The 276,670-nt window shown below is 40.4% G+C and overlaps 11 protein-coding genes and 6 long non-coding RNA genes across 64 annotated transcripts in view; 8 read left to right on the plus strand and 9 right to left on the minus strand.

The window, feature by feature from the left end:
- Positions 1-10,384: 10,384 nt before the first annotated feature.
- On the minus strand, positions 10,385-20,714 carry LOC111251253 (cytochrome P450 3A19-like). The gene is given in 6 exon segments (XM_086990499.1): positions 10,385-10,572; positions 10,574-10,750; positions 10,999-11,337; positions 17,158-17,292; positions 17,480-17,616; positions 20,684-20,714. Coding segments are annotated over 6 exon segments (999 nt in total). The 3' UTR covers positions 10,385-10,392.
- Positions 20,715-22,051: 1,337 nt separating this feature from the next.
- Positions 22,052-30,331, minus strand: LOC111252134 (protein argonaute-2-like). Of its 2 annotated transcripts, none has more exons than XM_086990411.1 (4): positions 29,988-30,331; positions 26,984-27,269; positions 24,881-25,584; positions 22,052-24,389 (listed from the first exon to the last, which is right to left on the minus strand). In XM_086990411.1, the coding sequence occupies exons 3-4, from the start codon at positions 25,508-25,510 to the stop codon at positions 22,614-22,616; spliced, it is 2,406 nt and encodes an 801-aa protein (XP_086846537.1). In that variant the 5' UTR covers positions 25,511-25,584; positions 26,984-27,269; positions 29,988-30,331; the 3' UTR covers positions 22,052-22,613. The 2 variants fall into 2 exon arrangements, with proteins under 2 accessions (XP_086846537.1, XP_022665357.1); XM_022809622.2 differs by having other exon boundaries at positions 24,881-26,204.
- A 2,466-nt stretch (positions 30,332-32,797) lies between these two features.
- LOC111252135 (ras-related protein Rap-2a-like) lies at positions 32,798-178,553 on the plus strand. Of its 3 annotated transcripts, XR_002674120.2 has the most exons (8): positions 32,798-35,585; positions 164,540-164,712; positions 165,112-165,297; positions 165,568-165,665; positions 169,707-169,846; positions 171,497-171,631; positions 172,208-173,515; positions 174,034-174,172. XR_002674120.2 is itself a non-coding variant. In XM_022809628.2 (7 exons), the coding sequence occupies exons 1-7, from the start codon at positions 35,520-35,522 to the stop codon at positions 172,105-172,107; spliced, it is 804 nt and encodes a 267-aa protein (XP_022665363.1). In that variant the 5' UTR covers positions 32,798-35,519; the 3' UTR covers positions 172,108-172,155. The 3 variants fall into 3 exon arrangements, 2 of the variants coding, with proteins under 2 accessions (XP_022665363.1, XP_022665359.1); XM_022809628.2 differs by lacking the exons at positions 172,208-173,515; positions 174,034-174,172 and adding an exon at positions 172,102-172,155; XM_022809624.2 differs by lacking the exon at positions 172,208-173,515 and having other exon boundaries at positions 32,799-35,585; positions 174,034-178,553.
- LOC147755506 (uncharacterized) lies at positions 97,011-104,997 on the minus strand. The gene is made up of 3 exons (XR_015328628.1): positions 101,745-104,997; positions 101,386-101,492; positions 97,011-97,096 (listed from the first exon to the last, which is right to left on the minus strand). It is a non-coding gene; the product is annotated as an uncharacterized LOC147755506 (long non-coding RNA).
- LOC147755507 (uncharacterized) lies at positions 105,926-125,457 on the plus strand. 2 transcript variants are annotated; one of them, XR_015328627.1, is made up of 4 exons: positions 105,926-106,097; positions 116,384-116,590; positions 124,550-124,920; positions 125,111-125,457. It is a non-coding gene; the product is annotated as an uncharacterized LOC147755507 (long non-coding RNA). The 2 variants fall into 2 exon arrangements; XR_015328626.1 differs by lacking the exons at positions 124,550-124,920; positions 125,111-125,457 and adding an exon at positions 117,952-118,051.
- A 5,061-nt stretch (positions 178,554-183,614) lies between the features above and the next one.
- Positions 183,615-189,537, plus strand: LOC147755508 (uncharacterized). The gene is made up of 2 exons (XR_015328629.1): positions 183,615-186,290; positions 187,475-189,537. It is a non-coding gene; the product is annotated as an uncharacterized LOC147755508 (long non-coding RNA).
- A 2,166-nt stretch (positions 189,538-191,703) lies between these two features.
- Positions 191,704-200,090, minus strand: LOC111252018 (calpain-7-like). Of its 8 annotated transcripts, none has more exons than XM_022809311.2 (13): positions 199,604-200,090; positions 198,429-198,468; positions 198,121-198,278; positions 197,661-197,907; positions 197,089-197,227; positions 196,504-196,697; positions 195,907-196,165; positions 195,563-195,803; positions 195,023-195,250; positions 194,353-194,800; positions 193,911-194,106; positions 192,327-192,482; positions 191,704-192,141 (listed from the first exon to the last, which is right to left on the minus strand). In XM_022809311.2, the coding sequence occupies exons 3-13, from the start codon at positions 198,259-198,261 to the stop codon at positions 191,904-191,906; spliced, it is 2,487 nt and encodes an 828-aa protein (XP_022665046.1). In that variant the 5' UTR covers positions 198,262-198,278; positions 198,429-198,468; positions 199,604-200,090; the 3' UTR covers positions 191,704-191,903. The 8 variants fall into 8 exon arrangements, with proteins under 8 accessions (XP_022665046.1, XP_022665045.1, XP_022665044.1 ...); XM_022809310.2 differs by lacking the exon at positions 199,604-200,090 and adding an exon at positions 199,052-199,157; XM_022809309.2 differs by lacking the exon at positions 198,429-198,468.
- A 255-nt stretch (positions 200,091-200,345) lies between these two features.
- LOC111252020 (uncharacterized) lies at positions 200,346-205,903 on the plus strand. Of its 5 annotated transcripts, XM_086990414.1 has the most exons (7): positions 200,346-200,750; positions 201,194-202,029; positions 202,270-202,345; positions 203,034-203,109; positions 203,455-203,584; positions 204,194-204,413; positions 205,149-205,903. In XM_086990414.1, the coding sequence occupies exons 5-7, from the start codon at positions 203,457-203,459 to the stop codon at positions 205,344-205,346; spliced, it is 546 nt and encodes a 181-aa protein (XP_086846540.1). In that variant the 5' UTR covers positions 200,346-200,750; positions 201,194-202,029; positions 202,270-202,345; positions 203,034-203,109; positions 203,455-203,456; the 3' UTR covers positions 205,347-205,903. The 5 variants fall into 5 exon arrangements, with proteins under 5 accessions (XP_086846540.1, XP_022665054.1, XP_086846541.1 ...); XM_022809319.2 differs by lacking the exon at positions 201,194-202,029; XM_086990415.1 differs by lacking the exons at positions 201,194-202,029; positions 202,270-202,345.
- A 627-nt stretch (positions 205,904-206,530) lies between these two features.
- LOC111252017 (endoribonuclease Dicer-S-like) lies at positions 206,531-220,669 on the minus strand. Of its 10 annotated transcripts, none has more exons than XM_022809306.2 (8): positions 218,545-218,685; positions 217,386-217,442; positions 217,060-217,076; positions 213,640-213,871; positions 212,873-213,013; positions 211,557-212,524; positions 211,166-211,352; positions 206,531-210,579 (listed from the first exon to the last, which is right to left on the minus strand). In XM_022809306.2, the coding sequence occupies exons 4-8, from the start codon at positions 213,853-213,855 to the stop codon at positions 207,751-207,753; spliced, it is 4,341 nt and encodes a 1,446-aa protein (XP_022665041.1). In that variant the 5' UTR covers positions 213,856-213,871; positions 217,060-217,076; positions 217,386-217,442; positions 218,545-218,685; the 3' UTR covers positions 206,531-207,750. The 10 variants fall into 10 exon arrangements, with proteins under 10 accessions (XP_022665041.1, XP_086846532.1, XP_022665037.1 ...); XM_086990406.1 differs by lacking the exon at positions 217,060-217,076 and adding an exon at positions 218,150-218,237 and having other exon boundaries at positions 218,545-218,681; XM_022809302.2 differs by lacking the exons at positions 217,060-217,076; positions 218,545-218,685 and adding an exon at positions 219,459-219,590.
- Positions 216,954-219,644, plus strand: LOC147755509 (uncharacterized). The gene is made up of 2 exons (XR_015328625.1): positions 216,954-217,041; positions 217,821-219,644. It is a non-coding gene; the product is annotated as an uncharacterized LOC147755509 (long non-coding RNA).
- LOC111252021 (uncharacterized) lies at positions 220,423-222,838 on the plus strand. The gene is made up of 2 exons (XM_022809321.2): positions 220,423-220,435; positions 220,668-222,838. Exons 1-2 carry the CDS (start codon positions 220,423-220,425, stop codon positions 221,627-221,629), a joined length of 975 nt encoding a protein of 324 aa, XP_022665056.2. The 3' UTR covers positions 221,630-222,838.
- Positions 222,839-228,639: 5,801 nt separating this feature from the next.
- Positions 228,640-230,864, minus strand: LOC147755510 (uncharacterized). Its single transcript, XR_015328460.1, has 2 exons — positions 230,683-230,864; positions 228,640-230,190 (listed from the first exon to the last, which is right to left on the minus strand). It is a non-coding gene; the product is annotated as an uncharacterized LOC147755510 (long non-coding RNA).
- An 11-nt stretch (positions 230,865-230,875) lies between these two features.
- On the plus strand, positions 230,876-237,117 carry LOC111251586 (protein archease-like). 11 transcript variants are annotated; one of them, XM_086990267.1, is made up of 6 exons: positions 230,876-230,987; positions 231,166-231,521; positions 231,921-231,973; positions 234,147-234,211; positions 235,392-235,512; positions 235,792-237,117. In XM_086990267.1, exons 5-6 carry the CDS (start codon positions 235,446-235,448, stop codon positions 236,055-236,057), a joined length of 333 nt encoding a protein of 110 aa, XP_086846393.1. In that variant the 5' UTR covers positions 230,876-230,987; positions 231,166-231,521; positions 231,921-231,973; positions 234,147-234,211; positions 235,392-235,445; the 3' UTR covers positions 236,058-237,117. The 11 variants fall into 11 exon arrangements, with proteins under 11 accessions (XP_086846393.1, XP_086846392.1, XP_086846389.1 ...); XM_086990266.1 differs by lacking the exons at positions 230,876-230,987; positions 231,166-231,521 and adding an exon at positions 230,998-231,165; XM_086990269.1 differs by lacking the exons at positions 230,876-230,987; positions 231,166-231,521; positions 231,921-231,973 and adding exons at positions 232,366-232,878; positions 233,065-233,246.
- A 572-nt stretch (positions 237,118-237,689) lies between these two features.
- Positions 237,690-242,278, minus strand: LOC147755511 (mambaquaretin-2-like). Its single transcript, XM_086990274.1, has 3 exons — positions 241,965-242,278; positions 240,666-240,862; positions 237,690-238,259 (listed from the first exon to the last, which is right to left on the minus strand). Exons 1-2 carry the CDS (start codon positions 242,017-242,019, stop codon positions 240,666-240,668), a joined length of 252 nt encoding a protein of 83 aa, XP_086846400.1. The 5' UTR covers positions 242,020-242,278; the 3' UTR covers positions 237,690-238,259.
- A 511-nt stretch (positions 242,279-242,789) lies between these two features.
- On the minus strand, positions 242,790-259,098 carry LOC111251132 (uncharacterized). 3 transcript variants are annotated; one of them, XM_086990261.1, is made up of 13 exons: positions 258,740-259,098; positions 252,411-252,895; positions 251,899-252,241; positions 251,664-251,774; positions 250,742-251,248; positions 250,200-250,534; positions 249,432-249,565; positions 249,066-249,190; positions 248,519-248,673; positions 248,003-248,163; positions 246,672-246,956; positions 246,078-246,434; positions 242,790-245,684 (listed from the first exon to the last, which is right to left on the minus strand). In XM_086990261.1, exons 2-13 carry the CDS (start codon positions 252,786-252,788, stop codon positions 245,459-245,461), a joined length of 3,117 nt encoding a protein of 1,038 aa, XP_086846387.1. In that variant the 5' UTR covers positions 252,789-252,895; positions 258,740-259,098; the 3' UTR covers positions 242,790-245,458. The 3 variants fall into 3 exon arrangements, with proteins under 3 accessions (XP_086846387.1, XP_086846388.1, XP_022663174.1); XM_086990262.1 differs by lacking the exon at positions 258,740-259,098 and adding an exon at positions 253,658-253,768; XM_022807439.2 differs by lacking the exon at positions 251,664-251,774 and having other exon boundaries at positions 258,740-259,097.
- Positions 259,099-261,853: 2,755 nt separating this feature from the next.
- LOC111251269 (lysosomal alpha-glucosidase-like) overlaps positions 261,854-276,670 on the minus strand; it is a 28,643-nt gene continuing 13,826 nt past the window's right edge. For 4 of the 11 annotated variants that reach the window (XM_022807692.2, XM_022807688.2, XM_086990235.1 and 1 more), the window contains 22 exons: positions 271,896-272,075; positions 271,531-271,626; positions 271,062-271,257; positions 270,616-270,798; positions 270,363-270,494; positions 269,500-269,586; positions 268,910-269,032; positions 268,527-268,626; positions 268,016-268,184; positions 267,535-267,668; positions 266,782-267,062; positions 266,522-266,612; positions 266,156-266,267; positions 265,856-265,999; positions 265,412-265,577; positions 264,678-264,826; positions 264,150-264,234; positions 263,436-263,629; positions 263,167-263,255; positions 262,773-262,822; positions 262,531-262,658; positions 261,854-262,154 (listed from right to left, as the gene is read on the minus strand). In XM_022807692.2, coding sequence (XP_022663427.1) covers positions 262,037-262,154; positions 262,531-262,658; positions 262,773-262,822; positions 263,167-263,255; positions 263,436-263,629; positions 264,150-264,234; positions 264,678-264,826; positions 265,412-265,577; positions 265,856-265,999; positions 266,156-266,267; positions 266,522-266,612; positions 266,782-267,062; positions 267,535-267,668; positions 268,016-268,184; positions 268,527-268,626; positions 268,910-269,032; positions 269,500-269,586; positions 270,363-270,494; positions 270,616-270,798; positions 271,062-271,257; positions 271,531-271,626; positions 271,896-272,047 — 2,979 coding nt within the window. In that variant the 5' untranslated portion in view covers positions 272,048-272,075 and the 3' untranslated portion in view covers positions 261,854-262,036. Of the gene's footprint in view, positions 262,155-262,530; positions 262,659-262,772; positions 262,823-263,166; positions 263,256-263,435; positions 263,630-264,149; positions 264,235-264,677; positions 264,827-265,411; positions 265,578-265,855; positions 266,000-266,155; positions 266,268-266,521; positions 266,613-266,781; positions 267,063-267,534; positions 267,669-268,015; positions 268,185-268,526; positions 268,627-268,909; positions 269,033-269,499; positions 269,587-270,362; positions 270,495-270,615; positions 270,799-271,061; positions 271,258-271,530; positions 271,627-271,895; positions 272,112-276,670 lie in introns of those variants that run through there. The other 7 variants (XM_086990239.1, XM_086990237.1, XM_086990238.1 and 4 more) reach the window with 5 other exon arrangements.
- The window catches only part of LOC147755512 (uncharacterized), an 18,710-nt gene continuing 9,588 nt past the window's right edge, over positions 267,549-276,670 (plus strand). Inside the window, exons 1-3 of one of the 2 annotated variants that reach the window (XR_015328443.1) lie at positions 267,549-267,689; positions 268,502-268,652; positions 273,128-273,679. This is a non-coding gene — a long non-coding RNA (uncharacterized LOC147755512). Of the gene's footprint in view, positions 267,690-268,501; positions 268,653-273,127; positions 273,680-276,670 lie in introns of those variants that run through there. The other variant, XR_015328442.1, reaches the window with a different exon arrangement.

Raw genomic sequence — 276,670 nt, forward strand, 5'->3', positions numbered from 1 at the left:
AGAGAGAGAGAGAGAGAGAGAGAGAGAACAAAATAAAGCTAATTAATGGTATGATGAGTGCCTCTGGTTAATTACTTGCAAAGACGCTTGCGGTGATGAATGCCGCGTCGAGTCAGTGTGTAAATGTCGTTGGCATCATGCCTATATCCTGTTCTCCCAGGAACTACAAAAGTGGTCAAAGCTGCCATTACCCGTTGGATTGATAGATTTTCATTGCTAAAATTATAATAGAACATTAATAAGTAAGTGAAAAACATTCCGGCGGTAAATTGTCGAATATGTAGCTCTAAATGGCTTAAAATGGAAAATTATAGATACGCGACGATTTGAGTTACGTATACGAGTGACGTGAGGTAGATGGTATAATTATATTAAAGGGAGAATCGATGGTTGTGCTGAACCGTTGCAGAGGGACGGTGGTGTACGTCTAAATACGCTGTTATGTATTCTATATGTGTAAACTCTCGTAAGCACGTAACTAAAATACGCTATGTGTCTGATAGTCGCAAAACTCTACCTAAACTCTATCGAAGAGCTAAGAAATTAGTAACAATACTAATACCAAATACTATTAATAACAACAGATGACCCTTACTAGTACAAACTATGACTGTGTTGGAAAGGAACGGGGCGTTAATAACATTAGCGAATTGGTTGTAAATGTACATGATGCAGTGAGAGATCTTCACTGGAGACCGAGGGCGTGTCACTTCGATTAGAAAACATAGATGGGCTTACTTAATACAGATGGGGCAACTTAGCATCCTCATCAAAAGTCACAATAACACTGTAGTACGTGGTCGCGTGGTAAATATCTGGTGGGTTTACCTGGGAAGTTCAAAACAGTAGCTGAAACCTGCAGTCACCGGCGTCCTAGGCATGTTATACCGGAACAGGCATACAATAGAACTATCTTACCACTATATACGATACGATGCGTCCCGTTTGGGGAGCGTGCCGCTGCTAATACGCGTGGTTGATTGATCCACAAACGATATAACGAAGAGCCTGTACGAGGATAACGGGTAGCTACTGCAAGGGAACGACGTCCATTTAAAGGAGGGTCCAGAGAAGGCACACATAAAAACGCAAAACATGCAAATCTATGCCATAACAGCTAGGAGAATAACAAAAGTCGAATCATACGCAAAAAACAATGTAGTTGTTGATCGAAAAATTGCTCGTTACTAGTAGAAAACAGGTTGGACACACTATACAAAGGACCTGTAAGCGCATTATAAAATAGGAAGTGATTCAGCAAAAACAAACGGAGAAGGGCATATATAGAAACCAAGTAGCGCGAGTGACAAAATCAACATTGACAACATATTCTAACACTTAGCACAGCAGATCTCCTGGCAGCAAGTGTGTTCAATACAAAACACATCCTGTAAAATACAGCAGCAGGTTCTCTCCCTTCCAACCAGAAAGCACTAATGACACGTACGTATATGCTCATAAGTATAACTATTATAATACTAATGATAATTATATATCATATCCAATAGTAGCAAAAGCAATCATCAATAATTTATCGTTCTGACCCCTCTTTCTTCTCCCGTACCAAAACAATGGGCCGCGTATTCATGCAAGGAAGAAAAGATATAACGAGTAATCGAATTAATAAAATAATTACTATACTATATATCATTTTAACTATCTCAATAAGATATTGTAATAACGTATAGGAACAAGCATGCAGCAGAGAAATTTTCCCTTCCAACACACGCACATGAGTATAGCTATCACGAGCCGGGAAGGCCTCGTAAACAGTTAATAAACCGAGATGTATCAATGTGAAGATCACGAAAATAGTAACGAAATAATTTCGAAAATTAAACAACGGTGTATAAAGCATAATGCGTATGAGAAAAATATTTATATATGAACGATCGCAGTGTACACTTGACAGAAAATTGCCCGTCTGAATGACATCCACGAAACAACTACCCCTAAACTTTGACTTGCTCGACGAAGCGAAGGATCTACCTATACAGACTTGTTCGGCAAACCTAAAAATAGCCCTTGTTAAAAAACAACTGCCAACGTCCATGCAATAGCTAAAACTTCGAACAGCATCTGCAACCGTTTGCCCAGAGAATCCCAGTCAGACTGAGAACGACGCCATTAAGACATGTTTCGTGCTTCACTTGCGTATACGGTGAATGTGTTCGTGTATTTATTTCTTGATTTATCAACGAATTAATTAATGGGTAACCGATCGGCGTTGACTGTGCTTAGTCGACCAAACTGACCTAAACCCACTATTGCTTTTCTGGCCGAAAACGTTGCCTCGATAAATCGACTAGGACATAATTAAATATGGCCTAACGAGCCTCTCCTGCATTACCGTTCACCTGTAAATGTCTACAGAAACAAGCAAGGGACGAAATCTGGAGGGAGAACACTGGAGGGCGTTTGATACACGGCCTTTACCTCGGATGGGGCTAGTACAAGCTGTTTTAGCTCCGTTGATGAAAAAATCAGTTACTAGAATACGTCTCTCTAAATTCACTGAGAACAATTCTGTGCAAGTACGATAATGCACCTCACACAATTAGGAAACAACTGCCAATCACTTGCAACCTATTATAACACAACCTCTATTTTTGTATGCGTCGCGTTATTTTTTTCCGTTCTCTTCGAGTCAACTTATGTCAGGTCGTAATGTATATTAGTTATTAAATGCTAGAAAATATAAGATTATTGTATTATTTGGTTCGAAAGAGACAGCAGTCCTGCGGTACGGTTATACATACGAGCCAGTGGGTCTAACGGCAAAATATGCATCGTAACACTTAGTGGGGTTCTACTTCAAGATGAGAAAAGGGTATGAAACTCATCTTGGCCCTGCTACTTAGGAGCCTCGATGGCTTTCTGTTGCCATTATTCGGGACGAAGTGATTTGTGGGGTAGCTAGATTTGTTTTGTAAAGCATTCGTCTAATGCGAGCGTGTATAGACCGTTAGAGAGGAGAAACCGTGTCACGGTAAACTGCTAACCGTAACCATGGTGCGAGAGTTAGGATAGTTGTTACTGAACAGCGATTTCGATTTGGAATCATATTTAACTGCAAAAAAAGTTAAACTCACATTGAATATTCTATGGTGCGTAATTGCAAACCATCGTTATATCTGAATAGATGCACGATACTATTACGGCGCGATTGAAACGGTTACAAAAGAACTGCCCTTTGGAACATAATCCCGTGTCAGAATATCAGCAGAGAAGCGTCATTTACTTGAGCCCCGGAAGGAAAAGATCGTGGCAACAAATTGATAGCGTCACTTTAGCCATAGCTCATTCAATTCAGTCATCAATTCGGCCGTAGATTTTATAGGCGAAAATATCGGTGACAACAAAGAAAGTTAGGGAAGGTGAAAGATGAACGGGGGTGTGGCGATGGACATACGAGTCCGACTGATCAACGTCCTGTAGCTGATGCCGGCTAAGGTGGGTGGTTGACTGTCTTTGTGTAGCACTGCTGCGTAAACGCTATGTACTTGATGATAGGCGACTGTGAACCACGACTGACGACAGCACGAGGTACGTTCTTATAATAACGAATATCACCGTAATAACCATTCGTAGCTTATAGGAAAACTGAATATCATGGATAGCTAGTGCGTCCCGTTAAGTATGCTATACCTGAATATAGTTACGCTAAGCAGCGATAGTGTAAACGCGACAAAAAGCATAAATATGGCTCCCAAGACGAGACCCGAATCTAGTCCGGGTTAGTTAGGGACTAAGGGATATAGAATGAGAAAGCTGTGGTATATCGTTGCAAAAGCAATGGCGGGAAAGGACTTAAGCCAATTTTGACTGAAACAAGGAGCGTGATATCGAGGCGTACAACGACTCCAATGATAGCTACTCAGAAATGTAAAAACGACGATACGGACTAGCTTGTTGACCTGGTAAATTTCAGAGGAGAGAAAAGCAAATGATCCAAAATGCTAGTGTTACGCTCATCAGTTATGAAACGCCATAGTCACGGAGCGTGCTTTCTTTATTAGATAAGGCCAACGACAATACAGAAGTATAGCTACAACTAAAAGCTGAAGATCTCTCCACGAAGAAAACCTCTCCAACGATACTCGAAATTGGCTGCCATCATGGAACACGTTGAGATCATTTATAACAGAGACCGTACAAAGATGAAGCTAGCTACGGTCATCGTGGCATCTGAAGTCAACGTTAAACCTGTGTCGAGTAGAAATAGTGTACACGTGTTTTTCAAGAATGACCTTTACGAGGTGTTGACGGCTCAATATTTCCCAAAAATAAATATCAACATCAACCAAAACAATAGCCAGAGTAGCAATCGTGAAAATCGATAACATTAAATGTAACATTATGAAAAGGTATAGCAGATGGCTAATTAATCGATTTGTTGTCCTAATTTCTAAAAAAGGTAACGACATGAGCTGACTAATCGATAATACTGAGATTAGTCTTTGAGAGGTGTTATTATAAGAAAGTAAGTTGTCGACGGGTTTAGCGAACGACGACTAAAAATGGAAATTTAATCGTGATGATATAACGGCAGTAAGGAAAGTCTCAACTGAGCGCGCATGCACACGTGAGGAACTTTGAAGACGCTGTAACTACAACCAATGAAAAAGACCGCAAATTAAGCTGAGCAGACGTACTATATCGACTGGTAAAAATACCCATTATCAAGGTTGATGATCAAGCTGACAAAAGGGCGAAACCTGGCTCGGGAAAATGAGGTCTGGGTCGTAAACGAAAATTCGGCGACCACTCTGGCGTTGTGCCCGTAGGGTAGATCTATCCACATGTATTATACTTCCTGTTTGTATGGACACTACGTAGAGGAAAAGGACCGATAACATCATTTACTTATGATAGTAGAATCATGCGACTAGTGTCAGCTAACTGAGAATAGTAAAGGTAATAATTGATGCTACACATTTACTATATATACCAACTGTATGCTAACGCTACTCTACATCTCTATGATCCTATATAACAAATAAAATTATATTAGACATATAAGACCACATACGGTATAACTTACAATTATGACAACAATATGAACCGCGAAATAAACAATTCCATATACAATAACAGTAGTCACATTGATAACGCGAATAAAAACAATAGTAAATTGGCGTACCGGGAAGACGAAGCAAGCCCTGCCGCCACAAAGCAAAAAAGTCGTAAATTACGCTAAAAATTATAACGATGATATAGTAAGAGCTAAAATACGGATAAACACGAACGAAAATCATAGCTCTACCAAGGATAGAACGTATGCGATACTAACGATGCAACACCGATAATGATATAATTCCTCGTAATTAGAACAAACGAAAGGGCTAGCAGATTGTTGGATGGTGTAGTAAAGGATAGGCGGACGGCAAATGAAAACAAAGGGCAACACGGCAAGTGTTCGTATCGAAGGATGACTTGGAAAGGCGTGTAGCTTGTTCAACATCGAAGACTGAGACGCGAGTACGTACAATGAGAATACGCCGAGCTCAAGGTGACCACCGACTACCTCAGGTTCCAGTCGATGAAAGACTGCAAAGTGTAGATGTTCTCACTGGTTTCTACCAGCAGGAAGATGATGATCATGGGGCAGATGACACTGGATAACGTCGACACCCGTTAGAAGTCGCGAAAATTGTACGACTTTGTCAACTTTTGCAAACGTTGCACAGACAACATGTACATGGTGTTCCTGTCGCAAACAATCAGACTAGAAACTATCTCATTGATAGGATCTACATTGGCTGCCGTTGGGCAGGGTGAGAACGTAGTCAGCCCGTGTTGCACGTCTTAGACAGTCGTGGGAAACAAACCTCCTGAACTCGCTAAACTTAGTTTATTTACATCATTTCCCGTAGGGAAAATACGGTGGCAGACCTTGCGCGTCAAAAAGGAAAAACCGATGCCGAAGTAGAGATCAGAGAGAAAAATACAGGTACCACAGGATTTAAGGACAAGCGCGCAGACCAAATATGAAATGCGAAAATTCGATAACCGTTAAACTTGAATGATAGAAGTTAAGTATTTCTTCGTTATTCGACAATAAACTTCATACGACAGTACACGCGAAAAAGGCACACTACCCATAATCACTACGAAATCAATTTCTATGGTAATCATAAAAAATTGCATGATCGTTGATAACTGTAAAAAATACGTACTGCAGCAACCGTGCGTTATCATAAGACGATACGAACAACGATGCCTATCAGTAGAAGAAGAAAATTTAAAAAAATGTAATAAAAATAACGATAATTACTATATCATTAATACCATTATTATGGTAACACAAAAGATATTAATTGTAATTTGATTATATTGTTGGATCACCACTGCCGACTAACTCTCGCGGCCGATCGGTTCTTGTTGACGACCTTCTGCGGGTTCATCCTGGCAGGTAGTCGATGAAGAAATGCTATTCATTTTGTATGTTCCATGTATGAATTAGCTGATTCCATAACGGGTTAACTGTATGTTAGAATGTGTAATTGGACGACACAGAAGGAACTATTAGAAGCGGACAAAAATCGGCTGGAAGAGATAGAGAGGATAAAGCAATTTATACTGGACAAATTACACACAGAGAACTACCGGGACCACACTCTCGGCAGTTACTTGGATGCTTGTTACTGAATAATAGTTAAATATTGCATCATTGATTCACGATACGCCTTATTATTGTTGCGTGGATATATAAATGAATAACATCAATCAATAAGAACAACAAACGTACATAGCAAAGTACAACTACACAGAAATACTCAGATTTTTAAATGTTTAAAAAAATGAGTTCACCGCACGAAATTGGAACGTTGGCCACAATATCAGAGAGAAGACCCGGCAGGGCCTAGACAAAAATCCTATCTATATCGCTTGATAAACCAAACTATAGTGTATGGCGTGCAGGCAGGCTGAAACGCATTTATGACCCTAAAAAAAAATAAAGACAGCGTTAGCTACGCGTAAAATTTACATTTCTTTGATAAGTCTGGAGACAGGAAAACGCTAAATCGAAAAATTAAAAATTCCATTTCTTTTACAATCACAAGAATGGGTTCTACTTTAGTGGGTTTGGTGGACCCATCGGAAAACGCCACAAAGACGAGTGTTTTTGAAAGTGCGTTATGCTTTTAATTAATTTAAAGCTTTTAATTCTATGGTTTCTTGGCTGTCGACTGCCCGTGCATCTAAAAGCACAACGGGCACTATTTGTACGTTTTGCGTTCTATGTCTATCGAGTTCTCTCTATCATCTATCTGATCGACTCTGATCGACTCATTTATCTGATCGACAGACATTCTACTGAGATGGCAATACAACATCTGTTGCCGAATCAGTATTAGCTTACGTCTTGTGTATTCTGTGTGTAGCTGGTTCGATATCGCTCTCGTCGAAACTGCCGATGAATGCTGTCGGCTCTCGGCACTCCGTCGGGGAGGTGTGGGGTACAAACAATGGCGATGGTGATTCTGAAAGGGGGCGTTACAGCTGACAGAGGTAAAAATGAATGTCGCATTGGGGCGCCGAGCTGACTCGACTCTCTTAATAGAGATACGTACCCAGACTCTTTAATAGTATCAAGACTGACCGGCAATATCTACGCTCGTCCCCACACAGCCAGGGTACAGAGTATATGGGTAGTGAACGGATCCCACCTGAACCTGTCCGTCTGGCAAAACCGTTCGGCCTCTTCTTATCAATCAAGCATTAGGTACGAACAACGCCAGAAGCCAACTCCAATAGTAACAACACAATATGACCGTATTCTATACGTTTACAATAAAATAAGGAAGGGTAACTACGTTAAAGTCGAAACAGTTACTATGGTAGACTTTTAGTCCTGTCTGTCGATCCTTATCATTTGACGTACAATCATTATCCTGTCTTGTACTACGGCTTATCGTTAGACGTCCTGCAGATTTTTCCGTATACTGTTACTAATTCGTTTTCAGACGAACCGATAAATTCTACTATTGCCACAATGTATTCTCTTTTGCTTGTTGTTGTACCTACACACAGTGATTCGTTCACTCAAATACCTTCTCCATCATTTCAATCAGAACGAACATAGTAATTTTTGCTAACGCTTGGCTACGCGTGACACCTTTGCAGAGATATAGAAAACTCAGTCTCGACAGATTTATCACCTGCTATTGGTGCATTGTAGTGTCTGAAGGAAGAACTAGATGGAAATGACAGGTGCCTCACCTACGATCCGCATCTTCACACAGGTTGTTAACAATCATACTTGAATAGATTAAACAGACAGACACCACACCTTGAGAGCAAGTAAAAAAAAAGACGCCAGACCTGAGAACATATGATTGCCGCCTCATTGGATTCCGTGATGATCATGAATAGTGTCGCTGATGCAACAATCCTATCCTGCCTATAATGATCAGCGGAGTTGATCCAGTGACGAAATGATTCGCGACCGGGAGACAGGCAGACACGCGGAGCAGGCACGGGGGTGCAATTGAAAAAAACAGGAACTCTAAAAAAATGTTAGGGAATATTAAAAAACGTAAACATGATTGCTACATTTTACATTTCGACCGGTAGAAAAGTGACTACGCAGACAGGTGCAGTGTCGGAAAAGACATGGGGGTTTGAGCGACTGGAGCCCAATTAGACTGGACGAAGACATAACAACCGTGAGATGATAGGGCGTGCGTACGCAAAGATGGAGAAAACGAAAACCGGGTTGGGTACAGTGTACGCTCTATGGAAAGAATTTTTGTTGGCGGCGCAAACGTTAACGCGTTAAGATGATAGGAACGGCGTGGATTGTAATACGATGGAAAAATAATAAATACATATGGCGATTCAGTTAATAGTAATAGTTAATGTATTGTTGTAGGGGCACGTAAGTAGGTCGGATCCGCAGCACCCATATGCCGGCAGCGGGTCGGAAAGAGATGACGTGAATCGTATAGTAATAATGACGACAATATTAATAACAATGGAAATTATAATAATGTTAACTATAATGACACTTTTGACTATGATGAATGAAGATATACGACATGGAGGCGCAACGATCTCTCGTTAAGAGACAAAGCTGATCTTCGCTGATTCATTGGTCAGTTTGAAAACAAGATACTCTCACAACTCACGTTGTATCCTATGAAGCAAAGCAAACAAAAAAAAAAAACTGTTTCATGATTATTTGTAGAAACCCCGCGACACAGAGCACAGATAGGAAGGCGACTGCTGATGGGCTTTGCCATGGCGGGATAGGTTCTGCGACATGTCTGTGTGTTTGTCTATACACTGTATTAGAGACATTCGTACGTAAACGGACTCAACTGTCGCGTGTGGTTTCGTAAATTTCGACTTTAGTTCCATCGCTTCTATAATAATTCAAATGAGTACCGCGACCACGGGCGCGCCGTGTGGAATAACTATAATAATAAAACTATGTTATTTAGAAGGGCTTAGCAAAATCTTAGATAAGTGTATATATATATATATACATATATATATATATATATATATATATATATATATATATATATATATATATAACAATAAAAAAAATAGAGCTATACACTCAAAGTTAAAAATGTGCGCCGGTGTTTTAATTATCGTAGGTAAAAGAAAGACGAGTAAAAAAGATAATCGTAACAAAAGTAGTAGACCCCGATCCTTACTAAACTTAAATAATAATTGCACAATTACTTTGAAATCATAGATAATTTAATTAGAAACCATGATTCCTATGCACGCCGAAAAAAAACAGCACATCGCGATTGTCTGCAGCACTCTGAGCAAAGTCATTATTAATTAAAGGTTCAGGTATCAACAAAAATCTGCCTACAGCTTTCTATGACATCTGGGGCTTTCTGCTTGTGTCACTTTGTATGTCAACAACGTTCTCAGTCCAGCTTTCCGACGCGTCACCATAACTGAACCCCACATGTAGAATCCGTACTATCTCGACAAATATCCACTTAAATATGAGGGCCGACTCATAAATAGAAATCGGGTTCATAGCGTCTGGAATGTAAGTACAAGATTATTGTAGAACCCGTAGCTACTGTAATCGTTCCTTAGTATATTGACTCAATCAGTAAATTATACTTTATTAAATACGGAGTGGGCTAAAAATTCTTAATGAAATAAACGTATCAAAAACCAGTTACTTCACGATTACAATATAACAGCTTACAGTTAAATATGTTAATTCGTAACATTTGTGTTGTAGCATTGTTTGGTAGCGGGAACAGCTTAGCTCTGTTAAGTATACGATGACCATTTAACAGATACCACAACTTTATTGAAACCACCCAGTTAGTTATCACTGTCACATTTATTATCGCCGAATCACTAAAAAAACTAAATATATTTTTTATATTATTCCTTTAATTTTTATTAAGAAAGTTTTAATGCTGGCAAAAATCGAAAGACGAGGCAATTTATCGGTTTCTTGATACGCTGAGGACAATGTTTGACGTCATTACTTCGATCATCCATCGGATCTGCAATAAGTCTGTATCGCGTGAGAAACTTGGCGAGAGTTACCTCGATTTCCATATGAGCGAAACGCGTTCTGGATACAGTTACATGGCCTCGCACCGAACGGCTGCCAGGCGTTAGTCACCAACGACGGACGGTTTTCCGGGAAAAGGCGCCAGGGCCGGAACGTGTGTGCCTCGCGAAAGTAGTCTTCTGTGTGGCGCAAAGTGTGAACCGAAGTGCTCAGACCCAGACTCCTTGGAATACGAAGATTTCAATTCACGCTTTGCGGATTACAAATCTGAAGAACAGATAATGGGAGGCACCACTGTAGATAATCAAAGAAGATCTATAATGATCAAAAATATACGTCAATAAATTGGTTGGCCCATTTTTTTTAAATACATTGTACTGCAAGGTAAGAGAGTTCAATGTTCATTCAAACAGCGGACTTTTGGTTCACAAATACTATAGCACTGGAAAGACAACGTAATCAGCGTTATATACATGCACATGTACTTATAGATTGGGGTATGTTTGATATGTTAGTTCCCCGCATGTGGGCGGGTTCATCCTAAGCGTCTCCTGAATAACTGCCACCATACACTGGCACCTCTGTAAACATTCGAAATCGAACACTTGACCGTTCGTAGTCAGCTGAATTAGTTCGTCGCGGAAGCGCCCTTGTACGTCCGGAAATCGCAGGAGCTCTTTTGTGATGAAGGCTAAACTGCTGCTGGTCGTCTCGTATCTGAGGATCGAAGACACCTCAATTAACCTTTTCATGCAATAGCAGGTAGCAAGATAAGGATATTGATTACGCATACAAACAGGGATTTTACCGTCGTTACTACTGGTCACCTATTTGCAGGCAATCTAACTTTTCTTCTGAAATAAGATAGATTTGGCCAGAAGGGACGGCCAAGATAATCATTACTCTTCAGGCTCGCGACCGTGTCTGCCAAAACGAAAGAAACACACGCCATTCTAATAGGCCGTAGGTTTAATGCGGTTAGCCTGTAATGCGTTAAAATATTATTTTTTGCAAGTAAGTCCTTTTTTCATATTTTTAGCAATTTTCTGTACCACCGGCAACGAGAGTTTTATATCTCTAATAACGCAGAGTGCTTTAGTGGTTCCACATATTCACTTTAATGTTAATATATCGTTTGTTGTTGGCATCTGTATATGAAGTATTTGGCCGCTAGCAGCAAAAATAAAGAAAAAAAAATTACTGTGTGTGAGATGCGAAAATTTTATTTTCTCTTGTTAGTACTAATTCCGTTATTCGATTTCCGTTATTTATCTTTTTTGCTTTCGTTATTATTATCGCAAAGCATTTTTAATTGTGCGTATATTAGTGAATGTTAAATATTTCGCTCTCTTACAAATCCTGTAAATATGCATGTACGTGCTCAACGTGCACAGCAACTAAAAGAACGTTTCCTTAATCATGATCTGATCTTTTTTTTTTTATCAACAGCATTGTAATAACAGCAATTATTATTATAGGATAGAGCCGTTACTGAATCAACTATGCAGGTAAAAAAACTCCCGATAAAATTAACAGTAAAGTCTGCCCGTTAACTGCGTACGTTTTAAACCATGAGTTGATTAGTTTTACTGGAAATTAGTGAAAAATATATTCAATCCTAAAGTGTTTGTAAGTATGGAAATGGTATCATTTGTTTCATTAGAGCAAAGCCAGTACTCTGGATAATGGTTCATGTCGAATATCTGACTGGTTTAGTGACGGATCTGGACATGCGCAGGACACTATGGTAGCAGTACCATGCAGGAAGGTGTTTCTAGTATTTCTCTATTATATGATCATGATTACTGTAACATTTGAATTAATGATGTTTTCACGATAGACAAAGTGAAAGATGCCCGCCTTGTGAGCCATACGAGTGCTTTATGGTCTCACAACCGTTATATATATATTATAAAATCGGATCAACGGTTGATTTGCCCATACACGCTTTTGAAAACGTGACGACAGCCAGTGCCGAAGCAGCAAGCTCGAAACATTTGAAAGCAGAATTTTTAGATTCCTCAAACCAAGACTCATATTCTAAGTATAATAATTTAGAGATGACCAAGACGTAATCTTCCGCACTTTCTAAGCCTTTTCTTTATATATAGGCATATATATATATATATATATATATATATATATATATATATATATATATATATGTCATTCTCATGCAGCAATAGGCAAAGCAAGGTGGACACTTTTCCTGCAAAACTTACAAAAATACATTTGGCTGTATGTACAAAATTGCTGGTCAGTTCACTGTCTAACGATAACATGATCTACCACCAAGAAAATGTACGGGGAGTATTTGGACGCTTTTAGTAACTTGTTTATTTGTCGTTTGCGTCACCACCGGGCGTTACACTGGAGAAAAAACTTTTTAATTAGGATATTTTCGAACTAAGTGATAAATAGATACTTTATTCTATTATTTCCAATGTGAGAAGGCTTTCTTTCATTGTAACCTGATGATGAAGTAACTTGATGATGATTACATTGAAAGTGGTAAAGGACTTTCAAAGTATACCTCGAAGCAGTCGTGTATCATTAAAAAAAAATACATAACCCGCTTAAATGTGAAAGACAAATTGTATTAATACGTCAGTAAAATCGGTGTTTATGTATCCTAAAATTATTTTTTATTTAATTAAATAATTTTTATTAAATAAAAGATTTTTAAGCGAACATCTATATTGATAGAAGTAGTCAGCTCGCACTCGTATCGTTCATGCCTAATCTCCACAATATTGAGTTAAACAAATTCGTAAAGAAACGAGTTCCGATGGCTGTGAAAACGTGAAGTTGCATATAAATGATTTGATTAATTAGTATTCTGTACTAACCATTTTCGTTGATGGACAATATCTCTGAAGAAAGCAGTACCAAAGAAAGTTGATGAAGACTCATAATCAACAAACAACGGATTCGGTGTGTGCGACAAAAGGTGTTCTTCGATGGTCTGTTAAAACAACTATTTTCCAGTGCTGTTTAGTTCATGGTCATACATAATCATTAGTTTCACACAACAGAGACAATGGAAAAAGAATTCGTTCTATTAGTTCAATGAACTAGTCTTCACTGAGTTCAGAATCGTATTGAATCGTGTTCTTCTTTGCTTCACGCACAACTGTCCCGAACTCGATCAGAGCGTAATTCATAAGGGGTCTCAACATCAATACGGAGAATACAGCAACATACAGACAGTCAACAACATTTCCACTTTGCAAACAACAAACCCTTTCTTTTCTAATACCCTCTCTAACGTTCGTGCAGCCACGAGATGTTTGAATGAAGAAAAACCTCAACCCAAAACGTATACCATGTTTTCTGATCTGGGCAAATCGCGGATTAGGTCTTCTGCTCTTATCAGAATCTGAGCGGCGAATTTTTTGTGCGGACTTCATCATCCATGTAAGCTAGATCTAACATGTCGGCTAAGGTGAAGCGGTAACGAATGACCGGAAAGCTTAGAGCTATTGTTGTCTAGTTCACTAGCGCTGACGGAATAACCTACAATTCGTACGCTGATTTACTGTTCCGGCGGGTTTAAAAGAATAACTTAAACGAAGGTGCCATTCCACATCGACGGTAAGTGCGTCTTTCCCAACCCAAAGTCTACTTTCTATGGGGACACCTAGTTAGGGGTTGCACCACATGTGAAGCAAAAAAAAATACAACATTTTTAATGTTGTATTTTTTTGTTATTTGTGAATAACTGTTTTCGTAGATTTTCTGTATTCGTTGTTATGCAAATTTGTCGTCCAGGTTTCGTAACGATTGCTCTATCAAGGGCAACTTAGTTTGAAATTAACAGAAATTCACGGTATGCAGCTAGATTGCAGTATGGGTCCACCTGAACGAGCGCTTGTCGCATTGTTAGGCAGTAGATAATCTAATTCGGTGCAAACGTATAATATAATAAAAATAAGAGTTGAAAAAAGTCATGTAAAAGTTCGGAAACGGCCAAGTGACGTGCTTTGAAACTCTTAGGAGATTTTTGCTCCATCTTGTGTATATATATATATATATATATATATCTATCTCTGTATGTGAGCTTTGAATTTAACGACTCTACGTAGTCCGCAAGAAGGATAAGGAAGGCATTATCGACAATTTCTGTCTTCGAGAGCTTCAATTATTGAACAGGTAACTGGGTCGCGACTTTGCTCAATTTCGTGAATCAACTCTGGGTCTCTCGGTACTGCGCAAACGTCATCACCATCCGTTACAGTTAGACTATGGACATTCGCCTCTTTGGTGACCTGAGCGTCGATCATGAGTTGCACAAGGTCTGCACGATAATTCTATATCAATGGGACAAAAAAGACAAAACAATGGCAGCCTATCGACTTCGACAGACTAATGTTATCAACTAAGTCGTCCTTGCTTAGTTTCTTATACAAATTGCGCGCAACTTCTGTAACTTATCCGCGACGCTAGTTCGGCTACATCGAAATCAACAAAATATAAATGTCTTTCGATTACCCTGATTTATATTATTTTTATATTTAGTATCTATTAGTATATCCAGGTTTATTATAAGCGGCAACATAAGCACTCTAGACAACATCATCATCTCGTCGAAACTATACAATTGTACTTTATGATTATTGGTATAAAATAGGCGAAAGAATGTGTTTAATTTTGATTCAGCTTCAAATTTTCTGACATTTCATTTAGTTTCAGGATGTCACACTTTTTCCTATAACCCTGACGTTTTAAAGCAAGCCTTTTGAATTATTATGCACAAACATTTAAGTCGTTCCTCCCAATGTGGCAAGGTCCCGCTACTCGAATGGCTTCGGAGCCAACAACGGCAACGAATGGATTCCTAGGTCAGTGTGAGTGTCGTCCTCGAACAGGAAAGCCTCATCGATATATATTGGCCACACAAGAGACTTACGCGCGGTATAAAAGGCGCTAAAGTTACCCCTGGTAAGAATTCATACTGAAAAGATGTGCTGCCCATAGCGACCGATCGATGATTTTGATTCTGTAGTCGGTATTCGTAATTAAGTAATATCACGAGAAAATAGGCACCATGACCTTAATTTATCATAAGTGACATAAGCATGTACAGTTGCAGTATAGTTAGCCGGTATTAAGCCACATACTGCAAAATGCAAATGTGGTACAAAGCTAGTGTTTTGTCATGTAGTTACCTAACCTGACCCGAACCAGTATATCTCCACTAAGAAACTTTTATACTAGTGTAGTTGACAACGGTAACGGTGACAGCGCATGTATAGGCTCTCTGAAACTATAAAAATAATAACAGATTTTTCAACACGTGTTTATAAAACCTGTTAAACAATTTGTGTGTTGTAGCTGCCTTGGATATCTTATAAAACGCGTATCTTTGCTCTTGCACTAGCGTTGGCTCGTCGAGCGGCCACGATACGTTTGTACTCCGTGCGAAGTGCTGCAAACAGGATTGACGGCAGCGTTCTGACGCCTTAAGCTGACTCCTATCGCCAGCCAGCGCATAATTGATGCAAGTGGTCCCAGAAAGACGAAAGAAGTTACTAAGTATTTCAAAATAGAAAACGTTAGTTTTCTATTGGAGTAAATTTTGTTCGACTTACTTTCTTTGAGTTACAGGTCTCCTTTAGCCGTATCTAGCTGATCAAACAGCTACTCGTCAAAGACAAGCGTTCGATTTGCGAACTCTAGTAGTGCTCAGTAATGCCATTTTACACTATTTATGCTGCCTTTCAAGGGCCTACCTATTTTTTTCAATCAACAATTTATGCAGTTAGTTGCAACAGGCGCAATAATAAAGTGCCTGCTACAAAAGAACTGCAAACAACAGATAAAAAAGGAACTGAAGAAAAACTGACAGCATGTAACGCATCTTTAGGTAAGTGTTAATAGCGTCCAGTTATTGTGCAAAGATTAAAAAACTATATTGGATCGGACATGGTACGAACACAGAAGAAGCCTAATTGTGGTATGCTGTTCCTTAATCAGGACTTTAGATTAAAGCAAAATCGGATGATTGCAGATTGGATCCATTGTCAAAGCCTGTAATAAAGGATTTACCTATATTAGGAAGGGTTCTACTGAATTATCAGTTTATTGCACGGGCACTATCGTGTTTGCCGTAGCAGTGCCTCAAATGGTTCTAAAGAACGTAACTTTGACAGAAAAGAAGCCAAATAGATAAGCATGATTCCATACATGTATGAAGTAATTGAAATTCTAATAAGCGTTTAGAATGTTTGCTATACGTACTTTAGTCTAACGAAGGAAAAATCCATTGCCCCTTGGATGAACACACTATTAAAGGCACGGTTTGTTATATTTAGTTGGCTCCTCAAGTTGCTGGCACAGGATGAAACAAAATTGTATTTTTGGAAAATGATATAAACAGGCAAAGACACAGTAGCTATGAAAATCGTCAAGGGATCTAAGGAGAAGTGACGAATTCATAAGAGTAGCATGGATAAATAATATAATACGTTAAAACTTGCATGGATATATATGCGATCTAAATTATAAACCTAAGGAATACAGGAAATATATGGAATCCTTTTCCTTTTGACACGGTTGAAGCTGCCAAAAAGACAACCTAGCCTTTCACATATGGCATATCATTATTGTGTGATACGTATGTTGTTATGTTTAGACATTATTGCAACAGTTTTGAGTTCGTTGGAGGTGAATGAAGGCGTCAGCTTGGACCTGACACGTTTCCAACGCTGTCGTTTTAGAACGTCAAAGGCGTCAAAAAAGGTCAAAGCGTCGTCATGAATACCACTTTCGGCACCCGTTATTCAGCTCTGCAATATACGAACGCAATTATAATATACACACATACAAATGTATTGATCTTTTACAGCGTATTTCCGATTAGCACAATTCAAATTTGACCTATTTTAAGACGACGTATATCATGCAGATACGAGAAAAATAAACATCTGATCTAATTGTCGTTCCTCAAAAACAAGCCATTTGACACACCGGGCGATCTGTGAAATCGATGAAGTCCTTAATTTCTATCTGTCTCACCATTTGTGCATCAGCTACTGCGAAGGCGGAAATGTTGCCTATAAAGTAGCCTAGAACAGGTCCATGCTCCTGGTGCCATTTTGCTTGTGCTGCAATTTAAAAATATCAATCGAATTTCCGAACCATATCGATATAGGAGGCCCTTTTATCCCAAGCTCTTTGAAATAGCGGTAATGGTTGCATCGTGTTCTGCGGCGTGTAAATGTAATTTTGATTAGAACACATGTCAATGTGGGTTAGACGAAATGAGGTTACATAATATCCTTATATACCATATATAATATATATAGTATATAAGGATATGTAAAAAAATATATGAGAAATAAAGCTCCAATCACTTAGATCACGACTGTAAAAGGGAGGATTGGACCCCAATGACGGTTGGTTTTACTATAGCGACGTGTGTTTAAAGCTAACCAGCGCTTATTCCCCCCGAGTGAGGTAACGTATGAAATGGCAATAACTCGAACTTTAGAAAAAGACGCTTTGTTACTAGAAAATTAATTTATTTAGATCAGGGGTGTCCAGTGCTTAATCAATGCGCGTTTACTGTTGAAGACGTTACTGCTCGACAGCGGACTTCAGTGATCACTAACTCAAAATCATTGATTATAAAAAATGGCGAAACGAACGGTAAGCGATTTGGTGAGATGTGTTTAAAACCGTGAGTAGATAAAAAAAAAAAACATTGAAGGTACTTAACCAAACTTAACCGAAATTTCAGGTTATAAATATAAATTTCCTCTACATAGCAAATAAGAGCACAACTATTCATCAAAATAACACAATTCATTATTTCAATTATACGAAGAAGTTGTACTGCGAGGGCATTATCTGCTTCCAGTGTATCGCAACCTTTACAAAGTCTTCATTTCACGATTCTGAGGGTAAGTCGTACACAAATAGAAATAAGTTTATTATTTTGGGAAGTACTTTTAAACATGGCTCCCAAGCCGGAAACGGATAAATGTGATGGTAAGTCGTTGCTTTTCACGACATTTTTTTTGCTGGAAAAAGCTTTTCACTGATTGAGGTTCATTGACTATGACTTCTACAAACACTTCTACCAAAAATTAAAATCGCAGATTCATTACTGCCATGATGAGATTTCTAATGCGAAATTTCACTAATGGGTTCAGTTCCCAATCTAAAATTTCTTTAGTTGCAAAGCAAGTTGTTTCGAATCGGTAACACGAAGGTATTCGAGAATTAACGTTTGATCCTCAAACATAGTACTGAAGAATCACACCCTAGTTATACAAATAACTTATTACCTTTGCAGTTACTCTTAAAGAGCCGATTTCGGCTAATGATCGCTAATTGTGTCCACTTGATGCAGCGAAGGTCGTTAGAGACAAACTATGAGCCTTTTCAGTTCTCTGTTTCAGTTCACGAGATACTATCTTCAATATAGGTTATCGTATTTATGATAATTGCTTTTATATATATACATATATATATATATATATATATATATATATATATATATAGCATTTTAGAGTCACATGCAGGTGCCCCTGAGAATAACCACCGTCGTTGTTTACATAAAAGATCCACAGTATCATAACTGACTAGCTTCATATTTGATATATCCGAAAGTAACTTTCTGTTAATGCCTGCCTCTTTGTCACTGCGCATATATATATACCTTTCCAGGTCCATCCAAGAGAAAGCTACTTCCAAAAAATGTCTACGTAACTCACTACCCACCTGTGTTGTATATAAAGATATACCACAAAAAATGCCACTCCCCGCTCGAGCCGCATCTTGATCACGTAATCTTGATAGCCCCACGATCTTGGCTGGCTCCTTCTACAACAGACTGAAAAAGTTTACGTCTTACTATGAATTATTTTCCTTTTGGGGCAACATTACTTTTTTTTTTTACTACGAATGACAGTATTCGAAACATCGATACATGCTAAACATCATAGCGGGTTTGTTCCTGCCTTAATTAAACATTGTAGCTCCTTAATGACGACTGACTCTAGGCAGACACGGTGGCACTTGCTTTCCCACCTAGAGGAAAATGTTTTTTGGCTTACGTAAGACGCTGAGATTTACTATTGATCCTTGATTTACTATTGAACCACGCTGCGACGAATCAATCAATCATTGACGTGTTTCTTAACAAATGATATAATCGTCTTAAACGGCTTCACGTGGTACCCGCCGCCCGAATATCAAGCAATAATCGAAGCAATGGCGGAAAGCAGCGCCTGAACGGAATGATAATTCTTGCAGGTAGGACTGTTGACAGGTCTCTAAGTGTTAGAAACAGCGAATTTGACAATGACTTAACTCTTTTTTTTATCTGTTGTAACATTTAAAAGGTTTTTACAACTCCTGTCTTATAGTTCCATAGCTAATGAGTTATGGGGATTTATTGATTCATTGATAAATTTAAAAGTATATATTATAAAAAAAACATTGAATAGGACGCATATATACAATATTTCCCATGGAGCTATATCTCAGTCATAGCCACTGGCAACATACCTGTCTAATTCTCTTATTAGAGATCTTATTTTGGATGAATGTAGAGAATATTTGGAGAATACTTGGTTAGGCGGAGTAAATTGCTTATTTTATAAGAGCGTAAAAACTACATAACAAAAAACGGAAATTTTACTTTGATTTCTAATGTTGGACCAAAAACATTTTTAAGCGCTTATAATTTCTTCCTCAGGAACTTCCTGATTTTTTCAAAGTATCTCAACAATCCAAAAATACGTATTAATGTCGGTGAATTCTGTCCTTGCTTTATACAATTACTGCAACTATTTTTCCATTCTTGTACTTGAAACTTCGTGACTTTCCATTCTTGAAATGTTTTTTAATTACGCAAACACCTTTCAGAGTTCATCCTATAAACACGCTTAATATTCAGCCATTAATGAGAACCATTCAATTAGGACAAATATCTTTAAAAGTTGCTTTTAATTGCTCAAGTTAACTACAATAAGTTAATTACAACTATAATAATAATAGCGTACATCAAAGCGATAGATTTTGATACATTTCGAAAAAAATAAGTACAGAGTTTATCAACACATCATGAAAAATCAATAATGTAAGCTTTTATTCCATTCATCCGAATTCTCCGAAATAAACCCAAGCGTTCTAAAAAAATATATTTTAATGAAAAATACTAACGGTCTGAGTCAATTCTATCGAGAGCTCTCATCGTCCACTTCAAGCTTCGCCACCAACAATAAAATGACATGCAATACCAGCGATTCTTATAACGCTTATAGCAAGTTCTGAAAAACGCTGGTGGTCGAAACGAACGGGCAAAGTTCAGATATTTAATAAAATAATCCAAGATAAAGTTATGACTAAGAACTTAGCTAGAGGATACATTATTTGCTTGTTTGCATCACCTTGCAACTAATGGATGCACAATAAACAGAACCAATCTACAGTCGAAAGTCAGACGATTCGGGTTAGATTATTTTTAGGCTGTCTGATTGATGTATTTTGCTAACGGACCTAATATTAATGATCTGTCAAAATCAACCATATTTAGCAGAATCTATAAGCCTTAATGATGACAAGCCAATGTAGACTCGCTTCGTGGGAATGCTTCATTTTTCATCCTTAGGGAAGGCCTTTTTACGCCATTACAAATTATTACCAGGACGAATAAGGCGTGCCAATAAGCTCACCTGAGTTCTACCATTCCGTTCGGAGTCTACTTCATTATAAACGGGTTCTTGGTTGTTTCTTTTACCCAAAGGCTTACATTCGACTCCCCCTCCCTATAATGCCTTATTGTTGTAGTATTATTACAAACGAGTGTCAGAAACTCAAAATTTTTCAATGGAAACACAAATTCGTCCAACGGATACACTTGAAAGTTTTAATAATATTCTTGTCTCTATGCAGGGTAATGTCTGCCATTTAGATTTTACGATAGAAGTGTATATGTGGTTAATGCTTACAGGAGCAGCGTTGCCAACGCTTCATCTGTCTCGTTCGCATCTGCTGAAATATATTGTTAAATATAAAAAATTGAGTTTTCTGTGGCCTACGTGGAGCTTTTAGCCTCGGAACGAAACTTAAGGTTTTCCGAGTAGCCAATCGCGAAATATCAGGCTTGGGATTACTGTCCCCGGCTCACGCAGCCTTCTCGTGCGCCTCGAAATTTGGGACCCACATAGTAGTTTTAGGCAGTAGTAGTAAAAACTAGGGGTGCATCGCTTAATGAGGATCATTCCGAAATAGAAAGGCACTTGCCGTCGAAAATCAATTCCCACTCGTATACGCAAGGTGAACTATATCCCCTGCGTGAAGTGTCTGCAGAAACGCACTTCACTAAACGAAACAGAATAATTATTCTTAGTAGTGAAGTTCACGCTGTCAAACTAAGCAGCACGCTATAAATTATAGGTTAAGATCAATAATATTGTCACGAGTACAACCATCAACAATAACTAAGTCAGCATCGGTATTTTATAAAGAGCAAGACGACTTTAAACGGACACTATATTCAATTATATATTTATTGTAAATAACCCCAAATGACAAAAGAACTTCAGCAAATGTTCACAGCACAATTTGGTATAACATGTAACACCAACTTCTGAGAAATAAAACAAAAAAAAACAAAGTTACCGAATAGGTTTTCGCTTACTAGCTCTATCCGGAGCTCAGAAACGTCACCGAAAACCAACCACGCGTATATATATATATATATATATATATATATATATATATATAATATATATATATATATATTATACATACACACAAAATACCTAATTATTACGACATGAAAAATTTATTCATCGTTATTCCATTGTTTCTTTGAAAATGCTTCGGATGAATTACACCGCTAGTCCCCTAAGACCAACATATTTGATTTACGTGTCTTAATCGTTTCCAGTGGCGGCCTAAAGCCAATTTGGATATGTTTACATAATATTCTACTTTTTGAATAGTTTGTCGTTGTCTAGCTCTCAGCTTCTTACTTTGAAGTCGTCTCATTTGAATGGTTAACGAAGTAGCGGTTCCTGAAGCGACTCACTAGTTCCATAATCGAAAGATGTGTTTCATACAACGAGCGCGATGAGCATTCGATGTCTTAGACGAAGTAAAGACAATTGCGGAGCCGTGTATCAACACATCCGGCCCGCCTCCTTAGCTCAGAGAGATCATTAGCATCTCTAACTGTATCATCCTCAAATCCTGATGAACGGTTTGAAGATGAACAGCGTGAGCTACTCCTAACGGCTTTTAGGTGGTCCTTAGCTCGAGAGGCAGCGAGGTGCGCGTAATACACTGGTGCAGGAATGGAAACCGAACGCGAGCATCTGCCATATACATGACAAAGGTTGTAAGAGATCGCCTGTAACTCATCAGCTGATAGGTTGGCATCGTCATGAATCACTTGATAGTGTGCAGGCTTTGAAGTGCTTTGTACACCCGCATGAGAGCAGAGGAAGTAGTCTAAGTTTGTTGGGTGCGTTACAGTTTCTTCGATAACGGTCCCCGGCGGGATGTTCCTGTGATAGCCATGTCCGTCGCCTAGGTTTTCGGGCTTGAAACGTACTTGGTGTCGCTTTTGCACAACAAGGAAAGTTAACGGAGGCTCGTAATCTTCCTCTAACTCTTTACACGCTAAGCGGACTTGGAGAACCTCGAATGCTCGAACCGCCTCGAACTGGCAATCGGATATTCCATCCCTGAAAAAAAACAGGTGCATCGGTTTAGCGTTGTTCTTTCGGTAAAAAGCCCACATACAGTCTTTGACCATGTCCTTCAGCGCGGCTACGTATTCCAGACGATTGCATGTTTTACTCCGTTGGAAGGTAGTCACTGTGTGATACTGCGAAGGGACTGGGTCCAGGCTACCGACCAATGCGGCGATCGAGGGTTGATCCTTGTTCTGTGGCCCCGGATGGGAGACGTCCGCACCAAACACAATGTACGGCCGACGCATTGACGGTGGCACAAACAAATCCTGTAGAGCGTGGTTGATTCCGCCCAACTTCGAGTTGATCTTCATGAGGATATTGATGCAAAAATTTTGATCGTGCTTACGGCTGTCAACATTTTGCCCCCGGACGCATTGCGTCATCATTAGTAGTCTGCGATCTGTCTCACTACACTGCTTAATTTGCTCGTACTGGGTGGTTTTACCGAGAATCACAACAGTGAGCTGGGTCAAGGGGAATTTCGCCTTGATGTCTGAGAGCATCTCACTATCCGTATCCCGGCCTCTGTAGTCATTGATGAATGTTGGTGGTGAAATACGCATGCCGAGCTTCGCGCCGAGTTTTTGCAAATTCTGGGAAAATTCCCGCACTCGACGGCTACCGAAACAATCAGCGATGCCCCAGTATTGTATTTCGACAGGAACAAAAAACCTGTTTGTTCTCCAGTAACCTTCTTTAGGAATAACCGGCTTTGGCGTGCCAGCATTTAGATGAGGCGGAGCTAGTACTCGACCCTTCACCTTTGTCGGAGTCAGCTCGATTTTAAGTCCGAACTCACGAAGCTGTGGATGTGCGCTCTGCGTAACGATTTCCTGTACGAACGTGTCCACACTACGGAATCGATCAGCCGGTGGAAGAGCAGTCTTGCGAATCAGCGCAGCTGTTTGATCTGGCTCAACGACTTTGGCGTGCTGACCTTGAATAGTTCGACATATTTCCATAGGTAAATAACTACGCTGTTCGTTTTTTCCTGGGGTAAGTATACATTGTAAACCTGGATATTGTAGTTGTAGCTTGTACTGCTTAGCAAAATAATCTACCACGCTGATCTGATGTCCGTCAACGTCGAAGAAACATTTGTACGCGGGTTGCTTCGACACGCCACACACTTTGTACCGCCGTCGATACGGTAAATGAGTTACCTGCCAGCAACAATTTTTCCTTAGCAAACTAAGAACACTTGTAGCTATGCATCATTAAAAATAACTCTAGCATACGATTAACTGATCTCTGGCCTGATCCGCAAGTAATGAGTGTAAATTTTATCAGATGATTATGATGAACTTCGCTTATGGAGTGACTAAAGGTAGTTGAGTAAGCCTTTGTTTCCCCAGTAATTGTCAAGCCCCGCAACGGACTTTAAGCGATCACTCCCCACAACCCTGCACTTCTTGACTACAATTATCTTGTCATGTAGACGCTGTTCGATTTCGGGTTTATCGTTTAGAGTAACGTAAACATAGTTGATTAGCGTTTTCATATAGAATATTTCTAAATAATAATGCTAGTAATAAAGGATCGAGGAATTTTATCTGAGCCCGATTGACGATACACATAAGCGTTACACATTTCGCCATTGAGCAATCTAACCAAGTTATCCATCGACCAACGCCAGCATCAGATTGAAGCTCACCTCTATCTTAACGGCCTGCAGTTCCTTCTCGACCTTTTTACGTTCACTATCCAGCAGACCGTTATTGAGCATAGACACGTTTTTCTTGAGGAACTTCGCTGTGTATTCGACCAGCGACAGACTCTCATGAAATAAAGTGGCCGATATGTTTACATTCAGCATCGGTTTCCATTGGCCAGGTCGAATCGAACAATAATAGCCATACCACAGCTCACGACATCCGCCGACAGATATATCGCTGCTATTATTTTGCCGCGTAAAAAATGATCGCCCTACGGCCACGTTAGTTGGACACAGCAGAGGGCCAGTACGAACCATGATATCCAGAGCTTGAATTACGTCAGGACGCAAGTTATTCATAGGTATGCGAGCAACTAGCTTAAGGACCACGTCGAATGAGGCAGTGCGGGCAAACTCGTCTTGATCGCTTTCCGGATCTAGATGAATGGTAACCGTTGTCTGGAGAATTTGTTCTTCTCTCGCGATCTGCTTTGTTAAATACAAATTCTTCCGACCATCAAACGCCGGTACGCATCCAGCTAGCACGGGTTGGCGTGCCAGCTCACGGATCACTTGGTGGTTCAGTGTTGTTGACGGAGCCCGATATTTCTTCACTAGCGGTATGAGCATTGCTTGCTGAGCACTCGGATTGCAGCCATGGTACGTGATACACACATCATAATGAAATACCTCCTGAACGGAAACTGAAATCCCGTAGAGATTTGAAATCAGTTGAATCGGTTGCCCTCGAGTACCGATCGAAGTGTGCCTAGGCGCATCACCCACTGCAAACAGTTTCAGCAGCTTGCTAAGTTCGTCTACATCACACATATCTGTGCGGCTGATTGGTGGCTTGATGACGAGCCGATACTTTCAAGTAGCCTGCCGAATTTCGTTTGCCAAAAAACAGTCCTCATACGAGCGTTTCCGAACAAGATCGTGAACAGCACTTCGTTTTACCAGGATAACTGGTTGTGGTGTAACGTTAACAATTGATTCAATAAGACCACTAATGCCTAATCAACCTTTAGGTTGCTTATAAATTGTCAAAGATTGAGAAAAGTGAGGACGAAGAAAATGCGTATGCGTCACGTAAATCTGCTGCTTGCTGTTTCAGATCAACAGAAATTACGCCTGCGGCTTCCGTCAGTCATATTGGACCAAATACATTGTTAAAGTCGTGTCACTGTGGTATTTGTGCGTTCCTATAATTAAACAAAAGGTCCAAAGAAAACTTCATCTTCTACACAGATGGCCATTCAGCTACGGGCTATGAGCACATATCACCTCGATTTTAAAAAACGGATGCGTCCCTTCTTGCCACCTTTAAAAAACAGCCTTTTATTAATTATAAACTGGAATAAAACGACATAGTAATAAATAAGAAAGGTGGCCTTGTAATACAGATGAACTACACACACCGATATTATATGATATTTTTCAAAGACCACGAAAAAATCTCCCATATGGCTGTCCTTAGATTGCAAATGGCTGTGCTGACTATACCATTCTCAGTGTCGGCAGAAACGAAATCAGATTACCGCTAAAAGTAAGCTAACACTATTAGTTTTGTCATAATTCTCCGTAGCTAAATTTAAAACAGTTTCATTGATCATTCCCTGCGTGTGCTGTTATTCAGACGGCAAGGACATAGCCAATCCGAACCGACAAAAAATGCGTTTTTTGTAGTTGTAATAAAAAGAAATTTTCTAGTTGTGCCAGTAATTGAATCGTAGTTTCGTTGGTCATGCCCAACGTAATTCTAACTATGATAATCTTATTATGGTTATAACTTGGCTGGCTTTCTCATCTTGTATCGTTTCTATTCGAAAGGTAGGTCACCTTGAGGTTGCATTTTTAGATCTATACGAACTTGAAGAGATTTACTCGCTTAAGCTATAGGTTATGCTTTGCTGAACGGAAATATTTGTGAGACTAGACTAAGTTATAAGCGAGCAGGCTTAAAGGCTGCTGGGAACAGAACGGTGGAGGAATGAGTTCTACGGTTCGCAACCTATAAATTCACCGCATAGTATAACTTGCCATAACTTCATTGGCGACACTGTCTGTGTCATATCTGGTTAATCAGTGAATCACGCTTACCGTTATTGAACGTCAGCGACTGTTATCAGTTATGTCCGGATTTTACTGTGTTCTTGAGCGCCTGACCTTGGCTTGTATAATGCAAATGCAATTGTTTAATATCTACACACTGGGTTGTTGGTAACGGCTAAGTTGAAATGTTTCAAGCTTGACGTCCGTTTCAGTTGTCATTGCGTCAGGTACGGTACGAACCAGACATGAGTTTTTAAGCATACATTCAACACTACTCTCTGCACCGTCATGGGAACTAGATTTATCAACCGTGTAGTGGCTCATAGGTCTTACGCTGAAATTTTGAGTAAGTATATTACTATAAATATGTCAAAGTCAACAAAATGTTATCGATCTAAAGCGCCATAACGGCAACATTAATATTACTAATCCGGTCGATTCGAATACAGTAACATAAACAATATGCATTACGGGTGACGTGTTGGCCATAGATATTTTTGTCGTTGAAAACGTAAAGCGTTTTTTGCGCAGAGTAAGTATTTAAGTATAATAATCGTAGTCCTAAATAGAATGTTATCGGTATGGTGCTTGGACGCCTTTCTTAGTTAAAGTTTGTGTTACGCGCGAAAACTTTGGTTGGTAAAAGTTTTCTTTTGTTTGGTAAAACTTATCAAGGCATCACATCAGGATTAATAGTATACTATGTGCACCAGTAATTTCATACAAACCTTTTAGGCGAATTGTTCCTTTATATTTCACTCGATTATCAGAAAATCGACAACTTTAACTTTCTATTTAAGAGCATTGATAATCGACAACTTTAACTTTCTATTTAAGAGCATTATCTTAGACAGCTGCGCTATATGGTCGTAATCGAGAGCCGCTTTATGGTACTAGAAAACATTTTTTTGGACTACACCGAATGCGCAATCCGTCCTTTTCCCTGGATTCGTACTACTGATTCCATCCAATACACCGGGCAACAGATGACAAAATAACGCATCTGTCAAAAAGCTCACAAAGACAGCTGAACAATTTTGCCTTTATGACAAATTTAAAGAGCTGTTCTCACTAGATGCATTGCTTTTTCATTTGAATATATCGACGATCCTTTTCCGGCTAACGGAAGGGGTTGTGATAAGCATCTCTTTGATCTGCCTTATAACTTACCGGCCGTTGGGGAACTTCTCCCAGCAGCTTCGTCGTGAGAAGGCCAGGCTCCCCTAATAGTTCAAAAGCCAAAGACAGAACTTGCAAATTCCACAGCATTTGGCCTAAGCATGCTTTGGTCCAATCTCGATACAACGTATCGGGCCGGAAAGGATGCTAAAAGACGTTTAATTGCTAACCGTTGTGGCGTAAGAGTACCGTTAATTAATGTACGATGTGTGTGTCGAACTGCGCTGCTCGGTGCACTAAAGATATATTTAATTGTTAATTATACATTTATTAATTTTTTTACTCTCCGTCACATAGTAGAAAATGAATTACTAGAGCGGGTCGTACGTCTAATACGTGTAAAGCAATTTGCACCTTAGATCTGTTTAGTTATAAGTTTCTTGCTCGTAAAACCTTGACTTGTCTTACCAACATGCATTTTTAAAGGCTTTATAGTGGGCTGTACAGGGGCACCGCTCGGCATCTGCCCCACTTTTTTCCGTTACGAGAATTAACGCGTCAAACAGAAACAATCATAACCCTGTACTATATGTTGTGAAGACGTCAAGACGTGCTAGGCTTTTTTAAAACTAGCATCATTAGTCTCGCAAAGTTTTTTCTAAGGATATTGACGCTTCCGCCAGAATTTGGGTATAGGCGAAGGCTAGCTTGACAAACCGGGAGAAACCAAAGCGAAAACGATACATAGCGGTGCTTACCATCGAGACAAGCGCGAGCGTATGGCAACTCTTTCGCCTTTGCACGAGTTGCACGCATTGCTTGATTTACGTAGCCAGGCAACGATGCACGTATATCGCGTCTATCGCGTATATACAACGTCGCGTGCTCTATATCTATCAGAACCATATGCGTGGTACGTAGTCGCATCTAACATTCGTAGTGCTAAACAAGATGCATGTAGGCACATGGTGACGGAGCTTTATTAGAGCCAGCCACGCATGCCAAGCAGTTTCCGGTTAAATCATTTATATACTGAACCCGTTCGTTGTATATGAACTATAAAAGAAAATGGCGGGCTGTCTTGGCCTGTGATTTCAGTAACCCCAAATACTGCTGCGATCTTGTTAACTTGTCAGATCTGCGGCTTGTCCAACTAAATACGCCGCCTCTACGAAATTGCACAGCTGTAGATAATCGATTGCTGCGCAAGGGTTCCGCGTATTCAACTTTAGCAAAGAAGTCCTAAGTTTTCGGCGAGCAGTAAAGCCTGTATATTTTGTCCTCCATAATGATTAGCTAAAGCTCTCAAATACCACGTACATGGAATGGAGTTTTTCATCAGGCCGCGCCATTTCAGCGGAGCTGATAAAATGCAGTAGATAAATGTACGGAGGCGCTTCAAGGACAACTGCTTTGTCACTGAATGCCTTCTTACTTAACTCTGTCAGAAGATGGGCTGTATCACCGCACATCCGCATACCCTGTTGCAAGCATATGTAAAAATTGGATTGTGCTTGAAAAACCACTACATTGTACAACACTATTCAGGGCGAGTGCATTTCACGAACAGAGGAAGGTATTTCGCAATTTGTCTAGGCGTGACAGAGATGGCCTAGCTTTCGAAATCGTCGTGGTCTAATCATTCGGAGTCGTACATAGTGAGCAGTGATGGTTTTCTCTAAAGCGTCCAAAGGCGTGGCAAGTACTGGTTCGTAGTAAACAACAAATTCAGCTCTAATGAAACTTTGTCGACAGTTCGATGGCATTATGGGCATCAAATTGGCAAGAAAACAATTACAACCAACAATGGTTAAAAATTATGCGCAGACGTTTTAGTTCGAACCGCAGAGGATAAACTACACGGCAATTTTATACTGATTGATGTTTGCGTTAGGCACCCAACAACAACTGCTGAACTTCAAAGAGAAATCACCTGAACAAAACGCGCTTGTGATCATCCTTTTTGGGTAGACAAGTAGTTTCGTTTATAACGATTGCGTCTCAAAGTTTAATTTGGTCTCATCTAGGATAACTTGGCTATTTATGCACCTTGTACACATTGAAAAACGGAAAACCTTCATCGCTCATGTAACTGCTGCTGTTTTTTGAAAACAATGCTTCTCTTCAGAGGTATTTTCGCTGATTAGGGCAATTACTGCCTGGAGTTTTCTACGGTAATCTCTTGAGTATTGGAACAATAATCCACTTCGTTATCTACTAGCTACCAATTGTACGGTAAGCGGTAAAACTCGGTATAGGTAGACGCATACAGGCTATAATGTATGTACGCCCATATACTAATTTTCTTTCTATATTTACAAGCTCGCTGCTCCCAATCCCCTAGTTATATTCTATAACTATATATATATAACTATAAAGCAGAAGTAAAATAACGTTGTGCCACCTACTACACGCAAGTTTTTATTTGTATAAACCGAGGCCACGGAAATAAATGTGCTTCTAACATTCTTCACCAGCCTCTTTTTGCCTTCCTAAGCTTGGTTGTCTGCACTACCACCTGCTGCAAACACAGCAGCCCCAATCATTATCGGCTTGTTCGGCCTGCCTTCAATCTTCCGTGTCGCCCTGAGCGTTTGCTTGCTGGCCTGCACGTCTCCTGGCGGACAGCCCGCTGGAGTATAGTGCGTCAGGTAACAAAACCACAACGAACTGCTCTGAGAATAGCGTCCGTGCAACTTTTACCTAGAAGTAATAGAAACAACGCGTCTTGCAAGCGAAAAACGGGTCGCAGAAAGGAAGCGCCGAGTGAGAGGTGTGGCCGTACACTGAGGAAGAGAATAGGTGAGGGAGAGGATAGGACGGCTGGAATAGGATTTTTTTGCTGCTGCTTTACTCGCTTTATCTACTTCTTCATCTCGCTCTAGTTGTCGCTTTGGTGGGCTGCACACCTGCCGCAGCCAGTCCTTCGACTAGGCGATCCCTAGATGCCTTGTTGGGTTTACTTCCCCTTTATCTTTTTGGCTTCGCTGCAATAGGAAGACGCCGGTCCTACCACTCCAGTGCAGTCGCTCGCTGTCCATCCCAGAGATTCGTAGTGACATCAGGAAAATAATCGTTTACACTTTTGCACATGTGCTCACAGACGGAACGTATTAAAAACTGGTGGTTATACGGACAGTAGGCCAATATATATAAAAAAAACACAGATCTTTGTTTTTTTCCCGGACTTCACCAAGTTTTGTCGGTGTTTCACCCACCGCACAATTAAATACTTAAGACGCTGCTGGCTGCGTTGCTACTGACACTTTCGAAACTCGAAAGCTATATGAGCCAAAAGATATTCCAAGGATTTATCCTTCATTTGCTGCCGGCCTTTGCCTACTTTTTCTTTCACCTTTTTTCCGCTCACCCTTATTTTCCTTCCTTGTTTCAAATTCTTTCATATTTCCTTGTCATATTTCCTCTCCTTTCTAATCTTCATTGCATTGCCAACACTGGGCTACCTTCATTTCCGACATAAACCTGCAGCGTATACGGCGCCCCTTTCACCCCAAGTCGAATGCAGTCGCCAAAGTGAGAGACAGAAAGAAAAAAACGGAACAGAGTGTAAGAAAACCCCTCCACAATAATGGCGTCTTCCTGTGCCTAGTTTTAGCATGAGCTAAACTCGAGAGGAAAATCTCTCGTGGCTTTTTTTCGGTTGGCTTTTTCTTTTTTTTTATCGGTGTCTCTGTTCGTCATTTTTAGCTGTCTGAGTGTGTATCCTTCTGGGTTTATTTTGCGTTCCGCTTTATGAGTGAGCGCGGGGCTTGCATGGCTGTAATGGACGTGTAAGGCCGACTGGACACGATAGGTGCAGCATGGTAATGGTCCTTTATAGCATTAGTACTGTCGCTGCTATTTCTGTTGCCTGTTGTTATCGTGCAAATGGTAATTTGGCTGGTAACAATTTCGTCTGTTCTGATGTGATTGTCTCCTGCTGTGTAAAAGTGGTAACGCCTATCTATATGTATGCATAAAAAACTTGATTGGGTGCGAATGTAGTAGCCGCCGACTGGCAACGTCGGCATGTATTCCTTTTGTAAATGGGTAGCCAGGTAGCGATGCAGACAGCAGCAGCGACGTCTATGTACAGTAAATAGGTTTTTAGTGAAGACGATTAAACCGACATAGAGTAAACCAAAATATTTGAACTCAAATCTCAGTGAGTAGCCAGGGTAAAAGAAGGAAATGCAGTAATAGCTGGACGTATCAGGGAAAATGGGAAAACTGGTATCATTGATCTTGCCATCCACCGTCAACCTGCTGTTGCAATTAATGGTTAGTTCGGCTGTTGAATAGTACATCTTTCACACATTTACTACAAGGTCTCGTTTCTTTCATTACGGTTGCCGTACAGTCTCTATACATATGAGCAAGCCGTCCTTGCCTTGCGTCGTCCACTCGTAAGCCCTTCGGCAGCGCGAGAATAATGACAGTAGAAGCTTTGTCTATCACTGTCGTACTCAATCTTTATTCTATGCTTGCATTTTATACACGATTTCTACTGTCCCTTTCTCTTTCTACGTCTTCTTGCCTCTTCCCCGGAATGTACCCTCTTTTGTTGAAAACAAACATTCCCTCTCCCTTTTTGAATTTGGCGCGCACAATGAAATTCTAGTGCGGCAAGACGGCCTGGCCAGCCTTGCACGTCGTAGCTACGGGACATAGCTGATAGCGGCACAGCGAGCATCGATATATCGCTTCTCCATATTGCGTCTTTACTGTGCTCATTCGAAGCTAGACTAAACTGAATTGAATCGGTTGATTGAGATTGTCTGCGGCTTACCCTCGACGGGGAGTAAGGGTTATGCGGAAGGGGGGGAGAGGTGGCTGGGTGACTAGCTGGCAAGCCACCTTCTTTTTCTAACGGACGTTGCAGTGTGGTGTATTGCCTAAAGAGACGGAGAGTACACTGTTTCAGGCACTCCCGAAGGCCAGGCTGGGGTGGCCTGTGCGCAAAAGACCAACCGGCCGGCCGGCCGCTTCTATCAGGCTAAGGTGCCGATCCCTTCCTCCTTTCGGGCGAGGAGTGCATGGTGCCGCTGCTGCTCCTGGGCCTTGGCAGCAGCAGCAGCAGCAGAAATTGCAGCCGCAGTTGCCGCTAGTCCTGCTGTTTGCCACTACCATCCGTCCGAGTCGAGACGTCTTTACAGAAAACGAGCGCTGCCGAGAAGACACAGAGTGTAGCTACTTCCAGTGTCGTCGCTACCCCCTGCAGTCTAAAGAGCCTTTGAGAACGCTTCAACAAGTGTCCACCCCACAAAAAAGTGCTGCTACGGCAACTTCGGTTGTTCACTGATTCGTAGGGTTTATCGTGCAATTGGGTGGCGGCGACGGATGAAACGAATCATTAAAGGTAGAAAGCGTAGAAGAAGAACGAAAATAAAGGCTGAATAAAGAAACGAGTCAGTCAGGCGGCGTTTTAGCAAGAGCTTTGCGATTTACTGCTGAAATTGCATCAATAACCTCTGAAGATCAAAGAAAGAGTGGGCGCTTGATAAGACTCAAGGAGTCGAGTGGCGCGTATCGTTGTTAAGAGGTCGTATGTGCAATTCACGTTAGATACTGTTCGTATTATGCTAGATAAACATTTTCACACCGTCGGAGAGAAGGAATCGCTGTGTGATCGTCGCCGTATCTATAGAAAAAAAAGTTAAACGAAGTGGTGCTTTTTAGTCGCCATTCACACGCCAAAGTAGATTCCGTCATTTTGCAGTCTTGAGGTCGGGTGCATTAGCCGAGCGTAAACAGTTGGCAACATTGTCGCAAGTATTTAAATTGATTCATTTAAACTCTGACAATAATGCGACACTTCGTGATATCAGTTCTATTGATATTTACTGGCGCAGTATCTCAAGATCACTTTAGTCTCTGGGTTCTCTATACATCGTAAGTATATATTGAAGTGGGCACTGTCACCAATCAATTCGTCGGCCGTTAATGAATCAGCGAGCCATTAACAGTTGTACTTCGCACAAAAACACCAAGGCCAAAGCTGCTTGGCTCGCGATATGCTTCTACATACACAAAAAACAGTCATAGGCAAGTACGTTATTACAAATTATCCCATGCACCGCATGTTTCCATTTGACCAGACGTACAGAGGCAGAGTTTAGGAGGGAATCACCACGTACGAGTGTTCGTTAGCGATTGCCATAAGGGCCTGAATCGGACAGGTCTGGCCATCTGTTGATATGGAAAACGAGTAACTTCCATGGCAGCAATAGTAAGTGATACTGCTTTTAATAACAGAAACTCGTTACCAAGTGGGAACGTGTCACATTTGCATTTCCACTTTGAAACATACCAACAAGTTGGAACAAGCCGAGATAGTGCTGTCTAGAAATAGTAAGCGTCTTTTGATGAAAAAATAAAGTCCAGTTCCGATCGGTAGATAAATAACGGTGGTTGTTGGTACATGCGTCCTTGTGTTAGATCGAGTAAATGGTGACGTTTTGGAGTCTCGATTCAAAAGCGCACTTCTATTAATCGGTGCTTTATTGAAACAAGTCCTGGCGTTTCCCACTTCGAATGCACTGTGAGATCAGGAAAGCCGGCAATCACATTGGTCAGCCATGCAATACAGAAAGTTTCGTGTTTAATTGGTCGTGCATTTTATAACGCGGAGACCCGTCCTGCGGCGTCGAGAACGATCGCGTCGAAGTGAAACCAAAAACGCCCCGTCATCACCCGCTGACGTGAAATTTGCTTTGAGGCAAACGTTATAGGCCGATCCAGCCAGCTGTGCTTAAAGCGCGACATCAGCTTAGCGATTGGTTTTCTCCAGACGTGTAATCAGTGTACAGATTCGTGCTGTTGCTTTTCGGTAAAAATTTTCAGAGAGCGAAAGGGAAGGGCAGCATTGTATCATCCGGCACTTATCTGAAGTGCAGCGTCGGCGTAGCGCCAATTACGATGAAGACGACGACGGCGGCGGCATCAACCACAAATGCGTGCTACCAGTAACGGCAGTCGTAACCTCAGTCGTTATCGAGGTGCGCCGGTGGATACGTAGTAAACATCAAAGTATTGTTTACAGAATTAGTAGCGACAGTAAAAAATCAAGCCATTCATATTGTCTATGCAAAAGGAAGTTGGCACCGTTTAAGGATACATATACCGTAATCTATGTATGACTAAAGATTCTACTAAACTCCTCGTTTGATATTAATGTGTGATTAATTGGATCAAGCGGAAGTTTTTATCAGCGCTCATTGAAGCCGGATTGTTATTTTGGATCGTGCGCGCTTTAACGTCGCCTGAGGTTACACGCCAGCGGCGGTAGCTGAGTAATTGATCCTGTGTAGTGGGGACTCCGCGCGCGTTATCTCGAAAAATTGTCAACAGTACTTGTGATAATCACGAATTTTGGCGGCCAACAAACATCACACAACTGTAACAACGCCAACATCATCAACAGGTCTTCACGTAAGCACGGATCCGACATAGGAACGCCATCGCGATGAAACGCTTTGGACATCACAACGATAACCATCACAATAATCATCACGACAATGCCATCCATAAGGTACTCTATTGAACAATTTAAATACACCTCCCATATCTATATCTATTCCGGAGACACCTGTCCGAAACACACAAACCTCGATGGTATTATTTTCAACTTGATCAGGGGGAACGGGTACTTAATAGTAGTATAATCAACCTACTAACTTATAATATAATTAATAGGAAAGGGATCTGTAGCATATATTGGCATTGATATCACCTAGCATTTATAGCAGCTTCGAGTTTTGAGCTGTATGAGCTATACCGTAGGTGAGAAAGACAGATGGTTTATCAAATAATCTGGTTCATTTGTACTTAGCAATGCAGACGCGTTGGATTCTTTACTGGCTCTATTAACACTGGAGATGAGTAGGGCGTTTTTCAAGGGCACAAGTGGAGAATATCATTCGTACTATGTATGCTTGGGTTATAAAGTCGAGCTACTGGGTTCTGTAACATTTAGTTGATTCTTACAAGGTCTGAAATGCTGCCCTCAGTCTATATAAATGAGCTACACGTAGCCTTTTTATCCATGTCTTATTACTATATTATCCATATATCGTATCCATATATAGTATAGTATGCACTTCGGGGCGTCGTGGGCAACTTTGGTTCCGTAAGTGCCGATTGCTGCAAGTGCTACAAATATTTCCGCGGTTTTAATGGAGCTTAAAAACTATAGAGGATATTTGGGCTGATGTGTGTGCTTCAGTGCTCCGCCCTGAAACGCACTGATAAACGATGCAGGAAACGAGCAGCGGGTATACTAATGCGCTCCGATATTGGTCGACCTCAATTAGGCCTAGTTAGAGCCTTAAATCCTCCGAACAAGTTCGGCTGTATATTGGAGACATTTCCACTCACATTAGCTAACCCACACCTCTTTAACAACTGGACCCACGATGGCACGCTACTTCTGGGTCAAATTTCGTAGAATTTAATTGCTGTAATACTGTGTAGCAAATGTTGTTTATATAATACAAATAGAATTGTTTCAAAGATTAATAAGCCGCTCTCTGGAGTTAAGCGGAAAAGTCAGGCGGACAATAGGAAGTCAGCCGTGTTCACGGCGGAAGCTTCCGAACAGTGAAGTCACTACTTCTACTTCTACCCTCATCACGACGTCACCGAATGTGGGGCCCAGCAAGGCACTGACCTCGTCTGTAACTATTTAAAGCAGTTCAGCATAGTATATCTGGACGTTTTAACACTAAGAAACTTAGCCGTCTCAGTTGAGTCGGCATTCAACAAGATCAGACACTTTGCCCTTTCTTAAGGAACGAAATTACTTTTTTCGAAAACGATTTTTATTATTTTATAGATATTAGAAAGCAGCTTCTAGTTTTCAGAGAGAAACAAATTACACACACACACACACACACACACACACACACACACACACACACACGCACACACATTCATACACACGAACACACGCACACCATCGGGCGGCATTTAGTACAGTCGGAAACGATTCGGAAGTTAGGGATAGGCATACAAACTAGAAAACTTCGAGGAAGAGCACGATGCGTAGGATGCCATCGTGCATTTGCCTCGTTGTACTCTGAGTTCTGGATTGGTTTCGGTAAAAGCATATTGATCTATGGTCTGGTGAAAGGCCTTGTTAGTATTTAACAGTCAGACATAATATTGTCTTGAAGAAAGGTGTTATCAGAAGAACATATATAGATATATATTTCTAAATAAATTTTTATTTTTATAGATTTAACCTTTTTTATTTAAAAAAAAAAGGAAGGATTAATAATCTTCCTAGTTAATTCAAAATCCAATCGCGTTATTTCATTCTAACTATAGGTATAGCGTCGCCAATTACTGGGTTTAAGGTGACGCAAATTTTTTATCATGCCATCATACGACATTTGCCTATTTAGAGGGCCTGTAGCAGTCTGTGATAAATAAACTCATACTTAGATGGTAAAGCTCAAATCAGCTTTACCATCTAGATATGAGTGAACGCGACCGTTTACCGAAACGACAATTCAACCGGATACAATCTCCACCACTAGCAAAGGATTGGTATTCAATGAGCCCGTTATCCGGCTCATGAACGCCCTGAGGTGAAACGCACGCAAAATCGGACCGCATTACGGTTCAACATTGTTTATATGAATTATCGCAAAAAATAAAAGCTCACTCGGACTGCAGTGCAAGACAGCCTGAGAACATTTAGCGGAACTAATGTTCTGTTGGACATTGCATCTAGTGAAATGCAGGACATCTTTGACGATACTTCTTCCACTGGTAGATAGGACAATAAATCGATACTGAAGTATGGAGGATTACGGCGATTTTTAAAATGCTATGCTAGGCACGTGTGCAAACTGAACAAAAGTGCGAACCGCGCCGCTAGATAATTGAAGCTTAATTATGATCTATCTGCGATCGTAGTAAAAGCTGTATGACAAAGCTATACCTAGTGCTTAGCGTATATCTTAGTGCTGATGACTCAATCGCCACGTCTAATGTTTCCTTGCAGTACACGATTGACAAATAAATATCTATTTATTTGTTGTCTATTTATTTATTTACATTGCTACCCGTTGGTTAAATTATCAAGGCAACGATCGATTGTTGGTAAGTGACAGGTACAGTGTCGTTCTATTTACTGTTCGATTTGCTATCGTTCATCCTACGATGGGTCCTGTTAAGATGCAGTCTGCATATTTATTCGAAAGTTTTTGAAGCTATACCGGCCGCTGCCCTTATCGTCGTCTCCTTTCATAACAATACAAACGCTGTTTTTACGCTACTCATCATAACATTTTAGTGATGATACAACATTAATGAGGGTCTGCCATAATTTCCTATTTTTCTCCCAATTCGGTCTTGTTACGCCTGCCTGCACCCCTTTATTTGTTTGGCTCATTGTCGTTGCTACTGCATATGAAACGGATTCCAGCTGTATGTATTATCCACATTGCGTGTGAAGTGGCCAGGACGTATGAGCTTCCAGGCAGCGTACATGGTAAATGCATAACAATGACGCATTTTTTCCGCAGGGCGTACATAGCTGTAGTGCCGACGCGCAAATGAATCACGAGTCTGCCTCCGTTATCCCTTACTTTTGTCTTTCCCCCGATTTATCCCCTTCTACTGTTAACAAAGAACGGATTTACACGTACTGGCTAATGTTGATTCTGCAGGCGCTAGTGCCCCAGCACTCGGGTCTAAATAGCAGCCTTAATGCAGATGTACGTCCTAGCTTCATTTTTGTGCCGAAGCCCGGGAGCAAGTAAAGCAGCAGGCGGTAGAGTTGCAGGGATGTGCTACAGCCGTATGTGTGTTTACGTTTATGCATCACGTGAATTTTTATGTTGCTATGCCCATACATCACTGCTAGCAGGGATGACACACTATTACGCTTGAATATGCTCCTAGCAGTAAGGCTTATTCCAAAGCTGCTCGCTATTGACCAGTAACAGCTAAAGCGGCAGACGCGCCAGCTGACCCGGGTTGGTGACCTGTTGGTGAAGCGGGTTGACGTTTCTTCTGCAAGAAGAGCTGACACCGTTGCCACTATAGTTGTGGCTTTCATGCTTCCTAGAGCCCCGACATTCTCCATTTAGTCACCAGTGTCACCAGCCAAGAAAGGAGGAAGGGTCGCTGTGAAGGAAAATCTCGAGAGAGGGGAGGGGGGACTGGACTGTGGAGCTGGAAAGTGAAAGACAAATCAATACCAAGGTGGAAAGAGCACTGGCAGAGACATGCGACAAGAAACGCTAGCAGAAGCCATGGTGCATCTTCGTGGAGCAAGTCGAGCGGCCGAACAACGACAGGGTAGTTTCACAGGAGAGGAAAAATAACGCTGGGGCAGGTGGTAAAGATTATGGGAACTAAAATGTTTCCACAGGGCTTTCGAGTGGCAAGGTAAAACCAAGGAATCCTCTACGGGAAGAAGACGTTTCAATATGCAGTCTGACTACGGCTTGTCGTATTTAAGTGCGCGGCCGAAGTTATACCGACGCGGCGATACGAGTCGACGACAGCGAATCCGCTTTATTCATTGGGGAAATTAGCTTATTAATCGTTAATCTGATCAAAAAAACTAACAAAGGCCTGGCTACACTAGATATTAATAATATAAGTATAAGACTTGTAAAGAAATAAGCGACTTTGAGGAGTTGTTTGATAATTTCGGTAAAATAAAATCTAGATCATCTTGAAGGGAATACATAAAAAAACGCTACGAAAATTTCGCCCGACCTAAGGTCTACAACAGTCGTATTCACTTTTTGGTATTTACAAGAAAGTAGAAATTTTGCCCAATTTTCATAATAGTGAGTAGACATGGAAAAATTCTTTTGAAAACCGTAACGTTTGTCTATAAATGAAACTATTTTTCCGGTACTACGACAAGTGACTTAATCATCTGGTAGATAAGTGAGGCCTGCTAGTTTTAGGGGCATTTAGATCGTGACTCGAACCGCGGCATAGATATATGATTCGTTTTGTACTGGGAGCCAGCCGTCTGATAAAACGCCTAACGGCGATACCGGGCGTAAAGCTCGAAACATAGAGGATGAGTGAGACGACATTTCGTGCGTCAGTAAGGCTTCCGCATTCGTTACGTTTCTTCGAAGTAAAGTTTCTTTCTGAAGCGCCTTCGGTACCGTACCACCTTCGACTAAGTAGGCGGATTTGCAGGTGATCTTGTCGAGATCTTGTCGTTTCTAAGGCAGACGCAAGAAGCAAAGTTCTTTGTGATATGTAGGTTTTCACTACGTTCAAAATAGTTGAGCTCTAACAGAAAATGAAAAAGAGGCATTTGATTTGTTTTTATAATTCTGTTCTAAATAGTTTGATGATCATATGTATGTTTAGAGGTATTACATATCCATCTAGCAAATTCACTCTGTATTTCTAGTAGACTGCACAAAAACATTCATATTGAGTATTCTTCAAGAACCGCGCTAAGTGGAGCGCTTTGGAATTACGGATTTTTTTATCCTTAAATGGAGCGGCTCCGGTGGCAAGTGATACTAATGCTGTTCAGACCAACCAATTACTTATGGTGAAACGTTTATCTAGATGACTGCTATAGTAATAATTCTTCTGGCCTCTCTCAGATCATGTCCACATAGGGACAGCAAACTATCTAAATTAAGCCCATTTGTAGTTGCCTGTCTACTAGGTAAACATGTATTATTCAACAAACCTTATTAGTTGCAAGGAAAATGAAGCAATATTTTCACGACTGTCTAAGTATCTTATGATAATATGGGTAAGGGTTTTCATTCCGTCAGATATATTTGAAGCGGTCGGGCCGTGAGGAGTAAAGTGGTCGTCTTGATGGCTCATAAAGAATTACGGAGCTATGGTTGTATTTTACCACAGATCTGAGGCAGAAGAATTGATCCAGTTAAATCTTACAACTAAGGACGAACCGAGCCGACGATTCGATGATAAGAAAACAGGCTTTTTGCCTTATCCTCGATCTTCAACATACTCCTGAGCCTCTGATGTGCCTTATCGCTTCCGGCTCTGGAATCTTTTGGATTTCTGCACTATAAAAAATAGTCTCTCAAACATTGAACGCATATGGTGGCACCTCTTCTTTCATAAATGTGCCTCCGTTGTAATGTAGGATTTTTACGATCAGATGCTTCACATGATAGCCGTCCTTCCCCGATTTTTTGCCAGAGAAATTTTCGAAATAAACTTTAACACGTTGGACTTGTTTATGGTACCAGCCATGCTGCGGCCATATATAGGCGGAACGCTTTACTAGAGCTGAATGAAGTCAGCTAGTGAGTAAAAAGCTCACTGAGTATAGTGCGAGATGAGTCATCAGTATACTTGTACAGTTCTCAATCGACCAGATGATAATTAGTTAAATAATCGAGATAAATGATGTTTCTATCAATTAAAGTTACAAGGATTTCAGCTTCTTGTTTACGTTCTACTTATCTAACAACAGTTACGTAGAGCGTCGTGCACGCTGGAGCGAAATCTTTCTGCACAACAAGTTGACGATTAGATAGACCACAACCAGCTTATTCGAGCAATCTATTTGCCGCTGCATATATAGCATACTCCCGCACACAAGCGTCGATCTAACGTATCTATATTGTATATTTTAAATTTAAACGCTGCGTGTCCACATAAAATTGTAATATTTAATAACACAGATAGGAACTATTGGTTTTCGACAATAAAACACCAATCGAATGTATCGTACCCGAAGCGGTTCACATTACGTTGTTAATAAGTGGAAACTCTCACTACAAAACGTTTCTGTTGCCGACGCAAAAGCTGCGCAAGAGAAAAATCTGACAGTTGCTTCTGACTGGCCTTTTGTCTTCTTTTGACGGGCCATCCTGCAACCCTGAAATCGAGTCTCAGGGCGAGAAAGTAATCGATTAAATGGGAAAACTTAAAGTACATACCACAGCCGCTTAATGAGAAGGTTGCTTTGAACATCACCAGACAATCCAGTCTTTCAGGGTTTTGCGATGAGAGACTAATTATGTCGATAATGAGAAACGCGTTGGCAAACGCAAAAGATGGAAAACTTTGACGATTGGGTTTGGTGGCGTGCCGTTCACGCTCAAATTCTGTGGGCATACGAGCGTTTTAGTTGCGACGGGCTTTATGAGAACAGCAGAGAGGGGCATAGCTTTCAGCTTTTACCTGTGTACGTCGAGGCCCCTCGCAGTTTGTTATCCTGGCAGGAACAAGCGAAGTGCTACGTGCGCACAAACGATTCCTCGGTCCGACGTGCCTTTTCTCGGAAGTGCTACTGACGTGCGACTGTTCAACGAAAACTAGTATGAGTAGCATATAATGCTACGGCTCAAGTTGTGGGAAAACGATGTAGCGCTAGTTCGACATTGTTTTGCGCTCAACGTAGCTACATACTTACAGTAATATTAGGCCTCCCTAACCTAGCAACCGTAATACTCGTGTATTTATGACAACCTTTTGAACTAATTGCTGGCAGGCAATAGATCAAAATAACTAAAGAATAATTAACAAAACAGCTTAATCCTATATTCGAAATATTAATTAACAATATACCTTTTTTTGCTAGGTATAACCATTATGGAATTTCTAATTCCATATTCCTATTTCGTCCTCAATTCCTCAGGTAACTGAAACAACTCTGGATCCGTATTAATGCAGATGTTAGCTTGCCCTTTGTGGTAGATAGGGCATTTTTCAACTCTAGCAACTCAAATAGAAATTTTACTTAACGTTTTTTTATTGTAAAAGATGAAATCATGCATTTTGTATTTAGTAGGGATTCTAGTAGTAAGATTAACACCCAGAAGACAATTAACACCTTTCCTGAAACATTTGTCCTTATTATAAAAATTATTGTCCTTTATTCTCCTACTTACTAACGTGTTTTTCATTTGCTATGTAATACCTTTCTTAGTCTGGTTCTATACAGTTTTATTTCAGCAAGTCCTAAATCAGTAACAATATGTTTATCGCTACCTATGTAATTACAAATGATGTTATTTAAATGAATCAATAAATGTTTACGCCTATAGTATTATCGGGTACTCCAATTTTTGTGGCTTCCTTTATGGTTTTAATTGAAACTATTCGGCTGTACGACTGGCTACAAATATAATCACTGGACATTTATTATTTTGTTGTATCAGTCCATAGATGGTGAATTATTAAGTAGCGCAGGTAAGTATTGCGTCGATGTTGTTGAACGTATACGTCCTTTGTGAGACTCAGCGCCTTAAATTGTCCTAAAAACAGCCCGACAGTTTACAGATCTTGTAACGTGTGCTAAATGTACAGATTCGGATAATTTGCGTACACGTTCATTGGGGGGGGGCTAACAGCGTGGAAATCAAGTGTCGATAAGGTTTAAGGTTGCCCGCCAACACAAACCTGGACGGAAACAAAAGGAACGGTAGTCAAATAATACTACACTTTGTAAAAATGGAATAGTGAAGGTTGCTCATACCGATTTGGCTTGGGGTAGTGGGGTGGTTTGAAATAGAGTTCATCTCGATTCATTCTATCTTTAGACAGCTCTGCCAGCATAAAATAGATAATTTCGTGAGCAAATACAATTACAATATTTAATGGGTCAAATATTTTGAAGAACCTTCAAATTACACGCACTTGATTTTTGGTAATTTTCAATTATAAGTTGATCTAGTCTTAGGAGGTAATACCTCTAAAGGCAAAGTTATGATCCAGTGCTAAAAAATCAACGCTTAATGATCAAATCTCTGTTTCTCAAGGGTAAGCGTGTGGGTGAAACACATCAAAAGCTAGTAAAAATTCTGGGCAAGAACATCTTCAGTGAAATACGAGTTCGTCACTTGCGTAATCATTTTAAGAAGAAAAATTCGATAGGTTCTTGAATGACGATAGTTTATAGTCGTGACAACCGAAGACCTTACATAGATATCTACTAAGCTTCGTCTGCCGGTGATGAGTATTTGCTGACTCGCTAAAGAACAGTAATAGTATTACAGGTGACCCAATATACAAGTGACATACCATAAGCACCTGAGCTAGTCACTGCATAAAACAGCGGTGTGCTAACTTTGTTCAACAGTAATGTTCTATTTCACATTGTAAAAATATGCTACATTGTAGCAGTATTATGTGTATTCATTCGAGTGAAGGCAATGTTTTGTTTTTATTACAATACGTTTTTAATGATGTACGCGTAGAAAACCTTAGTGTATGTACATCGTATGTTCAGCCGTGCCCTAGGAACATCAACAATGTGTCAAGCGATTATTCTTCCTCATGTGACTCTCGTGAAGCTTCGTTGGCGGAGTCATTTGTACTGAGCATAGACACTATCATGGGCCATTGCGGCCTTGCAACCTACGTCTATCTTTTCCTGGCAATAGGTGTGGCAGAGACGGGCACCGTCATGTGCCTTACTTCTCAGTTAAACGATTTCTGTTGCCCTCATCGACGACGCAAGGTCGTCGATAAGAGCAAAAACGTGCTTGGTCGAATTGACCACTGCAGGAACTACTACTACTACTACTTGACTAAGCTCGTCAGGACCCCATACCATACAACCATATCACTAGATCAACTGTCGACAGACCTTCTCCTCAATATTTTCAGGATAATCACAACTTTCAGTCGTCAGAAGGTACCCGTTTGTGACGCTCCAGCTTCTTCGACCCTTAACATCTATCATTATTGGAGTACACAGTTGAGGTCAAGGAGCCTTTAATATGATTATTATATACCTAAATAATAAGCTCTCGCTGACTTTCAACGATGGTGCGGTGGTCGAGGTGCGCAGTTTGTTACGATCGGTTATACATTAATAAATTAGCGGAGAACACTTGAGAAGTGCTTATCTCGTCGTAAAAAGGTTTGTTAATACTGTGTAATAGTCTATAAACAGTGTTTTTATTGAGTTTGTTTTCATATAGGAGCAGTTGTTCTATTTTTAGTTTAAAACCGCTGTCACGATTCATAGTTTCCCTAAGAAGATTTTTCATATTATTCTATGAGTAGTTTCCCTTTTATTGAATGATTGTAAAGAATAACTCGAAGAAGCAGTTGGTTTTAGGGCTATAGCTTCGTATATGTTAGACCGTATTCCTTTCGCATGATTATAGTGATTATGATGAAGATGATAATCTTCAGATGACGGGGAGTGTGACGGAAGTCGTTGACCGGAAGTCACAGAATCTTAATAAAAGTCATAATAAACAAGAATCAGCTATATTGTACCTTCACCAGTTCTCCGAACCGATTGTATTATATCGTCGCAGTTATGAATCAGTGACAGTATTGCGGATAAAACGTGTATGTAATTTCGTGGCAACATTGAACGGCTGATCGATAAAACTCAATGCTTGCATCAACTTAAGTTAAAAGCATCTATTAAATTATATTAGTGTTACTGTGAAAGTTAATGATTCGAAGCTTACGCACTAAAAGTTGAAGGCACTACCCGTGCTGCGATCGCTACGTAGTGACTGTCATTTAAACCCAAATCCCGCATACCTTTGACCAATATAATATTTATTCAATCCATCATTGAATTCAAAGGGTAACATCGGCCGTGCCTGTCTGGCACACGTCCCCTGCCGGGTGAAATCTAACCCTTAGGGAAACGAAGCATTCACAAAGCTAATATTGCTATGGTTGAGGTAGATACATTACCTTGATTGTATAAGTTCCGTGAGATGACACCATGACCTGGAACTTCTTCGTGGTTCGACAACGTTCATTTTTGGATCAAAAGTTTCTAGTACCGCTCTTTAAACCACGTAATTTTTTACCTTTAGGTTCGGTTGCTTTTCCTGTCGTTGAGTCGGCTGGGTGCAGAAGCACAATTGCGAAACACATTTCGCTGTTAAAGTTTCTATTGTCAATTGCAGCTAACGTGAATATGGTGCATCGTAGATAAGCTTATTTTAGGAGACTTGTATGGCTCGTTTTCTAAATGGCGATTGGCTTTAATCAAGACTCGATTTCGGCCGAATTGTTCGAAACTACTTGCGTTCAATTTTCGTACGCTTAATCTCATCCTATAGCCTTTTATCGAGAACGACAAAGCCATAATACATCAGCCGTGTTGATACGTTTGACTTGATACAATGTAACTGTCATTTTACGTTTCGAGTTTTACGTGCGGCACCGCTGTTAGGCCTTCCATTAGGTGGGTGTCTCCCAACACGAGATAAAATGTGTCTATGCTTGGATTCGAACCTAAATCACAACGTATCCCTCTAACTGGCTGGCAAATACGTTACAAAGACCAATGACGAATGTTTGCCGGGATTGAAGTGTACCCCAAGTAACCGAAACTCTTTGCATTTGTTGGCTATTGTTACAAATTGTACGTTGTTGTATGTTTAAAATTTGGATAGGGATACTTTTGACGCCCTTTGTCGCCCGTTGCTCTATCTGTATCTAGATATTCGGTTATGAGAGCCTAAGCGATGGTATACGTTAAACGATTATAGGAGAAGGATCCTCATTACAGCAAAATAAACGGTGCTGCGTAAAAGCGTTAAAAGGTCATTTGGTTGTGAGTACGCCCCAACGATCTATTGTAAAGCACTGTATAGCTAGTTGGTCCCGGTTGTCGTTACTAGTACAGAGGCTGTTAGATAGGATGTTAAATAAATCCAGCCGGTAGCATAGACTGCAGTGTGATACGGACAAAAATCGGTCGATTAAAAGTAACTACCATACAGGTACTGCGCTATGTAAATGTCTTCATATAACGATTTTATCCCGTGCAGACTGTCGTGCGTGTCACAAGAAGCGGTAGCGTCTCTGAAAAATGCAGCGTGGAAAAATACAAGTAGAGTGCGATAGGGTTAGGTGAGGCATCGCTACCTAGCAACGTGTCATAGTAATTCGTTAGAAGCACCAATCGTACGAATCCTTTCGGCCGTGTTGATGTCTCTTGGTGAAGAGATTAGTTATGGGAAACTACCCGACCAGAACGTTCCCTCCGATAAATCGGAGCTTGCACAAGGGCTACCACAATTTGAGGCGAGGAGCGTGAGCACGAACAGCAAACAAAAATTCTGTTTATCTAAGCCAGCGATACAAACATTGCAGGTGGTGAAACAACGAATTGCCTAGCTCCGACAGGCTAAAAAGTAAAGGCCAATAAAGCTTTTATACATTGCGGACAGTCCACTTTCATTGTGGTAAGCCGAATTAGGCTGGTCTAGCTCAATCGTGCAGTAAGGTACTCACTAACAAGCAAATATACAACGAAATTTTCAATCAAGGATGTCAAGGGCTGGTCGAGACAGTCGTTGGCCTGTATTTAGACAATTATTATGGAAATATAGAAATGATTTGTGTGCACGATTGTATCAATAACCGGCATTATAATAATAAATAGTAATTTGACTAAACCATGAGCTAGCTACACCGTTTTATCGTTTTGAACAGACATGCGCCAGGCATATTTTCATCGCCAGTTTTCTTAAGTTCCACGCAAGTTTTCTGAGATTCCCTACTCATGGTAGACATAATGATAACAGTGAGAGAAAATACTAGCACGGCATCGCGATCGTACTGCTTCAAAGACTGTGACCCAGCAAAAGCCATTGTTCTGGAGCGGCCGTTGCCTACTATTGTTTCACTATGACGCAGGACTCGTATCGAAGTTACTATATTTAAACTCAATAGATTCTATGAACAAAAGTGCCACAATCTGTTCGATCAGGACGCATAATTCATCCTGTTTTATAGCTCGATAGACTGACAACAAGAACAGTACGTGTCATACGATTGCACGTCTCTCGACTGCTATCACAGAAACCATTTCATATTGATTTTCCTGGTAGTAGTACTGTTTAGTACACGTGATACACCTGGCATGCATCCAAGCTCGCATACTCATGAGGCACATAGGCACGTAGCTGCAAAAATAATGGGTGGCCTATTTGTGGAACAGTATCGTCGGTTAATCCTCTGCTTCATTTGCCGTGGTGCTTATATATATTCTAGCAAAGTTGCGTATCTATCACGAAAACAACGCTCTACCAAAATGACGTCATACGCTTTTTATCGTCCTGCTGTGTTTCACTTTTAATCAAAAGTACTACTTTTAAAAAAATTGCACACTTCCCGTTTTTACCAGCTTTTCATTATTATTTTGTGTGAATACGCGTTGGCACACTTATTAAAAGTACGTCTACCTGCCGCATGTTCAAGTAATGGAGCCTGAATTAACGAAACATCGTATAAAAATTGGGTGCATAGTGCTACTCAAGTTATCTTATAGGTCAACATTGAAAACTTCAAAGAATTGTACGCTATCGCATCTACATTCCGACCAACCATGAAACTTGTCAGCAAATCACTGTTTTCTTTTCGCCTAGAAAAATCAAGAGAGGTCACCCTGAAGTCGAAGGTTGTCCTTTAGACCTAATCGCAATGGGGTCCAATCGCTTGGGTAGCCGACACGCATTTTTGTGTGAATCCCTGAAGAAGCAGAACATTGATCAGTGGGGCAACTTGCAGAAAACTTACTATTTTACTGATTTACCTCACATATGCCTGCAGATTTTAAGAACTTTTAGGATTGGAGGGACGCGAAAATCCGATTTATTTCTGCTTCGGAAACTTACCTTTTGTTTTCAGTGATTCTGTGCATGCGAGTAACAGAAAACTTCATCGAACGTACTGTTCGGCCGAAAAGAAAATGAACTGAATTAGATATAACTTGGGAAATATATGCAAACAGAACAATAATTTGGAAGGCGGCCTTTTAGCAAGCTGTAAAAATAGCCTATAGCGAAACAATAGAAAAGCTTAAACTATAATAACATAAATAATAATCAATTGCTGTTTATAATCTAGCACAATCGTCGATAAGGCTGAAAACAGTGAATACTAGGTATATAAATCTATGATATAGGTGCCGCAGTTGAAAGTGGTTAGCGTTCTGTGTTCTAGCCCAGATTTTTCTAGTAGCCCTAAGTAGCCCAGAGCTACTTTTCGACCATTGATAAGAATGTTCTTATGTTGATGAATAATTTTGGCAATGAAATCCTGTGACTCTCATGTAACGTTCACAACAACAAAACTACATAGGTCGAGTCTTTGGTCTGGCCACTGTATACACGTGCACGTAAATAGATATATTAGTTATGCACTTATCCAACCGGTACAAGGCAGCATAAGGACTCTACGTGTTACGGAAAACAGATGCCTGAACTGACATCGCTCATTAGTCCTGGCGCTCATATATAGACTATAGTTAGACATTTTCAGTCAGAACTATAAGAGGTACTTCGGTATCATTGGACAAGGCAAAAAAACGTGAATTTTTTTATATTATAACAACTGTTACGTTATCGTTTAGTTATGTTATAAAATGTAAAAAAAAATGTTCGTTTATTTAATTTCACCTCAACAGTATGATTTCATAGCAGAGATCTCGTGCAGGCCCGCCTTCATTTAAATGTTAGTTAATCATCTCATGCAGACAGTATGGGACTGTGATAGTGAGTCGTTTCACCCTTTGACGGCCTATTATAGGCTTCGCTGTTTTAAGCGCATAATTATAATTAGATAGAATAGCTAGTTGAATGGACAGCGTCCCAAAACACAGTGCGTGGCTTCGATTTACGTAACCTTTAAGCGTTCGGCGGAGCCGCGACTTCACCAACCAACTTCAATTATCGCTTTCAGCACTTTTAAGAGCCATAAACAGACGTCGGCCAAGCGCCGCTTACCGCTTTCACGGCCTACAAAAAACAGTATGGAATATGTATATTTTCGAGAGGCGCTTCGGGCTATGAAAAAATTACGTTTCGGTGTTAGGTCATGACATTCACAAGGAAGTTGAGTGGGCGGTGCCTCGGACTTGTCGTTCGGACTCATATATCTAAACATACATTATTACTCATCTATGTATGTTCAAGTATTATATATATGGGATCCATGTAAGGAAATTTATACTGGATTTGGCACACAGGCTTTATAGCGACAGGTATCTATCTAGTCTTTCCGCTAACGCAAGTTTGACGGCTGCTTTAATTACTCGAAACACAGAACATATCGATACGTTAGCTTAACGATGATATAAGTATGTGAAATTTAAGGGAAAATCAATGATCTCTTGAAATATTCAAAGTAAGTGTTCATATTTGATACTTGCTATGATAGTATATTCGTACTAGTTTATTGACTGTAACACATATAGGTAGAGGCCAGTTTTTTGCTTTCTAAAAAATCGATGCAGGCTTTATATGGATACACCCCTCTCAAAAGTATGGAGACGTCACTAATTCCTCATGACGTAACGGCTTAACGGGAGGTTAGTAAGCGGTACTACCTGCCCGGCATTCAAACGCGTTGGCTACCCTTATTGCAGATGGGATGGTAACGTTATATGTGTGTGCATGTACTGATCGTTTTGAAATCCCCAGTGTATTTACCTCATTAAATTTAGCGTTTTGAGCAACACTTGACTCACTCGTCTCTGACATTGATAGTTTTATCACTTGGAACTCCGCTGGTAGTTTTTACGATGTCGCAATGTACGTAGTTGCACGCAGCTTCACACTAATTAGATTTTTATTCGAGAAAAATTGGATAACTCGTACTTAGAAGATAGATACGGAACTTTAATGCGTAGCTAGAAAGAAAACTAAACACACAGGAAGACTTTTATCACGAAAAAACAATCTCAATTTTAACACGGTAAGCTTTACTGTATATGTAGGGACTTCTGTTTGTTGATCCAGCTTGTTATTTAAGTGCAGCCTGGACAAGGGGTGTGCTGAGTCTGGTTATCCATTTTTAACTTAATTTATCAAAAAATCTCTTCGTCGTTTCTGTCTTGTGGCTGTTCGATTACGCACGATCTCGTAACCAAGGCACCATCGGTGCCATGACGCCGAACAAGCACAGATTCGATATCTGCCAGTTCCACTAAAATCACCTTTTTGTTATTGAGCACTGCCACCAAATACCAGCTCTTTTTTTACTTTTGAGCCTAAGGTTCAGTATGTTTCGATAGTATAAGCCCTAGTTTCCAGGCGGCTGCAAACAGAGTTTATTGGCTACCAGATGAAGCACTGTGCAGCAATAAGTTTCACCAGATCGATGCCAGATGTGTCGTTAATTTCACGCACGGACACAGCAGCGTCGAACGCAGACGATGCAACACCGAGTGCGTCTCACTCTAGAATGCGAGCCCCTTCGTACTGAGGTAATGAACTGACGAATATTGGTGACTAAACTATACATAAAACCACTGTTGGGGTCGTTATCTTAATTATAGTTGAACCGAAAGAGGTATCATATAGTTTTATGTAAGAGACAGACTCAAGTATTTCCTACTAAACAGCTGTGAAACATCCCCTAACGTCAACCGATCTGGTCGTCCCTTGGTCATCTGTACATCACCCGCTTTTTGCTACGTCCTGGCCGAGTTTGCGCTAGCGCATGATAATTGTTCCAGTTGTTATCAGTATTTCCATCTTGCAGCTATTATTGGCGTCCCTCTCCTCCATTGAACGTGTTAGATCACGTAATACTACCCGTGAAACCATGTAGAGAAAGTACTGCGAAGGCTCCTCGTCGCTGGCTGGTGACAAAAATCAACCCAAATATCTTGACTTCCAATTATAGCCAGTGAATAACCCATTATTTTCTACATCCGTCTACCGGAACTGATTATGGAACCACCGAGACAGGGTTCCGGCTCTTCAGGACAAGACCTAGCTTACCTTCATAAATCTTCAAACGTCGTTTCTTGCGAAGTTCCTTAAATGATACACAAAATAATGGCTTATCTTCTATGTGAGGCATTTCGGAAATCGAGAGTCAGCTAAACGCATTCCTGTTAGCATAATCTGGTGTATACCATCACTCGAGCAGTCCGACTTAATTCAGAAAAAACCGCCATTTACACAGCCAAGATAGCTCCTAAACTGTTTGATAGAATAGAAATTATGGTGGTCTGGTACCACAAGGTCGTGGAAATGCCTAGCAGGTATTGTCGTACGTTTGGGCCATCTCGACAACCAGCTAGCAGCCGAAAATTCCGCCTCAACCTAAAATAATTAGGCCTCAGTCCTGCCTTCAAACTGCTTACATAAGCCATATACATGCGGTCCTATAAATGTTTGATAAGTTTCCCATAAGAAACGCGCTTTAGATGAGAAATTATCTGAACAGAATGGTGAAGGATATAAAATTTCGAGTTGATAAGAATCCATTCAGATACTGCAGAATGGGTGAATGAGGAAGGTAGATAACAAACACGAAAACATTTCCAGTTATCTCTTGCTCTGTATTTTCTCGTGGACATGTAAACTTCTTGCAAATTATGGGCCCGTAATGCTGTATAACCGAGCGAGATAAAGGCACAACGAGACTATACACGCGCAAAGACGTAGGGAAAATTATGCAATAAACTGAATGTAATTTGACGTTGCGACAATTATTGAAATAAGTCTAAAGCCTTCATTAACAGCATGCTTCATTTGTACGCTGGCGTTTTATGAACTTACCCTTACGCGCAAAAATGAAATCTTAATGATAACACATTTTTTGTTCGTAAAGTTTTTAACATCATAACTTTAACGTTCCAAGAATAAAATCAGTAAAAAAAAATACAAAACTAGCGTTTGATATTTATATCGTATCTGCGCGCAATCAACAACGAGGCCTTTGGAAACGAGCACGCATTATTAAATAAATCGTGATGACAGGGTCCATCTTGAGACTGAACTTGTATTCAGACATAGCTTTCTTTATTGGAAAGCTCTTTTTCATCGTGAATCGGATACGTTTACGGATACGGTGAATTTAAAGAACACGTATAAAAAGTGCGTTCAAATCATCAAAAAGGTAAAACTTGTCAAAAGTCAGTTTAATTTGATCCGATTCCTCTTTAATTGCTTGCACTGTTTCAGTGATATTGTGAACAGTCGTTCAGCTAAAAGTAACGAAACTAGCAACCGCTGATGCTTATTATAATCATACTGCGTGGTCGAAACAAAGGCAAAAGTGTTTCAAGTCTTTACCTCTGACACTACTGCTAGACATTGTTTTAAACGGTCGGCTTTCAATACGAAACGAAGTGCCAAACTACGATGACCTCACAGGTTCTTAACTTTAGTAGGCAAACACAACTGCACCACTACCACGGGGATGCCGCGGGGCAGCTTATCCCAGCCAGCTTGGTAAGTTCTAACAACACCGAAGAACGACCAAATTCATTAGAAGGAGACGGTCGCTACCGGATATCTCGCGGGACTTAAGGCTATAATGAAGGAACACTATGAAACTGTAATCTTCTACCTGAGCCTGTAAATCAAACATCCGTAGAGAAGATGTTGAGGAAATCATCTCGAAAATAACTAAGTTGGAGCTACGTTTTACCTAGAGAAAACGGCGGTTACAGAATACAGTCGAAAACTAGTCCGGCGAAGGTGATCGCTAATTAACTAACGCAAGATGGGGGACGGAATGCAGTCGGCTATTCAGCTGCCGTTTCGACGTGCCGCTGTACCCTATTACTATAGAGGTCAAGGACCAGGTTATGATAAGGTGATAAGGGAGCCCAATGTGGCCTGCCGGGAGTTTCTGAAGGTGGCGCGTACCAGCTGCCCTCCGGTAACGAGCCATCGGTTTTATCTGCTAATTATCAGCTTCGCACATTAATAGATAATGTTCTCAGGGAATACGCGGAAGTTAGTGGTGAAAACATGCAAATGAGAATTGGTGTTACCGAACTCACCCTCGGGTTCACGTCGCTGGTGCTCGTTTAAGTGGTTCACTCGTGTCACAGCTGATAAAGTAGAATTCCCTGATTCTTCAGCAGGTATCAGAAACTTTACGAATCTCGAAGCTAGGTAGATGGCTGCTGTTCCCATTCGTTTCACCCACCAGGCTGAAGTTTCGTTTTTTTTTATTCCGGTGTTAACTATTCCGATAGTTCACAATAATAACAAGTTCCCGGTTTTTCTTTTTAGCTTTGGAATATGAGTGGTTTTTTGGGCACTAGAAACTTGCATATTGGGGCATATGCCCAGCGTGACGCTGAGGTGGTTTGATGGACTTGTTTGGTTTAGAGTGATGTTATCCCTATCCTTGCGTCTGAGTATTTCGTTCTGAATAAAACTGCTCATTACTCAGTCGGCTTGGCCGGTTCCCCAAGAACTGATTGATCCCACCTCTTGGACAAGTTCTCTATAGCGGAGACATACAGTAGCGGTTATCACCACAATGAAATTAGTACTGCTTTGAAGAAGACCCAAGCTTAAAGAGGGGGAGGTGGCCTCAGACGGGTTGTGCTTGTGTGCATAATGTAAGAGAATTAAACGGGAACGTTCATTTTTGCGCTTTCTATTAAGGAATGCTAATATGGTTTACTGGTAGGCTACAGGCTCGAAAAAAACATTTGCGCGATACCGCCCAAAGTTCCATAACCAGACGAACCATCGTAAGCTAAAATAAGCCAGTTACTTCGTGCAGCAAATGCCCCCAATAGCACAGCCGCTAAAGTGTATTGTAGAGGGCTCCATTTAAACTGGGATGCTCATCATGAATTTTCGGTAACCCAGTTTCTATTTTGACTACGGTAGCGCAGTCTTGTACCGTGGCTAAGTTCCTCCAAACATTTATAAAGGTAATTACTGGTAGTAAGTTTCGCTTTCTCACCGATGATTGATGCAGACCTGTTGTTGGCAGACAGGCAGCTCTGTGAGCAGAAGCAAAATAGTCGCTAAAAATGGTGATGATTTGTATGAATTGGACTCCGATTACATTGTTTAAGAAGATGCGGAGCGTCAGTTAAATCCTCAAAAGGCGTAAAACGTGAACAACCATCACTCTCGTGTCGTTCAGGGGGGTGAACGGCAAGTTTTCCTGCAACCCAGAGTTCATTGAAATGTGTGCACGTTACGTTTTAACAGGTTCGAACTGGTTTACGGAGTTCGCCGGGTTCACCAGTCATTCCTAGATGCTTTGCTGTTCACAACAAGACCCCCCAATAAAGTACTTGTTAGTTCTTAGAACTCTTTCAAAATTACCATTTATGATTGCTAGTGTCGCTAGACGTTTAAAAATCGTATGATACAGTCGATCTTCGTATCGTACCACATACGTATAAACTGTATGGAGTCTGAAGGAATTTTATTTGTTTTTTTTACGCCCTAGTGCCACAGAAAGTACCGAAGAAAAAACTACAGCACTGTCAGTTTGTATGCGACCATGTTAGGTTAGAACCGGCGAAGATCTGGTTTGAAATCATCGACGCATGATCGCAGACTAGGGTATCCTGTCGAATATGCCTTACGCAATTCCAATGATCTAGCCCGTCACTGCTATCAACACATTGTCGCAAGATGGTTTCTTTTGATAGGTGCATCGTGGTGTTCACTATCAGAATTTGTGATGCAGTACCTATTAAAGCTACCGTCAACGGTTTACAAGTTATTACCGCAATTGCGACGGGGATTTTCTGCACCGAGTATTTGCGACACATAGATAGTGCTCTCCATACGTATTGACATGCTACCGGCAGCTGTTCATATACGGCATGGCCGTATTTGAAAAACGTACCAGCGCCCCATTTGTACGTATTAGAAAAAAATGGTTATTCGCATGCTTTTACGACCACAAGTTTTTCCGTCTGAGATGAGGGAACTTAACCATATTTGTAACTACGCTAGAAATGAGGACGGTGGTTTCTATTAAAATACTCTGTTTGCTTCATATCTTGCCTTGCGTGTATTTAAATGATTCAATTTTAACTACAAGTATGATCGTAGATTAGTCCAAATTTGCGCTTTCTTAACTGCAATGACAAACTTCCCTAAGTTACCATCTATTTATCATACCTGCACATCATATTCATAACGATATTGATATACTGTATTTGTTCTCACATCGTTTACTTACTGCAGTTTGGTAATGTCACATTTAATAACGTCATAGATTGCACAGACGTTTCGCACTAGCGAAAGTTCGGCCGTTTACATTAGGTACTGCTATGGAGTTAGACGGCCGCCAAAGGCTTTTTGCTTTTTTAAAGAAAGTAAAGTTTTACCAAGCACGAAACATGCCAAAGAGTATTATTCACACAAATATAGATATTAACTAAAAATGATCGTGATTCAATAATAGAACCCTTATAGTTACATATACTATTTATTAGGCAAACGCTAGCAAAGCGAAACTCGACCGTAATACTAGGAACATTGTGTTACCATTATACACTTCACCATTTTTAACGTACGATGCCCCAGAACGACGTTAAGGCCTTGCCTGGTAATTCTACCGGACAGCTCAATATTTTCACTACTAATTGTTGGCTTCAGATTACTGCTACTTCAGAACACTACACGAAATTGAATGCCTTAATATATAAGGTGCGACGTGTTTTTTTCGGTAAACGTGAAAGCAGTAGTCCTTACTTAGTAGCAGATATTTTACCCTGAGCTAAATCGCTGGCTTATTTGCAATAAAGCGTTAGTGTGCCAACTAGCCCCATTTATACCATACTGCTACATCTTGTGTAGCTCCACAGGACGAAGATATTGGCGTTTTTAACTGGCTTCTATACGAATATTTCACTGCTGTTATAGGCCATTGTTTGAGCGCAGAGTAGAGGAGCCCTTAGGACAGAGACCACCATACACTATTTAACCATAGTGTTAAACTATGTTTATTTCATAGAACCTTATTACCTCGGTAGGTAGGTTAACATAAATCCAGATGCAGTCGGCAGTTCTCAACAAATTTATTGTAGAAGTCTCTTGTGGGTTTGCTCGTACCCCTTCAGAGCAGCGGTTCCACATTACTTTAACAACGTCATTGCTACTATAACCGTCTGGAGACTCGCTAGTGATTACGAAATGTCATATTTTCATCCAGTAATCCCTCCAGGTGCCAACGAAAGCAGACGGGTATATGTTTCAATTTCTGTAATGAAAGGAGAAAGGGAAACAATTTGTATTTTGCTCAGCTTCAGCGCCCATATATTCCGGTGCGTAACCATTTCGCGCAGTACAACGTAGGAATTATTTACTAGTTCCATCTTTTATTCAAAAGCTCTTTCAAAATCTTATCACTACAATTAGGCTCACCAGCAGCACTGCGTTCGTGGCACCTTTGATCCTAGAGCACCTTGCCCGTGAGTTTATTCGTTGTCATATGGTAAAACGAAAAGTCTCGCTTTCTTTTTCATTTTCTCTTCTATCTGCTGCAATGCCGGTCGTTTTCCTTATCTACTTTGTCCCTCAAGGCTCCCAGATTGTTGACTACCTGTCGTTTAGCTTTGCTGAGCTCAAGCCTGCCCACCGATACTGCTGTCTAGCTCGGGTAGCGCCATTACCCATCCGTTGACACTGCAACGTCAGTTGCGTTGTCGGACACCGAGCTATAAAAAAGGCGGCACGGTAGAAATATATTGGCGGAGAACGGGGGACACTCGCAGGATTCGGAATGTCGGGCCTTATTCAGGTTGAATGACGCTGCAGTTAACCCCGTAAACCCACAAGTCACTGGAGCTATTGGATCACCGTTAGAATGACCTCGAAGTAAACGACGCGTTATATCAACAAAGACAGCAGCTCTGTTCCTCTCTGAAATTCCCTTAAGTAGCAGCACTATTATTGTTGTATCCCCATTGCATCTTCAAATTTCTGCCCTCTTTTTCACTTGAGCCAAGAAAGGCTGCTACCCCGAAGGCAGCAGCGGCGACACTTACAGACCAACAGCACGAGGCTAACAATGACACGAGCAGACAACACGGACAGGCAGTTCCTCGCATTGCACCGATAAGCAGCAAATACAGGTCAGCTCTAACAGCCAACTCCGTTCCGCTTCCTATCCATTCAAACCGTCTCTGCATTCTATCGCCGTCACTTCAATGGCGGCGGCTGCAAGGCACTGGCAACAACAGGACAATTTTTAGGGATAGTTGCAGCAGCAGGGATAGAGGCGACCGTAGGAACGGCAAAAGCAACGGTGAAGATCACCGCCCGCCTTCTTTTGGCAAGTCAGCTAACCATGGCTAGGGTGGGCTAACTAATAGTATTTACAATTACTGTTGATACTGTTTATTACTGAAGGACCTATCTGTAATATACTATCGAGGTGTCGGCAAACAGCGCCGCCGCATAAACTGGGCGCCTTCAATTGTTAGCCATTAGATGCCAGCTTAGCTGAACTTCAATTCAGCCTCGTTCACATCCAAGCAGTCGTTGATTTTCCCTGTAGTTACTCTATCCACAGCATATGGTCGTCGGATGGGCCAGCTAACTTAATTCTAGGTATGGTCACACATGAATCGATATATGGGTAATAGATATATAGGAGAAAAGGCATAAAATACGTTGGCGTAGGATTTCCCCCGCATTTTTAGATCTGCGAAAGGTATAGTAGAGCTTGAAATCAACCCAACCACTGATCTCCGTTTCGATAAGGGGCTCATGTTTGCGCATTTCTGCATCTGTTAGATGTTTGCCGTAAGCCGTCGCAACAGGTAAAATAGGTGGTTCAAATCTTACGCTTGCTTTTATTGTTGAGTATTACTATTTATCATTTTACCGAGCCTTTCATACGAAATAGCATAATTATCAGCGAAGTTTCGACCCCTAAGTTAAGTAGACACGTTGTCACTAGACTCTTGTAAAGCCCACCCGCCGAGCGGGCCTGCGGCAGGATTCGTACAACACATAACGGCAAACGCTAAGCAAGAGAATGAATTCTGCGCATAAAAGAGAACAGAAACGCAACGACGATGCCCTGGAGAACGGCGCCTGGCAACAATGGATTCTCTACAGTTTACGCTCTGTTGATACTATGCCGGCTGAAACGTCTATTACGTATCCCTGCACAACTTTACACTTGTGCATAGGTGGGTGTTAAAAAATTAGGACAGGGGCCAAGTGACGGTCGACTCTATCGGTCCCTTATCCGCCAGAGTGCATGACGCACCTTCCGCAATAAAAAAAAAAAGCGAAAAGAAAGAAAGAGCATATCCAGACATAATTGTTCGATTGTCATCCGTGTGTCCATCATGGAACTGTGTGCTATAAACACGTTGCTGGGTGCTAGCACCTGTAATATCTAATTGTAACATAGATGCTTGTAGTTAATGCACTCAAGTTTAACTTTATAAGCTAGTGATTGAATGATTACCTAAATGAACATAACTGTTAAATACGTTCAAAAATAACCACTTTATTTTGATCAAGTGTCAACAAAATAACGTATGAACGTATATCTCATTTTTGAAAATGAGTCTGTCCTCTGTACGGTATTTTAGTAGTTCTGTATCTGTAACAAAGGTACGTTCTAAGGAAGTGCCAATATGCAATATTGCATACATGCATCGTACACTGTATGATGTGTAATATATTACTCTAACCTCATAGTTGCGTTGTTTGAACTTAGGTGAACTACTTTAGGCTAGCATGCCAAATGTCAGTGAATCTCTGATTGTATACTAGCAGCGAACTTAGTGTATTCCAAATAGTAGTCAAGCTTGACACATCAGGGATGAACGTCAATCAAAGCTCTTCTAGCAGATTATGACCTGCAGGAGCCCACAGACCCAGACCATAGTTCATCGCCGCCCTATTGTTGTCGTTCGGTACAAACGCGGAGTGAGCATTGACGTACTGCCGGAGCTCTGACTGCTTTTTGCTTCGTCTTACCAGAATCTCAGTGCGGTTCGGCCACTTAATGTTTCAGCCGTCCGTGAGATCTAGTCGTTCTCCCCTTCGGAAGCCATCTCGGCTTCGAGAATTTACACGAACGATCAACCTTTTAACAATGACTATTGTCACTTGCTCTCACCCGGCGTTACGCCATTCTCAATCTGGGGAAGACTTACGGTTGCCGTTATCGTTACGACCGTTCGCTTTGTGGTTTTGAGTCGCTGAGCCTTTGCGCAGCGAAAGGAGACAACAAGCAGTTAGGCGGGACTTTGTGTTCGGTTCGCAGACTTTCTCGAACGGTCGCTTCGATTTCATTATGAGAGGAGGCCTGCCCTATTGTTTACCAGCCATAAATGTTTGAATATTTCCAGAAGCCTGAAGCGGCACATCAGCACAGTTGCCGTGTACCTGATACTGACACTTTTCACGTAGACGTACTTTTATGAGCCTTTATCACAGTAAAACATGCATAATTGTAAACATCATTATTTTAGCCATTGCGCATTGGGGCTTCCAACGACGGTGCTCCATCGAGGAACTGTTGGCACATACCAATGAAACGAGATCAGCGATTCCTGAAGTAATCTTAACATTATGAGATGTATTTCGAAACTGGATCTTACTGAATTCCATTTTTTTGAAGTCGTGTACACAATGGGTGAAGCACTCACGGATGTGACCGCATGGATTCACATATGAGGCGTATTTAGTTCTTTGAGACCATTCAATTATACGACTAAGACAATTCCCGACTATTCTTTACGTAAATAATTTCTTACATGCTTTTCTGTGTTTAGCGTTTGTGGGCGTCGTATGTGGATCATCGCTGTGCCTTGGGGAGAAGGATTTTTGCCAAGCTCAGGCTTGGCATATAAACGGCCGTCGCACGGTTGACTTTGTAGCCGACTCTGGATGCGTATACCAAGCTAACGACGTTGCAACTTCCAGGCTCAAAATATCGAGGTTATGAAATTTGGCATTAGAAGCTTAGTTATTACCATGAATTCTCCATAACAATTTTGATTTCCTCGTTGCAGCCAGCAACTTGATTTCAAATTACTTGCGTTACTTGCTGCGTTATATATAAAAAAGCTAATCAAAATAGGACATTTTCTATGGCCTCCTGTCCCTTCTCACTCTTCAATTACACTGCTGGGTAACTGCTTCACTTTGTTAAATACTAATAATGATGCAATGTAACCTCAGCGTTAATTTTATACTATTACTGATTATTCTATCGATTGATTACAATTGTGCGGGAGATTTATGTGTATATACATATATAACTCAAGACTATCAGCTTATCAAGACGTTCCTAGACCGAGCCGTTCTCCGTTGACGTTACCGTTACTTGTCTATATACAGTCACTTAACAAGCGACCTCAGCCAAAAAGTGATCACTTGGTAACTCTATAATCAACTATTTCTTTTAGTTACTATAGAACACAATAGACGTGATCGGATATGCAAAATGATTGATCCGAGGTAGCGAACGATTTGGTCTGAAGCTTACTGATATAGTTAAGTACCATGTAGAAAGTGTGCGTTCCCTTAGTGGTGTAGTACTTAACCGATTCATGAACCTTGTCGTGTAGAACGAGAAAAATGCTGGAAGAGACAAACCGGTCCCCAGTTACCCTCTTATTTTGCTAACGTTGTGTGACTGTCTCGTGCACTCGTCTGCGACGTTGCTAGCGCATCATGTCATCGAACGGTAGGGGAGGTGTGAAGGCGTCAAAGGCATAGCTTATATACGCATAAGCGGCCTGCAACAAAAGCAAGTATTTGCAAGTACCTTCGGCAACTGCTATTCTGTTCGTAATGTTGGGCTGTCAGAAGAATATCGACCGTTTTTAAGCGAAAATTCAAGCAGATACTTTCTTATATTCTAAAATAATATTACGACATCGAAAATGTGCCATTTTCGTATGTCTGGTCTTGTTATGGTAACATTACAATCCCGAGCGAAAAACTGTTGTGCAAGTACTTGTTGCACCCTTCCACAGAGACCGAGATAAAATAAACACGGTCTAATGGCACAAGATGCGTTCGAACCAAATGTTCTCGATATTTTTACCGGATGGCTAAAGGGGTATGTGTATATGGCATTGTCATGATCCAATACGAAACCTTGTTTGTTCCCTAGTTTTGATGGATTTTTTTCGATACCTTACTGTAATCTCGTTAGTTCTAGATAGTAGAAGTCCAAATCAATCGTTCTAATCGCGTCGGACACATAGCGTCACCTTCTTCTAGCACCAGGCTCATTTTTTTTTTATTTGCACATTAGTTTGTTTTAGGTGTTCCAATCTGGTTCAACCGCTCTAAGAATAGCTCGATCACGTTACGTTTACGTAGAGTTTCGCAGGTGGAAATACGGTGAAATTATTTCGCGTCAATTTGTATTTTTTCTAGCTAACTTTGTTGAGACAGTTTTAAGTTCTCTGGTGTTCGATACTTAGTTCCTCGGGGATAGCATGGTTACCGTACCGCGTATGGTACCCGTTGTGCTCAGCGCTAACAATAATCACATTAACTCTTTGCGTCAACGGACACAATGATTGACTACACTAACGAGCACCTTACATGCTGAAATTTCTAAACGAAACCGATAGAATATGTTTTTGGCCGTTTCTTCCTAATCCTAAATGAAACCCGTTTCTATGGGCTTGAGTAGCATTTGTTTTCATCATTTTACAATACTAATTGTAAAATACGGTGAATTTTTTCAAGGACGCTCTATGCCAAGTCGCAATAGAGGCATTCTTACTACTACTGCCAAACCCTGGCTTTCGATGGCCCTAATTCTGACCTAAAGCAACCCAAATGACCTGAAATACGTATGTAACTTTAAAAACATTTACCTAGAAAAAAAGGTTAAGATATTGTTGGCAAGTGAATATTTGACGTATTCTATGCCGGTATGGGCGTCATGCGAAACGGGACAGAGCGTTCAGAATTGACAGGAATCCTTTATTGATACCTGGTTCTATTCATCTACAAAGCAAAATGTTTTTATTTTCTATCAGAAAGGGCATAATTGGCCAGATCAGTTAATGAAGTCAAGTGAAACTAAATAAAACATTTGCATTTTCTTTCAAAAGGATGATTATATGATAAAATTGTTTGTAGTCTCTCGATTATATGAGAAGTGTATAGAAGAGATGTAAGATCGTATAGGACGATCAGATATTTGCGGCGCGTTTTCTGCTGGAATCGGGCCCGTCGTTGCTATCACATATATTCCTGTCTGGCTAATAGTTTCGATTTCTTTCGTCCAAAATGCAAAGCAGGCTTCTTATCTTTGTCCTAGTAAGCTGGCTGATGTTTCATTAATTTTATGATACTTTTTGCTTTTTTAGTGCCTGTTGACCTTCATTGTTTGGAAGCGTTTTCACTATAGAAGTTTTATCACGCTCGCATTTACTAGCTTTTATCCTACTTAGCCAAAAAAAAACTATGCAGAGCTTATCATCAATACCTTTACCAGTTTTTTTTTTATTTTCCGTCCATTTGTTTCGCACCAAAGTGTTGCACTGAGATTCTCTAAAAAATTCGATATTTTTTTTACTGGCAGATGTCCCAATGAAGAGGTCAATGTAAGCTGATTATCGTTTATAATCACAGAACCCACTTAAATATCTAATAAAAATAAGTGTGTACGAGAAATAACAATGTAACTAAAAAGAAGGATAGATGAAAAAGATATGATCCAATATCAAAGTTTTTGTTAAGATTTCAGCGCAAGCTAGAAACCTCGATACCACCTTTGTTCGCATTAATCTTATTAACACAAACTGCAAAGCGAATGTATGTTTTATCTTTTACAGTTTATTTTTTATTAATAAACAGTGTCGTATTTAACGCACGTGTTGCAATAATCGAGATGTTCAAAATCACAGCTTGTACCTATTTTACACGGCCGAATCACTCGGTGTTAGCCAAATATGTTGCAGGTATGACAAGCAAATTTCACTATTCCATATAGACTAATGTACAACAGGGTCATTAATTAAAATTCAACAGGCTTGGCATGTTCAACATACGAAAGAATATTCTCGAATTTTACGAACGGGGCATTTCATAGTCCCCACTGCTCCATGGCTACGTATACGTATATATATATATATATACGTATAGTTTCGAACACGAGACGCCGCTCCTATTTCGCGTATACATCTTGCATAACCTTAGCGCCTATACCTATTTACGTACTGCTGCATATACAGAATGTAGCCTAACAGTTTCAAAGTGTTTCTTTCTATGACGTAGCATACATATCGACTTGAGAGGGTCTAATCATTATTCGTAAGCACAGCCTAAGACAGCATGTAATGTCAATGAATACAACACGCCCGCGAATATAATCGTCCTAGACAGGTTTGTATGCCTTGCAGTACAACCTGTATTGCTTATTCGACCTACTGTGCTCTATGTACATAGTTATTTTTAACAAGAGGACGAGTTTTACCTGCACAAGTGGGTCTATTAAGGAGTATAGGCAACCGTTTGTGGTGGACAGTATGACGTGTGAAACCTCTGTTAGGTTTCTGTTGCTTCCGGATCGGTTATGGAATAGTCTGTATAGAAATTGGTCCATCCTATAGAATGGTGGCCATCGCAGGCTGGATACCGAGGTATTTACTAATCCTACGAGAAATTTGTGCAAAACTATTTCGATAAACCGACGTACATGCAGAGGCATCGATACTGCTGGCATCTCTAAGTCGTTGTGGTTCGCTAAGGTCGTTGTGACAGTGAGACGTGACGGTCGCAGTCAATATGCTGCACACAAGGACCTGCATTCATGATGTCAACATAAGAGTCCTTATTTCGCGAGAAGCGTCTAGTATCCGGGTGATGGAGATATCTAGCAGTGAGACACGAATTGTGAGCCCGGGCAAGGCACGACTGCGTGATCGGGGTCAAAGAACTACCAGACATAAATTAATGCTCGAATAAATAATAATAAGCAACCAAATATCAGGTCTATTTATGATGCTGGATCCGTGTTCTTTTTTTTTTATATTACGTTTGCAAGCGCTGCACGATTTCTTTTAAATGAAAGCCCGATTCTTCGGCGAAGTGCGATCAACGACAGGGTCTGGAGTGTAGAGAGACTATTTGCTGGAAATAAAGACAAACATCATGTTCGATGTAAGGGACCTCGAGGAAAACACGCTCAAGTCAAACCCTACGGTTTCGTACATTTTATGTGTATACGGCTCCCCTTTCATCTATTGCGGGTTTTTTTTTTATAATGTGAGCGTTGACTTCGCCTAGTTATAGCGTAAGAGACAGAGTTTGCTTCTGGTGGTAGCAAATCTCGGCTGTTTTTATTGTAGGTGAAAAGGAATGAACATTAGATTAGGTACTTCACTTTTATCAGTATTTTCATAAGGTACCAAATCGCTAGCCCATCTATTTTGTCGGAGGTCAGCCTTTTCACTTTTGTTTGCCCTTTCACGACGTTCGTAACACGTTGTATGTTTGCCAAAGCAAGCAGAACAGAATATCACTAACGAACCATATTGTCCTATTACTTCAGGATCTATTGGTATTCGATTCCATCGAACCATAAAAGATACAGTATAGTTGATCACAGTTTACAGGACCTATCAGAGAGAGATCATAGCAATGCATTTTCGTATTACTTCTATTATAGGTCACATGGGAAAAAATGTGCTCTATCAATGAAATCGATAAATACCATACTGATATAACAGTATGCACTAATGATGAGCAGTATGGCAGTCAGTCCCGGCCATTAACTACAGACGATCAGTGTTAGATTGTTCTGTCTGTTGATTTTTTTCGATAAGCGAACATTATAGTGTCATCCAACACTTAGGCAGCTATTAGCACGTTGCTGAAGAGGAGACACTCTGCCCTTTTCGATTTCCATCTACGGAGTGACCTCGTTCCTTTTCCACAGTCCCTGTGATGCCGAACTGTCCTTTCTCCTTTTTGCTACACAGTTCCCCGCCGACTCATCAAAGAAAACGGATCAATAGCAAATATTCATTTTTTTTTTTTGATCCGATAAATCAGACACTCGAATACCGACAGAAACTCGGTTCCTCCGTCTTTTCAAGTGGTCGTTGTCTTTTGCTTGTATTCTTCGTCTTAGTCGTTAAGTGGTGATTCACCATCCTCTCTGTTCTTCAAATATGTAATTCCACTGTTAGCAGTCTAAATTTCCTGGGTTACAATAGTATTTTATAATATCGTGCCCACAAATGCCTAGGCAGTTACTCTTTCCGGTCTATGTATTTCGCGTTTGTCCAGTCGCGCATCGTCCTAGAATTTAGCCCGACTAGAAGGGCGAATTAGTTAGCGACAAATAATAGGAACGGATTTCAAATATAACCATAGTGCGTTTGAAATATCTACGGGTGTCTGTTGTGAACGGACTTACATGGTCTCGGATAACATCCGGAATAACTCGAATTTTCTACTTAGATAAACATGCCAATATCATATTGCGGAGCATCCGGTAAGAACGGTTAGAATAACAAGAACAGTAAGTATAACAAATTGAAGCTTGATTTTACCGCAACTACAGCACGTTTTAAGCAAAAGTCGTTTTTTTTTCAGCGAAGTGCTTCACATCCACTTCTTGTGTTCTGCCTTCGTTTGCGTACTTTCTATCTGACGTCTGACCGCTGAGAGAACTTCTCCACGCGCTGAAGCTAGCTCACATACTGTGTCAGCTCGTAGCTTGTCCGTCCTGCTGTCAACCCTCAGTACAGACTTGCGTCTGTACCGAGGGGTGACCGTCGCGTCGCCCCTTTGACTCTAAAAGCGAGTGAACAACAACACCATGAACAAAGACGATCCTTATGTACCGTCGAGTACGAATGTAAGCCAGAATCTGCTGGCAACGGTTGTAGATCTTCCGGCAGATTCAGAGCTGACAGCGGCTTCTACGCTGTCAACGAATAATTAAAATTCGGTGACAACAACCAGACGGGCAAAGCGGACAAATTTCCAGGATCCTGTCACATTCAAAGTAAGCGGCTACAGCAGGAAATCCGCTGGGGCGAAGTGAAGGATGCGCCTGCACGAGCCTATACATTACTCACAGTAGAACTCGGCGATAGTGGAGACATGGCATTCATATCAGGAACACCCGTAGACAGTCACTTTCTATCAAGCACAGGAGTTCGGAGCACCCATCGGAATTTGGAGGCCCTTTTCTGCTGAAGCTGTTCCTGCTACGAACATCTTGTGGCCCCTATGAACATTCGGCCCAGCTCACTGCCAACTGGCTCCTCCAGTTTACTTTTAGGAGGATACAGAAGCTGGCACTTGAATAGCTGGCTGTTAAGACGCACGTTTTAAGTGTCGATGGTTCAACTTATTGTGTTGACGCTGTTTAATGAGGTTCTTTTGGGTTTGGTGCTATGCTTTTTGCGCGTAACGATGTACAGGTAGCCGTAGCAATAATTTCACTACATGATGATCTTTCCATTCCTGTGAAGTATCACTTCGTCTATTCGTGGGAGAAATGACATTGAGGCATTACCGTTACAAAACGACGGTAACGTATACTGATTCATGATAGCGGCCGCCTGTTAAGCGGGTAAATATTAGGTCTATAGCCGGTGCTAAGGACTAAGTAGTGGTAGAACAACGCACAGCTTTTGTATAGTTTCCTCTCGAACCTTAATGTTGTCTTATGGCTGAGGATGCATTAATAAATCTAGCTTTTTTTTTAAACTAATTCGTAATATGTATGATTCAGAGATTCAGGGATTAATTAAAGCAAATTCTGATCGAGGACGTCCTATATATTTGATATGACACATAATTTAAATTGCTAATCAGCATGCGAGTAACACGTGAGGTCCTGAAAGTGGCGCAAAACGTATCGATCTGTGCTGTAAAGGAATGCGTTTACTAGATACGATTGTTCCCCAACGTTGTGATACGGCAGATGTAATCAATGTACACAAAAGTACTGGATGTGCTGAAATATGTTATGATATGTTCTTTCTGATTTAATTTTTATTAAGTATTTTTTTTAAGTATGAAATGTTGTGTGATAACACTCGGAGTATTATTATCATCATAGTTAATTGGCGTTCATATGGTCAGCTAGACAATTTCCAGCTATAAATGTATACACACATAGTGTAAATTTGCTTTTCTGATAGTCAATTATATTAGGTCCTCTGTCAGAGATATAACGAGTTGTCTTCCAGTTGGGAATGTACATAAAATACACAGGATATAGATTGGTACTTATACGAAATCAGGATGAAAATGTTTGCACAACTATATGCTGAAGTTGCGAGTGTTGTCCTAGAAACGGGTTTCGGTTTCCTAGAACATGTTGAAATCTGTCTACTTCCAATAGTAACTCTAAATAGGTTAAAAGAGCTGCCGCGTATCTGGGCTTTGGATCGCCCATGACACACTTTCGCTTTGCGACGTTCCCTGTTATCCCGCGCACGGTCGCGGAGACGCATGGCTTTGTACATACATCACTGAGCCATCCTAAGAAATATATAGGAATTGGTTTATCTTATTAATGATTCTCTTTTTTAATATTTTAGTACCTAGCTAATGATTTTCCTTAGTGCATTCCACGTGGCCAGGTCGTTAAATTTGTTCTACAATCAATTCGAAAGGACTCATTATGGTATCACTAAACACACGAGAATTTGAAGAGGTCCAAAAACTTAGACTGATCTATTAGGCAGGGCTGACTTTGTTTCTTCGACATAGCTTAATAAAAGGCTATGTTTATCGGCAAACGCTTAGGCGGTTCAGGCAATGCCTTTAAATCGGTACCGAGTTTCGAGAATGTTCGTAAAAGCACATACGTAGAATTTATAGTCAGCTGAAAGTTTTGTCCGAAGAAACGGCTGATTCAATTTGTTCGCAGTCTTCAGGAGACTGCCTACGAGTGGATTGAATCAATCAAACTGAGATGGGAATCAATAAAAAAAAAAAACGCTTTTTTTTTCTGCGTAAGCTAAAAAATTCACAAATTTCACACGCAATTATTTACGATAAATGTTGTTCGGGCTGCCTTCCGAAACCAAAAAGACACTTTAAACTTAACGACCTATAACTGGGCCGAGCAATATCGTGCTGAGCTTCGTAGCAAATTTAGTGCGTATCATCCAGGTATACTCGCTTTGAAAGCCTTTTCGTTTAAAAATTTAGTAAAGTATGGCGCCAACTTTTAAGTATAGCGACCGTCCGGAACTATACTGTTTCGTAATTGATTCGGTTTTTAAGTTTATATAATCTAAATTAAGGCATTAGAACAACCTGGTTTTACTACCATAACCTAAACCGTGTGACCAATTTCCAGGATAACTTGCGAATATTATGGTCTAACTTTATTTGGGTTTTTTTGCAAAAGCACAGTTGATAGAAATGATGCTATTGTGACACTGATACTGAATATCATCCGTACAGTGTACACTAACATAATAGATATTCTACACATAGAACATATATGCAATGGCAGATAATCTATAAAAACGTAAAATAAAAATGTAAATGTTAATTAATTAAAATGCTCAACATGAATATAGTAACTGAAGGAAAGTACTAGCAAATTGTAAGACAAAGATATCGGTTCATCGTTACAAATTCATATCTGCACAGATTTATTTCAACGTTAGCTAGAAAAACGTTATATACTTTTACCTATTTCACTCATAATACATAGATTTACCAGAGAATACTCGCTCGGCGACAATTTGAGTTTTGTATAGCCTCGTTTTCTTCCTTCATTCACTTAGAGGGACGGTACTCTACCCAATTCTACCATCTAGACCGGCTGGCAAACAACTTCGTAAGTTCCCTCTCGTGTAGCCAATTTATCGGCTCATCTTATCCGAGCACCGATCACAGAAGTCGTTTTCTAATTTAAGGCGCTGTACGCTTCCTGTTATCTCTGCTCTATGCTGCATTTGTTCCCTTAGGTGCACCTACATTGCCGCAACTCCTGGTCGACCTAACAGTTACCTCCTTTTCTCAATTGCCCGGCATCGGTGCCTAACGCTTTGTCATCTGCGAGTTGAGGTGTCTTACTCTAATACCGGTCTGACCCCCAAGTGGCAGCTCGATAGCGCTTTTAGGATAGCGCTTGCGCCCACAGCCGAGAAAAGTTGGGAGAAAAGTCTTGGGTAGTTGCCGTTATTAAAGGACAACAAAGGACGTAGGCTATCGTTTCTGTTGATCGGTTGCTTGTCAGCAGCGTCTCAGCAACAGTAGCAGCGACAAGGGCTGATAACATTTTATGACAACATACAGTAAACTTCATTACTTTTTTTTAATAGTGAAAAAAATTGAGAAAAGATTTTATGCCATCCAGGTTCTATAACATTGCTTGAGATATATGGAGGTTGCTTGGCCACAGGATCGAGTGCGTACATTTCCCCCAACCCTAGTAGTAAAATCCAAGAACGCTTTCGAGTCAGAAGATACGAGCCACTCCAGGCACCTGAGAACTGGCCTAGGAATTTAAAAAAATAGCGAAATATTTCCTTAAACTCTTTGAGCTGTCGATTATTGGTTTCAGTCAGTACTAAGTATGGGAGACCGTGCATATGTAAGAAATCGCGTTTTTATTTGTTAATTTTTTACCCAAGATAGCTAAGTCTGATCCCGGTGTAGAACTGAGCCTTATAACCAGGCAGGTGAAAATCCGACAGATAGGTACATTAGACGAACTTCGGAAGAAAGCCATGAAGGTTGACACTAGCATACGGTTGCTGTTCGGTACGGCTGTTTAAGCTGATATTCGAGTCTTGAAAAAAAGGCCTCTTTCCTTTAGACATGCGGAATTACTTGTCTTTACACTTATGCAAGGACAGAATCCTTTTTCCTATGCGAACCTCTAGTGTAACTCGTTTTTTCATCTTTATCATCAGTTAGGCAGCTATGGATTATTAAATAGCCACACCTAAATCTGGACCTAGGAACTGCTTTCTAGTCTGACGATTTTCGCGTAAAGCGTTTAACAATGCTTGAGCAATTACATCGTTTCTTTTTATCTATTGCCTTGTCCGATTTATGGACCATTAACTGGTTATGCTAACAAACGGCGTTGTTCAATGTACTATGTATGGCTACTATTGCGTAACAACCTCAATTTCTATCAATGACACAAAAGTACTATGCAGTTTATATGAATAAACAACGTAATTATTGTATGTGAGGGCTGTAAGAGAGAGCAATTTGCCCTAAATGCGAAGGGAATTTACGTAGCTGTTGGACGAGCTTGCAGCAGATCGGGCAAAGGACAGCGGTTTGATGTGATAAATCTGCTAAAACAAAGAGAACAGTTGTGGTTAGATGAAATAAGTTCTGTATTCTATCACAGGCCTCTCTAATATCCGCTATTGAAATCATCGAGCATATCTTTTCGCTAATGTAGAAATTGTTCCGCGGCAATACGCTAGTAAACGGCTGTTTTCACTTGGGTGAGCCATTTGAACCCTTGCTGGGCTGGTTGCAGCCAGCAGCTTTATGTGGTACGATGAAATATTCGCCCATTTCTTGTCAGGGTCAAGGATCAGTCAGGATCGATACGCCAACAGTTCATCATTCCGTCACTTCTTTTACATCCTTAAGGGATCAAATCGAGCGATAATAGCTCTTGCATGCCCAGTGCAACTGGTTCTTCACGTTTAAGACGTAGCAATATACTTAGCAGTTAGTCCTTACTACCGTCCTTTTTTGCCTCCAGTCCCAGGGACCTGCTTCACCCATATGAAAGAAAAGAATGATTCCGCCGTATTGCAGGCATCACTATTCATCAATACACAACTTAATCCTTCTGTGCTATCTAATCACTACGTGTGTCTATATGATGCTTATATGATCGTTAATATTAAATTAGCCTAACCTCGGTGCTTCTGATAACGCAGTACCTTTGTCGTTTCACCAAACTGAGGACAATATTATTTTAGTGGTTTCCACGCCAAGCTACAAGCACGATAAACTGTATATTCAATTAACATAAATGTAAAAGTACCACGATGCTATGGTATTATAAGATGTACACAATAAAATATTGAAATTGAAATTGAAAAATGAAAATTGAGGTTATTAAAATTTTAAATTACCTACATATGTAGGAACAGGGCCATATCCCAATGTATATATGTCAGCTAATATGTAATGTACGCATTGAGTAACCAATAAGACTTAGAATTCAGTTCCCCGACTCCAAATCATACAACACGTGCCGATGTCTTAGTTGACTACAACTATCTATCTGTATGTAAATATTTGTAGCAGTTGACTGCTAGCCCTCAAAGACGGATTTTTATTAGCACGTTTTGGACTATTTGCCAAAACTGTTTCGAAGTCATCCGTCTTACTAAAACAATGTTATATGGGCCTTTGGCCAATGAAGATCACCAGGTTTCAACCAGCATTTCTCCTTGGCGCCGCAGCATCCGACGCCGCCGCCTCTTTACTCTTGTCTGTTCCAGGATATTTCTTTAGCTGTGCAGCTCTGCTATACCCAGCTTATCTTGCAAATCCTGTGTCTTACGCTGCGATAGCGTAACCTCTCCCAGCTCGGGAAATTTGGTGCTTGAGCCAAACGGATCAGGCTATAGGAAAACGGTCAAGCATTCTTCAAAGACTACGAAAACGGTTTTTACGGACTTGACCGCGCAGTTGACACGATCGGACGACAATATAACGACTTGTTAGCCCGGGCAGAAGCCAGGCTGATAGTTTCCTTCAAGCAGGCCAGCAAGGGACAGCTGCAGAAAAGAAAATAGCTACAGCAAGACCAGCCTTTACTTACGCGAACATAGGTCCTGCTAGCTTTACTTTTCGCGTAGATGGTGGTCGAGGATTGGTAAGTTCGAGCTATTGCTTCAAGGACTGATACTTTACTCTTTTGTTGCATCTGCTGTTGTAGCTGCCGGAAAACCGTGAAGACACAAGAACGGAGCGAAGAGTGTCTATAACCCAATCCCTCTCCCCAATCAGTTGCGACATGAAGGCACGTAGCGTAAGGGGCCTGTTCAGGCATGAAAAGTCCTTCGTGAAGCCGATACTCTAGCAGGCCATCGGCAGTTCAGTTTGTATTAAGCTTTTCTGTCCGCGTCTGCTTACGCTCCTGGATACAGGCGGCGCTAGCCGCGTAGACAGAAGAGACACTCCGGCGCACGATGAAAGATGAGTCCTTAGCCTAAGAAGGCAAATAAGTAATAGGGCGGAAGAGCCCTAGAGCATTTTTCTGGGAAGGCTCTGTACAACATCGGCTGGACGGCGGGAATAACAAGCACACAGGCATATGCGATAAGGAGGGGGATTGGCAAGCACAAGACAAAAGCAACAGACCTCTGGCCTTACGAACATGGATGTGAGGCAAGTAGAAATAGCTGGCACCATACTAGTACCGACAACGACCAAGCTAAAGAGTAGCGTAACAAGGATTTGCGATGGTGGAACCACCGTCAGGTAGGAAACAGCCTACGCCGCCGTTGACGACAACCAGACGGAAAATAAGCGTTTCAACTCACACCCACACCTGGCAAAAGGCGAGGCTGAACGTTCGCTCGTCACTATTGGTTCGACAGCAGGACGAAGTGGGTACGAAGTAAATGGCAAGGAGAACCAGTGGAAGAACCACCGATTTATCTTCATAGGACGAATTATAAAAAAAAAGTTCAAGGTGTGACCCCATTATTGTGGGAGGCGAATGAACAAATACCCTTTTTCGATATCCAGGGGAAGAGGTAGCGGCAACAATGAATGAAAAAAACGTCTTGCAGTTATGCGGACGAAATCGCGGTTTCGTATATTTGAACATAGAGAAGCAAGTAGAAAGAGGGGGTGATGAACGAATAAACTTGAAAAGGTAATGTTGGGTAGTTCTCCCCACTATGCTATAGTAGTAAACTCAGTAGCGAGCTTAAATGAAAAATCGCTAATGCTCAAGTAGCTCCCTAAAGACTCAACGATATATACACAAATGAGTCTCTACTAAGATGGGCTGGGCTGCAATCCCGTGGCCATTTCGTCGAAAAGATCTATTCGTTTCGAAGTTCCTAACGTAAGAACGTTTTGTTCACAAGTTGGCAATAAATGAATATAATATATCATATTATATTACATATATTATTCACGCTATATTTTAAGATACTATATAATCTAAGAACGCGCTAATGATACGTGGCGTAAACATTGATGTAAAAAATCATTCAGTTTCCCAGGATGAATGTAAATGCAACAAAAAGCTTCAACGACCGGTCATATCATACAATTTGTAAGAAGGCGCAGAGATAGCCTCGTTAGAATAACAGCGTAATTTGTTGAGATCTAGAAAAATCCAGAAAATCAAATGATATAATTGTGTTTTGGCTTTCTAAGACGAGGCTTTTCGTATCTATAATGCTTCGAAAAGTCTAAAGTGTTTCTTTGGCGAAATAGATTACGTTGCAAAATCGACGACAAATGACTTTGTTCACTAACTACACTTTAGTTATTTGTAACTTTTTGTTATTTGTAACTAAATCTATTTACCATCCACTAATCTACGATTTCGAGGAACGAACATTTGAACAAGTTCAAAATGTCGGTAGTAAATTTCGAGAGAAAAATCATAAGAAACAGCTCTTATTTTACAATCCTTCTAGTTAGAATGAATGTTTTCCCCCAAAATCGGATACGCAGAATCGACATATCATTAAAACTAACGAAAGTGTGTTGCATTGAACCTGGCTTCAGAAAGTAATAGAAAAAGATTTACATTTTGTAAATATAACTTATAAAAACTAATGCTAGACATCCTACAAAATAGATATTATCTCCATCTTCCGAAACGTGATCTTACAGGCTTTTAGTGGGAACAGTGATGACTACACTTCGGTGCGGATTTTGTTATCGAAAGATCTTCAAAGAACCCCCATGAAAGTCGGTGGACCGGAAGTAAAGTGATTAACGCTGTGTATAACGCTGAGTTGAATTCAGTTTGAAGACGCACGAAGTATAACTAGATAGGTCTTACAAGGCACGTTTTTCAGAAACGATAAAACTTATCTATACAAAGAAAAGGTCCCATGCAATTAATAGACCTTCAGACAATATGATAAGATGTTAGCAAAACGCGGGATTGGCTAGCGGTCGCATCGTAGTGAACAGTACTATGGCCTGAGTTGGATCAGGCGCATCTTAGCGATACTATCATTTCCTTGATGGCGGTATTCTTAATATTGTTGCGGAGTCCATCATATACTCAACCTCGTACAATATTTATGGCTGTGTGAACGAGTCACATGGTGTACGATAGTATAAAAATCTCCGAGACTCTCGAAGAAAAAATGCGATATTGACTTTATTCAAAGCATTATTTGGATAAATAATTACTTCTTCAGTTACACAATTTTTTAATGTATAATATACGACATAGGCCTAAAACCTTCAAGATGTCACTTCGAGTATATTGCAATAGAATCCGGGATTCGAATAATTTGTCCTACATATGTGTTCACTAATTGTATCAAGTACTATATGTTCTTAGTTATTTATAAAGCGGCCTGTGCCGCTTGATGCCATTCTATTTTACAAATAAGTAATTGCATCAGTAATAATGTCCAATGATGTGTTCTTAAAACTTAATACAATGTGTCAAAGATAGGGACGAACGATCGTATCACACCTGTAAACAAACCATTCTAGCCCAAAAACCATGCTATACTCTTATCATCAGCTTACTGAACATGGAAAATTCTTATCGCCTAACCACTTACGCGTTGCCGTTATAGCGCAGTGAATAGGGATTACCTGCTAAATTTAAAACCATGCAGTGATTTAAGTTCAAACAAGCCGTCTGAAGTACTGGACGTAAAATACCGAAAAGCGTACCACTTAAGCGTCTCAGCTTATAGAAGGGTTCCTGCTACACCTGAATGCCCGCCACGTTAGATACCTATTTGATTTAAAGTGACCTTCGATTCGCGAATGATTAAATGAAGCTAGATGCTCCCATATGGGTCCGTTTTTCACTATATCATGGTGATCAACTATCATTGCATCGATTGTTGTCTTTCTCCTAATCGTTCGTTACCCCGCGGAATTTCCATGTAAAGTTTTTCAACATGTCGACGACACAGGCCAGGTTATGAGCCAACTTGTAAAATAACAGCTTTGCTTCTTTCCCTTGAAAGATAGTAAAAAACCTCTCGACTTGTTGCCAGTCGTTGCATCCGGCCAATTTCGTATAGCCTTTGGTACAACTTCACTCTTCTTCAGAAAATTGAGCTAAGCACCGTTAATGATACCTGCGCCCGCTCGTCGACCACTACTAGGGCCAGCTTCGCCTGCTGACTGGCACACAAAGGGAATTGTCTACCTAAAACAATTTTTAGGCTTTCTCCTGAACGGCAGAGCAACACAAATCCACTTGGGACCCAGCTACGCAACTGCCAGCAGCCTGCCTTCTCTCGGCGTAGACCGAACCTTCTTTATTGTTACCTTCTAGAGTTCATATCTTGCTATTCTAATGTAAGGGTTGTTCTGAAGGAACGAAAAAAGCAAGAGAATTGTTGAATCGGAGGTGCAGAGCAGATGCTGCTGATGCTGTGTGCGTGTTCCCTATGTCCATTTCAAATTCAATTATAAAAAGTACCGATGTGTGACTGCTCTTGAAGACCCTGCGCTATTTATGGACAAAGGGGTCTATCGACTGTGTAAGATAGGTCCTTGAGCCTCTGAAAGGCGTAGTAACCCTGTACAAATACACAGGGAATGCTAAGAAGAGACGATCTTCACCACGAGGTCGGTCTGGACGAAGCAGTGTTATACATTAATGCTAACAGGGTGTATGGCATCCAGCTCATTGGGTCTGTGTAGCGTTTTCGCATTCAATGCCAATCGCGTTGAACGTACCGCAGGTCTTAGAGTAGGCAAAACCCAAAAGCATTATTTCATTTTCACATCGATTCTTTCCTTAGTCAACAGCCACTGCTCCAAAAAAATCAAATATCATAGACGAAATTTAGCTTCCAGCAAAGATTTTGCAAAGAGCTAATAGCCCCCAAATGCAGCCTTATGCAAAATGGTCTCAGGGTAAGCGCGTGGTCAAAAGCATTGGGCTTAGCAGCATTCTGATGGTTTGCCGATCACATAACCTTTGTCTTGTTGAAACAACGTATCGGAGCGGCTTGAAATGAACCTTTATTTTGAGAAGAGCCAGCTGTTTGAAAACGTAATTGTACGGAAAATTAGATAAATCATAAAACGCCGTCGCCATATTGCTTAAAATTAAGCTTCCTATAGGTAAGCATATTATCTATATTTTCGTATGGCTCCTGAATAGATTATTACCTCAAATTACGCATTGTATAACCTTAGCTTATAGTGTAACCAAACTCTATCGTGCATCATGTGTACACATCTGAAGCAGAATTTATTCGTAATATTTTATATAAAATTAATATTCCCAGTCCTATTAATTGTGTACTGATAACGTGATCATTGTAGTCAGCTTAAAAACGCCTTAAGAAATGTCTACTCAAGTTCTCCAACTTGGCTTATCCACGCGCTTCAGCTTTCCTCGATGTACGATACGTATGGTCGTGCAGAATGATGGTAGCGTACACAGGTATAGCATTTAGGGAAAAAGTTCAGAGTTTCTAATGTCTATATGCACATCTCTCCCGCTACGTTACTATCGTACATTAGCTTTGCTTAGGCTCATCTTAACCCATATAATTTTGAAAATTCAAGTTAGAGAGCATTCTAAATGGAGCAGTACAATTAAAATATGATCACACAAGTTAATAACTGGCAACTTAGAGTAAGTTTTACCTTGCATCGACGGAATCTGTATGCTACTAATCCGACCGTACTTCGATATCATTCTACCCATAGTTTAAATGGCAATTCCCAGAATCGCATATGATGCGCTTGGACAAAAAGGGAATCAACGATATTTTGTGCCTTCTCTGTTCCGCAGTCTGCTGTGCACACGCCCACTAGCTATTTATGTTGATCTTAGTTATACAGTAAAAATATGTGAGACACGTCAAGACGTCCTGCGTTCGTCTAAGAAATGAGTGCAGGGTGGTTCTTTGTTTCCCTGTAAAAAGCATATGAAGGCAAAAAATAAATATTAAAATATAACCTGAAAGAGAAAATTTAATGTTTCATTTTTGGCAGAAAATCAGCTTAACAACTGCGTTAGAAAACAGTTGAACTAGCCCCAATCGAAGAGTTTATCTCGTAATGCTACGTTTAGACGAATCTTTGATTTCAAATAAATGGAGAATAGAAAACAATTCATGGCCTACCGATAGCAAACGAATTCCTAATACTCTACGCAATAGTAGTTTGAAAGTTCTGGACATGACCAGAAGCCGGACCGAGTCGGGAATTCCCGGCACCGTATTGGAAACTGTGAACGTCTCCAGTTGCCCGACATCGACTGTAGGTGGAATGTAGTTTCTGAAGCAGGTTCTCTTCTCTACCGTTCTGTTAATGACTATGCCTACGTCTACGAATTGCTCGCCAGATTACCTCTGACAAAACATTCATTACGCGCCCATGCCAAAATCATCATGGGTCGTGGCAGACGCTGCTCACCCGGCCGACCCAGTTCATCCATAAAATTTCCATATCACTAAAATCATTTGATATCAATATGGGGATTCCCTTCGTTAGGACTTGCGCCTGAGTAGACAGGATACAATATTCAAGGGTAGTAAAGCAAGCTTTTGGCTGGGGAAAGGCACCTCAATAGTTGATAAGCTAACGCAATGCAGAGCGTTGTAAGACAGACTACGCCTCTGCTACCACTGCGATTAACAGTGTAATAAAACAGAACAGCTCTTGTTGTTTCACTCACCCCATATGAAACGGGGAGGCGACGTAATACCGACACGACAAAACCGTACCCGATCATACCATTAAAACTCGCTACTGGACTATGCAGCATTATATGCATATATGTCGGTCAGATTAAGTGCGTCTCTGAAATAGGCATTGGCAAAAAAAGGTCAATGTACAAGGTCTCTAGCAAAATTAAAAAAACACGTACGATAGCTATTTATCGTGATAAAAAGATAGAATCTATGGATTTTGTCAAATTAGCTGTGGGGTTCCTACAAAAGAAAGGCGCTCTGTTAACAGCGAACTGATAGTCCGCAATGTCTGCAATCAATTCGTTGTAGACGGTGAAGCGACGAATAGCCACCCATATAGGGCATAGAACGGGCTTTCGATGAAAGAGACTGTGGAACTATAGATGCCATTAATGTGCATCGTGAAACCTTTCAGAGAAAAAATGCATCAAGATAAACGAATCAGTAACACCCGTTACTGATTACACAGGTTATACAGTTCAAATATATAACGTCACGTCACCACCCGATAGATCATGCATAAGTGGGCTTTCAAGCTGTGGTAGAAGATGTTAAAAACATGAAAGGTAAGTGGATCTAAGTTTACAAGCAACGCTAATTATGTATTGGGTTATTGCAAGCAAATCTGGCTGACTTCCAAATTGAATAATCGTTGAAGTACGCGCTGTAAGCAGACGAAAGTCGGGTAGCAAATATTCTAGTCTCCTAGGAACCTGTAAGTGAAGATCGGTCCAGGAAAGAAGAGCGTTGCAGATATTAATCAATGACTGATGAAGACATCAGACAAGAAGGCCTTAGGCGAAAACAATAAAGTGAAACGTGTGAGGATTTCAAGAACGGAGATTGGAGCATTAAGGACTGGCGAGGAGGTGACCGTGTGGCGGTGCCTGAAGCATAAGAACGCATTGCTGCAATTTAGGAGGCTTTTCATTAAAGTAACGCTTGGAGTTCAAGGGCTCTGTAGGCCAGAACTGGCATTTTACATGTTCCCATTCCATTGCAGAATGACAACCGAAATACTGAAAATGCGGAAATCGGCTTATGAGTCTCCCTTGAATTAACTCCAGGTCAGTTGGAAACACGCGTATTTCACGCGCAATTTACAAAACCTTAATCAATAAACAATTCGCCTTTGGCCGTCACAAACGAAGGATGGCTTCAGCTTTTGCGCTAGCTGGTGAGAGAGCAGGTGAAAGAATGTCGTCACCATGGAAAAAAATCAAGTTCAATGTCGAGCATAAGGTGACCGCGGTTCTTGCAATGAATAGTAGGGACATCTGCTACTATCACACACTCCCCGAAAATGAAACAATCGATATAGCTCGAGTCCCTCAGAAGATACATAAGTTGTGGGCGCAGCGATCGAATGCACGCTACATAGTTATCTGCACTTACTTTTTCAATGAGCAAAGAATATCCAACGTCCATAGACAAAGAAGTTACGTATAGGAATGCGAATGGTAGGTATATGACCGTCGAGAGCCCTAGGACCTAAAGGAATCTAGTCCTAGAGGAAAGTGCCTTTAAGACATAGTCAACAGGCATCGTTCTAGCTCGATTAGTCTAGAAATTCAGCATCCACTGTGCAAGGGTGTACATTTTGTCGGACAGTTTAAAGAAACTGATGGCTAGCATCAAGCAATAATCCTAAGCTTGTGTTTGTACATATTGGTATACATAAAGGGTATTTAGACAATTTTCTGGATTCAGAACATGGTATCTTGTGGAGAGTCACAGCAAACGCATGATACAGCCAATCAATAAAGTATCAAATAGGTAAACGACGATGAGTGAAACACGAATTGTTACAGAGTGTACGTATTTACGAGACAAAAAATAGTAAGTAAATCAAACTATGGCGGGCAATAGTTTTCAGGTGTGTCGCTTTGAGTTCTTGTTTGTCTCACTACAACTGATTATACTGTCTCATTAATACAAATTGGTTGGTTTGGAGAACATTTTCTATTACATATCATTCAAGTTATATGGGCCAAGATTTGTCTCATGCTGTTGTTAGAAGACTGGTGGCAGAGACGAAAAAGAAACCTTTATCTTACTAACTTTTCTTTATTGTAACTCTTAACTTGATAGAAGTTGTATAGAATGTAGCCTAAATTAGCTTGCTGGAATTCATCCTTTTTTAAAAAAATATCAATTGAGGCACTTAGAATAATTTGGTGCGAAAAGCTCAGTCATCCAACAAAGCTTCATTTTTCAGAAAGGCTTTGACTTATGGCTGCAAAACACGATGATGCTTTATTATCAGTTTGTGCTAACTTAGGTAGGTAAGCGATTCGTCCATCATAAGTTCACGTATGTTGTACTGTATCATGTGAAGACGGGTCTTGAGTAGTTAAAGTTTCATTCAGGAAGTACCGATGAACAGTGACGATATACGCACTCCAAAGCTGATCTGAAGTTTGTATAATTGCAATAATAATAGATGGAATTAATTATTCATGATATATTGTGGGCTATTATCGCTATGTGCCGCCTTTCCCGACAGTATTGTTTCATGTCAACGATGCGTTACATCAATGAAAAGTCTTCCCTGGAAGGAATTGTTGTATGTGTTATATATTTCGTATGTATTGTTATATATATATATATATATATATATTTCGACAGGAACGATAAACATGAGAACACGATGACGGTTCAACTCGAAAAGCAAATACATACACATGCTACCCTTAAGCGAAGTGATACTACTTCATTTTTTCACTCCCTTCTGTAAAATGTTCATCGATGGTATTCAGTCTATTTGAGTGCACCCGAAACGCAATGGCCCATATAGCTTTAGATTATTTGTCATTATTATAACGTCAATCGTTGACGTCCTGTCTGTCAAATAACGTTTGTTCTTATAAGGCACGTGCCCCGTCATTGCAATTCATATATTAACAATTTTGCTATTTTATGGTTCCATGATTATTTTAAAACAAAGCAATTATCCAAACAATAATGATTGCTTAGTTGATGGTTCCAGAACACTCCAACCAGCTAGGACATAAGCGATGTTGTGAGCTTCAGATGAAACGTTGGCAAAATGCCTACCTTCAGATGATCAGCATTCTATAAAATTTCATCAGTGTTGGCTTACTTCTAGCACTCGATGAAGATTTTTTGGTGTAACGCGCAGAAGCTTGCAATGAAGAGAAGCAATAATGTGTTCCTTAAAGGACAAAATAGGCAGAGAAAACCGAATTCACTAGATCAACAACAAGAATGAACCGTAATGCCCAGCTCGAATACCCAAAGTAAAATTTTCAAATATAATTTATCGCTACGCCGCGTCGCCTGGTTATATTCGACGTCGCAACGAAGCTTCTGAGCGGCTTAGTTAAATACGTCAGTGAAGCAGTTTCATGCTAGGCGACCGCAAAGGCTTATGTGTACGTCAGCCACGACAAATTTGGACTTCAACCTATTTACGCTGCGGGGCGACGACTCCATTAAGCAGAACATCGAATTATTGGCCGATGCTGAGCGATTAAACGTTTCAAAATCAGGTCCTAAATGGATTCAATGAGCTGACTCGAAATCAGACCGCACCATAGCAGGCCATAATTTAACTAGTTTGCTGCATCGACTGGGTTCGAGAAGAGTCTGGACAAAAACGTATTTGAAAGCCCAGAAATGGAGGCGCTGCCAATGACAGCGAAAAGCTTAGAGCCTGTCTGATCTCAGATTATGCAGACATGGTAAGATATTCAGAATCAAATCAGCCTAAATATCGCGCACACTTCAGTGCACGTGTATATACATACAGGTAATATTAAAATGATGGTTATATATATATATCTAGTAAATTATTTTCTATCCAGAACAATTAATCTGGAACCCACATCATGTTGCACGTGTCTAATGCAAGCATTTATTGCTCTGTGTTCATGCTAGGCGGCCGCAAAGGCTTATGTGTTCCACTACAGATATTCATAGAAAAATAACGAAGCACCGAATTAGCTGGCAAAAAATGTTTTAGACATGTAGAAACGCGCGTCACTTTTCTTCATACCAGCTTGAACGTCTAAGTCCGATGAAAAAACTAATTCCAGCCTGAGCGCATGCCCGATGCGCCGAGCTTATTTGACCGTACGCTGATAATCGCAATTTATTACCATACAGGCAGCCTACGAGCTGGCTCTGAAATGTTACACATATCATTTAACATCGTGTAGGAACATCCTGACGTATTGCACGACTGGGGGCACTTGGACTCAAGGTGCTACTTTATTCTTTATTAAATCGTCGATTAATGGCGCATAAAAACACTAAAATTTGTCTTTTTTTTCCATCTATATTTTATCTATAGTATATGACATCGATTTAGGTCTACACGCTAACCAACACGCTATTCGAAAGCGGCTATAAGTGATTACATAAATTGAAAACTTGAGATGGAGACACTTGAGCGAAAATTCTAGCCAACAAAATTAAGATAAAAATAAGTTAAGTTATTATTAAATAAGGTAAATGCACACGTTAATTAAATAAAGAGGCATACTCTATTTGCTGGCACTAATCTATACTTGGTAACTGCACGATTCCACCAGTGTTTATGTGTGTTTAAGTGGGACTTCTGAAATACATCGGACGATTTACGTTAGTGATGTTTATACCGTCTGAGGACAGCCGTAACTGTGACTAGTAGTTATCAGAACAGCTTCCTAGACCCTGTTATATATATGTATATATATATATATATATATATATATATATATATATATATAAATATTCGCTTGTCGAAAAAGTATATAGCGTTTCTATAGATGACTTTAGAGTCGCATAGCCTTGGTAAAGCGAGCGCAAAGGCTGAGGTCTGTCGATTAATAGTGCTCAAATGTTTTCATCTAGATTCAAAATGAAGCGGCTTAAAAATGACTGAAATTTCTGTAAGATTTCGCCATGTTTCATCATTTTATTACGATAAGGGTACAAATGCTACCCATAAAACAATTCACTTGTTTATGGCCTGAAAAGAAAAGCGATCCGAAGATGGCTTCGACACTTCCTGCGTTAAACTTCGATGTGAAAGATGCTCCTCGTAACGGTCGGCCAATTACAGGAAAAGCTTATAAAAGTATTGCCGAAGCAGAAACCATTAAGAAACAAAATGTGTACAATCAAATGACTCTGAACTATTTAAGGTAAACTAACTACAAGGAACGGGGCTCAATATTTGGGGGTCATACGAACTGACGCAAAAGAATGTATTCGATTGTACTGTCATATATGGCGCTCTACAAAAACGCAATGAAGTTGAACTATCGGTCGGTTACGTGTAAACTTCACAGAATTATAATGTGTACGTCAAGACTGAGAAAAAAAGGTGATACTGCGTGTCTGGTGGAATTGGGACAAAAACGTGCGTCATGCACCGCGGCCGTCTGACAAGATGACCGTTCTACCATTAAGAACTGACATGATTGCAACACCTAATGGAAGAAATCGACCGAAGCCAACGAACAAAAAAAAGCATCGTTTCTTACAATAGCTATGTCAGAGCACATACATCTTTAGCCATCCGGAAGGAATCGAGGAGGCTGGGGTAAGACGTTATAATACATACGCCGTTCAGTCCGGATTTCTTGCACCATCAGGTAGACTTATCATCTGTTTCGGAACTTCCTAGAACCTTCTCAATGGTATTGTTTCAATGCGGGGATACAAATATCAGTTCCCACAATCTCTCGTTCAGAAGCCATTAAAATTCTAGGGTGACGAGATTGTGGTGTTATCATTGAAACAGAGCACATGTAATTTAGTAACAGTATTGTATATTGTAGACGATATTTGTTTTCAGCTGGCTCAAGACGGTCCATATTTTTTCGAACATATTGCATTGTATATAGCAAACAATAATATAACCTAATAAACGATACAGGATCTGATAATACCTGCAAGTAATGTAGCTTTCCTTGCGTGCGGCAAGCCCCTCTGCTCTACTAACCCAACATCTATATAACATATCTTTCTATCGCTGAGCTTCTGTTGCGTTTTCTTATTCTCCTACCGTCCGACACCATGATACATTAGCAGTGTCAAAACTTCATCTTCCGAATATACCGAATATACTGGAGGATGAAAAAGAAGAAAAAGGAAATAAACTAGAACCCGATCTCTTTTCTCCAACATGCGCCGCACTGTCCACGCTGTCATCGTCTGCGTTTTCCAGCCGGCAGCCTCTGGCCAGCCTGCCAGTTTTGTCCAGGCTACTCGGAAGTCCCACTTAGGACCAAGGACAACTGCGTACGTCCCATTCGTGAGTCGCGTTTTCGTAGCTGTTCGTGGGATGACAGTGGGATGAACGTTGCATTGGTAAGGACGTCACCGAGCCATGTTTGGTTGCTTGTTTTGGCCGCCATTAGCGGCTACAAAGCGGATTACTTAGAAGTTTTTTTTGTAAAGAGAGAGCGGTGTAATCGTCGTAAGTGCCGGCGGGCAGTCCGGTTGGCTAGCCAGTGGCTTGTGGTCGTATACATATTCTACTGCTAGAAAAAACTAGCATTGTGCCAGCACTCTTTATTTGAACTCGAATAGCAACAGCTGTTCGAGTTGGAACAAAGCGGTAAACAGGGAGGCAAGAACCTGGCGACATTCATGCACAGAAAGGCAGAGACGGAAGTAAGCAAAGATTTGGGGGCTTGCTGTGGTATAGGGCATCGGCCCGCTGCTTGAGGAGGATAATTGCTAGTGTGGAAAAAAGCAGCAGAAATTTAGAGTTGAATGAGGTACGAACAAAATACGGTTGACCTCAACTGAGTTGGCTAGAGCATCCAGATTAATGTTACACGCCTTATATACTAGACACCATATAAAACACGACGATGGCGTTTATTTCAACAAGGGGAAAATATGTTTTATGTGACATTGCTACATACTTGTAAGCATTTGATTAACAACACGTAATGGGAACGCGTCTTCGAGCGGATCTGCGCGAGGGTGCATCTAGCACATGCAGCCAGTTTGATACGTTATTTAATATGGCCTCAAAAAATATGCGGTTTCTCTTGGGTGAACGGTTAATACACGACCACTGGAGTCTAGATAGATAATAATTAGTGATTTAACTATTTATAGTTGTTTCGAAAAGCTACTACGCTCACTAAACGTAATATTAAACCTCGGCTAGACCCTTAGAAGTGCATAAAATTGACTTGGTCCATAAAGAAACAACAGAATGGAAGTGTTCTGTATGTCCTTGTACAGATTCGGTGCATGAATTACTTGGGATTTAGCTAAAATAAGAACTGTGATAATTTGGTAAACCTCAAAGTTCCGAGATTTAACCTAATAGCGAAAGGGGTAAGGTAGATAATACAGACCCAATAAACTTACATTTTCTTCAAGTTTATTCGTGTGACCGTTGATTTGACACGGATAGATATTGGCAATACACGTGGTATCGTTTTCCGTGTAGACAAGTGATCAATTTGTCTGTTTGCGGCCCTTACAATGGCGCTTATGAATAGGTGTTTATTTTGAAAGTACATAAGTATATCCGCTACTCGCAAATTCTAAACTGCGCAAATTTCAATGGAAAACTTATAGTATCTTTATGCATGGACATACGGAAATTACTTAAACTATTGCAATACTGAAATTCGTGGACTCAGTAATTTTTTAAACTTGAAACTTATAAAAAAAATTTAACTTGTCCTTGATCAGTGCGGTTATCTTGTGAGCGAAACATCAACGAAGATGGAAAACCAGGCGTCTTGAACGTCCCTATAAATTACTGGAAGTGGATGAAAGTGCATCTAAAGGATACATCATTGTTTCAGCAACGGGTAGCCCGGCCACGGCATACATTTAATAACTGGATAAAACTAAATCGAGGCCTGATACATCGGCAGATTTCGAATTTTTGGCAGAGGAGTTTGCATAGGCTGTTATAACATGCATCGTTTCTGGGTTATTATCTTCGCCGATCTAACACAGCCATAAAGCTGGTGCTAAAGATAATTAGCCATGGAAACTATCTTAATTTACCCGCAATCGGTATCCGGACGTACTTCATCTAGATTTATGTACATTATCTCTGAAAGTATTTCGGATACTTACAACTGTGCAGAGTGTCACGACCATCATCTCATTTGGATATTGTATCTAAAAATATTAGAACAGTTCGACTTCAAGCGAAATTATTTATTTGATTTTACACCCCCATATTGAAATAATCCATAAACCCCGGTGTACAGGTATGAATAGCTAGACTTGTTCTGTTTTAAGGAGCACTTTTGCGCCTTATTCTTTTTAAAACTGATTTTAGAACTGAACAGGTCTATGGATTGGGGTCATGTTGAAGCAGACGCTTTTTCGCCTACTTATATTGGAACAGCCCTCGATACCAAAAGTATTCGTTTTTTCTAAAAAATAGTTTCAAAGCTATACTCAATATCAAGATAGCGATGCATGGAACTTGATGTTAAGTAGTTTTCGCAGAACTGCACGGCGTTTTGGATGCAAACGATCACAGTGGAATCAAATCTGTTCAGATTTAATTGTAAACAGCTTTCTAGGATCAGGTCACCTCTAAGTAGTGACTTTTTTGTTTAGGTCTCATTTCTTAAAAATAATTTTTTTGATGCACAACGCCATTAACATGAATGGTACAAAAGCCGCATACCCTAATATCGAAAGCTTATAGCGTAGACGGTGTGAGCATCAACCAAACCCATCTATTACCCGTACTTTTTACCCGTGCCTAATTTCTTTCAGGGATATTTGAGTGTCTGTTTGGTTTATTATCTGTTGACTAGTGTGATTCTCACTACATTTTAATGTCGCTTAGAGGTATCCGCAAGTCCATGGGTGAAATTCATCACTTGTCTAGACCGTAATCATGGGTAAAGCGTGTATGCTTCTGTGCGATGGCAAATACATGAATACGCAACAAAAATCAATAGTAATGACACGTGACAGAGTACTGCGAGCATTACATATTAGATCGAACCATTTGCCGTTGAAATCCGTCGGCCGCAGTTATCGAATTGTCTAACCTATTTGCCCTCGGCTTCAGGTGAATTTACAACGAAAACCCCTTAGGCAAAATTACTCTTACAGTTTCCAAAAACTTTTCGCTTTTTTAATTAATGCTCAAACCTATCAGCCTGCGCTTGTACTTCGGTCATTCCTTTATATCGCAGCAGATCCGTAATAGTCTCTTATTGTTTGCGAAGTCAGAGAGCTTCGGGAGGGTAAAGATTTAGAACGGGGCATCTGCATTCACTCCAATTATCCTAGTTTTAGTTTGGATTCGGCACGAGCCGTTCGCACGAACGTCGGATTCACGCTGGACAAAATGTTACTGTCAACCCATAAACACGCCACTGTTGGTTAATTAACATTAAGGGGCATTATCACTATCAAATCCAGTTTCAGTCCATCGCAACTTTTTTTTTTATCCTCTGTTCTACAGCAACGGGATTAATTTAAGGGAATTAGGTTTGCCAAATGTATTTTGGCGCCTTTCAGTCTATACCACATAGATAGGCATTCGCGTTTTCGGTGACGTTCATCGTTTGAGGATAGCTGGGTCTTAAGCGCCACAGTTCATTTCAATTTTTTAAGGCTCTTCGCGGTCCGCCCTCTAACCACTTCAAATGCCATGTCTCTGCCCGTTCAGGCAGCATAAACTGTCGATCTGTTTTGTCTTCTTGAAATTGCAAATTTGAGCTAGTAGTTGTCCGATGTCTAGGACAAACATCTCTGGAAACAGCTGATGAGAATACTCGCAGGCGTCTGGGAAGGCGGCAGTAAAGAGGACGAGCCAACTAACGCTTGTTACTTTCATTTGACGCAATAGCTTACACAGTGCTAAGGAGCAACATTGTTCAGCGTAAACAAGAACACAGGGTATGTGGCTGCGATTGTGCGGGAGTACATTGATTGAGGCGTTGTTTTGATAGCAAGCATTACGGTGTCAATCTCTTTTGTTCTGGGCATTACTGTCACACTTTTTCCTGGACTATTTGTTTCCACGCTGACAACGACTTAGTCTTGAACCTAGAACAAGTCGCATGTGTGACCTCTACTGTGGAGCATCATCTTCACATCCTGTGGTCAATATTGCTTCTAATGACTATTAACTCCTATATCTTCCCGGCAACGAAATATGTGTCATGCAGAACAACCTAATTTTCATGTCATTCTTGGCTAAAAATTCTGTCTTTCACGTTGCGTAGTGCCCAAACAATCTAAATCAGACTAATTCACCAAATTAGAAATAGATTAGAAATTAGAAATTAGAGCAGACAAGTGTGCAATAGTCATTTCTCGATATGCACATAACTGCTGTGGTCCATCTTCTTCTGTTTACGACCGTTTTCATAGGGGTATATATATATATATATGGGTAGCAATATACGACAATGAGTCCTTTCGTTCGTGTTCCCGAATGGAACGGCCTTAACGCTATGTGTCAAATGAAACCTATCACAGCAAGCTTTCACTGACCGTAGTCTTCGTAAACATCTGTGACATTCTTCAATCGTCTATAGTCGGTGGTTAGAAAATGCATTTCTACTCGACAGCCATGCGTGCATGGCCTCGAAGAGCCAGCATGTGTTTGTATCCGAACCCAAAAAAGTTGCGGGTCTAAGGAGACCTTTATATGGCTCAGTTTGTCGCCAAAGCATCCAGTTGCTATTTCAATACAAAGCAACACACGGCGGAAAGTAATTAGGACTACAAAATTCTGTGCCCATACGAAACTGTCATCGACAAATGTAAGGGTCTAATTATAGTTGAATAGGCTAATTAACCATATTCGGCTTTGTTTAAGTTTCCAACAATCTTTAATAAGAACGTGTGTGTGATGAGGTCGTGCTTCTGGTAAATTTGTACGAAGCCTAAAACGTATGCGGCGCCCTCGATCGCAGATTACTAATTACCTATACCTGTTATATTAAATGCAAAGGTCAATATTCCTAATGAATACTACTGATTTTCTATACTGGGTACATGCTAATGGTGAGACAGAGCCAGTCAATTCACACGATAAGCAGAATTATGATCTGTAAATATTCTTGTACTAGAAACATATTTAGATTCAACCTTGAGGATGTTTTACTGAATTCTTTATCATACAGTATGCTCGTGCAACAGTATTTTACGATAACAGATACAAGTATCTATATCGAGCAAGCTAGTGCACCGTCTGAATCTCTGGGCTACTTTGTGAGAAAATAGCAGGAAAATAATCTGAACACGGCTCGTAGCTGTCTATTTAAAATTTTTTCCATTATCATACATTAAGTGAGGTATATTATCTGCGAGATTTCAATCAGCCGCGGCGGACGATTCTACTAAACTTTTAATTTAAAGTATTTGAATTGCGTAAATTTGTACAAAATACGCTGATCGTCTAGTTGTCAACATAGCATTTCGAAATTTAGTTTAATCTGCAGGAGTCTACTGAGAACTGTTTCATTATATCATTGGTATGATAACGTTATATTAACCGAAAGCCCCGCTTGATACTATGCCTGCAGTGCGCTTCCTTGCATGGTTTCAGGACCTGGTCTGCCCTTATGAACTCAACAATAACAACGGTGGGTCCCTCTGAGAGCAAAAGAACAGCGTCATTAAGTCCGCCAGAATGTGCAGCTTCAGACAAGTCTCAAACCCAAGATGATTTCTTTTTCTGCGTGTCGCACGTGTAAGATATTTTCGTTCTTTTCGGCTACGTCGGTTTACTTGCGTTAGCAAAAGTGGTGCTTATGTTAACTAAGCAATTGTGCCCCCACACAATTTCATATAAAAAACGACGCCCTCGGTTAGATTTTATGACAGCAAGGTGCTATGGGCGGTTTACAATTGGCTGCACCAGGCAAGAATAGCGAGGCAGTAAGAGCAAACAAGCCAAGCTGAGTCGACACACTGCTGGCTAAAACGTATACGCCCTATGAGCGATAGCTCCTGTTACCGTTTGGGAGGCCAAGTGGTTCCGCAAAGGGAATTCCTAATCGTACCCTTCCCTAAATGTAGCCTACGATCCCCAAGCGACCGTAGTACAATATTGCAGAAATATTATAGCAAAGCTTCCATTCCGCCGCATGTCCCAGCCTGCCCTACTTGATCCATTTTCCATTTGAGCTACACTGGTTCCGTGACCTTTGGACTATAGGAAATGAACGCATGGCGTCCAATTATCTCAGTACTGCCTTCAGGCAGCGTCAACAGTCGACATCTTTTTAGGCGTAGCCTGGTTCACCTACCTGGCCTCGACGGACACAAGCATGCGTGCGGCACGTCTAAGCAATGTCTGAGAGTTATCATCTGGCATAAACAGTAGTTGTTGCAAGGGAAGGTTTGCCTTGGCTCTCATGCACCTGCAGCAGACACAACAGCAATGGAGTATGAAGACTCCACCAGAGATGCCTGAGATCTTCTAAAGATCGCCTCATGGCAAGAATTGCTAATCTGGCTTTTTATTTGACCCAAGCTGGTTACTGTAACTTTGGGCTAAAGCAGGTAAAGGTTCCTCAAGGAGGATACCAGCTAAGCCTCACTAGCGAAGACTAGTGTCTAAAGGATTTCCATTGTATTCTTGTTTGCTCAGAACGCCTGCCTCTAACGAATCCAAATATTAGAAAGGCTGGCTTAATGATGAAACAAAAAACGAATGCGATTTCATAATATATGACAGTACAGTCACTGCGTGAAACAGTTTCAATAAGTTGTCACATCAATAAGAATCTATGGTGGACCGAATAGTTACTTTAGTGGGGTTAGTCTAAGCAAGAAGGCGCTCTGAAGTTCGCCCCCCAAATGACGTTAGACCCGGCTACTTCCGCTTCCAATATAGACTTCAATTTCCGCTTGCTCTAGCGTCAAGTTCGGGCGACACGTAGAGTTCAATAAACGAGCAAGGCCACTGAGCAGGCCGACAGACGCACCAACGGCTCGCGCCAAAGATGTTGCCCGTCTTCAATTTTTTGAGCCGAACAACTTGGCCGGCCATTTTTTCCTGGTGGAATAGAAATACGTCGTTACGTGAAGGTCGTCTTTGCCGAAAATATGTCACATTCTTATTGGTGATAACCGTTGGTAATGAATAGTTCTTTAGACATAAGTTAGAATTGCGGACATTAACTTCTTTTGTCATACGCATGGCTCCATTATAGTAAATAACTTTTTCATCACTGTTAAGCTATGTCTTGGGAAATTCATGTCCAAAATGATCTGGTTGTTTTCTAGGCAGCAAGGTTTCTTAGGGCCTGTGATTGACGAATGAATGTCAACCTGATCAAAAGCTGTTGAGTGAGTAAACAGTTTCTGCAGTAAAACAAACTCATCACAAGAGGAGTCTTAAAGGAACCCAATACCTCCTATGGTTGCATATACATTTATCCTTAGATAGAATTGGCTGGATACTAACGTTGTTAAGTGATACACAAGCAGCGTTAAGGTTTCATACTGAGATAATTTCTTTAATTGTTTAATATGTTTCCAAATCGTCTCACAATGAACAAAAAGAGATTCCATATTATAATACCCTATGCTAGTTCGCATATGCTGTAAACACAAAGTGTAGCAGATGTAACAGTGTTGGGACTACCTTAAAGCGAAACAAAAAAAAATAAGTGATTTTCAACGAGCTCTTTAACAGAAAAACTAATCCAATAATACATATACATATATATATAGTAGAATCATGATTCTCGAAAAAGGAAGCAAGAGGATTAGACGATGTTATGCGTTTGAGAGCTTGTCTGGCATTAGAAGAACGCACAGATCACAACGGAACGGTCCCTGAACTTCTTCATATACATAGAGTAGGCAAGGAAGCGGGGACTTAAAAAAGAAAGAAGGTCACAATAGCCTATCTCCTATGGAATAGGCACAACCTGCGCAAACAGGCTCTGCTGCAAAATCAGCTGCTATTATATATATATATATATATATATATATATATATAATATATATATATAGAGAGAGAGAGAGAGAGGCGTACAATATAACCAAAGCAGCTAAAAGCGACAGAACGTCATCAAAATACGGTCATCCTGTTAACGCAAAGAGTATGTATGTGTGTTATTCTTGCCTTAAAAGTTATGTTCAACTTAGTTGTTGAACGAACTATATTCATCTGTTGTTATTGCATCGGTTATAGAGATGAATATCTGGTCAGTAGCATATACGTAGAAGCACGACCATTTTTACTGATTTATTTCGCTATTAGATCCAAATAAGTGGTTTGGCTACACGAAATGCATATATTAGCAGTACTTATGTGGATACAACTAGAAATCATTGGAGAAAATTTAAGGGAATGATATATAGTTTACACAACAGGCCAGGTGGGACCTGAAATGGCGCTGATTAGTTACGATTACAGATCTTAGAAACAGGTTAATTTTTATAAAATAATGCATAAAAATCACTATAAAAATAAATAATGGCGTAGAGACATATATATATATATATATATATATATATATATATATATATATATATATCGAACGCTTTTACGAAAAATTTTTGGCCAGTAGGCAAACTATGTAGTTCAATGTTATCTTTCTGCAGTCAGTAATTACGTAAGTATCGAGCAGTACCAAATAGATCGAGATATGCATAAAACGATTAGAGGGCAAATGTTTAATAGCTTTTTTTGCAGTGTTTCAACTTCGGATATAGCTCGTTTTTGCCACCGTTGCGGGCAAGACCAGACGTAAAACTCGAAACACCTAATAGATAAACAAGAGTGTGTTTGAAGTATAGCAGTATACTGTACGTAAACACTCAAGTTGCTCTTGATGTATCATTATTTCATATATAACAAAACACAATAATATATATTATTGTGTTTTGTTAACGAATCAGACCCACGTCTTAAAATTCCCAAATCGTCTCAACTATTTGGAATGGGCAATATACAAATACGTACAAACATTACCCGCCTTGGACAATAGGATACAGATCAATACCTAGGTACTTTTCAATAACTTATCGTGCACAGATGAAACACGTTGTAATTTCATTATGTTGTTGATCCATATTAGGACGGGTTTTCAGTCTGGCGCAAGTGGACGTTTATTTAACTAGCTATATTGTATGATGGTACGTTCTGTGCACAAGGCCGAACACTCACTATCGACACATATTCCCAGTTACTCTCCCTAATGCAAATATACAACAAGCTATACTTTTAATATATAAAAAAACATAGTGTTTTCATTTAGCAGGGGTGGGATAGAAAGCCCCGTCATTTATACGTAGCTAAATGGGACAAACGAATTTTTAGCAGGCTATAATAAGTAGTGCGTAATTCTCGTTCATTTTCTGTTTACAGCTCATTCAAGTGTAGCGTAAGCAGTGACCATGTCCTTAGTGGACCGAAACGTTTCAATCTGTCACCGAACGAGCAGTCTCTAAACATGTATTGCTAGCTACAATTACTGCAGTGGCTATGGATATGTTTTTATGACTCGAAAACCATTAGTTCATCACATTCTTTCGCCCGCACAGACCTGCTCCTTTCACCATCCATAAGATTCACTAGCACATGGCTGGACGGCGTTTGTTCTATCCGTCATTGCTCTAGATTGGTTGTTTAAAAGGAAAAATTACCGTAGAAAGAAACTACGTCTTATGTACCCGTCCTTGGCGGAGGTGGGGCGTGAAGACGATAAAAAGATGGAGCTTTTCATGCAAAACGATTATCGACTAGCCGATTCGACTCGATTCAGGTCTGCTCAAGGACAGCTGTGGCTGTTTTTCTATCTCGTTGCCCCACGTCCCCTCGGTCGCGGTAAAGCAGTATGTGGTAACATGGTTGTTGACTGTAACCGACTATGTGGTACCGACCGTATTTGGTGCTCGAGGCATTCGCTACCGATAAGTGTCTACGTATGTTACGACTATTTGCCTATGTCAATGAGTTTCCTAACTGGGAGAAGACAAAAACTGACCATTCTTCGACTTGAGTACAATTCGGTAAAGATGGTTCGTTCAAAAGAACTCAAACATCCACCTCCGGGTAAAAAAACAATTGGCATTTATACCGAGCATGTTCATTATGCTGTTTTAGCCAAAAGAATTATTTTTTTTATATTATTTACGTTATGTTATCTCTTGGTTGTTAACTGTCATTTCGAGACTGGTATGTAATGTAAACGCATCATTTATATGTGTATAAACACAATGGCCCATCTAATATGAGGCAGACTTTGACGGGCTGTTTTTTGTCGTAGTGCGCATGCGTTCTTGCACTAGTCTTCGTGCTAGAAGTAAATCAGTTTCTATTAAGAGAAAATAATAAACTGACCAATTAAAAAAAACTGTGCGTAATTTCCCAATAAACTTCCTTTTTTGGCTCGAAATCCACGCTCTACGCTCTCGATAGTCTGAATGTGACTTCAGAGAATTCCGAAAAAGATTTGCGTAAGGCAAAGCAAAAGATCTTCAATGAAGTTTAGATATGAAAGCCCTGAAAATTAATCGAACTGGTTCAAGGAACTATTTTTCGGAATTTTTAGATGGAAATACGCGGCCGTTTTGGAGAGCGAAATACCGACTGCCAGTTAGGTCGTCCAAATAAGCTCTCGCGGTTAGTCTCTTCGAGGCAATCTAAGCCTTTCTGCACCTCCAGGTTTCGATTTTTTTTTTAAAATTTTTCCCGTCAGACGGACTACTTGTACGAACATCCACTACACGCGTCTTACGATCGCTAGCGTTGTGGGCGCAAGTTGAAGTGCGCTTCAGAGGTAACTGGCACTACGCAAGTAGATCATAGAGTATAATACACATGCCCGTAGATTCATCTACGTGTTTCCTACTAAATCTTATTCTGCAAAATAGCTAGCGCATACTAAAAAATAGCTAGTGGCCACATATATAATACATAGTTTCGCGTCTTTGGTAGAATTGTCAAAGCTTCGAAAATTAGGTCTCCCGTTTAATAGTACTTATTCGTTAAATGCGTTGGCTAATTTGCCTAAACGACGCTTTGTATTTCTTCGTTACGCTTTCCATTCGTAAATGCTTGTCGACTACGCAACCTTCACAGGAAGCACCTTTAATAATACGCTACACATTTGCTTAGCGTTCAATGTGATAACGACGATTTCCTTCGGCCGATCACTTATCGTACCCTCTGAACGCTTTGCAATAGCTACACTTTTGTCCCTCTTAAGCAGGTTCGGATCGCGAGTCAGATCCGGATAGCGGGAAAGTTAGCTATGTGTACCTTCGTTATCGGCTTTCTTGTTTTTCCACCTGCAACTTCCCTACGGTTGATAAAGGGCAAAACAACAGGTAGTTGTGCCTTTGCGCTGCAATGTTTCCGAGAGTACTAAATGATGAGACCGATAGCAAAGACAGTTTAGGGCTATTTGTTCAGCTTGGGTGACTCTGACGGATGGGGATGGTAGGCGAGTGACCTGCTTAGCCAAATTTTCTGTTAAAAACGACATTACCGTTGACGGTGGCGCGTTTACTGTTTGACGCAATACATTTTTGACGTTATGAACCTTTAAAGAAACATTGGGAGGACAAGCGAACGACTCGGTTGGATGTCCGAAGCCTTAAAAGACGAATCTCTCACGCCAGATTCTGCTCCCACCAAGTTCTCATTGCACGCACATATCTAATGTACGTTTTCACAATTGGACTGTGTTTGGTGCTATGGCGGCGTTCGAGGCGACAATGTCGATTCTGGTCGTTTTTTTTTCAGGTAGGACACATGATAAATTCAAGTGCCTGAATGGCAGGAAAGTTAGTTGGAACGAATATGGAATCTGTATATAAGGTTTGCATGTGTTTATTAATAGGCTTCGTTCAACTTTACCTGGAACATAAACCTCGTTCAAAGTTGCTAAGTTAATAAATTCCATATGTAACGCAAGCCTTGCCGGAGAAAAACGAAAATCTCTGACATTGATAGGAAGTCAAACTGAAACTGGAACGCATCAATTTTTTTTCAAGCTAGAGTTTGGGAATAATAAGTTGATAAATGGTTGAAACCATTGATTGGAGTCAGACTTTTAATTAGAATATACAGAGACAGTAGAAAAAAATACAGGGTGATCAAATGAAAAAATAACGAGTGCCTGCCTATCGGCCCAATAACATCAATGGTTTCCCAGTTTTACGCTTTTCACATGCTTTTTCAATAACATTTTAGTTTTTTTACAAACTCTATGTTTTTCTACAAACTCTGCAAACAAGCACAGTTTGCTTCTCTATTTTTACGAAGCAGTGGATTTTTCTTCACACAGTGGTTCTAGCAATTGTCTTTCTTCTAATTTTTTTCTGTGTACCTCAAATTGCTCATCTTAGTTAGACCACTGATACAACGCTCTTTGTCATCGTATGTGATCAAGCTATGAATATATTAATCGAAAACTTTTTCTAAGGGAAAAAATGTTCATCGTAGCGGGTTAAGTGCCATAGAATAATACGATTTATTTTTACAATCTAATGCAACAAGAGTTCCAAAAGTAGCCCGTATGTAGTATTTTTTTACTGCCCTGCCTCGCGGCCTTTTTCAAGCCTGTTACTCATTGTTGAACAGTCAGCATAGGTGCCGGCTGTAAACGCAAGAAATGTAAAAACATAATGGTAGATAGGATATCGGTCCTGCAAGTACAGGAATAGCTTCGCTAAGCGTAGCAGTAGTAAACTTCTGCACTGTCTAATAACTCGATATATATAGTTTTGAATCACAATATATATATATATATATATTGTGCAGGTCTAAACAACTTTTAAGAAGACACTCGTACTGTGCCTAAATAAAAGAACATAATTCAGTGAAGCTCTTTGCATGTGCTAGAAGAATCATTCCTAACGATCGTGTTTATTCAGTACAATTACTATTGATATTTAATTAGATACCTAACTTGGGAATAATCATTTTTAATCCGCAAATAACTTCTGAATAGCCGGCCTGTAATAGGCAACAGTAGTACACAGGAATTCTACTACTGGAATTTAGTTTTGGGTTTATAGCCGAAATTTCCAAAAGTACGAAACCGTACAACGGCCGAAAAGCCAAAAACATGTAGAAAGACTCAGAAATTTTGAATACCTGTGACCAAAGAAACATCAAAGGCACTGAAGTACTTGTATTACAGCTTTACCATGTTGACGTGAAACATCTAAGTCTTTGAAAAATTGGCCCCCTTTCCCATAAACGCTTGCATCAGCATCCTATAACAACCGAATTCCATCATCTCCCCTATAAACCGAAAGGCTTACGGTACAAACATTATAAACCTAAAACATTATAAGACAGAAAGCTTAGAGCAGAATTAATGGTGCTGATAATAATTTGTTATTTGCTAATATTCTAAATAAATATTGATCTATGAATATGCTAGTCGACTTAGCTGGTCCCTTCGTTAGTGCGATCATTATTATGAGACTAACAGGTTCTATCGTGTTCATCTATAGCTTGATAACCCGAAGTTTTTCCTGTGCTTCCGTCATAAAGCATTAGTAGATACGGGTAACATATATATACAGTTGTTTTGAGGACATTATTAGCGGGCTAAGGTGTGTCGTTCTAAGTTCGGAAACTGTCTATTTGTTAGAAGCGGTGAATTTCCTATACGAAAATGGCTAAAAACACTGCACAAGTATGGCGGTATTGGTTTCTAAAGCGGGATGCTCTTTTAACTGTGGACCAACATGTTTTTCGTGACGAACGAAAAAAAGAACACGCATATTAGTAATATTTAGTTATTAACAAGACGCTGAACGCAGTCATCGGTATTTTGATCATTATCCAACCTTCTAAAGCAAAACACACGGCGTATCGGCATTGTAGTAGAAAACTCAACCAGTTCAACGCCCTGAAAGACAATAAGAATACTGATCGATTTTATAGCATGTATTTAAACTCTCGACTAGTTTTTTTTTAAATGTTTTTTTACTATAACCTCTTCGGTATAGCATTACTTTTTGCGGTCACTCGGTTCCCGTTTTTGCGGTGGTTTACGCACGTAACAGACTGCTTATTTCGTGACACACAAGATAGCAACAGTAAACACAACGAAAAGACGGTATTTTTTGTCGCATCGCTGTCCTTTGAACCTCACTAGTATAGCGTGCGTGTAACAATACGTTTTTTTTTTATTTTTTTTTTTTACCTCACTTTAATACAACGCAGTGACGAAACGTGTCCATATACTTGTGTATTTATTATTGCTGTTCAGATTGTTTGTTGTTTAACAGGACCACTGGCACCTAATTCTAACTACGATCGGCGTCGTCGTGGCTACGTTTTTCGTAGGTCGAGTTACTGAATGAGATTCCTGTTCGCTCGATACGGATTTATCTGGATCGTCATTCAGTGTGCAATTGATTAAGAAAAACAGAATGTTTTTACTGCACTTCGTTGTTTATCTATCGCGTTCGAGTCCTACAAGTCTCTCGAGCTCAACAGCTTAATGGGTAACGTACTTGCCTGCCCCTGTACGTTGTGCTCTACCTTCAAACCTGGACATAGACAGACTTCGTCCGTACTGGCAGCCAGCCGTATAAGAAAATATTTAACGGCAACATTGGACGTAAAACTCGAAGTAGAGGGAGGTATTTCTATAAAAACAATATGATAATATCGTATATCGGAACGATTCTGGTTGCCAATCGATCTAGAAAAACAAGTTGGGCAAAATGTGGTAACCGAATAGTTCTCTCTGCCCGGATGGGGCTGACGGCATCAGTTAGAATCTCTTGTAATCCTTGATTTCGAATTTTCAGAGCTCTGATCTGTCAATAGTTGTCACCCTAACGAGCTTATGCCCATAAGACTAGACGATTCGAAGGTATACATACTTTTCTTATCGCTGCGAAAGTCTTTCCTTTACAAAATTGAGATTTATGTTCAGCATAATGCATATGTGACTTGAATAAATACAACGCTCCACCTAACTCTTCATTACCAAAGACTGGTATGAACCTTGAACCTCGTATTGTACACTATAGATCGTCTACAAAAAGCCAGATGTTTTCGACAGGGGTGAGCAGGACCTCCAAAGGTTCGATTTTTGGGACCCATTACATTTATACTATGAGTATAACATTTAACTTTTCTTTTGGTACTTGTAATTGTTGTATGGACAAAGCCAAAACTAAGACTACAAATTATATATAGCTTAATTACCAGCTCTAACCGTTGTTTTTTGTATGGTTCAATACACTTTCCCGCTGAGCGTTTGTTTCTAGCTAAATACCAGTAGCCAGGTAGAAATTCAAATTTCACTCATTGCCTTACATGTGTCGCTTAACCAGTGGTCCAGGTTTGAACTTGGGCATAAGTGCACTTCGTTTCGTGCTGAAATCAGTAGTTTAATGGAGCGCCTAAAGGTGATACCGGACGTAAAACTTGGAACAGGGAGAAAATTGCCCAGCTGAAAGATCTTTATTATAAAGGCAGGGTCGGTTTGATAGTAAAAGGGGGATCCACCAGTGATGAAAACAAGTCCTTGTGCAAAGTCCTGCTACAAAGAACGACTGCTACTCATGCCGCTTACTTGGTGCACCTATCGGACAATTTAATGATAAGGACATTAGGTAGAGGAATCGGAGGGTAGATGACGTATTGCAAATTCTAGCGCCTGAGCCCGGAAAGAAGGCAAAATAAATGTTCGGACTATGTTCGAACGAGTTAGGTACACGGCACGGTACTCAGAGATCTAATCTAAATAGCTATTCCTTATCTAAGCTAAATAGAAATTCTTACTTAATGCATTGGTCAATCAAAGCACTACAGATCCGCTGTTGGTTTTGTGTTTTTCTGATCGGCTATTTTGAAATACATAGGTTGATTATGCGGCTTTGTATGAACAGTAGCGTTCTACTGAAAGCTCGGTTTATATATATATATATGTATAAGTTTATCATTGATCTAAACTTAGTTATAATTGGAAGGATTTTACGTAACGTTTACTGTCGTCTAAATTACGATAACTCCGTTCTGGAAAAAAAGCAGTTGCAATTTTCGAAAGAGGACACTTTGATGACCGAGCGATTCAAGCGAGCAAGGAAGGCCGGAACGTTTGAAATTTGTGAGTTTGATTATTTTGTTACTCAAACGGATTTTGATTCCATTAATCCGGGTACTAATAATAAAGTTAGATACATCGCACTTTTATAAAAAATCAAAATTTTAGACGATCTTGGCTACCACTATCTCTACTACACGATTATTGAAAAAATCGTGGTCGTTGATCTATCAAGCCTCACGCTCATGTTAAGGGTCCTCACCATTACCGCACTGTAATAAGTAGTCGTTTTAACAGCTACTAAATGCTATAAGTAATTTCCATATAGAAATATTGTACATACGTTAAACATACGTATGCACAAGTGGAGGTTCAAATCAAATCTTTTAACTTCAGAAACTATTAAATTGCTACCAATCGTGTATAGTATTTAAGATAAACCTCGTTAGCGAAGTATTACCCATTTGATACACTGCGGTGGAAATGTTCATTCTAAAATAAAAACAGTTCGCGTTTATTTTTAATGCAGGACGTTTATCCTACGGATTAAATCGCGCTTCGCAGGACGTCAGTTGGACGCAAGTAGATCCTGTTTCAATACAGACGCGGGCGCTTGCCGTTATACTGCAACAGAGTTATTTGACCGTGTATCCATGCGCGCATGCGCAGATCTATTACTACGTATACGTAAATAGATCTGTACATGCACATATGGATATGTATGATAAAGGATGTTTGCGTTACTTTCCTCATTAGACGGCTTAGATAAACCCGACTTTTCTGCTTTCACATATCTTAGTTGTATGGCTAATTGCTTATTAGGTATCTTTATTGGAGATCATTGTTTTGCTAGACGTCATTATACTCACTGGCTGTCCTTGAACAAAATCGTTTATTAAAGTTAATAAAGCGATTTAGTCTCTGGCTGTCATTGTCTGGCTATAGAAGTCGTCGGCCCAACTCCACTCAGACGTGCCTACATAAATCATACCGATCAAATCCAAGAATACCCACAAAAAATCACTTGTCGATATAAATTGCCGTAGGACAACACCTGGAAAATGGAATTATGAGCCTCTGACTTTACAGGCATCGGGCGCATCCTAATTGACAATTTGGTAATACATACCATCATTATTAACGTTTTTTTTATATTTTAATTTTTTATATTTTAATTTTGAATAATGAAAGCTACATAAATATTGCATCAAATAAATTGCAGACTTACTCTTATTTTCGATGATTATTGTGGCCGCATGCTAAACGCTAAACGCATGGTCAGTCCCCGCGTACTCACAGAGTTTATACGAGCTTCCGATGCTTTGGTGAAGCATCTTAATCTGGCCAAGCCCTGGTAACTCACTAAGCACTATTTTGTTACTTGGCAATCTTAAAAAACATCAGTATGATTAAACAATATTTTTATACATTTAATTGGGTTAACCCAGTTCTGCATCGTTTCTTCTGTTAATATGTATATACACATGAGATTCAATAACAGCAAGCGAGTTCTCTAGTTTGCTAGAGGATATTAGAGATCATGTGGAGATCTTGTGTTTGATTAACACCGTCCGTTGTTGTCTTACGTACAGCTGGTCTTTGTATTAACGATTTCCTTTGGCAAAGCCCGCTCGTGTTCGTGGTCGAAATGCAGACCTGTGCGACGACTATTTCTTCTAATGGGTCTCCTAATATAGACGTATGCGGCAAAACTAAATACGTGGCAGACCTGTGCATTAAAGAGTAGGATTGATTTGTCTCAGGAAGTAAATACTCGAGCTTGTTTTTCATCACAGGGCTTGGAACAGTCTGACTGCCAAATGCGGCCAAATGCCAAAAGCTTATTAAACGTGTTATATGAAACAATGTAAATGGCAGCAGGAACTATTCTATTTTAAAATGTAAGGCGATCGGTGCCATTTGTAGAATCACACTCAAATTAAAAAAGAAAAACAATATTCCTTCACAAAACATATTACAATTACTTTTCTAACGCGGTTCCATGCTTTTTGTAGTGAAAACGTGCTTCAACTTAAAGGGTAACCCTCATGAATACAAATAGACTGTGTCCACAACTTACCCGCGCGCAAAAACACGTTGGCGTAATGAGCCGCTTTATCCATTGGTCCTATCAATCGTCAAGAATAGCTGTAGACACTGCTCAATCTATAGATTAAATAACGTAATCCCTAGTTCAAATGAGTTCGTGAGCATCTCTCTGAGTGACCTTTTTCTACTCTGGAATTGTCTAACTCGCTACCCTTGCATGGTTTTTTTTAAGGACCAAAGGGTTAAACAGTTGCCAGCACGGTAATTCTACAATTAAAATGCGTTGTACGTAGGTAGGGCTCTCGTGGGTGTTATAGAATGTCTGGCCTAGTTCTAACCAAGGTCTCTTATGCAAGACTATGGCCGGCTACGGGGCGGAAGCTTTGCGAGCATATCCTCATCATGTAAAGTGGCTATGCGAATCTCTCCGCGTGCATGCGTAATATTCTTCCTTTCTATACGTCGATGTTCATTTCAGAACAGCTGAGGAAGCATTTGTACGACAATTGAGTCGCTGCATAATCACATCGTTGGCCGAATAGGCCATCGGAGAACGTTATTATATTAGTTCCTCGGACGCAGCCCCAGCAGAACGAGGAGCGTTGGCTACTAACTATTCAAGCCTTCTCACCATACGAGTAGACTAACTGTACCTGTAGCGTTGTGTAGTCGATCAACTGATGGATCTGCAGCGACTACGGAGACTGTAATGCTGCTAGGGTCGCTTCTGTCATCAATGTTGTCCTCGTTGATTTTACTGTATTACTGCACAAGGACGTCCCTTTCATAAGGCACTGATGTTACCTTAAATTCTGTTTGGTTACGTTCGTTGGCTGGCTCGAACCTCTGATTCGATTAAAACACCGTAAGGCCCTCACAACATCTGTTTTTGAAGGGTCATTCGTTAAAAACAGATCCGCGTGCATACGGTAGACTTCGACTGACATAGACGTTAGGATGGAGATATGAAAGTCGGATACCATTACTGCTAATACCTGTGGCCTGCTAGTAGAGTTTTTGCTTTGGTTTGGGGTTCAACGATTCATCGAGATCATAACAACAGTATGAGTATGTTGCCGAAATAGCGCAATGATCCTCCGTAAGGTTTAGCGGAGAATTCACGCCGGTGCAACGACTTCATTCGCCTCGCACACTCTCAGATATAGAAAAAAACACCGGTCCGTATTTTCTCGTCCTGGATGGTTTCCCTCAGCAGGTCCGCTCCCGTTTTTATTTATTCGTTACAGTTTATCGATACGCCATGGAAATCGGCAAGATTCGCCTGTCAGTCATCTCTTCTGTGCCTTACTTAGCTTAGTTCTTCAGAACTTCGCAGAGGCGAAGCCAGTGGTGGTCGGTAAGATGTCTGTAGAAGCAATGCATATGTTGCATGGGTCGAAGACCCAGTCCGAGTGAGGAACCTCTTGAAAAGAGAGGCTCGAATGGCAGCATCAATCAACTCTGGCAGGGCTACAAAGCCCGCGGCTCCGGCAAAATGGCGTGCGACATAAAACGGTTTGCTGGTGCAGATGTTTGCCATCAGCTTCCATATTTTTGACAGCTCTGTCCTGTCTGGCAAATTCGCCGCCCTTCAATCCCGTTTCTTTAAGCTGGTTAGTTCCTCCCATTCCCAGGAAGTTGACAGGAGCGGGTGCATCTGGGCGGGTCCCTTTCCTATATTCTTTCATGTCGTCCTTCATAGCTGTTGTCGCCTCAATTTGTGTCAGCCGTGGTCTCTCGGCAATGCCACGTTGTCTGGCTAGCATTAGCATCGACACTGGCTTTGGCAGCGAACATACGGTGATTACGTGGTGTACACGCGCCTTTGCCGTTCTTGCGCACCCCCAACGAAATGAGTACAGAGCGAGAGCTGGCTGATTTAATATTATGGCCCTTTTTCCCAAAATTCTGAGGGGCCGTCAATTGCTTAGGTAGTAGCAGTTGGGAGCGCTACGTTCGCCAAAACAGCCACTGTGTTTTCAAGCGGCACCTGGGAGCGCTGTATCCAATATTAGTCGTTTAAAGAGAATGTCGAGCGAACGATGGCTTATGGCTAAGTTGTTTAGATTCGATTTGTAAGAGGTTAGACGAAAAAGAACGAAGACTAATACTCGACTACAAATTATTGTCATTGATATATAGCATGGCAAAGCGGCGACATAGAGAGAATTAAACAAACGAAGGCGACGAAGATATCGCTACGTGGGAGCGGTAATTGTTTGCGATTTGAGCCTGCTTTTAAGGCTTACCGATAGCGCGAAAAAGAGCTGAGCTTTTATGCATATAGGCACTCGTCGTATACTCATCGCTAACCCATCATATACTTCTGAAGCTCCTTTAAATAAGCTCTTCGTTATTAGATTCTTACTCCGGTCTTTATTAAGCAGACGAATCTGCTGTCCAGCAGCCTAAACCTTATATCCCTAGTATTTCTAAATCTCTTCTTATGGTCATAGCAAGCAGTTTTCTTCGTGTTCATCGAACGTTTGCGTAACATTCTATTGGATGCTATTAGTATCGTAATGCTTGTTATTTTGTATTTGTTCGATAGTTACACGAAAACGTGCGATGTTTGTTGATCATGATTAAAATGTATGTGAACAAAAGGCTAGTAAAGACTTTTCCAACTCGTTGGTACGATTACATTGTTGGCCGTATGGTCGATGAACTGTTACACCTCATCGATGCTGTTACCGATGCCGGCGTCCGGATACCGTAGATATGTAAACCAGCGACCAGCTCCGCTGTTCGGTTACTAATGGCGTTTCCTGCCAAAGTAATGCAGTGTATGCGTTCATTACACATTGGGTTTCATCTCCCAAATGACCAACTGTGTACAAGTGAGTCTTAGCAATGTCGAACAATAACATGCCAGATAGTTAAGTTCGGCGTATTGACGCATTGGGTAAACCAGAAAAATTTTTCTTCCGTCACTCTAGCCTATATACACCCACATTCACAGATAAATTCGTACGATCATAACTAACGCTGAAATGATGTATCTCAATTGGGGTCTCTTCCACCGATTCGATGGGCTTAAACATAGAGTCGGCGTGTCAATTCAGTTGCTTCGCCTACCGGTGCCGTCCAGCTTTTGGTCTACTTAATGGCTGGCTAGATACGCCGCTTGGTCATTAGAGTCAATGGCTGGAGATAGAACCCTGATGACCAGCGACAACGTTGTCCAACTCTGGCCGAATTTGAAGGATGACTGTTGCTGCGGCTCTTGGTAACGCCGCTTCGTCGTGCTATAGGAAGTGATGTTGTGAGTAAAAGTGTGGGAAAGGCTGTGGAAGAGACGGTAGCGAAAAGACCAGTAGAGTCCTGAGGAATGTGTTACACACAGGCATGAAACAGGAGCCTGACAGGCTAGCTCGCGAGAGAATTAGCTTTAGAGCTAAAATCTGTGGAGGAGTCAAGTCGACGGAGTTGAGCCCCTGCAGAGAACAATAGGTATGCTAAACATTGGCGTATGGACAAGGAGAGTGTACATGCCGTACGAAACCGGTGCTGCGAAAAATTCAGCTAAAAGGTAACCGTACAATTCGCAGCAAGAATTGATCATTTAACAACGAATTAGCACAACGTTTTCATTATATGGCATTACTTTTCTTTATTAAACATGTCAGTAGAACGCTTTTCTAACTACTTGACATGACCCGTATGTCATTTCGGTCTAAATTTTGTCGGTGAATGCTATGGTGGCCGCCAATAAAGCCAGTTCTTATGCAGCTGTGCAAAAGCAACGCAGTATGTCACCGCATGAAGTCACGTTTCCCACTAAGCAGTATGACAAACAAAAATCCCATGGAACAGCCGACGATGGCATGCGAGAGCTACAATTATTAGCTTAGGTTAGGTTCTTGAACTAGGCATATTATCAAGGCTTTAGCATGAAGGGGGAATCCGCTCCTTGACAGTTAGAGACGATGCAATAGTCATACGGTCCGCCAAGATACCGAAACTAATCCCCGAGGCCTATACTTATCAGCATCTCTACGGCGAACCGTGTTTATAACTGCCGTATCCGTGAAGTCATCGAAGAGTTTGTAGCGTTAGTAAATTATACCAATACTTGAAAGATAGGATCTGTCTTTGCATGCTAAACATGCAAGATTAGTTGCTGTGGCAACAGCAGCTGGGACATAAGACATGCAGTTGATTGAGTGATCATCGAGAGTGCCTCTTGCATTATAAGTTAGAAGAAGCTGAATTTAAAATTAGGGGCACAAGTTAATTCAATGCGACTTGGCTTTACATTTTAAACTAGTTAACAGCTGTTGTTAGAGCTTTGTGTTTTGTTTGTCTCTTTTCTATCCACATTATAGGTTGTCACCGCAAATTCGTTAACTACCTGAAGTAACTTAGTTCAAAAGTTAATTATGTCAGCGCCTATATAATCTTGCTTTAGTAAAAAGGAAAAAAAATATATACATATGTAGTACGTTAATTCCATGTGACGGAATATACATATATCTGAGCCAAGTTTTAAGCTTCTGAGCCTAATGTTGATAAATAAAGCTTATTTAAAAACAATAGGATTTAAAGGGCCAATAGGTGCCATCATGTAGCAAAAAGCTCATGCTAACGACTGAGTTAGTTCCCAGTATTATTCTGATTATTTATTTAAAACGAAATCGATAGCAAATGCCTGCTGCGACTTCGCAGGATGCAGAGTTAAAATGGGCGCAGCGGATGTATAGCCAGTTCCGGAGTTTTGCTGATTTTCACAAGCTGGATGAAACGTACCAGTAATCAATCTGTTTGTGTCCCCTATGTCGATCAACCACTTGTCCAATCCGGGGAAAGGCGGGAGGGGGGGGGGGTGGTATCCTTGGATATTTCAGATATATCGCACAAAGTATCTGTTCCCAGCTACCTCTGAAATTATACTGGCAGTTATGATAAATACACATACTCTTCCTAAGGACTACACGACCTGCCCGATCATGCTCTGCTGTTATGCAATAGTGCGTTGAACAGCAGCAGAACTTTATTGTTGACCACTTAAGCTGATGCTAGCCTTCTGCTAGTTGGCGTTAAGATGTCCGCCTGGTGAAGACGTGCTCGAGTTCCAAGTTGGCTGGCTTGAGGTTGGTACTATCTTTAACATAGCTCGATCATAGCAGCTACTAAAAGAAGCTCGACTATGCGTATTAGACTAGTCAGCATTATCTGGTTCTATCAAGAGCTAAGAACCTTGATGTGTCGTTATGTGATACACGAGAGGGAACGAGAAAAGGAGAAGTAAGCTGAGATCTTTAAGGTGCTGATGGCACTAAGGAGGACGTGACTCCAGGTCGCGCCATCAACAAGGTCCTAAATGAACTGGCAAGAGCTAGGATGGGCCTTTGAAGCTAAAGTGCTGTTCAGAAATTTCGCCAGGATAATAAAGTTACATACAAAGCCGTTATGTGGGAGTAGCGATAGAAGCTGAGGTAGAAGTAAGTCGTCCCGCAGTGGCTGGACTGAGTGAAGTATAGTTAAGTAAAAGCCCAGAAGGAAATTAGTCCACAGAGCTAAAAGTGGGTATTGTTACAGATTTTGATGTACTGCTCGTTAAGCTACCTACCAATATCTGGTAAGTCGTTCACTCATTGACAAGAGACAAATTGTGGTCATTTGAGAACTGAGAACAAATCATTTATAATGATCATTGCAGCTGATGCTGGGTTTACCAATAAAAATGACGGAAGCAGAGAAAATATGCATTATTTAATAGTTGAGCGATACCGCATTCTTCAGTGTAACATGGCATGAATCTAATCTGACATGAAAAATCATCTCCAAAGTCTCTGAAATAAAATAATTTTATTTGACTACGCTTGTAATGGTAGGACTTAAACCGGTCACACAAAATTTTTTTTTATTTTATAAAGTTTTATGCCTGCGACGGAGTATAATACATTTGTGTTACAATGTCGAAGTGCATTTGTATTTACGATATAGGCACTGCTGATTTATAATTAGTTGCAGCTGTAAGTACCACTGACTTATCTTTATCAGAACTATTCTTAAAGTTAGCCTAACCAATATATTTGCTCAATACCACCCTCTTATTGATTGTTGTTCTTGGTATCGGCTGAAACGTCGTAGCTCCCTAAAAAACGTCAGTCGGCTTGCGCGGACATGCAACGATAAGCAGTCGTACAAAAAAAAACGCTTGGATTTATTAAAAAATAATGCAAATATGAAAATGTTATTTAGCCATGCTTTACTTGAGCATTTTTGTGCTCGATTGCTCCGGCATCCAAAGGCAACCAACTATGTCTCGCACTTCTGGCTATTATCCCGTTGCCTTTGAAGCCATTCTTATCGGTTCTCAAAATCCTCATGTAAGTACGTGTGTACTTGTTTATCTCGCAACCGAACTCGTCCAAGAGGAGCTTGTGCAAAAAAAGGGATAGAAATGTCGTCAACCGTGGAAACATCCTCTTTCCCTTAGCGAAAAACGAAGCTTCTCCAGATTCGAGCTGTGAATTCAGCTTCTGTTGCCGCTGCTACCCTTAACTTCCGTTGAGTTGACAACCGTTAAAACTTTTTTTATAGTTGCATTGAGCGCAAGCTTATGTAGCATCTGTCAAGCTCAAATGTATCATTTTACCCAAAAGAACGAATTGCGGTAGGAACAGTTTTGTATTAAGTCAGCGAGCGCTTTTCAGAAAGCTAGCGGCAACGTCTCTCTGGTAACGTCCAATACTCACATTAACCTTTGTTCTGATTCATTGAACGCTGTGCACTTTTGCTCAGCTTGTCTCTAATATATGTGTTTGTGAGAAAGGCTAGCGTCGTGCCCATCAGTGATCAAAAGCGACGCGATAGCGACGATTTTATCCACAACGAACTCTGCAATCTGCTGCTATATAGATCAGAGTTCCTATTTCTTCATGACGTTTCTAACTGTGTGATTACCTTACCGTGCAATGGTTGGTTTAGAAACACACAGGAACTTATCGGCCACAAAGCCTGACTGAGGCCGCCATCGAGAACCCGTTCTCCTTGTAACTAACGGAAGAAATACTCCATTAACTGGGTAGAACAATCCATTTTTCTAGAAACATGCAGGACGCAATGCAGCCCTTCTATCGAAATGATTATTTATTTAAAAAAAAGTGAATCCCCATCAGTGATATCCTACCAGATAGATAATAGATTTGGGCATAAGTTCTAGCCAATAAATCAATCAACAAGCGGACGAGTAATAGATGAAAGTTACATTCTCATTCCTTCATGGCTTTTACTGTTTTCTTTTAGAAAACAGTTTCAACAACGCTGGTAACTGCGCGCTCGTTCGTTTCCCTTTTGCTTACGTCTAGGCTGGTGGCAAAGCACCACTAGCAAGTCACCAGTTGCCGCCTACTTATTAGTCTAAGAAATTATATGATGGGCGGCAGCAGTTGCGTTAGCCGCCGGTCCGTACCCGATGACCACTGACGAGCCGGACGGTGCGCCTGTATCATCATATCTTTACTTAGCTACCTGGTCATATGTTCGTTTGGGGTCGAGTCGCTAGGTGGTGTGGATTATTTACCCAAGCGTAGGGCAGGAGCAAGATGTCAAATTTCGAATAGTCGTCGGGCCCTAGCAACGGGGACCCTGAACTCGGCACCGATCGGCCGATGCGCTTTCGCCAGCTACTGGTCGAAAGCCTCCGGTCACTGACGGCGAACCATGATGACCTTGCGCATTCTGACCTTGGTCTCTCTTCCCTTCTATTGAGTAAAGCTGTGCTTCACGCACATAGAGTGCAGGTCTGCGTAGCCATAGCTCAACGTGTCCTTCATCATCTCCTATAGCTGCTTTCGCCGCTTCCGCTGCTGCTCGTAACGTTTCAACGGGGTCAAAGAGCTAGGAGCTGGCCGGCAGCAACTGGTGGACGATAGGTAGGTGGTGCTGTATAGTCCTCTCTTATACTAGAGCTTCAACCTAAATGAACGAATGAGGAGAGTGTTGTTTTCACGTTCGCTGTTTGAGGCCGCGCTAACGTTGGCAGTAGCCATTAGCCTATTACTTAGCAACCGGCTTTTTTTTCAAGGGCGGAAAGGTAAAATAACCTGCTACACAAAGAAGCGGCAGTATGTGACAGGGCGCAACGCACTCGATGTTAGCGATGTATAGAGAGGGCCAAACGGTGAATCGGAGGTGCTCAGGGGACGCAGGAAGGGTGAAAGAAATCGGATAAAACGAATAAAACGAGGGCATATAACCCCCGAAGGATGTAGCGGGATAAACCGGAGTACATGCACGTCACTTTTGAGGCCGATCTTACTGTCACTGCCGCATTTTGATGGGCTCCCCTTAATGTTCTTTGCCGATTGCGAAAAGTAGATATATAACATCAGTATCATTTGGACTATATGTGCTATATCGTGTACTTCGTTGTATATAAAGAGAATAATCGGGAACACGATGGTAAGCTATAGTTATGGATTCGTTCGCCCACGAACGAATCGCCCTAACGCTTCTATGCGGACGTAGCGGCTAGCTATGTGTCAACCTTAACTGAATCAGTAACTGTGGAAATAAATTTACTAAATTAACAGGTGAGTTACAGTAGCTAATTTGTTTTGTCACAGCCTACATGTTAGCCAGTCTAGCTAATATCCTCTATAAAGACAACGCTAGCGGTTACCAAGCATAGTACTCTTTTATCACTTAGCGGAACAGAACAAATCCTGGGACGTCTTTGAGGCAGTTCGACTGCTTACGAGAATCCTTTCATAAGTTTTTTTAGCGATCATACATTCCCTGTGATATATCTGTTACTCTGACCAAGAGTTCGGTGCCTAACAACCGACGGTTTTCTTTTGTTTACGAGCTACCCTTGAGGCGTACAACGTCAAACACACTATTTATGTGGTGGTGCACAGCTCTACGTGTCGCAGAATATTCATAATGTCAGTCTCAATGAACCTTGGTGTGGGCAGATAGGCATCGCCTCCTATCAATTCTACATGTTAAGGTTTTTGTTATATTGCTTTTGGTGTTTGCCCTGTTGCGTACAGGCCTGCTCTAACTTCTGCTTGTTATCTCCATTATTCTCGGAGTCTCGTGGCGGTTTTCAGCGTTTTCCTAGAGACAATTGTTTTCAGGAAATGCTTGATATATAGCCAAGTGTGTGGGCAATTGTCACCGCTGCTTCCTTCGATATCATCACCGATATTCGTCGGTAAGACCTCCTGGAGATAAATTAGCAAAAAATGAATCGACGTGCGGCTCAGCTAGTTTCGCGGCCCTACGCAAAGCAATACCGCTTCTGAACATACTGTGTGTCGCCAAATCTTCACCGCTAAAGACCTTTTCTCATCAGTATATTATCAGGTAGCCACCACTGCCCCCACTCACTTTTGCATTGCAGCGATACGGTAGGGTTTTCGTGGTTTGCAGCTGTGCTGAGGTAGGCCGGCGAACATTTAATGTTCTCATCAACAATTGTCGCAGTCAGGGACGTCGCTGCCGGCTCCGATGCTGCTACAAGTATTCGAAAAGCCTCTATCACATTCAGTATTTCAATTTGCGGGGTTTGCGGGGAACCGAGAGCCAATAGACAGAGGAATACTGACCCTGATCCATTAATTTATAAAGGGTACAAATTTGTAAAGATAATGAGGATGTTGAAAACTTTACGCTGGAATAAGACATTTCGGCAGGGAAAGCGGCTCGGTGTTCATCGGCTGATGAGAATTTAGGTAACTTTTTTGGGAAAATCGAAAAGCATTTTGACTGCAGCATATAAAAAGAAACGTTTCAATACGAATAGTTGATCCGTATTTAGAAAGCTGCGATTGTATTTTTATTATGCCTTATTTCTAAGATTGTGTCCATGTAAAAACAGATAACTCGATGGAACTTCTCGCATGTACCAGACGCGTCATATTTATTTAGTGCAACTATTATTTACAAGTACCACCTCGATTTAGGACCTGAGTCCTTCTTTCAATAGCAACCCTGCGTCAAGCAGTATTGGTGGGAGAAAACTTGAGTAAGTTTTCGCTTAAGTGTCGTTCAAGTACGCTGCACGCAAAGAATATCAGTGACATTAACTTTGAACTGACAGCAGCTAGAAAATTCCAAATAAACAAAGCTTTAAAACGACCAAACAGTCGAAAAGGTACAAACGGCGCGGCAGGTCTCAAAAGGACTAACTGTTGAAGCCTATCTCGATGACGCATTTAGCAGTTAGTACTCTCGAGTCTACAGAAACGACGCGCGCCATTTTAGAACAGCCCTTTCAGCGTTTCAGTTAAGGCGGGAATCGAGTCCTGCTGCGAGTCGTTGTACTCGCATTCATAAGCGTTGATCGACCATCGTAATAACTTTATACTTACGTTAGCTACCCGTATTAGTGGATACACAGAACGAAACGACACCGACGATACTGCTGCACTTCTACCATAACTCTATAGGAAAAAAGGGAAATACTCAAAAAATCAGTTTGTATTGCTATCAGGTAGTAATCAGTATCAGTAAATCAGCTGATTAATCGTCAATACTCGCTGAATCTATTCACCCCTTTAGTAAAAACCAAATTTAATTGCGTTACGTACCACTACTGATCCATATAATCCATATAATAAGATAAGTGGTGGTTTGTGCTCACTATTATCGGACGCGTCGTGCCGACCACTACGGCCGCACAATTGGAATATTCTTGCCTACTAAGGTAATAGGTTCAGGTTGCATTGTACATTTAATGATTTTTTCCTTTCTATTCTAAACACATAGGGGAAATCCCTGTTCCATATTCTTCGTAGTAGGTGTCCCCCGTTCGGAAGCTCACTTCGTACCGTCCTGTGACGACTTCCAATTTTACCTATAAAACTATATTATCCATCAAAAGCTACTCTCGTGTATTATTTATCCGATTTATTTAAACAAAGCATCGTGTCAGATTCGAAGCGACGTTTATTCTTAACTTTACGTACACGAACAAGTTAAAATTGGTAACGAATAAGGGAAAGCCAGATGCTACACTGTATATGGTAGAGAATTTTCTCCTCGCTCAATACCTTTCATTCAGATGAGTTAAGTTGTTATATATAATAGTATTTACTGACGTTGTTACAGATACTGAGCTCCAGGTGCTACGACAGGCTCTGTAGCAATTTTCGGTCGCCATCTGCATCTAAATTTTATTTTTTCAAAAGCAAAAGCCTTTCTGAGATTCGAGCTGTAGAGATAGACCACCGCATATCCTCAGCGCTTATTCAAAGCAGGACAGGTGTTCACTAAAAACTGGCCAAGCTACTGTTTCGTTTTAATGCATCCTATGGTGACCTATAACAAACTCGGCCAAGAAACTGATCCGCTGACTACGTTGCGAAAGCCAGTGACAGCACCAAAGCGCTGTTGAGCGAGGTTGGACACAACGGATCAGACGAACACAGCTAATGAGGATTATAAAAACATCCTGGTTAGCAGCTAGCGCAGGGTTGAATCACGCTGATATTGCCGGTGGGCAATGCGCTTGCCAACGGAAGATTTATTGCTATTTACGCTCGATACCCGAGGGTGAAGATCGATTAATTTGCCTAATGAGTCACTGTTGATTGCCTTTTGCACAGCAGAGGGTATTTGTAATGAGTTAACCATTTCCATAATCAATTTCGTTTTTTAGTGGACAAAGGAGCCTGTTTCGAAACATTCCTTTTGCACATGAATGGTCTCAAGTGTTGTTAAGACGCGCATTCTTCGATAGGGCAAACGTCAATTTTGTTCCTGTTTCATAGTGGTCTTCTACTTGTACCACCCTGCAACGCACTTCTGTATTAAGATAGTAGAAGCCTGTTGGAAGACCGTTCATATGGGACGGTGTCTGGGTTACTTACAATATCACAAGTTTCGATTCTAATCGCTGCGGAAGTTTTACTCCAGAGCCTCTACAAAGGACATCTTCGAGCAAATCAGGAACGAGTTTTTAAGTCACTCAAGTGCGTTTAGTACCTCGAAAAGGCTTTGTGCAGAAACTTTCGTTGACTAAAACCAACGAATCCTGCTTAGTTCCGACTGGTTAGACACAAATTCAGATTACAATAGAAACGATATATAAGAATGAAGTGAACGGCCAGTATAAATTCTCTATACATACATTTGTAACGAGCTTCCTCTATAATATGGCAAGAGCTGAGCTGAATTGATGTTCAAATGTGTAAGCATCCAGAGTACTTGGCATCTAGCAAAATGACGATTTTAGCAGAAAAAAAAGCATAATTGTGTCACTACTCATGAAGTTGTTTATAAGACATTTTCTTGATTTACCTTCATTCCATATACATTGGGCCTCATGAAGTAGTTTGTGTTATTGTAACTTGACTTATCCGACCAGCAATGCATTAAGTTCACTATTATTATTTATCAACACACATAAACGGTACTGCCATCGGCGCTTCAATTTTCATCTTCAACTTTATTCCATTGTAATTTATGGTCATCATTTCCTTTTATGTATCGCTACTGTTAGCATACTATCACATACTCACCTATACAGCCAGTTGGGGTCAACGTAATCGAAATATATATTTTTAATAAAACCAGTCTCAGTGTTTACCCCAACATCGTACCTCCGGCCCATGAGTTATCGTTGTTCGGAACACGTGGTGTTAGCGCGTCAGTTCTACAACTACTAAACCGTCCTGCTGTGCCTACAGCGACTGACTAGTAAACTACAAAAGCTTACGAAGTTACAGACTAGAAGCGTGAGCAACGCTAATAAGTCCTGCCGAAATTTTACCCCCAAGCAGGTCAAAGATGCTACAGTGACTCTCTCCGCCCTACGTCGCTACCAAGCGGGAGTCAACATCGTCTAGGTTAAAATTGTTCTTTCGCCGCCGGGACGGGCAAAAGAGTCCTATTGTCTGTTAAACTGAGGAAGTATGGGAAGTCTTTTGGCAATCGAGGTATATCCCTGAGTCGGTAACTATTGTACGAGACGGGAAAAGACCAAACTATGGAAAGAACCTGCGTTTATCAGCCATAGCACAGTATGGGAGGTCAATTTAGTGTGTAACGTCAGACACGGACCCAAATATCGACAGAACGTACATGACTAATATAGCATAGTTGTAAGGACGGCAATCAACAATCAGCAGGCGGCATTTGTAAAAATATGGCATACCCCCATTGGGTCCGACGTTGGTGCACTATAGATATGTTTGCTGAGTCTTGGCTGTCATATGGCCTGTTAATTAGCCAAAGATCGGGCACTGAACCTTGAACACAGTCTGCGACATACAAGTTGTGCAGGTTACGCCGAAGTTAGGAACGTGGGCGATTCCTATTCGAGCCTAGCACCTGGAGGCGCTATATACTGGACGTAAGGACGAAGGCAAGGGGCGCAGCCATATTCACAACAACCATAGCTAACTAGATAGTTAAATCGATTTTATTTCGGTGAGGTAGCGACATAACAACTACATGGCATTGTTCGACATTGTCATAGCAACAACAATGGCTGTATGGGATGAGCATTAGCTCCCTAAGATAAAATTGAACTACAAATTACTGGAAGAGGCCACTTGTTGCAGTAAACAATAAGGTACATTTAAATACGTTTATCCAACGTCTTGTTATGCTGGGACGATGCAAAACTATTCCAGCATGCCTGGTTTTTAAAAATTACTTAATTGTTACTGCTTAAAGTTTCGCTTGCTCTCTATTTAAAGTTCGAGCAATATCGACAACGAGGACTTGAATAAAATTGTAGAATTCGAAGATGTGCGTTCTTCTATTTCGTATGTAGGAAAACCTTATCTTTAACAAGTACATACAGGTATACTCTCAGCCCATTAGAGAGATGCCATTCTATTGATGAATCCCAAGGTAAAGGGCAACGCAATCGCACCGTCGTATGGGGCAACACAGAGTGACCCGAAATCGCCTCACGTACCCCCCTCGTCGACACGCCACCTGCGTCGGTGCTTTGAGCTTGCAGCAACAAAAGCGTTCAACAAACACCTTCAAACTGGGAGCAACAGTTCGCGGAGAACGATGGGGATTTTTTTGATTTGGGTGCGACCTACAAAACAGGTATGTCGTTACTTTCTTTGCCGCGCATGGGCTCCAGAATAAATTCTGCATAAAACTACGAGCCTGACGAAGGTGCTCGAAATGCTTAGGAAATTGTGATAAATATCTTACCACTTATTTCTTTCTCGTACCACCTTGAGATCATCTAGCAAACCTGTAAAACTAGTCTTATAAACTCAAAAAGACTCGTATGATACAAAATGTTTCCAATAACTTTGCATATGTGTGACCTGTATGTACGAGATGCGAGTACCATAAAAACGAATATACAAAACTTGATTGAACTTTATACCGTCACTTCGTGTGTGCAAGGCTAATAGGGATGTCCTTGGTACTACATAACTATACCTAAACCTATTGAGACTAGGTATCCGAATAACACGAATTCAAGTATTGTAATATTAAGCCTCCGTAAGAATTTAAGCAAAGCTATCAAATCCTTAACCTGTGAGTGAATTTGGAAATAGGTTAACTCGTTTCTAGAGAAGGTGTGCCTGGTTTTTCCGGCCTTTTTGGTTGATATTTTAAGGCTAGGTTCTCTGCAGTTTTGCCTACTGTGGTATAATGCCCATATATCTGCATATATTTCTACTTTAACCGACCGTTTCGAAGAACGTCCAAACGCCTAAGACGCTGGAGACTGTAGACTGCAGTATGTACAATTCAACGGTGCCCCAAGTGAAGTATTGGTCTATAGCTGTCGTGACTACATTTAGACCATCTACGACCGGAGACTTCCCGTTGGTGGCTAGTCTCTGGGTTTCCCTAGCAAAACGACTGGCAAGCAAAGTTTTTACGTCATTCGGAAGCGAAAACCGTGTCGATCACACTACCAGTCCGGAAAGGGTCTGAGTGCTTTCTGGTTTTCAACTTCTGTTGTACTGGCCGTCTTCAGGCAACCCAAAATTTAAAATAATATTTTTCAAGGTCGTACACTCATTTTTCGGTGTCCACCGATCTAATCTCTAAAACTGTAAGAAAACTCAACTGATGGAACCTATAAATCGGGGTATATTCGTTAATATCTCTGAACCTTAACGTGAGAATACTATACTGCAGGCAATTGCAGTCGGTCTCCGTTCATTCCTTGAAAGCAGAGTAGTCCTAACGTAAGACCTAACACCAAGTTGTTGACGACAAGTTATGTTCCTATTTTCAACTAACTGTAAAGATGTTGATGCTAGCGAATAAGATATATTCTGTAAGATAAGGTGAATCAATTTTTTAGTCGCGTCTGTAGAAACGATTGGTTTCTACCACATCTAGTGGAATTATATTAGCGAACATTTGTGAAACTCTAGGGTTAGTTGATATGGTGGAAAAATCTAACAGCGACGCGGTAACGCACACTGATCAAACAGGCATGAAGACGCCCAAAAGAAGTCCACTATCGCTCGGCCACTTCCAGGCATCCGCACTTGCTTAAATCCACAACGTATAAGCGCATTTCTATGACATCGAACAAGATCTTACACAAAATAAATAAGTTGCAGTTAATTTTTCACCGAAATCACACTTGGACACTGCAGGAAAGTAGTGATAGAGATAACACAGGCAACGACGCTAGTCCCTGGGGGGTCGTCGGGATCGTAATGCTCGCCTGCTCATACCGCTGGAGACAAAGGCGACCTGGCAAAAGGAAGAAGGCTAATGCGGCTCGACGTGAGCTTACGACAACTTTCTCTCTTGCTGCTTTCGAGGTAGCCGCTACTGGTGTAAGGTAATGCTGAGGCAAAGAAAGTGCATACTAAAAGCAATGTAGTAATACAAGCACTACTACCCTTGATACTACCATATTGTCGCCGAAGCCTATTATTCAGGCACTATAGACGGCATTAGATTGTAGGCTGCGTCAGACTAGGAACCAGTTGATAAAATAAGGTCCCACTGTGATCCCTCATCTGTATAGCTCTTGGATAAAGCAGACTGACAATATGGTATGCAGTGGGCAAGCTTTGGATAAATAATGTAACGAACGGAAGTTTTTCGTGTGAAATAGTTTTTTTTTTTTCTGATTTAGAGCAGTCGGAAATCCCATGAATCGTCGATTATCTTTTAATTGTTTTCTTATTTTGTTATCCATACGAGGGTACTATGGCATAACAATAGGCTTATTTCGAATGCGTGTAACACTGTCGGCTTGAACCAGCGATCGGTTACTTAATATACAGCTGGAGCCAACGTATCGTCAATTACCCCTTTAAATATGACAAACAGAAATTGGCAAACGTTGAAGCCTTTTGTCTGACATGAATCCCTATATATGTACGGGACAGATTCGAGGCAGGCAGAACACCCTCGAAAATGAAGTTTGGGAAGGCTTTATCTGCGCAACATTAGATCACATAATCTTAAACTAATATTCATTTTACTGATCAAACAAGCTTGAAAGTTTGTCACATATTAGCTTAAGAGCTATCGTAACGTAAGGCTGATCAGGGTACAGTTTTGCTCAGAAAGCACCATAGAGTCTTTACTACACTGCAGGAAAATTTGAAATGAGGCGCGCTAAAAAATGAACTTGCCCAGTTGACTTACAGACAAATTTCAACACATTTCAGTTACTTAATTTATTTTATATACTACGACCAAAGTCAATAAAAAAACGCTTATTGGGCCAGGCAGCAACATGAACACTACTGAAAAATATCTTTATTGTAAATAAATTATGGTGTAAAATTGCGTCGATGACGAGTGCAATCAACGAACTCACAATTATAATACCATAATCACACGCTTAATAAGCACTTAGGAGAGTACGAACTTTTTGATGACTGCAACTTTCAAGGCGCTGCCGATTCTACTTTTTGGCGTTCGAGCTGAGATCATTCATGGGGGAGCCCTACCTCGGTCCGACTGTATATACCGGTCTTAGTTACAACAATGGTTTGGCACACGGCCACTGTTGCTTGCCGTGAACAGTGCGAGCCCCGTCGACAAAGAATGATGCGCAAAAAAGCCACTCGCTATATGATTTTTAGCTCGTCCTATGCATACGTGTATTCTTTCGTCCTTTGTTTCTCATATTTCGCGCCATCTTGCCCGCTTCCAAACGCAGGTGAGAATGGACAAAACGAATTATTTATCGTATTTATTGCCACATATTTATAGACTGTAATAGAAGCTGCAGTCCACTAGAAAGGAAGAGATGGTACGTTGTTGACGTAACGATGTCTAGATTTCAACCATGTCAAGACAGGATCTCCGTAAGGATACTGTATTGGCCCAATTACGATTAGTTTTACCATCTAGAAGGGTCCACTCATCAAATTATATTTATATACTCGGATGGCATAGCACTGGAAAATGGGTGAACGCAACTTGCTTACAAAACTATGTTCACTGACCTTTTTCTATGCATCTATCGAGGTTATCAAGCCGCATATAGTAAGAAACTACGTTGAACTGCAGGCACACTATTCTGCAGGAAGCCTATTGCATTGAGCAATAAAGCCAGGTCCTAAATGGCATGTTCGAAGGACGTCCAATCTATTCATTAGGATAGGTCAAAGGATTCTTTTAACAACTACATTAGAAAAGCTCCCGCTTATGAATGGAAAGAGACACCTCGCCTACGAAGCAAATTTCAAAGCAAAGCAACCTATTGCACTTTAAGTCTGGGTCAAGCTCAGTGGGTCAAATTATTACATGCGAAATCAGGCGTAGGTTAAAGCAAATCAATCTAGGTAGAACAATTCGAACCAGATTTATGATTATCTACGATATATGAGAGAAACCTAGGATCCTGTTGCTACAGTTGAACTCTTCAGTGAAGAGCGATTGACTCAAATCTGTTGCCGGCAGCGGGAACGCAGTGAGCTTCACGAAGGTTGCGGCGTGATATTTGTGAAAAATTTCTTTGGCCAAATCGTATTATGCACACTTAAGCACGATGCATGTAATCAATGTCAATGGTTACCACTGTGACCTGAATCAAACAATAATAGATATAGACACATCTGATAGCTATTCATAACTTCACTCTATTGATAACAATATCTGTATTATAGAATCGGCGTCGTAGCAGTCAATTGGCAGAGGTATGATTTTACATGGTGCAATGAAGTTCGACATGTACAGGAGCGGGCGTTCCGTTGATTAAAGTTTATTAGCGAAAAAATTTAATAGCTACAATTAAGCGGCGCGTTTAAGCTCTACCAGTGACATTTGCTTTTTTCCTATTTTATTGCGGTTTGCTAGGACCTTATGCAACAAAACGGTATGGCACGTACGTACGGTGCTGTAAAATTGTAAATATAAAGCCACAGAGATGAGAGTACTTGGGATTTTCAATTTCCCAATCATGTCATATTGGATAGGGTAAGAGTTTGGGAGTCTTTATCTTACATTTGTTCATTATTTGCGAATGTCAATGAAGACTCTCAGACTATTACGTTATATATATATATATATATATAACCTGTCAGGAGACTTTCGCTATAATAATCCTATGTTTTAAAACAAGAAGGGCAGTGATAGCCTCGCAGTGGCAGCACTGGTAGTGGCTACCCGATCAGTTCTATCTGTGCATAACGAGATTGCTGGAAAGCCTATTTGTCGCTGCAGAACACTAGAAAGAAAAAGTATATCATATCGTGCTATGAACGTATGTCGTGGAGTTAGAGTCCAAGGTTTTTACGAAATGTCTGAGCCTTTGGGCTTATCGAAAAATGGTGCCGACTTTCCAGCACGAAAAAACAATCGACCGGTGCCGCTTACAGACGCAAAAGCAACAGCGGACATAAAAAAAGGAAACAGAATAGTAGAGAAAATTGAAGATATCCAATGTAGGCCAAAAACAGATGGCTCGAAGTAGTCAAAAGTATTCGCGCTCATTTCGTTGATATGGTATTCCAATATTGCCTCGCTCCTAAACAGGGCGTCAACTTGAATTTCGGAGATTTATTCATGAGTGCCTATGTTAACCATGGCCTGCCGGCTTTTGTCTGACAGCCCAAAACAGTCTCTACCGCTTGCCTATCTTTTCAATATAGCGTGTTAATGTCTAGCCGCTGAATGCAAATTTTCATAGTCCCTGTTTCTGTCTAGTGCTAGAAAGATTGAAAGGTATTATGTATTATAAATTACTGACACAAGCATTACTTTGTAGTTGAACTATTATTGCTTTGGAAGGAGCTTCATTTCGACTCTTATAAGTCATCTAGTTGATATATAGTTGGCCTTGACGTTATGTATTGTACTTAAACTGGAAGTCAGTAGGATTCAGGCGACCTTGAAAATGAAATTCTCACCATACATATGCTGCTAAATTAGCTGGAAACTACATATAGGGTATCGAAGAACGCCTATTTTCTCGGATTTGCTAGTTTCTCAAAAATGACGGTTGGCTTGAGAGCGGGGTACAGAGTGCCGGGGATCCGCCATTGCATGTACCGTAGACAATGTGGTTGCGTTATTCCGCAATCCACGTTATAAACGTGGATGTTTATACTATTCGATAAGTATCGACTGTGGCAAGAAGCAAACGCTCATCAAAGTGATTGATACATTTTTGTTCGGCACGATAATGTCGTCGTGAAAAATGATATAGATAGCAATAAGCTCTTCAACACATCGATTGTACAGATTTTGCCGTTTGTAGCCTTCGATACAAACTCGCAGTATCTGTCGTTTTGACATTTTCTACTGTTACGGCTTCTGGCATCGTTTAGCAGGCTGTGACTAGCATGAGATGACAATTTTACGATCATCTGAATTACCTAAATTCGAGTTCCACAGTTCAGGTGAATCCGTGCTTATAACTCGGCTAAAAACTTCCCCATGAGCTCGACGAGCAGTAGCTGAGGCAACCAACAATAGAAAAGTTGCTAACTCAAGTCAGAGTTTTGCCATCACTTCAGCCCTTATGTTAGCCTTTCGATTTCGAGTACGCTCGGCTTTCGCCCGCTAGTGTTCAGGAAAGCCTGAAGTCGGTCGCTTTCAAAAAGCCAGAATACCTAACGTAAAAAAAGAAGGAAATTGCAAGCCGTAGCTTACATTGAATACTAGTCGAGGACACAATAAGAAAGCTAAGAAACAATAGCGTTATAAAGGATTTGGCAACACGACCAATCTCACTACCTTATCGCGTGCCTTCGAACGTGTTGAAAACATTGTGTTCAATATGCTCCCACAATATAGCTTTGTTAAAAATATTGCTTATGGAAGTAAATATATCTCGTGTTAGATCTTTCAAATTTAAGGGATTTAACTATGACAATGCATAGTCACTCTTAGATTATCCTTAATCTGTAATGAGAACGCATCGTCGGTTAGCCCTTTTAACATAGCAAAATTTCCACAACGTAACGTAAAAAGGAAAAAGTAGGTCCAGTTGATTGTTTTGGCAGCCCCATTGTCATATTTGCATTAAACGCCAATTTATAGCACGTTTGTTCTGTCTGTTGCTCTCCAGTCAGAAATTCTCCATTGGCTTGATCAACAACTGTTGACTATGTTGCCTTAGAACGCACACTGTCACGGTATAGCGTTTTGTCATGCAGTTGCCGTCACGTAATGCTTTATATCGAATTTGTACGATGACAAGCTATCTACAATAATATGCACGGTACGCATATATCTATATATAGAGGCCTATGCGCAATCGCATCTTTAGTCTCCCCGTCTGTAAAATAACGACAATGCATAGTTGTCAACATCTTACCAGAATGATCATCGGAGCAATCGGTTTACTAGATTCGAACCGACACCCCGCCTGCAGATGCCTCTCGTAGATACTACCGATTGCATTGAGGGGTAATAGTGAATAGAACGAACGTGGCATAGGGTACGGTAAGTCACGGCTCAACACAGTCACTTACACAAGCAGAGAAACAGTGTAACTGAGCTGGAACAAAGCGCTAGTAAGGTTCCACTAGTAACGTATTTTCTTACCCCCTCCCCTCGAATACTGTCTGTGATGCTGTCTGTGATAGGTTCCATATAATCTACTGAATTTGAAATCAAGTGGCGCCGTCCTGGACGTCACATGGAGGCCGAAAATACACCATTTGACGCATCAGCGCTCGATATCACCAGGGGTCATAGACCATACGCGACTTTCATTACCAGTTAGCGATTGGTACAGATCAAAATTAAACACGATTTCGCAGACTATTAGTTAGCAGTAAACAGAAATCATATGGTTTGGTTAATGGTATCGAAAGGCTCAGATCGCATACAAACAGTGTGCGATACACGACAAACTTCTTAGGCCCTTGGACGCGAGGCGACTGCGGCATAGTAAAAACAGCAGAGCTCTGCGTAGCATTATACTATAATCAGGCTCTTTCCTACGCTCACCTGATTCACTCTGAGACTGCTAGTGCGATAGTGTAGTGCGATAAAAATCCGACAAATAGATCAGATCAAAAGAAATTGTTCAATTTTTCTAAAAGAAACGTAAAAATCCTGATTCATAATATAGTTACGTACTGGAAAAGTTCGTGTTGGGCTGGTCAACGCCGCACGACACGTCTAGTTGTGTCTAGCTAACATTGGCTGTAATACTGAGTAAATGGGATTTGTTCTATGAATAACAATTATAATAAGGTGATGATTTAGTAACAAATATTACCAGGATTCAATGGCCATTATTAACATCAAACAGAATTTGTGTGTGGTAGCGATCAAAAAGCGATCCATATCAGTTGTTAGATAAGACCTCACGATCCGGATCGATATCCTTGACTCATCATCCATTATTTTCATACACCATAAAAGACAAAAACAACAAAAAGTCCTGCCAAAGACAAGACTTACATACATACGCACTCACCTAGAGAAACGCATTGCACGTCAAGCCTCGATTTAAGTACTCTTTTTTTAATGACCCTGTCGGGTTGGCGTCATTTGGGAGAACTTCTGGGGACGCATAGCCTTAAATTATTTAACTGTTCCCAATCGTTAATGTGCTTAATTCCTTTTTGCTCGTTAATTTGCCGCCGCTCTCTTGTTCAGCCTGTCTCTTCAGCCGCTAACCTCAACGCACTTAAAATCCGTCACCTTGCCTCTATTCCCGGGCGGTTTCTGGTAGTAAGAAGCAGTCGCCACGTATAACATCTTTCTAGAAACCACATAAGCCTCCATTACTGCTGCACCGATGCGGTTCTCCACACGGACGTACACCCACGATCGTCAGCAGAAAATGTTCGGAAGTCTCTTCCGTAGCCAGCTTTGCTGGTAGCGTACGCACCGCGAGGGCGCTAGTTGGAAATAAACCCGACTAACCCAGGAAATAGTTCTCAGTAGAAGGATGTGTTTTAAAAAGTCGCATCGCCACTATCTCGGATCTGACGATATGTCACGTCTATAGGGAAATAGAGCAGCAGGTAGATATCGGAAGAGAAAGTAGGTCACATTTCTATATTTCAGTAGGTTTTGTCATAGATAAGATATAGAGATTCTGTAAGGGAGTTTATTTCTAACTAGAGTACATAAGGCAACGCCTGGCGGCAGTGGCGGTAAAACATTTTTATTGTATTAAATACGGATTTAATAAGGTGAATGCGTTATTTGCAGAAAGACGCTTGGATTGGAATGCGATGGACATATATTGTGGTTAAAGTCATTCTGTCGAATTGAAGCGGAGATTCTGATTATTCGGACAGAGCCACACTCCAGCTGCAGCTTAGAGCATCCATAATTTTAGGGACAGATCTGTAATTTTGTATTTGTACCGGTGTTTTTCTTTACTTATAGAATCGGCTGGCGCATACCAAATTTTGAGACTAATTTCGAACTGTACTAGAACTAGAATAGCACTTTGTTTTCAAGCTTAGTAGCTGATTTGTTATGCAAAAAAAAAAACAAATTTTAAAATTGGTAAAGTCAACAACGATCCATGCAACAGAGTAGCCTTCAAAGACCCAAGGTACCGATACGTAATTCTCTGAATAAATGTATTTATCGAAAACAGGCCCTCCACATTGTGCATCCAAAAAGTTGTTTAAGTGAGCAAAACTCAAAAGCGAAATATCTTTTTCAGGTCTCTAAATAATAATAATAGTGGCAAAAACAGCATTTCTGATACTGCGTACCTTTCCTTTGCCTAGGCCAAGAACTATAAGTAGTTTGTACAACGAAGGTCGGTAGCGTAGGTGTGGAAGATGCAATTTTCTGCTCCTTGAAAAGCTCATTGTTAAAGCTTGAAACGTAGCATCTCGTGATTTGGTGCCACGATAAAAGCGGCCCAGTAGCACAAAAGAGGCAAGGTACTTTCCGGCGGTATCGAACCTTTAACCAACAGCACAAAACAGCTAAAAGAAGCTAGCGGCAAGAAGGAGAGACCCTATCGACAGCTTAAGCCGTAAGTGCGTATACTGGTGTTAACTGTTCGGAACGGATCGAAAATACGGACCTTGTTGTTTAAATATCTAGCGGCTTGAACGACATTTAAACGTGTTTTACATGACAATTCACTTAACTAACTTCGCTGGTAGTCGAACACCCGAACCGCTTGCGTAGGGCTTAGCCTTTCACTAATAACACGCATACACACCGTTCAATGGTCAAAATTAAGCACGGATCATTTGCGGATCGAAAACGCACTTCGTCATCGTACGGAGTACCTCATCGTAGCTTTGTTGGAATTCGAAACGTTTCATTTCTCAAATACATTTATTCGAAGAAGACATATATCTAGATTCGAGAATATTGAATTTGTATTTGCGTAAATAGCAGCCGTCTTTTCTATCTACAGTGTATGTACATACATAATGTTTGGAATAGCTGATAAAGTCTGATACTAGCAATACTGTTTCAGTGATTCGGGCGGCTGTACAAGCTGTCGGGTCCTGCAGTTCATGTCCATTCGTATGTTCTATATTCATCAAGATACTTTGTCTTCTCGGAGTGTTCCGAGAGCGACGAATGAGCCCGAAGGAGCCATGCTACATCATAAATAACAGATCTGTGTGTTGCATATCTCGTTCAGCCTTAATTCATTTCCGTTCAATATGTTGCCGATATTGGATACACATAGTATACGCACGAACGATAATACTATGCGACTATCACTAGAGCCGTGAAAGATAATGCTAAAAGTACAAATCGAGGAATACACCACAGACGCCTACATGAGCGCGGAAAAATACACATTAACGGTGTGTAGTACAGGTACTACCTCTACTCCGAACGGTATAGATGCTGCATGAGCACGGGGTGCATAGTAAAGTATGAGCGCAGTCTGATCATCACGCGGCATACAGATGCTTTGATAATACCCGTAAAGCGATGACTATCGATGGCGTCCGGTTTCCAAAGATAGCAGGTATTGCTGGCAAGCCCGAGGACTTAGCCCTTAATAGTTTGCTCGTTTACTAATCCTAGACCTATCAACGAAAAGCATACAGTCCGACGTACAGGGTAAAGTAACGCCGAGAACGAGAAAATCTGGAAACGACATTTACCGGCCTGCTTTACCCACTGGGTTTCACCGATGTCGAGAACTTGCCAGGCTTCAGCGCTTGCCAATCACGATGCTCAACGATTACGGCTGACTCAGTGTTAGCCGCTCTGGTCGTTAATTTTAATCTATATGCAACAAACATGCACCGGTTTAGTATCGGAATTCTTCCGTTATCCATCGACCGGCGTTGCCGCTCTTATGCTTCCTTTAAATTGCTCTTCTGGAGCCTCGAATGCGGCATTCGCCTCTGCCTTAGAGCGAAAATGAAATGTGGAGCCACATATGGGACATAATGAGATACGGAAGAAGAGTCTTCGTGTACAATATACAGCCGTCGAGAAAAATAGCTCGAGTGGATCTAAAAGCGGGTACAATGAACAAGGCTATGACGGTAGAGGTGATCATAGATCCATCACAGAGTTGTCAGTCAGCGTCACAAGCTATGCCGCTGCACATACGCTGTGAGCTAGTTACGAATCAAATGATTGTTAAAAGATTAGGGGTACGATAGAATCAGATATCGGAACGCAGCGCACAGACGCGTCTACTAGGCACCACTATTAGGTTGCGGCCACGTGTTGGTGGTGGATTAGTCGAAAATGCCTGAGGCCTTCTGTTTTCCCGTTGCATCGTGGCGCCCGCCGTATGAACCAGCTGTTGTGCCGCCACCTTCAAAAACAACCAATCAAAATTATGCGCGAAGCTCTTTCGAGTACATTAAGTGGTCAGGACGGAAAAGTCACAGGAGACGGGGAAAATGGCCAGACGGAGCCGACGGCTGTCCAAATAGGCAAAAAAAAAAACGCATAACTGGGAGTGACCTGATAAACCAGGAATATAGCCTACGATTTGAGGAGAGAAACACATATAAATTCTATCACAGTAAGTTTAAATTTGATAGTTGAATGGAGTGCTATTGAAAAGATAAGTCCCTTCATCATTGGTGATGACAGCCAAGGTTTTTTAAGAAACACGCTTAATTGCGTCTGGCTGGAATGAGGATGGCAAAAGTATCCAGAGTAAATAACGATGCTTCTACTTTTGCATTTGACGCAACTAACATGGCTAAAATAAAATGGCGGAAGGTAATCAGTAGGCATGAGCTTTCGCAATATGCTTTTTAGCTTTGAACACAGTTAATTTACTTATTCTGTGTAATATAGGTCTGCGGTTTGTTTCATGTTAAGCGGATAGACGGACATTAAATTCCCGTTGTCAGTCAATGAATCGAGTGTCCGAGCACGAGGAGCTTATAAAATTTCATTTTAGATATTCATTTTTCAGATATTAATTTTGAACGCTACGTCAATAAACGTAGTGCAAAATTTGTACACGCCAAATTCTTAACCATGCACCCAACGCTAGCGGCCTATAAACCTATTGTTTTCAGCACAGGGGAGTGGGTAATATATTGTAGCTCGATACCATTAAAGGCTAATGTCCAGCGCTTAATGTACACCATTACTTCGTTACCGAAACACTGCTACAGTCCATTGTTCCGTTTAAAGTCTGCTTCTACGGGCTCACCTCGGTTTCTATTCTAGATTCCTTTACATTTACAAAATTGGCGCACATTTATCCGACAGATGTTTGAAAATGTTCTTTAGGCTACCGTAGCTTCACAGTTTCTCAGACGGCACCCTAAAGCCAACTCTGAGCCACGCTTGATTAAATTGATTCTATATTGATATCCACACATAGGATAGACTCAATTACTTATTATTTTATAACTTTACTAAGGCCTTATATACATGTACGTGAAGCGAACGTGTTTTACGGATATGTACTTTTACTATGCTATGTACCAAGTGACTGATTTTGTCAAATACGCTTCCTAGCTTCCCAATCCGTTCGTTTTTGTCAAAATGGCTGGCGCTCCTCATTGTAGACAGTCACCGGAATTTTATCTCCTCTCCATTAGAAAAACATAGAATATTACTTTTACTGGGCATCTGAAATACGAGTCAGGCCTACCATCAGCTTTTTGCTTCCTTGTACTCGAGGTGCATTCGCAGAAATTTTACAAGTATATCCGACATTTCGTTTTCTTTATTCCAATCGAACAACTGCGTAAAGCAACCTTTCCTTGCAGAAAGGTTGCTTTACGCAGTTTTTACATAGCCTGTCAAAACTCCACCGTCTGCTACCTGATTGTTCCAGCGGCATCCTGAAAGCCCTTATTACAACCGCTGGCAAGACAATGTTACTTCCTTCTAAAAGCGCGCCATTTGAAGCAATGCTGAGTGATAGTACTGGAGGCAAAATTCAAAATATTGATCGATAACGCCGCATAATTAGCTTGGCATAAGATGTCACCTGTGCCCTAGTGGCAAAGTACGCAAGAACCGGTGATCGTCTTTTTTAATTCGATTTATTTCCCCAGAGCATTTACCAAAGACCATTTTCCTCTCACGAACGCCAATGAACTCCGCTAATTCACGTTTTAACTGCCCGTGCCTCTTTTACACATATAAATCATACCAAATCCTTATAGCATATTGTAGATATTTCATACTCCAGCGATTATTAACGGTTAAAATAATTGCATCCAGCCCCGTAGGCATTCAGTGTATCGTCTACCATTCCACCGCCGTCAGTTGAAAGTAAACCGTGCTATCTGAAGGCAGGACTGAGCCTTGCGACCACTTAAATAGACGTGTGACATATTTGTCAATTACAGTATGTATATACAATATATATTTATGCATATATACTTGTAGGGTCGTTTTCTTTGAACTTTTGTAACATAGAAAGTAGAAACGGAATATGAAGAAGCCCTGAGCTTATCACATGAGCTTGAGTATGAATTGCACATAGGGTCAGGCGAATCTTATATAGAATTCCAGTAGCACTCAACTGACAGATCTACACATCAAAGACTTATTAACAAGCGCTTTTGTAGCAGGAAGTATTGTTTACTATATTCAGCATTTTATAGCATTGACCCATGAATGAATGAACGAGGCGCACGAACCATCAAAAACTGCTTGCAGTACGGCCCGTATCGCTACGTTAGTGCCATATAGATTGGGTGGATCCACATATGAAAAAAACGGTATATTCTATCGAATACAACCTGGAGCCGCACAAACGACAGAGTCCATAAGAGCAAAGTAGCGCTTTTTTACGCCATGCTGTTGTTTATTAGGCTATACGATATGGCTAATTAATCCGTGTCAGCTCTAGATTAAAATACAATCAGGCATTGCGTCTCCTCTAAACAGAAAGGCTTTTTAAGCAGCTGATTACATCCTGTACGCAGTGTATCTTCGTCAGAAGCGGTACACTGATCCTAAAAAGAAAAGCCTCATGCATTTATTCAATCGTCAATTTATGAACCGGCTGCGAAACGCACACAAGGCCGTCGGTCAACAAATCAATATCAAATGCAATCTTCCTACTTTGGGGGAAGAAACAACATTTGACTGACTTACATCAGTCCAATCACTGAGCAGGCAGCAACAACGGACAGGAGTGGGTTCATTTCTTGGGCTCAACGACCAAACGGCTCTTTCCAGGCGACCTGTGAAGGTGGCGACACGTAACATGGGTTCCCATAACCCAGTTCCTAAGAACGTACCAGGTTAGTCTCAATATTAGAACAAGAAAAATGACATCTTGCAGACTGAGCCTGCAAACTAGGGGTCGCTGGAATCAACCAATAGCGGTGCGAATTCCCACTGCGAATCGAAAAGAATTACCATTGCTTTGCGGAAAGTTCGGTCCCAGATAAGTTCGTTTGCGCACGATAAACATAAACAACTTCGCCGTCACGAAATAAGTACGCCGTTTCCTTAACTGTTTGATACTCAATATAGAAGTGCACGTCAATAGGAGATGCAGAAAATACTGACGGTATGAAGAGTAGCAGGAGATAATAACCGAATTAATCAACTGATCTTATTCTTCCAGTACGTACTTTTGGTGTTCTGTGAAGAATCGTAAAGTAAATTACAAAAGAAAAATGCATCAAGCTACGGAACGTCAAATAGGGTGTTGAAAATACGGCGGAGTACATTGTAACGCGAGATGGTAAAAGATGCTTTCAAATAAGCATTTATGCTATGTGCCAATATAGCGAAGCCCTTAAATAAAGTGACAGCGAACAGAGGCTAGAAACTGAGCTTGGTCGCCGCTGTCTTGGTTTAATGTCACTAGAAGCGGCTTCGCTGTATCTGGCGTAGCACTCCCAGCACTGCTCCTCTAGTACGAATCTTTCAACTTCTTTAACCAGTACGACAAATAATCGGGGGCAGTCATTGCCCCTCTAGTGCCATTATAGCGACAGCAACGAGAGGGTAAGATAGCTGCAAGACCCCCGTTGCTTGGCCCTCCGCTAGGTCAGGTCATGCCAACTTCTACATGGCCTTACCTGCCATTGCCTTGAAATTCTAGACAAAGATCACGAACACGCGTTCAGAGGTTCGGGGGTTGTGTTCGTTCTACTCGTGCCCCATGTGTTAGGGTAATAAGTTTCAAAAGAATTTCTTCGCTCGCCACTTGCTGCCTCTATCTGCTGCCTCCAAGTCGTATCCCCTAATAGCAAAAGACACGCCACTTGACGACAGGCTGGTCGAATGTGTCAGTGGTATGGACATAGAACAAGGGCAGGCATATTCTCGTGGTTTACCGTCATTTCAGCGGGATACATTCGAGGACGTTCTACCTCTCTGTTTCGTCCTTCACTCCCTTAGCAAAAACAGTGCAATTGAGTAAATGCTCAATTGGCAGAGTTGGCCTCTGGTAGGTATTATAAATCTCGCTGGTCAATGGCGGCGATTGATTACACGGTCTTTGTATTCTTCACCAGTAGTTGTGTCACAACACAAACCCTGTCTCTATGGTGCGTTGCCTAGGATTAGGTCATTGCCGCGTTATGTATCATAGTATATATGCTCTGCAGATTGAAGTTTCTAAATGGCAACAGATTACGCTATGTGCTACACAAGTACAAGATAGGTAACTGGTTCACGATGTGATCCGTCAAAATATATTGTCAATAGTGGTATCATAGGGTTACGGTAGCATCTACATATAGGTGCAAAATTATTCCAGCATTGTGTCACATACGCTCCTCAATAACTAAAAGATGTCATTTAGAAGATATTCGTGCCACAGACAGATTAACTTCTAAATATGGAACCCCTGTTTCTACAGCTGAAACATCCTAGCTTAAATGTTCCCATTAGAGGCTTACTATTCTTATTACGTTATACATACATTTGAATATTTCGGTAGAGAGCGCAAAGAAATATTGACTGAAGCTAGACACGGCTGAGACCAACCAAAGGGGTCATGTTTAGCGGTCATCTAAGGCGTACAGCTTAAAAGATGTGCAGTATTTCTGTTCATAATAGTACGGACGGTGCAGATGTATAGACTCCGCAAACACCACAATCCACTGGCTATTGGCGGCCAATAGCAAAAGTTCAAGAAACACCTGTGAAGTAGTTATGAGGAACAACTCCTGCGTTTCGCCGATTACCCCACTTGAATTCGTAACGACTTGAGTATTTCAAATCCAACATCGACCATCTGCCTACCTCTATCAGACAGAAACAATTATAAAATCTATCAAAAGCCTAACAGTGTAAAGGTACTACGAATTAAATGCAGAAGTGTGGCGGCAACTTCCCTGATTTGATGTGTCGAATACGTCCCTGCTTGTACTGATACCGTTGAATCTAGTTACGAACGCTAGCATAAGTTCCTTATGCTATCGTAAATGAGTTATTAGTTACTTAGAACGACAGAGTGGTAGGTCGTTTTCGGATGTCGGTCGGTTTTGGACGAGGTGCGGGGCAAATCCCCAGACAAAGTACGGGCAGGCTATTGGTAGCGGCAGGAGACAAGATGATAGTATCGCCTTCGTCCGAAGCTTCCCGCTGGATATAGGAAAGGGTAGTCGAGCATCTACTCCGTTCGGTTCTGACGAAATTCTCTGGAGAAAAGCCAGGAAAAGCTAGCAACCAGTAAGTGGAGCCGACTTGCAAAGCGGCCACAAAGCCATTCCATGGAAAAGGTCTACCTACCCAACCTTCGTAACAGGAATGCCTTTCCGAAGAAGCAGATAACAGTGAAATGACAACATGGAAGTGTCCGGCCGAACGCGTTGGACAAGCGGGCTGCTGAAGTAGAAATCGATCAGGCCAAGCCGGTCGAGGACCGATATACTGCAGGGAAGTAAAAGAAAGAAAAACCTTTTTATTCCCGAGTTGCTGCTCATGTTCTTCTGTGTCCACCTGCAGTCGAGCCTCTTGACCCAGCGGCTTCTGTACTTTTCCCGTACCGTCTTTTAGGATTCCCTGCATTTCATTGCGTACGCTTTCCTTTGAGTTTTTTGGGGCTTTTCTCTAACGATGTTCGATGTTTCTTTTCTGTCTATTCGGCAACTGATAACAGCGCAGGTGATCCAGAAAGTTTTTCGAATACAAATCAGACAAAGATACTCTGTTTATCTTACTGTTGCAAATAATTTTATTTTCTTTTAAATGAAGGGCAGCCTATAGGAAAGAATAAGTTGTGGACGAAGGCCCTAATTATATCAGAATTAAGTGACGAACAATTTGATTTAAATAGCGCTCAGCTATGTTTGAAATTATTTTACTACGCAAGTGTTACATATGTATGCGATGTGAATGAAATAGAGTATAATAGGTATACTTTGTATTATACATTGTTACAACGTAATATGTATATATTTACGTTCTTCTGTCTTTCCTTCTGCTCAGTACGTGGATTGATTCCCGTAACAACGAATATGTGCGAGAATTGATGAATGAAGTAACTTCGGGCTATTATTTTTGACTCTGGACATGCCCTTGTACGTAATTTATTGCGTTAAAAGTTCAATATCAGCCCTTTTTAGGCGCTCCTTGCTGCCAGTCTTCATACAGTATGTCCCCAGGAATTGATAAGAAATCGCATGATTATGCACAGCGAACATGGCTAGAGTTGAATGAATCAGTACGAGCTGTACAAGATGTGAATGCTGAGACCTTGAAGTAGGTTTACTGAGGGAATGACAGTAGAAGTCCATGTCGAAACTTTGGCTATCTGGAGAACGAATCTCATTTTGAATTATCACTATCCGTAATGAGGAGAATGCGCCCTTTCTTTTTCTTAGAAGAGCGGACGGAGTGAAGATCCGCTTCGAAATAGTACACATGAAATAGGAAGACGTCTACGGCTTTGAAATGCAAGAGCTTTAGCTTATTTAGAGTCACTCTTTATGGTGTAAATGCCCTTTAAAACAATTGGTAAATGACTAGTTCCTTCCTCAATTTTTTTTTCTAATGATTAACTGGAAATTTGTTGGCCGAAGGATTTGGATGAGCCAATACGAAGTCGGTTATGTTGTGGGGCAATATTATGTCATATATTCTGCACCTAAAAGCCGAGCAAAGCTCGTAATCAGCCCGCAGTCAACATTTTTCGTAATTAGAAGCAATTTGATGAAAAGAGTCTCTCTCACCGAAGATTTGCTGAACTATTTCGAAAATCTGCAGTTTTACACATAAAATAATATTTTTAACCTGGTTGTCTTACCAAAATCTAAAAAACAATTTCCATTTTGCCTCCATCACTCATTCACCTCACAGCCTACCAGTTTTCCCTGTTATGCATCTTGTAGTGCGCTAATCTCAACATCGGGTACACTTTTAACGAAGTACACTGTTGAAGTTCCACAAAACATACGCCAATCAAGAAAGATGGTTAAAAAAATCGAGCCCAACACTTCGTAGTGATTTCTAGACTGCTCTAAGCACAATCGCTCTAAGAAGAGAACATTCTTGATTAGCTAGAAGACCTCCGATTTACGTCAGTCTTACCGCTATCTGGCTTGCATGTAAATTGAATCACAGGTCTATAACCTCATGTAAACATGAAAGTAACCTACAAGTCTTAACGGCCTTTTCTGCAAGAATTCAAATATCGGTCCCGAAAGCTATAGATACCAGGAACAGTTACTGCCCAGACTTTTACCCCGTAAATGTCAGGTGGGCGTTCATCTATCGTTTCCTTGTCACCTTCATATATATATATATATATATATATATATGTATGGACCCGACAAGCGGCGTCATCCACAGTCTTCGGATTTGGCTACTGCATTGGCAAAGAGCGTTTTCTACCATTTGTGTGGACGCCGTTTTTTGTACTGGAAGTGTTCGTTGTTGCTGTTATGATAATTCCTACCTGGCGAAGGAAGTGTACTCGGGTTGTTTGTATTTGAAGATATCCACTTGCCATGGTCCTACACATGCGAACGTCAAAGCCATTAATGGCGAAAGAGCCCAAACCGTCCGTTCAGTTGCCGTTGCCTTGGCTGGTCTTAGAGGGATCGCCAGAGATAGTCGAGAACCGTTGTCCAGGAGATCAGCTTATAAGCGAGGCCTTTGCCGAACCCTTGGAAGCGCAGCATTCAGGGAAATGCGAGCACATTTTGTTTTTAAAATAGTCTCGAATAGGCTTAAGTGCTTGTTCTTCGCACTGGATAAACGTTTCATGTTTAACACTTGGTGCGCTGCTCAGACCATGCTGGCGCTTCCCAACATGAAACGAAACGTGCACACTTACGGTTTCGAACTTCGACCGCCTCAAGTGTCCCGAGTTCTAGTAAAGCCTCCGTACAGTATAATGACGACATGCAAGAACTGTTGATCCAAAAGCAATTTAACGTATCTAGATTTCGCACCTGTCATTCGAATAGAACAATAATAGGTACCGGCAGCCTTATGCAAATATGTTCTAGAGTAGCTAAAGTGGTCGTTCTTGTTTCTATGGCGTAACTATTTCGGTGCGCGAGCGTGCAGCTCTACTGTATTTTGTCGTTTTCCCGATGCTGAGGCTCAAGAAACGCAAATTCGTAAGCATCGATAACGTACATCTTCGTACAGGTTTCCTCCTTCGAAGGAGAGAAGCACAAATATATTGACGGCATGCCTATGCTTGTGTATGCTGTGAATTTATTTTCGCACGCCTATCATATAAGGGGCAAATTTGCTCTTTTGTACGAATGATGATCCATGGTTTACTTTTTTTCCGCTCCGATAACTACTATTGCTGTGGTACTGAAATCTCAGTGCAGTACAAGGACTACAATTAGGTTATCTAGATAAAACGGCAAAATAAAGCAGCTGCGTTTTCAGCTGCTCCAGCCTATTACCTTCAGATGAAGGCCGATGAAGAACATCTGTTTGCATGGTAATCAGTTGCTTCAGACAGGCCATCAAATCAAAAATAACTATAATGTAAGCTGAACGTAACGAAAGGGAACTGTCTTCTTTGCGTCGCATTCAAAAACACGGAACCCTTAATAATTATTGTCGACATTTGCCAACGACGAATGTACACCAACCCTTGAAAGATACTTCGTGATCGGTGCAGGCAAGAGACCGCACAGAACGCTAAACTAGCGCTGTTTAACTACATGGTACCGCGTATCTCGTAGCTAACACTTTTTCGGGTAATGTGCCAGCTGGCAGAATGTACATGTTGAGGTCAACTGCAACTTCTAATTTACACCGTTAAGAAAACTTCCCAATTTTGTGTTCATACTCTTGTTCGGATCATTAACGTTTCGAATGGACAAAGGATCCATTTAACTTTTCTGCTCGCATATGCTTACGCCAATATGTCTACATATTTTTCAGGGTATTTGTTAAAGTTTAGCACCATCGAGGCCGACACAGCTGCTGTTGTTGCTGCTGCTTCTGCTACTTAGAATAAATAGAATAGTCTTAAAGACGCAGCTTCCCGGAACGTATCGTTCTTCTATTTTGTCTCTCTTCCCTTTTACCTTCATCTTCTTTTCGGCTAATGACTTCACAAGCCTACCTGATTAACATGGGTTAAAAATAGATTGTCTGTTGAGAAGAAAACAAGGTTCCAGTTTGTAAGGTTGGTGCTTCAATTTTTTTGAACTGCAAGTTTAACACTTACCTAATTGTCAGCTTCAATCATTTTTCACTGTAGTTTTAGCCCATATATATATATATAGCTGGGCTATTGCTCCAATTTTTTCATTCTGCCCGTTCATGGCCAGCATAGGAAAGCGACGATTTTACTTTCGGCTGGTATTTTTCCTGTTTAAAAGTCCTAGGCCATAACGCCGCTATGATTTTATCGCGTATAGGCGTCTAGAGAAATTTGCACGAGCTAAGAAGGACAGCGTCGCACCTTAGGCCGGTGTCGATACCACAATTTGTTACTGGCCATTCCCTGAAATTCATACACTGATGGCAACCCAGGGACAAGTAGGTGTTAGGTCGATTACTATGATATTTTGTGGCTCTTATACGAAGCAAGGTGTAAAAGCAATGATCGATGGCATTAAAGTTACATGCCAATGCAAGACTTTTTAATTAGAATGGATGTGGCTTTTGTGCTTCGAAAGCTGTTATCTATCTAGTGTAATCGTTTACGGAAGGATTGCGGACAAATGATGAGGTAACGGTGAAGAATTGGAGGATCCAAGGGTTTCGACTGGACTGTGATGACAGTGGTTCTGCTTTGGCCTAATCGCGTGTAGATTCTGATAATGACACCACAGACCAACCACGTAGCAAAAGTAGTGGCGGCATATAGCCTCATCTAGTATGGAAATGTGGCAACCTTACGACGACCGTTCGAAATAGGTGTCTATTTATCCATACGGCGTTCTTATAGGCATCCTCTCATTAACCCTTCGCACTTGAAGCGAAGACGGTAATTTTGAGCGAATATTTATGTTTATAAAGATCTTTGTTTGTACTATTTAATATAATAGGCGATTGTACCAGTGGGCATGGTTTAAAAAACGTTGATGAACATTTAGCTAGTACATTAGTGAATTCTATCCACATCCTGTGGGCAATAAACTGCTGCCCGTTTGACAGCTGTTCCAACATTTCGCCCTGATCTTTAATGGTCTAACAACAAGAGTCTTCGAACCTTATCGAATATTAATAATAATAACTAATCTATCTGTAATCAAAATAGCGTCCTAGATACTATTATGCATGTATATATATATCAATGTTATAGGCAAATTTTACAAGCGTTTACGTGTTATCTCCCCAGGAAGGCGTTCGACTAAAATATACTGAGAAACAGTGAACAGTGATTTCGGCGAGACGGCATCGATAAAGGGTCAGGTGGAGCGGACGGCACCATCAAAATGGACATATTCACACAACAATACATGAGGATTATAGAGGCAAAACGAAAAAGAGCCAGCCAATGCGGGATTTCACAAACCCTCCCGACGTGGCAATACGATGGGGGTTGATCGTTCGGTATATTGCCGTTTCTATATTACGTCGATCCTTTCGAAAATACAGCAGTCACACATTTAATGTTGATGTGCATACGGAAACGTGGCCTATACTTAGAAAGATGGACCCCTATAGCCGAGCGCCTAAAAAGTCCGCAAGCTAACGCTTATTTGGCTTCTATTTATGCTCGCTACGAGTGCCTAACATTCAGAATGAGTTTTTCCACGCATTGACGATCGTACATCGTACATGACCTAACACACAGGGTCGTGTATTGAGATACCGTTAGTCGATCACTTACTGTCCGGTTCAATCGCACCATGTTCGCTAGACATCGCATCAGTCTATATAGGTGCATCAGCCAAAACGGCTGCCTATCTGTAGCTTTTTTAAGCGAATTAGTTATCGCCGCCTGAGAAGCCAAAACTGGTGTCGATGTTGACCTATTTAATTAAGTGGCTCGAGTGGTATAAACAATACATGACCATACAGTCTGTCTAACTGTGACCTCTTGTACAGAAAAAGCCCAGGAAAAGAAATAACCTGCGAAGAGCCACAGCAGTTAGGTTGCTAACTGTCCCTCACTCAATCAGACAGACCGGCAGGGAGCGAAGCGGATATAGGGTATACAAAAATGGAGGAACGCAAGTGTTTTAGTCTATATCGATTACTTTTGCCGCTCAGCCTAAAAACTCTTGTGACTGGCCCACAAGATAGATCTTTTACGATGAGACTCAAAGAAAGTCGCGAACCACGAGATTGGCCGACTGACTCAAGTTAGATAAAAGGTAAGGACCTATGGATAACCAGGACAGCTACGACAAGGCAATCATAGCTAGCCGTCCTTTTGAGGCGGGCGACAAACGAATAAATAAAGAATTAATCAGCACTTAGGGGATCGGGTGCGGAAACAACGAACCTAGGCTGAGACCTCTTACCAAATTCGCTGACTGAGTGAAAAACCAAGTAGAAAATCAAGTGGCAGAAACGCGGTTTTTGTTAAACAGAAACACTCATCAAGCTGGACGTGAAGAAATCTACAGAGGAACAGTTGACGCTGCTCATAAAAAAGATGGTAGTGCAAGCCATCCTGGCCAGGTACAAAGGTTGTCTACCATGTTCTTTATTTTGGGGAGTCTACTATATCCGCTAGCTGTATATCTATATAGTTAGGTGCGAGTCTGGCGAATTATTTTAGATAGGACAGGGTCTAATATATGATCGAGTTAAGTAGAGCATGTCTAAACTTTGAAACATGGACAAATAAATAACATTATAGTTCATCCGAACGTAGGCGTTCTTCAATTTTTGAACCTGTCTAAATGTTCAGTATCTAAGTATAAGGTACTTTTGGATTCGATCAAACATACGACGAATATTGTCATCTATGCTCGCAAACCAGCGTGCTGCTCAATCCCTTGCCAATATTTTATGAAAACCAAAAAAGAATCAAATAGTTAAGAGCCGCGCACCGTACGTATTCCCATATATTCCCACGTACGAACCGATTGAGGTTCAGAACAAATGCTGTTTCAAAGTTGTCGTTTGAAGTAAGAAAGTTTTTTTTCTCTAATTTTTAAATCTCTAATTTTTTTATGCGTCTTTTTTATTAATTCTATTTTAGATATTATACCTATGAAGCTATAAACAATATTCATCGATTACGATTTGACTAAAGGTTAACTGCCAAACGTAACACTTGACGTTAATTGGAAACAAATTACCCAAAAAAAAAAACTAGAACTTTTCCTGCTACCTTTCTATAATAGTAAGTTCATTATTTTTCTACGGGTTGAATCTAAAAGCCTATTGGGATATTTCGTTAATTTATGCTGATCATGTTACAACACAAACAAAACACGACATAGCCACTACTCTCAAATAATTATTTTCAGTAACACCATCTTTGTGTACATAAATCCGTAATGTCTGAAAAAAATTTCAATAACCTGGTAATAAGGGTTTATTGCCATCACAAGTCGAGCGGCGGGAGCCACACATTCCAGTAATAAAAGTACTCAAGATAAATGTTTTAAATTTTACGCCCGGTGTTGCCATTGCTTCTGAACGCTAGCCCCTTCCAGTACAAGGCATACTGCGTCCACGCCTGGTTTCAACTTCGTATACCTCACGTATTTCCAGCTTCCTGTAATAAGTATGCACGTTACCATGAAGGTGACTCATAGAATGTGTACCGACTTTTTTTTACCGGAATCAGATGGCCACGCGGCGGTTTATGATAGAAGCAACCTCATAGTGACAACAACAGAATACACCACCGATGTTGAGCTTTTCCTCCTTGATATCCTTCTGACGACACCGCCCCTGCTGGCTTCATCTTACCTCACTCCTTTTGACCTGCAAATTTCGTTAGTTCGCTTCTTGGTCGTCCCAGTCACATGTTGCACTCACTTCGGCATCGTTTTGCCTAATGATATAACGTCCGTGCAGAGTTTCCTTTTCTTAGTTAATTTGGCCTTTTTCCGGCCCTACTGCTTATCACCCTCGTAACTCTCTGCTCGTCTTCTACCCAACTTCTTCCTTTTTTTACTCATACTCAGATTTCCGCCACCACTGCAGCTGCATCAAGCGTTATTTATCTTAGGCATTGACAAATGTTGCATGAAGGACCGGTGTTGGTCCGTCTAGGATGGCCTATGTTGCTGCTGACTTTCGGCGCGAAAAAGTGGGCTCGTAATCTCTGCAGCCTTTGCCGCGATTGCTCTTTCTACTTGCGGGGTGCCCAATAAAGCTGTCGAAGCAGTAGTCAAAGGCATTTCCGTTCCCCTACTATGTGCGGTACCCCCCGCATTTCCGTAATCTTCATGGGTAGCAGCAGCTTTCGTAGCCATTTATGCCAGCGTTCTGATTTGGTGGCGAGATATTACCATACAACTCTGCGCTTCCCACCCACTTTTCATCTACGCTTTAGTATTCCCGATGTAGTAGATTGTACTCTAATAGCGTGCATGAAAAAGTCGGACGGCTTCCCAAGCCTTTGGGCCTGCCGCAGTGGCAGAAGCGGCCGAAGACTGATTTCGTCGGATCCGGTTCGCACTTCAGATCTTGACCTGTACTTCATTCCCCCTAAAGCTTAACACCTCATAGTCTTAAGCTGTCTATCTGAGTGGAGTTCGGAAAGCTAAATAAATGTACGCAGCAGCAGCAGCAGCAGCAGCAGCAGCAGTAAACTGTAGCCGTGAAATGGCGTCGAGAGCGGCGAAAAACACTCGTCACAGAGAAAGAAGTTATGGCGGACACCCAGTGAAAAATGCCTGCTAGCGAAACAGGACGCTGTTTGTTTCACACGTGCATACGCATATAGTCACACAAATAAACGGGTTGTTCGAGTCGTGGGTGCGACTCAGGACGACTTGTATGCGGGACTCCACGCAGACAAGCTATGCACCTCGTACCGCACTGCGGGTCACTGAAGCACACACTATTTCATCATGATCTCGTGCGCGACAAAAAATCATACCAGCCAACTGTGCTGGACTTCCAGAGTCGATATCTTGTCCTGTTTGAAGTCGGACCTTCAAGATAGATTGAAGTACGCTACCAATACAGAAAGAAGCTTTTACTCCGACTATCGCATCTTAATACCTTTACAGAACTCTAATACAATCGGATACTCTGATCTATAGTCTGCTATCGGATATCTGGTAGATAAATAAGGAATATATGTATTGTATGGAGCTCAAACAGACGTTTTGACATAGAACCTGCTATTTAGCAGAAATACAGGATAATAGCATAGTGAACAATGGTTAATTTTCAAGCTGATTCTACGACCTAGTTCTGAGACTGGTTTGCGGTCGAATTGCCTGTTTTTTTGTTTTCATAAAATGACTTTTTGCTTAGCAGGTGAAGTAAATAGGATGACTTCATCCGAGGGTAAGACGTAGCATAGGAATAAATATCTGAGCGGCTTTTTGGAAGAGCTTTTTTTGAGTAGTTGCAAAAAAAGTAATAGCTGGCAATAATAATAATAACAGCCAATAAAGCCTAGAGAATCGATGACGTTGAGAAGAATTTCTCAGCTGATGATCATCGTAGTTTTACAATGTATTCAACGATTCATGTTTGCGTAGCCTTTCAACGAAGCCATTTACAGGCGCATTAAGAGTGATTTTTGGACCATTCAGTAGATTCCATAGTTCTGATCGCTTCCTTTTTTTAACGACGCATATACTCATTCGACGATGTGAAAATGTGGGCCATTTTATCAGGTCTATTTTACTGCACTCGTTAGGTTTTTCCGAGCTAAATCGTGTCCCCAATGAAGGCTAGTGTAGTAAAGAAATTAGCAAATTTATTTGCTGCGTTTTACTAGCCACACATTCAAAAGATTAATACTTTATAGCTATGAATATCATCATTTGTTGTATACAGTTCGTACTGTAGACCTTCACTTGGAAAATCGGTCTCAAAGACTGCCTGCATTTAGTAGTTTTGTGGGCCTTTAGCTGCCGCTTCATATAGATCAACCGAAGAAGTGCAAGGCCAAATGAATGAGAGAAGTCGTTTATTAGATGAAAGTTGCTTATCTATAAGAACTATCGTACATTGCATTTCGTATTATCTGTCTAGCTCTAGCTTCCCATCAGGGTGTCTATGGCAAACGAACCGCCAAGCTTTACCTACCTTCGGGAGCAATAGCCGAAGGACAATTAGCTGAAATTTAGTTGGCCTTTAAGCCCTTCTTATTTTTCTTTGCTATAGCACGGTCACTAGCTTTCTCTGTCACGTGTCCACTTTCCTGTTCCTCGGGTAATCCACGAACTGTTGATTTTTTTAGACGCTTAGCCAGGCCTTTGGAGAAGGATTCTGTAAAAGTTGTCTTGACCCTCCCGTCATGGTCTCGGGCGATTGAATATGAAGATGTAGAAGGGAGTCCCCCAAAAGCGCAGATGAATAAGCGGCAAACCTCTTTTTAATACCCCCTTACCTCCACGTCTAAGCTCATTCTCCACCAAGAGTCATAGCAGGTCGCTGATTAGCTGGAAACTTAATAACTTCATACTGACGACGAGAGTCAACGAGCTAAGCGAGCACTGCTGTAGCTAAGTCTGCTAATGCCGGCTCAGCAGTGAATGGCAGATGGCCTTTCATTTGCTCTGTCGATGCCTTAGATTTTGCTTCACTACTGGAATATAGCCGAATAGAGCCTAATAGAGGAGCAGGACTACTACGTGCTGGTGAATAAGGACACAATAGTCACAGAAGAAAAACAAGGTTGACATGGAGTAGTTGTAGTGGCTGGCGTAGATTGCACAAGAAAAGAGAGACGCTGAGGCGTACCTGATTACATTAAGGTTACTGTTTAAATGTTGGGTTTTTTTCTAGGCTCCGTACGCATTTGCAAGATGTTGGTAAATATACGTCATACTTAATGTTGTAGCGATGTATAATAATGGATTAGACACACTTGCCAGTTTAAAATTAGGACAGTGTCAATAATGGGAACTGGCATGTTAGTTTCTTGACTGCTTCCGTCTAATTTCAACTTTATGACAGTAGGCCAAAGTATGGCATAGCTTTGAAGCGGGGAACCGTTCCAACATCGAACGTATTCCAGTTAGACACTCGAATGATACGATCTGCTTTCATTATCTGCGCTTTTTTCTTTGATAGAGCTACGGTATGATCTAGAAGCAAATGACTAATTTTTATTTCAAAGTAAAAGAAAAGCCTCCTTCCTTCCTAGTTGTTCTGTCCCAATACGAACCAAGACGTTCCGGTGTCTACAGGAACAAGCTTTCGGCGACGTCTAGAAGACTATCGTATATTTATTAAAAAAAAAAGCACCAATGGCTCCCGCTAATTATAATCAAGTGAAAAATTAGCATTTGGGGTTCAATACTAATACCTAAGGTTGTAGAAGAATGTTTCTCAGCGTATATTTCAAAGTGCATCCGTTCAGATTGAGCCGTTCAATACGGAAATAGAGTGATCAGCGAACCTTTTGAACGAACATCATTTATTGTTTTTCTATTTTATTTAATTTAATGGAAAAGCTTTCTTGTACAATACGGTTATTTAGCGTCAGTTATATAAAGCCGGGTAGTCCTACCGTGTCAAAATATCACGAACATTATTCATCTTATGCCCTTAGTGCCCCATGCCCAATTATTATATCAAAGAATTAACTAACTATTTTTACCTTGAAGCGCCACACGTCCAGTTTGAGTGCCACACAGCAGTTAACAATCTTTTCTCTTATGCATAGCATATATAGAGCTTATAGATTCTACCACGTTTTACCATATGCCGTCCAGCATCGTAAAAGCGCACCGGTGCATATTATAATATGTGGTGTTATACTTCTTTAGATACCTTTAGCTTACAAATATCTCCAATCAACTGCAATTATTGGTAGACCAATCTACCTTGGGAACTGGCATTTAACCAAGTTTTTAAACGTGCCCGGCTGGTTGTCGCCAATTTCTGGGATTACACATCAGTAAGACGGGAAGATCGACTGAGAGACATACCGAACAGAACTATAGTGCGAAAATAGAAGAAATTAGCTAGCTAGTTATTTACTGAATTAAAATATAATTCAATGTTTTGATTTGCTGTTAGCGTCTATTTGTTGGCCCCGCCTCGGTGCATGACGGGGTCCTAACATCGTTCGCAGACGGCTTGTCGATACGTGATGTAGCTTAGCCGGCTCTTCCAGTTTAGGTTGGTCCCGTCATCGTGTTACTATAAAAACATCTGCAAGAAGCAGGTGTCCGCTCGCCTGTCTCCATTTTCTTGTTGCATAACCGGTTCGTAGATGGTTGTCAGTGGCTCTAGCCTGATGTCTGCTGTACATAGAAGTCGATCATAACGCGAAAATAGCCCATGTCCTGCCATCCACTGGCTCTCCTCTGCCGTCCACACATATCATCATTTCATCTCGCCTTCAGTGAGAGCCATTCAAGCAAGAAGCTTCAATTGCTAGCTGGAAGTAAGACTGAACGCCACGGACGAATAAGCACATCAGACAGGGACAGCTGAACTTTAAGTTTGGCCACTGCCGAGTGACGACATGCACAGAGAGTTACAAAACCAAAGGAATCGGGAGCCCCGCATCAGCGTTTATTACATCTAGGCGCACAACGTTGAAAGAGGGTAACATTCCATGGGGGGACAACACGATCAGATGCCACACAAACAAAAAATAATTAAATTACCGCAACTTTTATATGTGATGTATGTGTGTTTGTGTATAGGCAAGCGACAGATTGATTGGGGTGACCAGGCCTGGGCTTATTAGGAATAAAATGTTTTTTCAAAGGGTTGCATTACTATCAGTCAAATGAATGGGCAACCAAATACTTAAAAATCGCTAAAAGGATACTGAGAACGTAGGAGCTGCAGGAGAACAGCGAATAAAACTGCCCCGTAAAAGTTTATGATTATTAAGATATTTTTCAATATCGGATGCTTACAATGTTATATATCATATTATGCATGCAGTTTTATAATATGGTGTATCATATTATAGCGTTTTGCTAGTATAATTGGCAGCATGATTAGAGGACATAATGAAATACCAGATATTGGGCGAAAGGCAAAAGAAAATCTATCTTGATGTCAATCAAGTAAAAGGATTTGTTACACCAAACATTACCAAGACCAGTAGCATTTTATTACGAACTTACTTTGTTATATGACGTGTTTGTGTTAAAGAAAAACTTGCCTTCTTTGATTATGTTAATAACTTGGGCGTTTCAGGTGAGCAAACCAACCCGGCTGGGCTTAACTGTATTGGAGCAAGTAATATTTATAACTAGCCTGATTTTGCTAATAACGCTGATTACCTAATCCGAATGTAACAAGGTAAACGGTTCATATATAAATGCATCTCTGTTGTGATTAAGGTGTTTTTGTATATTGATCTTAAATTGGCAAATAAGAGCTTATTCGTTAGATTACTTATGTTGAATTCGCTTTGTCATCGAGAATTGGCGTAACCCAATTTCAGCAGATGCTAGAACATCTTCACACCAGTACCCCGCAGTCTGCTTGAAACCTGTGCTTGTATAGTGACTTATTTCGAAGTCATCAGGACATAGGTCGTATGATCTTGGGTGGCTTCTGGCCTGGGACTCTCCATAGCTGTCGGTCCTGCAATCTTCTGGACATTACTACGAAATGCTCGCGCTCGATCTCCTACCTATGCAACCTCCTGAAGCGTGTCACGGCTAAATTTAATTGTCTAGTAAATTACTATTATAAGCTTAAAAAAAAATCAATAAGTTACATTGGTTGTTATCAGACGAGTCAAAATAGCGCGTAATCATACTAAGTTTAAGCTATTTTCAAACATCAAGTAAAGTCTGTCCACGGATTTAAGTGGCCTATTTTGATACGATCACGCCTACATGAGCAATGCTAGTGGCTTGTATACTCGCGTACGGCTGTATACATTAGATTAAAGTAGCTTCTCTTAGAAGCTCCAGGTTCGCCAGTGAACTATGAAGTGTATGCAGCTCTTAAAGACTATTTACATACTAACTGGGGTCACGGAGGCCCAGGTGATTCATTAGGTTACTCTTTTCTTAGAGCTCTGGACGTGCTACAAGCACATGTCTCCAAATCAAACGCCGCGAGATAAATCCTTTTTCAAACTATGCCGTAAAGGCATTTGTTTGGCAAACGATTTGATACAATCTTACGATAAGTGAACGCGTGTAGTAGATAATCTGGCACGATAACAAGTACCACGCTACTCAACTATACAGTGTAAATAGGAACAAATCTCATCCTCAGGTATACTTGTTCCACTACAGGCAGCTTCATTTGGTCTAGAATTTTGTTCCGTATGAAGGAATCGCTAGATGAATAAAATTGGTTTGAAGATGAAAAAGCGTTATGGAAATATTCATTAACGGACACGTGACGCAGTTGTTATTGTAAGTTTATATTACTAACGAGCGGAACATTAAATGTTCCAGTCATTGGCAAAATGTGACCCCGATCCAACAAATAACCGCACGCCAAAACACCCTTTTAGAAAAGGCTGGAAGCATCTGACCCAGGGCTAAAAAACCTATATTGTTTGTGGTCTAATTTTTGGCCTGCATACATTCATCCAACTCAAGGGTTGAACATTAGCAATACGATGTGCACGAATTATTATAGTCAACTAAACACTGTAAGAAAAAATTCTATAATAGATAAAATTGGTCTATCTTTAAAATAACGTGAAATATCTAGTTTTGCGTCTAAAAGTTTCACGGAACTGGATGGCTTGTCCTTGAGCCGCATTTGTTTTAGCAAAAAAAAGTAAAGCGTGCGTTATACACACATGACAATATGCAATCCCAAGGTTTTCAGTAAGGTTTACTAAATCTATGTATGGAGTGTTCTGCAATTAGCCCCAAAGGCGGGCATTATGTTGTTTTTTTGTTAAAAATTTAATCAATTGCTCAGTCACGCCACGGCATTGCAGAATATCTACAGAAACTCAAAGCTCAAGTAAATACATGCTTCGAGCGCTTTAGAAACGGACAGGAGTATGTCGAAAACGATCTTCGTCGTACAGTGATTGGAGTCACTGACGAGAACATGAAAAGGATGTAACAAGCCCCATTTGCTAACCGCCGAATCACCATAAGAGAGCTAGCGGAAAAGTCGAAGATCTCAATTTATGTCAAGAGATCGACCCGTTCAGCCTCAAAAGGTTTGCGGCAATGTTTGTGCCGAAACAGCTGAACGCCTAGAAGATAAACAACCGTGGAGAACTGCGTCAGAAAGACCTTCTGGCGTTCTAGAGAAGCCACTTGAAAACGCCGTTACGGATAGCCAGATGTGGGTGTGCGGCTACGATGAGGAGACCAAGATGCAATTTCTCGAGTGTCAGTTTAAAAATAAGCCCCAACTGAAAAAGGTCGCATGATCTAGGTATGAAACCTATGTACTTCGTAAGGTTTTCTTCGAGCGTCGGGAAATTTGCCGGCTCCACAACCTCCAAGGAGTACTATCGAAAAAATTGCGCGGGTCTGCCCGACGCAAAAAAATGCTAGAATTGTAACTTAACAAATCCTGGATCCTCCATCACGACAATGCGTCGGCCCACAGTTTACTGCTCATATAGCAGTTTTTGCAAAAAAAATTCAATGCGTGTATTAGCCAATCCTTGTATTCATCGGACCTAGCCCCCTTGCGATTTTTCTCTATTCCTAAAATAAAGCAGTAGGAAGGGAAACCGTTTTGATACTATGGACAAAATACAAGAATAATGGTTGGTCAAGCTGATAGTTATTCCGATGATTGGATTGGAAAAGTTCCTTGGGAAAAACTATGACATAAGTGTGTTACACCCGGCGAGGATTGTTTCGAAAGGGACAGCTTGACTTAGGACGATTAAACAAATCTTATAATTAATCTGAATCTATGAACAAACGATCTATTTATTTTTAAACAGGTAACTGTATGTTTATGGAACAAACGCCGTGAACAAAATTTCGTTCAAAGGAAATCCATAACAGGCACGAATTACCTTTGGCAAACATATAGTGTGTTTGATATTCTACAGTCCTCGTGTAGGACTTAGCATCGCATCGGCCTCCATTGCATCAAACAACAAATGCAACATCATGTTTATAGTGCTTTCTCTTGTTAACGCAAGCGTAACGAATCAAGTGCCTGATGGGCCTAAATGGGCGGCGGACCCTATTTAGGAAAATGGCAGTCATTACCGCCACACGCAAACCCTTTAGTGCTGGTCATTTGTATGTCATGAGATCTTAGTGAAAGGAAGTTCGTAGTTTCCCGATAAGCTCGACTCTTCCGCTTGCTATGTAGTAGCAAACAAGGGTACCTTGGGATGCCGAGGTGTTTACTCATGATAATTGAGAGGTAAGGAAGCCTGACTAGTCTTGTGACCCAGTCGGCCTCATTCCAACGAGGCTCTACAGAATAAAAACGAAGGACGCATTTACACTGCAGATGGGAACTGAAATTCCCAGTAAAGAATAGAATTCTACGGAACTCCATGCTGAAACGTTTAGCTTGTAGCGGCTATAGGTAACTTATCGATATTTATGCACACTCTTTAATAATTACATCAGCGTCAACCCGGTAGTGTTATGAATCATACTCTTAAGTATAAAAAAGTTCTTCAGCTTCCGCTAGATGTATTCGTCTTTAATAAACACCATATACGCACTTTTCGTGTATTTTATCTAAATAAATGTTTGGATAGTCAGTTATGCAGAGATCGCTAGATACATACATAGTACATATAATATTGCACGTTATACTCAATACGTCATATCTAACTGTTATGAAAAAATATCACAAGGTCACTATGTGACGTCTGAAAGTCGTCGTGATTCATGTCAACGCCCCTTGTGATCAACACCTAAAGCGGCTTCATAGAGTCTTCGATGACTCATGGAATAGACAGATAGACGAGTGGACTGTATCATCCACTTAACCTCGCCTTCTAGTTCAAATCTAGAAGTATTGTCGCAACTGAGGTTCCTGTACGGTTTAGTTCACACAGATTTCGGATATTGCCTCTACAAAAAGAGACAGCAGAATAGACAAATGACGCTCGTACTGCAAAATGGCGGTTCCACTAATGAAAGAAATCCAGTGGTACTTATTTTAAAATCACCTTGATGATGAATATTCGAACCGAAATCAGGCCACAGTATTCCAATTTAGTTCAAAAGCCCGTCGATACTATTGTTCTTCGAAGAGTAGGCGTTCCATGCACCTGCATTTTCAGCATTAAACAAAATAAGCAAAATAAGAAAAAACCATACAATAGGAACTTGCTTGAGCTTCAAATAACTTCCGTTGTTACGCCCTACTGCCTACCTGCATATAGACAACTTCACTGATAGGTAATTAACATCGACGCAGCCGAACGACCTTATCCTTACCTGTAGTCACCGGCTAACTTTTGAAAAAGGAAGCCTATCAAAAAGTAAAGCACAACTTTATGCTAGTTTCAAACAAGTATCTATTTCATATATCACTCAAATCAGATACCTTCTCTTAGGACAGCTGGGAAAAATCAGATAATTTACTGAATAGAAATAGCTGGATATGCATGCCCATAATGAGAACTTTAGTTGAAGCTGTTCCATGCGTTTCAAATACATTTTTCTGATTTTACCTTGTCAAAGGCATAATAAATAGAAACATTTCCTTTCGCTACTTTTTATGCAGCTTGAACTCGAATCAGACCAACCTTGGGAACCCAACGCGTCCCGTAAAAGACACAAAATATTTCAGCGTGTTCCAAAATCGCTTAGACGTTTAAGGCCAATTACGTTCACGTACGATGTTGTTAAACTGTGGCAAAAGATTACAGCTGTTACTAACGCCGTTGTAATGGGAACCTGTGAGCTCCGGTTCAGTTGTAGCGTACATGGAATGGAAAAAATCTCAGTTTAAGCCTTCCAAATACTGGCTTCGATTACGTATATATGTCGGCCAGTTAAGTCTAGCCAGACTCGTACGTAAAAAAACCTGATATTTCCATTACTTTTGGAAACATTTTTTTCTTACTTTGAACTTATGATGATTAAAACTCATGAATTTTTCGTGAAGGTCGTACCTGAAGAACTAACAACACTGAGAAAGGTGTGACCGCATTAAAAGTCGCCCTTTGCCTATTGATCAACCTTAGACGAATATACGTGTACGCTTTTTACACCTATGCAGAGAATGGCACTTACCGCCCATGTACCTCACATACACATTTGTCCTCGTTGACCCGTTTGGACGTCGCGCCGCATTTCGCGACTTTGCGTCCCACAGCTGTGGGTGCTATTCGCCCGAAGGCCTCACAGGAGCCAAAAATACCGAGGCAGTGTTTCCATATAACCTTTACTTCAGACAAAGTTGTCAGACCGGCGACTGGAGTAGGCCTATTTGCCTATTTTTTCGTATGCCACACATGACGGTCAACACCTACAATAGCGCGCCCGCAGAGCTGCTCCTGTTTCTGTTATAACAGCGCACTCCATTTTGCTGTAGCGGGGCATTCAAAATACGAACGCAACGCCAGCACAGCGAAGCATAGAGCAACGTAACGTGGACACAGAAAGTGCACGGGCAGGCGAAAGAAAGCCGCGAGTCTGAGAAGGCATCGTGGATAAGGAAGAGAGCTCGTGGGGTATTCAGGTATATTGAAATATAGCGCAATACCACAAAGGTTGTATTCGGGCTCTGTCTAGGTAACTGGGACACAACGGGGTTTCTGGTAACGTCATCCTCACGATCAGCAATGTCGACAAATGAACGTTAACCGCTATTTTAGGCTCACACATTCGATGACACAGCATCGACGACAAAATCTTAAAGTTGTACGGTGATAGGGTCTTCCGCGACGACGACGACCACATCAACTACGGTGAAAAAGGATCCTCGTTATTGCCGTCGTCATTGCCGTTTGCTGTGGTTGCAACCCCTGACTTAGCTTTTGCTTCTCTTTATCACCGCGTTTACGGAACGCTCATTCCATTGGTAACGGGAAATTCCTTCTGGATCTTCTGATGCATCAAGTAGATGCACAGGATCGTCGCTCGAAACCTTTCTAAGACGCATTGTGACAAAGGCCATAGGGCGGAAATGTATATATCGACCCAAGGGAGGAAGCGGCGTGAAGGCTCTGCGAGGGTCAGCGACACAGAGAGACCCAGCGACTGCTCGATTTCACCGAGGAACTTTAACATAGCGGCACCAACGCCAAACTTGACTACGTCCACACGGCGACACAGCAATAAAGGCTGGACGCACTATAACTTTGAGTCACCTGCAACGGACTAGCGACGTGACTCTGCACCTGTGGGTGGTCCCTCTGCATACAAAAGAGGGCCCCGGGCAACAGTTCCAAGAGGAATGCTGTAGACCACTACTAACATAAATGTTAAACGTGACGGCAGCAAAGGAACGCGGCAGACGACCCGTAAGGCGTAAAAGTAATCAACGTGGCAATGAAACTTGTATTGAACTGTACGCGACAGCAGAGTAGGTCACTCCCCCGCCATTCCAACTTCAATGGCGAATTCAGCAACGGGAGCCGGGAATGCGTTACAGAAACTCTTGTACACTGCCTAGCTATGTTTACTTAAGCCGATACCACATATAAGATGTTGGGATTAGTGGCCGGCTGAGTGTATAGCGCAAAACGGTGCTTCTTTTCGTGTATTTTGTGTTTCGTGCCCGATACACAAGTTTGACCACAATGATATTAAGCCGAGTTTACCTGTGGGTTCTTGTGCCAATAACTCAGATCGTCGTTTCGCGTGGCCTGTATTTTCACCTTATTAGTGAGGTGAGAAGAGAATGAAACAAGAAGCTGCGGCCTCGACGTGGGCTTTATTCATCAAATGAGTGCTTGATTTGCATATTTACGTGATAACAAGAAAAAAACTATTACTTCAGTTGTCAGAACGGGTTTTCCTTGCCTAGGGCAATTTGTAGCTGAGCGATTCCTGTTAACTTCATTCAGAGAGAGATGTCGTAATGAACCATAAAATATTTGATATTGTTTGCCTAATCATAGCAACTACTTCGAAGAATTACTTCAACTGATATAAACGAACATGGGTGAGAAACCTAAACATTAATGACGTTGAGCTTCTTTTCTGGTTACTGTTCGACCACAAAGACAATGACTACTTATTAGGAATAAGAACACTAGCTACATGAAGATGAGCCATCAAAAACAAATAAGATATGAAAACGCGCTTTGCACCACAATGTCGCGCTTTCGTATAGGAAACGCTTGCCAGAGTTGTAAGTCATCACCGCGTTGATCAATGCACGTATCTATCTAATTGTTTGGTTTATAAACAACCAGAGAGTATTTATGTCGATATATGGACAAATTAAGTATTTAGATATGTGCATATGTCTACGGCTGCGCCTACTGAGGCAGTTGAGCAGTTTCTAGAGCTTTGTCGCTGGTCACCTGTCCATGAATTTTGGGTAGAAGAGGCATAAATAAATAGCCGGATACGCTCGCGACGTCAGCAATCGGCCGAGGGCTTGGTTAAACCTAAATGCCCCTCAGCAAGCGACGAGCTCCTATAAATGACATCGTGAAGTTGGTGTGGCGACAGAGATCTTGTTTCCAGATGACGTTATTGCTTTTACTGCTGCTACTGCTACAGCGGTGATGGCTGACGACGTCTTCGACGTTTGCCAAAGATGCGTGGGAAATTGACGTCGGCTCGACGAATTCTTTTGAAGGAGGGATCCCGTGAGTGTGGGAGCTTCGAGTCCGTGAGACAGCTGACATTTGCTTTGAGTCTAAATGTGTAAGTGCTGCGGTTTCAATTCAAATGACTAAATGTTTCGTGTTTTAGCCTAAAGTAACTGTTTATGGCGTGTAGTAAACCTTGTTGGCATGCTGGGACATAGATAGACGTATAGAATGCGACCAATGTCCAATGGGTACGCATAGTTTGTTTGACTATTGAATTGATTACCATCATAGTACAAAAACGAAAAAGGGAACAAATCTTTACTTCAGAAATTGCCAGAACGGAGCTTTTACTATTTTGAAAAATAATTAGATGATATTTTACAGAGAGTCGAACCCAACAATTTGTACAATATCCTCCTGTCCGAGATTTCCTCAGATATTCTGTATATTCATTGTTCGATTGTATACAAAGTGAATTCAATCTTTCCCTTATAGGTTTCCCTTTTCTAAGTGGTTTCTACTCTAAAGATAAAATTTTAGAAATATTATATACTTCTAATAATATATTTATTATCATATTTTTTATTATCTTAAGTACTTTTATAACTATCCTTTATAGATTACGCCTCATGTACTATATTCTAAAAATAGAAATTATAAACCCTACTAATAACTTCAATGAAAATCTTTTCATAACTATTCCTTTGGAAGTACTATCGCTAAACAGGTTCCAGCTTTGGACAAAAGGTCTAGGTTAAGCGTTCATTTTCGTTTACAACCTATCCCATTCATAACCCCCAAGGTGGCTACCCTATACGAAAAAGTTTATATTTTTGTTATTTTCCTTTCGTTTTTACTAAAGCAGTCAATATTTAGGTACTGAAGCGGTTCTTTAAGTACTACCTGGATTATATTAAGGGATAACGAATATTTCTGGATTATGTTAAGAGACAACGACCCATCCATGCTGGGCTTGTGTCACCCTCTTTCGGGATATACCGTGTTTGGCATAAAACAAATAGTAGCACTCGCTAGTCTGCCCTGTCACCTCGCAACTCTGCGAGGGACGTACTTTCTTGACTAACATGTGTTCCCCTTGTAACGTACGGAGAACATGTGTAAAAAAAAAATAGAATCTGAAATCTCTAATGATCTACAACGAAATTACCAACTACTGAGCATTGTATCATTGGACCTTAATTCGTCACAAAAGGAAGAATCAGTTCAAGTAAGAGTCTTTTTTAGCCCCATTCTATTACTAAGTCGGCCCATTGTCAGGACGGGCCAGCCTCATGCATTCAAATGTTCACATCTTCGAATCAGCGAAAATCCTATCGCTTTATGGTGACCTGGTTCGGCCTACTCGCCGTTAAGTCCTAGTTTAGAAAAGAATACGAAAGGATTTTAATTCAGGACGATGCTAATCGACCTACTACTATACTAAGTGGCCGCCGAAGCTGTGCAGCTGCCAGAGATCAATCTATCTCGCTTACAAAACGGAATGTTCTGTGTTCTGTCAATACCTTTCATTATGGCAGATCGTACCTCTTTTTCCTGAAGTGCTGTAGTGCTTGTATGTACTGTAATGTACAGCCAAACGGCCGCAGCGAAATATTAGCGTCACTGCATCATCACAATAAATAACAAGGAGTGCTATGTCGAAAACGTGCCCCCATTTCACCACCCGATCATTTCGTTACGTGGATCAATGGAAGCTGCGGGAGCGTCGACTGATATATATATATATATAGATATATAATATATGTATATATAAGCCAACTGACCTTGTCGGTAACTGTTTGCTGAAAGTATTAGAGCGTACAGTCCAATACACAGAATTAGCTATTAGGAAAAAAATTAATTACGGTATCGTGTTGCAAATAAAGTAATTTTAAGTTAAACGATATACGACAGGGATCCTAAATTACAAGCGTTGATAATATTTTAAACTAGTTACATTTACAGAAAGCAACTACAAATAAATGTCCGCCTGAGCACTAATGCCAGCCCTTATCATAAATATGTTTAACCACAGATTTCGAAATGGTTAGAAATTTAGATCATACCTTTGCCTTTATTGAACTTTTATATACATACAATCCCACTTTACTGTCGTTGCCTTTACTATAATTGCCTCCTCTTACGAAGAGACAAAGGCAATCGCTATACATGTCACGTAACCCCATACGCAAACGCGTATGTTTGAAGGCAAGCAGACAAATATGTATTATTGGTTGTCATTGTTACCTACAACTGCTGGTAGAGTTCGCTGCCTATTGTTATGTCCGCAAATAAGGGTTTGTACATTGTTATTATGCCACGCTGAACGGTGAGAATCACTGTGATCAATCGGCCACTTTTCCCGTTGTTTCACGACAAACAGACAGCCACTGCCGCCCCTTCTGCCATTGCTACGATCGTCACAAAGAGCCTGTATTGACACTGGTTCAAAAACGAAAAACAGCATTTCTATTATCAGCGTTTCGTTATCTCTATTTGTCACGTCGCTGGGTCGTATCCGGTCAAAATGAACGTTTTGTGGTTAGGAACTTAGAGAGACGACAAACAGTTTAAATCTACCGCGAACGTACAGACTAGCCCTGACCGGTTGTGCTGGTCGCTCTGTTTTGTGCGCGGATTAATAAATCTGCCGCAAACAATAGAGTAGTTCCCGAATACCGCTCATTCTCTGAAGATCATTAGTAGCTGGTTGGCCAGCACAGCGAATAGAGCCGGGACAAAAACATGTCGCCTTATTTTGTCCTAGGACCGGCATTGCCACTAGGCTACCGACGCAACTGGCGCTGCTGACTGCCGCAAAAGTATTGCCGCTGTCGTTTTTCCCGTTGCTCGTCCGATTAATATATGCTATGGGAAGGCCATGTCAAACCGATGATGAAAGGCAGCGGCAGGATTGATCTGCAACAGGATTTCTTTGCACATGTCATAAAGCATACAATTGCAGAGCGTCCCGTTGGTCGCGGCGAATTTAGCGGCAATAGTTGCTTGAAATGATAAATGATACGAATTCAATGCGGAATTAATCGATGAAATTCCTCTGATATGAATGATATTACGTGATATCATATTGGACACGCAACATAAGCTTTATACGATACGTGAAAGACGAAAGCGATGTGTCCGTGAAAAATGTATTTGGATGATAGTATTAGCAGGGCAAACGCGGTTTGAAATTTCGTGTACCGTATAGCACGGAATAGCGTAAATATTGATCCTTGACCCTCTTCTCCTTTAGTCTCCTCTGAAATAGGTTTAGGAAAAACGCCATACAGGACCAGATCTACCCTCAACCCAACCTTGCTTGCATCGTCGTTAGGACGCTGTTGTTGGCAGCTAGCAAACAGCTCTTCATGTCGAGATTGGAGCACCTCTGCTGTGACACAAACCTAGCCCTCTTGCTAGTCAGTCCGTCGGCGCTCAAGAGGCCAATGATCGGCCATAGTTAGATGTTTAGGTTCGTCGGTTGTGAAGCCCCCGTAACACTCCATATACAAGACAGACGAAAAGGTGGGTAGGCGAGTACGAGAAGATAGCAAACCACTCATTCTCTCATAGCTGTTTCTTAGTGCTGCTCGTCATAATACAACGCGCTGCTACAGGATCCGTCTCATTGCTGTTGGTGGGTGGCCACGGTAGCAGATCCTTCGCCGCGACCGTCCTAACGAAAGTAAAGCTTATTAGCTGGTCGTTGTTCACAATACCTCTGGCATACATGGTAATAGTGGCTGTCCTAAGGATGCGTCCTATCTCGGGGCTTCTCGGCGAGCAGAACCACATTCAGTAATCAGGATTTGGCAGACGATGACCCAGTGTCCGTGTGGTCGAATTCTCGTTATGCCACTCCAGACGAATTAAAGCGCATCCCAACTTACGCCCACGTATTATCCACGAGTAATTTAGTATATTCTGTCTGCGATAATAGCACCAGCGGTAATGGTGACTATAGTGACTCACTTAGTTTGTATATCCGCGTGCGTGTGCGTAATTAGGGTATGACCACCCGCTGATGAAACCGAAGCAACAAGATTAAAGTGTTTGTTGTAAGTTACCTTAGTCACTTGCTTGACTGAGATGATATTGAAGAGACAGAAGGTAGGAAGGTGAGGCAGGGGCGTCAAAAAAGTGTCGCAAAGTCCGTGGACGGTAAAAAGCATATAGAATCCTAGAGATACCTAATGTAACGCAAGTGAATCCTACCATTGACCCCTAAAGCTTTGTCTGTTCAAAAAAAATCAAGATTTTTACTTTTGCTCTTGAAAAACGTACATCGAAATAACTCGATAATTATTATTATATTACTATTCGGTTTCTGTTTGAATGACTTGCGTAAAATGGAGACTCTTCAGCAGTCGAATGACTTCGAGCACTCTGTGCACACAAATATATACATATACATGTACATATGTATGTACACATGTTACCATTCGCGTTACCTTTTGCAACATGGAACAGTATAAAATATTTAGGCAAAGCGGTTAAGTTAAATCCTTTTGTGAACTGAATCAACCCAGCAGGTCGTTTCTGTCTACAACTTAGCAGTTATGTGCAACCCATTATCAGTATCTACAAGTTGAAAAGACAATTTGCTTGATATTCACTAGAATTATTAAGTGTTTGATCGTCTCATCTTCTGATGTGTGTCTTCGATAACCTCGCTATAAACCCATTCAGGGGCAACCTTCGACATTGTAACGGACTCGCAGGCAGCACCGAGCTGGGCAGTCCGTTACACCTGTACTAGCTGTTGAACACATCAGTTCGGCTCAGCACATCTGAACAACCTTTGTCCGATGAGCGATTACATTGCACATTATGGTGAGGGGTATCATTTTCAATAGATCTCCTTTGATGTTTTCATCTCTATTCGTATACTCAACTGTGCAACAATCAAAGTTACTCTCAGTATGAGCCCAAGTCCGATCTGCCTTGCGCAGGCTGTCAGACAAATGCAGAACTGTCTGTTCGGATTACGAACTGAGCCCGTATGTATTGCATTCGTCGCTTTATTTAGGTCCCCTTAACCTTGGTACGAGAGACAGAAAAGCAGGTAAACGTAAATAGAAGAGAGACGGCTGGTGCTAGCACTGACGGCCTTTGGTTGCTTGGTGGACCTATTTTCCACCCAAACCGACTTCATGGCGAGCGGTTTGAGTCCAAGTTCGGGCTATGGCCAGCGGCACCAGTCCTAGCGCTGTTTAAGGTGAGGCTGTAAATTCTATTTTAACGTACGTTGAAGTGGGCACATTACCTTACGAGCCACCGGCGTATGCGACTCCCTCATAATATGACGAAAAACGTGAATCATACAAGCGGCTTCGGTCATATAGCGACGAAGATCGATGTCGTACGGACCTATACCGAAGTTATGTGTGGTGATACGCAATCAAATATAACATATGCTAAACTAGCTGAAGACGATGCCATATTTTCATATGTTTTGTTTCTGTTTTAAGGTGCTGTCAAGGCATAAAAGACTATTCCACTACAAAACGGTGCAGCGGGTAATCTTTATGTTGCAAACGAATAACACAGCGACAACCTAAACAGGTTTAGGTGAAATGACAATAAAAAGCTAGTGTCGGAAACTTGGAACTACTAGGCATTTGTAGACAAAGTAACAAAAAAAAAAGACAAATTTGCAGAGACGCACATGAGCCAGAACAGTCGTTTTGATCAAAAAAAAAGTTCTTACTTAAAAACTATTCTGTTGTTCACGTACAATATCTAACTTACGGAAGCGGCTTGCCTCACGTATCGCTATCCTTAATTATTCTATTCACTAGAAGAGAATGCGTAAACTTCTTCTCTCCGTATCGTGGGTAACTATTTCTGGTTGGCTGCTCGTTACGTTTAGAATACAGCGGCACAGGGTCATGGTAAGATATCGAATGAAGCTTCTTACAGGCGAGCTCTGAGAGCAATGGTCAAATTATGAGATGTTATTTCCATTGTTATCTATTCGTTGGAAAAAGATTACCCTACCGATGCTCGCGGCTAGGCACTGCAAGCGACCACTAAGCTTCTTGAATATTTTCGTGACCTATGGGCTAGAAACGGGTGCTTGCATCAGTTACACTTATGGACCTTCGAAATTCATCTAGAATAATGCGTCCAATCTTCTGAGTCACTGGAAGTACAATCCACTGTCTACCAAAACGATACCATTAGACAGGCGTACTTTCGTTATACAGCAATGAAAAGATGCTTATAGCACTATATATCACTTGTTTCCGCTTACCTTAAACTTAGGTGAAGGGTACGCGTAAAAGACATTTTTACTGGGGGGTTCTCGATTGTGCATTGTATGTGTTCGCATATTATTATTTTATGTAAACATCATACATAATATATTAAACCGGAGCTTCGACAAGCGGTACACTACGCTGCCCTCCTTACATACTTAATAAATCCGATACTAATAAATTAGGCTCATCAGCAGATGCGTGCACGTAAAGGCCCTACATTCAGGATCGTATCATCTAATCAACACAGGATATGTAGAAGGCTTCAACAGTCATGCACTGATCGTTGATATGCGATACCCTCCAAGTATGTCTTTCTTCTTTTGTACTACATAAGATAGAGTAATACCGAAAACGATCTGTCGAAAAATGCTAGACCCGCCCCAGTGTATGATGTTTTTGTGTTAATCAGCCGAAATCAGCTACAAGCGCTTCGATAGAGTCGTTGTAATTTCAGTAACGTGATTAGGATCAGGTGGTTTTTACGGAAAACTTATCTCGAATCTTAGACTATAATTACGGATTTTTTTTCACTTACTACTTAGTTCATTATTAGCGTATCGTTTGTTATTTCCAACTGTTGATTGCTAAAAGGTATGTAATTCGGTCCTTTTCGTTCGCACAGTTAAGGAGGGGTGCCGAAATGAAGCATGCGTTGATAAAGTTGGGTCGATATGAGATCCATAGAAAGCTAAATCAGTTACTATATAATTTGCATCTCCATACAGGCGTCAGCGCCTGTGTGGATTTGCCCCAAAACATCGTTATACCAGTCCAGTTTTTACGTACCCCGTATTTGCGTACGAACGAAACGATAATAATAGCCTCTGGCTAGAACCTCATATTAGATCCGAACCGCGTGTAACCACGTGCGGTGTACGCGAATTGAACAGACGTTAAGTATATATTGGAATATCTTTATGAGCAATAGAACAAGGTGATAGCCTTCAACCTTATATACGCTGAAATCAAAGTCCTGCAAAACAAACCTGTGCCATGTCGGCTAGAAAATATATCTTGCGAGTAATTTCGAGAAAAGAAACACATCGATCTGCGTATCTTCGATTCTTGACAACTCGATATCTCTCCCCTCGCCTTTCGTGCGGAAAAATGCCACTTAAAGTTACTGAGCTTGCTATCTACCGTAATTTATACCGCAATTTCTGCTCAATAATGGCAAGTGCCCGAGGTAAAGTGCCCATTTCTAGTAACTATTCCCCTCGAAATAGATGTTGGTTCGAAATCAATGCTTATCAGCCGATTTCGGCTCTGTTGTCACCTTTGTTAATATTAAATGAACAAAAATCCTAGCGGCGTATTCGTGTATCTCAGAAGTCGCATACTACTTATAATGTCGTCTTTTCGCTATGTATATTGCGAAAACGTCTGATATGATCGTTAGTCAGTGAGGTCAGCCAGAACAGAGCTCTGACACTCGCAGGGGTCGAACAAATGGCCGTTTCGAGGCAATTCGAGGCATCAGACCTAGCTGAAGTTCACTGGTGATTCACCGTCAGACAATTCCGAGAACATGTCGTCACGTTCGAATTTTCACTCCCTAGACCTGTCTATTGAAACCTGTGCTAATTATAACAGTCGGATCACCAAGTGGAAACGATGCAATTTTAAGTGTGACTTTACCCTAGCTAACCTACTGTCCAATGAAGTGGCTCAAGTAAGCTTATTGTAAACAAAACAATATCCAAATATATACGAATTTGATAAAAAAAAATCCAGCAGCGTTGCTACTGTAGTCTATACAATATTAAAACGCCTGCTTTTACATACATTTTAGACACACAAGTAGATAATTACAAGACGTACATGTAAAAGGAATGTCTGTAAATAGCGTATATACGCTGATTACGTTATTCCTTGCCTCTTAGCGCTGTTGCAAGTCTATTCCACGATATCACTGGATCCGCATGTATAACAGGTAATCGATTCAAATAGTTTTATGTTTTTTGATAGCCTTAGAGTCTGAAATCCTGATCTGTTCTATAGAGAAAAAGGAGACATAACCTTATTATCTTCAATGCCCATTCATAAACAAATCTGCTTCGACTAAAGGGTAAGCGCTTAATTGAAGATACAGATTTGCCTGGGTATGCGTTCTCGCTTTGAAGTGTCCGTTTCTGTTACGTGTGCAACACGTCATAATGATGGCTTCCGACGAACGAGTTCAATAAATTTTTCGGTATCGTAGCAAGTGGTTGAACACACAGGAAATCGCAGCTAGAGTTCCGGCGGTAATAGAACGTATAGCGAGTAATCTGCTATTGGGTCTGCGATGTACAAATAATTAATTATACATTGATCACTGTCTACGGCCGATCACTATGGCCGATACCCATGAAGCACCGCATGTCTTCATGGCTATCGGCCGGCAGAAACGAGCGCCACATGCAGTCTTCGTTGCTATTGCAATGATTTTCAATGATTACATTGTAGTAATTGTCCGGTAGAAAGCTTCTCAAAAGTATCAACTCCTTCGACCATCATCTTCTATTTGACTGAGTAGTATACGTGCGAAACAATGTTCGTGTATAGGAAAATCAATGCAAGTATAGAAGTGTGCTTTAGGGAACGTAATAGGGCAAAAGAAGATATTAATGTGTTACACAGTCGACGCCATAGATAAGGTCAAAGCTGCCGCTAAACATTAGCCTAATTGAGTTGCTGCATGCAGAGGTTAGGTTGCAAGGCGCTATACCTAGTAAAGGGTCCCATAAATTACAATGCACCACCAAGTTTCACATATATAACATTACACATAAATGCGGCACGTTTTTCATTGATTAAATATCATTTATAGCTTTTTGTATGAGTGGTGATATATCTTCTATATCCGGCGTATGGAAAACGCGAGACGCATACACGCACTGTTTATAGAATTGTTATACTCTCTAAGCTATACTAAATGTTAAAATCTTGTAGAATTTTATGCAAACCGTATTATCGTTTATTTGCTAGCAAGCTCAATTATTAACAAGGCCGTTATCCTCCTCGGATTTTTCCCGCGCCCCGCGTGCCTTCTCCTGCGCCCCTACCCCCTTCGATTGATGGCAGGGAAAATTATTACGACGAAGCGATAGCAATTAAAGTTCAATAAACAGGACATGAATAAGAAAGGCGGTGCTTAAAAATAGAAAAAAACTAAAAATAAAAAAGCGATGAAAAGACTGGATCTGTCGATCCTCCACCTCGATTATATTAAGCTTCAGTAAATTACAGCAATAACGGTACGGGTATGGTGGGAGCTGGCTGGAGGGCGAAGGGTATTTCGACGAAATAACTAGCTAATAACCTTTTTGTATCCTTTGTTTTCGCTTTTAGTCGCCGGGCGACACAGCAGTTCAGTGGCTTCCTTCTCTCTATCACTTTGTTTCTGTCAAAGTTCACGACGTTCGCTACGATAATATTTGGGTTGAAATACTGGCTCCTTTTTTTGCTCCTTCTCTACGTAATTTGCGTTTGTCCTCCTGTTAATGGCCGTCAAAGTCAAGCTCCGTTCGAGCTCTAGTGTTTTAGCAGAAGCACCTACACAGATTGAAGTTACTCTAGAATACGCCCTAGGCTACGTCGTCGACAAAAGAACCGCTCAACCGCCCCCTGCGCCAATTCATTGGTGTACCTGGACAACACCGTACCACACCCGGCACCCGTAAATAGTATACGCCTTCATGCGCGAGCATGATACGAACAAGATCAAGTTAACGGTTTGCCTGGCGCTTGCTTGCCCGTTCCGGTATCCATTCGCATACCAATCACCGAACGACGGTTTCGCCGACAATTTACAATAATGGATATTTCTCTTTTATCCAGTTTACCAGTTGGTGGAAGAAACTGAACAAACAGGTCAAGTCGCCGTGACTTCTTTATTTTATCTTTTGCCGTTGCACTTCACCGGGCTGTCACTGCGAGCCTATCGGCGCAGGGTTCGTATCGCCTTTAACCAAGCAGCCTAACATGAAGGTACCCCTGCAGTAGTTAGTTTCCGCTTTTCTACTGTATAATACCCAGCCATATGGACCTCAATTTCGATAGGAGAAACAATTATAATCGTAATTCTAGTAATATTAATGAAGTGAACACGAAGAAAGCCTAGAGCTGGCTTGTCAGTGACGTAAACATTAGAACAGAGAATACTAGTGCTATCCCTAAAAGAGAGATACGCTATCCCTGTTTGTAAAGCTATCATAAATTTAATTTCAAATATGGTGTAAACAACCAAATATCAGCCAAATACATTGTGGGAAGGGTTTTTACGTTATTTCGTATAATTTATTCCTATGAAGATACATGTGCAAGTTACGGAATAGAGCGCACATCTCATGGTTTCAGTAGCTGTGGTCAGGAGGTTCTAGAACCGCAAGCTTTAAAACACTTCAAACTGTGGACGAGCCAAGAAAAGTAATTCAGTTGATGTTCTATTATATTATTGATTTGTCTCAATAAAATGGAACACTGGCAAGATATACCATGCCGTCCGCGATACAAGTGATAGCTGCGGTGTGTGTAAAGTGCATAGCAAAATTGTCGGGGATACGCTTTACGCTGATATTGCTGGAAGCCCAACTTCCCGCTGATTTACTTATCAGCCAATGTACGAAAAATGGCGTGCCCCACTGGCCTTCCGCCCCGTCCGTAATTATGGATATTCTTGGCCTGAACTCTACTTGTCGTCTGGCAGATCAACTAACACTGAACTGTTATCGTTTTCCAACCGTTGTTGCTCATGTTCGGTTGCTATATGTTTTGTTAAGCTTGAATGAGAGCTTGTCGGTCCTTCCGATCCAGTAAGCCATTTTCCTCGATCTAGTAACGGTAGAGCTTATATTTGCTTTGCAGGAATTTCCAGAACAGGCAAATATTGAGAGTCCTCAGGATGACGTCGTTGCTGATCTACCGTGCAGTCCAGCAGTGGTTCGTAAGTCGAAATTTCCGTACAACCCATTACGGGGTGCAAGACACTCGTTTTCTATCGATTACGGTGATGTCCTTCCTGTGCACAGAGGAAACAGGTAATCAACACATATTAGTTACCTCAATTCACGCATATACAGCAAAAAACTTCATGCAACAGATACCAAGCTTGCTCATGAATCTCTAAGCAGCATAGTTTCGTTTGCTTGATATGAGATGGCTTTCAGCCGTCTGTCACAGCTGGTGTCTTTGATAAGTAGATAGTGTTTATCAAATGGTTTTGCCGATTGCTTGCATTATTGTCGAACACGTCATAAAGGGAAACACGTCCAACGAGTATGTGTCTGACACTCGCATGACTTCTAGTATAATATAAACTTGCTATATAGAAGTTAGCTTCTATATAGCAAGTTTATATTAACAACGGCTTTACTTATATGGTCTCGAAACATGGTCCATTGTTGGAATATTGCGAACTATTATGAAATTATTCACAGAAAACCACATGCGGCTTTAACGGGTGCTCCCATGGGAAGGACACCGAGCAACGGGCAGCCAGACAAAGCGCAATATCGGGTGGTGTTTTTGGGAGCTGCCAAGGTTGGCAAATCGGCCATCATTCATCAGTTTCTCTATGAGAAGTTCCTGCACGACTATAGCGCCACTGTCGAGGAGTTCCACAGGTAATGCACTTTCCATAGTTCTCGTGGTCGCAGTACATTTCCGGTGTAACCAACTAACTGCATAGGCTGTTGTATGCATTTTGAAACCAGTCCAATTAGATGAATTGGACTCTGAAAATTCAAAAGGTCGTTTCGTCGATTAGTTGCAGTTACTCACTTCACGGTATTTTTTTTGCGTAACTAAACTCTATTGGATAAGCTCACATTTCTTTCCGATAGATGCCCATTGTCCAAATGGCTAATGTGCTTTATTCGGTACGATTCTTCCAGGGGCGAATACGACGTGGGCCTGGAAAGCAAAGTCTCTCTCGACATACTCGACACGGGAGGCAGCTGCGAATTTCCTGCAATGAAAAGACTTGCCATAGGTTAGTTTAATACATGTAATAATTACACTCATAGCTAAGTTCGTGCACGCAGGACACCAGCGTGTTATTGCTTGTAGCCATCTTGCTGAAATCGCCGAAATAGCTCTGTGAAAAAGCTAAGATGACTTACACAAAACTACATAGCGTTTGTGAGCGGAGACACATATCTAGCGTATATGGCTCGTATACGTTTCGGTCCCGTTTTTAGACAATACCGTATTATTAAGTTTCGGTAACTTTCGTAGCTACAGTCTATTAGGCTATTGTCTGCAGGCATACCTATATACACGTCATGCCAATAGCTAGAACGACATTTTCCGTTAATAATAGTGCTCATTGATCAGAATAGTGTAACTGTGATCTAGAAATATTGCAACACGTTCAACAGGCTATTTCTGGATATCTGTCTGTTACTATCTAACAGCGACATGGATATAATCCCATTACGTGTACCTCCCTGTCTCCGTAGAGAAGCGATCACCCTGGATGCCCACGAGTCACGTTGTGGCCTTTATGTAGGTATTAAATATCTCAAAAGAAGGCCAAAGCTTACAGTTTAATATCGCATACAAAGCCAAGATTTTTTTACTTTCTTCAACCATTTTGACTTTTTTTTTAATAATATAATTTAGCAAGCGCAGTTAGCGATTGAGCCAAGTCCCCGATAAATGTATGCTTGTTATATTACGATGTTTAATACGCTTCAGGGAAGTTCGTTAGGCCACTGAGGTAAGATGAGATTTAACTAAATTATGATATTTGACAAATTTCATGTTACGAAACAAAAAAAGACCGACACAAAAAATACCGGTAAAAATGTTTCGGACATATTGGTACGTACAGACATAGAAACAATTACATCGAAATTTACCCCATACGATATGTGCGTATTTTGTTGTCAATAGCCAGTCGATCTGTAGGCCTAATTCTAAATTCAGGAAACTATTCACTGCCATTATTCGCTAGCTCTGTTTTCAGTGTAAATAATAAAGATACTATTTCAAGCGATCACAAAAGCCCTGTTTTTAGCTCATGTTCGAGTGTAGTCCTGGTATAAAGACCCATATAGTCGGGTTCGGTAGCTCTATTATGTTCCATTTCACAAAAAATACATTTTGCGCTTAGCGCTTACCTAGCTATTAACGTGCCATTTGCTGCAGTACACGTTACGGTTTAAGTTAACCAAAACTATTTTAATGAACTTTATTCCACAACGCTCTGCGACTATACAAAATCCTTCTAGCTTTGCTAACCTGATTAGTTCCTACTCGTTACCCCGCATCTACCTCACAGCTACTTCGTTGCCCTTCAAGTACCTCTTACCTCAGTTCTTTTTACGAGGTGCTATGGCCTGGCCAAGGTTAGCTCAGCAATGCTCGATTCTCGCAGGAAGCACCCACAATTAGATTAAAAGCTGATGCAAGTTAGACAGCTGTATACTTAACAGGTATGTCCTTGACTCAACGGACATAGACTGATTGTCCGTGGGAAAAGAGGCAGTACAGATACAAAGACAACGGCTGCTTTACAGACTGACTCAGATACCTAATTCCAGCTTTCATTACTCTAGGTAACTTAGCATTGCTTAGTTTAAGGCGATTAGCTCCGAGATCAAATTGTCAAAAACTTGGGTCCTGACGGGTGTTTTGCAGCTTAACGAAGTATGCCGCAAACCACGTCGCTGATACCCCCATTGGGAACACAATAAAACGAAATATTAGTACAACAAATGTATTGATTCTCTAGTAAATCTACACACATAAGTAGAATTTTTAAGGTGATGTTCCTTTTTGCGTGCTTGACACAAATGTGACACAAATGCAATGACACCGATGTTTATCCATTGCAGAGTAATTGAAGACGTTAGGCTGTTTAACGTTTGCAGTTCACCGGAATTTTTGAACATACCAGAGCAGATTACGACAGCTAAGCCGCCTAAGTGGTTGTTGACCAAAAGTAACCATGTCGATCATTATAGAATCGAATAATGAAAAGAAAACAAGAGCAACCTAATGGAAGCATTAAAGCAGAATGAGATGATAAAGCGGAACTCTTTCGGTGCTACAGAGTTATTTCGCGCCAGCATGTCTTGCGACACGATGTAATCGACAAACAGGATCACGGAAGCGGACTTTGGGAAACGCCCCACCGGTCTCCCTACTGAATACATTTCTTGTCCCCGCGTATCAGCTTGGGGGGTATATCTGCCTCTTCGACGATTACCTTCTTTGAGCTCTCATCCACGCACCTACAAGGGCTCGTCAACTGGAGAAAAAACGTGTCGATATAAGTGATGTCGAGAAATTTCTGCGCAGTGCGAGTCGATAGCTAAACGTGAACCGTACCTAAGTTATTCGCTTTGTCCTTCCCGTGTCCTTTCGGTGGCCTTACCGCTCGAAGTTGTATCTAAGAAGTTACAGACTTTCATGAGTGCTTTCAAGGCGTTCATCTGGGGTTTTCAACTACTCATACATGAGTCTACATAGACATGGCGGAACTATCGAACGATGCCGTGTTTATAATCGAAAATGTGTGACTAAAATTGTGTAAAATCAAAACGAAGTGTAGAATTCACTGGACAGTTTACCAGCTAGCCGAATCAAAAAATAATTACTGATGTTTTTAGCAAACTCTTAATAATATCAAAGACATGCTTGGAGATCGGATTTAAAATACAGCAGTTTCAACCTGCAAAAAAAAACTGTTCGAAACAGTTTCAGGACTATGAACCAAAAAAGTCGGACTTGTCATCTCAGATGGTTCAACCATAGAGACGACCGGAGCTGCCAAACTATGAGTTTCTTTGTTGTCACAAGTTCTGTGCAATGGATGACTGACCAGACTTATAAGTGTTGATATCAATAGCCTTACTGATAGCTGTCTGACTGCATTGCAACAGACTATGACATCATAAGGGAATTGGGACTAATGAGTAATAATCAGACGCAACAAGCAAATCCAAACGTCAGGGCTGTTACACGCCTTACACATAGACTTGTTTCGGTGGCTCTGGTTGAACGTGGAAGTAAAAAAAAAACGTAAATCATGACTGTGTGAATAGTATAGAATACAAATGGCCGTTTCTAGGCCGTTCTGAAAACGGTTCGTTATAGCATACCCAGATCACACGGAAGTGACATTCTAGAGAGATCCAAGAGCGGTCTTCGATAACGATGGAAAATTATAAATACACCGTTCTGAGCTGGTCGCTAGATTGTGTGCACTGATTTTTAGGACCCTCCGCAAATGAAACCCACTTGTTATTTATCTCGGATTATATATGAATTAGGAGCTGTTTTCAAGCCGATTTTCTGTGACTCCTGTGTGAAATCATCCTCCACCAAAAATGTTGTATTGTTCTTGCATCGTATGTGCGCGAGCGTTTCGCGAAACCCACAAGTCAAACCGTACTTAAAGTTTTTCTTATAATTCGACTACGTCAATAGAGGACCAATTGTACCTATCGGACATGTATATAGCCGTTCACGTTGTTGCACAGAATGACCGAATCCGAGACTTGCGAATTCAATCACGTATTTCAATATCGACGAAGTCTTATCTTGGATTGCACTTCATGTAATATTGTATCATACAGCGTAATACAATGCTATAAAGTGTTGAATAGATGATTTATTTCGCTTTCTAGTCCTGCACGCTTGGCGGTCGTGTCCTGTTTACCTATTAATCACAGGGAATACAGAGGTGGAGTAAGTTGGAGTTCGGACATACACACACTCGCACGAGGCCTCCGCCGCATCAGATTCTTGAGGCATTGTTGAATAGCTGGAAACAAACTGGAATCTGTCGCAGGAGCGATGGCTAAAAGTGAATTATCGAGAACGTAGTGAATGCACTATGCCTAGGTATAGATCGATTCGCTTCAAAATGAGGCCAGTAAGGCTCGAACATCTCAACAGAGTCTTCGCCCTTAAATGTCGATAGTTTAGGGCAATATGTGGATACAAACGCGATTTGTATCTTATCATTAATGGAAAAACATAGAATAGAAACATCACCTAAGCAACGTTCAACCCTATACAGGCTCAGGCGACGCCTTTGTGCTGGTATATTCTGTAGACAACGAAAGCTCATATGACGCGGTCCGGACACTTCGAGATGACATTTTACAACTGAGGCAAGGGGATAAAACGCCTCCTCCAATAGTCGTTGTGGCCAACAAGGTAAGTTATCATTACTACAGATGTGACACATCTCGTTTGGCTCCATACATCCATGCGTTTTATTTCATTTTACATGAAACAATCCGATTGTAGATTATAATATTATAGGTCAAAGTTGTTAAATATTACTCATCAAGGCAGTATTATTAATATTAGAGGTAATGTTGCAATATCGAAAATAACAGCATGTGAAAATCGTAAATAACAATAGGAACACAACATTCGATTTACCCTTTGAAGGTTCCTTTGTAGCAAAGCAGCTGGAGAGGTAGAAGTTGAACGAATATTTTTGTACAGTGTATTTTAATACATAATGCACACAGTTTTTATGATTTCAAAAATCAAACTAATTTCTAAGTAGTCCTGTTACCCATCGCCGTCATCTAAGATGTTCACTCTTGGCACCTGATTTACCATGAACAACAAGCGGCCACACCGAAGCTATTGCCTCTCCGAAAGCCAGTTTAATATATTATTATATTTTAGCGCATTGGTCGTAGCCGTTTAGTTTAATAGTATACAAGTACCCATTGCTATTAGCTAGTGGCTACTATAAATTATAGTCTCTCTTCGTCTAGATACTCGAGCTGCTTCGTTCGCCTGTGCTCCCGGAGCAAATAAACCCACGTTTTAGTGACATGCACCACGTGTACACCACGGTTTATTCTCTAAACCATTCCTACATCGTATTAAACTGTATTGCGTTACGTTCAGGATATTAAATATAGGAAAGGCAGTTCCGTTAATGATATCACGCTATTCAACGGAGCTTGTCGGCCAAACATCATCTATATCCCTTTTTCGAGAAGCGTGCTTCCCCACCACCTGATGTAGAGATGGAATGGAAGAAAGCGGTACTTACATAGTGCCGTAAGTCAGAGCATATCCGATCAAGCTGATAAAGTTCTGCTGATGATCTGCCCGTCGCTAAGAACGAGTGACGGCGTTGGTCAGATGCTTGTAACTATGTTATAGGTCCGTATTAGCGGTGATGTAATGGCAAGCGGGCTTGATTGCTACACTTGAGGGAAACGTAGTGGCCGGAGTTCGAGTTCCAGCGTGGACACGCTTCATTTCGAGGTGGTCTGATAGAGTGCCAGACGACAGCATCAAACGTAACCTGCACGATTTTGCCTATGGGCGCAGTCCGGTTGATTCTGTTCCTATCTATCTCGTGTAGCGTGAAAATACTACGGCTGTTAACCTACGACAAACCTTCAATGTATTCATAACAGCTCAATGTTTTAACTAAAGACGGCCCTGGCTGGACAAACTAATAGAAAAACATAATAGGCAGTTTCGATGATTAGCTGCTTTTTATTTATTAGTTAACAGAATACGGCTTGTTCACGTATAATATGGCCATATATCACTCAAATGATCGACCATTTATAAACCCTACAATAAATACGAAAGTCACTGAGATTTGCAGCATACCATCGATAAGAATGAAAGCTTGATGGATTCTAAGCTATCGTCGATAAGACACAAATGTCATTGTTTTACATAGGTACAACGATTGGATTTTCCAAAGACGTTCTTGCATTTCTCAAACACGAATAGCTCGACTCATTACCATTCGGTTTCAAAGCGACATTTATTTCTTTTTATCTTATCATGTATTTATTTTTGTTTTCGATTTGCGTACAGACCGATCTCCCGAGCGGCCAGCACGTCGAAAGTGTGGCGCCTTCGATGGTGGAACCCGTTGTCTGCTTGGACTGGGAACACGCGTTCGTCGAGTGCTCAGCTAAAGATAATGCTGATGTTGTCAGGGTCTTTCAGGTAGGAACTCACTAGCCGCTGGAATCTATACGTAATGTCTATGCCAGTATAATTTAATGTTCAGTAACGGTTTAACCTAAGAGAAATTCATCTGTTTGAGTTAAATTTGCAATTGTCCGGTTGGTTATGATGAAAGGACCGGTGACGTACATGTAAGGTAGTGCCTTTTCAGTGACATGTTTAGCCCGTATTGGTAAAATAGATACAGAGAGCAGACAGAAGAATTTAATTCTATCCGTAATGTAATCTATCTAGAATTTGTAAAAAGTCCAATCACCTTCATCTCCACCTTGTTACTATCATTATTGTATATATATGTAATTATTATTAGAAAAAACACATTTACAGCGTACATTAGAGCCACTTTGAGAGAATAAATCTCAGGGTAGTTTCAAAGTGTGATAGCACAAGATATGATTTTGTAAATGATAAGAGAAAGAAAATAATAAAAGAAAGATTTTTTCGTTTAGGCGTAAACATCTCTACCGCTTATTAACTCATTTTATGCGACATGTGGAACGCGAGTCCAGGCCAACGAAAATAAGACGTATAAATTTAACGTACTTTTTTCGGCAGAGATTCACGTCAACATAATACACCGCCCTGGCTTTGATCTAATAGAATGCCTCTAATGTGAAAGACGGACAGCCAGTCTGTTTCCCGAAAGTGTATAGGCCTAGATGAGGAATTCAGACGCTTTCAATTATTCGGAGTCATACTCCGATGAAATTTCACGTGCTAAATCCATGCAAATAGCTGTCAGTGGATTGACATTTGATTACCTCGCTCAGATTAGACTGGATAACATCCGAGCTCTTCCTTATAACTATTGTGATAACTGATCCCTCAAAAGGCCCTTGATTACATTGTTCCAAATACTCGTTTATTTGAACATACCAAAGCACAAGCGCCATACCCGACACCACACAATGCAATTTAATTCGGCAGCTTTGTAAACCGCATTAGCATTTTTATTTGTGCTTGATGAGGACAAGCATAATAAACATTACGATTGGAATTTATGAACTTTGTGATGACACCGTTGCATGGCAAGCCCCTTCAGACCGTATAACTCACGCTGATAATAAAGGGAAAAACAATAAATGCTACGTGCAAAGCAAAAAGCTGTGCCTTGCCAACTTGGGGCTCACAGGAACGGAATTCCCGCCAAGGACATGTTAGCAAGCGAGACCATCTAATTGGCTGATCCGTCGACTGTTAGTTTGTGGCGTGAGCATTTCATAATAACGTGACGCATATCGCCAGTGTATTCGACGGCTACCTCGCACGGCTACACCAGCAGACAAAAGTCGTATTATCTGTTCTTGTTTACGGCGAACGCTCCTATCAAGGGTGGCCGAGCAGATCTACTCATTTTTATTTTTCAACACGGCTAACACGGCTGACCTGTAAGCACCCCATTCAACTTGGACGGCTTTCAACGCCATAGGATCTAGGGCCTATCGCCGAAATTCTTACTAGCGACAGACCGTGTCGCTATCGGATACATACGCACCCCCTGTCTTTACCCCTCGAGAGGTATCGCCCATTCTGCACTGACCAGGTCAAATGAAAGCGTCGTTACAGCCGCTGCCGCTCTCACACCTGTCTACTATCGCACGAATCTGTTCGCTCACTCCACCTGTCAATGAGCGGTTAATAGAGTGCACAAGATTTTATCAGACGGCGTTAAGCGTTGCGACGCTGTGCTGGTTACGTTGTGCAATCGACATCATTGGCAGTATTCGAAAGCGTCGACGCTTGCAGACTGGCATTGGACAACAGTAGGCTGACATCGGCGAACCGTGTCGTACCGTTGTCTCTCATAGTCTCCTCTGTTATCGTACGCCAGAACTGTTATCACAACAGAATGGTTGCAATGAGGTAAGCGACAGTAGCGTTCCTGTTACTAGTGCAATAAGCCCGTCAAAGTGGGTTTGTTGTTACTGACGTGAGATTTCAGAATGGATGCGAAAACGATCAAAGTATTTGTCATGAGAATTATTATACAGGAAAGAGCCTGAGTGACTTTTCTAGTGCATACGCGTATGTAGCAGTCGGGTCTATTCGAAGACATTTTCATTTTTACTTTAGTGGCTGATAGATGACGAGGTACGGCTGTTTGCGTTCAAACAGGTTTATGCTCAAAACTTGAAGCACTCTCGCGCAAGGTGGCTTAACTTTTTTGGAAGGTGAAACAAAACTCCCCCCCCCCCCCCTGAGTACTACGGAATATGCGAAGCAAGTCTTTCTATTAGCAACCTCTGCACTGGCTCTCAAGCTCATTTGCTAACAAAGCGGTTAACTGAACAAGAATAAAGTATTAGTAGCAATAGCATTTCAAAGGGGCAAATTTTAACGATGTTTCTTCTCTACTATGTTACTTCTACAAATTGTTCCAGGAGTTGCTGGTACTTTCTCCCTTAAAGAAACAGACACCGCCTGCACGTCAAGCAGGTTTTCGTCGAATGTCTCTTCCAGTCACATCGCTGTCAGACCAGCTCGGATCGCTAGGTCTGACGAAAAGTCCCGGCCATAAAAAGAAACGTGACAGTTGTCACGTCTCGTAAACGTGCCGCTAACGAATATGGGTATCTTTGTATACAATGATTCTCATCCTATTTAAAGAGCCTAAACGTTTTGAATGTTGGATGTAGGATAGACCGTAAAGTCAATAGCGAGATACAAAAGAATACGGTAAGAATAACGAGTAAATAGTAAAAGCAGAAACCTCATCAAGCGACGTTCAACGTCAATCTTCAATGTATGTTCGTTTTCAACAGACGGAAGTCGTTGAGTGCGGATGGAAATGTTGAAGAAAAATGAGTAGGCTTAAGTACCCATTAAGCTTTCCATTAAAAGACGATCGACCTGTAACATTGTACAATTATGCACTTTGTTAGCGTCGATGATGGCGAAGTTGATCTCGAAGATGGAAAGCGACATCAATGAATGACATCAATAATTAATAACAGTGACAAGTAGATGATGTAAGTAGAGATACAAACAATGGAAATGATCATAGATAATAACAGTAATAATAACAATACATAAGGAAATAGAGGAATAGAGAAACATCCAGCACTACACCTTCAACCAAAACTATCTATTGCTGACAATGCAAGAATTCACGCACGGGTCCTTAAAAGGATCCATTTTTTTGGAAAAAGATACTTGCTACTATCGATAACCAAGCCATCTGTCGCGATTTTCCAACGCTTATGTAGGCCGCTCAAGTAGTATGAAAAAAGCCATAAAAAAATAAATACTTAGCCACTAATGTTATGCCTTTGTCAAGCTTGTCATGCCTATGAAGGCCGTGCACGTCTCCCGGCCAGAATCTCTATTTAGAGACGAGAATGAAGTAAGTCAACGTCATTATGTCGTAACGACTTAGCCAAGCTTACCATGCATATACACAAAGGTACGTTACGTTACAAATACTGCTAAACCCGTCATTGAATCAATTAACAATAACCAACCAGTGAACCTATAAAGCTGAGCCACCCTTGCTACCCGCCTAATGGATTTATCGCCGTTCATCAGCAATGTACACAGACATATACGATGAAGCGTCGCGATAGAACTCAAGACGGATAATCCAGCCAGTCACTGATAATCTCCTGACCTCTCACCAACGCGAAGACACGCACGTAGAAGGGTGACCACCAATGACAGCAATTAAAGGAAACCTTACCAGGTAGTGCGCTATAAGTATATACCGTAGATGAAATCACCAGCAGCAAGAATCAGTACGTAGATATTCAGATATAAAAACCGAGGTTAGAAGAAATCTAGATTAACATATAGTTAGGTAGACAGTATTAGAACAAGGTATAGAGAAATGAAGCTGTTCAACTGAAAATTGGTGGTTGCGTGCCCCTATAATAAACGAAAAGGCGGCGATAACGAAAATCAATAAAAACTATTATTATTATTATTATTATTATTATTATTATTATTATTATGACTGATATTAGCCGATAACGATAATATCAATAGCACTGATAGTATCGATATCGTCATAATATATGGCGCCCATATTTACCTGTGATACCACCGATTGCTACTCTCTTGTCCTGAGCTCATACACCTGCGTACATAATGATTTTTTCTATTTCGTTTCACAGCAACGTTGTTGTTTATCAATGTTTTGTTACGTATTGATATTATTACTACGGTTACTGCCGATAATCCTAGTATGAATGCTACTCACAAGTTTTCTTTGCTCGAAGCTATGCACGCAATGGCCGAACGAAAAAATCACAGGGCAGATGAAGACCATATATGGGAAATGTCGAGCTGCAACGTAGGTTCGCGAACTTGAGACGAAAATAATAACATAAAAGCGTCCATCCTATATTAATTAGGCTTAAGTCAAGAGGCGTGATTTTACGTAATCAATAATAGCAATAGTCAATTTTACACCTAATGCCATAAGTATAATGTCAAAAATGGTACTCGTGACCGAAGTTAGTTATAGACGACTAATAGCAAACTCCAGTGTCCGCCGCTTAGCCGCGTACCGAAACGACCATATTGATTACGTAGCGTGGCGCTAGCGTTGCGCTTGTTTACAGCTCCTTGAATGCATTAGACGGAGATGAACAACTACATCTTATAAACTTATGTAACATATATATAGTCTACCATCAATCGCCGAAAAAACAAAAATTGCAATAACTATCGGAGCGATACTTTTGTTTCGCTTGTTAGCTTTTCATTTGAGTTAAAAACGACACTTGTTTGAATGCTTTGAAACCCGTGCCCTGATTGAGGACAACAAAAATCTCATGTAAGGGTCAATCACTATAAACTAGCCTTGCCTACGAATCAGCACGGTGTTGCAAAAACATCTTCCGTTGCCAGTCAATAACCGATCGATTGTCCTAACCCGATCTCAGGTGATCTATAAAAAAAAAAAAAGTAACACTTTAGGGGAGTTCTTTAATAGCATCAAAACCTGATTCTTCTCGGACCGCTGCGGGTACACGATATTTGCCTCAATTTTCGAATGTATTATGTGTATATCATACTAGTAGAACTGCGTGCAATACATTGTCACCCATCTTTATTTGGCTATTAGTTATCCTGAGGTACTATGTGGTTTCGAAATTGTTTAAACACTACAAGCTCGATTTTGAATTTCACGAGTTTTTCTTTTGTAAAAATAGGGAGTTGTTCGATGGATTGTACAATCAAATATGTATATTTGTCATTTTACAGTATGATTTCCGTTTCAAAATCCGAAACAGCTTAACAGATGGTAGCCTGGATATTCGTTATAATCATTGGTAACGTGGGACTCCACAAGGTAATTGTTAACGCTTCTCAATCAACCTACGAAAGGTCCTGTAAAAAAAAAATGGCAAGAATCATATAACCGAGTTTTTTTGTTGCATTTTTTTAATGTGATAACTTAAGTAGTCAATTTCATAAAAGTGAAGAACGCTGTCTTCCCAGTTGCTAATCAGCTGCTACAGTTATTTTGTAGCACTATGTAAAAAATTTTTGCTTAACACCAATAGTCGCCTGTCGCCCGTTTATGTATTGTAATGGCCTGTAACAGCTTATATAACCAAACAGTAGAGGCTCGCAGAGACAGCCAAGCTGGTGGTAGCGCCGCAAAGCTGCCCTTAACCCGCAACACCAGGTAGCGCATAGTTGTGAAGCCTTTCCGTAGCAGTTCAATACCTTTGAAAGTACTTTTTGAAGAAAAGCTCCTTAACTTCAAACAAATGTCACTGTTTCTTGTCGACAAACCTTCACAATTTGAGGAACCTTCGGAGACTTTCGCACTCTTGCTGATTGTTTATAGACCTGGCGGGTCCTATAGGCGTGTCTCGTAAATTACTACATAGTCGTTCACGGTACGCCTTTGAGGACTTAATGAGAAGCTTAAGTGCAGCCGAAATCTGGGTCGTTTCGTTATATATAGTGTTAACTAAATAGTTATCGAACAGATACGTATTGGCGCGGGATTGAAGAAGCAAGGGCATAAACACAACAGCCGTCTCTGCCGAAGTTGTCCGTTGACTACGAGTCTCATGGAAGCTCCCAGAAAAATGATCACAACACTAGTAACAATTATTAGGATAAACAATACTGCTTTACACGAACGAAATACTACGATTACATTTATGTGCATCGTTTTATTACATCGGTAACAAATTGCATATGGCCTATAATAAATTTCCGAAACAAGAAACGTCCATGTAAACGTTTCTAACCGACATCGTATGCAATAAACAGTAGAGTTTCTTCCGCCACTGAAGCTGTCCAAAAAAAAAAATCAAATTTTAAATTTCCATTTATCTATGTACGCCATATATATATATACATGTATGGCGAGAGAGGTAAAAAACAGAAGAGGTTACTATGAAGCAGAGAAAAAAAAGCAGCTGATATGAATGACTTGCATAATAACTCTGAAGTCACGTTCGTATGCCGGTAACGATCAGGTTCGTTTGTAAAAATCGCAAACCTTATGATGACAAGGGCGACGCTTATAATAGTGAATAGAATAGTGATTTTGGCAGTGAATAGCGGCGATATGTGTATATGCTTTATATATGCATATAGCCTTTGATCTATAGGCATTAATGGACAAGCGAAAGTCGTACAGCCTGACCCATTGCCCGCTCACGGGCGCAGGACCGGGGAGACTAAACCCGTGTCCGACGCCCCTTTTATTTCCACGTTGCTTGTCCGTTATGACACTGAGTGCTTGGATTAGCAAAGTGGTTATTAGTATTATTATACTTCTTGATTATCGTGTGGAATGATTATGTCAGCGGTGATCTGTATTCATATTAACAAACTCGTATTATTACTTCAAGTAAATGGAATTGGTTATGGACTCGATTGCAGCCTGTTGCTGATGTTGCTATGGCAATAAACTCTTTTACACCCGACAACAACATTAATAATTATGTGTTTTTTTTTTTTTTTTCGATAGCTTTGTTTCTACATTATTAGATTTGAGATATGTATTTTTACTTAGACAGCTTGTGTGGTTTTGCTGGACAGGTATATTATCATGACCCAAAATCTCGTACAAAGGTAAGTCATCTGCCAATGTGACCCTTACTAAATATGCAATGCTCAGTAAATACTAAAAAACTCATGTGCGCTATATTGTTTTTCTTTCAAATGTTCAATTGACGTAAATAAATAAAACAGGTACATCAACTTTCATTCTTAGCCTGTCACTAAAGGCAACCAAAAAACGCATTCATTAGCTACAACAAGCTTTTGACTTATTATTTGCTTTTACAAATCGTATTTTATTCATTTTGCATCAGTTATGAAGCTCAACTCAGGATGTTCTGTGATGGGTATGACACAATGCCATAAAGTATAAGCAGGAACTTCTGTATAGAAAAAACTAGAAAATTTTCGAATGACCTTCTCGGCCTAACCAAAGATTAGACCTTTTCTGGGACTTCAGGTACAATGACTAACGGAAAGTTTTAAATGACACTTCGCACTTTTTGCAGAAATAATGTTATACCTGATTTCCGAGCTCGCCAAATTAATAAACTGTTCGGCCTATATGATATTGAAAAGTTACCCAACAACATAGGGACATATTATTGACGAAAAAAAATCAAACATTTTTAAAAGCGCGTTAAGGGGCACACGCTATATGATCTCCCAAGCCTTTTCTACACTAAAAATCCAGCTTCTGTCGAGCTATATGTCGTACAGTTTCAATTTAAAGTTATCCAACTCGAACGTACATGTTACCTCTTGTGCAAAGTAATGGGTATTCCTCCATTCCGTTTCATCTTTGTAAATCCTGCTTAGCTATTTGTAGTAGTAAGCGCTATATGTAACTTCTTTGAATTAAACTATTTTATGAGGTCTCGTTTCTGTTCAATTTAGGTATACACTGAACAGCTTTAATAGAAAAGTGTTTACATTTCACTTGTTTGCATTTAGACAGGTTAAATAGTGTTTATTTAAATACATGAATGCTAGATAATTAACCAAACTTACGGTTTCTTAACGTTCTGTAGAGAATAGTTTTCGCGTTGTTACCACAAAAATATACAAAAAAAATGCTCCTTTTTGTAAAACCCTGATCCGTACAACGGTGACACAGACAACGTTCAAAGTGTAATATATTAAAAGCTTGCTTAAAAACGAAGCCGCTGTCTTCGCTAGAAAAAATACATTGATATGAGTGTATAACGGTTGCCTTGCTTTATTAATTTTCGGGGTTATGCTAGGTACTTCGGCTTCATCCTGACGCAATGAAATATGCGTCTATTTGTCACCATCAAGATGTATTTATAGACCTTACTATGACATCAGTTACAAGTGAAACCCCCCGAACCCACACAATGTGTGACACCATGTGTGGTCTTGTCGTAATCACGATACTAACAGTGCTTACTGGAATCATCCTACTATAGTACTCGTACTATAGTAGTAGTATGTGAACTCTAAAAGCTTGTTCAGCTTCAAGATCACAGTAAACATAATTTCCAGACTGTGTCATAGCTGTTTGCACTTATGTAATTAAAATACTCTGCTAGAAAATATAACCCTACAGTATGTACATAACACAATGCAGACATCATTTTTTCCTTACTTGACCTGGTGCCGTTCGCATAAAAAGTTAATATCAGGAAAACGATAGTAGATGGTCCCATGTCGTTCACACCCCTGTTTTCAAGTTACCTTCTTCACGATAGAACATTCATAGATGCTATCGTTGTGACACTGGCTGTGGTGATGGCGTAAAAGTTGCTTTCGAATGAAAATTATATTTTTAGTATAACAATGAGAGTAGCTTACATCCGAAAAGGAGCTGCTGATTATTGCTGGGATTAAGAATATGGGTGGATTGTGGAATGACACAGGCGCCCCGCGCCTGAGTGCGAGGGTGCCGGTGGGATAATGAATTTGTGCTGTCTGTTGGAAGGTTCGTCTGGTCCATTTCTTAAATATTATTGCGGTGACACGTGGCGCATGGCAGGGACGCCAACAATGCCGACAATATTATCAATCAGTGCTGTTAACTATGATCGCTACAAACTATTACGTAAGCAAAGCAGAAACGCAAGAATAGTCAGGAAGACTTACGTTGGACTGGGCTATCATGACTGGGCTGGACTTGGAGAAGTGTTAGAAGCTCTTTGTCAGTTTGGCCTGGAAAAAGTACGAATAGAACAATGGTACGGCCATCACGAACCCGTTGTTGTAAACTAGCCCAAAGTATCATCTGCTTCGTGTGAATTTTCTTGTGAAAAACGATCATACCACTAGCCTTATAGCGACTTGCCTGGCTATATACGTGGGTTAAGAATTTGTTTATAACAAATGGAAGTGACGGTGCCGTTAAGACTTGACTCTACTATACAAATGAAGCGGACGATATCTTATTGCCTTTAAAATACCTTCGTAATTTGTTTGTCTGGTTAGACGTTTTCGTTAACCTGCAAGATCAAATCTGTACGTTATTGTTGTTGAATAGCTAGTTACAGTGATGCCAAGAATGAAGGCGTTCGAAGTGGTTGAAAATAAAGTTGCGGAGGAAGGAACTTCTCTTACGTTCAGTAGCAAGTTATACGGTGACTGTTGTGTAATATTATTATTTGACTGTTACATTAATGTATTGTTAGCTCCGTGTGAGAAGGCACATTCGTGTTAGTCCTGCAAAAACTTCGTATGCGCCAATCGATTATCTCTTGCTCGATTCACAAATAAAGGCATTTACTTACTTTATCGTGCTTACTTTTCTATCTATACTTACTTTTACTTTAAATTATCGTGTTTGTTTCCTTCGCGGGAAAATGCCAATTAGTTCCTCTAAATACGGTATATAATTCGCAGTTCCACCTAAAGCCAGTCTATTTAGTTGAAATGAGTGCCTTTTGCTATAAGTCCAATACTGATAGCGTGCACACAAGGTTTTCCTACATCCTGCGTGTAACCAAGAAGTGTGTTAAATTTATTCTAGCTGCATAGCTACAATAAATATGAAAAGCTGCAACTTTTCTGTCTGATCGATCTGTCGGAATGCCAGATGTATATCACATGATTGATTGAAAAACGAAGACTTTTATTAGAAGAATGCAATTTGATTAAAAACTTAAAAATATTATTATAAAACTATAAGTGATTAATAGTCCGTTGATATTTCACCCAATATGGAAAACACAAAGTTTTTGTTAAATTAAAAAAAAGCGTTGTTGTATTTAGATTTACTTGGTGTGTTTGTCGCCAAATGCTAGGATGTAATAAATTCATCATAGAGAGAAATTAGAAATACCGAGGTCCATAGCACGTCGGTAGGTCGGGCTCGGAGACATGCGTCTCTGACTGCAAAATATTGAGTGCCCTTCTACTATATAACACCTGTTAATAAATCTACAGAGGTTTGAGTTTTATAGCACTTTCCAGGTATTTACTCATTCGCATTTACCTAGTCTGCTTGAGGCATTTAAAGGAACAGTTGAGATTTGCCAAGAGATGCTTTTTCCGGCTGAACTTTCGGCCTTCTGAAAGTAGCAGATTTGAGCTTCGTGCATCATTTTCATGCCGTACCTCAGATCCATATATCAGGTGGAGTGTAGCTTTGGTAACTTTTTCAGAGGTAAAATTTACCCTTTTAATAGTGTTATGAAAGTCGGGATTTCTGCAGTTACGCCGTTGCGACAAGGTCTGAAAGGATATACGCGGCTCGTATGACTCGGATTTTGACGTCGGTCTTAGGTTTGGTCTTCATTGAAAGAAATACACGCGTCAGAACCTCTTCCTACGGTTATCTGAAGGCATGACGCTCCCCTAACAACCCGTGCCTGAAGCACTTGCGCCAGATACAAGCATATCCCTAGGACACCCTCAGTCCGGAGCGTCGCAGATTATAGTAATAGGCTTTGCTTAGTTAAAAAAGTTTTTACACGTCCGAACTGTTACATATCACAGCGGCAGCTGCCCACAGAGCGAAACAAATAATAACGGGCATATTTCAGTGGTGTAGCCGGTAGTAAGTCGATTGGATTAGCATATTAGTAGCGCAGCGTTATTTGGACATTCAAAACTGGTAAACTGATAATTGATAAATTAGAGAAAAACATGCAAAATCACTTCTAGTGTTGGTACATTGAAACATAATATAAAACTAGCGACATTTTTAAGGCTGTTTAGCTGACTTTAACGGTGAAATAGTATTTATTTTTTATTTTTCTGTTTACAAATTCAGGAATAGCGTAGCATTAGTCCGTGTAAAAAACAATCCCTGTATACATTCATGGACATTGCTTCGTTTCGTTAAATTGAACTACGCTCTGAGGCAGCTCCTGAGTATCTGCTAAAACCAGCAACAACCAATTTTATATGCGCCATGGTACCGTGAAGGACCTTAGAACTAAATCTCAGCTGCCAAACTTGATTACTGATTCCCTTCGAATATTTATGAAAGAATCAGGTACTATATATACTGGATTTTCTTCTTGGTCCATGCGTATCGAGTGACCACGCAGGTTCTTAACATCGAAAGAGCATTTTACGGTTTTGACAGTTCCATGGGAAAACGGCGAGAAAACGCCGTCGGTTGCCAGGATTTTTGCCGGATGAAAAGTTTACGTGTTTCAAATCACGCCAAATTAATTAGCGTTTGTTGTGTGAATCATACTTCCACAAGGAGGGACTTTGAAACATAGAATAGGTGAAGCAATTGAGAAAAAGGCGTCCACGTAAGTATATTCAGGCCAAAAGGCAAAAAGAAAAAGTCAACAAAGGACATACATAATGCTTACATGACCTAATGCTAGAATTAACTTTAATGGCCCTAAATGCATCATCACGACTATTTAACCGTACAAAACTGTTATAATATAGATTATAAATAACATGGACGTGTTACCGGACTTTATAAAAGCTAAACTGATACCCATTTTTGTCAGTTATAATCTAAACCTCCAAAACGAAGCATTTGTCTAAGAGAAAACAATTCAAACATGAAATTAATGGTGACATTAGTACGGCTCTAATAACTCGTTACAGGCACCCCTTTTCCAATGATTAGGGGATATGTATTAAAATACGCCTACCGCCGATATCATCTATCCTTAAACCTCCGCCCCTTTGAGTTTTCCTTTGTGTGAAGAAATTATAATCACGATAAAATAGCGTTGTTTATCGTTCTAATGTTCGGCGAACATAATATATTATTAAGCCAACAGCGTCAAAATAAAATATATAAGCATATTGAGACTATAGAGACGCAAGTCGACACCAAAGCTTGGCAGTGGGCCGGCTGTCACATAACACAATGTTTATGATTACAAAAGGGCGATGTTGGCGGCATGAGATAGTATTGAGATCACATGACCCACATCGCTTCCTTCGGCCGTGCTTTCAACTTAATTAAAGTACATGCAACGCCATATTTGCTGGTGTTTCTTCACCATAACATCAGTCCAGTCTACCACAGGAGTAATAATATATTCCATATGTGTAGATACATGTTTTCATAACCCGCTTACTAAAGTAATGATAGTTTGTTGAATTTCATTCATTCTGTGTTTAACATCATTGAAGCAAAGAAATGAATACAGATTCGAATTAGTAAACCATACCGGCAACGTAATTACTAATCTAGGCGAATTTGAAGACAAAGAGCTGCTCTGAGGCAGCCTCATGCCCCCAATTAGAGGGAGGACATCTTTACACGTCATGAGTCTAGAGGGCGAGTGCCACTGAGACACTAACAAAACGGCTTGCCTAGCTGAATTTGTAGGGCACTAAATGTCTTTATGTTCAAATAATGTATGAGGCCGGTACCTAAGGCATACGCTACTACGATTTATAAATTAATTTTCATATTACCTACAATAAAAAGAACGAAACATCTCATCCCTGCTGATTTTGGAATTTTTTGAAAATACTTGAGCCACTTAATTAATCCAAGCCGTACAAGCAAAAGACCAATGATTTAGTTGCTTTGACATTTGGAAAGCTGTTGTTATTTGAATTATCTGCCTACGATACAACTTCAAGATTAATGCCAGGTCGTTTCGCGTACCCGAAAAAAATTGGATCTTAGATTGCACACTCTACTTTGAAGCTTCGTATGCTGGTTTTTAATTTAAGCTAGGCTAGAAACTGTGTCCGACGGAGGAGAAGTCGATGCAGCAGTGCGCACTTTACGAGAATGCCAGAGCAAATGAAAATTAAACGTACGGTTGCAATCGTAATGGCTAGGCACTAGAAACCCCACAGTGCTTAAAACAGGCCTGAAATGGCTTATCAATGGGAGACCAAAAATAGGTCCGGTCCTAAGGCGAGAAATCAAAAGGCAACCCATTGCTTCCGTAAGTTATGTCGATTTCTCTGAGCTGAGGAGTACGATCGCTCGCAGCAACGTAAATCTCGACCAAAAAACAAAGCTTGGCGAATCGCTGCAATGAACTGTTAGCAGTGTCGAAATATGGGCTAATCTGAACAATAGATAAACAAAGGATTTCCTGCTTACCGCTGCAAATAAGCATTTTTCTGACAGACCAATGAAGCAATGCTTGACTTCTCGCTAGCGTGGTTATTTGACACAAACGTTGGTATCGAAGTTCCCACAGAGCCGTCAAAGGCTCAGTCAATAGTCCAAACCATATTAAACGACATACTCTGATAATATATATGCACAACAGAGCTACACAATTCGTGAGCGAATACATGTATTGCTTATTTATTACTTCCCGATATTCGCTGCACAAAAGCAGAATGTTCGTGAAGCTGAAAATATATAGAGTATTGGACTTGCAATAATCAGACTAGTTCACATCGCAAACAAAAAGCCATCTCCGAAGGATGTTTTCTATCGGGATTAGCCAGTTATCCTTAATCACTAAAGTTACGGGAAATAGTTAGCCAAGTTAGTTTTATTTCTGGTTTCGGACGTTAAACCCGTACAGCATTAGTTTCATCATTAAATTTATAATTTAAGAATGGGTTTATTGTTACTGCCTTCGATCGCGTTATTCTCACGGAATGCTGAACTTGCGTCCACAAAACAAGTGCAGCAGGGCCGTGACTACACCAAAATATAATCAAATTAAAGTATCAATCAGAACACTGAAGGAAGTCTGCATAGGTTGAAACTAATCCAAATACGAAAAGTAGTTAAATATCTGCGCCTTGCACTATATTGTCTATTGAAATTAGGGTTATAGAAATTTTCGCTAAGCAAGATAGAGGCGAGCAGTACTTTGAAAGCTAAAAAAGTACCAAGGAGTACTTTTTGTAAAACGCAACTTTGTTTATTAAATCCGAAAAATCGAATGAGACAAAACGTCACATTTCATAAAAAAAAATAAAAAATAAATTTTTTACAATGTTCTACAATTCTCATATCGTTTGCAGATCTAGAGTTACACTCCATGTTCAATAAATTGTCTGATCTATTGACATGAGTGGTATCTGATCAACTTGAGCCAGGAGTTTCCAGAATGAGCGCCCAGGAGCTTTGTCCGAATTGGCAGAACTAATAGCGGAAACAATTTCGCTACGCTTCAAAAGTAGACCCTTTACCCGTTATAATTTCTAAAACACAGGTTCTACGTAAAGAGTTTTCGACCAGGACAGGTTGGACGGACATTTGGTCTAACTGAGTTTGGCACATTTCAGTGCTAATTATCAACTGCCCCACGTGAGTCTGAAAGATTGCATTTATGATTCATATTATTCTCATTGAGATCTTATTTAAGAACTATACTTCTCATCTATTAGTCAATACAACTGCTTGAAAACAGCTGCTTCGATCGTACGATCTAGCACTATCAATTGCGTCGGCTGTCTTTATCAGCAACGCTGTACACGCTGTATGATTTACCTAATAATACAGTTGGAAAAGACAGTTTATAAGCATTAATTTTACCTTCCATCGTTTACCGAGTTGGTTTTAATAACGCGCTACACAAAATAAAGCCGCAAAAAAGCAAACGCTTCTAGGATTACTACACTAGTATGTCTCCCTACCAGACCTTTCCAAGGAAAGGTTCAGCCTGGGCCTTGCAACTTCCTCACCATTCACTCTAGGACTATCCGTTCCAGCCACATGCATCTGGATCAATCCAATTGCAGGCGGAGTTTTCCATTTGCCAGTTTCGCAAATGCTGACTCTCTAATGAACAAATTACTTAGCCGAAAATAGCTCACCCAAATTCGATTGCTCACTACGGCGTTTCCCTCTCGTAAATGACTATAAATCGTGTTCGACGTCGCACTGCTAAAAACCCCTCAACGGACGCCGACGACCTTATCGCTTTACATGCACAGAGATCTATAAAAAATAAAACAGAACCAGTTACTGTGACCTGCCGCCTCCATTTCAAATCGTCCCGAGAACACATCCCATATATATAATAACCACATTGTATTTATATAGGATTGACAATTTCCTCTGGAAGGCCATACAGCAATACAGATAGGAAACACGAAGAATGAAAGGAAGGAGTTTCATGTACTCTATTAAAGAATAGAATTTAATCGACCTACACAGTTACAGTAAAAGCGGTGCGTACATCGAGGGTACGATGAAGCTTTCAGTAAAGTGCTACTGTGATTTATATACCCAGTATAAAAAGCGGTTTGCACACCAGTCTTATGAGACAACGTTCCCGGATCAAAGGTCATTCATTTTCGTGCCACGAACTTGAATGGCTCGCCTCTGTTGAAAGAATTGAGTCTGTCACAGTAGTTTTGATAGAGGTAAAGCAGAATCATTATGTGAAAGATTAAGTATACATAGAAATGAGTTGTAGAAACATCAAAACGTTCTGATTTTAATTATCTAAGAAAGTAATGCAACTGTACGACATGTTTTTCTTTCAGACCCACACCCTGGCTATGAAAATAAAACATTTATTCGAGAAAGCGCCACCATGCGGAACATCTCTAATTAAATTCTAGTTCCTTGGGCGCCTCTTACCCGTATTGCATGTTACTCAAGGTGGAATAAAACTCAAATGTAATTTTGTCCCCGGTAAAATGCTATTAGACTTTTACAGCACATTTGACACAACTGTGGTTGAGCCTGCAATAGATCTTAATGATAGACTATTCCCCAACACTGTCACTGTTGTTTTTAAAAGCAGTTATAGATCTACTATTGTCAACTATTATCCTATATTCCAATACTCTAAAGGATATTGTGCTTTAAGAAAGGTTTTAGTTCCACACGTTTAGAAATTTCTAAAATTTAGTCGTTTTCTAGACACTGTCCGGCACGGAAAAAAGAAAAGATATTCAAAGCTAAAGGACATACACTTAGCCTATTTTATGTATGTATCAGTTGAACTCAAACGGATATTAGACAAATAAGGGAATCTCTTAGTATGTATAAAACCACTTCCTTAATCCAAGTAATCACCTTTATTCCTGACGCATTAAATTTTGCTGACGCATATTTCCTATTAACAAGAAGAAAGTGTCAGCTTTACACACATTTAGGCAGAGAACAATACCCGACACGTCGACGCTTTGCGCAGTTCTATATAGTTCTGCAGCTGAGAAAAAAAAGAACTAGGTTTGCCTTAGCTGATGTAACTTTGCAAGGAATAAGCAAAAACTCAACTACACAGTAATTTTACCAGAAATTTGTAGTGAGGCAAGGGGTTATACAAACTCCTTTGGAGACTCAGGTTTGGATAGATTATCTAATAGTTTAACCATTTTTGTGGAGTAATCGAGTCTACCTACGTGGCAGCGTTACCCACTGTATACTAAGCGCGAGATGTTGTTTGTTACACGATGCGCGTAACTGCCAAAACGATCACTAGTAACGCCTACAACGGTTTCATTAGCTATGTGATATGGAACATACTCCAATATTGAAGATTACCGATAAGGAAATGTCTATTCGTCCGTTTCAGATTTTACAAGCTGCAAAAAATTATCAAATATACAACTCTTGTGTAAAGCTACCAGTTTCATTATGATGCTTATTCTTGCAAGAAATGTCGACCACTGCCTACACATACTTCCCTTTTTTGGACTTTTGCCCCTTTTCATACGTTAATGGCCAAAGAGGAATTATGAGAAAACAATAACGCTCTGAGAAATTGAACAAAGCGCACAGAAACTACTATTATTTCATCAACGAATGCGGCAACAACTGGTGCACGCGTCTAGTTTACTGGCATTCTTTAGCTTCTTTAAAGTTCGTCAAAGAGCATTACTTACACTATTAAGACATGTAAGTAAGATAAGTTTAAAAAAGTTGAGCGAAATGGTTCAGTTGTTTTACCCCTGACAAAAAATCACCCAGCACAAGAACTGATTATAACTTTTTTTTGCTCGCATAAATTGTGTAGTACGCTTTGTTGACAGGACTTATAGCAGCGACCCAAGTCGTTTTAATCAGAAACTCGGCTCTCTAATTGGCTATTAAATATAATACGTTATTAAGGTCTACGACATATTATGTGTCGGATGGATGGCACATTTTGGCCATTAGCGGTTTGCTTATACGGGGTGTGTGTATCTCGGTTAAATACGATGGCTCCCACTCTACACTTTCTTATTTTTTACACATTATAGGTATCAAGAACGGCATACGTTCACGTACAAATAACTTAGTTCTAGAAGCGGCTATTCGACGTGACAGGCTGTCCAGAAATTAAAAAAATTACGCACTAATGCTGTGAGGATAAACCGTTAAGGTATGCATTAGACTTAAGGTGGTACTAAGTTTAAATGTAAAGCCTTTGGTAACTGAAAATATGTACGAAAAGATTATTATATTGTTTGTACGGTAAATTTGAACTGATATTTCTTGATTCTATAATTTTGATGAAATTGAACCAATTTGTAAATTTTTCTTATTATTATACCAGTATAATTATTCAATAAATAAAAATACGAAGATTTTTGCTTCGCACGCGTGACACACTCTTGCTTGACATTTGCTTGACGCTTGGATATTAAGGATAAAACGCTGTGCATACAGCAACCAAATTATTTTTTCAATTCGAGATTGAGTCATGTACGATTTACGAGTCGTTGTTGCCTTGCACAAGCTACACGTCAGCTACTTGGTTTTGAAATGCATAGTCGTCTATATTGGGAAGCTTCAGTAATAATGGTGGTAGGTTTTTTTTCTACCAAATCTACCAAATCCTTTAAAACCGAATGTCGATATACTTCGCGTTAAAAACGCTTAAAAGTGATGTTAGGCGTGCGGCATTAAAGCTGCCTAGGCCAGCATGATCTAACTGTCCACATTATCTAATCATTAATTTTAATTATCTTTCCCTACGGTTATTTTGTATCTTCTAAGGTTCGCTGGCTGTACACCACTGGTAAATTTTTGATAGAATTTTATAATGCAAGCTTTTTATGCATTGTTTTATCTTGTAGACCTTAGTTAAGCCTCCGACGAACGGCTTATTTAAAAATCTTGCTTGAGCCGTGAGCGGGTAAATGCGCAGTTCTTTATATCTCCTAATCGATCTGCACTAGCTTCTCTTTGCTGAAATGTTATTTGGTAACTACAGTGCAAATGTGAATTTTATCATCGTGTACTTGACATACACAACGGCGGCCAGAAGTGCGAAGTCTGCAGTATGTACAGCTGTTACCCATAGTGTATAACCTAGAAAACAGGTCAAAAGTCACTAGGTGCCAGAACGCTTGGTAGTGTTCGATCCCCTTGATGGGTAAGCCAAGAGTCACTAAGCTATCACTTCCATCGCCACCTGTTAAACTTCACACCTTGTAAATGCACGCATTTCAGTTATCAATAATAGTGGCTTAAGGTATTCTGTTTGTATCAGTTGCAGAGGCGTTAACCTCTACTTAAACTTCTCTTAGGGTCAAAAGCTTCTAAAAGCTTAGTTATTAAGGACCTGAGTACCAATTAGCCGTCACGTGCAACTTTTTCTCTTTAATACCCTTAAGTAAGCTAATCATTTTAGAGATTATATAAGAAAATAAATGTTACCACTTTTCGGCTAATCCCTTCCAAAATACTTTCTCAGTCTTGACCTTGCCTTTATTTCCATCCGATCCTTTAAATCTATCAACTAGTTAAAAGTAGGGTAGTTCCTCTGTTAGTGAAACCAATATCGGTTTAAATGTGGTAATTTAAGTCACTTTCTGTATCAAAATGTTAACGTAATCAAAGTACTAACCTTTTCTTTTGAATGACACACTAAAAGAGCGTTTTCAGTTTCGTATCTTTGTGTCTTACATCCTGTTTGGTAAGTTTTGCAGGCTTAAGACGAACAACCAAACTCTTGCGAAGATAAGCTAAAACAAATGTGCGTTAATAAAACACTATTTGTTCAGATCGTCATTAGCAATATTGTTTAGATCGTCTATAAAAATTTTCTTTAAGAGTAAGTAAGAAGTCAGTATGAGAAATACTGATGATGCTCCTATCTGAGCTCAAAGGTTCAAATGTTGACTTCGCTTCCCATTCAGATCCAGATCACCGCAATGTAAAGACGGGGCCAAATCGGATCAATATTAAAGTGTTGAAAACTAGCAAGGCGCCATCCTGATATTTTGCTACAGTAACACCTTATCGACTTAGGAGCTAGTTGATAGTATTTTCGGTCATGTGCAACTATTATGAGCACATCTAACAATATTAGTATTCATTATTTTGTAAGGGCACATAGTGAGTGCAAGCCCATATAACGTTAAAATAAAAGATAGAAAAGTACAACCGTTCGCGCTGATATTCAAGGGATCCAACTGACACCTTAGAGAGTACTTGTGAGTTCAAAAAGGAATCTGAAAAACAATTTGTCACAGCAATGGTATCACATTTCGACTTATATATCGACATATATATGATTAGAATAGCAGTATCTAGTTAATAAACATTCGCATTTAGCAATGTCTGTAGCACAGTAGCGGGTTGTACAATAGAGCAAGTATGTCATCAGTGACTTTTTGGGTGGTTGTCCACAAAAGTATCAATATCAGCCACTAATAAAGGTATACAGAGTAATACAAGCACAAATTTATTTTAAAAATAGAATTTCTACGTCTTAGCTTGTTCGTAGTTTTAGTTTCTTTAACTTTACCTATATAATACATGATAAGCGGATAAATACTTCAAGCATTTGTTCAGATATCACCACCTTTATTTCTACAAACAAAACCTACTTCCTAAGAAAGTTGATTTCATGGTCAATAATAAGGTCTTCGCCAAGTCATCGTCATACACAAAATGACCTTCAGCTTTACAAAAGCGCACATCGAAGCGGTATGCATGCCTCGAACGCAGCGGCGTTAGTGGACTTGGTTTAGCTTAATTCTGCACCCGGTGAAGTTCTAGCTGGTGATCGCATGAAACGGATAAAAAGAATGGGCCTTCTTGGCCTGGTTGATGGGTGCACGGTACGAGATTGTATTTTCCGGCAGGGACGTTCTTAAGCTCGAGCACTGTGTAGCCTTGCCGAAATACACCAGAACTGCAACGGGGAAAAGCACTCAGCGGCATCCGGTCTAATGCGAAGGCCTCCACATCGAATCCTAGATGATATTGTCTGGTAAACCACGTAAATTAGGATTTGTCAGCACTGGAATTTCATCCAAATAATCGCATTGCGTACTCATTGGATACATACTTGTGCGTAAATTGCGCTCTGAGGTCGTTGTTTCACACTGTATTTAACTTCGAGCAACTTTGAATTTAAAACAAAAGAACAAGGAAACCATTTGCTGAGCTCACCTTGGTCCTTTTAGAGTGATGAGGATTTGGTTGTGATCATGAGGGCTTTGGATATCAAAGCGGTAAGTCGGATTCTTATTATACGTCAGTAGGTGATTCATGCAGCCTCCAGCTGTGGCAGGTCCCCAGGAACCTTTCTTGTCTTCTTTCGTAAATCTGAAATATGATAGATAATGTCTAATGGCTGATTTTAAAAATCATAGTGCAGCACTGCCAGGAAGGCATTTTGTTTGCCTTTATTATGTACCGGCAAGGGCCCTAAGACGTATTGCAACCTAGAGTTAGACAGAAATAAATATTTAAACTAAAAATTCAAACTGCACTGCAAGGAAGACTTTTAAAACAGTGCGCCTAAGTAATTGGCATAAATAATGAAAGATAAAATACCAATATACTTCCTTAGCTTAATTTATTTATGCTTTTGAAACTAAATATAGCAGATGTATTTTTATTGTCTTAATTCCAAGTAGTTAGAGTAATATTGGATTGTCACAAAAGTACGGCTTGAAGATGAGCAAAATTTCTACAAAAATTTGCTATATTTTACGAGAAAGACACAACTCCTGTCCAGGTCCATGAAAAAAAGCTGCGATATTCATGGAAAAAACGGCCCAAAGATGATTCTTTCACTTTGGCTTTGCAAATCGCACCGTGAAAGATGCTCCTCTTAGTATTCAGTTAATTTCGAGACAAGTTGATGAAATTATTGCAAAAGTTGAATACGATTGATTGACACTTTGGGTAGCCATGAAATCGTCAAGGAGCTAAATGCTTACTACTAAACAGTTTTAAATAATTTGGATTACTGTCTATAAAAAAAAAAGCTCAGTACTTGGGCACTACACAAGTTGACGCAAATATATCTACTCGATCGTACCTTCATCTGCTCTCTACTTAACTCTACATAAATGTAACAAAGTCGAGGTATATGTAAAGTGGTTGATCACGGGCGATGAAGAATGGATGTGCAAATTAACAACAACGCACACCGTTATCCGTGGCAAGGTCCGTACTGACACCAACAAAGTTCTTTGACTACGTGTCTGATGGAATTGAAAAAGAGTCGTGCATTACGTGTTGCTGCAGGCTAGCAAAACACTTGATTCGGATTTCTACTATCAAAAACTAACAAGATTACAACAAGCCATAGAAAAATCGAACGAGACTAACATAACAACATTAGACCAAAAGCATCTTTAATTACTCGATTAAACTTGAGACGAATGTAAAATTATCATCTGTTTCAGCCTTTGCAGAGGTCCCTTAACGATATTTAGTTTCATTGGAGGGATGCAAAAATAACTCGTCATAATTTTTTGTCCGGAAGCCACAGAAGTTCTACAGTGATAGGATTATAGTCTCATCAGAAAAACATCAAAAGGTAATCGACTAATATGGCGTACACTTAGTTTCATAATATTACTTAAAAACAAAATATATTTGTATCAATTTTGGATTAAAAATAATCGATACCTTTTCCAAGACTCGATATTTAACTATACACGAAAATACCGTCTTACAACTTAATCAAGACTGCTCATCGTCAGGGAAGCATGTATGGCTAACCGAATGAACTTCTTATACCTGTATGGGTTCTGCAGTTTCTTGAGCATAAACGGGACGGTTGAGTACGCCCGAATTGTGTAATAAATTGTGGTAGTCTTCTCATATTGCGACACAACAAGGGTATAGTGTGTTTCCGAATCGGGTTGGACGAGAATCTTAACCAGATAATGTGGGCTGTTGATTCGGGCGCCATCTATCATAGGGGGTGGATCATCTAATAAAAGCGACAATGAAAACAGCAGGAAACAGTATGTAAATGGTAATCCTTAAAACGACACAGCAAAACCGACTACTGAATAAGGCTCTGTTTTTAAGGAATGGGTCTTCTCACAAAATGCAAGAAACAACCACATAAAAGTGTAAGTGGAATATAACGATGACGACATCCACCCGTTAACATAAGTTAATAGGCATGATAGATATTTAAAGGTTCTAAGAGTTAATTGCGAGATAGACTTACGGGGAAGGTAAACTTTGTCACCACCCTTGTACACCAATAGCGCTATGTATTCTTTGTTGCTGGCAAAATCGTCTCGATCGACAATATGTCGAGTTAAAAGAACCCATACGGCCGCTCCTGTACTACTAACGCTTAGTAGATATTGAGGATTGTCTCCAATGTTGTACAAGTCTTTCGCAGGGCCCGACCCGCCGTGCCACATGTCATGTGTGCACGACGTATACTGGAACAGCGTCGGTCGCCAGTTGAGATAGAAAACGTCGAAGACACCAAGGATAGACTCATAATCAATCCAAAATACGCCGTTGTCAAACTGTTGCGCATTCCTTGGATTATAATGTAGAGTTTCTGATATTTCTGGTGTCCATGAACGCAAGTCCCGATCCGAGAAACGGCCTTTCCATCGCATATGACTCCAGGGGTTTTTGAGTAGGAAGAGTCGCTTGCCCTGAGTAATAGGCACAGAATACAAGTCCACCATCAATAGCTATTGTATTGGTTACAAATTTTAAACAGTTTATCTTCTCACGAATAGAATAGAAACCCAACAGAAGTGCTTCTTTAATCTAACAAACCAAAATCGACTATGAAAGTACTTCAGTATTCTAGAAGAAATTGTAACCGGCTATATTGTTTGAACGCTCTAGAGGTTCTAAATAGGTTAGCTTACATGCACGAATCGTATATCTAGAACAGCATAGGCATGGCAGTCGGCCAAGCCTGTTCGTTCTTCCAGCTCCGGCCTCAACGGCCCTGTCGCCAAAGTGACTAGCACATCTCCTTTCTCGTGACGATCTAATAGTTTTCTGAATAGCGCTTCACTATCAAAACACGCCTCCTTTGTGCGGATTGGTTCGCGGTCCGGTATCCACCCCGTTAACGCGTGTAAGTCGATATTCTGCAACATATGACATAGCGGTGATACACAATATGTTATGTTATCTAAACAGCGTATTTATAAATTAATTAAATACAATTGTATCATATAAGTGCTTAACAGCAGAACTGAATCACTGGAAACATTTATTCATCATCTAAAACACTTTCAATACACCATGAACTCAGGCAGAGTGACCAGAAGCAGAATGCACCCGACGATTATTATATGGACATATTTTCTGATCTTGTATAATTATTTATATGTGCCTATATAGAGTAAGGCACAGCATGTGAATTTCAGACTTAGAAAATACCCAAATGCCGTTCTCACCGAGTTCGATCCAGGGAAATCGTATCCACCCATGACTTTGAGGTAAGCCTTCTCCAACAGCGAAACCCAGAACTCTTTTTTTTTATTGGAGTAACTGCATAGAAGCTGATTATGCTTGCCCAAAGGCAATCGGTCATCCAGGGTGACTTTTCGGTGTACACCATTAAAATATAGCTTGACCGTATATTTTCCGCAAGGGTTAAACACCGGTTCGCCGCGAGAGTTCTTCGGGTAAATTACGCTGTGAAAATAATAGGAACCCATATATAGATTAGAAAAATGTCTTTCTAGTAAGTGCATTCAATGTTCAAAATATTTCAAATGCAAGCTTAGCATACACGTACCCTGTTATTAATCTCTTCTTGAACTTTTTTTCGTATAAAGCACACACGGTGATTGACGACACAAAAGAGCAATCGGTGACACACGTTTGTTTGATGCTAAACGGATCGACTGTACTTTCAATGAGAGTCGGCTCGGAAACCAATTCACTCGGACGAACCCATTCTGCGAACTGTGCACGCTGTTTGGGTGAAAGGCCTAAAAGGCCATCTTTATCTTCAAATGGCAGGATCAGTGCGAAGCGATCACGTGCATCCGCTCCTAAACAAGCGACGCAATAAAAATCGTAACAGACCTTCTGTATATACTATCTTGATCGTTCGGAAATTTTTGCTCCACCTTATATATACTTATATATAGACGAGGTTAGTAGCTTATGAATCAATTTACGAACAAGACTTGACTCTGGTATATTTGATAGTTATTTCATTGATGTTCAAGTAAAAACAAATAGGAAAAAACGTATGGTATATTAAAAATCTGAAAAAAGATGAATATTACAATATTGAAGTAGGATCTTTTTAATAACACAGTTTCAATAAGTACCTAATATTTAACGTAAAGTATAAATTAGATAAACAAACCTCTAGCATACTAACCTAGAAAGGGCACATATTCTCTATGGTTGATAATAGATGTTTTTGCGAGCACTTCCAGCTCCCATGGGGTGTATCGATTACTTTCAGTAGATTCAGAGGAAACAGGTGGCCTGCGAACTTGGTTAATCACAGGCAGTAGCGGATAAATAGGTGGCGGAGGTGGACCAGGACTTGGAGGAGCTGATGGAGCTGTCCTGAAATTGCATGAAAAATAAATCTACATACGTAATATTTCCATAGTGATTGTGCGCGTATTTTGGTGAGCATTAATCACACTTCTAAAGAATCCAAACATTTTTAGATAGAACCAATAAACGGTGTCATTATAGACTGCAAGCGTCTAGTATCGAGTTGATGTAAAGGCTTAATCAGGATTTAGACGCGAAAAGTTATAGTACGTACAATAAGAGTACATTGAACTGATTCTTATTTGAAAAATGAGATGTACTTTATTTTTAGTTATTCTGTCCTTTGTATATCCTATGGGGATATAGAGGTGTAGCTTATGCCACATATTACAATACACATGTAAAGAATCCGCTTCCCAAAGGTTTGCCGTAATTCGTTTTGTTCTATATAACTTACGATGCCTCGAGCTCTCTTTTTCGTTCCCGAAGGGTCTTGGCCCGTTCTAGTGCCTGCGACGCTACATGGAACAGCCTTTGTTGCAGATCCTTATCGACCGTCATTGACTTGGCAAACAGACACAGCTCAATCGCTTCCTCTGGAAAACCACGAAGAAGTATACAATTCGCGAATAAATGAAGCGATATCAAACGCTGAAAGCGCAAATAAGAGCTTACATAAGGGTTTTTATGTAATTACTCTATGATAATAAATGTAATGCTTTTTTTTTGCAAGCTGTTTATGTGATTTATAAACGCAAGTAATGTTTGTGTACCTTGAATGCTGGATACCAAACGCTGCAATCAAGCCCGTTGTGTTCATTTTAAAGGTTAGCTGAAAGCTAAGGTTATCCGGTGTATCTATAGCCCGGCAACTGAAATCCATTAGCTGGGCGTGAGCATTATACACCACTTCTAAATCGGATCATCTGGTGTTAAATACAAACGTTTATTCTGCTGGGAACTTTTCAATATGGTATTTTTAGCCAATTAGATAAATTACTAAAAAAAAGCTTTAAAAATGTCATATACCATACTGTTGAAGTGGTTCGTCGATTCCGCCTGCCTCATCTAATTCCAATGCCTGCATAAGAAGAAAACGGGCCCGACTTAGGTCTAAGGCCTCTGAGGTGGGTTTTGGCCTTCTTGCGGCATCCTGCTGCTCTTTCCATTGGGCTTCAAGCGTATCTGCCCGATCCAAATAGTCTTTGACCTTTTTTAGAAACATGGGTTGACTATCGTATTCCTTGCATGCGATCATCAACACAGAACTAGCCTCCTGTTGAATAGAATAGGATGAACGGTGGTTCTATTAACCTTCAGGCTATTCGTAATAGTTTGACATATTAGAAAAAATGAGGATCACTTATAAAAATATTTCTATTTTCAATTAGTAACGAAAATGACGGATTACGTTATATCGACATATACTTAGAGATTTCATAATCTGCTATGCAGCAAACGTCAATTGATAAGCCGTGTTAAGAGATACCCGGTAGTAATAAATTGCCGCTTCAAGTTGCCCGGTTTGATCGAAATTGACGGCCCGAATAGCGAGTTCTTTTGCGTTGCCTTCCAGTTCTCTACGTCGCTCCTCTCGAGCAGCGTCATTTCCGTCTCTTGAGTCATCCATTGTCTAGCACTGTAATGCTTTAAACAGAGGCAAAATAGGACAAAATATAAAAAAAAGAAAGGCATGGACCATTAGGCTATGCCTAGGCATGGCTACATTAGGTTAAATTATTTCATTAAACATTTCATAGCCTACTTTAACTACTACATATGTGATGTTATACATACAGCAATCTGTACAGGTATGAATTTCAACCTCTCGAAACACCTGAAAAAGTTTAACGGTTTTTCAGGTTTTAGCTAGCAGAATAATTAGTTATCTGCATATGTAAGAAACACGTTTGTCTAGATCCAATGCAGCTTTTTCAACCGTCTTTAATAGAACTAACCCAGACATCTTTCGTAAGCTTAAAAATTATTCATTTTTTTCACCCATAATAGTTTACTATGAGATTTCGGCTTACAAAAGCTGAAAAACACTGCTTTTAATAAGGAGGCTATTGAAGTAGTCTTACGTTTTCTTATACACTATATTGTCATGACCTCCAATAATTTAAGTTTGTTTGTATACAATGTTCCATACATTTTCGGCAGCAGAAAATTATGTCTAGAGTGTTTGTAAGTACTGCAATCAACTATTTCTAGTAGCCAACCGCTGTAACTAGCGTACAATTCAACGTAAATGTCATCTGATGAAAAAGCCAAAGAACCAAACCTGAACTGGTCCAAAGTGATCATATCAAATACTATTACGTATTGAGCACATTTGTTGAAAAACGTATTACGCTTGTAAAATCAATCCGCTAATCTCATTATAAAAAAATGGCATAAAATTAACCGACCAACTACACCTGTTCTATTGCACTGTTTGCGCAAATTCATGGATTACAGGGTCTTCCCTACTTCAGACATTATTGGCAGAGTTTTTTAATATGACTAAAGAACAAGCCACTTCACATTTATTCTAATTCAAGCTAAAAGCTTTATCGACGTACGCAGGACACACTATTCACACCATTTCACAGGTTGTAGTCTAATTTTCATTGGTAAGGCACGCATCACTTTTAGCAGGTCACACTCGCTCATTGCCCATACTGCACCACATTTATATTGCCTTATCACACGCGCGCGTTCTTATGGCCAATATAGTAACCACAGAACAACTCACTATCATTAATGTAGTGTTCAATACAGGTTCACAGTACCCAACAACGCCAGTTGGTTTTTTGTATGAGTGATTTTTACAGGCCTTACGTAACTCGTGTTCTACCTGTACGTAAAAGCTTCCCTAATCCGTGGACGTATTTTCAACACAAACTGGCTAACGATGTGAGTCATCCAGTATGAAGGCACATATGACTACAATCACATACGCAAGTGAAATGATTACTAATTAAACTTACCAATTATAAGCTGTTGTTCGAACTTCTCACATCCTGTGTATTCTTGATTTATTCGCGGCAAGTCGTTTTCCGCCAAAGTCACTGAGGGACCCGCGTGTAACTGCTATGTTCGAGGCTAGCATTTAGCTCGGAGGCTGTCATTAAACATTGCTTGTCTCCATCTTTGATTCGATTCTTATATCGACCTCCTTCAAGCCTAATGCCACATTTGTTTTAAACATTAAGTAACCTCCCTACCGCTGGCTGACATTTTGTTTCGAACCAAGAAGACCAGACCTTTTTCTATCATACCATATTGTTTTTTTCCGACAAAATCAGCGAGCTCTTATTTAAGCGAGAGTGTTTTTAATCGCGTTCACAGACCATTCTCTTTTCTCGACCGTCTGTAGCGAAGTGACTCTACTTAAACCGGCTACAATATTTTTTTTCTGTATCAATATTCAGTGCAATCCATAATCAATGGATGGTAGATGGTGCATTGTTACCGGGAAGGGTAGCGCGCAAAGCAATGAGTATAGATCTTTTTAAATCGGCTTGTATTTAACGGAAACGAGAGGACAATAACAATCAAAACAGTAGTCAACCCGAAAGGGGAGAGAGAGAAAGCGAAAGCGCGTGCCGTTTCAGTGTTTACTTTTGAGTAGCAGACCGTCTGTCCGCCCGGCTAGAATTACAACGAAAAAAGATGGTGTTGCAAACAATATGGCTTTCGAACGTTAACCGTTCGTAGTCACCATAGAGCTCTACGGGGCGCGCACAGCAAACACTAAAGGCGCGTTAAGTATTTCGCGCGCCATAGCGGGGAGGGGACATGTTCGAATTTAAATCTGGTTTCGGTTTTCTGTGTATACTCTTGTTCTTGTTGATCCACCGTTACCGCTGCGGTTATGGTCCGCCACTGTTGTTGCTATTTATTGCTGGATTTACGAAGGTCTAAGTCACCTAACGAGCGTAGTGCTTATTGCGTTGTTATTGTTATTATTATTTTTGTTGTTGTTGTTAACCGTGTACTGGTGCTTTTGTCAGAGAGACTTTCGGCAAACGCGAATGACAAAAATCGAATGAGACAGCCGCGGTTGGAATTTTTTGAAAATTCACTCTTCACTGAACATCAGCATAATTACATTGTGTTAAGCAAAGAACTAAGGTACGTACTTGTTCACGAGTGACGGAATGATTATATTTCAGGATGCACGTGAGGCCAACTATGCTTTAGTAGAAATATAGTTTTGTTAGTCTGTAGAAAGGATGGTGAGCAACCTTTATAAAGATGACGTGAAAAGCCAACAATATTTCTTATGGGTCATACCAATATGATAAGAAAATTCAAACAATTTCTAAATCTAAATTTCTGGTGTTTTTGTCCCTGCAAAGTCATATTCTGTACAATCGATTGTTGCAGACGTAGCCGTTATCAGTAGGTATTTTCCTAAAGAAAAAAAAACGAAACGATGTAATACGCAGTAACTACGTTCTCCAGCTACATTCGCCTTTTCCGAGATATGAATAAACCTGTTGTGCAGCTTTTCCTTCAATGCCAGCCGGTGAGTCAATCCAGCTTCGATCTGCTCTATTCGCCCGTGTCCACAGAAACCACCGCCGCTGCGGCTGCGTGCTGGTGACAAACCAACCCATCACTGTGATTCGTCTCTCTGAACTCTGCCTTGATCCGTCTGAGGGAATCTTATGGAAACGACGCGCTGCTTGCTTCCCTAGATTTCTGCCTTCAATCCCCTAGACTCTATCCCAGCCCCGTGCGTCAAGTGGATACGAGGGCCCCCGTCGATGTTGGCTCCGATGATGTTAGACGTTATCCGTCCCACGATGGCGGTATCTATACGGAGAATTTCTAAGCTCGTTGTAGTTGGAGGTTCGTACGAGCTTTGTAGAAGCTTGGCTAGAGGGCGCTTCTCAGTACTTCACCGCGTCTCTCGCCCAGACGCAGCCGCACTCCGGCGGGCCTAAGCCTAGCAGAGCCCCCCCCCCCCCCGTGTCCTATCCCAGGCCAGCCGGGCAGCAGGCGAACCGCTCGGCTCTAGATATATACCCCGATCCCGATTGAACCCCAGCCTCGTACACTGCACCACCAGCTCTCTCGATGTACTACCCAACGCCGCCTACCCAACCCCCCAGCAGAGCCTCCCTTCGCGAATTCTGTGTTCTGTACAGTGTTCGCTTACTCCAAGTTGTAGCGGCAGCGGCTGCGGCGCCAGCGACGATTATAGTAGCAGTCTCAAATCGACCGACCAGTAGTATAGCACTCGGCGAGAGCTGCCATCTGCCTACTTCTTTCGAGCCCGACGAAGCAATTTGGTGTCCCTCGTACGCGACGACTCGCTATTACGCCGCGGTCGGAACCCGTTTTGCCAGCATTCGCTGTATTGCCGCTTCAGGAAGAACTCTGTTGTTAAACTTCTGTTAGCTAGGTTGTGGCTCACTGTCGACTATATCTGTTCTCGTTTGCAAAATGACCTCTGGTTTATTAATAGAGAGATCTACAAATACGAAGTATAGTAGTGGTGTTTAGACTTGAAGTACGTTGTTAGTTGACCTCAGCTGCAGTAACTTCGAGGTAGCGAATAGCTACGAGTATGATTGGTGGTGATTGTCGTTATAGAGAATGGTATCAATAGTATGGTTTGTTGTCGTTCGGATTGCTGTGATAGATCAATTCGGGCAAACGGTGTGATTTCTGGCTGGCACTGTCCACGGCGACAGCTGCTCCGGAATCGCGCGTTCGAGGTAAGGAAAAGAAATGAACTACATAGTAAAAGAAAGAATTAATGCATCTTAAAGTAACATGCAAGGGCGTTGATTAGATTGCTATAAAATCTCAAGTTACATAGTTTTTCTTAGTTGGTAATGTTTAGCGATGGATTCTATAGTGAATCGTTTTGTGATTAGTTAAAATAGCGGGCAAGTCGATAGGGCGCTCGAAATAGTGGTCGCCTTAATCGAATTACTGGAATTGTGAAAGCGATACCTGTCTGCATTTGAGATATGACCTGGGAATAACTGAGAACTTTTGTATACCTCATAATACTGTAAAGACAAGAAATTTTGTTTGTGAAGATTTTGATATAAGTTGAGTGGTACCAAAGCTTGTTTGTTACGCATACTCTATACATTGTCTAGTGGAAATGCTACTTTTTACACAAGCATGGATTCCGACGACAAATAGTAGTGTGCTTTCTGTCAGATTATGATTGCCCTGATTTGCACTACATATATCGTGTGATAGAACATATTTGCTATTAGAGAAGAAGGTCGAAAGTCCTGCTCGAGAAAATATTTAATGTAGAAACGTCAATGTTCCCTGACAAATGCAAGGCCTCATAATGTTTCTCCTATGGTCAGAAAGCAAAATTCATTAATTCAAGGCCAAAGCTAATACTGAACATTGCCGCGATTTCCATGCGCCTCATTCCAGGAACGATAGCAAAGACGATTCCTGCTGAAGTCGCGACTGCCGCCAGAGGATCACCATGAGCTCGGACGAGAAGAAGGTGACCCCCTGAGTCGTTTTTATAACCGTATTAGCTTTCAGAATCCGCTGCAGTTGTACACGAACATGCTAGAAATCACCTAAAAATCGCTTTAACATCACCCGGCGAATATATTGGGGATTATTATTAACTTCTTCGTTCTTGTTTACGCGTTGGAGACCACAACCAATTATTGACTCATTGACAGCATCCAAGATTTGTGCCTCTATTCGCCTTTAACACCACACGTGTACATTAGGTTAGCATTGATCTCTTTCGAGAGTCAGCCACTTATTCTTGAATCAACGAAATTCAAGGGCAGACTCCGTCCGTATTCACTTTCATTTATTTGTTGCGCCATCTCAGTCATGAGCGATCCCGACTTCGACAGTGAACGCAATAAGATCGGGCGTTGTTGCACGGCCCGGTGGTGCAAAGTTCGATACAATACCAATGGACTTACGTCCTTCTTTAGGTTTCCCACCGACCCACAACGGTAAGATTATTAGTTTTGTTGCGCCCACAAGCACCGTGCCTTCTTCCACACGTATGTTTCTGTTAAATAAAGGAAACTGTGCATGCTTCTATGTGTATCTGTATATGTGTGATACGTCCCATAGCGCACGAAACGATACAAAAAAGCGCCGTTTGTTCATATTCCGAGCTGCGGGTATCGTAGACGGTGTTGGGACGCGACAAAGTTTCGGTCACTCAGGCACTGAGGACTACTTGACTTGTTCTCGGCGATTTCAGCATTTGACGCTGTGTTTTACTCTTGATTTCCGTCCTATTTGCGTTTTATCATTTCTTTTCGTTTATTTTGTTGTGAGTTTATCGACGCGGTCAATAGTTGAGTTGCATCTTTTATCGCCTTTCTAGGCTGTCAATTGTCGCGTCCATTAGGGTTTTAGTCGCATATAATTTTATTGGGCTTTTGTTCCATTATGTTCCATTTTATAAAATCGTCAAGTCTATGATCGATTGTGAAAGTAGAACTATTGTGCATATAATACGTTAAATAGTGTGGTTCATAGCAAATCCGCGGATATCTTCTGTACGGATTCTGTCTTTTTACATCCCTGTTATCCTTCGGCAACTGAAATAGCTGTCGCCGCTGGATCGACTACGTGAACCGTCCAGAGTTGGCTTACAACTCGCCTGAACATCTGCACAACAACTATCGACTTTGCGCTATGCACTTCCGCGAGGATGACTTCGTCTCATTGGGCAATCACGCGCGACTCAAGAGGCACGTCGTGCCATCAGTCCCACCACCTGCCGACTGGAAGCACGCAAATGACATCGAGGACACCGATGATTCTAAGGTGCTTCCTCACCTCGTTATAGTCCCTGGGAGGTGGATATTTCGACCGCGATTTCCATCTGTAACGTAGAATTAACTGAATTGTATTGGACGTGCATAGTGCTAAGAGGGTTTAGTTAAATGACGTCTTCGTTGATAATGTAGAGTTTTAGACTTGGATTCGTCTTGCAGTCAAAGCGCCTGGACCGGCATTGGTCAGTAATGCTTGTCCATAAATATTATAATCAATCAAACTATTCCGCAAAAAGCGTGTTAAGAGGAACACGGGACGACGATTCATTCAATGATTGACTTTGATTTGGAAATCAATAGATTCCCCGTACCAAACGGCGGCTTGAAAATTATTACTGGATAATAGAAATTACCCGTAGATAATACCTGTAACGTCTTGGAAAACAGGTAAAAGCTTAAACACTAACGTAAGCGATACCTATGCTTTTTAATTGTCCTACTAATATAATCACTAAAAGGCTAGCTGGCCGCGCTTCTAAAGCTACTCCAACTAACAGTAAGAGACACAATAAATTATTTTTTCATTGTTATTATGATCATAGATAACGTCATATTATCGGCAATAAATAGTACTGATCAACATTATCATATTACTCCTTTTTCATTAAAGGAGTTCTTGTAAGGTGCTATTAATGTGTTCAGACAAGAAAGTTGTCAGCCGGCCATATACGTTGCAGTAACAGTTAACGTTTACACATATTAATTTCTCTACATAATATTGCAGCCACAGCCCAAAGGCTTTGAACGCGGACTTGAACCGGAGAAAATCTTAGGCGTGACTAATTCATCAGGGGAACTCATGTTTCTCATTCAGTGGAAAGGCGCAGAGGAAGCAGACTTCGTACGAGCTGCCGAGTGCAACCTCCGGTACCCCCAGATGGTCATCGGCTTTTACGAACGCAAACTTGTAATGGAGTACTAGACGGAGATTAACACCAGCCGTTGGCGCGACCATAACGCGAAATCGTGTACCGGAACCTAACTCATCAAATGGGTGTACAAGCCTATAATTACTATTACCACAACTACTACTATTCCTAATCAATATGCTAATAATACCCGTAGTCATCTATCCAATTGCGCTATGTTTGTACGCGTGGAACGACACAACAAGGGAGCGCATTGTTAGTGATGACGTTTCAGTGTTCTGTGATTGTTTTAAGCAGGGTCGACATGGCAGCAGGTTTGGCTGCGCCGACTTATACGCTCTGTAAATCAACGAGGATTTATGTCGAAGCGATGGATGTCCCACGTTGCAACAATTGTGAGGAAACTGCGACATCGTTATAAGGAAATGATATCACTCAGCTCATATCGAAACGGCTAGTCTCTCGAATACGATCAAGCACCAGTTGCTGTATTAAGCATCGGACCCTTAGTACAAATTCGGGTGACTATCCGCAGGCATTTGTATAGTACATATATTTCTAAAATCAACATTGTGTGAGTAAAGTCTGTATGTCCATGTATCACCATTAATTAGAGCCTTTTTATTTAGAAACGTCTGCTGTAATGTTCCTAGGATTCTAAGCATGCTACATAATGCTCTAGAAGTTACATCGGTTTTCCCTAGGTACTTTCTCGAAGATGGGCACATTGTTATAACCTTAGCCCATTCTAGCACATCCACTGTGACTGCAGTATGTTCATAAAATGCTGACTGAGTTACGTAGTACATTACGTATGCAAATAATATTCCTTGCGCGTGTCGCCACATTTAGCCATACTATAGAACTGCCTATATTTTCCAACTTCTAGCCGTACTATCATTATTAAATGTGTGCTGTTTTACAGGCGCTAGTAACTGGCTGACCTCTAATTTTCAGTTTTGTGATGGTATATCACTATGAAGTAAACTTAACGAGACCATATATTTGTAGAAGATACAAAGAACACTGAAAGAACTGGTGATTATTGTACAAACTAAATATTGTTTCTTCAATAATCAAGCAGTCAATTGTTAAGAGTCTTAAATTATTTTTAATCAGGAATTCTCCCTTGATTTTGCATTTGAATATCGTAATACTATCTTACAAAGACACCACTTAATAAATGCAGAATACGTTAGCAAACGTAAATATAGATAAATGAATCAGTCACGTAATGTTCAAGCTTAAACCTACACATCTATTGACACACTTCCCGTTGAACATTTTCATGCTTTACGACATCATCCATTTGTGTGCGATAACGATTAGTACAAACGAATTCGATGCTTTTTATATAGTTGTTACTGGTATGGCTGAAACATTATGCTCAAAGTCCAACATCAAAAATTTATTGGAATGAAGAACCTGACACAGTGCTAAGCGTTGGAAGCGATAAATTCAGTTTCAAATTTAAAGAGTTATTTTCTATACAAGTCGTATAAAATGTAGCGCTGATCTAATAAAAATCGTTGTAGTTATCTTAAAATTTTCGCATATGCTTTTAGGAGATGATATCAGTGCGTCTCCACTCAGTAGCAGTGGTTCCTTCTATTTCAGAATATCAGCTATTCTTGATTTCATGGAATGTGTGCTTAGCAGCACTGGCACATGATAAGAAACAAACATTTATTGGAGACCTTTCTAATAAAAAAAATCTGCATAGGGAAAAACACTTAAATAAGATATCAGTGAAACAGCTGCTATACGCATCATAACAGATCTGTAATTTCTCATAAAAAGGATGCATCAAAGAACAATGACTATCTTAGGTTCGTACGAATTGTGCAGTATGAGTTGTGTACAAACTTTGATGTTTCGTAAAAACTATAGTACTTTATTTCACTGTTCATTAAAGCTAGATATAATGTGTATAATACTGTTAACGACAAAAATTAAAAAATAAAATTAACATTTATATAATGGCATATACATAAAAAAATGGCTTTTTTAACTTTTTTTTAACGTTTTAAACGTTTTTTAACTTTACCATACGACACAGAACTTCGCCTTATTTAATAGATAGTAAACTGTAAATATAACAGCAAATTATTAATTACTAATAAATTATATTATCCGTAATGAAATATTCTAACGCTACAAGAAACATCATCCGATAGCTGTGACGCCGCTGTGAGTACACTTTTTCGAGATGGTGTGTCTAAACCTAGGGTAAATACAGCTTATATGCTAGCCTGTGGCATCGAGTCACATGGTAGCGCAGCCATTTAACTGCAGACATTTGATTACTAGGTCGAAGTCGGTTATCATATCGACACTATTGTCAAAGGTCAAAATAGAAGTGCTGTCTGTGCAGTGCGATACCTGAGATTATCGCGCGTCGTTATATTGTTTTTAAAACCAAGAAGTACGACGCACGTCCAGTTGACGACAAACTTCTCAGAGTTGTAGTTCCTTCGCGATTCTCTCCATAGCCCCAAGAAAATCTTTTCCGCACTGTTTCACTTGATCGAAGTGGCGCAGCGCTTTCTTAGCTAGTGTAATTCGGGCAACTTTCTTGTTGCGTGCAGTTACGGTGAAACGTTCATTCATGACACTCATCTCAAGACGAACTCGTTTGTTTTCAAGAATTTCGATTTTGCCATATGTGACCATATTAGGGTACATTTCCATGAGCATAGTTACAGGATGCCGCGGTATATCAGTTAAATAATTTCGAATAACGTCATCCCCTATTAGTCTCCTAAACACAATCCATGTCCGCTCAAAATTCATAGCAGTGTCGAGAAAAACTGCGCCTATTAGGCTTTCAAACAGATCTCCAAGAGGTTTTGGCACATCGACAGCGCTAACGTCGTCCGAATCATCTTCACAAATGAGTACCTCGTCCAAAACGCCCTTCTCCAACGCCGCCAAATAGCATTCAGTCAGCCTGAGAAGTACAGGCGACTGATGGAGCAAGTGCTTATGCAGCTGGTGATTCGTGACGGCGCGAGCTAACGTAGTGTTGCAAACGAGGGCTGCACGGGAGTTGCTCAACTCGCCTGGGCTAAGCTGAGGGCAATTATAGTATAGATAACGTGACACCAAATAATCGACGACGGCGTCGCCTAGAAATTCGAGTCGCTCATAGGACCGCGTCAAACAATTGCGTGTATAGGATTGGTGGGTGATAGCTTCCAATAGCAGTAATGGCTTCGAAAATTGATAGTCTAAAATTGTTTGCACTTCGTACAATTGGCGTTTGAACCTCGGCAAATAACGAGATACAAGCTCAGCTTCAGGTTCGGTCCAAGAGCTAAGATTAAACCTCGAGACGAACGAGCCAGATGTTCTACAATCTAACTTCAGACCTAAATAGTTCAGAAAATTTAGTGCTCCGTTAGCTCCAGACTTTTCAAGATACACACCTATTAACGCTTCGACGGAATCTGCGCAAATCTTGCTCTTGTATTTCTGTACGATCATATCCTGATGACCGTCAGCTGTTTTACATCCCGGCGGCAAGAAGTTCGCTCTGGCACAGAACTGCAGGCTTTCCACTGCATCTTGAATTTTGTGTGGTACGGCAAGGGTCACGAGATGCATGTTAGACACGAGGCGGCATCGTTGTTGAGTCAAATATCCTTCATCTTTTGAATCAAACCTGCCGAAAAGGTCTAGGGTGACCACAAGTTTAAGATACGAGTCTCCAATTACCTCATACCGTTCGGAGTCAACAATATCATTTGCCGACCGTGGCGAAAGCGCTGTATAGATGTCGATAGCAGAAGGTCCCGAAGAATCAATAGGCTCATCAAGAATAAAGGTGATACCATCCAATCTGATATTGTCTTTTGATCGAAACGATCGTGAATCGTTTGAAAGTCGTTCGTATCTCATAGAACTTGCTTCCTGAATCGCCTTCCCAATTCCGGCATGTACAATGTTCATTCGGATATTTTCAGCAACTAATAGTCGGTTGAGCCGATACAGACATGATGCTACAGAAAGTCCCTTGGACCACTGTGAAGCAGTCAGCAGTTCAACACAAATATCATTCCTGTGTTTGGCGTATCTTCGCTTAATCGCATCGGGTGTTTCCTCTTTGTACATCGTTTTAACTCTATGGTGACATGCGACGTAATCAATATTTCTAGGCATACCCAGCAGAGATACTGTTAACATGCCATCTTCTTGAAAAAGTTCCCCCACGAAGTAGGATCTTTTTGTTTCTCGTTCATTTAGCTCACTGGTAACGGTAACTACAGAATCGATACTTAAAGTAAAATCCGTGGAGTTCCTTAGCATATTCATCAATGTATAATTCAACTTGTTACCAGAAATTGGAACGATAGCAGGGGCGGCAAATGGATCGCACTCAACCCCAGCAATGCGGAGAACACGCGTCACCATGTATCGATGAAATAAGCTGCATATACTCCACTGTACCTCTGTGATGAATACGTCGTGAATCTGTTCAACGCGCACTGTTTCCACGCCTGCTTTAGTAAACAAAGGGAAATCAGGGATTGTTCCCACATCCTCAGTGTTAAATGTGAGAATACCAAAACATAACGGCTCATTTCCCACATTGAATATTCTTCCATGATAATTCTCATCGACGAATGGCTCATGAAGAGTGATGCGAAAGGCAAACACTTTAGCACAAGCCGGAAGTCTTGGAATTGGGCAAGTCTTCAACTGACTGGCTTGGGCTCTGCCACAGGTGATTGAAGAGTCTTGTGTGATCGTATTGTTCTTGAAAAGAGCTTTGATTTCATCTGAGACCTCTTCGTCGGTCCACTCGTACGTGTTAGCCGGAGGTCTCCTTTTCGGTATAAGGTTTTCTGTGAGTTCACCGACATCATACAGTCGCTTGCACGCTTCTAACGCGGCAGAAATTTTCGCCTTTATCTTATTTTCGAGAAACTTTCCATATATTTGTTGGCCAAAAAGTTTAGACTCTCTGGGGAGTTCGATGTTGCACCGTATTTTGTGGCCATAAGCATCACTTTTGATGGTCGTATATTGAAATTTAGGTTTTAAAACTTTGAAACGGTCATCGCTTAACAGATCACAGTACCATTGCAAGATAGTACGTGCCGACTGCGCGGTGATGATCGCTGAATCACGTGGCTTGTTTGGAAAGGCGAACAATGTTGGCAGGTCCGGGTCATCGCGAAGTGCCTTTTCCATGTCGGCACTATCAATATCCATATTATCTTGCAGGCAAAGCACCAATACGTTAAGTTCAGACTCCTTTAATTGCTGTAGAGCTACTGACATCTGCAAGGTATGGCAATATTAACAGTATAAAATTTTTTAATCGTGACTCAGAAGTGATTCAACACGTATAAAAATTTGAAAGCTGGTAGGTTTTTATGACCTACAGCTCGCTTTATAAGTTAAAGCAACATTTATTTGCTAAGAGTTCATCGCAAATGATAATTTGATAACACACTAAACAAATCGATATGCTTCTACGACTAGGCACTCTGTTTCTTTAAGATACTATCCGGCAGGCTCGAGCAGCTTAAAAAGAACAATGCAAAATGTAAATAACTAGTAACACAATAGTAAGAAGACAAATGCCTTTTGTCACTTACTACAATGATTTCAATCTATAAGTCCAGCAATATTAGTCAGTGTGAAAACTTCCGTTTTCATTCATGGGTACTCATATTGTCCTAACGTAAGTGGGTAGATCTGAAGCAAGCTGTTTGGTTTACAAGCCTTGCTAAAGGCTGTAAATCCAAGCATATCAAGAATTAAGACTTCCTTCCTTCTCTATGTATCGCGTATAGATCAATTAGTCTATAATGAAATACGCATATATGGCTAATTTCCATTAACAAATTATCTCTGCACTTGCCTTGTGGACCGTATTCCTTGGACACATGACGGCATAAACTGACGGCCTACTTCGTGCCCTCCCTCGGCTCTGAACGTAGCTTCGCAGATTTATTGGCTCATTGAAACGGACGACAAGGTTACAATAAGGGATATCGATCCCTTCTTCAATAACCGCCGTGGCAACAAGAACATTAAGTCGTTTTTCTCTGGAACAATGCCGAATTACAGTGGTAAATTGATTGATCAAACCCCTATTTACGATTTTGTAGATTTTGTTGGTCGAAAAAATTGCAGACTGTTGGGAATATCTACTACATGCCTAACGGCTGCGTCACATCTGTTTAGAATCAATCTGGCATCAGCACAGAAAAGCCCTGATTTTATACTAAGACAGAGTATAAGTCACCCACCGAAAATCATTAAGAACGTGCTGGTCGCTATCAGTTGTTTCGCGTTCATCAACGAAGTTCATGATCTTCGACTGGGTATTGCTGAATTGTGACATAATTCCCTGGCCCATGATAAATCCTGGGCGAATGTATCCATACCGGTTCGGGCAGCGTCGACTTAGCATTGATAACACACACCACAGGCTGAACACTGTGTAACGCTCTTGGGCAAAGACAACACAACATAGCGTTATGTTACTCCTTTCAAATGAACGGAACATTTCAAGAAGCCGATGCACCTTTGGTGGGAACGAATACTGTAATGGATCAACGAGTATATTTCGCAGATCGGGAGGAATCACCACTGGGTATTGATTCTTCTGAAAGCCGCATCGTACGTTTGTTGACCACGCTTTCAAACTAGCTTCTACGCGCTCAAGACTCACTAAAATAGTTTTGTATGTGCCGATTACGTGTGACTCAGCTAATGAATTTTCGAGTAAATTTTTAGTAATATGAATTCGATGCTCTATAGACTTTAAAGCACCAAACGGTCCAACTTCTCTGAGTAAACGCTCGATTTGTGCTACCAAGGAGTTCTCGCCGTTAGGCGCACAAAAAACGCTAGCATCACAAGGAGATACATGGACCTGGATTTGCACAGGTGGAATTTCGTTGTAGCTTACGATGATCTCAGTTGGCTTTGTACCGTAACTGATCGCATCGACTGAAGTGACTATTTTTGAGTTAAGACGAGAGCAGAGTTCGCGCACTTCCTTCTGGACGCTAGTTGGTTTGACCTTGCGATTAAGCACTGATGCCGTCAAGCCAAGTATTTTAGGCCGCTTTCCCTCTTCAAGGTCCTTATAATGGTTCTGCATGATCTGGACATAGGGAGCCTTGCCACTTGCGGCGTGACACTCATCTAGGACCAGCAGGTTGACGCTGGAGAGTTGGACATAGTTGAAGTTGAGAATGTTAAGAAACACCTGCGGACAGCATCAGAAAAAGGACATTGACTGCACGAAAACGTTAATGGTTTTTAGTACATACGTCTGGTCTTCGCGACGTCGATATAGTGTAAATTGTTTTGATTGGCAATAGCCCTGAGAATTTTATCAAATACGATATCTATGAAAAATGTATGCAACGCTTTCTTTTCTGTTAAATGTCATAAAAAATGTACAATTTTAATTTAAGCAAAGCAATTAGGGAGCTCAGCAACGCTAGATGCGATTAGTAAACAGATTTCACGCCGCCGGAATTAAGAAGTTGGTATAGAATCCCTTGAAAATGATTGTTCAATCTATGAATTACAATTGACGTAAATATCTTACCTGCGGAGTCATTACGAGCACATTGTGAGCCGAAAATTCAACTGTCCATACGGCTTTTGTCCATAGGTCTACATCTAATCCAACGTATACGCCAATTTCGGCGTCTAGAAATTTCTTCAAGTAGTTTACTTGTTGCTTCGCCTGAGGGTAACACAGAAATCGCAGAAGGTAGGTGGAAGATCAGCTCAACTGCTACTAGCTACTGCTAATGGTTCAGGTATTAGCATTACACGAACGAAGCAAAAATCGGAGGAAAAGAATATTTTTATTCAAAATTATGAACACATGCATATTACCGCGATTTCGAAGATATGCAAAGATATTTTTAAAAAAACTGAGTTGAAGATCAGCGCATTAATTATTCTGTTGGTCTTGCGACGATGGCTAAACGGTATGTAGTTAGTAGTTTAGATCGATAATTGTACGGCCTGAAACCCGACTGGCATGTTGGGGTTGTTGGATATTTATAGATAAATTACCTCGATAACTTTTCTTGTTATGTTTTTGTATCGAGAAGAGGCGGCCAACTGAAGCTGCAAAAAGCTAAACCCTCATGTACACCTGAAATTTCCTTCTAGTTTAAATAATAACGATTTATACAAATGATAACGAATTATAATATTTCTCAATAACTTGTTTCTGAATAACCAACATTTCTGCAAATTCGTCTTACTTCATATGCTTCTTGGACTGAGATTCGCACTGAGGTCAACAGATCCAAAGTGACTCCCTTGTTATGCCTTCTGTTGCAGTGATATTTAACTTACCAATGATACGGTTGGTGCAAGAAAGACGCTTCGTTTCCCCCCTGCCTCAAAGCATGAGTATGTTTCATATAGAAGCTCCTTGATAAGCATTACCGATATAAAGGTCTTCCCGGAGCCGGTGCCAAGGCAGATGATAACATTCTGCTCAAGCGTCTTCTCAAGAATCTCTACTTGGTAGTCGCGGGCTGCGTGCTCGTACCTTTTAGCTTCGGCCATTTTTCTGTTCAATAATCTGTACGATAATTTAAACAATTAAGCCATTCATTTAGAACCTATTTTCAAACAAAGTGTATGTTATGAATTACTTTTCAACAATCGTAATCTGTCTCGTTGGTAAACTTCACGGTCTCTATTTGACGGTTCCAGCTTTTTTGAATGAAGCATTTTGAATCGAACCTGGACCGAGTGGCGATCGCCATTTTACAAGGAGTTATTGATTAACGTTTTACTGGTCTGCCTACTGAACACACAGATACCTTTCAAAGTACCGGTGGTAGCTATGCTAATTACATACATTTGCTGACCAACATCTTCAGATAAAGTAAATCTGCTATTTAAGTTTTCGATCTGCGTTGCCACGGAACCCATTAAAGCGAAAGCTGCATAAGATAACAGATGTGATTAATCAACCGCCGATGTAAAGAAATACCTAAGTAACAAAGTGCATACAAATCGGTCGACGAATCCTGTACTTATTAGAAATCACTTTAGTAGGTATGCGCGCAGTTGGCATCCCTCATAGAGCTCTAAACGTAAAACGTTCTAACAGATTGATTGCGTATAAGGAATTTATTGCGAATTAATTATAAAGCGCATATATTGTATTACGAAACCTATATACTACACGATTTATATTAATAACGAAAATTATTACATTATATTAATTTCAATGTTTACTTCGAAATTACTACCACAAAGATGATGGAACTGATTTCACTCGGGATTTTTTTATCTTTACGATGATCGAAATAACCTATAGTAAACACAATTTTTGAAGCACTTACGCTCAGATTCTTTTGTGAGACTAATAAAGCTCTATCAGGCTAGGTCGATAATATAGGGCGTCACGATCAAAGAGGCTTCGAAACATCATACATGAAAGGAGCGTTCTGAACATGCTAGAAAAACAACTGCACAGATTTGGCCGCTTGCGTGAGCAAACAACACGCTGTTTACTATCGCCAATGGTGGAATCAGGGCCATAAGCCTATAAAAAAGATTAGTTTTGTCTAAATAGTTGTAGTTGCACACGTATTTCATTATTTTCATGCCTGTAAATGTGAAAATTTACTATTTAGAAGATTAAAATGGCGTACTCATCTTATTTGACCTTTCAACGGCAAAGATATCGAAATGACTTATAGTGTGAAAAGTATCTGTACGCCTTGTAGATAGTAGAACGAATGGCATATCTAGGAACAACTGGACTATTTTAAAAGCATTTATCGGCAACTTTCTTTTTTAGAGACGATAGTTCCAAACATTTTTATGCTCGCTTTTATAATCTTCTTCGATGATAGCTGCATAAGTTGAACACATTTAGTTAGAGGCCACGTCACATTGATTCACTGTTGTTGATTATCTTATTATTATAGCCAACTGTGATTGTTTTTCAGAATTGGAAAAATTGAGAATTAGCCAACAATGCTAGCCAAATTATGAGCCAAGGGTTTTTTGAATAGTAAACCCGGTTTATGTTTGCATAAAAGTGCATGTGGGGTGCTTAAACAGTAAATTTCCGAGCACCACCCCATCGCCACATACACCGTAAGTAGCCTCCGTATTATTCTACAGACGCGTGAAACAAAACATTGAGCTCGACTAAAGCTAAACAATAGATCACTCGCAAGGACACTTTACCACTGTACTATTACCAGGGTTACTTACAGATACGAGTAGACATGCACATGCTGAACAACTGATTGCTTTACCCGCAACAATTGGTGATAGCGCTCGCAGCGCCCTTAAGCCCGCCAAAAAAAAAAGAGCGACAATAAACGGCAGCGTTTTAGTGACGTCTGAGGTGGTAACGAGGTGTGACATCACAAATCATTTTACGCGAGTAGCTGGTTCAAACCTGGTCATCCATAAAAAATTTTTTTACGGAGTTTCTCCGAGTCACAAGTATGCTTACGTTAAATTTTTCCCAGGTTAGGATTAAGAAACGCGTGTAAACAGAGTGAGTAACGTGAGTAGTAATGATTGAAGTTACAGAAAGAAGGCACACGAGAACGCATCTTCATAGTGAAGAACGCAGGTGTAAGTCACAATTCTGTCGACGGAGTATATAAAAATTGCATAGGAAAGCGGAAGAAATCACTGCTCGTTTGCTAGTTCGGGTGACGGCGCTCTGACTAACGTGTTTGCCTGCTAAACTTGACGGACACATAGCGGCCTATGTTCGAATTGAGCGGATAGGAATGTTTGGCTGCTAGTTTATTGTGTGATGGCGGTCAGCCAACTGCTGAAAGGTTCCGGACGAAAAAAGGTATTAGTATCGTATGTGTTTGTAAAAAAATAAAAAAAACTTGCGAGAACTGCAGGCAAAGAGGTATCAAAAATAGATTTCCAGTGGCCAAGCAAAAAGAAACTTTAATCATACGTTTTCCTTATTCGATGCTTATATATATATATATATATATATATAAGCATCGAATCATAATCAGTGTATGAATAATTAGATAGATGAATAAATACATAGGTGAGATGCCGTCTCTGTCGATGCAATCAAAGTGTTAAATCGTAATAATTCTACGGTAATTATTATAACTTTATAAAGAGCACGCGCTCTTTGTCAAGTTATAATACACGCTGGAAGAAATGCGATACTGAAGCGTTTGGCGCACAGAATTTTAAAATAGGCTTTGGACTTTGTTATAATTTATGGAATCAATGGAAAAGAGAATCATGTTGCCGCTGCTCTCATGCTGACAATAGGACGTCACTTTATCTCTCGAATGTTTAGTTCTTGAGGAAGTCCTCTAGATAACTTTGACAACGGGCTAGGCGAGTTCACGTCAGATAATTTCCGAATAAAAAAGGCTACAAATAAAAATCCTATCCTTAGGACCATGGTAGGCAGGTTACGATGATTGAAGCGAAGTTGACTGCACAATTATGGGGCAAGTATCGCGAGTTGTAACTTATCAAGAGATCATTAAATAGTTCAAATAATTACGGCTGATTTTTTTTGCTTGCATTCACGACATCTATGTAGTACGTGCGTCCCCTGGTTCCCCCGCCATCAAGTTTCTCTTAGCCTCTATACTGAACCTTTACGTTGTGGAACTTAATTAATTTCTGGTTCTCCTCTTAGGAAGTCTTGCATCGTCAATTATAGTTAGCCGTCTCTCAGGTAGTCGAAGCAACACCATTTTCCAATAATCGAGAACAGCTATAAGCGTAAGTACAAATACAAACCATTAATCGTTGCCTTCCTAAAAAACAAAAAAAATTAATTACACGGCGAGAAGCAAAAGTCTATTCACAGGTTTAGAGTCATAATTTTACATCTGTGCAATGGTGCAATAAAACGTCTTTGCTTTTTCCTTCCATGTACATACATAGACGTATACACAGAAGAGGGAGGCACGTATATATATATATATATATAAGAGTAAATTCGACAAATATTTTTATCGCAGTTACCCTTATAAGAAGATGTCCATATCGTATATAGGGCGCCTATTTGTTGTAGTATGATAGATGTTACGAGAATCGAATCGCACTGCGCGACACCTACTTACATTGCTGTCAAACTGTTGCCGGAGATAGTAACAGGCACCAGAAAATACTTTTGGTAACTGAAAAATAAGCGAAATAGTAATTGCTGTTACGTTACAGCAACACGCATTGAATTTGTATGATAGTTGTGTATTGTATCATGGAACCTTAAGGATAAAAAATAGATAAAAGTAGGCCAGGCGGAAGCGGTAGCGATAACAAACAAAGGAAATGATACGTTTCGCATTTATCAAAAATGTTCACCATTTTAGCAAACTTACTTTAGGTTTGCCTTTTATTTTTACCTTTAGATTAAGTGACAAAAACCGTAGATAAAAATTTGACCATTGAACTGAGACCTCAATCCTATTTCGAATGAGAATAAAGTTATTGCTGAACTTTACCAAGCATACTAAAAGAAGTTGCTTTTTCATTCTCCGCTACTTTTTATTCAATAGGCGAAGCAATGCACGTAAATGATATCCAAGCAGAAAAAATTTGCCGGTAAATCTAATAAATTATGAAAAGGATTTCCAATATCCTGGAAACGGCTGTCTTTGACGAAAGAATTCTTCGAAAGCAGGTTTGTACATTAATGCTATAAAAAAATAAAATATTTCTGCGAACTTCCGTCAGACTCATATTGTTGCATAGTTTAGTAAACCTCAGCTTTGTTTGGTACCTAAATTGGGCAACAACTTGTCCCTCCCGTAAGGTCCTACAAACTTCGTGGCTCGTTAAAAATTGATTTTTTTTTCAAGCATATAGAGCGCGCTGGACGATTTACCTATTTATTTTCTGCAGCAATAAATTGAGAGCTTGGGCTGGTGCTTGCCAAAACTGCGGCCGCATTCGTTATTCAAGCGCGACGAACTCTGCAACGGAAGTAGTATCGTTTGGATTTTTATGCATTAAATAGCAGGAAGCTGAAAGATGACGGTGATGACGAGTGGCGTACAGCTCTGCTATGTTATGTTAGATAACCAAGCAGTGACTATCCTAAAAAGATTCGATTTGTGATCTTTGTAGTACTACTCAAATCAATGTAGCTAAATGTTATGCAAAGGACTTTGTAATTCTCGTGACAAAGCTGAAGTTTATTGAACCATGCAGTAGTATGTGTCTAACGGAAGTTAGCAGAAGACCACTATATTTCACGTTTTTTTTACTACCTGACATTACCAGTGATAAGTAGAATAACTTCATATGTCTATTGCAGAGCTAGATCGTCCATAATTCGTTCGGTCGCCACAGTCGTCCCAACGAAGCCGACGAATTAATCCAGACAGCGGACTCCACTTTATACATGTTAACTTCTGTTAGAGCCACCTTTTCTTATTCGTATTCTGCTACTCTCGTTATTTTTATTATGATGGCTGAATTTTCGTCAGCTTCGGCTGTCAGCTGATATTGAAGAAAAGCTTGTGCTTTCCGACCTCTAGCGGATTTAGCTTCTCTTGCAGCCAATTTCAGATAGCGACAACTGCAGCCAGCCGCAGCGTCACGGATAGCCTTCCCCACCACTGATATCACTTGTGGCAAGGGTTGCAACGGCCAATGGTAATCAACAACATCGACTTGTCGAGGCGAGTTGATTCCATCAGCCTCTCCTGCAACAGCCGCCCCAGAGCCGCTCTTCGTCGTCAGTATTCGATTGCAAGATGGCGACTTCTATGCCGCTGTCTAACCGCTGATCAGCTGGTCTGGTCATTTGTTTCTCGTATACTGACAGAAACTGTTTGCGTTTTATGTCCAGTATTTAAGCTGTTAGGCATTACTAGAACAACTGGGTATCAGTTCGAAACAAAGTGTGCATAAGTCCGGATTCGAACCTACACCATCACGTGCATTCACTTTACCAGGCAAACGCGTAATCGAGTGCGCTATCACGGGGACTTTCAATATACAGATAATGTCCACAGATCGAGGTGTTGCTGTTGTTACACTAGTAGTCATTAAGTAGCAAGGCTGCGACAGAGAAAAACGGCGGTGGAGAGCGATGAAGCGCTGCTAAACTGAATACTCTGCTGCTGGTAGTGATGGTCTCTTGTTTACTGTCTGATTAATGCATAATACATAATACAGGCTTTTCTTACCTTGTTTCTACGTATGTACCAACGTCCGCCCTGTCGTGTGGCTGTGGTAGAATGGAGGAGTAACCCGACATAGACAGCGAGTTCGTACAACGCGCAAATCGAATGACTACACTAGTTTTCTTAGTGCTGTAGTGAATGGTATTTACGAGAAATATAAGTTTTGTGGAAAAAAGCTACGGCGACCGTTGCTACTTGATCGGACTTTTGATTAATCGGGGGCAGTTGTCACTCGATGGAACCGGCACCCCCGAGCGCCAACAACAGGCAACACTATTAGAGAAGCCGTAAAAGACGGGGCTAGCAGACAACATATGGGCAAGCGAGAACGGCCAATCTGCTGAGGCGTATATGTATTTTGGGCTCGGCTTAAGGAAGGTGTTCGACACGATACTAGTGTCGAGGTCCCTGCGACATAGCAGTTATTTGTTTTCACCGTTAACACTGAGAATCTCAGCGGTGGAATAGAGACGTTAGACGTTCACGTAACGGTTGGAAACTGTTCACGACTGAGTCTGAGTGTGGCTCAGGAAGGACGGGAGAAATCGGGCCAGTTTGTCAGCTCTAATCCGGAGTGCTGTAGCTACTCACTGTTGCGTCACCGTGTCCAATTTTAGTGTCAATGAGAAGCACAAAGTCTGTTCTAAACAAACGACATAACGTTATGGATATAGTACTGTAATGTGAAAAGTTTATGCAGAATCTAAAGTGGTTCAATCAGACATTCGGCTTAAACGTTGCCAAACGAAAAAGGCACGGATAAAGAAACACTCCGCTGAACAGAACTTACGATGTTTCGTGTCGGTGGACTGCAACGAGGACAGGCTAATGTATTTTGACTTACATTGGTGCGGAAACACTCGTAATGGTAGGGCTGCGTACAAGGCTCAGACCATGTGACTCGCTAAATGAAAAATAGGAATATCCTGTAGACAAACCAAGTTTCGATTAACCGAGAACCTTATCTATGCACGCCGAAGGTGGGGCGTAATATTCATGTGTATTGAATGTGCTGATTATTTAGAACTTATTAGGTGTGACGAACAATTTCATATCAGATATTAGTGTACTCTGGTGTACGACGAGTCAATTTCTATCGAACGGAGATGAGCGTTCGTTACTCGTATCATTGTTGGCGTTGATGACCGATACGCTTGCCGGTACGCCCGCTGGCGAGTTCCGGCAGGAAGAACGATCACAACGAAGAGTAAGGGACTGCATGTGAACTGTGCTTAACAGACGCCCTGGAAGGGGGCGGTGTTGGAGGCGGCCGGGGAAGGCCTGGCCCAAGCTTGCACGGCCCTGTGAACAACAACAAGAGGCCAGCGCCCAATAACAGCGGCTGGCCGGATGACAACAGATCGAACGATGAAAGCGAATTCGATGGTACTCCTGCCGCCAAAGAGGCGCGGCCCTTGGAAGAAGCCCATCTCAAGAATGCGCTCGACAACTGTCGGCACTTCCTGGCGATTCGAACGCCGGGTCGAGTGGGTCGCGAGTTCTTCGATGTCGGCTGCGTCGAACTTGCAAGGAGCTTGCTCGGCACCCAGCTCGTTCGTCGACTCACCGACGGCACCTTACTCCGTGCCAAGATTATCGAGACGGAATCGTACCCTGGTGGCGAGGACCGCGCTAGTCATAGCTACAATGGACGACGAACCGAACGCAATGAGCCGATGTACATGGAACCAGGCACCGCGTACGTGTACCTCACCTATGGCATGTACTTTTGCTTTAATATATCATCGCGTGGCGACGGTGCGGCAGTGCTGTTGCGTTCGGCAAAACCCCTCGTCGGACTCGAGCGGATGCAGCGTCTTCGAGGCAGCCGCCGAAAGGATGGCGGCAGTAAACTGCGTGCAAATCAGCTACTCAATGGACCATCCAAGCTTTGCATGGGGATGGCCATTGAAAAGGAGACAATGAACAAAGAGTTTGTGCCGAGTAGTGAACTCCTTTGGATCGAATTTGGCCAGGAGGGATCATCGAACAGCCTAACCGCAACGCCAGAACTAGCGACTGTTGGTCCCCAACGTGTCGTGACCTCGAAACGGGTCGGCATCGATTCTGCTTCTCCGGAGTGGTCTCAGCAACCTCTTCGATTCTATTTGCTGGACGAAGCGAGTTTCGTCAGCGTGCGTGATCACGCCGCCGAGAAGGCATTCTCATTGTGATATTATTTACGATATACGTGCTATTGCAATGAACAACTATTAATGTATTTCAAAAACAGAAGAAGGAAAAGTAAACGATAGTAAGAGTGTAACGGTAATTTATAATCTTATTACATCATTATCGGTTGATAGACCCTGCTACAACCAAAACAGCTAATATGTTAACATAACAATAATGTTATGTCAGTTTGATATTCACAAATTAACAAAAGAATTTGCAGTAGTTTAATAACAAGCTTTATTCTTATGGCTTTTTCACTAAGAAGTAATTTTTAAAATTCATTTTTTTGAATCTTGCGTGTCCTAGACTAACACTGTTAAGCAGAGAAGTAACTGTTTTTCAAGTCCATTGGACTCGGCAGCGTTGACCCTACTGCGTAGACTACGGCTTCATCCTTCGTAATATGTGAATCGCTTCCCTCATGTTCCGGAGCGTGTTTACACGCTCCTTTCCGTAAAAATACACCAACCGTACAGTTTTACCTGATAGTATAGATGTTCATATGATCAATGGGCATACTATATAGGCTTTTCTTCCCTTCAAACAGGAAAGATATATCTTTTTGTGGCAATGCGTATGAAAATAAAAGAGCATGTTCATAAGCTGAGTCGGCTAGTGTTCCGGATTATGCGTCCTCCTTGCGGTGGCATTGAGAGGACTACAGAATAATGCAGTAGATTAAAAAAAAAACAAGTTATTTGCGCGTACAATGAGTATAATAAAAGAGTGGCGGTGATATTAGTGATGGGGATGTTAGTGGCGGAAATGACTGGGAGAGAAAAAGAGCGCGTTCAGCGCTATGGGTCTCTGTAATCGCATCTAAAACGAGGTGACGCGTGAGTTCGACGGCTGGAGTGACAATAATAGTAATCGAATTGAGTGGATGGTAGATGATTTCTGAAAGACAACAGTTAAACAGGGTGGTCTACATGGCCTTGAATAGCGCAGTCTACCAATAGACTGAGATCGATGTACACACACACACAGACACACGCTCACACACACAAAAGACACATATATATATACAGACAGAGAGAGTATTCAAAAATCGTGTAGCTGATCCTCGCCCTAGCTGTAGATACGTGTCCTAGATAGAAGCTAAGAAATAATGAAACTGTTCGTGTGACAAGAACGAAATTGATGTAGTTGACGCCGACAGACTATAATAACCAAATAAAATTCAATAAAGGCAGCAGCAGGAAAGCTAATCGGATGATTGTCGACTCACCTAGGCAATGCATTACCGCTGACGTTATTAGTACGAAAAACGCACAACATACGATATACATAAGCGTCTATTAAAAGATATGGCGGACACTATGTTGAACAACTAAACACCAGAAACAACAAGAAAAAAACAAGATTCGCATTTACCGACCCAGCAACTGCGCAGTATAGAAGGATATATATGAACAGCAGCAGCAGGTCTTCGCACGACCGTATACCACTCTAATCCGAGCAGCATGAGATAAATCTAAATGGATACTAATTGTTCTGAATGATTTAAACACTCAAGTACGATCTTTTGCAGTATTTTTTTCCTTTATTTTGCTGGTCAGTAGATTCATTCCATATATATATGAGAAAACCGGATCCCTCGATTAGTCAAGAGGGATTAGACGAAGGCGAGTGAAGCCAGTTAGCGAGGCGGTTTGGCATAAACATAATATTACTATAAGTTAAGGAGTTTATCTAGAGCGAATTAACTTTGAAAAAATTACGTTTATTTCGCATTAGCGTGCAATTACTCAGGATAAATGCGCGTCACTAACGCTTCGATTCCAGCGAATAGGACAATAAGAACAGTTTGATGACAGCCATAACGAATCACATTGACAACAAGCACGAAGGCTCACTAACACCTATAAACGTTATATTATAATTATTACTATACTTGACGTGCACTAAAACGGGCACAATGCTTCAATCCAGCCCTAGTCACAGCATAGTCCTTGCAATGTCATGTAACGATTCGACTTTATTTTATACCTGATGGAACCCATTGAGGATGATGTGCATCCGTACGACATCATGCGACGCGTGGCATCAATATAGCAATACATAGAGAGACGCAGTGGTGCAGAGGAAGGGACCCAGTAGCGACCGATTCGCCGGCACAACTTCCGCTAAATTGGGGTTCTACTGACGGCGTGTACAGTAAAAGTTTGAGGGTCTACGTCGTGTCCTCTGCCATAATAACTACTGTAACTAACAATTCCCGGAGGATCGGCTATCGACACGGGCGCTTTTCGGCCGCAAGGCTAACAGACGGCATTTCTTGTTGGTTGTGCGCGTCACCTTGACTCGGGCGTTGTGCACCATGTTCCATCATCACGTGGCCGGTGATAGATAACGTTGCTTAGCTAAAACGAGCAGGAAAAAGCGCAACATTGGAGCCTGGGTGGGGTGGCAACTGAAGAACTGTCCTGTTGACTGCAACAACTTTAGTTAGCGCAAGAGATATCCGCATTATAATTGTATGTACGTGAAGGATCATTATCAGGGAAAAGCTGTTTAACTTGTGTTATCGGTTGTTATTATTACTTTGGTGATTAATAACAAACGTCTGGTATCAGAGTTCTTAGCTTTGTGGCGTACGTGCATGAATGGATACCACACTCAGTTCCTTTCACCTAAATAAATAACTAATAGTTTCCCACACAACATCTGTATCCCATATGATGCAATCGAAGTAACTAGCGTCATACAGTACATTGCGATAATACCTACGTAGTAGCACCTACGTGCTACTTATCAATCCCGTTTATTTAATGTCAAATTTTCTATTCATAGCTGCTACCTGCTTCGAGTAACTATCTACTATATATTGCAAAAGATTATCCCGTGCTATATTATTATTTGTATTCTTACAGCTTCATATTTAGAGTTGCTTTGTCGCGCTAGAGCGCATGTCGCGTTTATTTTGTTTCGTTTACACATAGCCTATACGTAATTCTTTGTGGATTTCCTATTGATTTCAAGATACATTTTTTGTTTTGTAGGACATGATTACAAAGCATGTTTCGGTTGTTATTGAAAGTGAAAGAAGGGTAGCCTGCAAAAAGGCTGTATCCATAAGGTAAACTAGATGACTAAGTAACTATGGCATACCGCGCATGAATAACATATCACTGCGATAGGCCTAAATCATCAAAACGCTCTAACTATAGTCAGTCATAATGTAGACGCAGTATGAAACATGAATGGCCTAATAACATATTCGTTAATACATTTTCATGTGAACAATCATGAGCTGGAAGGCTCAGAATTTCGGTTAGACTCCAAATAAAAATCCGATTGTTAGCTAGTTTCCGGAATTGCATTAGTAAGGGTAAACAGGAATCGCTCCATGACCAACATCTCTATATTGTATTAACCTTTACGAACATGCCAAGCTGCGTAGGATGCACAGATAATTCTCTCACTAGTTTTATGGTTAGGGTGACTAAAATACGGACCGCTTAAAGGAACAATATATAACCGTAGACGAAAGATACCAATATGGGAAATAATGTGGCATCAGCAAACACCACATGAATTTCAGGTACATAATGATTATCGAATGGGAGTTTTATTACTAGTTACAGCAAGGGCAAATGTCATGTTACTGTGGGAGCAACTGAATGTCTACGTGCTATAAAAAAAAAAAGCGAACTGTAAGAAGGGAAGTCCAAAGTGTAAATATATCGAATGGTTATATGATGATATTATAATATTGGCAATGAAGATGATAATAGTAGACACTAGTAGATGGCATTAATAAATAATAACTATAATGATAGTAATAATATAATTTAATAAACTTGTCGGTAACTTTGCTCAGATAATTGTCTTTATTAAAGGCTAAACCAGGTGAGACACTGGTTTGACGCAGGCGAAGAGTCTAGGCCTAAATGGTCACTACGAAGAGCAATTTATTCCTTATAGTTAGCTTAAATTTTTCAGTTTCGGTTTATTTTAGAATGGAGAAAACATATTTGCGATATGCCTTACTTGACACGCTATAAAGGTGACTTTATAATAATAAGTAATAATAGAAGAAGTACGAAAACAGTATTGTGCGCTCGTTCGGTGCTGTTTTTTCTCGTTATTTTTTTGTTTGTCTGACCTATTAGACCTGAGAGGGTCCATATATATATATATATAGGCTGCAAGATATGATTCAATTTTGTTGAAGATTGGTAGCCTCTCACAAATGTTCACAATGTGTGTGTCAGTATATCATCATTCGTTTAAGAAGTAGGGACAAGTTCGCTCTAACAGCAAAGCAACATGGCATTTTGCCGGAAATCATCACTTTTCAGAGAATGAAAAGTATGGAAACTCAACACATCACCAATTTCTGATATTATCTAAGAACACTAAACTTTGTAAAGTATTTTTATATGTGTCACTGTGTGCAGGCGGTTTGCCTCTTCCAACACAAAACGAGTAATACGTCTCCACGGTCTCAAAGTTAGACCCCTTAGCTGTTTTTAAGTTTGCTACATAAACACCTTACGGCGATACTATATAACGGCCTTTCCCGACGTTTTGCATTTATATACAGCGGACTGCATATTGATTTTTATCTTCATATATGCTATTGATATAATATATATTCAATGGCACCAGCTTCAGGCAATTTAATTTTCTCGACGATAAGATGTTGGCTTTCGTTTACATAACAAGAAAACGTTTTATAGATGACTCTGTTAGAAGAAGCTACGGGTCATTTTTCCGCTTAGTGGAGGATTCAGTTCAATCGGTACGTCGCTTTCTACGGTACTTCGCTGAGTGGTTCAATAAACATAAATTATTCTATCCGGGATCTCTATATATTTAGTATACTTATTCAAGTGTACTAAATTGTATTAGAGTTTAACTGTCCAGGTCAGTAACTGCATATTTAACATCGCCTCGGCATTGTTGATACTCAAGATAGACCTGGTTTGGTGTCACTGATCAATTTCCTTTCATTACATGATCTTAATAGCAGTTTGCTAAGTCGATACATATTCGAACGTGAAGCCCAAAAATATCCAATTGGGCCCATCAGAAGGGCAGCTAGCTGAGCTTCGACAAATACCTTTCAAGTTTGGTTACACAAAATTGCTATTGGCACAGCTCGATCAGTTAGTCACTCTTAACAATCCTCACGTGATGTTTCATTTCTCGATTTAATTTCGTACACTACAGACCTTGAAATCGTTTTGCAGATATGTGTAGACACGGAAACGCCTATTTCCACTAAGTGAACTGAGTCTTACCTAAGAACGTCATAGAAATTATGTTTGATGATAGGCTCTGTGTTATTTTTTGCTGTTGCACTAATGGTGTGAACGATGACCGCCATTGTAAGCGAGAGTATGACTTTCATTTTACGTGCTTTCATTTTCAGTGTACAATGGGTCGGCCCCATTTACACGAACCAGTTTTTCAAGTAGAAATTGTTTGCATTTAAGGTACAACCGAAATCAGCGTTTCCGTAAGCTGGATGCTAATAGCGCCTTGCTGATTAGTTCTTTACTATTTTCGAAGGAAGGAATTTCTTATGATGAACACATCTTTGAAAGAGACGTCAAAAATAAACACCATCTGTTAATGTGTTGCGAGGCAAATTTAACAGTCACGTTACCACATACCATAAAATTTTAAACGTTTTAATAAAAATTTAAGATATTATTTGTAGAAGCTGTTGTTGAAAATCAATTCTAAACCTGACAAGAGGTAGCATAAGTCAAATTAATACCTAAACAATTTGTTAGAGCTAAAGAACTCGAAGGAATTAACGAAATATATTGTCACTTCTCCAATAATTTCAAGCTTGTTTATAGCGCGGGAACTTATTCAAATCCCCGTGTTCTAAACAACAAATGTACGTTTAGTATCTTAAATAGAGTGGCCTGTTCTCCGTTGTGTATTGTTGAAATCTTTAGCTGGCTATATGAAGTGAGCTATTTCTCATTTTCTATTTCTCACGTTTGTCAATTTACTTTGAACGTAATATTTTCCTTTAAATCACCTAGCCAATGGGCACCTAGTATTATTTGATTAGTTATATGTATGGTATGCGTGACGTTCTAAGCGTATATGATATTACCCCATTATTTATATTTTATAAAGAACTGTTAGATGAAATTCAACAGGGCGTTGTGAATATACCTTGCAGCTTTCGTGGTTTCATAGCCCTCATTCATCAGACTCTTAGCACAAAGCGAAGTGTGTCCATGCCTGGATTCGAATCTATATCCCTAAGATCATCAGAAAAATATTTTACCCAGTAAGTTGTCAAGGGAATCCTCTGACCTCAAGTTACTTGTTTTTAGTGTTCTGTGTCATATAGTTATTATATGGCACTGTAAAAAAAATTAGTTATAGAGGGCGTACATTTTCAGGATATCCTCTAACCTCGAAACATCAGTGACGCACAAAAAAATATTTCTCCGCTATTCTGAAATTAGATGAAGCTATTCTAGATGAAGCGTTATGGAAAAATCTATGCACTTCTCGATCCTCCCAGCTGCGGCAGAACTACACTTCTGAACTGCGTTTTAGGCAACTGCATCTATATAAAAAAAAAAATTTTAAAAAGTCTGATCAGAATGTCGAACAAGCTTCTCTCTTTCAAAACACAGGTTAAAGACAACTATGTATCTATTTCTAATTGCATCTACAGATAACAACTCATAGCTAAAATTTAGAGTAAAACGTAGATTTCTATAGTAAAATTAGTGTGCTCTCGACTTTGTGCACAAAGTGGACAACAACTGGATCTTATTAATAGCGCAATAACAATAACATTTCTTTATGCTTGTAGTGGCTTGTATTTTATTTCTGCGATACCTGTATGAGCTGTATACTTGTGGTAAATGAAGCTTTGATTGAAAACTTATTTTTGGCTCAATTTGGCGTACTTAAGCTACGGCTTACTTGCCTGCAGCGTATCCAAACGAAAAGTTAACTTTTAATCAAATTTTATCAGTTATAACCATGCTAATTAGATTCATCGAAAGGCATGACAAAGGTATGTTGATGATGATTTACTTAAAGGGGAATTATCTTTGATGTACAATAGTATAGTGCTATGTCCTTTCACACGAACGATTATTCCCGCTCATTTATGACTTACAAATACTGTATAATTTGTTATATCCATCACCACGACCGACAGATACATGCTCCAAGAGGACGCATCGTGTTAACTGTTTTCGGTATAAGAAGCCTTGGTTTACTTGAGACGACTTTTCGGAATAGCAGCATTGCCTCTTTGCAAACAAATAGGTTTCGTCACAAAGCTGCTCTCTCTCAAGTTCTATGATAAGGTAGATACAATAATTAGTGTGAGAATTATCTCGGTTCAGAGATGAGCCGAGCGTCAATTTCCGCATGTTCCGCATTTGCAAAACTACGAAGCTATGAGCCAACCGAAAGCATAGTAAACACGCTTATTGGTTACAGGCCATTCACCTGAATGGAGGCCAACGACGCCGTCTATCTTTGGCGGTGTGCATTCTGCATGCACCTTTACTGCTTATTCTGGACGAACCAACGGTCGGGAGCGATCTGTTCCTCGCGCACTCGGTATGGCAGTATCTTCAAAGACTCACAAAAGAATCGGCTACAGCCATATTGTCGCGACATACTATATTAAATAGGCGCACCGCGCCAACATGGCTAATTATACATAACCTTTTTTAGTCACTGAGGAATATGCATAAACTAAAATTGAATGTGAATTTGAAATATTCTGCTTTTTGAAATATTCTGTTTGAAATTGATTTAAAGAAATTTTCTGAGAAAAGTGTATTCTAACAACGAGCATCGCTTGACTCACTGAAGTCTGTTGGCCTTTTATTTCACCTGCAGTAAAGGTGACCGTAAAAATTTTGTATAAAACTCATGTTATCACTAATTTCTATTAGAAAATCGCGCAAGATCAATAAACAAATGCCGATAATAATACAGATGCAAGAATTACAGGCAAGCTTGTTTTTACCCAGGTAGCACTGATACGCAACGGCATGTTCTTGTTAAGGAACGACCGCTTTCCGATGAGGAGCTACGATGTCCAATCACTTAACGCTGTTCTTTTCGAAGTTAACCGTCATCTGACGAACCCGAACGATGCCGAAGTCGAAATTGTTTGTATATCATAGCAAAGAGCTCTTGTCCACTCTTGATACTGGCTGATAAAGTTGCTTCAACGTCTCGTTACTCTACTCTTTAAAGGAAAATTCGTATTTCGCTACCATAGCAGAATAAACTAATGTATTATACATCTAAAAAGCTACATTTGTAGCTGATGTAACGGCGCGATACAAACTTGAATACAGTTCTTAAAAAACTACGTATTATTTTCTTCTTTTCCCTGCTTGATCAGGCGTCATTTTCTTACTAATCAAGACAAATACATAGACTGACTACGAAGAATTCCTTCAGCTTGGGCCTGAATGATGCTAATCGCCATCGACGATCCACGCAATGGTAACATGTCACCGGACGTCTCACAACTTTTCTATTGAGATCGATCTCGTTAACCCGTACTTTCGGTATGGATAATATCGACAGAATCAGGTAACTGAAATTGTTGAATGCATTTATACTTAGGCAAATTAAAATTCATATAAGTATCTATAGGCTTCTGTGAACTGGTTTCCCTATGAAATTCTCGGTTCGGAAAACTTCAATCCCCTACTAAATCCTGGCATCGACAATATATTGTCGGCAATTCAGGTGCAAGACCACTTGTCCGGTGATGAAAATAGGAAACCGTACGCAAGTTTCTACCACCCCATTTCAGTTTCGGCACATCTATACTTACTTGAATCACACATGCATTTGTAAATAAACATGATCCCTTCATCCATAAAACGGAAGTGCCTGGTAAGACTGCGAAAAAAGAAGTTATGATGGTGCGATTATGTTCTTAACTTGCTTGAGTCGCCTTAAAATAAAAGTGACGGTAACACTTCCGTTTGTTTCAATGATGAATAATATACTAGATTCGAGTAATAGATGTCTTTTTTTTTACAGAATATTTAATTCACATAATCTGGATACATGTTCATACCAGCAATTAGCATTTTTCCATTTATGATTCATACGAAACTTCTTATTGAGCTAAACTCCAGAGAAATCACCAACAAGTACGCACTCAGCTGTTTTAGAAATCAGTACACGCGAATTAATTCTGAAAGATGTGGATTATGACAAAAACTCTGCGAGTCGAATAATCGAACGACTTCTACATAAAGAATTTTGTTTTGTTTTTGTTGCACAACAACATATTTTGTTGTTGTTATAAAGTAGGCAGCATTGTCGTCGTCTGGGCCTGGATCCTTATTTATCTGCTGTCTGCTGGAGCCGGCCTTTTAGGTACTTGCAGATGATCAAAATGACCATTACGAAGCTTTTTCTTACCATAAATATTAGTCTGAATGCGGTGTGTTTTTATTGTGAAAATGTTGTTATCTAACTAATACGTGTGATATAATTTCGGCGAATAAAGGATGTCGACGATCTAAATGAAAGTTTGCTCCTATGTGTTTGCCAGGTATTTCGTTATCATTGATCGTAAGCACTGGGTACTCAGAGTTCTTTCCATGGCTTTATTACTTAACGTGATAACTTTCGCGACATGTGAAGAGATTTGGCCTCGTGAGAGAATTACGCCGTTTTACGTAACTACATCGCACCCTTATGGCCGATCAATTACTACGCTGATGCCATGAGAGTCGTCCACCTTGAGCTGAAACCTCTATTAACAGTTGCTGAGCTGTTTATCTTCAGTCTGTTCTTGTAAATTTCCGACGTAACTTAATAGTTTGTGTTCAAAGCCAGTGTATCTTTCTTAGAAATACAGTGTTAATCACGTTCGGGATACTCTTCACGTAACGACAATAGTGACCCGTAAGGTTTAACGCCTGTAATCCTTCTTTCTGGATTCATCCGGTGAATTCAGTCGGTGACTGATATTATTCTATCTTATTTTATTTATTTCTAAAAAAAAGATAGGTGATTAGTTCGAGGAGCCACTCTTATTTTCTCTTACTTAAACGAATTTTGTCGACAAATTATATTTTCCCTGCTTGAGCCAAATTCTTAATAGGCCAAGTAAATTGCAAAATTACTTACAAACCAAAGCGTAGATATAGCGCGCCATTCAGATTACAAAACAAAAGCGAATGAAGAAAAATATAGATTGAGCTTTCAATACATCATGTGTTTGTGTGTGTATACATGCGTATATATTGCTTTAGTCTGTAATTGCAAGAACAACTAAAGACTGAATAACTGCGCTGTTTGCAGAGACGTTAATATGAAGACCGCCTAGCACAATTAGTCTTCATTTAGGTTGTCACGTGAGTAATTGGACCCTTGCTGATATTAGCCGTCACCAGCAAATTTCAAAAAAATAGCGTCTTCTAAAGAACAAAATGTCCAGAAGTAACGTGTACACGACAACATATAACATTTACTATTTTTCGACTTCAGTGTTTTTGTTCTTAGAAAAGTTCTATAAAAAAAGACCAAGACAAGAATATATAAATAAAACGTTTGAATTTCTAAACAAAGTACAGAATATGTATGTTGCATGCTATTGATTTATTTACTTTGGTTTATTTAATCATATTAGATTTAAATAAGTATACATTATTATAATTCGACCGATAGCTGGACTGGTGATCGAGTTAGCTTTGAAAGGTTACCGCAGAACGATTCTTATTTAATTTGTTTTTTTTTTACTTCTTAGCAATAATGTTATAATGTTTACGGTTTAAAAACTAAGCATACAAACGGCGTGAAGCAGTTCCAGTTACAATGCAAAATTTGCCTTCTGCAGGCTTCCTGTTTCCTTTAAGTAGATTTCAATTGCGAATTTATTATCATTATTATTTACAGCTGACGAATATGTAGATAGGTCGAATAGAGACTTCATGCTAGTTAGCACTAGCTTTATCCATCAATCTTTACGCATGAGGTCAAAGTTGGGGAGTGCTCCTTCTTAGTTGCTCACGCTCAGCATTCCCTTTCTCAACGCGTTACGGCTTCAGCCTCCAGGCCTTTCCGCGCTAGTCCACACCTTCCACCATCCACTCTCACGCCCTCTAACAGCTCAGCCACCCTTTCCGATATTTGTTGACATCGTAACTCCGCAAAAACTGTTGGCCGCTTCTAAACACCAGACAACAGTTCCTACAGATTTTCGAGATTCAGAATAATCCGACTATGCTCACTTGAATCGTTTTCAGATCTAAGTGGTAACGTGAGTATAAGGGGACAGGTTAACGCCGCAAAATCAGTAGTATTGAAAGATATTCAAGGTTTGCGCTCTTCGCTCATTTCATTCAGCAGGCATGTAATCTAGGAGGGACTACAGGATCGTACAGCGAGTCTCAACGACAGAAACCCCAGAGCTAAAAGAATTTCAAATCCTATCTAATCGTTTAAGGAGTAATCATTATCCTGTCGCACCGAGACTCTGGTGATAGATGCGTCAGCTCTTCATCAAAACTATTGTGAAAAATGGTTCGAAACGGACGAGGAGGCCATCTCGTTCCAAGAAGAGTTTATCCCTCCCATTGCTTCAGTTTGTACCCGCAGACCAGCTTGTCTCGCATGCGAAATACATAGGTATATCTTTCACTTGTAGCAGTGCTATGCCTACGAAGAGATTAGTTGCAGTGACACGTCGCTAGACGTATTTGGTTGCTGTATATTTATAGAGGTATTTTAAATTGTAAAAAAGAATTGTAAGAGTGCGTTTTGTTTAAAATCATTAACCAATGTAACCATTGATCCGCTTAAAAGACTGCGATCTGTGCGATGCTGGGCATATAGGGATTTGTCACATTTTCAATGAACCGATTTAGGTTTGGGTTATCTTTTTGAGACAGGTTGGTTTACGATTAGATTACATTGAGCTTAGAGAGCCTGATTGAATGGTTAATCGACTGTTGTACATCGTACACTCAGATAACAACGTTATCTGACCAAATAAACGTTGTCAAGAAGCTGAGATCAGTCCCCCTCACTCCACACCTTTATAGAGCATACGAACTCAAATGTATTTTCACAGGGGTAGTGTGTATAGCCCAATATTCGATCACGCAAGGTTTCACGTCCAAGGAGCCACTGCGCGCACGAAGTCCTTATGGCTTAAGTTCTCCTCGTGTCAACTTCATGCGTGTATGCTCTAAAAGTGAACTGTCTGTGAGGAAGTTGGCGTTGAGCAATATATGGCTTTTAGGTTAACTTAGGTTGATGTGAAATAAGATCAAATTGACAAAGTTTGACAGGCTAGACACACGTATAATTGAACGACTTGAGACGCAGGCATGTGTTGTTTCAAAAATTAACAGTTGTAATGTTTTTTGCATAGTATTTCGAGTTAATCCGCATGTGTATAATGAACTTATGCACAAACTGGGAGGACGTTGAATTTTTATTGAGCAATAACCTGTTTTTATTCTGTTCAATCTTTTTTATTCAAAATCACCCATATTTTGTTATGCCTTTTGTATATGATTATAGGAAAAGTTCTTATGAATTTTGTGACTCGTAAATGATGAACAGTGTCATATCTACTTATCGAAATGGTAAGTTACTATTTGGCTCATAAATTCCAAGATAGATCGTATTTGATTGATAACTTCATGAATGTCATTATTCATGTTGATTGTAGTTAAGATTCGTGAGGATCTCATGGATCTCGAGTGAGTACGAAATTCTAAGTATACGTAAATTGAATATCTCTCTTCATTAGACCTAGTGCATATTCGAATTTTACTTAATTAGCTTTACTTGTACCCGGTAAATTGACCTAAAGATTATACAACCTCCGTGTCAATTTATGTCACTATATTATAAACTGACATTCAAAACAGGAGTTTTTTGCGACGCTGGACTCTCCTGTTCAACGAGAGCCTTGGGCTAGGTGCTGTCCTAACAAATTAGCAGGACGTTGTTTACGACTGGTTTCCCAACTGCAAAAGGGAAAAATGCCTACCATAAAAAATATTGGTACTTTTTATCACGGGTTTGAACTTCGGGTGCCTAAGGGCCGTGACATCATTTTCGACAGTTTCCCAACGAGATATTCTACAATAGAAGCACGGAAGGCTTTGTTCACTGATGTTTTCGAGTAGGCCTTAGCTTGAGCAAGTAATTACATTAATGTGATATCTATTTATTCTTGGTCGGCTGTCGACATCACGCTTAGTGGCACCGCCTCATCCGTGCTAGCCGAAACTGAAATATCCTAAAAGTCTTTCCTGCGTTTACATAATCGAGATGATTTAGGAAGAGCATATTGTCGAGGGTCCTAAAGTGCCCAACTAGCACAAGGAGTGTTTCCAAAAAATGTGCTGGATCTGCACCTCAACACATGAGACATATGTGTTTTACTTTTATCTTTTTCTGATTTTACGGAGTTCACCGCACGTTTAATTAGCATGCAAGATTCTATCAACTACCTGAGTCGTCCGTTTACCATAGGTGTAGGGGTGCTCTGTCAAAAGTATCGCGCATCAGAATATGATTATGTGCAATCCACGTGAGCTAACGTATTGATATACTCGCATCGCACCCTAAATCATAGGTCGTTCGTATTCAAACGACCTATGATTTTTGCCCATACACCTTTTATGACATCATTTGCAATCCTAGGATGCTTCAGACCCCTACGAAGATTGAATAAAGCCTTTTGTATTGTGAGTCTCTAAACATTTGTCGGTGATTTAGCTTCAAACAAGTTAAATCCTGTACGTCTCATATTAGGTTCATTAGCCGTGGGATTCTACGAAGGAAACACTCGAACAGGGCGTAGTGGCAATGTACTCCTATTCATGTGAACCCGACCAGATCAACATCAAAGGTTACTGTAACGTTGAAGTCGAAGGTATGTTATCGTAAAATAGTAAATTGCGTTAAACCTACTGAACAATACCTAGCAACGTGTTCGATATTAAGAGAAATGCTACAGATATTTAGAATCTACTAAAGTTCCTCATATGTATGTATATTGAAATGAATTTTTCTATTAAATCTGGGTAATCTTAATCAGAAATTGCGTTTATCATGCTCGATTACATTTTCATGTAGTTATTTTCTTTATTCATCGAAATGGTGCAATAACAAAACTATTAAGATCAGAACTGATTTCCCTCTGATTTGACAGGTCGGGATCTGGATGATCACTTCTACCGATTTATCGATGAACTGCTGTTTTCGTTGTGCGGGGAGCCCCATCTGTTGGTTCGGAAGGTTCAGATCATCGGGTTTGATGAAGTCACATTTCTTTTACGCGCTATATGTTTTGGGGAATGTTTCGATCCAAAACGGCACGGATGTGAGCGGCGACTCGAGTCAATCCTCAAGACGAATATCGACCTTTTACGTAATCTTTACGAGTTCTTCGAAGTATGCTACACTATAGAGACTTAGAAGCGCCGAATGTAGATATCATCGTACGGCAGGCTGCCCCCCCCCCCCCCGGTACCGCACGAAGACAATTCAGCAACCGAGACCATAATTATAATGCTTTTAGTTATGGTTAGTGTTGATTGACTACGAAATAGCTCAGTGCTGGTGGTGTGGCCTGATAGACACATGGAGAGAGCCTTTAAGAGTGGCCGAATATCGTTCCCTGAGAGTCGTATGATGTATTAGTAATATACGGAAAAACATCGTCTATAGAATGTTATATTACTGTGTAATATAACCAATTATCATGGATGTGGCGTTTAATTGGAAAGGGACTTTCGGCCTTGTAAAATTAGCGCTCAAACTGCATAAGTTGGCAAAAAAAAGCAAGTTTTTGGTTGTTGACAGCTTACGTAACGAACATATCATCAACGCTAGAAATCAAACGCGTGCTAGCAGTTAATATTACTAGATTTTGAATAAGTTAAGTGTTTTATAAAGCCTATTTATGCAGCAAACAAGTGGTTTGCGCAAGAGGATGTAGAAGTTCGGTGCGAGTGGAGGTTTTACCAATATCGGTAATCCCAATGAAAGATTAGCATGTGGTTCGATCTGAGAAAGGACTTACAATCTAATCTATGGCTGGTGCCATATTCATCTCAGACCCATCCTGGTTCCTGTTACCTAGGTAGTTGTGGTTAACTTTAGTTGCTGATTAATCATATTACTAGGATGAAATTATAACAATAGTAAACTTGCATTACGAAGTTATGTAATTGTTGAAAAATTCCACACTTTAATTCAACAATTTCAACAATTCACGCGCACCTATTGGCGCTGCGTTGGTAAGATCCTAGGTCCACAGCATAAGCAACTATGTATCTGGAATAATATGAGCCAAGAGAATCGTTTGTGCTGAAACTGAGGTGCTATACCATTTAGTACTTTCGGAACGAAATCCTACTTGTAGAGGGAGTTGACTTTGCCTGCTGCTCTTTGAGAAGGCTTTTTATTTTATTAGGTAAGCGAAAGTTGGTATCAATAAAAAAACACCTATCAAAGATGTACAAAGCGTACGTAAGCAATGTTGTACTACCATTTACAATATTATTGCGTGAAGAGTTAACCAAAAAGTAACAAATTCATCCGGTGAGGCTGCTAAGGATGGTTGTCCATCAAGCGCAGCTTGGTCAAAGGGCCAAGGAGTATTTCGATTTAAAGTAACCGTCCTTGCTAGCAGTTTTAATTTAACACTTTTATATTACAGTTGTAATAGTTATACAAAAACTTACCTGAAAATCCTCACGGGTTTATGTAATTATAAATTATGTGTTAAAATCCCATTCTGTAGCACCGCCTGCGTTAATTGCCCATGCTGTCCTGTTGCATCCTATTTGAATGTGTTCGCCTCATTGACGCCTTGGTTTTACGTCGCCGACTTCAAATAAACGATTATAGGATCAGTGTCAAATGCTCGAGCAACAGGAGCGTGTGTCTGTGCAATTGGTAACCGTAGTGTGGTACTTGCCAGCATGTCGTTTTAGCTGCATAGACGTCCACGATGTTGGTTAGATCAGTTTGTGAATGCTTTTAGTTCACAAATCCGCTATCGTGTAGGGGCATACTAAGGTTGAATTGAACGTAACCAACGCATTATTCTTATAACAGCTCGCGCACCATATTTATTATCTCATTACCTTATTATTATTGCAATCACGTACACAGTATTATAATCTTTATATAAAGTAATGTTCGTATCATATTAATCAAACGTTATGCGTACGCTGTTTAAGCACTGAATAGTAAATATGGCTTTCGTGGACTGCCTTTGTTTCTGTCTTACATCGAAGTAGAGCGAAGCAAAATGGAGAGACGCATTCAACGATGCGAGTTTCAGTATCGATTTTTACCTTATGATATATCGTTTCCCTGTTCGTTTTCTCTTCGAATGAATATTGTTAGAATAACATGCACTGATAGCTTATTAACACCTAATGGAACCTCGGCGCCGGGCAATTGACCTTGATTCGTTTCAATTTGGCTCTCATGTAGTTACTCGATACGATTTGTCCGACTTCAGTTGTTCTCAATGACTTCGCGTACAGCCAGGCACTCCCTGCGGTTTGAGTGACTCGGAAGGTTTCGGCCACACTGAAGCGCATCGTATTCAGAACGATGTTGAAACTGTTCTACGCCTATGCGCTCATTGACGGACGAAATTTGCTATGGAAGAAAGTATAATGGAGACATTGTTAATTTACTCAAAGCCGCAGGTGAGGAGAGAACTGATGACTCTGCCATGGGAGGGCAAGTCAATGAAACTTGTGAACACGACTTGTTCTCCCACCTACAGTTTACTCGAGATTTTGTAAACGATACAAGCACATAAAAGATGTTTGCCCTAGATATGAAACATTGATTTTTTCTTCTAGTTCGAATAATGGTGATTTTTCGTTTGTTGAACTCGTCCGTGGCCATTATCTGACATGATCGTATTCTGAAAGTATTCACGACAATTTACGTTACGAATTACAACGCCAGCTTTAAAAATTCTGTATTGATAACCAATCTGTCATTTACTCTCGTCAAGCGGGTTCGTGGCAGTGCGTCGAAGCAGAAATTTCTCAAAATATATCCCGGGTGTCCCCATGGTATACTAACGTGCCTCGCCAGGTCTTTTTGAATGCATCTATTCTTTTTTATTTTTTTTTTTCCTTAATATATAATATATTCTTCAAAATAGAAACGATTTCTGCAATCAGTCTCATACGCTGATTTCAGACTCAGTACCATGTTGCCAGTGTAATCACAAAAAGCTCAAAGGAAAGCTGCAGCAGAACGGCTGTAGCGCGACGCTCTACGTGGCGGTGTTGGATGGCGCTGGTTTATCGCCAGCAAAAGCATAGAGATAGGCTTCGATGCTGGTTCGTTTAGTCGCTACTAGACGACTCCTATGGATGCTAGCTGATTGTGTCGTAGGCGAGGGGTTCGGCAGTTGACGTTTGGTGAAAGGTGTTCGCCCGAGGCAAATAGGCGGTTCGGCCTTCCTCACGCTCGCCGTCCGTCTTACATTATTACCACTATGGCCTGATACGGTCTGCATAGGTAGCTAAGTCCCAATAACTCCTGCTGGTAGAGCAAGACCCACCCTTATTGACGTCGGGAATCAAATTGAATCTAACGCGCGTACGTCATGACCCCGACACAACTAACGCGGCGCAGACGGCGTATATTATAGCAACAGCGACGGTAACTGCTATGAATAATCGAACAAACAGATGGAGTGGCGCATATATAATTACCTCTTAATCAGTCATCTCCTCGGACAAGTCCATGTGAAGCTACATAGATGGCAAATTTAAAAAAAATTCATAGAGCAGAGGCAATCGTTGTGATTGCGGGTTCCCTTCTAGATTCTGTGCATTCGGAGGTAATAGAAAAGTTTGAAGTATTAGTTATTGAAGTGAGCGCCGAAATAAAATGGTCATTTGCGAAGACATATGTAATTACAGCCATCTAGAAGTGGTATTAGTAATTTGCGGCTGAAAGGGGCTTAAAAAATGACATTCAGCCGCTTTTTTGAGCCCCGATAGCGAGCCTCATTTATGTATTTCGGTTCAAAACGAAATGTATTCTGACTTAGCCAAGTCAATGTATCTTCGCGTGACTGATGTAAATGTTAGCCAAAGTAGCGTTCTCCCATCTAACAAGTCTGCGTCTTAGATAATAATAAGCGACAGTCAATGAATAGAGGTTTGGTTCAGCGACCGACCCAAAGACATCAACATCCAACTTATCAACGCGCCATTGCTGGTGTTCTTTTCTCTAAACTAAAAAAATACATTGTTCTTCTTCGGAACTAAAGAATATTGCTTCAATATTGACTTTTTGCGTCATTTGACTGTTAACTCCGTCGGAAATGCCTTTGTTATCGCAGTTACTCTGATACTGGACAATTGAATTAACGCTGTGGTTGTATTTCTCTACATGTTAATACACAGTTCGTCAGTACCACGGCTGAAGTTGACATTGTTCTCATATATGATTCTCTGTGCGCTTTACTCAGGAAGATAAGTTAGGCAAAAGTGCGTCCATACCCAGGCTAAATACCCGTAACTCAAATTAAAACTCCGTGTTTTTGCATATTCCTTTCTCTGATTACTTTTAATTTGCCCAGCTGCCTACACGGCGATTTTGTGTAAAAGGACGGCACGTTAGCCTCGACAGTATCCCGTGAACTCAAGCTTGCGTCTCAGGCAAACCTTTGTTTGATTCGCCGACACGAAAAATGTCTTCAACAAAACGTGTGCTACATGAATTGTGAGGCTATAAACCACGCTTGCGAGTGCCTTCTCTCATAACCCGCTACTCACAGTCTTCTTTGCAACAGACTATTTACCCAAACTGCGGAAACAACCCAAATCTAAATATTTCAAACCTAACCTACCATCTATTCAAGTCACACCTTGGTCGTACGGTTCACCTTTTGCAACATCCTTCTCAAGTAGTTTTTCTTTGCCAAAACGTTTATTGATGTTTATCTTCGTACACTAAGGGTAGCACATGATTCAAATAGACCAAACAATTCGCCGATCGCGTTCTACCTGGACACTTTTGGTTCCTACTGACCTATTCGACGATACACTTCCTTTTGCACTCAGCATCACTATCCCACCGATTTCCATTACCCTGGCAGCCGCCATAAACAAAACGACGACATTTCGAGCTCTTCGAGTCGAAATACCACTTCAGACTTGCGCGCTCATTACAAGGACCTGGGTCCTTGGCCAATGCGCAATTTTTATCTTGCGTCTTCTTTCTCTGACCTGTAAAAAAGAAGTGTATTATATAGCATGTCTTTCTATGTTACGAAGAAGCTGGAGTCCTGCAGTATCACAATCAAAGGTTCTATTCATTTCTTTCATTAACAGACACCACGGCCATAGACCACGTGTTATAATACTATGCGTATTCAAGCTAGTTAGTTCATCAACCTTCGCTTCTTCCAAAACCTGTTCTCTTTTAGCCTACGGGAAAAGGAAACTGGGCAAATTGATAAAGCTGTTTCTGAACCAATAGGAAATAGCCGCGACAGCCCATGACGTCACGTAGTACTGTTTGCGTTATAAAGGTACTTGGGAAAACGTAATAATATGAAATTGCATAGTAAAAAATGTAAAAACTTACTTCTCCAATACAACAACAAGCACCAATGCAACGATACCGTTATTGGCCATTGATTGATTGATTGATTGTTTGTACACGTCGTTCAAATCTGCAGCCATCGTTACAGAGCACCAAGGCGGCGAAGATTTAACGATAAAATGTGCCCAGAACAGAGAAGGGGACAGATCTCTAGCCAATAGCAATGTGGCACGTCTGGTGACAGAAACAGTCGGCTTTGAATGAAACGCCTCTGGGGAGCGCGTGATAGTTACATGATAATATAACTATGACGCGCTTTTCACTTCTCAGTATTGGACCTGTCCTTAAAATACGGCTAATTGGAAAAGACGGTATTGACGATCAATTAAATATTACTTTATGCCACCGCTAGAAGACCGTAGGTTTGCAACGATATTCATTAATTCATTCATATCGAACTAACCGCATAATTTTGTCGAAAGAGACCAAAGGTCGCTGCTTCATGTCTCGCCAATACCACATACAATCTGTGTAAATCAATGAAGTACTTTTAATTCCTAGATATGATACATTCAGTGGTAAATTGCACCGTTTTAGTTTACGTAAAACAGTTTTAACGTAGTCTAGTGGCCTGTGTCCGCGATTCAGGTTGTTTCTTCAAGCAGTGGGCTAAAAGTCGCAGTCCTCAATCGGGTACCAAGCCACTAATAGAAGCAACAGCTTGTACTTAGATAGGCTCTTCAGTAGTTTTCATCCAGCAATAGGGGGTTTGGACAAACTCACCAGCCGCAAGCGTTGCAACGAGGGCAACGAGGAGAAGCACAAGGTACAACCTCATATTGGCAGTAGATGAATAATGAGACGTCGTCACACAACCTGCAACAGCTGCAGCAATCGGCAGATGAACTAGTACAGCTGCCGGGTAACAACTGCCTGCTGATGGCGCTTCAGTTGTAACGGACGATCACTAACGGTGCTTTGGCGCTATCGTAGTCGAGGTAACTGGACTGCGGTCGATCGCTGCTATATCGACAGAGTTAGCAGCCGGTCGTAACGCCAAAGTCCCAACTGACGCGTCGCCATCGTCCCGTAACGGCTAAATCGCTCCTTGGCCCTCGCCTCGACAAGGCAGCAATGGCAACAGGAGAAAAACCAGAAGGAAGGGAAACGCTAGATGCTGGGTGGATGGGCCACGAACGATGAAACTGCGAGTGGGCAACTGCAAACGTCTCACCGAAAAGAATTGTGTGGAATTCTATATGTGCGTCTGTGCCGGCTGTAAGTGCTTGTGTGTCAATAGTGTTCGTGGTAGGGTCTGTGTGAAAACCTGTATTGTTTGACAGGCTATTGGTTCAACCAATCGTCATACGCCTATTAGAAAGACAGTGCGTCGACGCACACAAGCTAATACAGTCGGATAGACAACTGTAGATAGTTCTACGGTTCTTTCTGCAGATGCAGATGAAGAAGGGACTGTTATTTCTACAAATACACACACACACACATCGCATATATATATATATATATATATGCGATTATGTTCTTACCAGCAGTTTACAGCACGATCAGTTCCTGTCAACTGCTAACAAACAAGTTTGATACAGGCAAATCATGCAGGAGACACTAATGGTAATAGTGGCTGGGTACTGAGCGACTACGGACCTGCAATGGATAAGGGTCTTGCACAGTAGCCATAGATAGTGACCAGTTGAAAATCATTTCAACCCTACTGTCCCGCGTCCTCTTACTTTCCCACTGCAACAATGTCAAGTAGCAGAAGCGTTTTGTGAAATGGCGCGCTTTCCAGGCGGTCACAGAAGCAAATGCTTCCACAGTCCGCAAATAGAGTAGTGATAGTCTTCTGCCCATAGAAAACCGCGATGCCGTTTTAGATCGATAGGTGGATAACTTTGCTTTGAAAGTAACGCGACAAAGGGGGCGCAGACGCCATCTGCAGAAACAACTACACTGAGAAAATTTTCTATGGAAGTCCATTCCTACTTTTACCAAGTCCAAATAAACACCACATAGCGTAATAGAGTCCATTAGATTCTGCTTAGAATCTGCTTAGAATAACCAGCTTAGAATCACATTATATATTAAGTTCGTGTGGAAAGAATTGTTCCTATTGCTTGCCAGATTCTGCGCGTGATTTACATGAGATGTGAGGTGGAAGCTTACTAATAGTTGTTATATATTTCTTTCGATTCGAAACAAATAATACTGGTAAAAATTTTGTAACTTTTAGGTGCCTACACAGGAACTTGGCCTAAATGTAATACCCACTAATTTAAATATTAAATAACTGCTAATTCGGATTGTAAAAGTTGCAGTCGCGAACCAACATGTCATCAGTATCCACGCAAGTAGTAACAATGACGCCCATGCCCAGCCAAACCTATAGAAGCGCGATCTAATCGCTAGGCCTCTATTTTTCCAGTTTTACACATCTAGTATCGTCGTTAGGCGCTCTAACCGAAGGCTGGCTCCCAGCACGAAATGAGCCATGTGTGTGTCTATGCTGGGTTCGAACCTACATCATAACCTGTCCCTGAGATAGCAGGCAAATACGTTACTAACTAGCTATCATGGGGAAATCGCTAGACCTCGAAGCCAGCCAGCCGTCCCCTTGCCCGCTTCCTGCACGCCCGACCATAGATTACGGAAAAGCAACAGGGAATTGCCAGCTAAATCGCCGACAAAATCAGGTGATTTCCGCTGCACCGAAAAATGCTGGTAGCGGTCTAAGACCAGGGTTTACATGATCGCCGGCGCCAAATAGGGGGCGGAAAAGAGGACTCGGTCGAAAGGAGGTTGTCCTGTCTGTGGAAGGACACTTAGTATTCCAGACATTTCACACTGGCGAGACAACGCGTATGCTGTACAAGGATCAAGCTGCAAGCGTTTAAAGGTCGACGCAAACCACAATCAAACGATCATTTTTTACGATATTGGCTTGATTCCAGTAAAGCTTGCTTGGTTTTGCCTGCTTTAGGCATGCACGTCTGAGCCACGTAATTACAATTGCATTTTCAACGTGGGCAGCCTGGTCACATAAAACTACGAGAAAAGATTTATGCAAGGACACAGATAAAGGTAGCGAATGGCAACTGCGAGAGAACTACTGTAGAAGGCATATGTCGAGTCTCATGATTGCCCTGGCTCAGTTGCGTTTTTGCAGGAGACTGCGAAGTGTCTTCGAGCACTTATAGGACATTTTTTTATGTCGAATGTCTTAGTGGAGCATTTGTAAGAAATATTTGCAGGACCAACGCGACTGAAACTCCGCACCCTGACCAGAATTTTTTAGACACCTGCTAGGCTGGATATAAAACTGAATACACTTAATATAGTCTATGTTTTGAGGAAATAGCAATGTGAATTGTGGGCGTCGCTCTGAACACGTAAAGTTACAAGAAGAGAGGTATTCATAGAAGGTCACTAACTTTCCGCAGATCAGTTATGGGTAGAGTTTTGAACGAAAAGGCCGGTTTCCACTTTTGTACAAAAACAAACCTGTACAGAATCAACGAAGCTTGACAATTTACACAATTTTCAGTCTTCACGCAGTTTTTGGAAAATCTGAGAAAGACCTTCGTGGAACAATTCGCTTTACATTTCAAAGTTAGATTAGATTTGATTTTAAAAAAAAGTTACATTCAAAACTTACGAATCATTTCGAATATCAATTGCCAGTCGAATCGGACAGATAACATTTTTTCTTATCGTTGTAAGTTCTTGCTTTTTGTAACTTTCGACTTACTAACAGCCCGAAGCTTAAGTGTGCTAGATTTTTCTGTACATAACGTAATTTTAACAAGCTTACGTTGATTGACGCACAATCACAATTTAATATATGCAAAATGAGCAGATCGTTTTTTAATACATAAGTTTCATTTTAATCACATAAAATATTTTGCAAAAACCATGTTCTCATATTTTCACTCAAATACTCGGTGCTGGGAGCTACTAGTAGCGGGAAACATATTGAACCAGTATGTTCAACGACTAATAATAACTAAACATACATTATTTTAGATCTTGCTATAATATTAGATTATACATAAGAATAATATCGTAATTTACGTTATTTACATTAAATAAATACATACATTTGAGGAAACGAGAAAAATAGCTTGTCAACGAAAATGTTTCTTCTTTTGTGTGTATATATTTCTTTTATACCCAGCGTCAGTGGGGTATTATAAAGGTTTTCGTTTGTTAATTACTTTCACAACAAGCCATTAATGGCTGGATTCTGTCGTTTATGTACGACTTCAGTGTGAAGTAGCTGAGAATCGGGTCGTATCCAAGCGCTCGCGAATGGCGGCGATTTGAAGCCGCTGTGCTCGGTTTGGCATCATAATTTCAGAGTTGTGATCTTCCTTTTCGTCGAAGCAAAGTGAACGTAAAGGGATAGGCGTTACCGTTGGGCGCCCGTGACAGCATTGAAAAGGCAGACGGCACTGGATCATCTGATCTATCAATCGCTCGAGAGTCGGCCTGTAGTTATAGTTATTACATTATGAATGTGAATGAATAAGATCGTGTTGAATTGTGGATGCTGCTAGTAAAACCTTGCGTATCCACGAGCTAAAGTCTCATTAATAAAAGCGTTAATGTCAATCTCGCATAACTACCTCCTTTTTACCTATTTTACATACGACATATATATATATATATATATATATGTATATACAGCAAACACGAAGATATACTTCAATTGGAATGATGTAGATGGAATGGGAAAATCTATTAGACAATTAATATGAATAGAGAAAGCTACTTCTCAAAGTATGTAAAATAAAGAAGCTAAAAGTAACTGTATAACTATGTTAAGTAGAAGTTATGAAAACAAATCACCGTTACGATTAGCTTCGTTAGATTATATAATACCTGTCAAGTTGAGTGGGACATTTAATTGCCGCTCGACATGCCTTTGAGCGGAGTAATTTGTGAAGCACTAATCCGAATGTTTCGTAATTGTTCCCATTACTGTTATTGTCCGCCCACGCGTGACAATGGGAAATTGGTGCTAAGTATTCCTCGAAAAGCTTTTTAGTTAGTTGTCGCAGTGTAGTCATGATTCCCGTATCGAGACAGCGCGGTGCTGTTCGAATGATAGCCACGCACCTTGTTTGAGGATGATCCGAGTGCTCACTTCTGCTATTCACTATTTTTACCGAGAAGCCATGTCGAGCTATTTCCATACGCTCGCGTCTCATACGAGCCACATGTTCTACTCCCAGAACCCTGAGAAATATCACAAAACCATCTATGAGGTAAGTTAACATGGGCCTACCGGTAGAATACTAGAGCTCAATGAAATAGGCGCCTATTTCGCTCGACTTCATCTTTCTTTTTATCATTTGTTCTTGTCGTAATAAGTGCATTGCGCGACGTGTAAAACGGGATGTGGAACGATTCAGTCTGCTTCAAGGCATAAAGATATTCAATAGGAATAGAGAGCTGAGCAAACCAGACGGGCACCTGACAGTGACGGGCGGGGCAAGAACTTTCGAAGGCGCCATTCTCAGTTCGCGTTTCATTGAATCTTCTCTGTCACCGACAGTCTCAAGCTCGCCATTTCGCAAAAAAAGACAATCATCTTCAAGTTGTTCAAGAAGAATACGTTCATGAAGAGCATGCTGGTCAATCAGGATCAGATAGCCAGCGGAGCTTCCATTAATATTGCTTCCGTTAAGATTTTGATCGGAGGTTTGAGAGTGAAGGACGATGAAACTCCGATCGAACTGGCCAACGATAATGCTTTCCCTATTATGAAAAGTTTTTTAGATGCAACACAGGAAATGAGAGGATGTATTTTACACTACGGGTTGATGCTCAACTTTTATCTGGCTTGACAGTTTTGGTTTTCAATCGGCAATAAGATGAAGTAGATCAACAAGATATAATCAACTAGGCATTATTTGAGTTTCAGACGTCCTTATTGACCTTGTAAATTACCCTAAAAACGATCGTCATAATGCTATGCGCCATTAACCAAAACGAAAGTTGTGTAAGTTGTTTGTGACTGACAAGCTTATGCTAACTTTAAGGGCTGGATAATTTTCAGTGAGGTGAGTCCTACACTATGTACGTAAATGAATTTTCATGGAGCCTCTAAAAAATCGTTTGTGGTGGTGCTCGACAAGAGAGTGAGGTAAACGATCTTGTATATTACGTCGGGTGTTACTTCCGTTATCTATTGCCTCATACGGTTGGCTGCATGGAGCGAAGTATGTATATGTTCAGTGTTGCATTTGAACCATGTTAACAGGAGGGAAATGTCGCAGGCAAAAATCATATGAAGTATATAACGTTGCACACACAAGAAAGTATATCCAGGGTAAGGTATGTCAAAGATCTGTAGGAGAAACCCCATGTAACTCCAGCAAAACCCTCCTCGATTGCCCCTTCCGGTAGGGCAGGCCCCTGATGCTACACCGAAGAAAAGCTGATTCCGGCGATTTTATTTTCACAAAAAAAAGATAGTTTGAAAGAAAATTATAAAAAATCAGAAACTGCTGTGGACGTCACAGCCCTCTTTACCTGCAGAACCATATTGAAGATATAAATAAATATAACTTGCACAAGGATATGGGAAAAATAATACTAATACAACATGAAACACATGAGAGTTACATGGACTGTACTCAGAGCAGTGGTTGATATAAAGCTTCCCTTCGTCCTTCGTGGTTCAATGGCAACTTACCTATTTATTAGATATGAAATCATATGAATTGTAAATAAACACATCTGTCCCATATCGGAAGTTAGTTATTTTTTGTTACAAATAGTACAGGTCAAAGAGAGTTTACCGTATATCATTCCGAGTTATTTGGGTTACTCGCTTGATTCTGGGAGGAGAATAAACCGCGTTATCATTTTCAGCGAAAGAAATTCTTCTCTGAAGAGGAGGACCAGTTTCAGTTGCAGTGGTATGGGCTTTTCGGGGCGAATTATATTTTCGTGTTTTAACCTTAAATGAACCAATACAAACGGTGATTCTCTTATATATATTTTGAGCGTCGCCAAAGACGCAAGTGCCATTTGTCTTCCTAAAATGCTTAATGGGTAAAGATAGATTTGAACTGCCTATCTGGTAGTGTCTATTTAATTAAGCCTAATTTTGCAGGGCGCACAAGCAGAAATTCCATAGCTTATCCAGGAAATTTTTCCAGACCTGAAAAAAAGTTTGAATGATCGATAATTTAAAGTACTGAACCAGCATCTATATGTACAGCACGACTGAACCCATCTACCTATGTAATGCGATCGTCACTACAATCATGGGGTGATTACCTATACGGAGAATTTTAGTAGAAAAAGAGTACCTGAATCTCAATGAATTGTATGTTTGTCGGGTAGCGTCCCTTTGTGTCAATGAGGGGGATATGCAAAGACCGGTCTCCAGAATAACGTGATGATGAGCTAGAAACATCTGCTTGTGTTCCGTCATGATTGGATTTCTGTAGCGCTTGACCTTGAACTTTTCCAAAATCGATACGGAAGGTATCATCGTTAATAGAGTCACCAAGTAACGGATAACCCCTCGTGATCGTTTGGCGAGTTCGGAGGCGTCCCTAGGCCTAGGTGTAACCTTGTCTGTGCGCTGTGGTGCCAAGTGGCAGATTGAAGTAAAATATTAAAACAGTATAATTGCCACGTTTGATAATCTAACAAATTGTATCCATGAGATCATTTAACGAAACTGTAGTCGAAAAGCTATCTTTCAACGTGGCTCCTTTGTAGGAACTTAGCTACTAGGCCGGAGTACGTATGTACGAGTTTAACAATTTTCTCCATTGCTTTGCAATTAGATAGCTTTTCTTTATGTTTAAGCAAAAGAAGGACTTTGGTCGATAAGTAAATATCCAATACCTCTTTTGGTGGAAGTCAATGAAGAAGAACTAGAGCTCAGTTCGCACACTGCAGGACCTGACGTTCGTTGATGAGCTGGTACGTGGCCGTCGTATGGCATCTGAGCAACACTTATCACACAGTCTCTACAAGCACAAATTGTTTCTGTGTCAGCTGACATGACTGATATGCATCCAAAATTGTACGACAGAAATATAATTATAAACATATTGACTCATCGATACCAAGAGATATATATATATATATATGACCTATGACTTTATATTTTATCGTAGTAATGATGGCTCATTGTAGTTCATAAGCGCATATCTGGTTGAGATAGTATTTTTATGGACGTTAATACATTCGACATATTCCAACGAGAACCTGAAAAATAATTCCCTCAAAATGATCTGCAGACTCGTGGATGACTTTCGTTTGTAATATGGTTCGGTGTTGTTATTGGGGCTGCCTTCTCGGATAAGCCAATCAGTTAGTTCATAAGGACGCCAGGTGGGACCCTAAAAATTAATTTTCAACATATACATAAAAAGCTAGTTTATTTACCTTGTAAGAATATCAAAGTTGGCTTCATGTTCCTGGAACTTCCTTCAAGTCATGAGTTGTTAACTACGCTATGTCGTTATGGAAAACATTCGTAAGTAGGCTAGCAAAATTAAACTACGCATATTTGAGTCATAGCACGTATAAGCCGGACAAGGGTCAAACTAAGGCCGTTACATAAATGTATACGATATTACGTACGATAATGCAAACCGTGTCGTCTGCTGATGAACATAACGGCTGATATAGGTCTGATTTCAAAGCACCGACAAAAACAAAAGACTACTTAACACACAATTAATTCATATTAGCTAGTTTAATAACTTTAAAATTTAGAGTTTAACCTATGCTACAGCCTCTAAGCTGGCTTCCATCGCAGAACCAAGTATCTGGCTTCAAACCTAAACCACCATAAATTCTCAAATTTAATTCTTCGTATAGACTAGTTTATGTAAGCCAGTCTAAAACCTAAATTACGGATGTATGACGATTTAATCTACGTACAGATTCAATTCAACCTCTACAATATAAATCTCTTATATATCCTTTTTTTCGTATTCTTTCCCAGAGCTTTCAAAGGCCTCAACTTACCTCCGGAGGAGAGGGAACGGAAATAATATTTCTATATGCTTCATTATGTTTTTCGTGTGCATCCATCATTTCTTCCCCAGAAGCTATCTTCTTTATTCCTAATCTATCGTTACCAAATTCGTCTTTAGAATTGCGGCAGCGTGGCTCAAACACCCGTACTTCTGTACAGGAAGTCTTGCTAGACACCTTGGGCCTTTTTTTCTGAGGGCCAGCCAAGTCAGAATTGTCATGTTGGCTTTGGAAGCGGCGCAATTCTCGAAAAGGAGCGATTGTGGAACAGCTCGTTTCCTTACTTATCGATGATTTTGTTAACTTGGCGGGATCGTGTTCAAGCTCTATCACAGGAAAAGTTAAATTTCAAACACGAATATAGATTTAACCAGCTATGCCTATGTTAAAAGTGATAGTGTTAAGAACTAAATCGTATATATATATATAGCAAAGTAAGGTATGTGTACATATGAGCAGTGTAAAGATTTGAAAAAAATAAAAATTCACAAAATGTTTCAAGCCTGTCGTTAGTTCGTGTGTTCCGAACTTACTGTTTGTTGTCGCTAAGCGCTGTTTAGGGGTGTATCCTTTGTTGCCAACATCAATGCTTCTGGAGTCGCTTTCTTCATCATTCAGACCTCGTCTGGTTATAGCGACTTGTGTACAGGGTGCCAACTGAGTCTTCGACGAACGTGTAGGATCTTTTGATTTTCGATTATTTTCAGGGTATGCATAGTATAATGAAGCACGTTTTCCATGAGCCTTCGATATGAGAGTGTTTTCCTCATTGGTCAACCTATCGAGTAGCTGATTATTGTCGGTAAATTTCACCGCGTTTATTTGGTCCTCAGCTTTCTGGAGGCACTGAAAGACGACTTCTTTCATTCCAGCCGTGGAAGTTTCCTCGTGAAGAACTTGTCCCCCGGTAATATTGAGCGCTATTTTGACAACCGGCACGTTGTGTAATAGATTCCCTGTTGACCCTGATGTTGTTCCTGACGATCTTTTTAGCGTCGATTCAACATGAGATGGAAGTTCAGGCATGCTTGTGCCGCGAGCTATGGTCGAAAATGTAAAAAATAGTGTAAAATGGTAAAACCGTGGTGGGATCGATTTATGGAATCGTTTTCTGTGTATAAAAGTATACAATCAACCACGTCCGCGGGCTGTACATTGATCTAGGTTCTACTGTTAAGCTTTACCTAGAACGATCAATATATTCAGGCTGACTCAACGCTGTCCTTTTATATTTACATCTTGATCGTACAGTGACTTTCTTGCTTAACTGGAGTCGATGCAAGCTTGTAGTCCTAACCTTTCCACAGGCAATGTTTTTAATTGCGAACCAGTTCGACCTAATGCAATGATATGCCTATGTTTTTATTTCTTATTACGATACGAAATCATAGGGGAAAGCATGAAACAATCTCTGTAAATACATTTAGCAAAAACATAAAAAAAGGGAACACTTACACACGACTTGTGGTCGCTTATCGAGACTGATATGCCCACTGAAATGCTTCTGTGCTTGGTATTGTTCCGCTTTTCGAATAAGCCCAGTAATGGACTTACCGTCATTGTTACCTATGTTCAGGCCATTTAAGCGTTTCAGGGTAAATAAGCTCATGAAAAACGATATTTGCACAATTTCTCTAAAATCATAATGTCATATATATACGAGCCCGTTCTATGGAACTCATTTGCTTACCACGTTTACTGTTGTCCTCGTCCTCCGTGTCGTCATCTTTAGCACAGTGACCTCTGACACATTTCGTAGTGAGGTTAGTGCTCTTGATTGGCCAAATGCGTGACATGTTCAAAGTAATTGTATCAGTTCTATTTCTACTCTGATTTGAGCAGCCAAACGCCGACTGCAGCGTGTTCCGATTAGAGTTTATAGTAGACACGCGTCGGGCTCTTCTCGTTGGTAATTCTGCTGTGATGCCTCGTAAAGGCCAGCCAAATATTCGTTTCCGTTCGTCTCTCGCAAGTTGCGCCATCAGTTCGTCCTTTTCACTTCTAGACATTAATTGTATATCATTGTAGATCCTCTGAAAGCATGATCAGTATATAACATGCCATTTAACAATAATTATTACATATTTTGTCCAAACACATTGAAATACATTTAGTTTGTATTTGTGAGCGGATATATCGTTCATTTTACAGCTATTCTTGGGAAGACAGCTCTGACTAGCAAGCGTACGATTTCATACAAACCTCTTTGACAAATTTGGCCCGTTTTGAGTTGTGCTTGTTGTGTCGAGCTGCTCTACCAGTGGCCTCTAGGACGTCGAAGTTATATTCTTGATCGCGTTGACTTCGTCGGCCCGGGCCGCCGGCATTGTTATCTTCTGACAAATTTTCGATGTCATCAAAATGACCACGCGCTTCTGCCCACGTTTTTGACATTGGCGTCGGATTCGCACGCGACGGGGGCCGTGATTGTGATAGAAAACTTTCTTCAATTAGCCTGCCCTGCTTCGTACGTAGTAAGCGGCTAGTAACCACGGCTTTTCCAACACAATAGTCAACTGGCACGTGCACACGAGGCAATCTTCGACCTCTTTTGTGTTTACTGACTTCGATCTTTGACATTCGGGACTGTTTCTTGGTTCATCTCACGAGACTGAAATAGCCATTAGTTACCTTACGCAGACTAAGCTTTGTACATGAGGAGCAAATGTTGCGTTTCCTGAAAGTTTCTAAAAATCGAATCGCACTAGGTAAAATATCTGCATAGACAAAACGTCGTAGTCGCTTCTCCGCCTTCTATGATAAACGCACTCATTATTCTAAGAACAAAGTAACTTCGATGATTTCTTTCTTAAGTTAGAATTGATTGTTAAACTAGCCGTCAGTTAATCCTGCTCGTCACATCACAGTTTCTTGAAGTTGCAATTTTTAAAATATTGTTTGCAGCCTTTGAGCCTTGAGTCCCTTTATGAATATATTCATACACAGTACAACATCCTGGTCCTCGTAGGACTGTAGACTTAGTGCACCTCCGCGAAGTTCTGGCCTTGTGTCACTGTTGAAATAATTTCCGTTTCGGATGTTTGATATGTAAATGCTCAACTAACTATCTGTTTGAAGAACTTTCTATCAAACTGATGCTGTTTGCGCTGAAAGCCAGAATCATTCATGTCACGCGATGTATAGTCATCAAAGTGAACGAACAAGTGCCGCGTTCAGAAATCACTTTCGTAAAGCAGGCCAATCATAGTGCTAAATTTGAAACTAGTTATTATACTACTACTACTACTAGTTATAATATATTTCAATAGCATCGTGCTGAGTTGAAAGGGGCTGTTTTTCGTAGTAGTAGTAGTAGAATGGTGCTACCTTAGTATCAAAAGCTAAATTTTTCAAGCGTTTCGCCTGATGTCGATTTTTATGTATTAAATATTTTTATCTAAGTTTCCTATTGCTTTCATTGCAGCCCGTTTTGACGCGAAAAAAATTACCTCTACTTTTGCTAAATTATATTGATTTTCTCATCGCATGCACGACTACACAAAAAGTTCACAGAAACGCACAGAACTCTCCAGACGCTATGCACAGCGTTGGTATAACTGTATCTGAGTGTGACTGCACGATCGTTGTTAGCTAAAAATCTCTACGAATGGTTTAGAAGAGCTGCTACCGATTGCGAAGCGAAGATAACCAGGTTTTGTAATGAGGAAAAAAAACTGTAATCTGAGCTGTGCACATATTAACAGACGTTGACTAGATAACTTGATACGAACTTTGTCTTGATTTCTTCATTTGAATGTGAGCGGCGCGTAAGAAAATCATGATCTAGTTTATAGGAGCTTTCTATCGATCACGTTATTGTTAGCTTACATATACGCATACAGGTAATGGTACGCACTAGTATGTGCTACAATAGGCAGATAGACGGAAACACTTCTTGATTGCTCACCAAACATCGTTACCATGTTATATTTGTTTTAGGGACGCAACAAACGCAAACAAAGTAATAGGAGCCCGCTGCAACGATTAACACGTTTTTCTAAGTTTGGCGTCCACTATCGTCGTTAATTAGTGCGTGCAATAAAAGGAAGTGTCAATATGGCATCATGCCATAATGTCCATTAGAATAAAACTCCATTTTCTTTACTAATCCTATATTCCATTGTACTAATGGCATACGCGCCAGTCTATAAAAGAAATTATTACTTTTCAGCAGGGAAACCAAAAAAACAATTTACAGAAGTAATTTTAGCTTTCCTATCCTACAGAATCGTATATGATTATCGTGCGCCAGGCATTTGCATAATATAGATCGTATGAAGGCAATAGACTAATGAAAACTTCCCACCTCATGAAAACAGCCGAGTTTGTTGCCATCGTATGGCAGATGGGACGTTAAATGAAAACGGTTTCAGCTTTTCTGTTGTAAAATAACAAGGTATAACACTTATTTTTAATAGTAATCACAAACTTAATATTTTCTGTATCTTTTACCAGTGGAGTAACATTTAAAAGCATAGTCCTATGTTCAATCGACATCTAATTGCTATAACAAATGATACCCTACTGGATCCAGTTCATCCAACGATAATCGTTATCCATGCGTCTCAAGGAGGATCCAAGTGGATACGTTTCAGCGTGATGATCTTCCACAGGGCAACGTATTTCTTATTGTGGCTAGTCGACACCTGCTGTTATTGTCGCACCTCATCGTTTGCCACCTGAACTATGAAGCGGTCGACCAACTTCGCTGTGTGGGCATAACACTACTTACGGTTGCAACGGTGCCAACAACTTTACCAATAGCTGAAACGCTCTTTGTGTTGTTCAAGTGCTTTACATGCGCGCGCGACGCTCTTCGCCGATGCTAACAGATTAAAATGGATAGTACGGCCATTTCGTGGGTCGTTGTTGCTATTCCGTTCAACTATACGGCTACCGATTGAACCTGGCACTTTCTGTATTTCTATATATACCATTAGATATGCCAAGAAACAGTCTAATTATTCCATGAAAACAGTACGAGGCCGATCTGCGTTGTTTATCACTTACAACGTTCGGTGTAGGTGCCCACGTGCAGACGGAGCGGTATAGTCGGACATGCAACGCTCGCTCAGTACCCCTTCAACTACGTTTCCTTGCAGGCTTTCCGTTACTACGAAAGCCCTACGGAGACGCAGAACTAGTTAAGCTGGACAGACGCGGCAGTCGGTAGCAAGAGTACGATTCTTGAGGGAGCTGCGTCAATAACACGCTAGCACCACTTATGCAGAAAATTCGACGGATAAACGAAGTTCTGCTGTGGCGTGCCGCGTATTTCTCATGCAGTTATTAATTAATATCTCGACCGACACTGCAGCAATGGAGAAAGCTTCACTGCGAAGAGATTTCACCACTTAAAAATAACTACAGCGTATAGTTTTCGTGGAGCTGTCGTCTTGAGAATGTTTAGGGTGCACTTATTGGAAACGCGTATTTGATTAGGCGTCCTCTTCTGCAATCCATTATATTAATGGACGAGGTAACAATTTGCAGTCAGTTACTCGTTAATTAGATAAAGCCAGATGCAGATTGAACACTTGTCCAAACTGTATGAATCATAAATCGGCCATTATTAAATCGTAGATCTTTCCATCAGCCTTAAAATCACATTATAAATGCATAATTCAGTGGTGAATACGCGATTTCCAGTCCGAATACATTCGGACTGGAAGATAATCTATGCTAAATTTCGTTTCTTCTGCAAAATCCAGTTATGTCGTACTGACAGCTCCGGACAATATTTTGCGTTTATTCCTTACGTTTCTGTAGTCCTTTAAGCAAAAAATGGTATTGTGAACGTGGCGTATTGCACTATAAGGATGCAATGCGGAGCATTATGGAAATAAATCCATGTTAGCCATAAGAGAGTTTTAATACTAAGCAGCCTTATGTAGCTTATATCTGTTTTCAGAGTCTAATTGTTATGTGATAATAGATAAGACAACCTCCTAGCGAAAAAGACAACCTCCTAGCGAAAATGGCACATCAGTAAATGCGGGTTAGTTTCGTGTTTACTGGCCCAGATGAACTGTAGATACAGGCGAACCAACATTACAACTATAAACATAGTACAGCCTTTAAGTATAAGCATACATCTTAGAAGTGATTGGCAAATCCGTTGACCTAACCTATGCTTCCTAAGCTTGACCTGCTATTAAAGTTCGTTCAATTGGCGCAGTTCGGAGCGGCTAGATTCGCAAGTACTGGGAGTAAAAAAATATGGCAAAAAGAGTAAAAAATAAGCTTTTCGTCTTCAGCTTCGAGTTATTACCTGCATCTTAGATACATGAACGAACAAATAAAAAAGAAACAAAACAAACAAAGGAACCTTTCTCTAATTACAGATCATTTGTCGCTAAAGATATTATCTGATATAACGTGCTCGCTTATGCCGGCATATATTTTTTTTCGTATGAATAACTATAGGTCCATTTATTCCGACCACTTGTAAGCCTACCTTCGACTCTCCCCCTCATCAACTTGAGACATTTATTTTATCTAGTTATGTTGTTATTATCTAATACCCCGACAAAGGTAGAATCGCGGCTGAAAAACTGCCGTACGCAGCCATTAGTATTACGATGTATTTACGGCCATTGAGCCCGACAGCGTTTGTACAGTGTGATATTTTTTTCTATTCGGATATGAAGAGTAACGCTGATGTTAATAAAAATTGTCTAGATATTACAAAGGGGATCATTTGTCTAGAAGAATGAAAGAATTCGGTCTAAAGGTTGCAAAGTGTATATCCACATATATAGACGGCAGTTCTGGTTAAAACAGCCGAACGTATAGGAGAATAATGAGATGTTTCTAAGTGTTGGTCAATGGGCATCTATCAATGAATAACTGCAGAGCCAACCTCGAAATGATTGGTATAATAGGAAATATTTTTAGAATACCAGAAAACGCTAGAATACAAGTTTAAGATATTCATTTAAAATATTCTAATATTTAGTAGCGTCTGAGGCATTGAAGTGTTGTCTGCGGTGTAGGGACGGCGACGGCTCTTCAATCTATTAGCACGTCTGTAAAGAAATACACGAAGTGCTCGCTGTTCAGTGGCGGCTTCTATGGAATTCAATTACTAACTCAATCTAATAGAGTTACATTTGAAAGTATACTTGTACCGAGATCTGCGCTACTAGTAATTTTTTTATATGAGAGACTTTAGGAGTCATCTGGACGGCATGACCTTTGTGTAAACCACTAATTTTCCTCGACTACGATTCTCGTGTAGATACATATATTTACTACGTTTTAGTATCACAAAATGGCCTACTATCTCTTTACGTCGGCGTTTCTTCTGTTCACGGTGGACCACGTAACGCGGGTTCTTATAGATGAGCATTCGGATAAAAACGCATGATATAGACATCTTTTTTTTCACGCGGCTTTGGACATTTTCGGCGCAGCACTATTAGCCCCTATTTTTTTTATTTCATTCACAATCATTTGACTCGTACTAACGTGACGGGTTGCCTACTTCCCCCTTCAAGTATTTCGTGTTCTGACGTTGACACCCACTGTGTTGAACAGCTAATTTAGCTTGAGTAGTTTGGCCACAATGAAAGACCACCAGCTGGCTAAACACTACGTATCACATATGCGGCCTGTGCGAAATAGTCTCACGCTGATATGGCACGCATAACTGTAAGTCGCCATGTTTATGCGACCATCCCTAGGAAACGGGAGATGCTCGTTTTCGATGTAGGAACGATGCATATAGTTGCTGTTAGTCATATATGCGCCATCTATGCGAATTAAGTCATATAATGACTAATGGCCTCTCTAAGTGATCCGCCTCTGTAAATGATACTTTGTGGAAATACGAAGTGTGAATCATTAGCAAGAACTGCTCGCGCATCGTAAATATATTTTTATAAAAAATAATACAGAAGCTATAATGAAGCCCGAAGTATTTCATTAAAAAAATTGTTCTATTTGTCTAGAGTTTTTTTTTTTTTTTTTTTTACCTGTATTTAAATTGCTATGTTGACAAAACACCTCACATCGACCTCTCTCCACTTCTGGGCTGTTATGAAAGCTTATGAATATGAATAATGCCCAGCGGCTCACTTGGTTTCTACGTCTTTTTGTAATAAACTACAGATGCACAATAATGTGTTTCAATGTTGTCACGTATGTATACGGACCAGGCCTTTCATAGACTCGTCGACGAAAATCTTGGAATGCTACTTTAACAAAGGAATGTTGTTATGGGTTTTTTTTTTTAAAGGGACGTCTATTCTAGTTCAGACTTTCAGTCGCATGTCAACCTAACTCGCGATTACTATACTATATATATATATATATATATAAATTTGTGCCCGATAGAGCCGCCCCTGAACGAGAAGTTGTGGGTGCCACAGTCGAGCTTCATGAGATGCTTACGTATATAAGACGCTGCTGTGTCACAGCTTGCCGTGTCATCGACGGGTTAAGTTGATTTATGCTCATGAACATTATATTCTACACTGCCTACGTCAATTTTTACTTATAACCTGATTCCGTTGATTATAAGTTTATACCTTTCTTTATCGGTGACGGGATGGTGATTTAATGATTGTTTCCCTTTCCAATGTCTTCACGATTGTCTTCCTTAGATCCAATGAGTCCTTTAAATTTAGCCCAGCCACATTGGTCCTCTCTGTCTTTGTCTTCTCTCTCGCATTGAGTAGTACTGACGCCGCTCTAACGTATCGGCAGTGTTGCGCAGTTCTCGGCATCTACCTAATGACTCAGTCAGACAAAAAAACACTCGACCGCAGTGTACAGATATCGACCAGAAAACGCGCACTTAGCGGCTAGAAAACGACGGATTTAGAAAAGGGACGATTTCCGTACCCGTATTGACCTTCTGCCTGATGTCCATTCAAACTGAGCGGTGGAGTTGAACAAAGATAACAATCGTGGCTGAAGCAAGAGTCTTCGTCGATATGGCCTATTTATTAAACCTCTAATCAGCTCAACAAATATCATATGTCTGTGTACTAGAATCTCGATGTCGGCCAGATCAGTCTGTCTCGGGTTATATCTGGTCCGTCTCGACTTATGGAAGGCGAAGGACGAAGAGCGCTTACTATTATTTGTTCATAAATTGGCTGCGTGAAACAATGCGTTGCCAACTGTGAAGGCCGGTAGAAGTGGAGCTCTTCCATCTGTTAGGGGAATTCGGTGACTAGCACATCTATTGCACTAGATAGGTTCGGTGTATTGTGAACTTCTTCTAAATTTACCCGATACTGTCCAAGGATTACCACTTTTTGTATTGAGCAAAAGATCCAAAATCATGCAAGCGTTAAGCCTTCTGGGTGTTTGAAACCCGGAATACCATGGGCCCATTGATTAATCTGGCAAATCCGAATATTATTCGTAATTCAAACTGTTTGATCTAAAATTTGAAGATGAGAATACTTTTAGGAAAAAAAAAATCGAGAAAACGGGTTCGTCATAATCGTCAATATGTTGGTCTTATTTTTAATCAAGTCATAGCAGTGTATATGATTTGAAACTGTCCTTAAAATATAGGTCCTAATGCTGTCCTACACAAAAACTTACAACAAAAGGCGCGAGCATTGTAAACCAGAGCATTCAGCAATTTACCAATGTACTCTAAATGCTTGTATACTGGATTAATAAGAAGTCGCTCTGTTACTGTTAACTCCAGCTGCAGTGGGAGGCAATTTTTTCCCGCCCGTTCTCATCATGGTGCCTTTATATAACCACATGTACTAATGCAGATGGTAATATTTTAGGTGATTCATCCATCAATGTTTATGCGTATGTTGACCATGATCCATGTCGGAATTCCCTCCGGCAAACATTTGATCTTTTGTCCTACTTCCGCTTGCATTGGCAGGACGATACTTAGAGAAAATATCCTTAACCAGATATTATGAATGTTTATATTTACGCTTTATGGAAACTTCAGGATGGGTGTAGATGAGCTCATTTGAGAATTTGTTCATTTACAACTGAGCTTGTCATTACTTTAGTGAATATTGTACTATCGATTAGTACTGCAACCATGATGATAATGCGTTTATGTCTACAACGTAAACAGACGTCATAATCTACGTAAGACTAAAAGCTGCTGAATCTTACGGTTTGCGGAACACAACAGTCTACTTCAGCATATAATTGCATGTCAACTAGTTCAGTATGTTCAATTTATCAAAATAGCCATGCATCAAAGCTATAAATCTCTATACGCAACCAGTTAGGGCGGGCGTTAACATGCAGAAACTCCTATTGCTGCCTTATACTGCGTAACACGCAAGCGTTTCGCTAATCCTTCGTAAATATGAAATAAGCGTTTTTTTGTCGTGCAGAAACAATCTTGAACTGACTCGAATTGCAAACTTGGCTTGACGGTCTCTGTAATTTGGACATAGAGCGATCGTTTGGACCTAACAACATGGTGCCGTCACCCCTAGGATGCGGTTTTCGGCCCCGCAGCCTCTACTATAGACGAAGCACATAATTATAATGTTGCTGTGTACTCTGCCGGAAACAAACAATTCACTCCAGATCTCTACGTCAGCGGGCCATCTTAAAACCGAATTAGCATCAATTGATAACAAGTTATAGACAACTCAATTTCGTGAGATCGCCGAAAAATCGATAGATGAATCTGGGATATGGCTTCACCGACACGTAGATTCTATTGAGTTCATAAACAACATCTGTGATAGACCCTAGTTTAAGAAAAAAAAATTGAAGCTAACTGAGAAAAAGGCGGATTTCTGTTTTTATGGCTTAAGTAGCTGTTTGGTGTGATACTAGCACACTGGCGAACAACTACCGACTCGACTGTGTTATTTTGTGCTTGTTTGTAAATTAGTTATTACTCTGGCATTTAAAAAGCCACAGTCAGTGATAGGGAACCAGGCAGATGCTATTTTGAGAATGTGTGCCAATCAGATTGATAAGTAGAATATGCTTTTTTTTTTACAAACAACATGCATCATAAAAGCTGCTCAGTAATAGATGACGGCAAACGACAAACACATGTTTAAACGATTTTGTATAACGAATAATCCATATCGAGGGACCAATCAATACATAGTTGTAATAACAATAGTAATACATGCACTTACATAATTTGTGTGAATATATATATGTGTCTGCGTTTCGACTGTTATTGTTATAAAGGTTCCAAGTAAAATGTGCATGCTATGTAGTAAGTTATGTATGAAGATATTAATTCCCTAGTGGACTCTCTATATCTCGAGGTGTTTTACGCCCAGTATCGTTCTTGGGCATTCTGTTAGACGGTTGGCCCAGCACGCAACGACGTGTGTTTATGCCTAAGTTCGAATCTTACCTATGGACATCTAATGAGCCAAATTTGACAAATGACAAAAGTGAGATACTTCCGAAGTAAAACACTAGTAGTCTCTAGGAGTTTCTGCCAGTATTAAATAGAGTTCGAAATGACGGTCCCATATCGAGATATTTTTCGCGGATATTTTAGAAAGCTACTTCAAGATTGCAGTCAACGTTCTTCGATGCTTGACTGACGAAAATAATAAATAGAAGGCATAAGTAAAATAATTTACCCTGACATCAGTCTAGATCATCCACATAGAAAAAGCTCAGGGCTACTTGTTAGGCTCTGAATGAAATTAATTAACACTGTATTGCTAATTAGGATAGAGCTGCTCCTATTTAACAGGTACATTGTATTTATTATCTGTAAAATATATTTCTAATTAGAAAATCCGTTCGGCACCAAGCGCTTTGTTAAATAGATTACAAGGCGACTTTGTTCAGGGCCGAAGCTAAGAACTTTTATTTGTTCTCAATTACTTTTCTAATTGGTTCTATTCGTCGAATTTCCAAACGATGGAGCTATTTCGAGAAAGCGGCACGAGCAAGCGGCTGAGTTCCATTATATTCTGTCGGTACATCCAGTGAATTTGTGACGGGAACAGCGCGTACCTGAGGTTTGAGATACGCAGCGGAAACATCAGTTATTGCGTTCAATTATTTGTGCAGAATGAGCCAAGGAGGCCGACCTATTTCATTCTTCAATATATTATCAAAACCTTTTATAACTAACAGATTTTCATCTTTCTTAAAAACTAAGAAGTTTTATATTCCTCCTGTAGTTTTACCTCCTTTCGAGGAAAAGAAAAGAGACATTCAAAACGTTTACCGTCTTCGAAAGCTATCAACAGCTGAGAGTTAAAAATTAATATATATATACATATATATATATGCACATGTGTGCTCCTGGCGCACATGGGGCAACGCCGCTGCTAGCACTTCAAAATGCAATTGTGCGTGAGGTAAATAAATCCTCGTGCGTACGCACTTTCCATCAATCAAAACCTTAGAGGGCTTTTTCCACATTCCAAATAGACGGATTCGCTCGATGATGAGGTTGTAGAATGGGGCAAACAAGTGGCATTTTCCAGAGACCACGATTAGAGACAACGACGACTGAAATGAATAGAAAAGTGAAAAAGAACCATTTGAAGTATGTATTACAAATGGGGAATTTTCGTAGATGATAGGCGCACGAACAGGCTCGAGGACAGGTCGAACTATACGCACCTTATTGGCGACGATCCTCATTACTATGTAGTCTCCTTTTTCGTACGAATCTGAAAAGTTATCATCACGTAAACCTTGCTTTTAGGGCTATATTATCCTGAAGTGGTTGTTGCTGATTCTAGCTAAATAGATACCACTTGTATAAATGAACCGCATGACCTGCAGCCCTGAGCGCTATGCCATAATGTGCTAAAACGATTTGTTCTCTTAAATCGCCACATGTATGGCGTGCATTTCGTACGTGTTCTCTTGCGTATCTAGTCTGTCGAACGGATGCTTTAGCACTTATCATAAAATGCTATTCTTAGACTTACATCAATTGAAAAGCATTCACAGCTGACAGACGCCTATCTAACGTCGAATATTAACACTAATTAAATGGCGATAAGCTTACCGTAAGTTTCACCGTCATCCCAATATAGTTGTCCTTCTGACCCATAGGTTTCGTTCAACGCTACGACAAGCAAAAGAGGGTTTTTGCGACTGAAATGGGATGGGGTTAAAACGATGCATTGTGATATATTAAGGAGCATACGCTACTCGATCTTGGGGTCCTTTCACTAGAGTATACTTCTGGTAAAGAAAAAAAAAGTTATTCATTTCGGGAGTTTTAAAAAACTACTATATCTCCGTGGCGCAATTAATCTGGCATGTTGAGTTTACCTAAGCGGAGTATTAAGCCCGGGGCTCTGGGTAGCGATTACGTGTCCTCCTCTAACGTGGGCCACAAGCGGACGCTCCACTGAATATAGTGGAACGGGAATTTGGAGAGCGGAACCGCTGGCAAGCATACGCTCCCCACTGAAAAAATCGTACCACCGTCCCGGTGGGAAATACACCTCTTTCGATACCTGGTACTAAAAAAACAGGCACACCATGATGAGAAACAGTGATCGGACAATTTCTTGGATATGAAATTGGCAACAGTTACATTGAGTGCTTTGGGCATATAAGAAGCTGAGTTCACCTAAAAATTGAAAAGTTGAAGTGGCACCTTTCATAGACCTAGAAATAGAGTGTACGGTAGATTTTCTCTATTGTTTTTCCAAAAACAAAAAAAAAATGTATACTTGTGGATCAAGTAGCTTGTAAACAGAATACAATTAGTTAATAAATGGAATAGAACCGCTGGAATTTCAAGTTTTTATTTATAAAGTGCACATCGTTAATTACCAAAAAGCCCAGTAGCTAAGGGTTTGATTAGAGAACATCCTCCATTATCGCACGTTTTCTCTACAGTCAACAAGCAATTTGTGACCACCCTTAGTTTAATAGTTCCATGAACTGGGTCTACTATTGAAGTTAGCTGACAAGTTACCGCTATCGATATATTGCAACAGCGGTTGTATTCATTGGTATAAATATCTACGCACGTACCAGGTAAAGTGCAGGGCTGAACATGAGTGCTTCGCCCCACATAAGTTGCTCCTCGGTCTTCAACGAGAGACGGTCATCGGGAAAGCTGTAATGTTAACGTCTACACTTTAGAGGGTCACACAAAGTTTACTACTAGTTAGTGTATATATATTATTTTTCGAAATCCCTCGTTAGCATTTCATTTGAACTTAAAATTGACGTAGATCTCGTTAAAAGCTGCATCGCTACCTATCAGAGCAGGCTTGCAAAAAGCATTGAGATAGCCCCATTGTTCTATTTGCGTATGTTTACGTACTTGGCACACTATGAAGCATCTAGGATGTATATTAAGTAATTAAAATATTCTTTGTCTTCAATTCGGTATTTTTTGGGTACTTGCATGTATACACAGACAACCGCTTTGCAATATGAATGAAAGCGAATTTTAAAAAATAACAGGAGAATTCCAAACTGAAATAGTTTGCTATAATTCTCGTGAGGAACTTACTTAATAGTTTATTCCCTTTAGAAACAAATTAAAACACATACTTGAAAGCCAGCGGACGAATAACAGTTCCCCCGAACGCGTGACTTTTGTAGAAGAGTGTGTACAAGAACGGCAATAGCTGATAGCGAAGTCGTACGATCTCTCGAGCTGCCTTAGCAAAATCGGCTCCAAAGGTTGGTGGATCCTGAGGCTGTAGGTATACAGTATAGCGGCATGGCTTTCAGAGAAAATAGACCAGAGGTTGCGTTTCGATCCACTTATCATTAACAATGATTTTTGTGCTACACTAAAGTGGTGTGTGATACACTCGGGACACTGCCGCTTAGAAGTTACGTAGCCCGTAAACGAGCCTTAAGTATAATCAGATGTATCCATACCATAGGCAAATTACGTAAGCGTTGCCAGATAATAACCCACCGTACCCAGGAACGCCCACAGACGTAACTGTCGTACTCCGAACGTATTTTCCTCCTCGCATTGCACATTTCGATCAGTAGATTACAGCTTGGTCACTAAGCTTTATTGGTCACAGATTGATCAGTGGAGAAGTTCGTATCGCTCTGTGTTCAGTAATTAACTTCGCAATGTAACAAATTCGTCTATTGCCAGTGAATTGAGTTTTTTTTTTTTATTTGCTTAGTTTACTGTCAGGGCGCAACATTTGCGTAATAGTTAATGTGGATGATAAACAAAAACTAGAAATAGATAACGACGTGTCCCGCCATGTAAAAAATTTATTTTTTATGTCGAAAATAGTTCGGAACCGCTAACGAACCGCGGCTTCATCGGCATTGTGGTTCCGCATTAGCGGCAACATGGCGCCTAGCTGCGTCCAGCGATAACAAAGTTCCTGTGGAGCATCCTCAAAATGGCCACAAACGTCCCCACCTACTAGGGGAATGCCAAAAACGTTCATGTCCAGCGCACCACGCAACGTCCACCTGAAACAAATGTTAAAAATGGCTATAGTCATTAAGTTGGTTTGTTCTGATCGTACGAACTATTTCGAAGTACATAATAGTAAGGAATAGCTTGTCGACATTTCTTATGTGCACGTTTTGCCCAACCGTGACCACACGCAGTTCATTTGTTTTTGGTTCCAATGAGGCGGTGTGACTCAATCTGTTAACACTATGCTGTATTCAATTGGTGCCGTCTTGCATTCATGGAAAAAAATAAAAGCTGAAAACTTATTATTCACTATGGTCGGCGACATCACCTCATATCCCTCCAGGAAGCACTGTCCATTTCATCGAACCAGTGGCCTGCGAAGCGACCCGTACCTACAGCCGTGCTACGAGATACGACTAATGGCCGCATGCCTTGCAGGACAGTCTTCAAGGCGTCGTGATAAACCATCGCGCTGTTAAAGATAAGGGAAGCCGTACAAGCAAATGCACCGATATGTACAATCTATTTCATGTTATTGTTGCTATGTGTGTTATACTTCAATGGTAATATGTCATTGATATTAATATGTATTATTCTAAATGAATTAAAAACACCTATTAGCAATTACCTGAAATGGCCGTACAGATTATGGACGTTGTAATGTTTAAAGAGAGCTCCTTTTCGATGGAGTTTTGCATCCATACAGAGAGTCCCATCAAATAGAAAGGTACCTCTTGTAGCTAGAATTTAAGCACAATAATATTGAGCTAGAAAAGTAGAGCTGATCGCAATGTCGAATCCATGTTATATGCGGAAATGAGTATTTTTGGTTATTATTACGTCTGTATAGTGAATTTATTTAACATATATAAACCGATTAATTCGTTTGATGCTCGAATATGGCGCGCCATTAGAACTGGATCTATCATTTGGAAAAACGATTATTTGTCAGAGTGGTTGTCGAACCGAGATAATTTTATCGTGCTGAGCTAACCAGGTTTGTAATGTGGGAAGTTGAGATTGTCGTGGATACATTCAGTTTCAACAAATGATTTGTTCGTGAAGTCTACAGGTTCATTGTTTGTCTGTAATTAAAAAAGCCGGCATTAATTTTTTTTCTATATTTTTGTTACCATATATTTGCCTTTAACAAACTGAAAAATCCGTAGACTCTTACCATAATTTCTATTGTTTAGATGTTTTCGCAGAAATACTTTTCTCATTGTGAAGAACAGCAACCATATTCATGCTTACCAGAAATATTCCGTCAAAGGGCAATTTTGCTCGATAAACCTCAAGTTCGTCAGCGAGCCATTTTGAAGCTGCTTCATCTAAAAAGTTAGGATAAGCCACCTCTCCTGCCCAGGAAAGACCTTTCACAGCGCCCTTGAATGAGTCCTGAACCAGTAGATGCTTCTTGAGGGCCCGTCCAAACGAGGAGTGTTTTGTCGATATAGCGGCTTCCATTGTCGCAAGAACGCGATAGTGCCTCTTACGAAGATCCGTTAAAATGGTTGGCAGGTCGCTATAGCTACCTGAAAAGTCAAGCAAGGTTTAGCACCCTGTTCTCGAGAATATGTGAACAACATGAATTTGCCGTTGGAAGTGTTCGTATTTAGACCGAATCAAAATTTGACATGTCGGTCAAATTGAATTTCGCGGGTCGCTGTTTTTGTTACGGGCGCGCAAATCATTGGTACATTTAGTCGGAAAGGCCTGTAGGTTGGATACATGAAGCTTGATAAAATCCGTACAATATATCTGCTATCTTAGAACGAAGTTACCGCTTCGTGAGTAAACAATGATGCCTTATCTTCTAGAAAGAGTTATTTAGGCAAAAAGAGTCTTGTCTAGGCATTCGATAATTGTAGGCGTTCAATCGACATCTTATTGCGGTTATTAAAGCACGGAGAATAGTTTGCGGTATACTTTATTTAGATATAATCAGTAAGCTAGTTTTCCCAATACGGGTTTCGTAATACAACATAGAAAAACAATAGATGTTACCATTTGTGTCAACATCGAAGCTCTGGTGCATTTGTCGTACATCAAGATCGATGGAAATTCCATCATGCGGGATCAGGTGCTTTCGCATTCCCTCCTGCATCGTTTGGACGTAGTAGCTACTCTTGAATCCCCACCTGCAATTACATAATTTACAGGTATATCATCAATGCAGCTCTTACCGGTTATGACAGTCGCGGAAGTTTTGCAGAAGTCCTTTGAAACTATTAATTGAACGTGAAAAGGTTGTCGTATTAATATATATAATAATATTAAGATCGAGATCATCAGCATCCTCACCACTAGACACGCATGAAAAGTATTCTTCTTATTAATATACAGTGCATTTCTTAGCGTCAAGCTAATAAGCTCGCAGTTCTACGGGGCAACACGTTCCACCGCAGAACCCGAACCCCTGCTCAGTTTACATGAACATCTATGGTACATCTAAAAATAACACCTATGATCAATATAAGATACAAACCGTCCAACATGATAACCGAGTGCCCAATACGATGGCAGAAAAGGTCGACCGATAGCTGTGTGATATTGTTGTAGTACTTCCTCAGGCGAAGGACCCATAAAGATGTAAAAGTCTAATATTCCACCGATTGCACGAAATGTTAGCGAGGGCGCCGGCTGAGCGTGAATCTCTGGGGAGGAAACAAATATCCCTTATTCAAATAATGAGATAAACAATGTCGGCACTTATACGCACATTATGGTCTGCGTTATTACTTGATGCGATCCGCGTGTTACGTTAAACTTCCGCCGACAGATGTTCTCTCGATTGACGGCTCTCTGTCTTAGCCAAGGTTGTCTTAAATCTAAATATAGAGCTCTTATTTATTGTCTAATAGGCTAAAGGTAGTTTAACGATTAATAAGTTCCTGCAGAACTGTGATTTTACCTTCGCCCATGTATTTTCTAGGATTCAATTTCTATTCTATATATTTCTGGCTTTTTCAAGCAAATGTCCAGCGAAACTTACTGACCCATGGGATTGCTGTTAAGTAAAAGGACACCATGGGCATTTCCATCATTTTCGATCACGAGATAGAATGGATGGGAACCATGCCGATTTCCCTGGATGCCCTACAATAGACGCAACGGATAAATAGGCAAGTATTATCTTGTCACAACTATAGAATATCTATTCTGAGCTCAAACAATTTCGCACATGCAGCCTATCTATAACAGTCATGCTGTCATCTATGATGCTTAGTAGGATATACGTGCTATCAATTGTACGCTACAAAGTGATAATCACATCTGAACCCACGAACAGCCAAAGAACTGAGAAGAACGTTAAGGAAGATGTCCCTGACTAAGCATAATACATTCAGCCGTTTACTTATTGGAGTCCAATCAAACTTACATTGGGGGGGTAAGTTTCGGCATTGAAGATCGGATAGGTCCGATAATTGAGGTCAAGTTTCAGGGTTGCCTTCATATGCTCGCCCAAACCATACACGTTATATGAGGGAAGTAGTGTAGTTATCTATTAAAAAACATCAAGCATTTAAAGAAAAAGCGTTTAGAAAGAGAGGTGAGTCGTAGTTTTTGATTACTATTAAATATTTATTAGGATAAGCAAGTGACTATTATATATGTAGTTAATAATTCGAGTGTCAAACAGGACTGGAATATACTAAATTACTTCAGATTTAAACTTTTTGAGTAATAAGGCTTAGTGAAATAGATTTGATTTGATTTCTTTTCACCAAATACATAGCCAGGTATTTTTCTATATTTTAAGGTAAAAAATGGAAAGAACAAATTTAAGCGGGTCGTTTTAGAAAACGGCAGTCGTTCTCAAACGCAAATGCTGCCCTTCCTATGTTCTATAGGATAGTTCTGGTAGATTTTGGTCTTCATTCATACATTAGTTTTAAAAATACAAGTGTATATATGATATTAAAAGCTTGCGAACATTCTATCATGTGATCATCGAAAAAACAGACTCACCTCAATAAATTGACTAGAAAATATTAATGCCCCAGCTGTCGTATCAAACAGCGTTGTTCCAGTAGCTGAACGACGAATTAGAATATCCTGTAAAGATTTCACATTCAGCTCTGTCAGTTGCCCTTTGCTTAGGACGTCAAATACGTGATGCACCTGCAGGTTAGCCCCTAGAAGGTCCAAGCTGTTATTAGGTGTTCCGTAGGCACGTGTTTAGCGCGACGAATGATCACCAAGAGACTAAAAAACACGATAACCGATACCAGCAGAAGCTCATCCATTATGTTATGATAGTGCAGAATTCTAATAGAATATGCAGACCCTGCTATTTAAGCACAGCAGTACTAGAAGTTCAAATAAATGTTTCAGGACTAATCACTTATGTGTAGTAATTGCATGTAGCTAACTTGCAATTAATTACTTTAGCTGGTAATTAGACTCTAAGTAGATGCACTGAACTAATGTGTACCAAATGAGGACTGACGATAACACACCATTAGCAAAGGCGGGTTTACTTTGTGCGTGTATTATTTCTCTATGCCGACTGTCTCGAAGAGCGAGACTCAGGACTTATTTGATTCTTTGTGACGTCCTTTTCTCTGCCTGGTTCGAACAGATTCGCAATCTCCAAAAGTGAAGTTTTTTCCAACACTGTTACTATTATTATATCACTCATAGCCTTTGCTATTGCTCATAGCCACGCAATATTCGTGTGTCCTTTTATTTCTGTCCTTATACTGTAGAGATGCTTTCTGGTATCCACCGATCGGGCTATCAGAATGCGGCTCAGGCAGAACCTGCGTATGACATCAGCCTCGCTACCGCCTGGGCCATCACCAACACAGTCTTAAGCAATGCTTAATTACCTGTTTGCCATTGTAGGGAAACACTTTATTGTATGTAACGGCGTAAGCGTCCATTGTCGAATTATAGTTCTGTTGATGGACCGGTATAATAGGATGCGGAACTTCATAGCTTTCTTCTTGTGAATTAGAAATCTGTAAACAGACAAACACATTAAATACGTACAAAAAAAAGCCGTAGCAAAGCCGGCGAGGTGATCACGTAACAGCATTCTTTTTTAGGGTAAGCATCTTTGGTGTCGTTCGTTCAGTTTACCTTTATTCGAAGTCTATATGGTGTTTGATGTTCGATCCGAAGGGCTACGAAAGCTGCCTCATCTCCGAAACGTATAGGCGATTCGTCCTTGTCGAGAATAAATTCGTAGCCGCGTGTACAAACCGACGTAGGACCCGAATAATGCCTGTAGCCCTTGTTTAGAGGAAGGAAACAGGAAGGAACCTAGCGAATATAAGGCGTATATGAGCCGATTGTCCGCAAACTTAAGCTTAAGCCTAGACTTATGCTGAATTGCTACTGGGAGGATTGTAATCGGTACGACCTGTAACGTAAGATTGCTGTATAATACTTGAGATGATACTCGAATATATGATAGCTATGGCTATAACTCTTGTTTTTGCGATTCAGCGTGTATAGAGCCTGTTCGTGTTGTACATGTTTCATATGTATTGCCAATATAATGTTGAATGCTGGATAGCACCTACCCTACTATTGGTAGACTCTCTGTAGCAGCATCCTCGTGCGAGGCATTGTTGTTTGTTAACGCCCTGTCCATTTCGGCGTTCCGGAAAACAATCAAAACGTCGGAAGTCCTCAAAGAACGACTTCGGACAAGATTTGCGCCACGGTGCGCGGAGTTTCCGCTCCCCCAGAGGGGTGAAGTCGATCTCACTTAAATATCTAAAGTTACCATTCGAATAATAAACCGAAATGTAAATGGCAACGTTTTATTTACAAAGATATCCGCGCGATGTTCTAAGCTACAATTTATATAGATGTATATGATTGACGCCGCTGCGTTGGGCACCTGAAAGGATGCCTTTTTAGTTTTATCTCGTCAGTTCCTCAAAGCTCTTGTGATATCTCAGTTCAGTTTTACTGCAATAAATTTACGCCTACAAAACTGCATAAGCATTATTATTTATCAAGCTTACTCGATCAGGAGCTATTTACCTCCTCAGTACGGCAAAATATACGGGAACACAAACGGCGACCAAAGCTAACAGAAGCGCCACCGATGCCACGACCCCGTTGTAAAGGCGTCGCTCTCTGAAACGGTGTTCGTATTGTAAATAACTTAATTAAATAGTTCATAATTTTAATAAGTTCCTTTTTTCTTGTGCGTAGCGTGCTCACCATATCGAGGAAGGGATAAGTCGGTATCCCACAAGTCGAAAACATCAATTGAAATAACAAGCCGTTCAAACGAATGCAACGTTTCTACAATATATGCTATTGAACAATCTACATTAAGTCAATGGATGGCGTCGTTATCGGTTTTGTCTAGCATTATATGCGCATCATTATTTTCTACTTACCTCACTTGGCTCTTGAATCTTCTTTTCCGACGAATTATTTCTGTGGATTTTAAACTTTGACGGCTGTTCCATCGAACTAACACTTCGCCATTGTAGCATCGACCGGCATTCATAAGCCTCCCAGGATCGCCTGACAGACGCTCCGTTTCCATCGGTGCCCTATCTGACCCTCAAAGCTCTCTCCAATTTAACGGCAAGAATACACACACAGTTGTCCTAAATGATTTGTTATACACGGATTATTTCAATGGGCAAAAGTAAGCAACCTAAAGTGTTCCACTCAGCCTCAGGCCGCTTTCCACATAGTGATCACATATGTTGGAAAGCTATGAAATATCCTCGGCCAAATGTTCCATATTTGTAACTCTAACTTAATTAAAGTAGGGTAAAGTGGTCTATTCAAGACCAAATTTAAGTATCAGGTTGCGCTGTCGAGAAATAGTGTATACCAATGATGTGCATGGACCTCATTGATTACATTCGATAAGGATATAAACAAATCCGTTAATAATCAGAGGGTCAATTATGTACAGACGTTGTCAGACAATACAATATTTAAGTTGGATTATAGTCAAACTGAATAGTATTATTTTTTTTCAAACTAAGCCGAACCAAAAATAAGACGTATATGAAATGCGTTTAGAACAATAACTAAAACATTTAAGTGTTAAAATTTCTTCGTAAAATGAAACATTTTCCCGCAGACAAAAGATTTATATATATTTACTGGAAAATACTTTTTATTTAAGAACATGTAGTTCTAACTTCTACCCTTGGCTCCGGCGTGTGGTCCCCTAAGGACTATTCATTCGTTCCATAGCAGCAGCAGCAGCAGCAGATAGGTATAATACTAGTAATACTTTCTGTATTTGACGTCCAATACATAAGTCTCAGGCGTTATTTCACATGGCTGTCTGCCAGCATAAAATGAAGTATGTCTACGCCCAGACCCGAGCCTTGACCATCCCGTAATTTTACCTGCTGTGCTATTATGTGGGTAATAAATGTGCTACAAAAAAATGGATTGTGCACTATTATAATTAATGAACCTGCGGTCATTTTTGCTTCTGGTTCTGGTGTTTGTTGCTCACGGACATTAAAAGTGGTGATTTACGCACGATTTAGGTAAAGCTTAACATGTAATACTCAAGTTACCATTCAAAAACAGAGACTTTCATGAGTAGAAATAGAAACGGTTTACATGCATTAAAATTGTGTCTCATGTTATATAGGTGATTATGGCCATTTTCGGACGTCTGGGAAACTTGGCCGAATGAAGTTGTTGCAGCGGGCTTAATAACTACACGACCAGACCCATTATGCAGGAATAGTAGTATCTCAATTCGATAGCTAGTAGAAAGTATTTTTTTAGTAGAATATGCATAGTGGGTGACGTCTTTGCCGGCTAAAGTTAAGGGACAGACAGTGACCTTACTTAGAATCCGAGCGTGGACGCACTTCACTTTGCGTTGGGAGCCAGTAATCTAAACGAACGTCCAACGGTTTGTAGCGAACGTAAAATTAGAAACACTGGGCAGGATATGCAATAGCAAATAATATTGTGACTAAATCCTTTGTGGGCCGAAATATGTTGATCACGGCTGATTGTTGAATCAGTTCCTACATAGACGTAATGCAAAAAAGTCCTGTATATGCGGTAAGCTAGGGTTCATCTGTATTACGGAGCGAGTCTCTTTTAAAGGTCTTCTAAACTCCAACGAACAAATGTTCGAGCGCTTAGAAACAAGGAGCCGCATCTTGAAAAATATGATATATATATATATATATATATAAATTCAATAAAAGTATACTATGACAAAGATCGATCTAGCAAAGAATGGTCGTTTCCTAAAATTGGATGTTCTTTTCCTGAATCCAACTTCTAGAAGGCTATATCATAGCTTTTCATATTGAAACTTGAACATAGCAGGTTGTAGCTATATTGAATCCTGAAACAATTGCTGCCGATGATGGTGGCTTGGTACGTGAACTACCTATAGAGAGAGCTAAGTAGGTCTGTATATAGAGTGGATGCGCAATGATTACCATCTATTGCCCGTGTACTTCAGCCCGGTTCATCATCGGGGCAGCTGCGTCAGAGTAAATCAATTCGATACACATATCCGAGATACATCTGGCTGGTCAGCGAAAATGACTTGACAAATAGTTACTACAATACTTGTTATTGTAAAGATAGACATGGATAAAATGCTATAGCAAAAGGAAGCGTTTTCATTGTTTATTGAAATTTGGTAAATGTTTCATTTGACACACCGATCGTTTACCATGTGAGTCAAGCAAATATATGACGCTGTATAATCTCTTCAATGAACAAATCGCTATAGTTGAAAGAACATTGTACTGTTTGTAGTAATGTTAATTCGGAATGTATCTTGTAGATGTGTATTTTTTTTTCCGTTTAAATTATTATTGTTCGGTTGCGGGGCTAATTTTCGTTCCGTTTTTTAAGGAATTGTCTTGAGCAAGCCTACCAGCTAGTTTTAGCTTGTTAACTAACCTACCTAGCATGTATTTAATGCGACTGAAAATTTCCCACTGCTCGAAATCTTCCGATCAACAATAAATGAAATAATCGTTCGGCCTTAACGCCATCGTATCATATATATATATACATATACATATATATATATATATATATTAACTGTGAAAAACCAATACAGCCTGTACTAATCTGCTGTTTTTTTCTTCTAAAAAGGCCTTAATAATAGACAAATGAAAAACACAGCACGATTTTGGCGGATAGTCACGAACTGGCTGTCGTTTATCAAATACGATAGTGGAACACCAATTTTTGTCTACTGGGAAGGGAAGCCGATTATTATATAAATTAGTTGAACATTGTATGTGTACGCCTAACTGTGAATAATTTCTCAGTTTGGGTAAAAGTTTGGTAAATGCAGTAAATAGATGTTTACATGCTGTAGGCACGAGAGTGAATCGTTGTTAGGTATTAGAACAATGAGAGAATAAATTAGGCTAGATGTAAGAAGATATTTTTCTTATTTCAGCTTAAAAAAAATCCTTTTTTTCGATTAAAAGACAGGCAGTATATCATTGTCTATCGTGGATTCAGCAGCCAGGACTTTTAAAGTAAATAAATAATACTTCTTCCCTAAAACAGCATCACTTCTTATCACAGAGGCTCGGATCAATTTGGTTATTTGACGATATTGATTGTATAGTCCTACACGTATTTCCCCCGGACAGATTTTGTTTAAGCAGTCAATGCTTAAATAGAGCTATTGAAGAAATGAAGATTAAGATATGATTTTTTTGTCACTTGCTTTACCATAGCTAGAAAAGCTACGTCATGCTTTACAAGTCTCTATCATTTATTTTAATTAATGATTTTAAAAAAAGCTGTATGTGTGTAAACGTGTATTTGCATTTAATCAGTTGGCTAGCAAGAAATAGATCTCTTTCAACTACCTAAGATCTAATACCAGCGGTTTCGCATGAAGCTCGAAATTGTTTGCAATTTAAAGATGACGATGAACCTATACTTCCGCGGTATTAGGGTCCGCGTTCTTTTCTGTTCTCGTTACAAATTAACTTAGTACTATCAATCACAAAAACAGTTAGCCTCTTCAAGTAACCGGTAATGTCCTACAAGATTGCCAAGGGCTTTTTACGTGAGCGTAATATTGACTGAAGACTGCTCCACCGACTAATTGATTCTATATACCAACCTGCTCTACTACAGAATGCGCTACAGGCAACGTACTTATTCTTGAAATGATTATGCAATATATTCAAGAATTTTAACATACAAACGTACAGGTCGCAATGTTCTCGACGGAATCTTCAATAGAACTCGCGATCGCTTCATTTGACAGATTTGGTGCTTCTTTTCGTGCAGACGCCGGACTGCTTCAAAACAATGGAAGCTCTACATGTATGCCTCTCACCTTCCTCAACGAGAAAATGTGCGCCCTTGATGCTTGTACGCGGCAATAACTCCTTTTGATCGTTCTTAGCGGTCGCATATGGGCCGTAATAAATTAGAAGATATTTGCTACTGATCCGTACAGGTGAAATAGGAAGTAAAAAAAAATACCTAGATATAAACCGTCACAAAGACTAACTGAACGATTCTACTCTCAATGGTGTTCTTGTAACCTATGGAAACTGTCTTCCATTCGAGACTCGGCTAAGGTTCGTTCGAATTTAGCCCCGTTTGACACGCCACCAAAAGGCTCGCAATGAAATCAGTGTAGTCAACGTTAATCAATAATTTGAAACGGCACTTCAGTAGTTTCTTGTCCGCTTCGACTAGAAGATACGATCGAATCACATCATCGTCGAACTTCATGGGCCGCGGTTAGGTCTTCAGAGTAACAATTTCGAAATTTCGGCTTCGATTCAACTCAAGTGAGAAGCAGAGATTTCTTCGAATAGCTTCAGTTACTACGAGGTTAGGTTCGATCAGGATGAGGTTGACTGCACTCATCACCCTAAAACTATTCAAAACTGTCCCCGCAAGGTCCATCATGGGCAAGAAATATTCACTGCCGCCTGACATCAGCCAGAACTACTTAAATCTACCGTAATTTTGAATCGACAACACTACATTTAGAACTTTTACCGCAATAACCAGGTAGGCCTTTGTTACCAAATGTTACATTGTGTTCGTGACATAGCTAACAGATATATTTCTTTATCCACAGAAATCTGCGAGCATGATATGGATAGAACAGACCACGGACAATGTGCGAAAAGACTGGTTACAAAATCCAATCTAATTCTTATATATA

This window comes from Varroa destructor, unplaced genomic scaffold (assembly GCF_002443255.2).
Source record: "Varroa destructor unplaced genomic scaffold, Vdes_3.0 BEIS01000005.1, whole genome shotgun sequence".
NCBI lineage: Eukaryota > Metazoa > Arthropoda > Arachnida > Mesostigmata > Varroidae > Varroa > Varroa destructor.

Bases quoted from the DNA above. Each gene is read 5' to 3' on its own strand.
- LOC111252017 (XM_022809302.2), bottom strand. From the start codon at position 219,529: ATGTCGGGTTACTCCTCCATTCTACCACAGCCACACGACAGGGCGGAC. The intron at 213,014-213,639 runs GTAAGTTAAATA...TGTTACCCTCAG, and splicing joins TTGCACCAACCGTATCATTG to GCGAAGCAACAAGTAAACTA. The intron at 211,353-211,556 runs GTGGGTGACTTA...GCATTGTTCCAG, and splicing joins CACGTTCTTAATGATTTTCG to AGAAAAACGACTTAATGTTC.
- LOC147755511 (XM_086990274.1), bottom strand. From the start codon at position 242,019: ATGAGGTTGTACCTTGTGCTTCTCCTCGTTGCCCTCGTTGCAACGCTT. The intron at 240,863-241,964 runs GTGAGTTTGTCC...TCTTTTTTACAG, and splicing joins CGTTGCAACGCTTGCGGCTG to GTCAGAGAAAGAAGACGCAA.
- LOC111252020 (XM_022809317.2), top strand. From the start codon at position 200,491: ATGGTCCGCCACTGTTGTTGCTATTTATTGCTGGATTTACGAAGGTCT. The intron at 200,751-204,193 runs GTACGTACTTGT...CAACTGAAATAG, and splicing joins GTGTTAAGCAAAGAACTAAG to CTGTCGCCGCTGGATCGACT. The intron at 204,414-205,148 runs GTGCTTCCTCAC...ATAATATTGCAG, and splicing joins AGGACACCGATGATTCTAAG to CCACAGCCCAAAGGCTTTGA.
- LOC111252134 (XM_022809622.2), bottom strand. From the start codon at position 25,711: ATGTGTGATGTAGACGAACTTAGCAAGCTGCTGAAACTGTTTGCAGTG. The intron at 24,390-24,880 runs GTGAGCTTCAAT...TGTTGCTGGCAG, and splicing joins TGCAGGCCGTTAAGATAGAG to GTAACTCATTTACCGTATCG.
- LOC111252135 (XM_022809624.2), top strand. From the start codon at position 35,520: ATGAAACGCTTTGGACATCACAACGATAACCATCACAATAATCATCAC. The intron at 35,586-164,539 runs GTACTCTATTGA...TTTGCTTTGCAG, and splicing joins ACGACAATGCCATCCATAAG to GAATTTCCAGAACAGGCAAA. The intron at 169,847-171,496 runs GTAAGTTATCAT...ATTTGCGTACAG, and splicing joins TAGTCGTTGTGGCCAACAAG to ACCGATCTCCCGAGCGGCCA.
- LOC111252018 (XM_022809309.2), bottom strand. From the start codon at position 198,261: ATGGATGACTCAAGAGACGGAAATGACGCTGCTCGAGAGGAGCGACGT. The intron at 196,698-197,088 runs GTAAGTTATATA...ATGCAATTTCAG, and splicing joins AAAAGAGAGCTCGAGGCATC to GACAGCTCCATCAGCTCCTC. The intron at 194,801-195,022 runs GTAAGCTAACCT...CCTATTACTCAG, and splicing joins TAGATATACGATTCGTGCAT to GGCAAGCGACTCTTCCTACT.
- LOC111251132 (XM_086990261.1), bottom strand. From the start codon at position 252,788: ATGTCAAAGATCGAAGTCAGTAAACACAAAAGAGGTCGAAGATTGCCT. The intron at 251,249-251,663 runs GTAAGTGTTCCC...TTTCGACCATAG, and splicing joins TAAGCGACCACAAGTCGTGT to CTCGCGGCACAAGCATGCCT. The intron at 249,191-249,431 runs GTTCTCGTTGGA...TTGTGCTTGTAG, and splicing joins TTGAGGGAATTATTTTTCAG to AGACTGTGTGATAAGTGTTG.
- LOC111251586 (XM_086990267.1), top strand. From the start codon at position 235,446: ATGTACTCCTATTCATGTGAACCCGACCAGATCAACATCAAAGGTTAC. The intron at 235,513-235,791 runs GTATGTTATCGT...CTGATTTGACAG, and splicing joins CTGTAACGTTGAAGTCGAAG to GTCGGGATCTGGATGATCAC.